We start from the raw sequence: 255,729 nt of genomic DNA on the forward strand, positions 1-255,729 counted from the left end.
TTTATTGATTTTTTAAAATGCTGACAGCCTTGCTTACGTGGGATAAATACCACTTGCTTGTACTACATAAAATTGTTGGATTTTACCTATTATTTAAAAAAAAGAGAGATTTCTAAAGGCAACCCAGAGGAATCCTTAATCCAGTTCTTCATTAGAAGAGATGTGCAATTTGGGACATGCTCAAGCTGACTTACCTCAAACGGTAGAGTTAGAAACATACCAGGGGATTCCAATTCAATCCCATCAAGGTGGCATGTACCAATGCCATCTCACTAGTCCCAGTGATCAATTTCTGTGCACAATTGATCATAATGATAGGACTAAGAACCAAAGGGATCACATAAACAAGAATAGTGTCTGCAAATACTAGCTGATAGAATCAAAAAGGGAGAGAATGATCCAACATGGGAAGTGAGATACACAGCAGACCCATAGAATGGCAGATGTCCTAAACAGCACTCTGGCCTCAGAATCAGCCCTTAAGGCATGCGGATCCAGCTGAAAAGCCCATGAGAGTATTTCAGGCATGGAAAGCCAAGACACTCTGGGGAAAAAAAAAACTAAATGAAAGATCTCTGCGAGTGAGATCCCAGTGGAAAGAATGGGTCATCAAAGAAGGAGGTACCTTTCTCTGAAGGGAGGAGAGAACTTCCACTTTGACCATGGCCTTGTCTAAATATTATCAGAGTCAGTGAACTCAGGGGGCTTCCATAGCCTTGGAAACTCATGACAAGAGCCTAGGGTGATTACTGATGCCATAAACAAGAGTGTCAATTTGTTAAGTCAACAACAGGAGTCACTGTGTACTTACTCCTCATGCAGGATCTTTGTCCTTAGTGGGCTGTACATTGAGATTTAATGCTATAACTAGTACTCAAACAGTATTTTTCACTTTATGTTTCTGTGTGGGAGCAAACTGTTGAAATCTTTACTTAATGATGCTAAACTGATCTTCTGTATATAAAGAGAATCGAAAATGAATCTTGATGTGAATGGAAGGGGAAAGGGAGTGGGAAAGGGGAGGGTTGCGGGTGGGAGGGACGTTATGGGGGGCAAGCCATTGTAATCCATAAGCTGTACTTTGGAAATTTATATTCATTAAATAAAAGTTTAAAAAAAAAAAAAAAAAAAAAAAAGAATGTGATGATGATATTGTGGTTGTTTTTTTAAAAAGTATGGGATCTAGAATGGACATTTTGCAGTGAATTAGGTTGCTGCTTGAGATGCTTGCGTCCCGTATTAGAGTACTGGGTTCGAGTCTCACCTCTGCCCCAGATTCTGGTTTCTCACTAAGGCACATCCTGAGAGGCAGCAAATGATGTCTTAAGTGCTTGGGTCCCTGCCTCCCATGAGGGAAACCTCGATGGAGTTCCTGGCTCAGCCCTGGTTATTGCAGGCATTTGGGAGTGAACCTGCAAGTGAAAGATCTTTCTTTCTTTTTCTCTTGCTTGCTCGCTCGCTCTGCTTTTCAAATTAAATAATAAATAATTTTGTAAAAATTTTTTAAAAGTTTAAAATGTGTCCTTGTCTTTTAGGGATTCAAACAAAAATACTTAGAGATTAAATCATATAGTATATGTATGTGTTCCAATCAGAGTGGGGGTAGAAGAAGGTAGGATGTGTAATGCTTAGGTTAACCATTGGTAGATGTATAAATTGGCATACATCATAAAATCTGTTTTTGTGCATTTTCAAAAACGTCCATAATAAATTTTTTTAATAAGGAAGAAATGACAAAGAAGGCCGAATCTCCAAGGGAACCCTGCTGAGGTACACGCGGCTTCCCCCTGAGTGCCTGGTGCACCAGGCCCCATGTTGGGCTTTAAAGCTACAGCCACAGAAGGACCGTGCCTTTTCAGAAATCAGAAGCCAGGGGAGATTGTACAAATAAGTAAGGATAGTTGAAGACTGCAAGTGCTAATAAGGATTGTACAAGAGCAGGAGGACAGATTGTTCTGTGCACCAGTGAAATGTGTCTGGGCCAAGTCTGCAAGGACATGCTGAAGCCGAAGTCTGTTACAGATGGGAGGAGAGTTCTGTAGACCTGAACTTGATTCTGGAACAGGATGTAACATCACCTGCTTTCACATCAGTGCTTCTCACCTCGGATCCTCTTCCAGCCCAAATTGTATTCCATTCTCAATGTCAACAGACTCTGCCGTCACCTCCACCAAGCCACCAACACAAGGCGAATGATGTTTACTAAGGACGCTCAGTCCTTGTAGTAGAATCGTCTGAGCTCATGGTCTCTCATCACCAACCACCACCCCCATGCTCTTGAACCTCTCAGCTCTGCCTCCATTATTTGGGTATTGAGTCAGAGGAAAACTGTTCAATGAACCTTTTAGAAGGAAGAGAACTTGGTTATATGTCTTAGAGGGGGAAAAATAATGCAGGACCTAATTGCATTGGATGAGAGCAGTGATTCATTTTACCTTGGAAAAAAAAATGGAAACTCACATGAGAATAAGTTGTATTACGCACACACTCACACTATGCACCAGGGTATGTATAAAACGGTGCTATGGCTACCGCCCAGTCAGTTGTAATAACAGAAAGGGTGCCACACAGTTAGCAGTATTAAGGTCATAAATTACTTTTCATTGAGAGTGGTTTCTCTACAAAGCAAGGCGCGCTGTGATTAATGTCACACTAGGGAGGCAGGACCGAGGTGAGTCAGGGAAAGGAGGGGCGGCAGCCAATGGCCCAGGGACAATGACAGCAACCTCTGCAGCAGCTCCCCCGGGAGCCAGGATGCTCAGCCATCAGGACTGGTGGACAACACCCGCCTCACTAATTTTTTTGTTTGTTTGTTTCAAAAAAACCCACACACCTAACACTTGAGAAAAGCGTCAACCTCGGTCTTGGATATTGTTGTTGACATGCATTATTTATCAGGCCTGCGCCCCATTACTGCTACCTAGAGAACCAATAGATGAAAGCATCAAGACCTGCAGAAGTAGCAGTGACTGCTGCCAGATAAATCTTCCACCAGGACTCACCAGGACGCCCGGCCACCAGAGCTGAGCACGGATCCCAGCCTTGCCATTTGGCATCACTGCCCCTGCCTGGGCGAGAGGAAGAAGTCCCTGGCCTTGACAGACTGATGGAGCCTCCCTCACAATACAATTTGCGCCCTTCAGTCTCATTTCAATCCTCATCTCTAGGGTCTTTCATTCTGATAGCAGAAACCATGAAAGAAGGAGGTTTTTGTCTTGGAAGTCAGCTTATGCTTACTTTTAGAATCCAGTGGCTCCAAAAGCCGGGAGAGAATGATGTGTAGGGACGCAAAGCTTGGCCAGTGGGCTTGAGCACACTACACAACCAACCAGCCGGGCCAGGAAGCAGAGAACGGAGGCCCCCCCCCCCCCCCAGCACGAGCGAGAGAAGGCCAACCCTTCTCACCTGGGTCAGCCTTGACCTTTATTTCCCAGGTGTTGCTCATTGATCACCTCCACATGGTGTAACAGCCTGGCCTTCTACTTAGGAAAGACCATTCTTGGGGAAACGGCCTAATAATGATACTACCTTTTCTTTCGATAACCAGGAAAAACAACTCATTCTGAGCAAGTCATAACTGGTGAGACTAAAAAATGTTTTTCCCACATCATTCAACAAATGCCTGTAGAGCTTCTGGTGAGCGCCGCCCGCAGGCACCAGGGACCCACTCATGTCTCAGATGTTTGCCCCGCACCTGCCCCTTGTCAGCTCGCAGGCTGGGTGCTGGGCAAGACAGTCCCGTCCCCCACAGAGCCCGCAGCCTCGGCCATAACTCAGGGTGCTAGAGAGGTAGGATGTGCAAGTACGGAGACGAAGAGGGATTGCTCAGGAGAATTGGCTCATGTCACTGGGGCAGCTCAGAAGTCCTATGACAGGTCGTCTGCAGGCTGGAGCCCCTGGGATGTCAGCAGTGTGGCTCGGTCCAAGTCGCAGGCCTCAGACCCACAAAGCTCAGGGCGCAGCTCTCAGATCAAGGCCGAAAGCCCGAGTGCCAGCAAGGAGGACATGGGTGTAAATCCTGGAGCCCAAAGACCAGCAACTGATGTCCAGGGTGGCCAGGGACCACATCCCGGTTCACCCTCCCTAGTCAGTGACTCCGGCCTGCCGAGGGTGCCGCCCACATGGAGCCAGCCCTTCCCACCCACAGGCTGAGCTCATCTGGGAACTCGAAGGCACTTTCAATTAGGTTTCTAGATATTCCTGAATCTAGGTGAGACCCTCAAATTAGGCCTCGCACCTGGTAAGCAAGGCAGTCATGAAACAATCCTACAACTATGTAACTCGTGGACGTTGTAGGAGATGGACAGGTGCTGTCCGTGAATGCGGGGAGTCTGGTCTGAGCACTGGACGAGTGCTTCCCTGAGGAAGTGACGTTTAAGGTGAGGGTAGGAAGGTAACTGGGAATTAGTGAGGAAGAAGGGTGCAGTGTGGGCGAGGAGGGAGCTGAGGGCACTCCCCAAAAGCTTCCAATAGAGCTGGGAGTCAGAAGTGGGAATGAATATTTTCTTTTTTTTTCTTTTTTTTTTACAGGCAGAGTGGACAGGGAGAGAGAGAAAGACAGAGAGAAAGGTCTTCCTTTGCCGTTGGTTCACCCTCCAATGGCCGCCGCAGCCGGCGCGCCGCTGTCAGCGCACTTGCGCTGATCTGAAGGCAGGAGCCAGGTGTTCTCCTGGTCTCCCATGGGGTGCAGGGCCCAAGGACTTGGGCCATCCTCCACTGCACTCCCTGGCCACAGCAGGGAGCTGGCCTGGAAGAGGGGCAACTGGTACAGAATCCGGCGCCCCAACCGGGACTAGAACCCGGTGTGCCGGCGCTACAAGGCTGAGGATTAGCCTATTGAGCCGCGGCACCGGCCTGGAATGAATACTTTTCCAAAAAATTTATTTGGGGCCGGCACTGTGGCATAGTGAGTAAACCACCACCTGCAGTACCAGCATCTGATATGGGCACTGGTTCGAGTCCCAGCTGCTCCACTTCCAATTCAGCTCTCTGCTATGACCTGGGAAAGCAGTAGAAGATGGCCCAAGTCCTTGCGCCCCTGCACCCATGTGGGAGACCTGGAAGTAACTCCTGGCTCCTGGCTTCAGATCAGCGCAGCTCCGGCTATTGCGGCCAATTGGAGAGTGAACCAGTGGATGGACGATCTCTCTCTCTCTTTCTCTGCCTCTCCTCTTTTTGTGTAACTCTGTCTTTCAAATAAATGAATAAATCTTTAAAAAATTTATTTGAGAGGTAGAATTACAGATAGAAACCCACGTAGCATGTAGGTACAGTGTGCTGTGGGACTTGGGGAGGGTTCCAGCAGGTTGCGTCCTCCTGAGCTTGACCTTGAACCCCTAGCTCCAGAGTTAGGGAGAACAAAAATGAGCAAGGCAATGCCAGGAACCAGAGCAGGGGAGAGAATTCCTCTTCTTAGTCTGTCTGCTGAAGGGCTGTGGATGCTCACGAAACTGAAAATAATATGATCATCTTTGATATTATTTCCTCTCTTGGATGAGGACTTTGGTTTTTAATCTCTTCTTTTGAAAGATGAAAATGAGGACTTGGCCAAGAAGCAACATATTTTAGCTCTTAGACATATTTCAGATTTTAGAACTGAAAATTCTTCTCTAGCTCAAGTGCAGCAAAATATGTCCTGGTGAATGTTATGAAAAGAGCAGAAGAGTTTCGCGAAGTGATGCAATGTGTGGCTGAACATAGGCCAAGTGTGTGCCTTGGTTCTCTGAACCTTTCCTGCGTTCGTTCATCAAGCCTTTGGCTGAGCAGCCACTACACGCATGGCACACAGCCGCAAGCGAGGCAGACAAGGTCCTTGTCCTCAGAGACCTTGCTTTCTAGAAGGAGATATGGATAATAAACAGTTACGATTTTAGTTATAAGTGCCATAGGAAAACAAAGTGGATTCAGATAGTAGAGAAAGATAGGCTGAGAACATTCTAAGATCTGCTAGTGGGGAGAGTGGTTGTTTAAGCCTGGTTGTTAAGATGCATCCCACATCAGGTGCCCGGATTTGATACTGGGCTCAAGCTCCTGTCTCCAACATCTTACACATGCACATTCTGGAAGGCAGCGGTGATGATCTAAGTAATTGGGTTCTTGCACCCACATGGGGGTCCTAGATGGAATTAGTGGCTCCCAGCTTTGGCCTGGCCCAATCCGGGCTGTTGCAGCCATGTGGGGAGTGAACCAATGGATGAGAGTACTCTCTCTCTCTCTCTCTCTCTCTCTCTCTCACTGTATCTCTTTTGCTGCCTATCAAATGAACAATAATAAATCAACAAAGTAGTGAAGAGACACTCCCTTCAAGGCCAGCTTCGTGTGGCCCTGGGCTTGCACTTCAGTGCTCTGCAGACATCTTCTTAACACTGAGTTTGGGGCCGGTGCTGTGGCGGAGTGGGTAAAGCCACTGCCTGCAGTGCCGGCATCCCATATGGGCAGTCGTTCGAATCCTGTCTGCTCCACTTCCAATCCAGCTCCCTGATGTGGCCTGAGAAAGCAGTAAAAGACGGCCCAGCACCCACGTGGGAGACCCAGAAGAAGCCCCTGGCTCTTGGCTTCGGATCAGCCCAATTCCAGCCGTTGCGACCATTTAGGGAGTGAACCAGGGCATGGAAGACCTCTCTTTCTCTACCTCTGCCTCTCTGTAATTTTGACTTTCAAATAAATAAATCTTGAAAGCATTGAGTTTGTGATTTGTAAAGGAAGTCGATGGGACCACAGAACACCTGTCGGGGCTTGGAGGCTCAGCTTACCCTGGGGGCGGGGTCTGGGCTTGGGCACAGGGAGATTCAGGGTGGGGTGCACACACCCTGCAGGTGTGGGGGGGCATCTCTGAGGGTCTGCACTTAGCCCATGAGTCCCTGTGCCCAAGGGAGCCTGACATTAAATGGCAAATGAAACACGTCAGGACACACAGACCACGACAGATGGGAAAGGAAAAGCTCTTGTGCCTGCGTCTTGAACCCAGGAACCTGACCTGCACTTGCACCGTCTGGGGAGGGGACGCTGAGCAGAGACCTGAGTGGAAGGACGATGTGGGTGCTGGCACAGCCAGCACGGGGACACGTAGCACTGAGGCCCTGAGGCTGCTGCCGCTTGGCGGGTGGTGGGAACAGCAGGAGGGCTGTCGCTGCGTGGGAGGGGGCCAGGAGAGTGGCCAGGGGCCAGAGCAGGCAGGGCTTTCCAGGTCACGACAGGGAGGCTCCATCCAGCCTACAGGGAGGCTGTGTGACGGTTTCAGGCAGGAAAATTATACTGTCTCATTTCTATGTTTAAAGGTGATCTTTTTGAGATAGTGAGGCTTATTTTTAGTTGTTGGATGCATTAACTCAATCATATTTCATCTGTTGTCAAGGGGTTGGGCGTGAAGGCCAGGATGGGCATGGATGCTGGTGCCAAGAGCAGGTAATAGGCAGGAGGGGGCGAGCCTGGACAGCCTGGTGAACCCTACCCTCGAGACCCGTGGGGAAGTCGCGGGAGTGGAAGCAGGAAGGAGCTGGAGCCTCGGCCTTCGATTTCCTCTGTAAAGCGAGAAGTCAGGTCATGGGCTAAGAACGAGGGGAGGAGAGAAGGTTTGGGACATCCTTTGCGAGGGAGGGGAGAGAGAGCATGCCTGGGACAGGGACAGAGAAGGAGGCTGGCCGCAGGGCTGACCGGGCTGGTGGGAGACTGCTCTACCGTCTCAAAGTAGCCTCCTCAGGAAGTGGCAGGTCCTGTTCTTGACCATTTCCTGAAGGTTCTGCCACTCTGGACCCCATTCCTCTTTCTGCTGTCCCTAAAAGGGCACAGGTCTTCAATTTTAAACCATGGAGTCCTGGGAGGCAGCTGTTTCATCCATAGCCTATCTTTTCTTCTCCTATATATCTTTTATTTATAATTTTTATTAACTTGTTTGAGAAACAGAGAGAGAGAGAGAGAGAGATTCCATCTGCTGGTTTATTCCCCCAAATGCCTGCAAAAGCCAGGGTTGGGCTGCCCCAAAGCTAGGAGCTGGTACTCAATCCATGTCTCCCACATAGGAGACAAGGACCCAATTGCTTGAACCATCATTGCTGCCTCTCAGGGTGTGCATTAGCAGGAAGCTGGAGTCAGGAGCTGGAACCAGGCACCAAACCCAGGTGCTGATGTGGGGTGTGGGTATCTTCAGCACTGGGCTAAATGCCCCACCCCCGTATATTTTTAAATGAGTGGCACTTTCTTCATCTGCTCATCCATATTTCCACCCATTATCTCTGCAATCACTTGCCATATGCTTTCAGTTCCAGTATGGATTGAAATTTCCTGTAAAGGTCACCCATGACTTCTGTCCTATCCTATAGTCTTATCACCTCTCTCTCTCCTGTGTGTATGTGTGTATGTGTGCTTGTGTGCATGGCATGTATGTGTGCTTATCCTTAATACTTGCCATAATGGGCCAGCGCCACGGCTCACTAGGCTAATCCTCCACCTGCGGCGCTGGCACCTGGGTTCTAGTCCTGGTTGGGGCACCGGATTCTGTCCTGGTTGCTCCTCTTCCAGTCCAGCTCTCTGCTGTGGCCAGGAAGTGCAGTGGAGGGTGGCCCAAGTGCTTGGGCCCTGCACCCACATGGGAAACCAGGAGGAAACACCTGGCTCCTGGCTTTGGATCAGCGTGGTGAACTGGCCGTAGTGGCCAATTGGGGGTGAACCAATGGAAAAAGGAAGACCTTTCTCTCTCTCTCTCTCTCTCTCACTAATTCTGCCTGTCCAAAAAAAAAAAAAAAAAAAAAATACTTGCCATAATGTCACCTCTGCTTTGAGACTTGTTCTGAATCTGCTGGACACGGAGCTCCCTGGTTCATTTCCTCACTGATCACCACACTCTGTAGACAGCTCCTTTCCTCTTCCTGCACCATGGCTGCAGACTGAAACTTAGCCCCTGCTCCTCACTTGGCCCAGTCTTCAGGAGCTTGTCTACTTTTCTTGCCATCAACTATTCCCAAATTAATATGCTCTCCCAGCTTAACAATCAGCTCTCAGCTTACGATTCCCAAGTCAGATTTTTAGCCCAAACTTCTCTCCCCAGATTCTGTATCCTACTTCCAAACTCAAAGCATGCCCAAAAACAAGCTTGATATTTTTCCTGCAAAAATCCTTTCTTAGGGGCTGCACAGGCATTTGGCAGTGGTTAAGATGCCACTGGGGATACCCATATCCTACATTGGAGTGCTTGGGTTAGAGCCCAGCTCTTCCCAATCCCAACTTCCTGCTAATGCATATCCTGAAAGGCAAGAGATGATGACTCAAGTGCTTGGGTCCCTGCCACCCACATGGGAGACCAAGAATGGATTCCCAGCTCCTAGCTTCAGCCTGGCACAGCCCCAGCTACTGTGGGCACCTAGGGAGTAAACCAAAGGATGGAAGATATCCCTCTCTGTCTCTCTCTCTCTCTCCCTTTCAAGAAAAATCCCCTCTCAGTTCCAGTTATGCCAGCGTAGCCATTCTTGAGTCTATCCTACGCCCAGCTGTGTGGAGCTGAGCTTGGCCATGCTCCGCTCTCATCCTCTGTGCGTGTTTCCCCAGTGTTTGTCCTCCAAGCACATCTCAGATGGAGTCCTTCATTCCCACTGATTCTCCACCCAAGATACAGACCTTGAAGTGACCTTGGACGTCTAGCCTCACTTCCTCCTGTGACTGGAGTTCTCTCTCTAACAGCCTTGGCCAGAACGATTCACTCACTCATTCATCTGACAAGCAATGACCAGGAACCTACACTGTACAGTGCTGGACAAAGACAGCAAAGCCCTAGCTTGCGGTAAGTGCATATTCTATTCAGACAGACAGCAATACGCAGGTGACTGACTGAAATCATTTCAGGTAGTGCTAGCTGGTAGGCACAACACTTGGTAATGAGGTGAAAAGTGATAGTGGAGGGGGAAGGGTGGACTTCTTCATTGAATCGGGTGGTCAGAGCGGTCCTTTCTAGGAGAGTGACATCTCAGCTCAGGCCCGAGTGAATAGCAGACAATCATTACGAGCTCCAGGGCAACCCAGGCAGGAGGCATCTGGTGTGAAGGCCCTTGTGTGACGTGAACCTGACTCTGGGAAATCAAAGTAGGTGAATATGGCTTGAGTGGGGTGAACTAAGAGAGCTGTGACCACTGAGTTCAAAGAGGCAGCAGTGGCCAGGACACTTGAGGCTTCTCAGGCCAGGCTGGAGGGTTGGAGCTTTATTCCAATGTCAAGGAGAAGCCATAAGAGGGTTCTAAGCAGGGCAGTGATGAGATGTGATTTGAGTTTGTGTAAGATCACTCTAGCTACTTCACACTTGGAGGATGGATTGTGCAGCTCCCAATAAGACACACCAGTAAGGAGTCTAGATGAGAGACGATGGTGGCCTGCACTGGGTAAGGGCCTTATGGATGGAGACAAGTGGACAAATGTATTAAAAAACCATTTAGGAAGTAGAAATGATAGGATTTGTTGATGGATTGGATATGGAGATAAAGGGAAAGAAAAAAATAAAAGAAAGGAATAAAAGAAAGAATTAAGAATGACTCACAGTTTTTAGCTCAAGCAATGGGCAAATGATAGTGATGTCATTTCCTGTGGTGGGAAGTCTAGGGCAGGATGGGTTGGTGAGTAGAGAGGACCAGATCTACTCTTGCACACTCCTAGTGATGGGCCTCTCACTACAAGAACAGGCTGAAATGCCACTGATTCTACAAAAAGGCTGGTATTGAGTCCAAATCTGTGTCCCTGCACTATCAACTCATCCCAGTTCTTCCCTTGCAACAAGATGAATTGTCTTCTCTTTCTTTGTTGACATGACAGTATTTTTTACTTATCTATGTTGCGGAGAACTATAAGCCCTCTTAAGTTTTTTCTGAGTAAAAGATCCTGAAGTTACTCAGGTTTTTTTTTTTTTTTTTTTCCTTATTTCTAGACCATGGAAGATTCAAACTGATCAGACAAACAGCTCGATCTATCTTCCTAATCCACTGGTCATTAATCACTGAAGAGGAGACAGTGTGCTATGAGCTAGGAAAATAGATGCAGTACGGTACTAAAATTGGACTCTTCTATCTCAGTTTGGCTAAGACAACAGGTGCTACCTCTTTAAAACACTACCATGTCAAAATTTCAAAGTCAACGACCAAAGAGATCCTTAAACTTCCGAGGAGCCCCTGCTTCTATAACGTGACGGAGTTGGGAATGGAGATGGAGGACAATGTGTGATGTGGCCGTGGCTGCCAGTCCTCCCAGTGGTCAGGAGAGGGGGCGCAGGGCTCCTTTGGGGAGCTGGATGCATGGCACCAGCAGTTCGGGGGCATCATATACTGCCTGGAGGATTTAAAGGCAAGGACAGGCTGGTCAGGTGTTTGTTGTTCAGAGGCTGTGATTGGAACCCGGAGAGGGAGGGTGACTTGCAAGTCCACACCCTCACCAGCTAAGCACCCTACTTCCTCTCTCTCTCTCTCTATTTACTCTTGCTCTCTGCCTGCTTTCAGCGTATCTAAAACCCAAGTTCAGATTCCTCCTCCTCTGTGAAGGCTCTTCTAATTCCTTCATGGTCATCTGTCTTCTCTGAACTCCCAAAACATTGGATCCATGTCAAGGACTTCAAAACTTGGACTTGTGCTGCCTGGTTCTCTCTGGTTATTTTGGGCACATCACTTGGATGAACCTCTATTTCAAGGATAGTGGCCTGTGTTCCATGCCCTTCTTGTGTTCAAGGGCAGTGGTTCTCAAACTTTAGTGCAGACAGTTCACAAAATAAGAACTGTAAGTGAGGTTTGAATGTATGAAAAGATGCCGGACCTCATTAAAATGAGAGACATGCGATGTCTCACTGAGTTACCATCTATCCCCTGTCAGACAGCAAAAACCCACAAGTGTGATACTACATGCATTTTTTTAACCCAGTCATCTCACTTTTGAGAATCTATCTTGAAGATACGCTGGCAAAAATCCAAAATGCTGTATGTTCGAATCTATTCTCTGCAGTATTATTTGTAAAAGCAAAAGATTGGGGAAAAAATCCCATGTCAATCAATAGAGGCCCAGTTAGATGATTACGGTACTTCCATAGGAAAGAATCCTGGGCAGCAATGAGGAAGGATCCCTACAAACTATTCTGGATCATCTCCAAGATCTATTATTAAGTGAGCAAAGTGCAGAAAAATACGCATGGTATGCTGCCACTTATGCAGGAAAGGAGGGAATGTGACTATATATTTGCTTATATTTTCAAAGGGAAACATTGGAAGAACAACCCGAAAATGAACAAAAACTGTTATTTCCGATGGAAGAAATCAACAGGAAGGAAACTGGGATGAGGATCTAGATCTCCCTGGATGTCGTGGTTCTGACTTTGGAACCAAGTGTTTTACATAATGCAAAAGCAAAATTAAGCCAGAAGAAAACTTAAACACAAACAGGAACAGCTACATGTGCATAATGGAATTGAACAAGTAAGTCAATGGATGGGAGCCAGGTTTCGCACTGTTGGAGTGGAAGGTTACAGAGAAGCATGGGGAGGAGGCCAGAAGGATTCTTGCCGTAACAGGCTGGAGTTAGACATCCTAATAGGAGCTCATGTGTAGGGTAACACAGATGCGGACAGTAAAGCATAGATCCCTGTACTGACACAGGTCAGCGTCACATGTCTATTTCCTTGGCTATCCACTGAGAAGGCCAAAGAGGAATGACACCCCAACAGCAACACAGACACATCCCTTGCACCCAGATCCTGGTTTCTAACACCATTTCCCCAACAACAGGCACCAGGACTCCTTGCAGAAATGACTGGCTCTAGGCCTGGGGCAAGAAACATACAAGATAATCTTGAAGCATCTCTTAGTTCCAGTAAGTAAGGAAGTGCTCAAAAAAAAAGGGGGAGGGGCTATGTCAGGAGTGGAAAGGTTGATTTAAAAACTTCAAAACAACCGAAGAGCTCTCAGCAGCCAAACATGCAAACATGGCCCAATGCGAGCAACAGAATAAGTAACATAGGACTGGATTCCAACCCAAAGTATCCACTCATATTTAGGGGTCCGTGTTCACACACACACACACACACACACACACAAATATCTAATAAGTAAACAGGAAGAGACAAGTCTCCACGTAGAAGAATTTCAAACAATTTATGTAGCTGTCCATCCTCAAGGGTTAAGATAAAGCATAGCTCTTCATTCCCTACGTGTAGGCTTCCCATTGTGACTTCCTTCCAAAAAGTACACCACGGGGAGGGGAAAAAATAACCCTGCACTGGAGAAATCTGCAAAAACAAACCAACCAAGCCGCCGCCGTCTCTGCCAGGTGATGAAGGCTTGCTCAGCGGCAGCGAGGCAGACGGTGGGATGAGCTCTGGTGAGGGGGTAAGGGCAATGGCACTTTGCTTCCACGGCCTTCCTTCCCCAAAACAGGCGATTCCAGTCACGACATGAAAAAAATCTGAAGGAAAGGCCAGCTGAAGGACATTCCACAAAACACCCGACGCGCGGCCCCCTCAGAACCGCCAGAGTCATCGTAAACAAGGGGCGTCTGCGGCCCTGTCACAGCACACACGGACGTGATGTGCGCGTGCGCGGTGCTGCCCTCAGCCGGATCCTGGAACAGGCAAAGAGCATTGGATGAAAACCAAAGAAAGCTGAGTGGAGTGCGGACTTCAGTCATGTATCACTCTTGGTTCATTAACTGTGACCACAGCACTGCCGCGATGTGAGATGTTAATAACAGGGTAAGCTGACTGAAGGAGATATGGATGTTCTTTGTGCTAGTGTTCTGATTTTTCTGTATTAGACTGTTATAAAATAGAATGTTGATTTAAAAATCCAAAACAAAACAAAAATCTGCAACAAGCCTAGTTGTATACTGAATTGATTCTATAAATGAAAACAATTATTTTAAGAAACTTTTTAAAATATTGATTTATTTTCTTCTACTTGAAAGGCAGAGAGAGAGAAGAGAGAGAATCTTTCATCTGTTGGTTTACTCCCCAAATGTCCATCTGAAGCCAGGAGCCTGGAACTCTTTCCAGATCCCCCAGTTGGGTGGCTGGGGCCCAAGCACTTAAGCCATCATTGGTTGTCTCCCAGGACATATTAGAAATAAGCTGGATCAGAAGCAGAGTAGCTGGGACTCAAACCAGCACTCTAGTATGGGATGCAGGATACAAAGCAGAGGCTTAACTGACAGCATCACAACACTTGCCCCTTATGTGACTTTAAAACACAGTTGCCTGGGGCTGGCACTGTGGTGTATCATTTAAAGCCACTGCCTGCACTGCCAGCATTCCATATGGGCACCGGTTCGAGAGTTGGCTGCTCCACTTCTGATCCAACTCTTTGCTATGGCCTGGGAAAGCAGTGGCAAATGACCCAAGACAAGTCCTTGGATCCCTGCACCTGCATGGGAGACCTAGAAGAAGCTCCTGGCTCCTGGCTTCTGGCTTCTGGCTTTGGGTTGGTATAGCTCCAGCTGTTGCCCCCAGCTGGAGAGTGAACCAGTGGATGGAAGACCTCTCTCTCTCTCTCTCTCTCTCTGCCTCTCCTTCTCTCTCTGTGTAACCCTGACTTTCAAATAAATATTAAAAAATAAAATAAAAATAAAAAATAAAACACAGTATCCTGAGGACAATTTCTTTCTATTTATTTGCTTATTTATTTATTTGAGAGGGCCAAATATTTATTTGAGAGGGCCACAGAGAGGAAAGAGAGAGAGACCGACAGACAGAGATAGACAGAGAAAGACAGAGATATCTTCCATCTGTGTTTTCACTCCTCAAATGGCTGCAACAGCCCTGGCTGGGCCAAAGTCAAAGCCAAGAGCCAGGAACTCCATCTGGGACTCCCACATGAGTGATATGGAAAGTTACTGATGCTAGAGGTCAAGTCACAAGAAACCACAGGGAATAAAATGACTTACCTTGGTTAAGACCCTGCTGGTATGATACTGCTTGGGACACCCACAACCCATATCAGAGTGCTTGGGTTCAAGCCTCAGATCAGCATCCAATTCCAGCTTCCTGCTAATGTGCACCTGGGGAAGCAGCAGTAATAACTCAAGTACTTGGGTCCCTGCCACCCACATCAGAGATCCAGATTGAGTTCCTGGTTTCCAGCTGTAACCTGGCCCAGCCCCAGCTGTTGCAGGAATTTGGGGAGTCAACCAGCAGATGGAACATCTCCCTCAGTTTGTCTCTCTGCATCTCTAAAATAAAATGGCATTGTGACACAGTGGGTTGAGCTGCCTCTTGCAATGCCCGCATCCCATATCATAGTGCCTGGGATCAGGTCACGTCTCCATTTCTGATCCAGCTTCCTGCTAAGGCAAACCTCGAGAGGCAGCAGATATTCAAGTACCCGGGTTCCTACCGTCCACGTGGGAGACCCAGATGGAGTTCTTTGTGCCTGACTTGGGGCCGTCGCAGCCCCAGTTGTTGTGGGCATTTGTGGACTGAACCAAGATTTCTCTCTCTCTCTCTCTCTCTCTCTCTCTCTCTCTCTGTCACTATGGTTTTCAAATAAATAACTCTTAAAAACATGAGTACCAACTGCAATAAATAAAATATATATGTAAAAATATATGCAATTCTATGTATGCATAACATTCTTAACCTACAAGAAAGAAAACTTAATTGTTCACTTTTGGGGAATAATAAGGAAGTGGTCATTCTGATAAATATAAAAATAATAAATAAATAAAAGGAAAGAATAAGATTTCTATCTTGTATTTCCTGTACAGACTGTTTCTTGGTAACCAAAGAGTTATGAAGGAAATGTCTTCCTTACAGAAGATTCACAACTAATAAACACAGGACAAGAAACTGAACTAGAAAATCACTATGAAATAGTACAACCAGGCAATGATCAAATTGTCTGCTAAAACCATTAAATACAATGTTGATGGAAAACTATAATGGTTGGATCAGGCAGTAACACTTGAACCCATTGACCAATTTTAACTAAAAGTGGAACAGCTGGACATAATGCTCTTCCACCTGTGGAAAATTCTTGCCAAAAAATATTGAATCTAATCAAGCTTCTAACCATCAGCATCCAGCAAATGAGAGAACTGGGGGAGCAAACAGCACTGCCAGGACAATCAAGTCCAGCAAGTGGGGAACCTCACAGGAGGAATGTAAATAAATGGAACTGAAATACGACAGGGGGCCCATTATAAATTAAAAGCTGTGCCAACCAAGCACAATGTGTAGCTCTCTTTAGATCTTGATTTGAACAGACCAAATGCAAAAAGACATTTCTGAGACTATTTTGCAAAACTGAACTTGGATTGGGAATTTGATAACAGCATTGTGGTCATGTTAAAAGAATAAAAAGCTTTTACCTGCTAGGAAATCACACCAAACAACTGATGGCTGGATGGGTAAAATAGCTGGGATTCACTTAAAAACTGTTCAGTCCGACCCCTTCCAGAAAAGTAGCATGACTGAGTAGAACATTGAGCTTTATTGAAGCTGAATGATGGGGGCTTGACATCCAGCATCAGATTCTTTCTACTGTGTAACATGTTCATGACAAATGTTTTATTATAATTTTTAAAAATGTTTTACTGTTTAAAACTTGCTGTAAGTTTTGGGGCGCCCAGGAGATTCTGATTCTGGATGAGGGGTGTTTTTGCTTAAGCAGTCCAGGTGATGCTGACCTAGCTGGTTCAAGGTCAGATGAGAGACTTGGCTCTGGTTGAGCACCAATGGAGGTAGGAAGCCAGCCCGTAACAGGTGTTTCTTCACTGAAGATGATGATCATATTTTGATCAGAAATTGAAGGTGGAAAATTCTATCCATATGGAAGAAATATGGGAAAGAACAAACATGACAGAAACAAAGAGCTACGTCATAGGCCTGATGACGTGCCCAAGGCCTAGGGTTGCCTGTTGTCATCATTCGGTCAAAGCCATTTCATAACAGGGTGTTCTGCATTCTCCAGGCTCATTAACTAAAAGATCAATTGGATTCTCAGAGCCTTGCAAACCGAGTGCCAGTTCTGGAATCCTCTCTCCTCCAGGGGCCTGGGTGTGTGTACAGTTCCTTCTGCCTGGCCAAGTGCAGGAGCCAACACTCTCCGCCTCTCTTCTACCCAGATGCCAGAAAAGTGTGTTTTCTGAGTCTGGTGACCCTTCATCCTCTCCATTTGCTTCTGTGCATATTTTAGCTCAGTTGCCAGCAGTGAAGAAGAAGAAGAGCAGCAGAACCTGCGCCTGTGTACAGCAGTCCCCCAGGTCTCTGAGAAAGCAGATCTGTTTAGGTAGAGCAGGAGCTGGAATCCTCCCGAGGTATCTGAGCTACTGAGCTTAATTGGGCTACAGCTGCTTTTCTGCCTCCTGCACTCGTTCCTGGTTCAGCTCGCAGACAACAGGGATTTACCAGTTAATTGGCTGTTTCTGTGATTGTCATTCACTTAAGCACTTGTGCCTATTCTTTGTTACTACAAAACGCTTCTCTTCAAATCATTTGATTTTGTCTGCATCCTAAAGGCAAATATAGGACACTGAAAATCTTTAGGATTTGTGGAAGGGAGGCAAGCGCTGGTGGGGGCGCGGTGTGTGTTGTGGGCTTTGGGATGCTGCTGTGAACGGAGTGGACAGAGAGGGCCTGGGACTGCGTCCTGGGTTATATATTATATAAAGGTGCTGGGCCAGTTTCAAGTGTCAGAACTGGTCAGACAGGTTGAGGGAGTTTCATTCCTCACTCAGTGGAACAGAGGGAACTTTCAACTTCATCAGGTAAGCGGTTTACTTGGAATTGTGGAGAAAAGTTAGCCAGCTGGGACTTAGTTTCCTGGTCCTATCGTCTTTCCAGCGAGGCGCGAGGCTGCCAAAACAGATGCAAGGCAGCAGAATTAAGCAAGAGGATCCCTGGGCCAACCGGGTCTCGGTTCAACTCCAGGCTTCAGCCACCAATGGCTTTTTGACTCGGCTGTCTTCTGACATAAAAAGTAATGCAGAACCATTGCCAAAATCAATACATCGCGTTTGTTTGTGCGTCTGCCTGCCTGCCGCAGTTTGCTTCACAAGTGTTGGGTTTTGGTGGTCATGTCTGCTTGTATTGCTGAAGGTGTCAAAGGGCTGCCCACTTTCCTGCCAGGCGGTCCCGCAGCCTCCCACCCTTATCAGCTCAGTGGAAAGTTCCACGGTAGTTCTGAGGCTGTGCTCTTCAGAGTGCTCTGTAATTTTTTGCAATGGGAGTTTTGCCACTCAGAAATTCTATTTGGTCCTAGGAAATGAAATGATTCTTCTGGCTCCCACAGCCTCTCCATGTCTGCAAGGTAATTCTCTGCTTTCCAAATGAATACACCAGTCCAGGAGCTAAGAGGAAATCTGTTCCAGGCCCTCTTCACCCAAGAAGGAAAGAATGCTTCACGTTATAAACCGAAAAGGAAGTGTAGGTAGTTGAATTTCTTCACTTTTTTCAATTTATTTGAGAGGGAGAGAGGGAGGGAGAGAGAGACAGATAAGGATCCCATCTGCTGATTCACTTCCCGAATGCCTATAAATTCCAGGGCTGGGCTGGGCTTGGCCAAAGCTAGGAGCTGGAAATCCACATCTCTCAACTGGGAGGCAGGAACCCAACTATCTGAGCTACCACAGATACTTCCCAGGGTCTGCGTTAGCAGGAAACTGGAGTCAGGGGCCAGAGCCGGGAAGCAAGTATCCTAATTTCAAGACTCTTAACCACTAGGCTCAATGTCTGCCCCTAAGGTTGGAATCTCAACAAGAGCCTCTGTTGGCTCAGGAATTCATGCCAGTGATAGGTGAGGTCAAATGGATTAGCTAAGAATGTCATAAATACAAAGGCTCTTTATAAAGTACATGGGAAATGAAATCAAAAGGTATTTATTTTGGGGCCAAAAAATTTGAAAACCCATGCATAGTTTTCTTATAATGCACATTTTCCATGAACTTTTTGAAGATTCCATATATGCATGAATTTCAATTTTTTTGCACCAAAGTAAACTTATCTTTTAACTACATTTTCCATGAACTTTTGGAAGTATCCTTGTATGTCCTATGTGTCTTGTAGCTCAGTTGCCTTTTGCCCTCTACCACCCAGAATGGGAAAAATAGAGGTTAAAAATCCCAATGCACAGGCAGCCCACTAGACCAGTCAGATCTCTGTCTCTGGGGGAGGGTTTTGTTTGCTTTGACCTTCTGGCCTTCTGTCTGGTCAAGAATCCACACTCTAGTGCAAAGACCAGGGAAGGGAATAAAATAACTTTTCAAATCCTGCCTTTGCCATTAAAGAGTTAGTGGGCCTGTCAAATCATGGGTGACTCTATTCCTTTCTTTTAGGGTGGATGGATGGATTTATTTATTTATTTGAAAGGCAGAGTGACAGAGAGAGGAAGAGACAAAGAGATCTTCCATCTGCTTGTTCATACCCCAGATGGCCTCAACAGTCAGTAACTCCATCCAGATCTCCCACATGGGTGGCAGGGGCCCAAGTATTTGGACCATCTTCTGCTGCCTTCCCAGGCTCATTAGCAGCAAACTGGATTGGAAGTGGAGCAGCCTGGATTTGAAGCAGCACTCCCATATGGGGTGCCAACATTGCAAGTGGCAGCTTCAGCCATGGCACCACAGCACCAGTCCTGGGTTGCTCTTTTCGAAGATGATTTGGGCTCTAAAAGTCTATGATTCTCTTTCTACCGGTCTGGAAACAAAGGGCATCCCAGGGCCAGCTGTTCTTCCATAGCACTGGGCTCTTGTCTAAAGCTACCCGCCATGTAAAAAGATCTGTCTAATCGGGTCAGGGTGCTGCTGAGTCCAGATTCCCTTACCAGGCTTCAGTAAACAAGGAGGGTTGGTTTACAAAGGAAAACTACCAGCTCTGGGTTGTGTCTGCTGCTTATGGGCCTTCCAACTAGTTTCAAATGAGTAGTGGAATTGTTCTTAATTAATATTTAAATCCTTTAGTCATGCTAGTTTCCAATTCCTCTGATTCTCAGTTAATTGGAAATACACCCTTCTCCAGAATACCTTAAACTAAGAAATGGATTCTCTTTCTTTGCCCCACTGGTGGAAATGTCAATACCTACAAAGCTAAGGAGACAATATTACCCAAAATGTGCATTTTTGTCTGGCTTGGACTTTAAATAGATATTCTTGTAGCTGCTTAAATACATAGAGAGAAACCTTAACTCATGAACTAAGGCACAATTAGTCGGGCATAAAGGAACTCTAAAGGGATGCTAATTGCTTTTTAAAAGATAAATAGAATTGGACCAGAAAAGCAGAAAATTACCTTTGTTGAACATCATCTTGGTTGTTTAAGAAAGGGAGAGCTTGTTGAAATTGCGACAACTCAATGGGCACGGCTGAGAGGAGGCCCTTACGACTTTCTCTACCAACCTGCAGGCTTGGCTGCCACCCAGGGAGCCCAGGGCCGCGTTCCCCGCCCCTGGAAAGCTGCAGCACACCTTAAACCCGTGCCAGCAATTGTTCCGAGCCTCACAGGCAGGACTCCCGGTGGCGGTGGCGCTCAGGAACGTTATCTGGGAGGGTGCGGCCCGAAACTGTCTAAGTGAAGGTAATTGAAATTCGGTTTAATTTTCTCAGTGGACCTGCAGGGCAGGGGTGAGGCGGCGCTTCCCTCTGTGAACTCCACAGCCCTGTAGGGTGCGTTCCACCGCGTGAGTTCACTGTGTGTGGAAACTGCTGTATTTATAGCTCCGTGAGTCAGGCTGAGGAGATAGCAAAAGCAAACGAAATGTGGTGTGTCACCGCTACAAAGGCGCGGGGAACCTGGGACCAGAGGCAAATCCAGACATACTCTTTCAAGAAGAGGGCATTTAGGAAAAAAAAAAATCATTCTTCCTACCCCCAGAAAACTGCACAGAGAGCTGAGGACGTTGTTGGCGCATTCGGGACCATGTACAAGTGGCTCTTGGGTTGGTCTTGCGTGAGTGAGCACACAAAATAACCAGAATTGGAAAATTATTTGATTTTTTTTTACAGGTAGAGTTATAGACAGAGAAAAAGGTCTTCCCTCCATTGGTTCACTCCCCAGATGGCTGCCACAGCCAGCACTGCGCTGATCTGACTGGACAAGGAGCAACCAGGACTAGAACCCAGTACCCATATGGGATGCTGGCACCACAGGCGTAGGATTAGCCAAGTGAGCCATGGCACCAGTCCCCAGAATTGGAAATTTTTAAAGGTCCATTGGCGCTGGTGCCGTGGCTCACTAAGCTAATCATCTGCCTGTGGCGCCGGCACCCCAGGTTCTAGTCCCATTTGGGGCACCGGATTCTGTCCCGGTTGCTCCTCTTCCAGGCCAGCTCTCTGCTGTGGCCTGGGAGGGCAGTGGAGGACAGCCCAGGTCCTTGGGCCCTGCACCCGCATGGAGACCAGGAGGAAGCACCTGGCTCCTGGCTTCAGATTGGCGCAGCGCACTGTCCACAACACACTGGCCAGAGCGGCCACTTGAGAGGTGAACCAATGGAAAAAGGAAGACCTTTCTCTCTGTCTCTCTCTCTCTTTGTCTAATTCTACCTGTCAAAAAAAAAAAAAAAAAAGTCCATTGGCACCCACTGGGCACTGCCTCTCCCCCCTCCTCTCAAGGGCACCTGTGCCTTCGGTCATTCCTGCCGTCACCATTCTCCCCTGCGTGGCCTTCTTCTCAGTCTTCTTCGCTGACCCTTTGCTCACTGATCCGTGCTGGAGCTCTGAGCTTGGCCCTGGGCCCTATTGTCTCCCCTATCTGACTGTCCCCTTTAGCGACCATATCCAAAGCTGTGGCTTTAAACACCACCCCTACACTGACAACAGCCCCGACCTGTGTCATTAACCCACACGCGCCCTGGAGCTGCTCCTCAAATTCAGTCTTTCCACTTGGCTCTCTGACCGACGTATGAATCCTAACACAGCTGAAACAGACGCTCCATTCCCGCCCTCCCCGGCCTGATCCTGCCTGTGCTCTCCAAGGAAGGTGGGACCCCCTCGTTTCTAGCACTGAAAACTTAGTAGTGACCCTCAGTTCTTCCTCTTCTCTCTAGCCCAGCGCTGGGGAATGTCTGGCCCGTGGGCCGTGTAAGGCCCACAAAATCATTTGGTTTGGCCCTGCTGAGGCAAACGCAGGCAGGACTCAAAATTCAATAAATCTACAGCAGGCTAATTTTTAAGTTGATCATTTTGTATGGCCTGCAAATGATGTTAAAAATATCCAAAAGGCCCTTGAGAAAAAAGGTTCCCTGTACCATCAGTGAGTTCTGATGGTTTTATCTCTATATGTCTCCTTAATCCTCCCGCTCATCTCCATTTTCACTCTCCCATCAGTCATCCTTAAACCGTCATAGCCCCCTGGCTAATCTAATCTCCCTTCCTGCACCCTTGCTCCCCCATGCATTCTCCACACAGCAGCCAGTGTGAACTTTTAGAATGAAAATCAGATCATGTTAATCACCTAGTTAAAACCCTGCAATGTGATCCCAGGAAGGCAAGGATATCTGGTTCTGTAAAACACCATATTAACAGATTAAAGGAGAAAAATTGCATGAGTCTCTCAGTTGATGCAGAGAAAGCATTCAATAAAATTCAAAAAACTTTCTGTGATAAAAATGGGAAATGGAAGAGAACTTCCTTACCCTAACAAAATCCATTAGAGAGAGAGAAAGAGAGAAAGAGAGCAAGAGAGAGAGAAGGAAAAGAGATAGATCAGGAGGCCGGCGCAGCGGCTCAATAGGCTAATCCTCTGCCTTGAGGCGCCGCAACACCCCGGGTTCTAGTCCCAGTCGGGGCGCCGGATTCTGTCCCCGTCACTCCTCTTCCAGTCCAGCTCTCTGCTGTGGCCCGAGAGTGCAGTGGAGGGTGGCCCAAGTGCTTGGGCCCTGCACCCCATGGGAGACCAGGAGAAGCACCTGGCTCCTGCCTTCAGATCAGCGCGGTGCGCCCACTGCAGCGCGCTAGCAGTGGCGGCCATTAGAGGGTAAACCAATGGCAAAAAGGAAGACCTTTCTCCCTGTCTCTCTCTCTCACTGTCCACTCTGCCTGTCAAAAAAAAAAAAAAAAAAAAAGAGAGAGAGACAGATCAGGGAAACTGAGGCAGTGAAGTTCTGGAATACAATGTTAGGTTGAGTGGTGAGGGTAGGCTAAACCAAGAGGGAAGAATAAGACATAAGAGAATTGGAAGGGAAGAAGTTGGAGGTAGGGAGTAAGTCAACAAAGGCGACACAGATAGCTTTAATTTTATCAGTAAAGTTTGTCTCCTATGATTTATGGCTCACTGCAATATTATCTGTAGCTTTTGGTTTGCGTAAAATATTTTACCATAAGTGTTTTTTTTTTAATTGTGCATTAGAACGGTTGATGGCTGGATTCCAGCTGGGTACAGTGTGCAAGGGCTGAGCTAAGACAGTTGAGTGAGGTTGGAGAGGGTGTGTCGATACAGCCGTGCAGAATGTCAGGACTGACTGCGTGCAGGAGGTGAGACTGGGAAGGCATTTAGCATGGCTTGTTGGCCACTACCCAGGAACTGGAGAAGGGTGGTGCATGACTGAGCCGCAGAGGGGTAGACCTGGGGGAGTCAGGGTGGGAAGGTACCTTGGGCTCAGTTTTGGACAAATCATGTATTTGAGATACAGGCTGGTAAATAGCCAAAGGTGGGAGGGGGGATGGAAGAGCGAGTCACATCTACAGCTCAGTAATGCCCAGCCTCAGTTCCGAAAGGATGCCCCTCCTAGCTGGTCATCAGGGCAGGGCCCAGGATCAGGTGGAGTCCTGTTCCAGGCAGTGTCTTCATGCCTGCATCTGGCCTGCACCTCTGACTTCACAACCAGGACCTGGGAGGCCCCCAGCCCGGGTTGATTGCACAAACGTTGAGGAATTGCTGGAGCAGGGAAGGACCTTGCAGATCAGCTGGGTAGAAGCACTTCTCTTCCTTTTTACAAACTTGTAAATGTAACGTTGATTTAGATTTCCAGAGACATGCAGAAATAGCACAGTCAGCCTCCGTGGGGTCTGCAGTCACAGAACCCAACCAATCTCGGGTTTAAAATACTGGGGAAAACATTTGCATCTGTCCTGGACATTTGCAGACTTTTTTGCTCGTCAGTATCGTAACAACTATGTCCATGGCATTTTCATTGTATTAGGTATTATGACTCACCTGGAGATAATGTAAAGCATATGGGAAGATGTTTGTAGGTTGTACGCACGTTCTATACAAGGAATTTGAGCATCCTTGGACATTCGGGGCGAGGAGGGTGGTCCGGGAGCAGGTCCCCTCTGAATATCAGGCCAGTCCCCATGTCCCCCACACCCAGCCTCTCTCTTACTGCCCTCTTACTTGATTCTGTTTGTCACATTTGATGAGCCAGTGTTGACACATCATTATGAATTCAGGCCCATACATCTCCTCGTTGTGTCCCTTTTGACCCCTCCAGACTGTGACGATCTTCAGACTTGGCTTGCTTTGGATGGCCTTGGCGGGTTCGGAGGAGAGCTGGTCAGGGGTTTTGCAGAAGCCTTCTGGCTGGGATTTGACTGATGTCTACACCTTCCTCCTTTTAAAGTGACAGAGCAAACAGCAGGGGGACGGGCTGAGGTGCTGCACGGAGAGCCTTGAGGCATCTCTGCAGCCCTGGACAGTGCTCTGGTGCAGCGCTACCACAATGCCCCATTCACAGCCCAGGGAGCTGCTCTCCCAGCCTCCACTCCCTTTCCTGGGCGAGATCTTCTCCCTTCCCCACCGGCAGCAGTGGCTAGCAGCTCCTTCCCATGTGAATTTCCTGTCCCAAAGGGATCGCCATCATAGGAGGATCTCTCCTATTGTTCTGATCTCCATCTGCCTGCATGCCCCGCCCCACTGCACAGATGCTTTGAGCTCCTCAAGGCCATGGGAGTTTATTTATGTGGAGGTCCTTTAGCCAGATAGGTCAGCAGGTCAAGGACAGCTCTGGGAAATCAGTCAGAAAAATATGCAAAGTCTTGTTTCACCACTTTCAGGCTCTCTGAAAATGAAATGTGGGCTGCAGTGGGGAATCCTGGAGACAGGGTGACAGGTAGAACACCCGTCCTACATGAAATCAGAGGCGCCAGGTCTCCCCAGTGCCTTTAGCCACAGTGTGTAAATTCCTGAAGCCCCAGGCTCTGGTGGCCAGCAGACTGAAGCCAATCCTGGCTTGGTCTCTTGCTTACAGAGCCGTGGGCGGGTCCTCTGTGGCTCCCTTTGGCACTCTGTGAAAGGGGGATGGCATTGAACTTAAAGGTTGTGGTGGAGACCGAGTGGGAGAAAGGCCAGCACAGGCAGTTCTGGTCCAGTCCAGTGACCATTGGTACGGTTGCAGTTGTTACTATTCTCAGCGTCAGTGGCTGACAGCCTGGCTGCCTGTTCTCTCCCCGCCTTCCCGGTCCCCGGCCGACTGTGGGCTGAAGGAGACCCACCTTACCCCTTTGTAGGACCCATACTGGCTGAGGCAAAGATCAAGGGGAAATTTCCAAGTCAGGTGTGGCCCAGGAAGCAGCTCAACCCTCAAAGCCACCTTTCGAGGGGTCCCTTCTGGCTTCAATGCTGTTAGGGAAGGCTCTCTGATAAGCTGTGTTTTCAAACTGCAGGTTGCAGCCCATTAGCGGATATGGAAACCAATTTCGTGTTCTGTGACCAGCTTGCAAAGAAGGAAAGAAGTAGACTGGACTAGAATAGAAAATGTCTTCTCTATTCATTCAGGGCCTGTGTAATATTGTTTCGGGAAATTTGTTTTGCACACGCACACACGCGTATGTGTGTTGGATCGTGCTAGAAAATGCTTCTATGGTTAGCAATCCAAAAAGTGTGTGGGAGAGTGGGGTGTGGGGAGAGCTTCTGTGAAGGGGGGGCTGTGGGGAGCAGGGCTATGAGGTCAAAGTGCTGGAAGCTTCCTCACTGCAACACAAGCCCCACTTTCTCCTCAGGTTATCAAAGTATGCTTCCCAGGCTCTTTTTAGGAGTTAGTGGCTCAATAAACAAATACCAGCCCCTGAATCAATAAAGGCACATGTGCTTGTGGTCAGAACAGGGAGGGAGCAGGTGCAGGGAGGGAGGCTGGCAGGAGCCCGAGCTGAGTCCTGGATGAGTTTTTGAGGTGCTGGCTGACGTTGAGTGGCAAGGAAAGAGGGAAGAGATGAAAAGGTATGTGACATTCAGACTCAGAGAAGGCCCTGGGGGTCGAAAAAGCGGGAAGCAGCAGCCTTGACAAGACCAAGACAATTGCTGCAAGAGGCTGCCCCCGGGCGGAGAAAGGGGCCAGGTGACCCAGCCCCGCCTATCCTCCAAGAGCTTCTTCTGGCCCAGGTGTAGTGGGTCTCCTGAACCTGGCTCCCAAGGCCAAGGCCACCCTCTGCCCGGCCCTCTATGCTTCTCCAGCCTCATCAGCCCCTCCTGGGGGACTCCGGGTCGACACGCTCAGTGACTTGCAGTTCCCGGCCTGCCAGGCTGCCATCATTCTGGCCGCAGACACGAAGACATGTCTCTCCTTGAGAGCTCATCAGGTCTCATCCTGGCAGTCACTTGCACCTCCAAATGCCAGAGTCGCTGGCTGGCTGGGATCCCCCCCTCCCCCGTGTTGGAGGCACTTCTGCGAGTACCTGCCAGCTGCCCCTCCAAAACTGAGCTCCCCAGGCAGGGCCTGGGTCCGCTTATGGCTGCCGGAGTACCCTCCACCCCTCCCAACACCACTCTGTGACACAGCCTAGGTACCCGGTTTATTTTGCATTGTATGGATGGGTAGAAGAGGGTGCATCTTTGAGTCAAATCTGGCTGGCTGTTAGGAGTTTCCAGGCATCTGAGCCCTGAGGGGGTTAGGGGACAGCAGGATTTGCAAGCTGAGGGACAACTCTGAGCAGGAAGGGCCTGCAGACAGAACCCAGTGCTGCCCAGAGTGGCAACAGGTGGGTGGGGCTGCACCAGTGCCACAGAACAGGCTGTGACTGATCCCTCAACCTTTATTACCCTGGGTGTGCGTGGGCTGTGGGAGCCCAGCTCCTGTCCCCAGGGCACCTTAAAGGAACTTCAGGATCTGCAACTCCAAGTTCAAAGGTGGGAAAGCACACGCTGTTTTGGGGCGTGGGAAAGAGAGCAGAGTGACGGGGCAGAGCGAATGGAGAGGGGGTGCGGGGCAGGTGGGGTAACATGAGACCCCGGAGGGGAAGTCTGCAAACACTACCTCCTACAGTTGTGGCACGGTCCAGAGCGTTTTCCTAGGAAGAAGTCCACAGCTTTCATCAGATTCTTAGGAATGTTGTGGCCACAAACAGGAAGCAGACGCTGCGGCAGGCCCAGAAGCGCTGCTCTGGCAGTGTGTATGTGACAGCATGGCGTTTCGCTCGTTTGCTTGGTGGAAAAACATGTTCCATGGCAAGATAGTGTGTAAATATTTGTGATCTGACATTTGGTTGTCTGATAAGATTGTCTGCCTTTCTGAGTACCAGTCAGAAATGTTTATTTTCTAATAGAGGTGGCCCCCAGCCTCATGCATTTGCCTGTTGTGTTCATAGGGAAATAATTGTCCAGTCGGAGGGGTTCAGCTGTCTTGGTGCATGCTTGCCCCACAGCTGCCTCTCACTCCGCCTGGGGCCCTCATCCATAGATCCTGCTCCTCGTCTCATTCCGGGTTAGTCCTGTGCTGAGTCATTTATTTATTCATTCAACAATTTTTTTTTTTTTTTTTGAGTCCTGACTATGTTCTAAGCATTGTGTTGTGGTGGGGGTGTTAAGCCTGCCCCTTGACCTCAAGTAAAGCATAGTGCAGTGAGGGCGGCGCATGGGAATTGGGCAATCCCAGCACAGGGAACAAGCATGGGGCGGGGACCTGGGGGGGCCTGGGGCACCTGAGACAGCACTTAGGGCAGCTCGGCTGGAGGGAGGGGCCGCCCAGTCTTATGTCTGTGCTAAATGCCTCCCAGCCCCACCCAGTTTGTCTTTCCTTAATTACGCTCTGAGCAAGGGATCAGGAGGGCGTTCTGTCCGCAAACTGACTTTGACCTCAGTCCACCTGGTGGAGTGAGGCCCACCCACAATAGGGCGGGCAAACTGCTGCGATCAAAGTTGACTGACTTAAATCAGAATCCCACCCAAAATGCACTTTCACAGAAAGTTCTGGAATACTATTTAGCCAATTATCTGGGTGCCAAAGCCAGCTGACACAAGCTGTCACAAGCTTCTGCTCTGCTTCCCTAACTCCCCCTTCTTAATACAGGTGCAAGAGCCAGGAGGTGAGAGCAATGTGCAGTCCAGAACCAGGAAGTGTGGACTTTCCACCCCGCATTAGCCCTTCCCTAGGGCTGGTAACCTACCTAATTTCTTCCCACTGGCTTCTTGCCATGAGTTGTACATGGATTTAATAAACCATGTTATGGAAGCATGTTAATTTTGTCCATGAGTCTTTCTGTCTGGTAGCTCACCTGGTCGTGTACTTGGAGAGGACCATGGCATAAGTTCATTTCCCACACAACAGTGGCCAAAGACCTGACGTCAGCTCTGCCGTGGCTTTTCTGCATCTGAGGCATTTAGGGGTGGGGGCAAAGAGGATCCAAGCCCTCTCCCTGCTCCATCACGGGGTCCACGGGTTTCCATCTTCTAGCTAAAGCAGCTTTCCATAAATTATGAAGGGAGCTCGAAGAGGGTGTGGAAGATGGAATGAAAAGATGAGTTTATTGTCGTGCAAAATGTTTTTGAAATCCATGCAGTTTTCCCATAGTTTTCATTTTTTTTCTTTTTCTTCTTTTTAAAAGATTTATCTATTTACTTGAGAGACACAGTTACAGACAGAGAGGGGGAGAGAGAGAAAGGTCTTCCATCTGCTAGTTCACTCCACTAACAGCTCCAATGGTCAGAGTTGAGCTGATACAAAGCCAGGAGCCAGGAGCTTCTTCCAGGTCTCCCACTAGGGTGCAGGGGTCCAAACACTTGGGCCATCTTCCTCTGCTTTCCCAGGTATATTAGCAGGGAGCTGTATTGGACTTGCACCAGTGCCCATATGGGATGCTGGCGCTGCAGGCAGATGCTTAACCTACTACACCACAGTTCCGACCCCATAGTTTTCATTTTCCTTACTTTTCAAAGATCCCTTGGTACACATGGATTTCAACATTTTTTTGCACTAAAATAAACTTCTTTTAATTCCATTTTCCACAAACTTTTTGAAGTACCCTGATATTTGTGTTTTAGAGACTGAGGACAGGGAGAAACTGTGGAATTACCTTCTGTTTAGTGGTAGTTGGCTGTCAGGGAGGACAGAGAAAATCAGAACATGGAAGCAGAAGTCCCCATGTCTATCTCCCTCTCACTTCCTCCCTCTGGAGCCACAATCTCAGCCATCAGGGAGGTTACATCCAGGCTGGGATGGGAGTCTTTGTTCTCCCCATATATGCAGGCTGTGTACAGGAAGGCAGGTGGCACAGATTGGGAGCCAATCTCCTGCACAGCAGAAACCAGGGTGGATATTTATTCTAGCAGTTAAGATGCCCACATCCCATATCGGACTGCCTGGGTTCAAGACCTGGCTCTACCTCTGATCCAGCTTCCTGCTAATGGGTACCCTAGGAGGCAGCAGGGGATGGCTCAAGTAGTTGCATTTTGGCCAGCGCCGCAGCTCACTTGGCTAATCCTCCACCTGCGGCGCCAGCACCCTGGGTTCTAGTCCCGGTTGGGGCGCCGGATTCTGTCCCAGTTGCTCCTCTTCCAGTCCAGCTTTCTGCTGTGGCCCGGGAAGGCAGTGGAGGATGGCCCAAGTGCTTGGGCCCTGCACCTGCATGGGAGACCAAGAGGAAGCACCTGCCTCCTGGCTTTGAATTGGTGCAGCACACCGGCCGTAGTGGCCATTTGGGGGTTAAACCAACGAAAAGGAAGACCTTTCTCTCTGTCTCTCTCTCTCACTGTCTAACTCTGCCTGTAAAAAAAAAAAAAAAAAAAAGTAGTTGCAGTTCTGCCACCCACAGGGGAGACCTGAATTGTGTTCCCAGCTCCCAGCCTTAATCTGGCTCAGTTCCAGCTGTTGCAGGCATTTGGGGGAGTAAACCAGCAAATGAAAGGTAGCTCGCTCTCTCTCTCTCCAAATAAATAAATATAAATAATTAAATAATTTTAAAAATAAAACATTTTCTTGAACACCCCAGCACCTCCATCTTGCCTGGCACATCATAGGTGCTCAGGGAAAGTCGGCTGCGTTGAGGAGCAGCAGAAAGAACCTGCTGATGGGTGTGCAATGAGAGGAGACTCACTTCTGCCCCCACAGGTTGGAAATCTGAATGCAACTTTCCCTAAAAGCATTGTTATACACGGTATCACTGGTCTTTGGTGCTGCAGCACTGCACGAGAGGAGTGAAATTGGCTTTGTCAACTGATCTGGGGCACAGGTAGCATATTTAACATTATTTTTCTATGGGAAATGCATTGCTAATTTCAAATAATCTACTTTCAGAATCCACTTATCCATCGAGAGCTGCCTGTGTGTGCCACCCCCATTGCCACCCAATCCCTAGACTCTAACAAGTCTGTACCCTGGTGAGGAGGCGAGAAAGGGTTCAGCTCTTTCCGCCCAGCCCACGTGCACACTGACTCTGCACCCCATGCTGCGCCTTGCAGCGTAGATGCCGTAACACTCCAAGGCAGAAATTGTTCCTTGTTTCCACACCTTCTCCTCAATGTACACTCTCAGCCCCCGGAAAATGGTGAATGCAAAAAATAGAATGCTCAACACAGCAATTCTTAGGTGAGACTCACTTTCCACACATGCCTCCTCTCTGGAAGGTGGCAGGGGAGGGCTGTGCAGGGTGGCTGATGGGGAAGAGTGAGTACAGTTGTGCTCACAGCAGTGCCCCTCCCCCAGCACACCCACTTGTTCTCAAGTAGGTGGAGCCAGGACATTAACATCGCTTCTCCCCTTTCACTGAAATTGTTCTGCCTGGCTTCAGCCCCTAGTCTTAAGGGTACAGCAGGGGTTTCTGCCCTTTAGAATGAATGCTGTTAACAGAGAAAAAAACACAATTGACTAGAGACCGAGCAGAACTGCTGAGGTTCCTACAGCATCTGGCTACCCTTTGAGATGAGCCTGGGAATGGAATCCTGCAGTATATTATTTGTAGTCGCATACATTAGAGTTAGATGAGCAGCTCTCAGCTGGGGACCAGTTTGCTCCCCAGGGGATGCTTGGAAATATTTGGAGATGTTTTTGATATTTATGACTTTGGGGAGAGGTAGAATTCAGAGGTGCTGACAAACGTCGGATCATGCATAGAGCAGCCCCCCATGATGGAGTCTAGTTACCCTAAGTTAGATGAGTCCATCTTCTCTCTGGTCTGCCTCCATTACAATAGTATCTAGGGAAAAAACATCCCCAAACCACTAACAAACCTCCTATTTGTGAAGATTAACAAACATATAAAGGCAAGTGACTTTCTTCTGAATTTTATTTCCTTATCACTGATTTTCATGATTTCATGACTTAAGAATGTTTAGCTTTTCCTAGTTTGATCTCCCAGTTAACCATTTTTCACCAGTAAGTCAAGTTTTTCTTTCTTTGCATAAGTAACTATTAAGGGGGCAGAAGAAATGACAGTGTATTGAGAAGCTGTGGCTGGCTCACTCACCAGCCAGCCACGGAAGATGGTATTTCCTGACAATGACTGCAGCCCTCTCTCCCACCCCTTCAACACGTGGGGCCTCTCCTCCCTCCAGTTGAATCCAGGAACTTCTAAGACCATGACATGAGTTACCCTGGGGCAGCATCAGAGAAGGACCATGGCTTGCCCCCCATTCCCATTGAACCGAGGCCCACTGCTGGGAGAAAGTGCGGCAAGCCACAAGGTAAGTGTTCTGGGGAGCCCAGGTCTCAGCATTCATCACCAAGTGCAGATCTGTACATGGTTTCTGCCCTTAGCCATTGAGTCACTCACCATCTTTGAGTCTTTCCAGCTAAGGCCTCAGTCTTGGTGGAGCAGAGACAAGCTGTCTATTTTCTACATTTGTGTTCCTTCCAAATTCCAGATCCACAAAATCTTTAAGTATAAGGAAATCATTGTTTTAAGGCACAGTGTTGTGGAGCAATTGCCATGTAAAAGATACACATGGAATAGTAATTCTCTCTCAAATACATTTAAATTTCTCCTGCAACAAAACTTCCAAATCACCCTACATCAGGAAAGCCGCATGGTCAAAGCCACAAATTCCAAATTTTCCAAGGTCAGAGAGCTTACACCAAGATGGTAACTAAGTGGCAGACTAACATCAGCCTCCTCCTCTATCCCTAAGGCAGGTAGCACTAATGAGTCACACAAGTCTTTCTTGATGGACAGGAGCCAGTCTTAGAATGCCTCTCAACAAGGCTCTCCAGCAGACCACTTCATGGGGCTGGCACACACGCACACACTTGGAAGCCTCTTTGCCATCCCCAGTGTTTTTTGTAAGAATGCAGGCCGATTTCCACAGGCTTATCTCCAGACAGAAGGATTTAGCTATTGTGTAATCAGGTGCACACAAAGGATGTATGGCTTTGCAGCACCTGTGTGCAAAAATTCTGCGGTATTAGTTTAGTCGAGGAAAACAGTGGGCATCCTTTTATCATGATTTTTGAGAAGTTGGCCATCAAACAACAATGTAGTCTGTTGATGCCAAGAGCTACTTTTATTAAAAACAAATAAACCCAAATCCCTGGTACATCAGAAAAATGTTTAACCCCTTTACACAAGTGGAAGAATCTCTAAAAGCAGAGAAAAGATTACTAGGATGAGATAGCCCCCTGTGTCTAGTCAGTGATGGAAGGTCGTCCACCTCGTGGCGTAATTCAGAAGTGGAATCTTTGATTGGAGTCTGATGAGGTGAGCGGGTGGAGAAGGAGGTCACTGGTCCACGTGTTATTTTGATGTTTGCTCAGTGCACATTATTGTAGCAGGTCTGGGAAAGAGCACGGAGTGAATCTGCCCTCTCTTTTTTAATTTTCTGTTTGTGAAGTTGATGTCTTCACCCTGCATCTGACAGCTAAAGCTCTCTCTCCCTCTCTCTCATCTATCAGAGATGCTGGGAAGCATGAAGTTGTTTATTTTTAAAAGAAATGTAATAACGGGTATTTGAAGAAAATGACCGAGGTGACTGAATTCCCGGGCAGGCAGGCAGGCCACATGACGGAGGACTTTTTAACTCCAGATTTCAAGGATTCTGCAGACATCACAGTCACCTTATTCTTTCATGGTGGCTTTTTGAAGTCGGAATCGAGAAGAGGGGAGGAGCAGAGAGAGAGAGAGAGAGAGAGAAATCACAGTGGCTGAAATTCTTTAATTGTCATTCCAAGAACATTTTTTTAGACCATAATTTAATCAAGGCAATAACTCTGGGAGTGGTTTAGAGATAACTAGAAATTGTCCTCTGCAACTCTCTGCCTGCTTTCCTGTCTCCTTCTCACTTTCAAACCCTCTGTCTGCCCTCCGTCTACCCCTTTATGCAAACCAACCACCGGCCCACCACTGGACCCACCAACCCCGGGTCTTCATGTTCAGACCCTGGAGCTGTCCTTTTCCTCCCCAGCCCCTTTTAGCGCCTCTCATTCTCTGTCTCACCCTTCTGGAAAAACTCTGCAGGGGTCCTTGGGAAAGTTTGTGGCAAGGGGTGGGCCCAGGACACAGGGGTCACTTTGCTGGTTGCCCTGCCCATGTGCCCTACTGAGTGCCTGTGTTCAAAGCCTGGTCTCACTTGTCATTCCAGCTTCCCGCAATGCACAGCCTGGGAGGCAACCGGTGAGGGCTCAGGTAGTTGGGTCCCTGACACCGACATGGGAGATCCGGTTGAGTTCCCAGATTCTGGCTTCAGCCTGGCCCAGCCCCGGCCATTGTGGGCATTTAGGAAATAAACTAGAAGGTGGAGCTCTCTTTTTATCTGTTTCTCTCTCTCTCTTTCTCTATTACTCTCTCTTCCTCAAAAAAATGTTAATGGAAAAAATGGAATTAAAAAATAAGTTCATTTTCATGCAAAAGAATCTTCAAATTAATGTATAATTTTTTCATATTATACATTTCCATGAACTTTTTGAAGATCCTCATATGTGACTCCTTGGTTAATCTGATAAGTTGATTCACGCTGAACTGTTCTTGTGGTCTTTCCTTATGAAGTACTACTGTCCCACAGGAGAAAAAAAAACATTGAGAACTATATAAATTACTAAAAGCAAAGAGATTTTAAAAAATTTATATAGAAAATTACATAAAAATTAACAATTCCTGGGCTAGTGCTGTGGCATAGCAGGTAAAGTTGTCATCTACAGTGCTGGCATCCATATGGGCACTGGTTCAAGTCTCGGCTGTTCCACTTCCAATCCAGTTCCCTGCTAAAGCGGCGGAAGATGACCCAAGTCCTTGGGCCCCTGCACCCACACGGGAGATCCGTAAGAAGCTCCCGGTTCCTGGCTTTGGATGGCTGTTGGGGGAGTGAACCAGCAGAAGGAAGCTCTCTCTCTCTCTCTCTCTCTCTCTCTCTGTAACTCTGTCTTTCAAATAAATAAACCCTGGATGTGAGGGCGATCTGGCTGCGACCTCTGTCACCCCATTGATGGCCAGGGTTGATTCGCTGATCTGGCTGGCTGGGCGGGTGTCCCCTTCCTCCCTCACCTCTGCATGTGCTCCATGTGCGTCCCTCCTAGAGCTGCGTGCTTGCCTGAAGAGGACAACCTTCCCCGCTAGAGGAGGACCGGTCTTCGGTCAAGGGTATAGGAACAGCTGCGCTCCCATGCTAGAACCTCCAAACATGCTCTCAACTAAGTAAACCTTTTTTTTTTTAAATTAACAATTCCAAATAAGGTAAAACACTTCAGAAGACGGTAAATTCTCACAAGTCAGTGAGCTACATATTGTTGTGCCCATTTTCCTGATGTGGAAACAAAGGCTTAGACATACATGTCAAGGGATTTCTCAAGGTCTCAAGATTCAAATCCTTATCATTGACTACAAAGTACATGCTCTTTCTTTTCTCCTTTTTAAAGCTTTATTTATTTGAAAGGCAGAGTTACAGAGAGAGAGAGATATCTTTTATTCACTGTTCACTCCCCAGATGGCTGCAATGGCCAGGGCTGGGCCAGGCTAAAACCAAGCAGCTTGGAACTCCATCTGGGTCTCCCACTGAGTGGCAGGGGCCCAAGAACATGGGCCATTCTGCTGTTTTCCCAGGTACACTAGCAGGGAACTAGATTGCAAGTGGAGCACCTGGGACTTGAACTGGTGCACATATGGGATGCTGGCATCGTTGGCAGCAGCTTAACCCACTGAGCCACAACGCCATCCCCAAAGCACATGTTCTTAACTGCCAAGCCTCTCTGCCTCCTGTTAGATTTCTGGGCTTTGAGAGCTGTGCTGGGATAATCCTCCCTGGGCAGCTTGAAAGAGCAAAGGCATTTTCCCACCTTGGTTCCTGATAGCCCGCATTAGAAACAGAACCTGTGTTTATGCCTATGCCTCTTCTGCAACACTTAGCAAGTGACTTGCTTTGGAAAATTGAGGATGTGCTCATTGAAAAACCAATTTTTAAATGTGCATGAAAGTTTTTCTTAAGTGTATTATGTAATTTCTTTGCTTCTTAAGCTAGATATCCTAAACATAATTTAGCCTTTAGCCTTTCCTTATATACTCAAGGTTTGCCAATGTGAACATTAGCTACAGTTAACGAGCCTGTAAGACAGCCAAGCCCTCGAGGGCTGTTGAAGCACATAGGGCTGTTTTTAACCTACATTTTAAGTGGTCCCAGACTGCTGTGCTATTTAAGCTCTTGTGTCTGCTTTTCATAGATTTTCTGCCATGCTGTCAGCCGCTTGGTCACTGACTCTCGGTGCTGCTGGTACCCACCAGTGTTAATCCTCTGCCCTCTTGGTTCTGCTCCTTAGCCTGGTGGTAGATGGGAAACCCAGGTACTTAGGCATATTTTGCATGAACAAAAATGAAATACTCAGGGAGTGGCTTAGATTTCATGTCAGAAGGGAGCATGGATTAAAGCAAGTGGAATTTATAACATCTACTTTAACTTTCTGGTTGTCTGCATCAGTAGTTGATGAGATTGTCAGTTGATCAAGGTACCAGCAATATCCCTCAGTCCCTGCCTTCCCACAACCCCTTTTCAGGGAAGCTGTCCACTCAGCATGGCCCCTGCTTCTTAGGTGGCAATGTTTTGCTTTACTTAACCATGATCCCCCGACACCAGCACAATACCTATGATTGGAGGAGTGGAGCACCTGACCCAAGAACACCCAGACCACAGACTGGCCAATGACCATGACACAGATAGAAGCCACACTTAGGCAACCCTAACTATGCAGAATTTGAGTTGGGAGGTAAGGCAAGCTAGCTGGCAATGGATTTGAAATAGAATGTTCCCATGTGGAGTTGTGTCCCAGGAGCACACAGGTGTCATGGGCCACCTGAGGACATGAAGCAGTGGCCTCTCTGCAAAGGCCAGCTGGAGGAAGGAGAAGAAAGACAGAGATGTTCCACAGGCAGAGACAGACAGAGACTGAGGGAGAATGGTGAGATTTTTGTCCCTGGGTATCCTTACTCCAAGCACTGCTTTTTTTCTAGAGATAACCTGAGTGAGTCCCCATGTCTTCCATGCAAAAGATGCCAGCTTTTAAAAAATGAATTTCTTGAGAGCTGAGTTGTTAGCATGACTTGCTATATTTTCTAGACCCCGTGCAAGCAAAAAAAAAAAAAAAAACCCACAATTTATACGAGAGATATAGCAGAATCTGAAATAGAACCAGCCAGAATTAACACAAGTGGATACAAAGAAAAAGACAGTAGCTAATAGTTATGTGAAAACAGGACCAGCATCCTATTATAGCTTGAACAATCAGCCCATCAAAATAGAAACAAAGATTAAGAATCTACACAATCAAAATGTAAAACAATCAGGGAAAAAAAAAAAAACAAACCTTGAGTCTTTTGAAGCTGCTTCTTTAATTAAGCAGTTACAATCTGCATACAACACCTGCTACCTGTGTGTGTGTGTTGGGGGCATCTTACTGGGGAGGGGGAGGGTGTGGCCATTCCCATGTGGCCCTGCAGCAGGCTGTGTGAAGAGGCAGAGCCAGGCAGGTGCTCCCATGGGAGCCCCACTGGGAGGAAAGCAGACGAAAGGCAGACGGTTACAGAAATGAGCCAAACAAGAGGTCCAGGCCCTTTCCTCCCCGCTTCTTGGTGCCTCTGGAGAAAGTGGCTCAGCTGATGCCTTGTTTCCTGCAGCAAGGTGGGTGAGGCCCAGTCAATGCTGTTCCTAGCCCAGTGGGAAGTTGAGCTGAGGTCAGGAATGAGTGGACACACGGATTCCCTAAGCACCGCAGTTTACACAAAGCCTCTGGCCTCCAGTGATTTCTCAGCAACTGTCGCAGCCTCAAGATGGACCTTTGGCACAGCAGTGAAGACCCCATCGGAGACACCTGCATCCCATAGTGGAGTGCCTGGGTTCAAGTGCTGCCTCTGCTTCTGCTTCCAGCTTCCTGCTAATGTACAAGCAGGGATGCTACAGGGGGTGGCTACCTGGGTCACTGCCACCCAGTGGGAGACCTGGATTGGGTTCTTGGATCCCAGCTTCAGCCTGGCTTAGCTCTGGCTGTTGCAGGCATTTGGAAAGTTAACCTATGGAGGGGCGATCTATCTTTGTCTCTCTCTCTCTCTCTGTCTTTCAAATACATAAATAAAATTAAAAAAAAAAAAAAAAAAAAAAAAGCTGGGGAGAAGCAAACAGGGCTTCCAGCCGCGCTCAAGGGTGTATTGCTGGAGCAGAGCAGAGAGACAGAGGCCAGACAGGAAGGAAGCCAGGGTTACCACTGGCAGCAAAGAAAACGGATCAGATCAAAAGGGCCGGGCAAGATGACAAACAGAAATGAGTGGCAGGTCTGACGGCCGGAGGAGCTGAGGATCACTCACGAGGGCCCGCTCTCCGGGGCAGGGTTGTTCAGGGCAGCGCCCAGGGAACAAAAGCCGGGCTGGGAGGCTGCATCCTGCTTCCCCTAGAGCAGCCGGGCCCGGCCCTGCTGAAAACCAGGAACTTCCGGGCACCTGTCTTCTCCCTGCTTAGGTGGTGCAGGGGGAGAGAGAGATGGAAGGGGAAGGAGGAAGAGAAGTGGGGGAGATGGGTCATTTAAGGGGGTGCAACTAGAGTTGACAAGATGGGGCCCGAGCAGCTAATCTCCATCCCAGAACACGTCCTTCTGTATGACAACAACACAGTCACCACCAAAACCAAGAGAATAATTGCGGTTATCCTCACGCAGCACGAGGGATTCAGATCACAATTAATGTCAAGGGTAACCCGTGGTCTAGATTCTGGGAATCAAGTCTGCATGGCTCAGGGTATTGCTAATCCCCCTCCCCCTGGGTCAGCAGATCTTGCAAAACCGAAAGCTGGCCCAGCATAAACTGGAGAGGCAGGGGCTCTGAGAGGTCGCTTGTGGGAGGCCTGCCAGCTGCACTAGGGATGAAGGCGAGGCTGCAGGGCCAGTGGCCCCGACGCTGCCCTGATGGCCAGGAACACAGCCAGAAGGGAGAGGGGGCGGGGCTGCGGCTGTGTGAGTCCTTGCCCAGAGATGCAAGCATCGTCCTCAGTGTGCAGGAGCCCCCAGACCACACCCTTCTCCTTGAAGCAGTGCTTTCCCTGGATCCCAGGAGACCACCCTCGCCCTGCGCTTTCTCCTCTTCCGCCTTCTTTCACGGCTGCTCTGTCTTGCAGTGATTTTACCTTCAGAGTTCTGTTAAGGAAATGTTCAGGAAGTAATCAGTACAAGGAAGCCCCATGCGGCCATCGTCACATCGTCACGCTGCAGCAAAGCTCATCCTGTGGCCTGTCACCCTTAACCCTGAACACCCCCCCACACACACACTTTCCTGCCCTCTCCAGGGTATTTTGAATTAAACCCCAGTCATCCTATCCACTGTAAGCATTTCAATCTGCATCTCCAATGATTCTTTTTTATTTATTTATTTTTAAAGATTTACTTGTTTATTTGAAAGAGCTACGAGTGGCAGGAGAGAAAGAGAGAGAGAGGGAGAAAGAGAGAGAGAGAAATCTTCCATCCCCTGGTTCACTCCCCAAGTAGCTACAATGGCTGGGGCTGGTGCAGGCTGAAGCCAGGAGCCAGGAACTCCATCTGAGTCTCCCACATGGGCGGCAGGGGCCAAGCACTTGGGCCATCTTCCACTGCCTTCCCAGGCACATTAGCAGGGAGCTGGATTGGAAGTGGAGCAGTCAGGACTCAAACTGGTGCTCCGATATGGGATGCTACCTTAACCTGCTGTGCCACCATGCCAGCTCCTCCAAGGATCGTTTTTTAAAGGCATAACTTCAGTTCCATCACCCACACTCCCTCTAAAACCAACAATAACTCATTGATAGCATCAACTACCTAGTCAGTGTACATGTTTACCCCATTGTCCAATAAACAGTCTGTTTAAAAATGATTTATTTGTTTGAATACGGATATAAATGAAGTTCATGCATTGCTTTTCCTCAACAGATCTCCTAAGTGTCTTTTAACTTATAGATTTCCCTTCTACATCTTTTTTTTCCTTCTTGCAATTTTTTTTTTTTTTTTTTTTGGACAGGCAGAGTGGACAGTGAGAGAGACAGAGAGAAAGGTCTTCCTTTTTGCCGTTGGTTCACCATCCAATGGGAGCCAGGTGCTTCTCCTGGTCTCCCATGGGGTGCAGGGCCCAAGCACTTGGGCCATCCTCCACTACACTCCCGGGCCACAGCAGAGAGCTGGCCTGGAAGAGAGGCAACCAGGACAGAATCTGGCGCCCCAACCGGGACTAGAACCTGGTGTGCCGGCGCCGCTAGGCGGAGGATTAGCCTGTTGAGCCGAGGCGCCGGCCCTCTTCTTGCGATTTTTCTGATAAAGAAATTAGATGGTTTATCTCATGGGATTTTTCACAGTATAAATATTTTTATTTTATCTGTGGTTTCTTTAGCATGTTATCTGTCCCTTATATTTTCTGTTCACCGGTGATTATATGTAGAGGTTTGCTTAGGTTTGGGTTCTCTACTTTTTGCCAACTCTTCATAGGCTGCATCAGAAGCAGCTAATGTTAAGGCTGAGCCTTGCATATTAGCAACCATTGATCAGTGCCCAATGATGAATGTCACTCGTTCAGCAGGGAGTCGCTACCGCACCTCTTCCTCAGTGGCGTTCCTCAGCGACGTGGTGGCTCTGAGTATGGCTCACATGGGGAGTCAGCCTGCCTGGTTCACCCCAGCACGGCTGGCAGCTGTGCACTGGGAGCAATGCCGCTGCTCTCCCCAGACGCCCGTGGGCATGGCGGGAACAATCGTGATCCCTCACGTAGAAGTGTGGGAGAGGGTCAAGGAAAGGCTGCACGGAGCGTTCCCGACATGCCAGCATGTCACGCGTGGGAACCGCCAGCCTCGTGGTTGTCGTCAGAGCACGGGTTTTGTAACAAGAACCCAGGGAATGCCCCACAAGGACGCTGAGCAGAGTCTGGCTTTTTAAGCACCCGTTCTTATCCCTGCCAGAAGAGCCAACCCCCCGCATGGCGCTTGCGTCTGGTGCCACTGAGGGGCAGAGGCGTCAGCGCTGGGGGTCGACCACGGGTGCGTGCCAGGGTCATCTGTGGCCAGGGCAGTCCTGCATCTCCCAGGAAAGAACTCCAGGGAGCAGAAAGGGGGGACGGTGCCCTTCGAGGGGTGTCTCCTAGTCCAAGAGGCCTTTCTCGGGAACTCCAATGGGGAAAATATTTACTCTGTGTCTGGTTTTGGTTAATACAAACCGACCGTCTGAACAGTTGGTTGCGCACTTACAACGATAAGAATTTTATGACACTTCGTAAAAACCACTCAGGCATGTTTAGGGCCTAAAGGCATTCATCTCACAATTGGCTCGGGGTCTGATTTCTGTATTTCTGTGCATATTAAATCTTTATATTGTCACTTACATCCTCTTAATGGTCTCCACTTTGCAGACCATCCTGGAGTTTTTAGTGGAAGTTATAAAACTAAGAAACCATTTGTGAGTCAATCTCACTTTGTTATAAAAGCAAATCTTACTGCAGTGGCTTTCCCTCCAGAAGTTGGGTGGCCTGGCTGTCAGAGGCTGGGCACCCCCAGCCCTGAAGGAGAGGAGGGGCGCAGAAGCCAGGGCAGCCGGAGGGGGACCCCATTCATAGCCCGTACATGCTCGTGTCTAGAGCTTGCACTGGCGTCAGAATAAACCCATCAACTGCTTAAGGCTGCAAAAGCTACTTAGCCTCTGGGAGCATCAGTTTCCCAGTCTGTTAAATGGGATGATGCAAGTCATTGTTTGAAGAACTGCATGCAGTCTTTTAGGAACTCAGCCATTGTTGGCTATTATCACTATGGCACTTATCCCCAGACTCTGGTCCTTGCTGGCTGAATGTTACATCAAATCTTGGTCAAAGCAACTTCTACTTGGAGTGGTACTCAGCAACACAAGGAACACACCTTTGGTTTTTTTTTTATATATATAATTTTTTTTAATTTATAAAAGGGAGGAACACACCTTTGATACAAGCAACAGCTAGATGGATCTCGAGCACCCAAGTTGAAAAGTCAGCCTCAGGGGCCAGCGTTGTGGCCTAGCGGGTAAAGCCACTGCCTGCAGCACCAGCATCCCATATGGGCACCGGTGTGAGACCCGGCTGCTCCTCTTCCGATCCAGCTCTCTGCTGTGGCCTGGGAAAGCAGTAGAAGATGGCCCAAGTGCTTGGGCCCCTGCACCTGCGTGGGATACCCGGAAGCTCCTGGCTCCTGGCTTCAGATCGGCACGTATCCAGCTGTTGCAGCCATTTGGGGAGTGAACCAGCGAATGGAAAACCTCTCTCTCTGTCTCTGCCTCTGTCTGTAGCTCTGCCCCTCAAGCAAATAAATAAAATCTTTAAAAAAAAATAAGTCAATCTCAAAGTGCCATATCATTTATGGATCCATTTATGTAACACTTTTTTCTGTAAAGACTTATTTATTTATTTGAAAAATCTACAGAGAGACAGAGATTCAGAGAGAGAGAGAGGTCTTCCATCTGCTGGTTCACTTCCCAAATGGCCACAACTGCCAGAGCTGAGCCAGGCCAAAGCCAGGAGCCAGGAGCTTCATCTGGGACTCCCATATGGGTGCAAGGACCCAAGCACTTGGCCGTTCTCTGCTGCTTTCCCAGGTGCATCAGCAGGGAGCTGAATTGGAAGTGGAGCAGCAGGGACTGGAACTGGTGCTCATATAGGATGCCAGCACTGCAGGCAGCAGCTTTACCCTCTATACCACAACACCAGCCCCACATGTAACATTCTTGAAATGACGAAATTATAGAGATGGAGGACAGATTAGTGGTTACCAGGGTAACGTTGGGGCTGGCAGGAGGAAAGTGCACCTCAGGGACCTGGGTGTGGGCAGAAGCAATTCTGTCTCTTGAATGTGGCAGTGGCAGTGATCATGTGACCATGTGTGGCATGGGATGCAGGGGAGAACTATGATACTGTATCACAGGTGTATAAAATACAGGCACGGGGGAGGGTATAGGAGACCCCCTGTCCTCTCCTTGTAGCTTCCTGTGAATCTCTAATTATTGCAAAGTAAACAGTAAAATATATTTCTCTTGTATTTATACACTAAAGCCAAAAGCCAGTACGTAGCTAAGTTACATAGTGCACTATGCCTACATGTCCTAGCTTGTGGGACATTCTACCCCTAGATTTAAGAATTGCCTCATATTTTATTTGCTTTGTTGCTATTTCCATGATACCGATTCTTTCCTAATAATGTCGGAACTGCAAAATCATCCTCATTGAGGCTGAATGCACTGAGAAATCTATTGGTCCCATTTTTAATTAGTGGCATCCCTCCTGGAGCTCCACCCTCCAATCCCTGCTGGATTTGCTGGGCTCTGAGCTGATTCTGTGTCCTTATGCATCAGAAAGCAGCTGACAATCTATACATCTATACAACCTATACAATCTTACATTGTGGTTTTAAAAAACATGTTTATTTTATTTGTGAGAGAGAGAGAGGGAGAGAGGGAGGGAGGTAGAGGGAGAGAGAGGGAGGGAGGGAGGGAGAGGGAGAGAGAGGGGGAGAGAGAGAGACTGAGACACCCATCTGCTGGTTCATTTGGCAAATACCCACAACAGCTGGAGAAGGCTGGGGCCTGAGCCAGGAGCTGGGAACCCAATCCAGGTCTCCCATGTGAGTGACAGGGACCCAGCTATTTGAACCATCACTGTTGCCTCCCAGAGTCTGCATTAACAAAAAGCTGGAATCAGGATCGAAAGCCGAGTATCCAACCCACATAGTGCAAAATGTGCAAAATACCTCCTTAAATTGTTTTTGTTTTGAGGTGGGGGTGGGGAGGTCCTGTGATTTCAGTATATGTCACTTTCCCTTGTGATTACCTGGATTTTCCAGTTCTGGGACAGTCACTGTCATTACTGCATCATGCCATCACTGCATCCCTCTCCCAACTCCCTTAGGTATCTTTAGCCCCTTTCTCTCCCATCTCCACTCAGCCCCTGGTCCCAGTTCCTGGGGGTTTTCCTGCCACCACTGAGCCTACAGCTGGATGGGAGGGCGGGGAAGGCGGCTGCAGAGTGTTGGCCATCCCAGACGGCTGAACCCAGACTGCAGCGTTTGAAGGACAAGCAGCCCCAGCTCCGTGCTTGCCCTAACCTCCATCTGATTCTTTCACACTTTATTAGACCAAAGGGTCTCTTTATCTCCTTCCCAGACGTGGATTATTGTCCAAAAAGCGGGCTCTCCTGAATACCAGAAAAAGCAAAGGAGAGGCAATGCCACTGAACTTGGGTAAAATGGAGCAAAGAAGTGGGTGAGTGTGGAGGGGAGCAGGCATGTGGAATTGCAGAAGGGGGAAGTCGGCTGCACACCCCCCCCCCCGCCCCAAGATAAAGCCTGACCGCGCTTGCCCCCACCCCCACCTCACCCCGTGTGGCCCAGGGGATGCGGGAAAGGGCACAGCTCCACCTGCAGGATGCACGCGCCCTCTTGGCGGGCTCTTGTCGGATGTGTGGGATCTCTCGGAAGCAGGTGTGTGTGCAACCAATCCTACAGAGAAGAGCTTTCAATCCAGCACATCGGGTGGAAATAATCCTTGTCACCTTGGAAATGCCGAGATAAACCTTGCCAAGCCATAGAGCAGTCTCAGTGATTTTCAGTTGCAGATTTGCTGGGAAATTTGCCACCTCCTGGTAAAACAAAAAACATGTTTAACGCCCTCCCCCCCGCCCCCCAGTATCCCAGCTGGATTTGTTTGACGTTCAAGAGCAAAGCCATTAACGATATCTCAGGCAGATCTCTCCTTCTTTATGTTCTGTAATCTTTCAAGGTCCTTGAGTATATTAAACACTTCTCAGGGACATTATAAGAAAAAACGATCTTCTAAAGTACTGCTCACCATATAACAGGATTCCCCACCCCCCTTTCCATCCTGTAGTTCCTCTTAACAAAATGTCATTGATTTAAGTGCAGGAGTCCCTGGGAATCCCTTGGCAAATGAAAGTGTTCTGAATTTGCTAATTTGATTCAGGAAATAGCCCGGGTAACCTACGCAGAAAACATATCAAAGCTTCACTTACTATGTAAGGGGTGCATGAAAGACCTTGGAAATTCTTAATTTCATCAAGATCATTCACCTTGGCAAGACACCCTGGCACAGAGAGGCAGCAGTGACAGATGCGAGCAATCTGCGTATCTGCATGAAGACAAGCAGAGCGGGGCTGCTCCGGTGGAGGCAGAGCAGGGGCCGGGCCATCCCCCCCGCAACCCCCCACCCCCCGCCCCGCATCTAATGATCAGAAGCAGAGACAGCAAGTATTCTCCACAAATTGGGAGCTTTGTGAGAAGTCTCTGTGTCAGGGCCTCTCCCTCTTTTTGCATTTAGCCACTTGTGTCCACAAATTATTAGCGGGAAAGATTGTTCTGCTGAAACACTCAGCATTTTTATTAAAAATCCCCGGAAGTCGGAGCCTAATGAGCAAGCGCATGAATCACAGGGAAGAGACTAGCTATTCATTATTTCCTTAATTGTGTTTTTGTGCCAACAGTTGTTTCTTTAATGACGGAACAATGTTGCTAAATGAAGAGACCTTAGGCCTCCGCATGTTAGCCAACATCTTTAGAGATAACCCAGAATCCATTTCCTCTCTCCCTTCCCTCCTCTGCCTTCTCTCCCACCCCGCTCAGGAGCCTCTCCCACTCTCCAGGGAAGTGGTCACCTCTGCTCGTCTTTCTTCCCTGCCTCCTCCCTCCCTCCTTCCTTTCCTTCATCCTTTCTTTATTTTAGTTTTATATTTTTATTTTTTTATTTGAAAGGCAAAGAAACAGAGACAGAGATCTTCCATCTATTGGTTCTTTCTTCAAATGCCTGCAACAGATGGGGCTTGGGCCAGGTTGAAGCCAGGGGCCCAGAACTCCACCCAAGTTTCCCACATGGGTGGCAGGGGGCCCAGCTACCTGAGCTGTCACCTGCTGGATCAGACGTGGAGTAACTGGGACTCTAACCAGGCACACTGATATGAGGATGCAGGTATCTCAAGCAACATTTCACCACTGTGCCAAACACCTGTCCGTTCTTTCTTTATTTTCTGTATTTATTTGACAGGCAGAGAGAGGGAGAGACAGAGAAAGACAGAGAGAGAGAGAGATTTCCCACCTGCTGGTTCATTCTACAAATGCCCACAACAGCCATGGCTGCGCCCAATTGAAGCCAGGACCTAGGAACTCAGTCTGGGTCCCCTACGTGGAAGTCAAGGACCCAAGTACTTGAGCCATCATCTGCGGCTTCCCAGGGTGTGCACTGGTGGGAAACTGAAGTCAGGAGCCAGAATTGGGACTTAAAACAGGTAACTGACGTGGGATGTGGCATCTTGACTGCGGGGCTAGCTGCCCACACCTGCCCTTCTTTCTGAGTTCTAACAAAACGGTGATCTCTTGCAGCTCGTGCCACTTATTTTTCTTTCTGACTTGCTTTCATTTCACTTTTTAAGACTCTCTTTGCTGTGCGTGTAGACTCAGCAGCTCCAGGTGGAAGTTATCTCTGCGGAGGTAGGAATGGCAAGAGCTGACTTACCTTCCCTCTCTTCAGCAATCTTAGAATTTTGCTTTACTGTAAGCACACATTACTTATAAAACTTTCAAGTATTTTTCCCAATTAGAAGCCATGTGTGTTTATTGTACATAATTTGTGAAATGAAGGAAAAACTCCAAAGGCAACTCCCGCCCTCTGCTGTGCCCAGGAGAGCTCCTTTATAGAATGGCTACACTCAGCGCCTCCAGACTGGGGCGCTCCAGCGCTGGGGTGGGGGGACAAGGAGGTGTGTGGGGGAGATGAAGGGAGCCTTCGCGGTGCCTCTCGCAGTCTCTGAAGCAATCCAGTTTCTCAGCCCCAGCAGGCCCACCTCCATCCTCCTGAATTTTCTGGCCTTCTGAGCAAATTGGCTTGCTCCCCACCCACACACCTCACCACCACCCTCTGCCCTGGGCGCCTGGCTCTCATCTTTTTTGGTGTGTTGAGTCATTCATGCGCTCTTGTTTGCTTTCAAGCTTCTAGAATTTTGTTGACAAATCCAAGGTGCCATTGTCTCCTCTCCTGTTCTTTAAGCCTTGTGAGTGTTCGCCTTTTTGATCCTGTTAATAGCATTGTGTAGGGTTTTCCAAGCAGGAAGAGGGACATTCTCCTATTTGCATTCAGCTTGCCATCTTTACCTGCTACGCCACAGCACCAGCCCCTAGCTTGCCATCTTTAATCAGGAGTGTCCGTATGCTGTTGGAAATATTTTACAAAGCTTTAATGATTGTATAACATCATTTGCATATAGATGAGCCATGATTTATTTAACCTTACCTAATAGGTATATTTTTGCCTATATTATTTATTTCCTTATGCTCACATACTAAATACAGACTCATTAGTCCTAAGAATCTGAGTGATCTAAAGGCACTTTGCAGGTGCTTGGACCACGGAAAGATTATCCACCTCATCTGCCAGAGAGGGTTATGGGAGTGTACCTGCCGCTCCCCCATGAGCCTGCCCTCACCCTGATGCTCTGCTTTGTCCAAGATGGTCTTGGTCCCCGGTTCGGTTTGATTTGACTTCTCTGTGAATGCTTTCCCTCCACTCAGATCTGGACGTGTGAGGACAGCGCCTGGCTCAGAGCTCCCCTGGCTGGGCTCAGAATGTCCTCCAGGAGCCCCAGGGCAGGCCCCTTGCCAATCACGTCATGCACTTTGCCTTTAGCCTGCATTTCCATTCCAGCTCTTCCCTGTTGGCGCCTTCACCAGGGTGCGGGTCCTTTGTTTTTCAGCCCGTTACCTCTGCAGCTTACGCTATGATATTTTCTCTGTTTACCTACTTGTTGGCGGAATGAAGATTTGTGCTTTGATCTTATTAGTCTGACTCTCAGAATCTCTTGGGCAACTACATGACTAAAGCTGCCTGTGATTTTGTGGGTCTCCTCTTGATAAAAAGAACTTGACGAGCTCAGAAATGAGACAAGGGCTGTGTAATTTTTTGCAAGGGAAAATGTTCTTGTTTTTCAAGCTACTGAATCGGTCACTGTCTAAATTGGTTGGCAGCAGTGCATTTTGGGGATGGGCGAAAAAGTCCTTGAGCAGTGCACAGTTTGGCTCACCCTCTCCTAATTCCAGACAGCATGAAGAAGAATCCCCGAGAACATTCTAGAATACTCCCAAGCCCTGATCTAAATAAGTGCCTGGGAGCCTTCCATGGAGACACGGGCTCTTGACTCCTAATTCTACTTATTCTTCCAGGGAAGAAAGCACCACAGTACTGCCCCCCCCCCCAATGCCTGAAGTTACAAGCCAGAGCACTAAGTGGAGGCTTAAGGATAAGATGGTAAAAATAACCAAAGGACAGGATGGGACTCCTGGAAATTCGCTCTCTGCCTTTGTCTGGCTGCATGTCCATGTGAGCGGCCAGCCCGTTCCTTCTCTCCCTGAGCCTGTTTTGGGTATGCGCCCACCTGCCCATTTCTACCGTGCCCTGCAGGTCTCTCTCCTCTCCCCTCTCACTAGCTGCCCCATCCTCCCTCTGATCCAGGGTCCTTCTGCCTTTTACATTCAGCTCTGTATGTTGAACAGGTTTGCATTCCCGAGTTCTGTGCATCTGGTAGATACCTGCTCTCAGTCGTAAAGGGAGATGACTGACGCCCTTCTATGTGTCTTTGCCTTGAAACTATCAATGGCTTTTGAGTTGTTTGTCTCCTGGCTGGGTTTGTGTCCCCTCTGTGGGTCAGAGTCAGCTGGAAGCCAAGTTCTTTGACACAACTCAGCACTCCTTGGCCATGTTTCTGAAATGCTCTGGGGGTGGGTGTTTAGCAGAGTGGTTAAGATGCTGTTGGGGGGGGGGGTGCGCTGTGCAACAGCGGTTTAATGCCCTGGCCTGAAGCACCGGCATCCCATATGGGCGCCAGTTTGAGACCTGGCTGCTCCACTTCCGATTCAGCTCTCTGCTATGGCCTGGGAAAGCAGTTGGAGGGTGACCCAAGTCCTTGGGCCCCTGCACCTGCATGGAAGACCCGGAAGAAGCTCCTGGCTCCTGGCTTCAGATCGGCACAGCTCCAGCCGTTGCGGCCAATTGGGGAGTAAACTGTTGGATGGAAGACCTCTCTCTCTCTCTCTCTCTCTCTCTCCCTCTCCTCTCTGTGTGTAAATCTGACTTTCAAATAAATAAATAAATCTTTAAAAAGATGCTGTTGGGGATATTAGGGTGCCTGAGTCCAAGTCCTCGCTCTGCTCCTGACCCTGTCAGTGCAGATGACGGCCCAATTAGTTGGGTCCTTGCCACCTGCTTAGGAGACCCAGATTGGGTTCCTGGCTCCTGGCTTTGTCCTGGCTCATTACAGGTGTTTGGGGAGCGAGCCAGCAGATGGAAGATCTCTCTTTCTCTTTCTCTGCACTCTAAGTAGATAAAATAAGTGAATTAAAATAAAAATGCTGAGCAGTTTTCGTATATCCTTCCTCTTCGTCATTTAAAGAGTTTTGCTTTTTTTTTTTTTTCTTGGACAGGCAGAGTGGACAGTGAGAGAGAGAGACAGAGAGAAAGGTCTCCCTTTACTGTTGGTTCACCCTCCAATGGCCGCTGCGGCCGGCGCACCACACTGATCCGAAGCCAGGAGCCAGGTGCCTCTCCTGGTCTCCCATGGGGTGCAGGGCCCAAGCACTTGGGCCATCCTCCACTGCACTCCTGGGCCATAGCAGAGAGCTGGCCTGGAAGAGGGGCAACCGGGACAGAATCCAGCGCCCTGACCGGGACTAGAACTCCGTGTGCCGGCGCCACAGGTGGAGGATTAGCCTATTGAGCCGCTGGGCCAGCCAGGAGTTTTGTTATTAACATAAAAATAAGGTATGTTTCAAACATAGGTAATTAAAATAACATCTAACATTTATTGAGTGCCAGGGACTCGCAGTCATCACCTCCTTGGGCTTTCCTCAGCTGTCACCTTCTGGGGGGCGGGGCTTGCTCCCCAGCCGCCCTTGCTAAAAGCTCAGCCTCCTTGATCTGTCCCATCTCTTCTGCTCCTCTGTGTTCGTCCACGTCTACATACCACATTTTTCATTAGACAGGTTTTTTTTTTTTTTAATTACTCTCTGTCTAGAACATATACTCCCTGTGGCCACAGATTTGTGTGTGTGTATGGTCATTTCTGTATCCCTGACACACAGTGGACCCTCAATAATTGTTAAATGAGTGCAGTCATTTAACCTTCATCTCAGCTCTATACCATATATTCTGCTACCATCCCCATTTTAAAGATGAGAAGACTAAGGCACAGAACAGCTGGGTAACTTGCTAAGGTTACATAGCTTCTAAGTGGAAGAGCTGGTACTTCAGTATTCTGGTTCTATAGCTTTGCTTTTAACAACAATGCCCACACACCCACTACCTGCATTTACTTTTTAAAGAAAACAAAATAAAAATTTAAGGGAAAAAAGTGTTTTTTGAACTTGGAACCATTGAAGCCCACTCCCCACCGCCTTTCCCCATTCTGATCCCTTTCAGCTTTCCTCTAAGCAGCTGTGTCCCCACTGCCCCACCCCCACCCCTGGGGTTCTTCCCGAGGCTTCAGAGCCACAGGTGGGAACAGTTCTGCAGGTGGAGAGGGGTCCACAGCTCCCCTAATGAATCGTCTAGTCTGGGAGCATTGGCTGCTTCTGTTCCTTTCACGTCCCTGTTTCTTTTTTTTTTTTTTTTTTTCCTTTTCTACTAACAGACACTCATTTTTCTTGCTGAAAATAGAAAACCTTATCAGATTGGAATAACAGTCCTTCTTGCTGTAGTTTTTTCCCCCAAAGACTGGATGAATTTGGGCTTCGTCAGAATGCCATCTGCCGTGTACGCACGGCCCTGTTCCGAGCCAGAAAAAGAACGTGAAGGAGGGGGCCGGCCCTGGCTTACTCATCCTACGGCAAAGCGCCCGCACAATCGCGGGCGGCGGGCGGCGGGCGCTGACCCAGCACGGGGCTGTGGGTTCTGCCCTGTGCACGGTGACCTTGCAAACTTGGCTGCCAATACAGCCTCGACTCCAGGGGTGGGTGCTGGGTGCAGTGCTTAAGACGCTGATCGGGATGCCAGCAACCTCAGAGCCAATGGGTTCGAGTCTGGGTCTGCTCTCCATTCCAGCAAATGTGTGTCCTGGGAGACAGCAGGTGATGACGCAAAAACCCGGGTCCCTGCCACCTACATGGGAGACCCAGGATTGTGTTCTTGGCTCCTGGCTTTCATCTGCCCCAGCCCAGGGTGTTATTGTTACAGGCATTTGGGGGAGTGAACCAGCAGATGAATGATCTCTCGCTCTCTCGCTCTCTTGTTCTCTTTTCTCCATGCCTTTCAAACAATAATTTTAATTTAGAATTAAAGAAACTGTAATTCCAAGCAGGGAAGAAGGGAAAGGGAAAGAGGCCGTGGGATCTGGACTCTGGTTTGGGGTGTGCGATTCGTTTGCTCGGTGACACTGCTCTACTGCTGGTGTGTGGCTCCTTGCTATCCTTGCGTGTCAGAACACCCCCAGGCTTGGTTCAGGGGCTATATGGGAACTGGTCCTCAGAGGTCACTACCTTTAGTTCAGGGGCTACCCCTGCTGCCCAAGGAATGCTCAGGTCTGGGCTGTGGTCCGGCAGATCTTAAACTGAGGGCTGCCTCTTGTGATTTCGTCTGACCTTCCTCAAGTCACCGCAGCCAAAAACACAGCCCAGCGTGAACGCACAGGCCCTGGAGCGAGGCCTTTCATCTTCATAAGACTCTGTAAAGGCTTTTGGAAACCAATTTAATGTTCATGTCTTTAAAAAAAAATAAGTACAAGAGGTGCAGGAAGGGTCTTCAAAAAGTTGGTGGGAAATGTGTATATCAGGAAAACCGTGAATTTCAAAAATGCTTGTGCATCAAAATAAACATTTTGTAAATATATTTGTGCAAAAACTTTTTGAAGTCCCCTTATGTAGTCTAGTTGCAAAATACTGAAATAATAAATAAATGCATATTTCAGAAAGTTAAAGCCCTTTGTCATTCTAGCTCAGTTGGTTTGTTGTATTTTATGGAATTTTCATTCTTTGGATTGATATGAACCTGTACACTTTTTAAATACACATATTTTTAAAGACTTTTTTTATTTGAAAGACAGAATGACAGAGAGAGAGAGAGAGAGAGAGATCTTCCAGCTACTGGTTCACTCCCGAAATGGCTGCAATGGTCAGGGCTGGGCCAGGTCAAAGCCAGGAGCCTGGGGCTCCATCTGGGTCTCCCACATGGGTGGCAGCTTTCCCAGGTGCATTAGCAGGAAGCTGGATTGGAAGTGGAACAGCAGGACTCAAACCCGTGCTCCCATATGGGGTGCTGGCATTGCAAGCAGCAGCTTAACCCACTGTGCTACAGCACTGGCCCCTAAACTCTCAATGATTGCCGGGCGTCACGACCCCATCCCCAGCCAGAGGCCTAGCTCGTACCCAGATTGCCGGCACTGGGCCTCTCCTTTCCGCAAGGTGGGGGGTGCCATGTTCAGTTTTGAGAAGCCAGTGTGTTAGAGAGGAGAGAGGAAAGCTTACCATTCATTATCTCAAGAGGGTCAGCGTTCGGGACGCACTCGGGAGCTTGCTTCCTGAGGGAATCGTTCAAATGTGGAGCTGTTCGGTCGGGCCGGCTGTGCTAGCCCACCTGTGGGCCTCTTTTATTTGGCCCTCTCCCCAGCCCAGGCTCAGGGCTGCACACAATTAGCCTGCAGGGGCCCTGGCAGGTGCCGGTCTCGGCGGTATCAGCTGGAGGTGAGGCCCTGGGTGCGGGCCCAGCCAGTTGTGTGCAGAATGACCTCTGGGTCAGCGTGAGAGGCTGGGTGAGCAGTCATGGACTTGCCCTCGGCCTGAGTGACTCTGGGCCTCTGGGCAGAGGGCTGATCTCCGAAGCACTCTCTTCTGTGGAATCATCTTTTTTAGTTATTTACTTCTCACTCTCATGTGGACCTGACTCCCTCACTTTCAGAGGGGATGGTTCTCTTAGGGGAGGGATCGCACCAATGGTCAACGTTACAGTTCCACTTGAAGCACACGTGCCTTCTTCCTTCTGGGCCGAGTTTGCCTCAAGCCAGTTTCAGGTCTACTTGTGATCCAGAAGAGCAGAGGCAGTCCCGTGGCTTTAATCATAGAACAAATCCCTTCTCCTTTTCTGCTCGCTTTCTTCTTTAAAGAAAAAAGTTTATTGATTGCTTTTTTAAAAAAGATTGTTTTATTTATTTACAAGGCACAGAGAGAGGTGGGGAGAGGGAGACAGGAGACAGACAACAGACATAGAAAGCTCCCATCTGCTCGTTCACTCTCCTGAAGCCTGGGCCAGGCTGAGGCCAGGAGCAAGGAACTCCCACGTGCATGTCAGGGACCCAGGCACTTGAGCCATCATCTGCTGCCGTCCAGGGTGTGCATTCGCAGGAAGCTGGAATTGGCTGTGGAGCCAGGAATTGAACCCAGGCATCCAGTATGGGGCACGGGCAACCCCACTGACATCTTAACACTACCCTAAGCACCCCTCCCTCTGTTCCTCTTCCTATCCCTCCTTCTCTCTTCTTTCTCTTCCTCCCTCACTCTATACAACATTTGATTTTTGAATTTTAATTTTTAATACTTTATTTATTTTCATTTTACTTGAAAGGCAGAGATGGAGACTGAGACAGATCTTCCATCTGCCTGTTCACTCCCCAAATGCCTGCAACAGCCAAGGCTTGGCCAGGCTCAATCCAGGTCTCCCATGTGTGCAGCGAGACCCGAGTACTTGAGCTGTCACCTGCTGCTTCGCAGAGTGCCCATTAGAAGAAAGCTGGATTCGGATGCAGAGCTGAGACTCAAACCCAGGTACTCTCACATGGAATACAGCGACACAGAGTCTTAGCCACTGCAGCAAACATCTGTCCCAGCTGTTGACTTTTAAATATTATTTTACAAAGTGCTTTGTTCAGAAAAGATATAATTCTATTTTCCCCAAAATTAGTATGCAAAATTGACTTACTAAATATTAAAATGTCTTTAAAAGTTCCAATCACTAAAGCTGTGATGGACAGATCATGGAAAAAATGATCAAACTTCTAGACACTGGGGCGGGCATTGTGATGTAAAAGTTTAAGCTTCCACCTGCAGTGCAGGCATCCCGCATGGGCACCAGTTTGAGTCCTGGCTGTTCCAATTCTGATCCAGTTCCCTGTTAAATGCACCTGAGAAGGCAATGGAGGATGGCCCAAGTGCTTGGGCCCCTGAACCCACATAGGTGACCCGGAAGAAGCTCTTGGTTTCAGCCTAGCCCAGCCCCAGCAGTTGCAGCCATTTCAGGAGTGAACTGGAGATCTCTCTCCCTCTCCTCTCTCTCCATATCTATGCCTCTCAAATAAATAAATAAATATTTAAAAAAAGAAAAAAACTTTATATATAATTCCCAGTATATATGGGAATTAAGTACATTATAAAAGTATCATTTCAAGTCAATAGAGAAGAGATGGATTATTCAAGAAACAGTGGTGAAAAACACTGGTTAGCCATTTGGGAAAAGTATACCTGATTCAAACTTAATTTTTATATAAAAATAAAATCCAGAAATGTCATCAAAATTTCATATAAGAACTGAATCATAAAAGTAGAAAAAATAGGTGGACTTTTTAATAATTTAGGCATGGAGAGATATTTATGATGTTCAAAATTCAGAAAGCGTCGGTAGATTTTGCTACACCAAAATCTGATCTTGGGGTAGGTATTTGGTGCAGTGGGTGACACTAGCCAGGATATCCATGGTTCTTACTGGAGTCCTGCCTTTGAGTCCTGGCTCCACTCCTGATCCCAGCTTCCTGCTAATGTACACCCTGGGAGGCAGCAGATGATGGTTCAAGTTTTGGGTCCCTGCTACCCACACAAGAGACCTAGATTGAGTTCCAGGTTCCTGACTTGGGCCTGGCAATGCAGGTATCCCACATCACAGCACCAGTTTGAGTCCAGGCTGCTCCACTTCTGATCCAGCTCTCTGCTGTGGCCTGGAAAAGCAGTGGAAGATGGCCCAATAGCCTAGTGAGCCACGGCGCCTGTCTCTCTCTCTCTCTCTCTCTCTCTCTCTCTCTCTCTCTCCCCATTGTCTCTATTACTGTATTTCAAATAAATAAATAAATCTTTAAAAAAAAAAGAAATAGCTGGGAAAAATCATAGGATAAAAATATTTCAATATAGAATCTGGCATTTGTTCTTCCAAAACTTGATTTGAATCCAAATCTTTGGCTTAAAATTTGTCTTTTTTGGTAAGGATAAGAGCCCATTTAACAAAACCCTTTAACCCTTCAAATAGTTATTTTCAGTGTCAGTGTCTTTTTTTCTTAACACAAGGTTTCTCTCTCTCTCACTATCTCTTCTTTTTTCCTGACAACTACGTTGTACCATTAAATAAAATGCACGATTTAAATTTCAATTTTACTGAAGCTGCAGGTGGAATTAGAGGGATCATCCAGGTGAGTGATTTCAGTGAATGTCACTTCACACAAATTTACATAAAGCTTCAGAAAATCCACACAGCCACTGAAAATTCTTCTAAAGGAGAAGGGAGAAAAATGGGCATTTATTTGACGCCTATGGTGGAGTCAGCACTACCCTGGCCACCTTATAGGTGAGAACAGACTCAGTGGTTAAATGATCCTCTGGATGCCTCCCCACGCCCACCCTGGATCAGGTGCCCGGGCATGGCCTCGCTCCCACACCCAGTCTTCCATAAATCTGGCTGCTGTTACTCTTGCTGGCTAGTTTTGTGGTTTTTTTTTTTTTTTAATTATTTATCTATTTCAGAGGCAGAGACACAGAGAGAACTCCCATCCACTGATTTACTCCCCAGATGCCCACGGTGGCCAGGACTAGGCTGGGATGAAGTCAGAGGTGGGAAACAGCCAATCACTTAAACCATCACTGCTGCCTCCCAAGGTCTGCATTAGCAGGAAGCTGGAGTCAGGAGCCAGAGCCAGGACTTGAACCCAGGCACTTGAACATGGGATGCAGGCATTTTAACTGATGTCTTAACCAGTAGGTTACACGCCCACCCCTCTTCTGCTCATCTGATCTCAATCCTGAAACCTTGTCTCAGAGGCCTGCATAGTAGCAAACCTCAATCACCCTTCGCCGCTGACTAGGCTATTGTGTCTGACCCAAACTGGGAGGCTGGGCTCCTGCCTCTGGGGCATATTTTCCATAGCCAGTTCCAGGAACCCTGGCAGGCTCATCTGGTACCGGGCCTGTGATCATTCTGGGCTCACCTAGATTCCACGATGGCCCCAATTTTGACCTAAACCTAATCTGGGGATGAAGCTGGGTCTCCCCTTGGGACCTAAACTAACACAGAGCTGGCACACTCAGGTCATCAATGTCAAGTTATGGTTTTCCTGTGGACATCTGATGGGGACCACCAAGGGGAAAGTAGCCGACTGCCCCACCATGGAGCAAGGAAGAGTATGTCTGGAACATATCCATGAGCCCTTAGGGCATCTCTGAGCATTAATTTTTTCTTGCTGACAATTGTGCCAGAAACTTGTTCCATCAGAGTAACGGAGTGGCTGGCAGGTGAAGTGGCCTCATCCAGGAGCACCAGCTGCCACAGGTGGGCTCCTTTCTGCAGCCTGAACTCCCCCCACGCTGTCCTCTTGACACGCAATGGAGCTGCTGCAAGCACCCCTTTTCCAGGCTCTTTCCTGCTGCCCTCAGCCCACTCACTTCGCTGCTGCTAAGGGCCTCCATCAATGCCAAGGGCTCCCTTCCCAGTGCCAGGGGCCTGTCTGAGAGGACAGGCAAGCCGCTGCAAGCCAGCAGGGACCCAGCTACAAGTGCATACTGCTTGCCACCAAGCCCTGCCCTTCCTTGCTTCTTCTGTTCCCTGGCACACCTACACACTCTGTCACCAGGCGTTTACTCCTGCTGTACCCTGCGCCTGGAATGCCTGACCCCCAGCTCTGCCTGGGAGTCATCAGCAATGTCATAGAGTTTCCAGACCCCCGGCCACCACCACTAGGATCTGCTCTACGCCATATGAGCAGGAACACATCCCTGAGTGTGTGAGACCTCACACGGCTGGATGGAACTGGCTTCCTCTGTCACCTTATTTTGTTTCTCGTGTGTGGAAACCTTCTGTTCAGTGGCCCATACTTCCCTGACTTCCACTGGCACCAAAAAATTAACCCTTTCATCTAGGGGCTGGCACAATGGTGCAGGGGGTTAAGCTACCACCTGTGACACCAGCACCCCGTATGAGTACTGGTTCTAGTCCCAGTTGCTCCATTTTTGACCCAGATCCCTACTAATGCACCTGAGAAAGCAGTGGGGAAAGTACCTGGGCTCCTACCACCCATGTGAGAGACTGGGATGGAGCTCCTGGCTCGGGCTTTGGACCAGCTGAGCACCATCCATTGTGGCCACTGGGGAGTGAATCAGCAGAGGGACGATACCTCTCTCTCTCTGGCTCCCCCCCTCTCTCTGTCACTCTATCTTTCAAATAAAAATCCCAAGAAGGAAAAGAAAGAAGAGGAAAACAAAAGAAAAAGAACCTCCCATCTGGCCATGCTTCATGACTCAAGAGGGTGGGGACCATGCTGTAGTGGTCTTGGGGCGCCCCCTCCCCACCACGGCCTTGTCCAGCTGAGTTTGTTGAGTTGAACCGGGCCACACTGGGTGACAGACCTCACAGCCCAGGCGGCAGCGAGTCCTGCAGCAGCGTGTGCGGTCCAGGAGGCAGCGTGTCCAGGGTCACTCTAATTTTACATGTGCTGCTCTGCTGCTCAGGCCCGCACTGGCCTGGGGCTCCCGTGCTGCTGACCCAGCTGTGACCACAGCAGGCGGGGATCCAGCCATGAGCACGTCCGTGGCGTCTCAAGGTCACACGCCAGGCTCCATCTTGGGGTTCAGGATCTCAAGGACTAAATACATTTCAACAGAGTTTCCTTTTGGCTAATTTGTCTTCTTTAGTGTCCTAGGAGGAAAATCAGGCTCATTGTTCTGCTTTTAATATAATAAAATTCAATCTGGGGAAGCGGAAGGAAGCTGGCGGCGCCTGCTCAGCTCTGCAAGCCCGCTTTTCTCGAAGGCTGATTGATGGTTACACATGAGTATACAAAAGTGACAGCACTTTCATGTCCCCAGAAATTCCTCACGATGCATTGTACTCCTCCTTGAGGGCTTTCAGCAGTGGATGGTTTGCAGCCATGGATGTTCGAAGAAAACCTCAAGGATTTGACCATGAAATGCAAGAAGTCAGAGAGCCGGGAGTGGGTGGGTGGGGGGGGGACAGCTGACTTGAGCACCTAGAGCCTTCCAGATGCTGCATCAGGCATATTATGAAGGTTTTCTCATTTGTTCTTCTTCTTTTTTTAATATTTATTTATTTGAAAGGCAGAGTTTCAGAGAGAGACAGACAGACAGAGACAGAGAGAGAGAGGGAGAGAGAGGTCTTCCATCCACTGGTTCACTCCCCAGATGGCTGCAATAGCCGGAGCTGCAGGTCAGGGAATGTGAGGGACGAGCGAGGACGACCTTGAAGTGCATTTGGCGGGGCAGTCGCCAACAGAGGAAAGGCAGCACGTGGGCGGGGATCCGGCCTTGCTTTGGTGGCCGCTGGAGCGGTCTTCCCAGAGGCCTTGCCCTGTTTCCTCGTGGCTCCCTCTGGGCTTGCGTGAAGCCATTGCTTCTCCTGTCTCTGAGCCTTGTGTCCCTGCAGCGCTGCCCCAGCATATGTGGCTCCGATGTGTGCAAACAGTGCAGGGTCAGGGGTGTCTGCAGTGCTGGTGTAGGCCGGCGACTCAGCCTCAGGAGGCCCAGCCGAGTCTCGCTGGGGCCTTCAAGGTGAGACAGAGGCCAACACTCTGTCCCTGCCTTCAAGGACCTTAGTCTGATGGGGGCAAGTGATGTCTTAACAATGGTTTTGGTGTCTGCAAGTCGGTGCTGCCATAACAAAACCCATCAGTGTGGACATGGCTATGGAACTGGGCCTGTTGGGTGGTGCATGGATGGATAGAAGGAAGGACAGGTGGATGGGTGAATGGGTGGAGGGGTGAGTGGATGGATTAATGGATTGGTGGATGGATGGACAGAAGGAAAGATGGATGGGTGGATGGATGGATAGATGGATGGATGAATGGGTGGGTGGGTGGATGGGAGGAAGGAAGGATAGATGGATGAAAATAGTTAATAAGGAACATGGTCCATTCTGGGAACTGAAATTATTTTATAATCAATAGAGCAGAGGGCCCATTTGAGGGGCATGGCAGGAACTTTCTTCTGTTGCGTGCTTTGTTCCTGAAGCTCTGACTTCTCTCCGACATCGCCATGACTGGCAGGACACACAGCCCAGGAAACTGGAATGCACGGCCCTCTGGAAGCAGGATGTGTTCGTTCCCATCTTTCTCAAAAATACCTTTCTCCTCCTCCCTCTCTCTCTCTATACCCCCTACTGCACTCCCGTGGCCTCCAAACCTGTGGTTCCAGACCCTGCCTGGGCTTCAGCTCCATCTGTGGCAGAATTAACTGGTCCCACAAAGGCGGGGCTCGAAGACCACCGCCGGGGAGCTGCCAGGCTTTCGTCTTGTTTCCAGGGTGCGCGGGCTGAGCACTACAGGTGAGCAGTTCGGGTAGTGCAGGAGATCACAGGTCTCATGGGGAAAGAGAGGAGGGCCGAGGTGGCAGGCGGGAGTGAAGGAGTATGTGGATTTCTGCTGTCTGATAGGCAATGTCATTATTAATCCCACCTCCCCATGAGAACTTTGGCGTATTACCTATTACCGGCCCATCCATCTCTAATATCTATGCTATTGATACTATCTTGATTAGTATTATTAGTAATATAATATGTCTATCTGCAATAATAAATATTGACTGGGCACATGCCATGTGACAGGTGCAGTTCATGAACGCTCTGCTCTGTGTTGGGGTGTGGAGGGCACAGGATGCAGTAAGTACTAAGTGCAGCATCAGCGCGAAGTGGAGCAATGCGCCAGGGCTCCCGTGGGGGAACCTCCTCATCTGGCTGCACGCGCATTCCAGCTACCTTCACTGAGCACCTCACATGGGCTAAGCGCTCTTGTGGAATCTGGGGATGCAGAGCTGGACAGAGTGAGCAGGAAGCCCTGTCCTCCAGGCCCGCCTTCTGGCAACGTGTCTCATCACTCGTGTCCAGTGCTGAATTCCTATCTCCCCTCCGCCACACCCGCTTCTTTTGTAATCTTCAGCTCAGTCTGCGGCACCTGCGTTCCGTGTCGTGGCAGAGAGCCCTCTTCTCCCCACGCAGTAACGCGGGGCCATCCTCACTTCTCCCCGCTATTAGCTCCTGAGCCCTCCCGCACACAGCCGGGACCCCGTCTACCCCAGCGCGACAAGTGGTAGCCGGTGCTTCCATGTTGTCTTCTCATCGCCCTGCCATGTGTCTGGCATTCAGAAGCAGCTCGATATATGTGTTCTGAATGGAGGACGGAGCGAACTGTCATGGAGTGAACATAGGTAAAGCTGATCTCCCAGATCTCGGACATACACCATTATTATCCTCTACTCCCGCCCCTCCCTCCCTTCCTCCTGCCTGCCATTCCCAAGGCCTCGGCTCTAGGAGTTCCTGACAGTTTCTGCCATCTATTCTGCTGCCCTGCCAGCATCAGGTCACATCACTGTCCCTGCTCCGAAATCCTCACATCCATGGCTGGGCTGGATTCATGGGCTCTGGCGGTTGGGTCTGGCATTTTCCGGGGCCTGCTCAGCAGGCCATGTGGCCTACCGCCTACTGCGCCTGCCCAGGGACACTTCTTTTTCCAGTTTGCATCAAGTCGTGTGCGGGCCAGGATAAGAATTAAAAGTGGGGTGGAGGGCCTGTGCTGTGGTATAGTGAGTTAAGCCACTGCCTGCAATGCTGGCATCCCATGCAGGCACCTGTTTGAGTCCTGGTTGCTCCATTTTCAATCCAGCTCCCTACTTCCCAGCTCCCTGGGAAGGCAGCAGAGGATGGCCTAACTGCTTGGTCCTCTGCACCCGTGTGGGAGACCTGGCTGGAGTTCTGGGCTCTCCGATGTGGCCTGGCCCAACCTTGGCTATGGTGGCCTTCTGGGGAGTGAATCAGCAGGTGGAAGATCTCTCTCTGTGTCTCCCCTCTCTGTTACTCTGCCTTTCAAATAAATAAAATGGATCTTGATGAGAGCCATCAGCACTAATTCACCAGAAGGAATTTCCACTGGCCAGTGATGCTAGCGGGGCTCGGTCCTGCCCTGCAGCTCACCTCCCCCAGGAAAGCCTGGACCCCAGTGCTCCCTAGATATTCCCCTTGGCACATTTCTGCTTCCGTCTCTGACATGGAGTCTGCAATGCTACAAGACTCTCAAAGTTGAAAAATCAAGATCGTTGACAGTTCCTAACCCCTCCTGGGCCCGGCATCTGCTTGCTGGCTTCCCTATACTCAGCAAAACAATTAAACCAGGCTTTGGCTTCAGATCTCAGTGTCTGCACTGCAACGCTTGTCTACCCCACCACTGACATTTTACTGACATGTCGATGACTCAGAGCCATTCCAGAATTTAACTCACCCGTGGGACTGGGGAAGGATTGGAACCTCTGCTTACTGTCCGCAGGGGCTCGGGCTGTGTTTTATGGATGTCTTTGCTTTGGGTAGTATAGCTAATGCCTGGGGGGAAAAAAAAGAATAAAACGATAGTTTTACCCCAGGCCCCCATCTTGTAAGACCCATGGGGACCAAGTTACATAAACCAATGGAGTCAACAAAATCATTAGATTAGCACAGCGGCTGTTAAAGAAGGTGATGCATCCCTTCCCTGCCACCACACTGGGGTGTGTCTGCCCTGGGAGGTGAGCTGCCTCCCTCTGGACAGCTGGGATTTCAGGAGGCTCTCACACCGGCCCCCTTCCTGGAGCCCCAATCAGGGTCTCTGTTTCCTAACTTCCAGGGGTCTGAAGCCACGCAGCAGCTCCCTGCCAGCCCTCAAAAGCCCAGAGCCACGCCTGGCTTCATGCGAGCCTTGTAATTTCTTCAGTTATTCCCTCAACATCTCTGAACTTGTTCACTTATAGACAGAAATAATATTCTCCACCCCATAAAACTCGCCCGAACTTTGGCAGATGGAACGTGTGTCAAGCACTTACAGTCTCTGGCACATGAACAGACCCTTAGCAAGCGGTAAGTGTTGCTAACTCTTAGGGAAAACCGAAGGGCAGAGCGCAGGCATCCTCATCCAGGTCCTGTCCTTGGTAGCCGGACTCCCAGGAGCCGCAGCACAAAGTGAAGAGTCTCGCTACACGACACGCGCGGCACTGGGGTTGCAGCCTGTGTGCTGAGCACCTGCACTGAAGACTACTTTGTATTCGCATCACTGTGGGGCCAGAGGCTGAACACAGCCTGGAGAAAGGTTCCCAGCTCTTGACCTGGATAAGCAGGTGCATGGTACATCTTCATCAATTATAAAAGGCATTTTATACAGATAGGGCAGAAGACACAGAGTCATTTTTTTTTATCTGCTCCCAAGATAGGACAGGAAGCAACCTTTAAGAAAATGCTATTTGACAGTAGCACAAACAAAAATATTAAGGAAAGGATACTGGTTGGGCTCCTGTCCAAATCCTCCTGCTGCCTCACGTGGCAGGGGGAGAAGCCCAACCTGCGGGGCCGACACACAGAGGAGAAACAAGACAAGTGCCCGGTGTGCAGAAGGAAGCAGAGGATACCGCGGATCAAATGTTCAGAGGTGACTCTGTTATTACCTTGGAGAGGGAGTGAGAAAGGCATCATTAAGACCTTGGCATGGGGACAGGCTCTCGTTTTGCAAGTCCGAACAAAAGCGGAGGGTAGAGGAGAAGCCATGTCCCTCAGTGGGCCTTGAGCCAGGGGAACCACATGGAATGGCTTTACCAAAGGAAAGTGGGGTTTTATTTCCAGAAAATACTTCTAGTCACTGGGAGAGCTCCATTGTGGAAGGCGGCACACTGACACAAACTAGATCGAGATTACAGAAAGTGGATCAACCTGTTGGCCTTAAGCCGGAATCTGAGTTTCCAAGAAAAACAATGAGCCCTCCCCCCACTCCCACCACGCACTGGGAACCCAGGGTGACTGCGTGATTGAGACAACAGGTGTCTGTGCCACTTGAGGACAGCCTGCAGGTAAGCTGGGCCCGTCTCTTCCTTATTGCTGGAAAGAGCCCAGATAACATCACAGCCCAGACAGCCTCGCTTCCTTCAGCTGAGCTGCTCCGAGCCGCACCAGGGAAGCTGTGGGTTCCTTCCGGCGCCCAGGCACCCAGGAGGCCGTGATCAGTGCTCGGCAGAGCTGGAGTGCACAATTGGGAGGCAAAGTGTCTTGGCTTCCCTATCAGTTTATCCTTATCTGTTAAGAGCTGCTTGAAGGACCCGGATGGCTGTTCCTGAAGACACTCACACACTTCAACCAAGACAAATGCCCACCAGCCGCCGCTGCCGCTCCCTGAGTTAGCAGCTGCTGAGAGCTGACACTTGTCTCCTCCATAGAAAGCAGAGCACACCCCAGGGGGAGGCAGCCCGCGGATCTGCTGAACGAGGCCGGAGGCAGCGCGACCCCACAGTGCTGGCGGGGAGCTCTCCCGCCTGTGTCCCCGTGCAGACCTGGAAGCAGCAAGGGCGTTTCCCACGGTGTTCACACGCCCATCTCGGGCCTCTCTGGCCAAGTCCCGGATGATATTTATACTGTAGTGTCTTCTGTTGAGTTGTGTCCCCCGCAGATTCGCGTGTTGAAGTCCCGCACCCTGCTCCTGCAGAATGTGACGGACCATATGTGGAGACAGGGTCTCGAAGACAGGCAACAAAGTTAAGTGAGGTCAGCAGAGTGGGCCCAAGTCCAGCACACTAATTAGTGTCCCCTAAAGATGGACATGGACGCAGACACAGGGGCCAGCGTTGTAGCACAGCAGGTTAAGCCGTGGCTTGTGCTGCCGGCAGCCACACGGGAATGCTTTTGGGGTCCTGGCTAGCCTCCTTTCCATCCTGCTCCCTGCTAATGTACCAAGGAGGCAGTGGAAGATGGACACAGTGCTGGACCCACCGCCACTCACGTGGGAGACCAGAATACAATTCCAAGCTCCTGGCTTCAGCCTGCCCCAGCCCTGGCCATGGCAGCCCTTTGGGGTGTGAAACAATAGATGGAGGACCGCTCTCCCTCCCTCTCTTCCTCTCTCTTCCTTTCTCTCTCTCTCTCTGCCATTCAAATAAATTAATCAGTCTTTTTTTTTTTTTTTTTTTTGAAGATGCAGACATGGAGGAGAAACCGTGTGAAGACTGAGGCAGGGTGGACTCAGAAGCCGCCAGCCCCACTGACACCTTAGTCCCAGACTTCCGGCTTCTGGAGTTGTGAGAAAATGAACTCCCGCTGTTCTAGTCGGCCCATCTGGGGACTTTGGTGATGATGGCCCAGCAGACAAATACAGGTGCTTGACAGATCACAGAGCTTTCTCTCATGCTCTCACATAAACAGTGTCCACAACAATCCAGTAGCAGGTGGTCCCTGTTTTACCGATAAGAAAACGGAGACGAAGAAGCTCTGTAGCCTAAAGTCATGCTGCTCCCGAGGGGCAGAGCCTTGGCTTGAACCATACTTCCCAATCCTACCTCCCACCTTCTTTCCCACGGACCCTCATTCCTATTTGCAAACTGCCCAGCACCATTGTTTTCATGTCTGGCTGTCCATCAGCCATTTATCTTCCTTCCTTCCTTCCTTCCTTCCTTCCTTCCTTCTCTCTCTCTCTTTCTCTCTTTCCTTTTTAAAGATCTATTTATTTACTTGAGAGGCAGAGTTATAGACAGAAGGAGAGACAGAAAGAGAGGTCCTCTATCTGCTGGTTCACTCCCCCAAATAACTGCAACAGCCAGAGATGGGCCGATCTGAAGCCAGGAGCCAGGAGCTTCTTCCAGGTCTCCCACACGGGTGCAGGGGCCCAAGTGCTCGGGCCATCTTCTAGGGCTTTCCCAGGTGCATCAGAAGAGAGCTGGATTGGAAGTGGAGTAACCAGGATTCAAACCAGTGCCCATATGGGATGCCGGCATTGCAGGCCAGGGCTTTAACCCACTATGCCACAGTGCTGGCCCCTATATTTTATTTTTTTAAATGTATTTGAAAGGCAGAGCAACAAAGAGAGAAAGATAGAGAGTGAGAGCTCTTTGATCTGCTGGTTCACTCCCCAGATGCCCACATCAGTTGGGGCTCTCCCAGGCTGAAGCCAGGAGCCAGGAACTCCTTGCCCATCACCCACATGGGTGGCAGGGACCCAAGTACTTGAGCTATCACCTGCCACCTCCCTGAGTGCACATTGGCAGGAAGCTGGATAGAAGTGGAGGTGAGGCCGGCGCCGCGGCTCACTAGGCTAATCCTCCGCCTAGCGGCGCCGGCACACCGGGTTCTAGTCCCAGTTGGGGCGCCGGATTCTGTCCCGGTTGCCCCTCTTCCAGGCCAGCCCTCTGCTGTGGCCAGGGAGTGCAGTGGAGGATGGCCCAGGTGCTTGGGCCCTGCACCCCATGGGAGACCAGGAAAAGCACCTGGCTCCTGGCTCCTGCCATCAGATCAGCGCGGTGCGCCAGCCGCAGCGCGCCGGCCGCGGCAGCCATTGGAGGGTGAACCAACGGCAAAGGAAGACCTTTCTCTCTGTCTCTCTCTCTCACTGTCCACTCTGCCTGTCAAAAAAAAAAAAAAAAAAAGTGGAGGTGAGACTTGATCCCAGGGACTCCAACGTGGGGTGCTGGGTCCCAGGTGGCTGTTTAACCCACTGTGCTGCCACGCCCACCTACCATCAGCCATTTAGAGGTAGATTACGATGGGGGTCCCCTAATCTGATACATCCAGGCTTACACAGTGGGGGAGGGATGATATTGAAATGGCTCCTGAAATTCCAGGTAGTTGTTAACTGATGATTTCGTACACCCAGAGTTAAGGCCTTCCTGGCGGCTTCCTTCCTGGTACAGAATAGGAAGTGGCCCCACCTCTAAAGCCCACTCCATTGAGCCTGCACTCCTGAAGAATTCTAAGTTGTTTCCAGGCCTCTCCGCAGGGGGAGGGAGTGAGTCCATCCCTCAGCGGCCACTTTCATCTGTCTCTGCCTGCTGGGAGGAGAACTGACCAAGGAACAGGGTTCCTCCCAGGCTTGCTTTTCAATTTAAAATTGTCCTGTCTTTTCCTGAGAATTTTGATGGAAAAGTTGATATCAACATAAGAAAGCAGACTAGCAAATTCCAGGGATTCTTTTTTTCCCCCTTTTGTGGTGTTCCTTTCCGTCCTTGTCCACATGCACATATAACTCTTGCAGTTATGGCAAAGATGAGATTTTATGTTTTCATTTAGCACCAGGATATAAGCATTTTTCCAAGTCACCACCTAATCTTCCTGATGATATTTTTTAATGGCAGCATAATATCACTTGGGGCAATGAAACCATCATTTGCACATCCATTCTCCTTTCCTTAGTCATTTAGGTTGCTTCCAATTTCTCGCTTCAAGTGAGCCATCCTCTTGCAAACTGCAGAAGTGCAGCAGATTCTTGATTTAGCTGGAGGTTTTCTGGTATCATACAGGGGTTCCATTTACGGGTGGGTTGCCCAAGACAGCCCACGGCAGGCGACGGTCAACAGGGTAGAAAGCCTAGGCGGGAAGGGCACCCTGGGGGCCACCATTGTCCCACCCTGGCTTTCCCCTCTCTCAAGGACCCCTGGCAGTGGCTCAGCTGGTGCCGAAGTGGGAGTAGCCTGGGAACACCAAGGGTAAATGGCAGAGGGTTCACGTTTGGCTCCTGTAAGAAACAGAACCAACAATGTGCTACCTGGGGAGGTTCGGCGCCTCCAACCCGCTCTCCTCCTAGAAGCCTGGGTCTTCGGAAAGAAACCAGGATCCACTGGAGCCCTAAGCACCAATCCCAGGAGAAAGTATGTGTCGTGCTTGTTTCTTCAAGCTGCAGTCTGGCAGACCGGACCCTGGCTTATCTTCTGCTTCTCTGCACCTTTGCCTGAGGAGACAGGCAGGGCACAGCCTGGGCAGAGCCCCCAGCCCAGCTCCTGCTGGGGGCCAAGTGGGAGCCCTCACCCTGGAGCTTCTTGCCCCATCCCCTCAGGAAGAGCACCCTGGAGATGAGAATTGCTAACAGCTTTGAGAAGCAAACACAAGCAGGAAGGCAGAGGATGTTCCCGTTGCTTTTAAGGTCAGTTCTATTTGGAGAGAATTCAAAATGCAAGCATACTAATGCAGTCACTGTAGGCCAAGTTCATTTATTGCCTCCTGGTTACAGCCTCAGTCCCGCCCCCTGGAACGGGTTGAATTTTGAAGTCTGGTTGCTGAGCAGGATCTTACGGAAACTTCTCTGTCATCCTCTTTATGGTTCATCTCAAGGTTGCTCAGGACTTATCCTCACTGGTAACAAAAGAAGCCCATACTGATCAAATATGTATTGTTAGGTCCTAAGCTAAGTTTTTCTTTTTTAAAAAATAGATTTATTTGTTTATTATTTGAGAGGCAGAGAGAGGGGGTGGGGGAGAGAGAGAGAGAGAGAGAGGTCTTCGATCCACTGGTCCACTCCCCAATTGGCCACAGCGGCCAGAGCTGCGCCAATCCAAAGCCAGGAGTCAGGAGCTTCTTCCGGGTCTCCCATGTAGGTGTAGGGGCCCAAGGACATGGCCATCTTCTGCTTTCCCAGGCCACAGCAAAGAGCTGGATCAGAAGTGGAGCAGCTGGGACTGGAACTGGTGCCAATATGGGATGCTGGCACTGCAGGCAGCGGCTTTACCTGCTACACAACAACACAGGTCCCCTAAGCTAAGCTCTTTAAACAATGTCTCAACAGTCCTCCAAACAGCCCTAGGAAGAAGGGGTTCTTGTTATCCCCATTCTGCAGAAAAGAAAACTGAGGCACAGAAAGGTCAAGTAACTAATCGAGGCCAGCGGCGGCTCACTTGGCTAATCCTCCGCCTGCGGCGCCAGCACCCGGGGTTCTGGTCCTGGTCGGGGCACTGGATTCTGTCCCAGTTGCTCCTCTTCCAGTCCAGCTCTCTGCTGTGGCCCGGAAAGGCAGTGGAGGATGGCCCAAGTGCTTGGGCCCTGCACCCGCACCTGGCTCCTGGCTTCGGATCGGCGCAGCGCACCGGCTGTGGTGGACATTTCGGGGGTGAACCAACAGAAAAGGAAGACCTTTCTCTCTGTCTCTTTCTCTCACTGTCTAACTCTGCCTGTCAAAAATAAATAAATAAATAAATGTAACTAATCGAGTCACAGGGCTAGTAAGTGGTAATCTTTTTTTTTTTTTAATTTATTTGACAGGTAGAGTTATAGACAGTGAGAGAGAGAGACAGAGAGAAAGGTCTTCCCTCCGATGATTCTTCCCTCCATTTGGTTCATTCCCCAAATGGCCGTCACGGTTGGCACTGTACCTCCTCCTGGTCTCCCATGTCGGTGCAGAGGCCCAACCACCTGGGCCATGCTCCACTGCCCTTCTGGGCCATAGCAGAGAGCTGGACTGGAAGAGGAGCATCTGGGACTCAAACCAGCGCCCACATAGGATGCCGGCGCCGCAGGCGGAGGATTAACCAAGTGAGCTATGGCGCCAGCCCCAGTAAGTGGTACTCTTAAGCACTATAGCCTAGTGGGTAAAGCTGCCGCCTGTGGTACCAGTATCCCATAAGGGCACCAGTTGGAGTCCCGGCTGCTCTACTTCAAATCCAGCTCTCTGATATGGCCTAGGAAAGCAGTAGAAGATGGCCCCCAAGTCCTTGGGCCCCTGTACCCACGTGGGAGACCCGGAAGAGGCTCCCAGCTCTTGGCTTCAGATCAGCTCAGCTCCGGCCAATTGGGGAGTGAACCAGTGGATGGAAGACCCCTCTCTCTCTCTTTTTTAAAGATTTATTTTATTTGACAGGCAGAGTTATAGAGAGAGGTAGAGACACAGAGAGAGGTCTTCCATCCGTTGGTTCACTCCCCAGATGGCCACAACGGCCAGAGCTGCGCCGATCCGAAACCAGGAATCAGGAGCTTCCTCCAGGTCTCCCATGCGGGTGCAGGCGCCCAAGGACTTGGGTCATCCTCCACTGTTTTCCCAGGCCACAGTAGAGAGCTGGATCAGAAGAGGAGCAGCTGGGACCAGAACCGGCGCCCATATGGGATGCCGGCACTTCAGGCCAGGGCATTAACCCACTGAGCCACAGTGCCGGCCTCTCCCTTGCCCTCACCCTCGCCCTCTGCCTCTCTGTAACTCTGCCCTTCAAACAAATAAAATAAATCATTTTTTAGAAAAGGAAATTTAATTTAAAAAAATTTTAAAAGATGCAGATGCTCCCAGGCTGCACGGAGTCCACAGGCTCCTCTCAGGAGACCGCCCCCTGCCAGCCTTGCCACAAACCGAGGAAAACAGTAAGGGAGCCCTTAGTGGACGCAGGCCCTTGGCTGAGGTGTTTCCTTGAATTCCTCTATCTTGGATGAGGAAACTGGGCATCAAGGAGACAAACTCACCTCCCCAACGTCACACAGCTCTAGCGAGGATAGCGGAGACTCTCCCCTGCAACCGGATCTCCTGTAGAGTAACAGACCCCACCGTTAGCTGAGTCTGTGACCTTCTAGTGTTAAGACCCTGTTGAAGCTGGGTGTGCACAGCTGGGGGTAACTGGAGGGGAGCAAACGTGGTACCGGCGACTTCCTGGAATTGTCAGCCTTCTCGCCTTTCCTCCCTGCTGGTGGAATGAGGGCATGACAGCAGGAGCCAGACAGGCCAGAGCCAGGACATGACCAAGGCCATGAATGGCAGGGTCACAGGTAGCAGAAGCCTGGGTCCCAGACGACACCACAGAGCTCAATCGACTTGCAGTCCTGAGACCTTATCCTTCGACTTGGACATGAAAGAGAAACAGAGGGTTCACTTGTCTAAGCCGCTGTTGGGGGGGGGGGGGGGCATCTCTGGCATTTGCAGCCAAACCTAACCCCCACCAACAACAGAGTAGAGCTGGAATTTGAACTGGTCTGACTCCAGAGGCCCAACTTAAAAGCACTTTGCTATTTTCTAAAAAAGTTTGAGAGGCAAAGAGAGAGAGAGAGACTAGACAGAGAGAGACTGAGCTCTCATTCACTGGTTCAATTCCCAAATACTGAAAATGGCCAGAGACGGGACAAGGCCAAAGCTGGGAGCCAGTTCTCCCAGGTGGGTGCAGGGCCCCCATTACTTGATTTATCGCCCTGTGTCCTGAAGCTGGAATGGGGAGGAGGTTTAGCGATCAAACCCAGCAACATCGGTGTGGGATGCAGCACCCGCACTGCTGGCCCAACACTTGCCCCTGCTGTCCTGCTTCTGCTGTAAAACGCTGCGCCCGCATTGGTTCATCTCTTCATGACCAATGTCTTCCTCTCCTCTCCTCCGGAGAGTTGGTCAGGAAATACAGCTCCCGCACCGGACTCCGTGCTGGGGAACAAATCAAGACTGTGAACCCCAGGAAGACTTGGTCAGCGCCACGGAGAGGCGGGCAGACATCTGGGGAGACAGATGGCGGAGCAAATACAGGCAGTACCCTGAGTCCTGGGATGGAGGAGTCACGAGCCCGGTGCCGGGCAGTGCGGGCAGGGCAGGGACTCGCTGTGTGCGGGAGATCAGCGCTGGATTCACAGAGTGGGCGGCCGAGAGAGAAAGCCCCAGGGTGCTTGGTTCTCATCCCCCAGCACCTACAGCGGCGCCTCCCAGGCCTCCCTCTCATCTGGAATTGCAGCCTGCTCTGAGACACTGTTCCTCAGCGTTGCAGACCCCCAGAGTCAGCCCTGGGGGCTCCCAGACTTTTTATGCTTGCTACACCCAAGGCCGCAGAGAAAACTGGGGGTTGGGGCCTGCAGTCGACCCTCTCACAGCAAAGAGAGAAAGATAGGAATGGGCCCCCGGGGCCGGGCTGCATCAAGCAAGATCCTGCGCAGAGCTGGGGGAGTCTGGAGCCCCGTGTGCGACTGCTCTGCGCTGGAAATGGCCTTTTCCATGCGACCTTTCCACCTGCTCTTCCCATGAGCAGCCGGCGGAGCTGCTGTCACCTCTAATAAAACCAGACCCGGCTTGCCCTGATTGGGGCCAATTAGAATCACCCTGAGTGGGTTGCCAGGACAGTCACGCTGCTAATGAAGGCAGCCGCGGTGCCCGCTTGGGCTTATTTGCCTGGTGATAAGGGAATGGGACAGCTCATCCCCCCCAGGGGTCCCCTTCTCCCCCACCCGGATCGCCCCCAGGAACTCCACTCCACTCTTCCATGATTGCCAGCTTTCAAACACACGAGGAGGTCGACCGGAGGAGGAGATGGTCCCTGGGTGAGGAGCCCGGCCAGCACTTTCCCTTACTCCACGTGTGTTTGCAAAGCAACTACTGTGTGCCAGGCGCGGCGCCAAGGGCAGCTCAGGACAGAGGGGAGATCAGGTGCAAGTTTACCGGGAAGTTAAAGAGGCTTTGTCATTAGGGAACGAGTTCTGGAAGAAGCCCTGGCCATGCATCCATGCGGTCACGAGTTTTTGTAAAATTTACAGAGATCAGCTCTTGGACGGCGCTCTCCTTGAAGTCAGCCTTTTCCTGGGTCACGCTTGTCCTCCCGCTGGCTGGCGCTGAAGTGGCTGAGGGCATTTTTGCCATGTGGGCAAAGGGAAGTTCAACTGGGGATACAACTGGGTCTGGGCTCTCGTGGATGATATTTAGGTGGCTTGCAGTCACTTCGTGCACAGGTAGTTTTTCTTAGCCACATCAGAGCAGACATGGCTTCCGGGAACACTTCTTGTCCCTGGTGCCAGCGTCTGTCACACCGTGGCACTAAGGTGCTAGGTCAAAGAGCATGTCAGATTTGAGAGGCAGAGGAGGAGAAATAAGATTTGAGTTGTGTAGCACCCAGAGTTACTCCACGGTGAATTCTCCCGCTTAGTCACCAGATAGCTAAGTGTTCAGTTCTCCCTGATACTGGTTGAGCAACCCTAATTCAAAACTCCCAAAAAATCCAAAATGCTTCCAAATCTGAAACTCGTTGAGTGCTGGCAGGATACCACAAGTCTGATGGTTCAATGTACCTGAACTTCATTTCATGCACAAAAGTATTTTATTTGGGGGTTGGCGCTGTGGCATAGCTAGTAAAGCCACCACCTGCAGTGCCGGCATCCCATATGGGCACCGGTTCAAGTTCCACTTCTGACCCAGCTCTCTGCTATGGCCTGTGAAAGCAGTAGAAGATGGCCCAAGTCCTTGGGCCCCTGCACCCATGTGGGAGACCCAGAAGAAGCTCCTGGCTCCTGGCTTTGGATCGGCCCAGCTTTGGCTGTTATGGCCATTTGGGGAGTGAACCAGTGGATGGAAAACCCCTGTCTCTCTCTGCCTCTCTTTCTCTCTCTGTGTAACTCTGACTTTCAAATAAATAAATAAACCTTTAAAAAAAGTATTTTATTTTAAAAATGGTTTAAAACTACCTCTGGGCTATATGTAGAAGGTGTCTATGAAAAATAAATAAATTTCATGTTTGGACTTGGGTCCCATCCATCGCCAAGATATCTCATTAGGTAGATGCAACTATTTCAAATTCTAAAAATATTCAAAGTCCAAAACGCTTCCAGTTCCAGGCACTCTGGGTAAGGACATTCAACCCGCACTAGCAATGCAGCAATGCAATTGCATGCTATGTTTGTTTACTTTGGATGAGGATTATGTCAAACAGGATTCGTTAGAATCCCTGTGTTTGTAGGGGACAAAGTGTAGCAGTCCTACAAACAGCAAGCACATCTGGTTGTGAAGTCACGTGTTTTATGCGTCCCAAGCATCAATAATACATATAATTATTCATGATGCTGGACGATGGACTTAATTCTCTTTCCTTTCTCTATCAAGAAAATATTATCAAATTGCTGCCTATGAAGAGGTGTGTAACAGTACTCAGCCAAAAAAATAGAAAGGAAGAAAGAATTATAGCAACGAGCAAGGCAGTTAATGAACAAAAACGCATATTGTTTTTCTATACTTTGTGACATTTGTGGTAGTTCTGCACTTTGAACGTGTTACAATTTGTTGTCATTTTATTCCCCAACCTAAGGCTCACTCTCATTTTACTTTTGTGTTCCTGGTAGTGTGGCTTTCTGAACAAGAACTCTCCAAATTGTTGGAGTTTCAGGCCCTACAGAAGCTGAGTTCACTCCTGGAACATAGAGCCCTCCTCCCTCTGTCGTGAGCGAGCCCTATGCCTCCACACACACACACACACACACACCTGTGACCAGGGCCCACCACATGCCAGGCTCTGAACTAGGGCTAGGCACACAGCGACAGATGGAACAGAACCAGCCCCTCCCTTGTGGAGAGGGGGAGAAGTCAGCAAGTCAGCGGAATCACAAGAACACTGGGAGAGACTAAGAACCTCTTGCAGGAGGAATACTTAAGCTGAGACTCAAATGAGAAGTAAGAATGAGCCAGACGGAGAGTGAAGGGAAGAACAGGCTAAGCAGAGACAGCGTGAGTTGGGAAGGGCTTGGTGCAGTACAAGTACTCAGTAAAATATCTATTGAATTGCTTTAAAAATAAATATTATTGGGGCAGGGCCAGGGTGCTTTGGGAGAATATAGGAGGCACTGAAGCACCTAGCAACAAAGGAATGAGAAATGAGAAACAGATTAGCATTGACTTCCCTACTTTCAAGAGGAGAAACAGCCCGGGCAAAGGCCCTGGGGTCAGGGAGAGCGCGAGCAGTTCTGTGTGGCTGGACCAAGCTGAGCCAGCTCGAGGGAGGAGGTAACAGAAAGGGATGTGCATTGGGACAGAAGTAGCCAGGATAAGGGTGGAAATGTAAACCAGGGCCAGGCCAGGCCAGGGCTCAGCAGCCAGGGTAAGACATCCGAGCTTCATGTTAGGTGCTGCGGGAGGGAGTGTGGGGGCATTGGCAAGATCTGGTTGCACAGTCAAGAGAGGACTAGGTGAGAGGCAAGGCCAGAGACCTCTAGGGAGCTGTTGGAGAAACGCAGCAAGAGAGGGTGGTGGCCTGGAAGCAGCAGACAGGTCCAGGGAGGATCACCACGCCCGCGATGCAAGTGGAAAGCATCACGCCGGGGAGGCGCCAGGCTCCGAGGGGGAGCTTGTCCTTCCCGAAGCCCGCCAACTTCATGGGGGCCGGGGTCCTGGTTCACAGCACAGGGCAGCCCTGCCCGCGTCCTGGGAGGCCTTTAGCTTCTCTTCCCTCTTCCCACCTGGCTCTCTGGCCCCGGACTTCTCTGGTTTGGCCAACGGGGAACAGAGCAGGGAGTGTAGGGGCCGAGGTGCTCCCCCCGGGTTGGCCGTGCCCCCTGTCTGTCTGAAGACAACCGGCTCACCCTGCCCCTTTCTCCTCGCTGGGTTCACCACCCCCTTCCTTTCCCTTCCCTTCTCTTAGGATCTGGGCCCCTTTCTTGTTCCCCCTCACCTCCTTACACCTTCGTCAGTTCACCCTCCTTGAACTAGTCTAATGACTGCGACACCTGCTTGCCGCCAGGACCCTGACTGAGCTACACATCCGCTTCAGACCCCAAGCTGAATTGCTCCCGAAATAACACCATGTTCCTTTAAATCAGACCACGCCCCCGCAAGGCCCAACAGCCAATAAGACAAAGACCATGCCCCCAGCCCTTTGCTTGATGACCAATCAGGAACTTCCTGCACCCGTCAACCCTGGTCAGCGCCTCCCTCTGGCCAGAGAGGCTGTAATTTGGCTCAGAGTCCCTGGCTCTGACCCTAGGGTTTTTCCTGGCATTCAGCCCTGGCTCCTTCTCCAGCCGGGATGTCGCTAACTGCTTCAGCCCCTCAGGCCAAGACTGGGTCTGCAGAGACAGGGCCCTGGTGCAGGCAGTGGGTAGCATCAAGATTGCAGAGACCTGAGGAGCCAGTCATCAGGGACAAGTGACCAGAGTCCCCGCCTCCCCTGACAGGGCTCCGTACACCTGCCGGGCTAATATTGTCACTCATTTTTCTGTAGGCTTTTGGCAACTTGTGATCACCCACCGGTCAGTCTGGTGTGTGTGTGTGTGTGTGTGTGTGTGTGTGGTGGTGGTGGTGGTGCTAGGTCTCTGTTGGTGGTGTTTTTTCTGTCCCCCTTCTCCGCCCCGAGGAGGTAAACACCTCGAGGGCAGGGACTTGCCCTGTTGGCTGGGACCCTGGTGTTCACCGGGTGGGCAGGTGTTTGTTGGTGACTGGCGCGCACCATCTGCTTGCAGGGGTTGCTCAGCAACACCCAAACCATTGGAGGTGTTGTAGAGAGCCCCCAAACTGGGTCTGCTCGCCAGACACGCAGAAAGCCGATCACTAAAACTGGGGTAGCGGAAGAAAACAAGTGTTTATTGCCTGTACAGTGCATAGCAAGGAGCCGGGCAGCCGTTGCTTGATTCCCGGGCTCCCCTGAGGAGTTAGGGGTGGAGGTTCTTACAGATCGACACTGGGGCCGAGAGGTGCGTGATCAGCGCGTGTCCAGGCTCCTGGTTGGGCAGTGGTGTTCGTGACTTGACTTTGATTTGGTCAGCCTTGCCCTGCTCAGTGGGGAAGGCTCATGATGGCCAGGTGGGCTTCAGGTGGAGTGGGGGTTACCTGTGAGTGGTAGTTACCCTCCGCCTTGTACTTGGAATGCCCCTGCCTGGACCTGGAATCCCCTGAACAAACCCCTGCAGACAGCACTGGCCATGGAGGCTCCTATCTATCGGAGGAGCAAAGGACTCCTTGAGTCCGGTGACTAGAACCTGTCAGGCCAGCTGCGTCCCTGCTCAGTTCAGTGAAGTGCTTCTGCTGAGCCACAGGCAAGGACGCCTTGGCCTGGGGAGCTGGGGAGTCAGGGAGTCGGGAAGACAGAGGCGAGGCCGGGTCCTGCCTTTGCATTGAGGGGTTTGGCCTCACCGTCTCGCCGCAGACAAGATCAAACACCGCTTTGAGGCCTGGGATTCCCTGATGACGCCCTCTCCCAGCCCTGCCTCCTGTCACTGGGCCGCTTCTGCGTCCCGAGCGCAGCCAGGAGTTTGCTCTGCCCACGGCGCACAGTGAGTGCTGTTCACTCTGGATTTGACCAGGGTTTTACAAACCAAGGTAGGGCTTTTTGGAGGCATGGAAATGGCATGGGACAGTCAATTCCCCCCCACCCCTGCATATGGTGCTTCTCAGCCTAGGAACCACTACAGGACATGGGACCAACCTTCTCAGTGTGACTTGGCCGTTTCTCCTTCCCAGGCATTGAAAGCTACTAGCACCGCCTGGTCATTGTGAGCATTGGGGGAAAAACAAGGGCGGGCTCCAGGAGCCCCCCAGGAAGCAGCACTACTCAGGGCAGGAAGCACCCTGAGGGCAGGTGTTGTGGCCCCGTGGCTGCGTCCCGTATTGGAGTACCTGCTTCCGGTCCTGGCTATTCTGCATCTGGTCCAGCCCCCTGCTGATGCGCACCCTGGGAGGCAGCAGGTGGTGGCTCAAGTGCTTGGGTCCCTGTCACCCCCATGGGAGACCCAGATTGAGTTCCAGGTTCCTGGCTTCAGCTTGGCCCAGCCCTGGCTGTTGCAGGCATTTGGGGAGTGAGACAGCAGATGGAAGATCTCTCTATCTCTGCCTTTGAAATAAAATGAAAATGAAAACAAAAAGGGAGCCAGCATTGTGGCATAGTGGGTTAAGCCGCCACCTGTAATGCCAGCATCCCACATGAGTGCCAGTCCAAGACCTAGCTGCTCTACTTCTGATCCAGCTCCCTGCTAATATGCCTGGGAAAGCAATGGAACATGGCCTACGTGCTTGGGACCCTGCACCCACAGGGGAGACCTGGATGAAGCTCTGGGCTCCTGGCTTCAGCCTGGCACAGCCCTGTCGTTGTGGCCATTTGGGGAGTGACCCAGTGGATGGAAGATCTTGATCTCAATTTCTCTTTCTCTCCCCCCCACCCCAATCTGTAACTCCACCTTTCAAATAAATTAAAAAAAAAAAAAAAGACAGGACAAACATTATGACCTGAGCGGCTGGATGATGGTAGAAAGAACGCTCCTTGAAAAGTCCTTCCTGCCCCAGTTCCGAGGCCTGGAACAGACACCTCTTTCTGTCCATCCCTACTGAATTCCCCCCCCCCACACACACACACCCTGTACAGGCCCTGCCCTGGGTGACAGAGCCCACAGCTCCTCTGCATTCTGAGTTAGCACCTGTGTTATTAATCCCGCTCATCTCTTGTGCCACCAGAGGGCATGAGTCTCATGGCCTACCCCAGGGTGTGCTGCAGTGCACTGCAAAATCTGCATGTGTGTCTCTGCCTCCATGATAAGCTCCCAGTGAGCACAGGCTCTGGCTCCCACCCCTAGGCTTGGGGGGAAGGCTGGCGGTAGGTATAGGGTGACTCAGGTACATGGCACCTTGGAACAAGGGCCTGTGCGTCACAGGTGGGTGGGGGAGATGCTGCCTGAAGGGAGAGCTGACTGTGGTGGGGGATGCCAAGGGTCTGAGAACACCATTTTGAGGAGTGGCCATCTTTAGGACACAGGAGGGAACTCAAGCCCAGTCCAGGGCTGGGCAGAACGAGAGGTGTGGGGAGGGACAGGGCGTTGCTGAGTCTCAGAAGCAGATGGGGAGGGCACTGGCCGAGGGCACCGGCCATTGGGAGCAGAAGGCAGGACTGCTCTGGCCTCCGCCACGGGGAAGTGCACTGGGGCCCTGGGAGCCCTCGCAGGGCAGCACCGAGGCTGGCCGGGACTGCACAGGGATAAGAGGGAGGACGCCAAGGCAGACAGTGCGGATTTCAAGCATCCAGGAGAGGAGGGGCGGGAGAGGGCAGCTGGGCACGTGGGAGGCATTCGTCACACACGTCGGGTGGACACCTGCATCTATTTGGAGAAACAACTTCCAAGTCGATAGGGCCATAAGCAGTGTTTGTGGGCCAAGGGGGGTGCAGAATCTGCAAGGGGAGTGTCTGAAGATGGCAGTGTGCCGGGTCTGGGGGCAGAGGATGGGATCCCAGGTGCAGGCAGGGGCCACGGATGTGGTGAGGAGAAAGGAGGTTCCTGGGAGCCAGGAGTGAGGGTGTGCAGGGAGGGTAAAGGAAAATGGACATTTGAGCTAAAAAGCTGCCTACCCTGGGAATTCCACCAAACTCAGGGACGGGTCTGGTTTTTCTCTCTCTCTTTTTTTTTTTTTTTTTTTTTTGAATGATGTATTTATTTATTTGAAAGTCAGAGTTACACATAGAGAGGAGAGGCAGAGAGAGAGAGAAAGAGAGGTCGTCCATCCAATGGTTCACTCCCCAATTGGCCGGAGCTGCGCCAATCCGAAGCCAGGAGCCAGGAGCTTCTTCCGGGTCTCTCACATGGATGCAGGGGCCCAAGGACTTGGGCCATCTGCTGCTGCTTTCCCAGGCCATAGCAGGGAGCTGGATCAGAAGAGGAGCAGCCAGGATTCGAACTGGCGCCCGTATGGGATGCTGGTGCTTCAGGCCAGGGCATTAACCTGCTGTGCCACAGTGCCGGCTCCAAGTCCCTCCTCTATGCTGCTGCTCCAGCAGTTCTTTTTTGTTTGTTTGTTTGTTTTCCCTAAAGATTTATTTGAAAGAGAGAGATCAGTCTCCCATCCACTTGTTCATTTCCAAATGGCCGCAACAGCCGGGGTAGAGCCAGATTGAAGCCAGGAGATCCAGCTTGGTCTCCTGTGAAAGCAGCAGGGGCCCAAGGACTCGGGCCATCTTCCATTGCTTTCCTAGGTGCGTTAGCAGGGAGCTGCATGCGAAGTGGAGCAGCCAGGACTCAAATCTGTGTTCATATGGGATGCCTGAACTACAGGTTGACCTACTACACCACAACACAAGCAGTTCTCAAGACTCTTATAGAAATAAGAAATTCCTGTCATTGTACTAAAAGTGCTTTTCTGGGGCTGGGCATTTAGCCCAGTGTTTAAGACACTCACGTCACACATCAGAGTCAGTTCAATACCCGAGTCCAGCTCCTGACTCCAGCTTCCTGCTAATGTGGTTTCTGGGAAGCAGGGGTGATAGCTCAAGTGACTGGGTTCCTGTCACCCCTCTTGAGAGCTGTGGATTGAGTTCTGGCCATTGTGGGCACCGGGGGAGTGAAACAGTGGATGGATAGAAGCTCGCCCACTCTCTCCACGCCCCTCCTCCCTCTACCCCTCAGATAAATTTTTAACAAGTTTTTTTTAATATCTTCTCATATTATTTTATAGCTCTAGCTGGACAGGGCATTGGAGGTGACACTAGCAAATTGTCCAGAAAGCCAAAATGCCTCCTTCATTCCAAGCACGGAGGCCAGTAATAAAAAAGGGGTGGGGAGGCATACCACCGATTAATTCGCAGCCTGAATGCAAAGATTAGATGGGGGTGCAGGGAGGAGTTCCATTCTTCCTTTTTACAACCCTGGCAAAAAATAAGCAGGAGACAAATCTCATTTACACGCACAGCGAAAGCTCTGTCTCTTGCCTGACCCAAGCCCTCGCCATGCACCATAAATATTTCCATAGTCATAAATATCACTGATGAGGAAGCAGAAGGCTCCTAATTGGCTCCAAGTCATTTCATGGTGGAGGAAGCTGGAAGAAATGTACGGAATGAGAATAAGACAGGGTGAGGGATCTCCCTGGAGGAAATTCAATCTCATCTTCTGTCCACGATGCTGCTGTGTCCACGCACTGATGTAAGACCAGGAAGAACTCACTTGTGAGAAGCAGCCCCTTCTCCCTCGGGCTCGGGACTTCTTCTGTCTCAGAGATGCAATTCCCTTCCGGCTGATGTTGGCCGTGGTTGATGTGGTTGGTGATCATCTACCGTAAGGAAAGAAGAGAGGTAATCAGCATTTATTAAAAATTGGTAGCGAGGCCGGCACCGCGGCTCAATAGGCTAATCCTCTGCCTTGCGGCGCCGGCACACTGGGTTCTAGTCCCGGTTGGGGCGCCGGATTTTGTCCCGGTTGCCCCTCTTCCAGGCCAGCCCTCTGCTGTGGCCAGGGAGTGCAGTGGAGGATGGCCCAAGTGCTTGGGCCCGGCACCCCATGGGAGACCAGGAGAAGCACCTGGCTCCTGCCATCGGATCAGCGCGGTGTGCTGGCCGCAGCACGCCGGCCGCGGTGGCCATTGGAGGGTGAACCAACAGCAAAAGGAAGACCTTTCTCTCTGTCTCTCTCTCTCACTGTCCACTCTGCCTGTCAAAAATAAAAAAATAAAAAAAATTTTTTAAAATGGGTAGCGAGATGGCCAGGGAGTGCAGTGGAGGATGGCCCAGGTGCTTGGGCCCTGCACCCCATGGGAGACCAGGAAAAAGCACCTGGATCCTGGCTCCTGCCATCGGATCAGCGCGGTGTGCCGGCTGCAGCGGCGGCCATTGGAGGGTGAACCAACGGCAAAGGAAGACCTTTCTCTCTCTGTCTCTCTCTCTCACTGTCCACTCTGCCTGTCAAAAAAAAAAAAAAAATGGGTAGCGAGATAACAGGTTAGAAATGGTGGTGTACTCATGTAATGGAAAACTATCAAGCAGTAAAAAAGATGGAGCACTGGTCACACAACACCATCGATGACCTTCACGATGCGGTGCCCAGCGGACGCAGCCTTACAGAACAGGTGTGCACTGTGTGTTGTCACACAGGCTGCACTGCTTGCCAACTTATCCAAGTCCAGCAAGATAGGCCATCCGCATACTCACGTTACACGAAGCAGGTTTACTACCGATAGGCAGCAAAGGACCAGAAAGGCTAGGATTCGTGGCGTGCCAGTCCCACAGCTCAGGAGTGGACGGGGTCTCCACAGTGCATGCGCTACTTGCAGCTGAAGAACCCCTGGAAGAAGCCTTCCAGGGTTGTATGACCTGCTGGGCCAAAGTGTGGAGGGCCCTCCCGTGTCCAGCCGGCTCCTTCTTATCTCAAGAAGTTGCATTCATTCCCAGCACAGTCTGGTTATTTTTGAGAACTACAAATGGGAAAGAGGGGAGAATTGTGGGGGCCCAAGGCCACCTATCAAACTATGCTACATATGATTCCACTTATATTGTGTTCTAGAATAGGTAACCGATGGGGAAAAAAACCCTCATATGGTGCTTGGGGACAACTCTAGGGGTGGGGCAGGGACAGACAAGGAAGAAGAATGAGGTGATGGGAAAGTTCTACACATCTTGATGGAGGATTAGATGACACGGTTAGGGACCAGCATTGTGTGCAGTGGGGTATACCACCACCTGCACTGCCTTCAGCCCATATTGGACAGAGCACCAGTTCAAGTCTCGTCTGCTCCGCTCCCAATCCAGCTCCTTGCTAATGCACCTGGGAGAGCACTGGATGATGATCTAAGTGCCAGCACTCCTGCCACCCATGTAGGAGACCTGGTTGGAGTTCCTGGCTCTGGCTTCAGCCTGACCCAGTCCCAGCCATTGTAACCATTTATGGAGTGAACCAGTGAATGGAAGATCCCTCTCTATCTCTCTCTCTCTCTCTGTGTGTATGTGTGTCTCCCTCTCTCTCTGTCATCCTGCCTTTCAAATAAATAAAGACATCTTAAAAAAAAAAAAAGATTACATGGGTGAATTTGCCTAAGCCCAGCAAATATACACTTAATATTTGTACATTTCATTGTATCTAGATTCCATATGCAATGAAATATCTAAATAAATCGTGAACTTGGAGCTGACACTGTGACATAGCAGGTAAAGCTGCCGCCTGCAATGCTGGCATCCTATATAGGTGCTGGTTCTAGTCCTGGCTGCTCTGTTTCCAATCCAGCTCTCTGCTGTGGCCTGGGAAAGCAGTAGAAGATGGCCCAAGTCCTCGGGCCCCTGAACCCACATGGGAGACCCGGAAGACTCTCCTGGCTCCTGGCTTCGAATTGGTGAGGCTTCAGCAATTGTGGCCAATTGAGGAGTGAACCAGTGGATGGAAGACCTCTCCCCCCCACCCTGCCTCTCCTTCTCTATGTAACTCTGACTTTCAAATAAATAAATAAATCTTTAAAAATAAAAATAAATAAATCGTGAACTCTAGTTAATAATACATGTACTGAAGTATTTAGAGGAACGCATCATGTAGATTGCTGTGTCTGTAATTTACAGGACACTTTGAAATGCATCACTACATATCGATTCTGAAAGGATGGGGGGTGGAGAGATGGAGAGGAAAGTAAAAACAAATTTTAATAAAATATTAATGGTAGAACCTGGGTAGTTAGTGTACAGCTAGCCCCCATAAATTTTTCTCTTCTACCTTGTGTTTGAAAATTTTTACAATAAAACAGAAAAAAATAGAGTGCTGATTTAAAAAAAAAATAGCATTTGTTGGGTGTCAAGATGTACCTAGCTCTGCCTGCATTTTCCCAATCCTCCTGTTACGCTGGTTTTACAGCTCAGAAGGTTACAGAAGTCTGACTCTGGCTCCTGATTCCAGCTTCCTCATCCATGCACACGCTGGGAGGCAGCCCTAATTCCTGCCACCCACATGGGAGACCCAGTTTGAGTTCCCAACTCAGGGCTTCAGTCCCAGCCAGGAACCATCATGAGCATTTGTGCCTCTCAAATAAATAATTATTCTTTTTATATGAGAGGGAGTGTTTTGCTGCAGTCAATCACCAACTCCACAAATACTAAATGAACACCTACTATGCACAGGGAGCTCAAAGAAAGTCCAAACACAGTCTATCTTCTAGAAGCTCCTAGAATAGTTAACTCAGCTGAAAGAACTGAACTTGGCTTGACTTCAGCACTAATGGACTGTGTGACCTTGAGTGAGTTATTGTGTGACCTTGAGCGAGTTACTGTGTGACCTTGGGCAAGTTACTGTGTGATCTTGGGCGAGTTACAAGGACTCCTGAGCTTCAGTTTCCTCATCCCCTAAGAAGAGCGTGGTCTGGACCAGACCTTAGGCCCCCTCCAGCCTCAGGAGTCTGTGACTTTTGACCCACGGTCATTTTCAAGGTCAACACCTGGTGCACATGCTGTCTGCTAATGGATGCTGATGACGAGAAGTCCCTGAGGCTAGGGAGGGAGCGCCACAAGGACAGAGTCCTCCAGGCAGGGCCTTAACGAGTGTGTCTGTGGAGGGGAGGGGGACCCGTGGGGGCTGACGGGAGAGGGGTTGACTGTCTGGAGAGCAGACTCTCAGCTCAAGGCTGAGAGACAAGCATGAAATCCAACTTCTATTATTTTTTTGACAGGCAGAGAAACAGAGAGGAAGATCGCCATCCACTGGTTCACCCTCCGCATGCTGCCTTCATCCCGGGGCCGGGTCAGACTGAAGCTGGGGGCTGGGAACTCCATCTGGGTTTCCCCCAGGGGTGGTGGCAGGGATCCAAGTACTCAAGCCGTCATCTGCTGCCTTCCCAGGTGCAATAGCCAGGAGCTGGGTCCAGCACTCCAACATGGCTTACGGTGTAACCATGCCACACACCTGTCCCCTTCCATGGTTTCTGCTGGGTAGGAGTTTGGGAAGGTCTCATCAGGCAGCTGTGGCTCAGGGCCTCTCATGTGGCTGCAATGTGTCAGCTCGGACTCCAAGAGTCTGAAGGAGGAAAGCAGATGCACTTCCAAGGTGACCGGTTCACACGACAAGGTTGGTTGCTGGTTCTTGTCCAGGGTCTCGGTTCCTCTCCACATGGGCCTTTGCACATGGCTGCTTGCATACCCTCGTGACACGGCAGCCAGCCTCCTCCAGAGCAAGAAGTCCCAGAGGACAGGATGCATGCTGAAAGGACTCTTAGGGCCTGGGCGCGAATGCCACGCACAATCACTCCTGCCTGAGTTCACTGGTTGCAAAAGGCCAGCCCCGGGGCCAACCTACAGAAGAACGGGCCAGTGGCGGTCAGCTTGAAGGCCGGCCCACCACACTACAAAGAGTCAGAAGATGGAACTCAAAGACAAAGAAACAGCATTCAGTACCTGCCCGGGAATGCAAGCTGGGTACGGAGTGAGCATGATCACTGTAGTCTCTGCCCTTTGGAGGCTTGTAACCCAGGGGAAATGCTGGGTTTCACACGAAGTCACAAATAGCTGCACCTGGAATAAAATTCGGTCTCCCTAACCTTGCCCCTGCCTGGCCGTTTTTTCCATGGCTCATCTCCTTTTCTTGCTGCTTTTCTCCATTCCTGCAGTACACCCAGCTCCCGCCTGCCAGGGCCTTAGCACCTGCTGAACCCTGCAGCGCCCTCCGCAGACCTCGATGTGGCCGGCTCTTTCTCGCCAGTCAGGTTTCCATCCTCATGGCTACCTGATGCTCTCCTGGGTATTTGTTGTCTGTCTCCCCCTGCAGCTAGAATGTGAGCTGAATGAGGACGAGGTTTTGTCAAATCTCCTTCTCTGCTGTATGCCCAGACCTGGAGTCAAACGTCTTACATCGGAAGCAATGAACACGCAGGCTAACGGCTGAACGAAGTGGCTATTTGCTGACCAAATTGCATAAAACCTTCCTTCTGGAACAGCGTCAACTCAAGCTGCAGCCCTGCTGCTCGGCCGTCTTACAACCCAGAGGTTGCCGAATTGGACACCTCTTCCAAGATCCAGCCCTGCTGACTCTGACTGTGAGGCCACACCTGCTTTCCCAGCCCCTTCTGGATTCGGTCAGCCCCAGGCCGGCTGTGTTCTGTGTATTCCTCCTGCGGGAGGGGTCCTTGGTGTCTCATCGCTTTTGCTTGGCTTCCCTTCCAGCTCCCCTCCCTCTCCCAAGGGAAGGACAAATCCAGCCTTGTTTTTGCTGCACTTGTGTTTTCAGCCTTCCCAAGCTGAAATATTGCAAACAGTTGCTCATTAACATCCCAGCTCGCCTGCTTTTCAGGAGGAGCAACATGACGAACAGGGACCCCACGCGTATTTGTTTTGAAAATATGCTTTCTAATTTGCAAGCACGTGGACACCGCCAGCCTGTGGGTCACTCCGCCTGCTGCGGGGCGTGATTAGTGAGGCCTTCTCTCTGGGTGGTGGGGCCGGCTAATGGACTCAGCCTCCCTCTGGATGTTTATCTTCAGTTAATTAACATTTCACCAAGTCTTCCTCACGGCCTTTGCGCACAGCAAGGCTGAGCCTTGGCTTGTGGCACGGATCTGGGCTGGCAGGCTGGATGGAGGCGGCCATCCTTTTAAATATTAATCTAAAAAGGCAATCAGGCCTGTGGGCTTCCACCCCTGAGCTTCTCCCGCTGGGAAGTCAGGAATCGATGCCAGAACTCAGAGCCTGTGGCGACTTCTCCCCGCCAGGCCTGAGTCAGCATCAGACGCAATGTTTCCAAACTACTATTGGGTAACAAACCCGAGCAGATTTCCAGGGGGTTGCTCTTAAACACTGGGATGAATTATACACGTACCTACCTTGGAAGGGATGTTAACCTCCATGTAAAACCGTACGAAGGGACTTGAAAAGTTTATGGAAAAAGTATTGGGTTGGCAGTGTGGCATAGCGGGTTAAGCCTCCGCCTGCAGCGCCAGCATCCTACATGGGTGCAGGTTCAAGTCCCAGCTGCTCCACTTCCTATCTAGCTTCCTGCTAAAGTGCCTGAAAAAGCAGCAGAGAGAAGCTCCTGGCTCCTGGCTTCAGCCTGGCCCCACCCTGGTCATTGTGGCCATCTGGGTAGTGAACCAGTGGTTGGCAGACCTCTCCTTCTCTCTGTAACTCTGTCTTTCAAATAAATAAATATTTTAAAAAAAAACTCAATTTTTTGTTTTACATTTATTTTTTATGATTGCATTATCTTTTTGCTCCATTTTTCCATGTACTTTTTGAATCTCCCTTATAAAAGATCACAGGGCCGACTTGCAGCATTTATTTTGAAGTGATGGGTTACATGAAGACTAGAGAGGTACCCTGCCCTTCAGGGGCTGGCTTGGAAAGTGGCCTCTGCCAGGGATGGGGGGAGGGAGACGAGTTGAGTTGGTCCCCAAAGCTCCCACTGCCCCTTTCCCAGAGGTGTGGAAGTTGCTGACCTGACAAGTTCACCTCCCGGCCTGCAGTCACTGCCAATTCTGTCCCCGCTGTCACAGCATTCCAGCAGGCACCTTCTGCTAACGAGCTCTGGAGACAGGAAGAGTATGCTGCACTGGGCTCGTCTGCGTCTCCCAGAAAGACGCCTTGAAGTCCTAACCCCCAGTACCCAAGAATGTGAGTTTACTGGGAAATAGGATCTTTGCAGATGTAAGTAGCTAAGGTGGGTGGGGCCCTGATCCAATGACTGGTCTTTACAAGGAGTCGACAGGGGACCAGTGTTGTGACACAGTGGTTAAGCTGCCTCCTGCGATGCCAGCACCCATGTGAGCACTGGTTAGAGTCCCAGCTTTCTGTTTCTAATCCAGCTTCCTGCTAACGCACCTGGGAAATCAGGGGAAGACAGCCTAAGTGCTTGGCCTCTGCCCCCAGATGGAGCTCTGGGCTCCTGGCTTCAACTAGCCCTGTTGTTGCAGCCCTCTGGGGAATGAACCAGCAGATGGAAGATTTCTCTCTCTCACTGCATTTCAAATACATAATCTTTATTTATTTATTTATTTATTTATTTATTTATTTATTTATTTTTTGACAGGCAGAGTGGGCAGTGAGAGGGAGAGACAGAGAGAAAGGTCTTCCTTTTGCCGTTGGTTCACCCTCCAATGGACGCCGCGGCCAGCACGCTGCGGCCAGCGCACCGTGCTGATCTGATGGCAGGAGCCAGGTGCTTATCCTGGTCTCCCATGCGGGTGCAGGGCCCAAACACTTGGGCCATCCTCCACTGAACTCCCTGGACATAGCAGAGAGCTGGCCTGGAAGAGGGACAACCAGGACAGAATCCGGCGCCCCGACCGGGACTAGAACCCGGTGTGCCGGCGCCGCAAAGCGGAGCATTAGCTTAGTGAGCCGTGGAGCCAGCCCAAATACATAATCTTTAAAAAACAAAAACAAAAGAAGAGACAGCAGAGACTCACGGGGAGATGACCAGGCGGCAGTGGAGGCCAAGGTTGGTGGAGTGCATGCACAAGCAGGGAATGCCAATGTCAGCAGCCACCGGAAGCTGGGAAGAGACAAGGAAATGGGGGAGGCTCCTGAGAGACTTCAGAAAGAGCGGGAGCCTGCTGACACCTGTCTCAGACTGCCAGCCAAGGTTGTGTCCCTTCACAGCCCCAAATGAACCCTCTACTCCTGGCCGCCCGCCGGCTGCCCCAGCCACCTGCCCCCTCTGCAGACCCTCTTGATACGCTCAGTCACCCTGAGCCCCTGGAAGGTCAAAGACAATGAAATCCCAGCTTAGGCTGAGGAAGTGGAAGACCTCATCACATCTCAAGTCTTGCCAGTGATTTCTGATTCCTTCAATGTGCACCGTTGCCTTCGCAGAGGTCAGTGAACATAATAAGATCTCTCTCAGCTGATGGAGAATGTCACCCTGCTTCAGGGGTCATTGCTCTAAATTCAGTCTTGCAGAGAAACATCACAGATACACCAAGAAGAAGATGTTGGAATGAATTTGAACTGACTCCCAGAACTTCTAGCAATTGGATTTTTATTGTCACATCCCCCACTAATACTTTGTCACCTCTGAAGTTTCATTGTTAGGTGCTGCGGCATAGTAGGCAACTCTCTGTTGTGGCCTGGGAAAGCAGTAGAAGATGGCCCAAGTCCCTGGGCCCCTGCACCTGTGTGGGAGACCCGGAAGATGCTCCTGCCTCCTGGCTTCAGATCGGTCCAGCACCAGCTGTTACCATTTGAGGAGTGAACCAGCAGATGGAAGACCTCTCTCTCTCTCTCCCTCTCTCGCTGCAACTCTACCTCTCAAGTAAATAAGTAAAAAATTAAAAAAAAAAAAAAGAATTCCTCTCTTTTTTAAAAAAATAAAGTTCACCATTAGAGAACATGCAGTCAAGTGGAGGTTTCGAGCTGAGCAGGTTTATGGGAAGCAAGATTCTATGATACTGTATGGTCTTGAGTTAGCCGCGGGAGGAGGCACTAAACGAGGTCAGAAGCCTTGAGCCTAACTTCCAGCTCTGACCACACACATACATCTTTGTGAAATAAGGAGAATGACCCGATTTACCCAAACAAGATGGAGGCTGCCCGTGGCCATGCCGCCGCCGACACAGCCTGTGAGGACGCAGGGAGGGGCCCTCTGCTGGGGCCTGGGAGCTGAGGGCACAGAGGACTGCTCCCGACAACGGAGGGGCTTTAAGAAGAGGCAACCAGGAGGAAAGAAGTGGCTGGCAGGGAAGAGGAGCGTGCGGCAGGAGACGGAGAAGCCTGCGCTGGGGGTTTGGTCTGGCGTCTGCTGTGTGGTGCCGCTCTTCTTCCTGCTTGCTGATTCCCAGCGGGTGGAGCTGGAGCTGGCTGGGAGGTGGGCCTCTGACAGGGAACGGAGGTGGCAGCGGGGGTCCAGCCGTCCTGGGGCTGCGGGCAGGGAAGCTGAATGCCCTCCTCAGGGCTGCTCAGCCTTAGGTCCTGTGGGCAGATCTGCCTGAATCCGCACCCCACCCCCTCATGTGTGGTTTGTTCTCATGGTGGACTCACCATGCTTGCTTCAGGCTGAAAATCAAAACATTATAAAATGATCCATATAGATTTCCTGCAGCACAAACACAGCGGCTGATCCACTGTAGTTCCCATGACTAGAGCTTCTTAGCGTAGCCAATTGGCTGCCATGTACTGAACATTTACAAGCGCCGACACTTGCGTGTGTGTTATATGATCTGATGCCGACGACACTTGCGTGTGTGTCATATGATCTAATGTTCTGAGCAGTCTTGAGAGGCCCATTTTTTATGTTCATTGTCCAAACAAGGAAACATTAAAAAAAAATGACTACTTCCGGACCCTTATGGAAGCAACAGACCCAAGACATGATCCCAAAACATCATTCATTTTACTTTTTGAATAGGCAATACACGCCCATAGTGCAATGTTTAAAAAGGAAGGCCAGGACGGGCATTTGGCCTGATGGCTAGGATGCCTGCATCCCACAGAAGAAGGAGCTGAGTTTGCCGCCCAGCTCCGGCTCCTGAATCCAGCTTCCTCCTAATGCAGACTCTGGGAGGCAGCAGTGAGGGCTCAAGTAGCTGAGCCCCTGCCACCCACAAGGGAGGATTTGGCGCTCAACTCCTGGTGTTGGTCTCTGGGCTGCTGCAGACATTGGGGGAGGGAACCAGTGGATCAGAGGATGGGAGTACTGCCTTCCTCCACCTCTCTCTCTCTCTGCAATAAATAAAATTTAAAAATTAAGACCAAAAACAACAAAAAAAGGAAGGCTGCAGTTTCCAGTGTGGCGGGTAAGGAGCATGGAGTCTCCCTGCATTGCTGCGGTAAGTATGATGCTGAACAAGCCTTCGTGGGTCTGTAAGACGGGCTGAGTCCCTGCCCCAGAGGTGGAGAGACAGGCCGAGGGCAGCTCACCGGGGCAGAGCCGTGAGGGAAACGTCCTGGGACAGGAAAGACTGAGCTGTGCTTGACAAAATGTTAGAGGTCCAGCGCGCATCAGGGGCCCAGGGAGAGGCGGCCCCCAGGGGTCAGAGAGGGCTGGCCTCAGAACCTCTGACGGGTACTCACACACCCCTCGGGATTCTGGCAGGGGCAGGGGAGGTCACCATGTCTGAGGGAGTCAGAGCAGTGCGACCCACTTCTCAAGGCCTGTCTGCAGGAGAAACTAATCTGCCAGAGCCTACCCTGCTGGGATTTTATCAAACCTGACCATGCTGGGGGAAGGGAAATAGCCAACTCCCTATAACTCCAATTACGCACGCGGGAGGAGGCACGCACCCACGTCTAGCACCCCGTAGACCTCGTGTCCCACCTAAGGGGACAGAAAACCCCCAGAACCGCTGATGCAGTTCACAGTCCAGGGGCAGGGTCTCACTGAAAGACAGAGACGCAGCCCTGTGTCGACAGAACACTTCCCCACTCCCTGTGACCACGTTACCAAAGGTCCACTGACCTTGAAACTCCTCTCAACTACTGCCCCACGACCAGCTTTCGGCAGAAAGTGACGAATCCCACTACAAGGTAAAAAATCACAGCTTGGAGAGACAGAGTACACATCAGAACCAGAGTCACATATGGCAGGAATTCTGGTATTACTAGGCCAAGAAATTTTTTTGAACTATGATTAACACGATAAAGACTTTGATGGAAAAAGTAGACAACGTGAAAGAACAGATGGGTTATGTAAACAGAAAGATGAAAATTCTAAGGAAGAATGAAAAACATGCTAGAGATCAAAAACACTGCAACAAAACTGAAATGTCTGGATGGGACGTGGTTGAGAAAAGAATTTCTGAGCTTGAGGATATGATAAAAGAAACATCCTAGCCTGAAAAACAATGGCAAAAAAAAAAAAAAAAAGTGGGGAATAAAAGGCAACAGGACCCCTCGAACAACGATAAAAGGGATAGCATATGTATAATGAGGATACCAGAAGGAAAAGAAAAAGAAAAGGGAACAGAAGCAATATTTGGAGCAATAATAAACAGTATTTCCCAAAATTAATGCCAGACTCCAGATCACATATCTAAGAAGCTAGAGTATGTCAAACCCGATAAATGACAAAAATGTATATACCTAAGAATATCATATTTAAAATTCAAAAAATTGGGGCTGGTGTTGTGGCATGGTGGACTAAGCCTCCACCTGTGGTGCCGGTTCTAGTCCAGCTGCTCCTCTTCTGATCCAGCTTTCTGCTATGACTGAGAAAGTAGTAGAAGATGGCCCAACTCCTTGGGCCCGTGCACCCATGTGAGAGACCAGGAAGAAACTCCTGGCTCCTGGCTTCAGATCAGCACAGCTCTTGCCATTGCTGCCATTTGGGGAGTGAACCAGTGGATGGAACACCTGTCTCTCCCTCTCTTTGTCTATAACTCTACCTCTCAAATAAACATATATATTAAAAAATAAAATTCAAAAAATTATGATAAAGAGAAAATTGAAGAAGCTAGAGGGGAAAAGATATCTTACACACAGAGGAGCAAAGATAAGAATTATATCCAACTTCTCAGAAATCATGCAAGTGTGAAGAAAGGAGAATGAAATATTTATGGCTGAGAGAAAGAAACTCTCCAACCTAGAATTCTGTATTTTGGAAAATTGCTTTTCAGAAGTGAAGGAGAAATAGCTTTTTCAGAGAAACAAAAATTGAGAAAATTTTTGACTGTTGGCCTGCCTTGCAAGAAATATTAAAAGAAGGGGCCGGTGCTGTGGCACAGTAGGTTAATCCTCCGCCTGCGGCACCAGCATCCCAAACGGGTGACAGTTCTAGTCACAGCTGCTCCTCTTCCAGTCCAGCTCTCTGCTGTGGCCTGGGAAGGCAGTGGAGGATGGCCCAAGTGCTTGGGCCCCTGCACCCGCATGGGAGACCAGGAAGAAGTACCTGGCTCCTGGCTTCAGATTGGCACAGCTCTGGCCACTACGGCCATTTGGGGAGTGAACCAACGGAAGGAAGACCTTTCTCTCTGTCTCTCCCTCTCACTGTCTGTAACTCTACTTCTCAAATAAATAAATAAAATCTTTAAAAAAAATAAAATGAGTTGTTCAGAGAGAAAATTACATGAGTGACAAACTGAAATATACATAAAGAGCATCAGAGAACAAGTGAAAAATAAAAACTTGCATTTTTAATATTTTTAGTAGATCTAACAGATTTAAGTTTGTTTGAAACAATAATATATTTGATGACCTATACCTGTATAAAGATTCATATATAGCATGTATAAAGGCATATATACTTGATATATATGCCTGTGAATAAAGGAATTGAATGGTAGCAATGGTATCAAGGACAGGAGGGAGGATTTGTGAACATTTCCTTATTACAAGGTAGTTTCCCTGCCCATGAAGTAGTATAGTGTTATTTAAAAGTGTACTCGAGGGGCTGGTGCTGGCTATGGCTCAGACAGAGTCGACTCAGAACAAGGAAGGCATCAGGCATCAGGAAGGACATTCCATAAAGATAAAGGGGCCAATCCTTAAGGAGACACAATGATCCTTAATGTGTATTTGTCTACAAATGAGGGGTCAAAATATGTGAGGCAAAAATTGACAGGACTGCAAGAAGAAATAGAATTCACCAGTATAGTGGGAGATTTCACTACTCCTCTATCAAGATGGACAGATTCAGCAGGTAGAAAAACCAGTAAGGACACTGTTAACTCAACAGCACTATCAGCCAAATGGATGTAATTGACATCTATAAACTACTTCATCCATCAACAGCAGATTACACATTCTTCTCAAGCTCACAAAGAACATTCAACAAGATTGACCATAAAATACAATTTAACACATTTAAAAGAACATGAATCATATGATTTCTACTCTTGGATCACAATGAAATTAAACTAGAAATCAATTACAGAAACAAAGCTAGAAAATACCAGAATACTGGGAAATTAAACAACACATTTCAAAATAACATATAATCCAGAGAATAAATCTGAAAATAATTTTTTAAAAGAAATTTAAAAAATTTTTCAAACTAAATGAAAACACAACTTATCAAAATTTGTGGAATACAGCAAAAGCACTACTTATGGGAAACTTACAGCATTGAATGCATGTATTAGACAAGAAGTAATATGAAAAATGATGATCTAAATTTCTATCTTAGGAAATTAGAGAAAGAAGAGCAAAATAAGTCCAAAGGAAGTGGAAGGAAAGAAATATTAAAAGTTAGAGCCACTACATACAGAAATCAACAAACAACAGATGCTGGTGAGGATGTGGGGGAAAAGGGACACTAATCCACTGTTGATGGGAATGCAAACCAGTAAAGCCACTATGGAAGACAGTTTGGAGATACCTCAGAAAACTTAATATAGCCCTACCACACTACCCAGTCATCCCACTCCTTGGAATTTACCCAAGGGAAATTAAATTGGCAAATAAAAGAGCTATCTGCACCTCAATGTTTATTGCAGCTCAATTCACAATAGCTAAGACATGGAATCAACACAAATCCCATCAATAGAAGACTGAATAAAGAAATTATGGGATATGTACTCCATGGAATACTACACAGCAGTAAAAAAAAAATGAAATCTGGACATTTGCAACAAGATGGAGGACTCTGGAAAACATCGTGCTGAGTGAAATAAGCCAGTCCCAAAGGGACAAATATGATATGCTCTCTCTGATCTGTGACAACTAACTGAGCACCTAAAAGGAAACTGTAGAAGTGAAACTGACACTGAGAAGCAATGAATTGATCAGCCCTTATCCTGACTGTCGAGAAACAGCTTACTATTTTATTCTTTTTCGTATTTTCTTTTTCTAATTAATACCACTGGTTGAACTCTTTACTTAACACGGAATTATTCTTAGGTGTTTAAATCCAAATGAAAATTGATCCCTGTTAAAATAAAACTGGGAATAAGAGAGGGAGGAGATGTGCAGTATGGCACATGTTCCTTCAGACTTAACCTTAAGGGGAAAGCTAAAAACTTGCCATAGGAGTCCAAATCCCATTAAGTTGGCTGGTACCAATGCTATCTTACTAGTTAAAGTGATCAGTTTAAGTTCATAACTGATCATAAAGATAGGATTAAGTGTCAAAGGGATCACATAAATAAGACAAGTGTCTGCTGATAATAATTGATAGAATTAAAAAGGAGAGAACCACCCAACATGGGAAGCAAGATACACAGCAATGATAAATGTCCTAAACAATACTCTGGCATTGGAATCAGTCCATAAGGCATTCAGATTTGGCTAAAAAGCCATAAGAGTATCTCAGGCATGGAAAGCCGAGACACTGTGGCAAAAAAATGACCTAAATGAAAGATCTCTGTGAGTGAGATCCAGGTGAAAAGAAGGGGTCATCAAAGAAGGTAGTACCTTTCTCTGAAGGGAGGAGAGAACTTCCACTTTGATTATGGCCTTGTCTAAATAAGGTCAGAGGCTGGCGCCGCGGCTCACTAGGCTAATCCTCCGCCTTGTGGCACTGGCACACCGGGTTCTAGTCCTGGTCGGGGCGCCGGATTCTGTCCCGGTTGCCCCTCTTCCAGGCCAGCTCTCTGCTGTGGCCAGGGAGTGCAGTGGAGGATGGCCCAAGTACTTGGGCCCTGCACCCCATGGGAGACCAGGATAAGTACCTGGCTCCTGCCATCAGATCAGCGCGGTCGCTGGCCGCAGCGCGCTGGCCGCGGCGGCCATTGGAGGGTGAACTAATGGCAAAGGAAGACCTTTCTCTCTGTCTCTCTCTCTCACTGTCCACTCTGCCTGTCAAATAAATAAGTAAGGTCAGAGTTTGTGGACTCAAGAGGCTTCCAGGGGCTGGTGCTGTGGCACAGTAGGTTAATGTCCTGGCCTGAAATGCCAGCATCATATATGGGTGCTGGTTCGAGTCCTGGCTGCTCCACTTCCAATCCTGCTCTCTGCTAAGGACTGGGAAAGCAGTAGAAGATGGCCCAAGTCCTTGGACCCCTGCACCTGAGTGGGAGACCAGGAAGAAGCTCCTGGCTTTGGATTGGTGCAGCTCCAGCCATTGCAGCCAACTGGGGAGTGAACCATCAGATGGAAGACCTCTCTCTCTCTCTCTCTCTCTCTCTCTCTCTCTGCACAGTTCTGGAAGCTAGGAATTCCGAAGATAGCAGATGTGGTGCCTGATGAGGGCTCACTTTCTGGTCCTTTTTTTTTTTTTTTTTCTTCAGCCTCACATGGTAGAAGGACAAGAGAGTCTATTGGGTACTTTAATAAAGGTACTAATCTCATTGGTGAGGGATCTGCTCTCATGACCTCATTAGGAAATTAGATTTCAGCATATGAATTCTGGGAGATGTAGACATTCAGTCTACAGCAAAGCTACCCCATGAGTTTATCCCTTATACTCAAAGTTGATTCAATATTCAAAAACAAATTAATGTAAGTCATCAGGTCAATAGGCTAAAGGAGAAAAATCAAATGATCATATCAATAGATGCAGAAAAAAAATTGACAAAACACCCATTCATGATAAAAATTCTGAACAAACTAAGAATAATAGAAGGTAATTTTTCCAGCTTGCTAAACATCTACAAAAATTCTACAGTTAACATCTACTTAATGATAAAAATTCAAAGCTTCCCTGACAAGGCAAGAATGTCCCTCTCACCACTGTTTTCAACACTGTACTGGAAGTTCTTAATAATTCAATAAGGCCAGAAAAAGAAATAAAACTATGCAAATTAGGTATGAATAAAAAACTGTCCATGTTCACAGATGTCATGATTATCTATGCAGAAAATCCGAAAGAATTGACCAAAAAACAGAATAAAACTCTCAAAAACTGCTAAGCTAGGTACCAGAATACAAACGTAAAATATAAAAGTTAATCACTTTCTTATATACCACCAATGAACAAGGAAGGGGAGTTTGAAGTTAAAAACACATTATCACACTCATCAAAAATTAACTACTTAGGCTTCAAAATATTTAGGTGTAAGCTTCATACTTAAGTATAAAAAATGAAATAGGTCTAAATTATATGGAAAATCTACATGAGGAAAACTATAAACCTCTGGATTAAGTAAGTGGAAAGATATTCTATGTTCATGGAAAGAGGAAGACTGAGTGTTGTCAAGATGTCAGTTCTTCCCAAACTGATCTATAGATTCAAAGCAATATCATTCAAAATACCCGCGCACTGTTTTGTGGATATGTACAAACTGGCTCTAAAGTTTATATGGAGAGACAAAAGATCCAGAACAGCCAACTCACTACTGAAGGAAAAGTTGGACAGGCATTACCCATCCTTATGATTACCATAAAGCTACAGTACTCAAGAGAGTGTGGCAATGGTGAAAGAACAGACAAAAAGATCAATGGAACAGATAGGGAGGTCAGAAACAGACTCACACACATACAGCCAACTTATCTTTGACGAAGGAACAAAGTCAATACAATGGAGTAAAGACAGTCTTTTCAACATGTGGTGCTAGAATGATTAGATATTCATGTGCAGAGAGAGAGAGAGAGAAAGAAACACAGACATACACTCTTCACAAAAATTGACTGAAATAGTTCAAAGGCCTAAATGTAAAACAGAAAACTATAAAGCTCTTAGACGATAACATAGGGGAAAGCCTAGATGACCTTGGGTATAGTCACGACTTATTAGACTCAGCATGCTTCATGAAACAATTGATAAGTTGGACATCACTAAAATGAAAAATTTCAATTCTCTGAGATAAGATGTTAAGACAATGAGAAGAGAAGTCAACTTGGGAGAAAATATTTGCAAACAATGCGTTTGGGAGCCAGCGTTGTAGTACAGCAGGTAAAGCTGCCTGCAATGCCAGCATCCCACATGGTGCCCCTTCAAGTCCCAGATGCTCTATTTCCCATCCAGCTCCTTGCTAATGCGCCTGGGAAAGCAGCAGGGCTTGGCCCAACTGTTTGGACCCCTGAACCTCCATGGGAAACCTGGAAGAAGCTCCTGGCTTTGGCCTGGTCCAGTCTTCATCATTGTGGCCATCTGGGGAGTGAATCAGTGGATGGAAGACCTCTCTCTCGCTCGCTCGCTCTTTCTTGTACTCTAATTTTCAAATAAATAAATGAAGCCACATTTGATAAAGGATTATTATCCAAACTGAACAAATAACTATTAAAGGTCAACAATTAAAAGCAACTGAAAGATGACAAAAAAGACCTGAACAGACACCTCACCAAAGAAATACAAATGGCACTGAAGTATATAAAAAGATCTTCAACAATGGCAGAGTTTCACATGCCATTTGGAAATTGCAAGTGAAAAAGACTTATTGGAATGGCCCAAGTCCCACACGCTGACAACACTGTGATGAGGCTGTGGAGACGGCACTGGGAAACTGTGAAGCCAGTGAGCAGCTGCGCATTTCCTTACAAAGATACATATTCTCTTACATCCACGCAAAAACCTGCACGTGGGTGTTTATAGTAGGTTTGCTCACGATCACCAAACTCCGAAGTAACCAAGATGTTCTTCAGCAGGTAATCGGATAAACAGTGGTGCAGCAGACAATGGGACAGTAGTCAGTGCTCAACGGAAGTGAGCTATTAAGCCAAGAAGAAAATCATGGAGGAACCTGAAGTGCCTACGGCTAACTGAAAGAAGCAGGTACCTGACCCTCTGGAAAAGAACACTATGGGACAGTGGTTGCCAGGGCTTGTGGGGAGACGGGTGAGAAAGTGGAACACGGGGAACGCCCAGGGCAGTGAAGCCACTCCGCACACCAGCACAGGGCTGGAGGCTTGCCAGTGTGTATGAGTGAATCCTGACGCCAACGTGGGACTGGGGGTGGTAACTGAGTGTCTCAGGAAGTTCATTGATCACGACCCATCCCCCACTCAGGTGCAGGATGTAGATGGCGACAGAGGTCCAGGTGTGGGCATGGGAGCTCCCTCTCTGTCCCTTCCTGCTCGATTTTGCTGTATCCTCAAACTACTGTCAGACACAGTGTTTTATTACTCGGGGAACATGAGACGGAGGCCAAGGCCAACCCCCAACTGACTCAGTTCCCTCCCCTGCCAGGCTCAGTTACCTGTTCCTTGAGTGTCCTTCAAATCTCTCGTTGGCTCCTACAGACTAGGAGTACCTAGGTACCACTAGGGTCTCGGTACCACAGGCAAAAGGAAGGTTTGAGGTCAAGCTGAGGAACCAGCGTCTTCCCTCAGCCTACTTTCTCTAAGCTTCGTTAAACTTGTGGAGCTCAGACACGAAATGGAATCCATTGTTCTGCTTCCCAGGGAGCCAGTGGGGTGGCCAGAGCCTGCCTGGGCTGCGTGCAGTCCGATGGGGGCCGCGGGGTGGGGGGGGCGTTCTTAGCACACCTGCAGCGGGAAACTGCACTCCCCCAACCACATCTACATCTGAGAAATGGAGGACACCACCCCTACCACCAAGGGCAGCGGGGAGGGGGAAAATACGAGAATGGAGGTGAGACAGCTGGCGCATCTGGCACCCCCCCTCCCCCTCCCACAGCTTCCCCAGCGCTTCCTTAAGAACAGAGAGAAAAAGAAAAGCAAATTCCCCAAACCTACACACTGTTTAATGATCAGCTTTGACCTAATTCTACTTCAAAGCCTCGCCTCCTCCTTCCGGCCTCCTACTGCCTCCCACCCAGCTGCCAAGTCTGGAGAACCACGGGGAAGCTTGGGCCAAATGGGAACCCGGGATGTGGAAGCCTTGGAGAAAACAGCTGTTTGTTTGTTCATTTATTACCATGTTTTTGCTCCCGTCTCATTTGATTACGAGAGCCTGTGGGGAAAATAACACTGCTTTGCACAGGGCTCATGTAGCCTGCATTTCACGGTGCAACAGCTCTGTGAAAAAAAAAAAAAAGGTGGGGGGGAACAGGTTCAGAAACCACGAGCCAGGGCCCTTACACCGTGTGACTGCTTCTTTGCATGTAAATGGATGCTCTTCTTCCAATTAATCCATCCGTGTCAGTTGACTCCAGTGAACCTCCAATTGGTGCAGGGGCGAATTCCCCTTGCGCCCTGCAGATCTGGGGCCACGACTCAGATCAATCAAAACCATTCTGCTCCTCTGGACCCTGCAGTTAAGGGAAGACTGAACCTGACAACCCAGCGCTGGCTAAAATCAACTCTGTGCAAGCCAGTCCAGTGGAAGGTAAAAAAAAAACTCTGCTTCTCTATTTCTGTCCCTGGTTTAGATTAATGGGAAAAAAGCATTGGAGTGGCTTGGATTTGTCCTAAGGATAATGGCTCTGATACATATATGTATATATTTTTAAAGATTCATTTATTTATTTGAAAGGCAGAATTACAGAGAAGCACAGGCAGAGAGAGGGAAAGAGAGAGAGAGAGAGAGGTCTTCCATCTGCTGGTTCACTCCCCAGATGGCCACAAAGCCAGAGCTGTGCCGATCCGAACCCAGGAGCCAGGAGCTTCTTCCAGGTCTCCCAAGCGGGTGCAGGGGCCCAAGGTCTTGGGCCATCTTCTACTGCTTTCCCCAGGCCATAGCAGAGAGCTGGATCGGAAGTGGAGCAGCCAGGACTCGAACTGGTGCATAAATGGGATGCCGGCACTGCAGGTGCCAGCTTTACCCGCTAGCCACAGTATCGGTCCCGGCTCTGCTATATTTTGGTTTGAGTACTCATCGTCTGCTCACTTCCTCCCAGACGTAGGCCGTGTGCCTTTGTCCTTTGCCTTTCCCTGGCAGGTGCCGTGAAGGGGTTCTGTAGCGTACAGCATGGGCCTAAAGCCCCTAGAAGCTCTTTGCTCAAGGCTGCTCCGGTGATGCAGCAGTTTTGTGGTTCTCACCACACCAGCATCTCTTCAGACAAAACTTGGCCATGGGTCTCTCAAACAAAAACCAAGTGAGGTTCCTCCCTCCTCTCCTGTCCTTGAATTCCCTCTTGGTCATCACCAACCAAGAGTGGGAGCCCATCTGAAAGGGCTGGGGGCCAGAGACGTGTGGACCTCCCCACCCGAAGGTGCCAAGCACTCAGGAGAGAGTCTGTGCCATCCTTGAGGGCCCTTTGTCATCTCAATTCCTGTTGCCTGGTGAATGCTGGGAAAATCCAGTCCCAGGAGGGCACGTCTGGTGTCCCAGATGAACAGGTCTGCAACTGGAGACACCCCTCGCTGTCCAACTGTCCACGTGCTCACAGGGCCCTGGGAAGACTGAAGATGGCCCATGCACTAACATGATCCTTAACCGGGGAGGGGGGGGGCAGCAAGGTCTTCACCCTGTGTCTGAGAGTGAGATTTTAGGGAACACGAGGGCGTCCATCCTGCACCCTCTTCACAAGGCCTCTCCTTTCTATCCATGTCATTTCATGATGAGGTCAATGGATGAAGCATGACTCTGGAGTTTGGGGGGGTTCCCATCTGTGACCCTCTCTTCACCCTACAGGCAGCTTCTGATTGCCTGATTCTACCAGTAGAAAAGCTTTTCTCCATAAGCTGTTATTGGGGCGCTCTGGATCTTAAAAGGGGCTACACTGTCTTGCTAAATACACCAGAGTAGACCTTAATTTTTACTGGCTAGACACTGGATCTTTTGAATTAGTAAGACTTCTAATACTTAAAAGAGAAAATGTGGAGAGAGCTCTCTTATCTTAAACAGTTGACTCATCGGTAACTTGAAAAGATACTAAGGAAATAAATGAATAGCTGTAAAAGACTTCTTTGACAAAATTTAAAGGCAGGAATTGTGTTTTGAACAAAGTTAACATCCTTTACATCAGAAGATTTTTTTTTTTTTAGATCTTCCTGGGGCCTTGACTTAAAGCTCCCCTCCTCTGAATCCAATTCCAATTCCTTGAGTGACTCCCTTGGACTCAGGAGAGAAGCGTTGGTAAGAATTACTGTGAATTTTCTGCTTTGACTTTGTATTTGTGTTTCTCTTGACTTAGGAACCCTTCTGTCTCTCATCAACAGCTTGTGTCACCTACTTTCTATCCAGCAGGGGTACATGGCTGTTAGACCTTTGTGTGAACATAGCCAATGAAAGGTTGGGAACCCCAAGAAACATGGCCAAACATCCATGTGGGATTGTACCCCATTTGCACCTAGTCAACATTTTTTCTTTTGACCTATCTTTTGGAGTGATCAGGATATTGTTTTAATAGTTTGAGCTTTGATGTTGAGTAAGGATTAATTTGAATTATATTTGTGCCTTGAGTCTTGTGCCAGGTATACCCACGGCTGAGCATTTTGGCTGATTCTTGTAGCATGATAGGAACTTTGTTATTTGTTTGCTTTACTTTCTCTCCTGAGTCAAATGGAACCACTTACTCAGAAAGGAAGCAATCAGTTTATTAAAGCTTATTAGAGACTGAGAAAGGAATTTAGAACTAGGTAAGATCAAGGACTACTGAAAATCACTAACAAGGGGGGGAGAGGAGCCCATAGGCCCCAAGTCATGTAAGATCCTAAAGTACTGGCTAATCCTTGCCAATCAGCTGATGCCATTCAGTCTGTAAGCAATTCACGCACAGAGCTTGTTCCGTGCCTCTACTCCTTTTCCTGGAATGTACAGAGTGAAGTAAGCAAGAGCCATCAGCAGCTTGTGCTATTCCTGTCAACCAATGCAATTGCAACAAGCAATTTGCGGTCACCCTCTCTGTCCCTCCATTAAAAAAAAATTTGACGATATACTCAAACTGCTCAGATACCATTTTTTAAAAGTGAATTTGTCTTTTAATTCCATGTTTCCAGGAATATCCTCCTGTCCTCCCTGCTGAAAAGCGAAGCAACAGACACACAGACAGAAGAATCTTCCAGGTGCTGGTTCACGCCCCAAATGCCTGCAACAGCTGGTGCTGCATCAGGCCAAAGCCAGGAGCCAGGAACTCAGTCTAGGTCTCCCACATGGGTGGCAGGAACCCAAGCAGTTGGGCCATCACTGCTGCCTCCCAGGGTGCATATCAGCAGGAAGCTGGCATGGAGAGCCGAGTGGGGACTTGAACCCAGGCGCTCCCTCCTGGGACGCAGCCATCCCAAGCCCCAGCATCACACTGTACCGAGCATCTGCCCTGGTGGGCCATTTTGGAGCACCTGACCTGGGCAACTCAAAGATGTGTTTCCAGGCGGTCATCTTCACTTTGGCTCAGGTAAACTTTATTCTCAGATTCAGTGGGCCTCAACTGGCTTCCTGGGTGGCCAATGTGAAAGAGAGAAATCTTCTGCTTTCCATCTTACTGGAAATCTGCTCCCTGATAGAACAGATTACAGACCACACAGCTGAACTGGCTGGCCAGCACCTAGCTATCAGTCAGTTCTTAGGGGATTCAATGCAACTGTCTTTGCCTTGAAAATTGAGTCTTCACAAAAAACAGAAATACATCTCTAAAAAATAGGTTAAAGCCCAGAATGCTTGCAGATAGTGTTTTTAAAAATCAGAAGATTGGGACTGGAGTTGTGGTGCAGTGGGTTAAGCCACCTCTTGGGAGGCCCACATCACACATTGCTCCCTGCTTCTGATCCAGCTTCCTGCTGCTGCACCTGGGAGGCAGCAGAGGATGGTCCAAGTGCCTGGGCCCCTGCACCTGCGTGGGGGACCTGGGTGGAGTTCTTAGCTCCTGGTTTCCGCCTGGCCTAGCCCTAGCTGTTGCAGCCAGCCGGGGAGTGAACCAGCAGGTGGAAGTTTGCTCTCTTGTTTTCTCCCTTTGTCTCTTCCACTCTCTCTGATGCTCAACCTTTCAAAAATAAATAAATAAATCTTTAAAAAAAAAACAAAACTAGAAATGAGACTGCCTGCCTGTAAGTAAAAGCAAGGAAAATCCAAACAGCAACTCCTTAGACCTCAGTAGATGAATATGCCCTCCCCACACTCCAAAAAACTCCTCTCATCTTTTCAGGGAAAACTTACTGGAACCCTCTGTACTTTTTGAGATGTAAATTTCTGTTTAGTCTTTAAGAAACAACTACAGCTCTTGAAAGGCACACCTCAGGGAGAGGATTCTCTCAAAAAATAAAGGAAAAAGGCTTTTGTTTCAGGGACCGGCTGCTGTGGAAACTCCTTTGCCCAACATTTAGTCCACAGACTAAATTTTTTCATTGAAAACTGTCAAATCTACTTCTATGTATTTGTAAGTATGTGCATGATGAAGGTGAGACATTTTTCCTGCCACGGACTTGTAAGGGCTCTATAATCAGAAGTCAGCTTATTCAAGCTGATATTCAGACTGTATCTCTGAAGGTTTTTTTTTCTTCTTTCCTTTCTGAAACCTGATTTTTGGTAAGATTTATTTATTTATTTGGAAGGCAGTTATCGGGAGGGGAGAGGGGAAGACACACAGGAATAGAGAGAGATTCCATCTACTGATTCACTCCCCAAATGGCCACAATGGTTAGGGCAGGGCCAGGCCGAAGCCAGGAGTCTAAGATTCCATCCGGGTCTCCCGTATGGGTGGTAGGGGCCCAAAGTCTGGGGCCATCTTCCACTGCCTTCCCAGGTGCATTAGCAGGGAGCTCAACTGGAAGTGGAGCAGCCAGGACTCGAACTGGCACTCATGGGATGCCAGCTCAAAGCCATTGGCTTAACCCACTGCACTGTACTACAACGCAAGCCTGGGACCTGATTTCTCTATTTGCCTCCTCCTTCCTTCCTTCCTTCCTTCCTTCCTTCCTTCCATGATCATGGGACTCCTGAAATAACACAGGAAAGGCACCCTGACTCCCTTTAAGGGTTCTCTGTCTTCCTCACAGAGCCCAAGAGTCACAGTTGGGATCCGCTCAGGTCTGAAGCTCTGTTCTCTTTGGCATCAAGTTGCTTGTTCCTCAGTCCAGCTAAGAAACAGAAACCAACCTGAAAGTCCACTAGTCTGAATTTTCTCCTCGGCCCATTTGATTATTGTACCTTTCCTAAGCTTAAAATTTTGAAGTGAAAGCTGTAAGATCTTTTTTTTTTTAATCTGTATTTTCAAGTATACATATGCATTGGTACATGGCACACAAGTGACTCAGAGAACACTCAAATTAAATAATAGTAACACAAGGCCATTGTTGCCAAACTGTGGGTTAAGCTACCACCTGCAATGCCAGCATCCCATGAGTGCTGGTTTGAGTCTTGGCTGCTCCACTTTCAATTCAGCTCCCTGCTAATGCACACGAGAAGGCAGTGGGAGACGTCCAGGTACTTGGGCCCCTGCCACCCCATAGAGACCCTGGCTTCCACCTGACCTAGTGCCAGCCGTTGTAGTCATTTAAGGAGTGACGCAGTGGACTTATCTCTCTCTCTCTCTCTGTCTCTCTCTCTCTCTCCCTCTCTCTCTGTAACTCTTTCATATGAACAAATCTTTTTAAAAAATAAATTAAAAAATAAAAATAAAACAAAATCAACTCAAGGACTAAAAAAGAAAGACAAACCAAATGGCTTTGGCTTGGCTAAGAGGCACCTGGCAGAAGTGGAGCTGGGAGCCAGGTCTTTGGATGGCCTTGCCTGTGCAGTCCCCACCGCCTCTATCAGGCTGCGTTCGGCTGCAGACAGCAACAACTCCCAGCCACACAGCTCCACAGAGCTGGAGATCCGGAGACTGGGTGGCTCCAGCATCAACTTCCGGCACTGGCTCTGTTCCCTGCTAGCTCCCCCCTCCTAGTCTGGCCCTGCTGTAGGAGATGTGAGTCCTGTGGTTGGGCGTCCAGCACTGCCCCCAGTTCCAGCCTTGCTGCAGCCATCATTCCCCTTGGGGAAGCTTCCCATTGCAGGACGTCTTCTTTGTGCCACGGGGCTAAAGTGGCCAGAATGTCCCCCTCATTGCGAGAGCTAGTGGAAGCAGGCAGGGGGAGATGCGTACCCAAGACTTGGCCAGTTGGAGATCTTCTCCTGGACTTTGTTTTTTGTTTTGTTTTGTTTTGTTTTTTTAAGATTTTATTTATCTATTTGAGAGGCAGTTACAGACAGTGAGAGAGACAGACAGAGAGGTCTCCCATCCGCTGGTTCACTCCCCAGATGGCTGCAACGGCCGGAGCTGCGCCGATCCGAAGCCAAGAGCCAGGAGCCAGGAGCTTCTTCTGAGTCCCCCATGTGAGTGCAGGGGCCCAAGGATGTGGGTCATCTTCTACTGCTTTCCCAGGCCATAGCAGAGAGCTGGATTGGAAGAGGAGCAGCCGGGACTAGAACCAGCACCCATATGGGATGCCTGTGCCACAGCGCCAGCGCCCCTCCCCTAGACTTTGAATCTTGGGTGAGAGCCGGAAGGGCAAGCTGCAACAGAAAACAGCCCCGGGCATTTCTAGGGGGTGCTAGGTTGGGGCTCAGAAAATGATACGCCCAAAGTGAAGGCCTCAGAAGCAAAGTTTCTCCCCACCCTTCTCCTGCCCTCTTGCATCTCACCCCTCCTCCTCCAAGGCAAGCCACAGAAAGTAGAACTCGCCTTCCCCAGGGTGGATCCCAGAACAAGGCTTCTCCCCCAGAGCCAGCCATACAGCCTAACCCTGGCCCTCACAACCTTCCCCCATGCTTCTGTGTAAGAGTTGGCCACGAGACATGCTCCGGCCTACGCTGTTTGATTTCGGGTCGTAAGACCCCCGTTCCAGGAGGTGTCCTGCCCCGAGCCAGGCCTCAGTTTCAGACTACCTCAGTGAGGTACTGAGGCACCAGCAACTGGGGAGGGGCCAGGGACCCCTCCCCAAGCCTCCCACTTCGCAGTTGTTTTCCTGGTTCAAGTGTTCTGACAAAGCGGGAACTCAGTCACACCAGCAGAGTCTAGTTTATGGCACATGCGCAGTGAGAACCAGTCGGACATCAGCGCGACCCTGATAATTAGCATTGCGGTTTTGCCCTCCACCGCCACCACCCACCGCCCGCCCCAAGTGGGCATTCCCAATGAATGCTGGGACGCCACCCGCACCGAGAGCTCAAGGTATGCAACTCCCAGATGTCAAACGGAAATGTCCATCCTGAGCATCCCGGCCACATCGCCAGTCACGGCCAGTCACGTGTTAGGGATAAAGCCCCACGCCAGGGAAGAAGAGGGCCACCCGCCCTCTCCACTGGCCCGTTCCGCCCTTGGAATGTACTTCAGAAAACTTGTGTCCCTCCTTTCATCTCTAACTGTAATTCATTACTCCATCAGCAAAAGCGAACAGAGGCAAGCTGGCGCCGCTGGAGACAAGCCTGTTAGATCAGATCAGAGTCTGTTGGTCCTATCATGTTTCCCCACAGCTGCCCACCCTTTATGCAGCCTAAGCCTAACAATGGACGTCCATCTGGCATCTTGGGTCTCCAGTCTGAAAATTCCGTGTCATGGGAATAAGACGATGATTATTAACCTTTGATATAGGGGTGTCAGCTGGGACACTTTAGGGAGGGATCACCCTCCCCCACCCCTGCAGCTCCATTGCCTCCCACTTATCTGCTCGCCCCTCTGGCCCCATTTTCCAGGTCCAGCCCCTTAGCATCTCTCTTACAGATGCTGAAAAGCTACTATCTTGCCAACAAATTTCCTTGTTGTAAGAGAGCCAGAGACATTTTGGCCATTTGTAATCAAGAACTCCAATGATCCCACACAGCCTGGCAATTCCACTCCTAGGTATGTTCCCAACGGAAACTATGACATATATTCATACGAAAACCTCTATGGCAATGCTCATAGCAACATTACTCTCAACAGCCAGAAAGTGTGGTGCAGAAGGTTAAGCCATTGCCTGAGAGGCCCATATTCCATATTGAAGTGCTGGTTCAAGTCTGAGCCACTCCACTTCTGATCCAGTTTCCTACTGATGCATCCTGGGAGGCAGCAGATAATGGCTCAAGTGCCAGGACCCCTGCCATACATGTGGGAGACCCAGATGGGGTTGTGAGTTCCTGAATTTAGCCTGGCTCAGCCCTGGCTGTTATAGGCATTTGGGGAGTAAAACAGTGGATAGACGATCTCCCTCTCTTTGCCTTTCAAATTGGTGAAAATAAATCTTTTAAAAAATGTTCTTCCTGGGGCCAGCACTGTGGCATAGTGGGTAAAACAGCCACTTGCAGTGCCGGCATCCCATATGGGTGCCAGTTCAAGCTCCAGCTTCTCCACTTCTGATCCAGCTCTCTGCTAATGTACTTGGGAAAGGAGTAGAAGATGGCCCAAGTCCTTGGGCCCCTGCATCCGCAAGGGAGACCCAGAAGAAGCTCCTGGCTTTAGATTGGCGCAGCTCCAACGGTTGTGGCCATCTGGAGAGTGAACCAGTGGATGGAAGACCTCTCTCCCTCTCTCTGCCTCTGCCTCTCTGTAACTCTGCCTTTCAAATAAAGTAAAAAAAAATCTTTTAAAAAATGGGTTATTTTAAAAAATGTTCTTCCTGTCACCAGTGTTCTAGTCCTGGTGCCTGGGTATGCTGGGCTAGGGGTTCTCCAAAGCTCACAGCTTCTTTACGGGGCAGGGGACACGGTCCTCCCCTTATACTCCCTCAGCTGTTGCAGGCATTGTCATCAGCAGCCATGTCAGGGGGCCTGACACCTGCTCCAGCTGCGGCAATTTCTGGTCTGGGATTGGCTGCTGTTCTTATTTTCCTGAGCATGAGACCCGCTAACACCAACAACCGAAGCAGGAAAGACAAAATAGATCTTTGGACAATTGCAAGGCTCTTCTGCTTACCCATGCATTGTAACAGGTCACTACGTAGGACACTGGCCCGGGTGCCTGCATTCTTCATCAGATCAGCCCTTGGCCAGAGCTGCCACCTGGCCTCTGGGTAGGATCAGCCTCAAGGAATAGGACACATTTGGAAATTAGATCCATGGAATTCCTAGCGTTCCTGCAGTCCTTAGTAAATAGTAACAACTCATTGCAGACTTCCACTCATAGTTGCTCGCTCAGAATCCCGGCTCCCTGTTAAGTCTCTCACATTAGCTGTGGTGTCTGCAATGCTTGGCCAGTATGCACATGGTGGGCCCATAATCAATCTACTTAACTGACCAACAGCCCTTCCTCGAGGGCCACAGAGCCTAGAGTGTGCATGCTTGGGAGAGGGTGAGACAAGCCTACGGCTAGGGCAAGGGTGACCACTGTGTCCAGGCACCCGCATGGTGCGCCCTGCTGCGTGTGTCCCGCCTCTGCCTGGAGCAGGCTGCAGCCGCCCCCTCGGCCCACTGAGAGAAGTGGTTTCTGTCTGCCCAGATGGACAGCAGGGCAGAGCAGTGATGCATTTAGAGCAAATCACGGCCGCCAGCCAGCCCCGTGCCCAGCTCCGCACCAGGCACCACCAAGGAGACAAATGTGATGCCAGCCTGCGCTGGGCTCCATGCTTGACTCCCAAGTACCCACATCCACCAGCCCAGCCCTGCCAGTTCCCTTGCAGGGTTTTTTCCATAGCACAGCCTTCTGAAAGGGGGTGGCCAGGCTGCCAGCTTCAGGAGGAGCTTTGTAGCAGCACACAAAGGCTGCACTCAGAGCGTTCGGCTGCCACTTACTCACATGGCACCAGCAGTGTGCCAGGTGCTGGAGGGCGACAGGGGCAAGGCTCATCATCACCCCAGGAGTGGGGGGGTTCTAGGTGTGGTGGAGGGGTGTGGAGGAAGGAACCCACAGACAAAGACCAGATAGGGCAGAGTTAGTGTCTGGGAAGCTGGGAGCAGAGGTGCCATGGGCACAGAGTGGGAGCAGCCAGTGCATGGGGGCACATGAAGCACCTGGGGTCTGAGGCTTCAATGACCCAGGGCTTTCTGGATGGTTCTACTCATGGGATGGCGCACTCACCCTGACGTAAGCCTGCAAGCTCCTTCTGCAGTCCTTGCCTTTCCTCCACCCGGCAGTGACAATGGCCCTGAAGGCTTCTGCATCTTGCTTCCTGCTCACAGCCATCTTTTCCCACAAGGCGTCCTCCTGCCAGGCTCCGGGAGCAACAGGGCGCGTGCTTCCTTAGGCAGGAGGCACTGCTATGGACATAACTGCCCAGCCCACTCTGAGCTGTGCCCAGTCATCCAAACAGATAAGGGACAGGAAACCAGGCTAAAGCAAGCCTAAAGAGATTCCATTCTTTTATTTGAAAGGCACAGTAGCAGAGAGAGAGGAAGACAGAGCGATCTTCCATCCACTGGTTCACTCCCCAAATGGCCCCAATAATCAGGGCTGGACCATGCCAAAGCCAGGAGCCAAGAACCCCATCTGGGTCTCCCACATGAGTGGCAGGGGCCCAGGCACTGGGGCCATCCTCCATTGCCTTGCCAGGTGCATTAGCAGGGAGCTGAATTGGAAGTAGAAGTGCTGGGACTCAAACTGGTGGTCATACGGGATGCCATTGTCACAGGTGGTGGCTTAACCCGCTGGGCCACAACACCAGTCCCTAAAGCAATGAGTGATAAGTGGCTGGCATGTTGTAGGGTTCCTGTGGCCCTGTTGACATGCAGGGTCAGAGAATTCTTTGTTTTGGGGGCTGATTTGGGCATTGAAGGGTGTTTAGCAATGCCTCAGTGAGCAGTTCTCCACCGTGACAACCAAAAATGTCCCCTGATAAAAACTGTTCCAGGGGCCGACACCGTGGAACAGGTTAATTCTCCAGCTTCCCATATGGTCACCGGTTCTAGTCCCGCCTGCTCCTCTTCCGATCCAGCTCTCTGCTATGGCCTGGGATAGCAGTAGAAGATGTCCCAAGTGCTTGGGCCCCTGCACCTGCATGGGAGACCAGGAAGAAGTACCTGGCTCCTGGGTCCTGGCTTCAGATTGGTGCAGCTCCAGCCATTGCAGCCAATTGGGGAGTGAACCAACAGAAGGAAGACCTTTCTTTCTGTCTCTCCCTCTCACTGTCTAACTCTATCTCTCAAATAAATAAATAAAATCTTTAAAAAAAAAAAACTGTTCCAGAGGCTAGCACTTTGGCACAGTGGGTTAAACCACTGCCTATAATGCCAGCATCCTATATGGTGCTGGTTCAAGCCCCGGCTGCTCCACTTTTGATCCAGTGCATTGTACAGAATCAAAGAAATTTAAGTCTTTTATTTTTTGCTTGTTTGAGGGGACTGAAAAATAAAAGTACACATTGTATTGGGTTAAAATTGGGTTGGAGGCTAATAGCCATTAAAGCCAGAGAGAAAACTAAAGAGAGGGAAACTTGTTCTATCAAGAGAACTCAACATCAAATGAAGCGGTCACTTTAGCAACGGAGAATCCTGAGCTTCCTAGCAGCCACTGCAAAGTAGAAACACAGCCCAGAGAACTCACTGCCGGGACCTCGAGGAGAGAAAAACTTTTCTACCAAACTCAAGGGGGGCTTTTTGTCAAGTGAGTGCTAACCAATCAGGTTCTTGAGTAACAGATTGAGTAAGGCTTCGCCTGTGTTACTGTGCCTCACCTATATCCACCATCACCAAAAGCTTCCTTAAAATCCCACAACTCTGAGCTGGCATTGTGGCACAGCTAGTTAGGCTGCTAGCCATGACACTGGTATCCCATATGAGTGCTAGTTTGAGTCCCAGCTGCTCCACTTCCAATCCAGCTCCCTGCTAATGTTCCTGGGAAAGCAGCAGAAGATGGGCCAAGTGCTTGGACCCCTGCACCCACGTGGGAGACCTGGATGGAGCTCCAGGCTCCTCAGCCTTGGCCATTGAAGTCATCTGGGGAGTGAACCAGCAGATGAAAGCACTCTCTCTCTCTTTCTCTAATTTTGCCTTTCAAATAAATAAATCTTTAAAAACACACACACACAACCCTGCAGTGCTGCCCTTGCCCAACACCAAAGAACACATGTGTGAAAATGCCCCGCTCTCTAGTAGCAAGGTGGGGCTGGCAAGGACAGCAGCGTCCCTCCCTGGCCTGCCCAGCTGTCCCACAGGCCCCACTCTCAGCCTGCTGGCACAGCAGGGCCCTGGCACACACTGCCAGCTGCCCACCAGCCCTGCCGGCTCAGCTCAGGGAAGACCTGGAGCCAAACTCCCACACCACTCAGCAGTGATGGCTCCCAGAGAGGAGGGAGAGCAAGAGGCCAGCTCTGAGGCCTGGAGTGAGCGAAGTGGCAGCTCAGCGGGCCCCTGGGACCAGAGGAATGGTTCCCTCTGTGTCTCCCTGCACCTGGATTTCCTCCCTTTGTACAACAGGGGCCATACTGATGTCAGGTGCACATTGTGAGGCTTAAGTGTTTCACAGGTGCAGCCTTGCGCCCTGGCTGGGCTGCACTACACGTGCGCTCTTAGAACCACTGTTGATTTACCCTGGCTCTCTCTTGTGGGCATCCTACACTCAACACAGCACATCTCCTGACCGGGCTCACAGGGTGGGCACAGGAGAAGGTTTCTGAACTGCTTAGTCAGTGTATAACTCTCAGCCTGGAGCTGAATCATGGGAACAACCATTAGCTCCCAGCACACCGGAGGGGCCCCAGGCACAGGCTCCTGGTCCCAGCACCATCGCCGACTGGTGCCCTTGTCACCGTGACCCTGGGCAAGTCCTTGCTCCCCTCAGGCCCTCGGTTTGCTCACCAGTAAAAGGCAGTCATGGGTCTAAATAGTGCTTCCATTTGAGCCTACACAAGACATCACAAAATGCGGATTCCCAGGCTCTGCTATGAAATCCAGTCTCCGGAAATGGAGACCAAGAGTCTGCATTTTGTTGAGCTCCTCGGAGGGTTTTGGTGTTCAGAGTGAGTGGAAAGCCACCAACCAGGCAAGGTCTCAGCTGCCCCCTAGCCTTAGAGCGAGGAGCTGGGCGGCCCTGACAGACGTTGGCCGCTTGTCTGCCAAGGAGCCACACTGGCGCTTGGGAGCTGTCCAGAGTTTCATCCGGATAACCAAAGTCCCTATCTCAGCCATCTGCCCCCAGCCCTGCTGGCGTCGGTCTCAGGGCCGTGGCGAAGGCCTGGATGGCATAGCCTTTCATGGCTGTGTGTGCTGCCAGCTGCCAGGCTGGCCCTGGCATCCTGCTGGTGAAACGTCTCCTGGCTTTGGACCGGAACCCTCTGCATCCCCACCACAGCTGCCCTAGGTGGGCTGTTCACAAGTCTTGTGTGCACCCCACAGAATGGCTTCCTGGGTAGCCTTTGGAGCCCCAGCCCCTGCTTCCTTCAGTCTTTGATCCATGGCGTCAACAGGTACTTTCCAAACACCAGCGCTGAGTGGTCATTTCTCCCACCCACAGCTCCTCCGGGCTTCCGGGTCAGAACCAATTCCCCAGCCTTTCCAAATATGAGCTGACCGACTTCTCTTGCTGTCATAGGTTCTTGCCTTTCTCTTCCATAACTCCCTCAGCCAACAGCTACAGTTAATTCTATTGAATTTCTTTGAGAGGTTTCCCAACTTGAATAACCGAACTCCCTTATTACCCACCATTGCCTCTATCACCTCCTGGACACTAAGTGACTTAAGGAACTCAGTTTGGGAAACACTCTATGCCCTTCCATCTGGCTGCCAATGGCTTGAATCTATTGTAGGATCTGCCCAAGTCTTGAACTCCTACTTGGAACCACATGGAAAGTTTTCTTGCCTCCGTCTCTCTACCTGACTCTTAGAATTCTGACAAGGCGCTACAGAGACACAGAACCAGCACACTCCTCCGTCCCCACCCTAATTCCTTCTTTGCCTTCCTCCCTGGGCTAGCACCAGGTGTTTCCCAAGAGCTGAATCGCTCGAAGTCTACTGTGACTGAACTGAATCAGCAGAGTAGACCACTCAACCATCGTTACTTTTCCAACTTACAAATAAGTAGCCTCCTGTTCTCGGTAGCAGCTCCAGCAGGTACATGCCTCCCTGTCCTCGGGCTACCTGGGACGGACATGGCTGGCTGATCACAGCACCTGCCCTCAGCCCTAGATGTGAGGATATACGCTACTCAGAATCCTTCTCAACACAATTCCCCAGGCAGGCTTTATCCAGCAATCGAGTTGGCAGGCAACTGAGACAGTCCTATTTACCACCAACAACCTGGTTGATTAAATGGCTAGAGTGTTTACTAGAAAAGCTCTGTGAGTTTCAGTTTCAATCCCCTGAAGGAACCTTCACCAGAGTCATCTCTGGTTACCGTTTGTCTCCTCCAAGGCTTTCAGGCTGGAGGAGCTGGGCTGTGAGTGAGGACCTATTGGAAGTGTAATTTGGCAGAAGAATTGGAATAAGATCGCCAAGGTCAGAAAAGCTTGACTAGGAACCGGCCGGCAGCAGTGCACCTGCCATCTCTGTCCTGCGGAAACCCCCAGCGGTGTCTGGTGAGCTGACAGGTCTGTAGCCACAAAGCAGGGCACCTAAGAGGCCAGAGAACAAACAACAAGCGTCCCCTCAAGGGTGACTCTCCAGGCCAGCAGCAACCGGAGATGCCTGGAGTGTCTTGGGGCAGCTGCAAGGTTTCCAACTTGGCCTGAGCCAGTGGAACCAAGTGCGATGGAAAGCCCGATGTGTCTGGTAGATTACAGGCTGCTCCAGTTTCCCCTCTCCTCCTCCACCCGCCCTCCTGCTCTGAGCTGATCACATTTCCTTGGTGATTTTCATGCCCAGTCAGAGGATCTAAGGGGACAAGGACGTATTCCATAGGGACCTCACCCATAGACACCACTTTGTACTAATGAATATTGTCCTCCTTGAGACTGTATCTCCTTCCTCCCTTCCGGCCATAAGCATTTATTAGGCACCTGCTATGTGCTATGTGGTAAGCACTGTTGCAGAGAAGGAAGCCCTTGAACACTTCTCAGAGCCACCAGGGAAGACTGTATATGAAATAAAAGATGCCACTGCTCCCATCAGCAGAAAAATATTTCAAATCACTTTCTGTTTTCTTTAGACCTCAAGAAAGTTATATATAATCTAGGGGCCAAAACCACTGTCTGTGTCACCAGCATCCCATATGGTCACTGGTTCGAGTCCCGGCTGCTCCACTTCACATTCAGCTCCCTGCTATGGCCTGGGAAAGCAGTAGAAGATGGCCCAAGTCCTTGGACCCCTGCATCCACATAGGAGACCTAGAAGAAGCTCCTGGCTCCTGGCTTCAGCCTGACCTAGCCCAGGCCATTGGTCTGGGGAGTGAACCAGCAGATGAAAGATCTCTGTCTTTCCTTCTAACTCTACTTTTCAAATAAATAAATAAATAAATCTTTTTTGAAAAAATAAAGGAAGCTCTAACCAGTGGGTGAAAGTTGACAGCCTGGCAGCTACAATAAGGGAATTCTACAAAACCGCGAGAGCCCCCACAGGGCAAACACAGACCAGTTCTCAAGCCCCGGGTGCCACAAAGCCACCTGCTGGACACACCCTTACCTCCACCTTCTGACCAGGCACAGTCCCAGCTGTATGAAGTGACCCTCTAAGTCCCTCCAATAATGCCATGAGTTAAACACGCCTGTTCTTGTCCCTTACAAGGTGAGAGACAGAGGCACACTGAGGTTAAATGACTGACCCACATCACACAGCTAGGGAGCAGGAGAGCTGGGGCTGGAGCCAGTTATAGTCTCATTGTAGGATCCTAAATTGCCAGAGATATGTACATTAAACCAGGCACACAAAGCGAGGCTCATGGATTGGAATAGGATAGGATGGGTAAAAACGAAACTGTGTCTCAGAGTTTTTAATCCAAGACATACTAATGTCAGATAAAGACAGAAGGGTTTTGATGGTCAGTGTGCTGACCTGTCCCATGCTTTAAATATATATATATATATACATATATATTTATTTGAAAGTCAGAGTTACAGGCAGAAAGGAAGATGGGCGAGAAGGAATCGTCTATCTGCTGGTTCACTCCCCAAATAGCCACATGGCTAGGTTCCCCCGTGTGGGTGGCAGGGACCCAGGCACTTGGGCCATCCTCTAGTCCCTTCCCAGGCACGATAGCAGGGAGGTGGATCCGAAGCCGAGCAGCCGGGACTCGAACTTGTACTTATATGGAATACTGGCATAGTGGGAGGTGGCGTAACCACTGTGCCACAATGCAGGTCCCTGTCCGTCCTTTTAGGAAGGCCTCAGAGAAGCCTCCCCCAGGTCCACCCACACCCTCTAGTATCCACCTGACAGGCAGCCAGGGCCCCAGTGCCTGACCCCGGGGTATCTTCCAGGATCTGCAGCGCCCGCCCCTTCAGGTTCCTGCACACTGTGCCTTCTACTGGAACCCCGTGTGAGGGCATCCGCAGCTAGTGCAGCCATGCTCACGTCCTACAGAGTGGACCCCACCACTTACCGTCCCCTTAAATGTACTCAGTATCCCCTTAAATGTAATTTTTAGCACTCCAGGGTGCCAAGCCCCGAAACCACTATAGAAATCAACAACTTCCCCGGGGGAAGTCGCTATCTGCTGGTACTGACAGGCACTGCAGTCCTGGAAGACCCGCGCAAGGTGGGAACAGGGTGTGGGGGCAGGGAGGAGCCGGGAGCAGCGGAGAAGTTCCACCTCGGCGCGTGGGCGGCCAGCCAGGTGCAGCCAAGGGCGGCGCTCAGTCGCTCCGTCAGGGGCTGCAGGCCTGGGCGCGGCCTCCCGAACACCGGGGAGCCTGCAGCTCCGGTCTCGCTCTCCCAACCCCTGGCAGGACCCTGCGCCGCCCCTGACCTCGCCGGAGTCCCGGGCTGGGCAGGGACAAAGGGCAGGCCTTCCTAGTGTCGTGCAGCGGAGAGGCCCGATTTCCCATGAATCCCCTTATCTGATGGCATCCGCTAGGAACCGCAGCAGAGGGGACGCCCGCTGCCGCCCGCCGCCATTCTCGGTGCCGAAGCGCCACCTAGAGGCCAGTCTGGCTCAAACCACCGTGGAGGATCAATTCTAAATGTCTCAATAAAACCCGAAAGACAAAAAGGTGAGAAAATGGCACGACCCTTAGGATACCGTCAGTTCCTTTTCCAGCCCCGTGTAGTCTGCTGATGAGATGCCCAGGGGCCGAATGTCTCAGTTTCTCAATGGCATGGGTCATCTGTAGCTTGGGACCAGTGTCCTCTCATATTCTAAAATCTAGATTTGGGGCTGGCAACGTAGTGCAGCAGGGTGAGCCGCTGCGGGGGACACCGGGGGACACCGGCATTCCATACCCGAGCGCTGGTTCTGGGGCCAAGGCTGCTCCACTTCTGATCCAGCTCCCTGCTAATGCACCTTGGAAAGCTGCAGAAGATGGCCCAAGTCCTTGGGCCCCTGCCACCCACCCGGGAGACCTGGATGGAGTTCCAGGTTCCTGGCCTCGGCCTGGTCCAGCCCCAGCTGTTGTAGCCGTTTAGGAAGTGAACCAGCAGGTGGAAGATCAATCTCTGCCTGTCACCCTGCCTTTCCAATAAAATAAACCTTTAAAATAAATTAAAATCTAGATTCGAAGAGCAAATGTGCCAAGGAAGCACCCTAGTTTGCCCTGCTTTCCAGAACCAACCCATCCATTGCTCTCCCACCTGGAAGCTGAGGCTCTCTGCCTAGCCCTGCCGGCCGGTGTAGCCGTGGAGGGGGCAGGGTGGAGGTGGGGGCGGAGCTCCTTCTTAGGAGTTTGCAGATTCTGCTTGGCTGGACTCGGTTGCCCTACTCTGAGGACGAGTGCACATGTATCCTGGGCCATTTATTGGGAAGTGGCTGATGAACATACAAGGCATCAAAGAGAAACTGATAGTTCAGAGGAGGCTATAATTATCTTAGCCCGAAGACAATGCAAGCTGGATGGTGCCAGCAGCCCCAGCTGAACAGTGAGGAAGAACAGCCGAGCACCAACAACAGGAAGGTAGGCTCCTACACTGAGTGAGACTTTGCTTTGACCACGCCCTCGGCCCTTGGATTTGGTGTTTCTGTTCATGCCTTTGTTAGGCTGCAGTGTAGCCTCCTACTACTCAGCTCACTGCAAAGTCCTTCTGAGAAGCCAGCCAGCCTGCTGCGGGAAGTCTCACACAGTCCTTGGGGATCTGCGGAGCTTGGGGTCAAGGAGGAGTCTCACCCAGGATGTATTCCGGGAGGCTCAGCACTTCCCACACAAAACGATTTCTCCAGGCTTTGTTTCCCACTTCTTTTAAGCCTAGCAGGCGCTCTGCCCTACACACTCCCATGCAAGCCTCTATAATTATTGTTCTCTGGATAAAATGGTTGTGTGCTGGGAAAAACCACTGGAAAACAGCTAGAAGAAACAAAGACGCATGGCAAGCAGTGGCGAGGATGGCTTTGCTGTGCCTGGAAGAAATACACTGTTTCAGAGCTTCTGGGAGCACCTGTCGACAGTTTAAAGACAAAACTGGACCTGGTAGTCAGGTGCCAGCACTGTGACATAATGGGTTAAGCCGCCACCTGTGATGCCAGCATCCCATGAGTACAGGTTCAAGTCCTGGCTGCTCTACTGCCAATCCAGTTCCTTGTTAATGCACCCGGGAAAGCAGCATTAAGATGGTCCATGTGCTTGGGTCCCTGTCACCCGCATGGGAGAGCTGGATGGAGTTCTTGGCTCCTGGCTTTGGCCTGGCCCAGTCCCAGCTGTTGCAGCCATTTGGAGAATGAATCAGCAGATGGACGATCTCTCTCTCTAATTCTGCCTTTCAAATAAATAAAATTAAATTAAAAAAAAAAAAAAGACCCAGCAGTCAAAGGTCTTCCCAAGATCACGCAGTCCATGAGCGACAGAGCTGGTCACTCCCAGTCCAACAGACTCCTAGCTGAATACATTTTTTCCCTTTTTTTAAAGATTTATTTGAAAGGCAGAGATACAGAGAGGCAGAGGGAGGGAGGTGTCTTCCATCCGCTGGCCCACTCCCCAGTTGACCGCAACGGCCAGAGCTGCACTGACCCAAAGCCAGAGCCAGGAGCCAGGAGCTTTCTCCAGGTCTCCCACGCGGGTGCAGGGGCCCAAATACTTGGGCCATCCTCTACTGCTTTTCCAGGCCATAGCAGAGAGCTGGATTGGAAGTGGAGCAGCTGAGACTCAAACTGGCGCTCCTATTGGATGCCGGCACTGCAGGCGGCGGCTTTACCCACTCCGCCACAGCACTGGCTCCTGAACATACTTTCATTTCATCACAGTTTCAGGAGATTCTAGCTTGTTTCTAAGCAAAATCCAGCTCAGAACCCAGATATCTGGAACTCTCACTGAAATGCCTCACTGGGAAAACTGCCACCAGCTGGGGACGGGGGAGGGAGTGCTGCACTCGAATGACAACAGTTAACAGTGGCTCCAACTCACCGTGCTACTTTCTGTGCATTAGCTCAGCGAGTCCTCCCAGCAAACGTGGAAGGTGGGCGTGGTCATCTCCATCTCACAGATAAGGAGAATGAGGCCCAAGGCACCTAAGGAGCTAAGCCCACTGCTGACTTTTGTAACCCATGCACTCAGTGCAGGGCCCAGGGAACCTTCAGCCTGGGCTGGTGAGGAGTCCTCACGTGCCCAAACCGGCTGGCCCTACCTGGCCATGGGACTCCCGCCACCGACGGCAAACTGGCGGGAGTTTGGTTCCTTGCTTCTTGTACTCACACGCTTTTCTTGGGGGTTGGGAAAAGGGCAGGAAGAGCAACGATGGAGGAAACATTTGGGTTTAACAGGGAGAGAGGGAAAACAGAACAGAAGCACACTTTTCTTAAGCAAAGGTCCTCTTAAGGCTGCACCCGGCTGTGAGAGCCACAGAGGCAGCTGTATGCTGCTCCTAATCCCCACCACCTTCCGGAACCATCGTAGACGGAACTTTAGACACCTAAAGGATGTCTAAGCCGCCCATCTCTGTAAGTGGGAGTTCCCTTTACAAACTCACTGTCCCCCGGGGTGGACGTTGTGGCACAGCCGGCTAACCTGTACCTGGGACACCTGCTGTCCTATCAGAGTGCCTGGGATCGAGTCCCACCTCCACTTCCAACCCAGCTTCCTGCTAATGTGCCCCCTGGGATGCGACAAGTACTTGAGTCTCTGCTACCCACGTGGGAGACCCAGATGGGAGTTCCTGGCTGCAGCCTCAGCCTGCCTAGGCCTGGCTGTTTAGGGACTGTGGAGTGAACCACCAGCAGAAGGAAGACCTCTCTCTCCCTCGGTCACCCTGCCTTTCCAGGATGGACCAAGTAAGGTGCACAGCCAGCTCCTAGGGCCTCAGGACTGCCCACGGGCAGCAGCACCGCAGTGTCCACACAGGCTGAGGCTGTGCTCAGCCTTCTCCTTGCCTCCCTGCCTGGCGGGTTCGTTTTCTGTGTTCAGGGGACTTCTGGAAATGGCGCAGGAACCACAGATGACTCAGGACTGGAAGGGGTGCCAGAGGACACGGGCCCCCATGCCAGGGCAGAGCCGTGAGGCAGACCCCTGCCAACAGGTGCACTGCTTTCCCCCGACCCCACTTCTCCAGAAGTCCAAAACTCTCAGCATCACACACTTGAATCCTACCCTTATGGTCCTTTTTATGGAGAGTTATCTGTGCAGTCCCCGAGCCACAGGTCACCTGTGTGTGGAACAAGGCCACGGACAATGGACTCTCTTCTCTGCACTAAGCCACTTCTGCCATGCAACTCACCCCTGTACTTGTCGCTGGAGCTGCCCCAGCGAATAAATTATTCAAGCTAGCCTCCATCCCTGCCAACCTTACCCACATCCCTGTTGTCTGCAAGACAAAGGAATTCACAGGGGCTTTGATGAAGCATTTGGAAAAGAGACAGCGCCTGTCATTCTACATTCCAATTCAAAAACAGCATTTCTCTTAGAAGGGAAGAGTACACAGGGGGTTCCAAAGTACTTACTCTTGAATGCTCCAAATAACTTTTCTTTGTTCCCAGATGTGCTCATTCATGCCATAAAGGCGGTGCCTTGCTTTCCAGCGAGCACCATGCGGTGCACATGCCTTTTGTCTGAATTTCTGTGAGGCTGGGCATGTGCAGAGGGTCAGCACTGCACAGCTGCTAGCACTGCTCACTGGCTTCATTTCCAGTTTCCCCTCAGGGTGTCTGAGAGTGTCGAGCGCCTACAGTGTACGAAGGACCAGCTGGGGTGAGGCCAGTGCAGCTCAGTTGGAGCGGGTATAGCACATGACCTCAGGCACATCACATAACCCCAGTCAACTTCCTTATTTGCAGAATCCAGAGGAAATGCTCCCAAGCTGGCTGGGGTGTTGGGAGTCTGTGTTAGTTTGCCAAGGTTACCATCACAACATTCCAGGCTGGTGGCTTCCCAGTTTTCTCACAGTTCCAGAAGCTAGTAGTCCAAGGTCACTGTGTCAGCAGGTCTGCTTTCTTCTGAGGGCCGTCTGGCTCATAGGAGGTTACCTTGTCCAGGAGCCCACACCCCTTGGGCTTCTCCTCTGGGCCTCCCACGATGGATCTCCTGTCATCAGTCAGATCCCATCAGGGTCCACTCTAAGGACCTCATTTGAACTGCATTACCTCTTTAAAGATCCTATCTCCAGGGGCCGGTGCTGTGGCGCAGCAGGTTAAAGCCCCAGCCTGCAGTGCTGGCATCCCATATGTACGCCAGTTTGAGTCCTGGCTGCTCCTGTTCCGATCCAGCTCTCTGCTATGGCCTGGGAAAGCAGCAGACGATAGCCCAAGTCCTTGGGCCCCTGCACCCGCGTGGGAAATCCGGAAGAAGCTCCTGGCTCCCGATCAGCTCAGCTCTGGCCTTGCGGTCATTTGGGGAGTAAACCAGTGGATGGAAGACCTCTCTTTCTCTCTGGCTCTACCTCTCTCTGTAACTCTTTCAAATAAATAAATCTTAAAAAAAAAAAAAAAATCCTATCTCCAAAGAAAATCAGTGTGACGTTCTAGGGTTCAATACGTGAATTTTAGGGAGGTGGGGGAGGCACAATTCAGCCAAAACAGTGAACAATTCAAAGGAGAGGGAGAGGGAGAGGGAGAGGAAGACCCCCTACAATAAATAGGGGCTTGGTCAAAGCTCACTTTGTTCCTTTCTGGGCATAGGGGAATGTTGTGCTTTGAGATCAAAAAGACCTAATTTCAACTCCTACTTCTGTTGCCTGCTAAAAATGTGAATGAAGACAGGTTTCTTAACCCGTTTCAAAGTCAGGACTACTCGCATCTCCCTCAGAGGGGCCACTGTGACAATGAAGTGCTAAGCAGCTCAAGTACTTAACCATCTGTGAGGGGAAGGCAGGATGTGTTTGCTAGGAACGGCATTGCTTCCTCCCCAGAGTAACCGTGACTAATGCCTCCCTCTTTTTGTCAAAGTACTTTGACAGCTAGCTCTGGTGATGGTCTGGGAACTAAAGAATAGTGGCAAATCTCTATCTTAGAGATGCAAAAATGTTTCTTGATTGGCTGAACCAGGCAGCAGGGTAGCAGAAGAAAACAGGGTCAGTGCGTCACCTCCTGATAGGATCTCCCTCCTAAGTCAGAGGCCAGAGACACAGCAGGACTGGCAGTAGGAGTTGTGAAGGGCCTGCAAGCAGCAGCCCGGTCCTGTCAACCATTCTTTACCAGCAAGATTAAAAGGAAACCCCGGGAACAGGCATTCAGCCTAGTGGTAAGGTGCTCGGGCTCCATACTGGCATTTGGGTTCTATTCCCGGCACTGGCTCTGTCTCCTGATTCCAGCTTTTGGCCAGTGCAGACCCTGGGAAGCAGCAGTGATGGATGCAGTAACTGGGTTCCTGCCACCCTGGATTGTGTTCCTGGCTCCTGCCTTGGCCCAGCCCTGGCGTTGAGGGTATTCAGGGAGTGAACCAGTGGATAGGAACTCTCTTTCCAATAAATAATAGAAAAGGAGTTTTTAAAGGAACCCCCAGAAATGAGAAAAACCAAACTCTATCATGACACATGACTGCATCGTTGCATAGTGAGAGAAGTCCTCCCAAAGTGGCTGGCAGACAGACCTGGGCCAAGCCATTTTAAATACCACTGGCTATTTAAAATGTGTAGGTATTTACACATTTTAAAAGCAGTTTGACAGAGTAACTTTGTGTCTATTGAATCTATAAAACCTTTATGCTTGTATTTTATCTTCGATTTCCTCTTCTAGAAAGTCATCATTGTATTTTTACAAAGCTGCTGACCTGTAGCCACTGGCCTGCAGCACCGAGAGCTAAGCACGGGGTCAAAGCTTCTCTAACACCTGCATGTGAACAGGGACCTCCGTAACTGTGCACATGGCACGCCCCAATCCCAAAATGAAAACACAGTAAAACTCTAACACTTTTGCATTTCACCTTCCAAGAGAATAGCAGTCTTATTTCTCCATCAGAAATTTAGTAAGGATCAGCTGCCAGGGAACATTCTTGTCCAAACTTGCACACTGGAAGCGATTCACGCCCGAGGTTCTGCTCGTGTTTATACAGGCGTCTCTGCTCAGAACTGCAGAACCGCAGTGCGGAAAACCCTGCATCCCAGTTGGAAAATCTGGATTCAAATCCTGGCTTGACTATTTGAAGGCTTTCTGACACTGGGTACGTGATGATCTCACCAATCCTGTTTCTTTAACTACTAAATGTGAGATTAAAACTGTCCACCCAATCTACAGGCTAAAAGTGTTGGGAGACTCAAATGGAGAAGGCCCAGGGGAAGCGCCTCGTGAAGCCCAAGGTGCGGTGGAAATCCACCATGGAGTCAGTCCCGGCACTTGAACTTCAGAGGTGCCAGTCACAAAGGTGGTGGCCCCAACAAGACGGCGCAGTGACAAGGCTGATGTTAACACGCACGTCCGTCAAATCATGCCAGTGAAAGCTTTAGCAAACTGAAGTGCTGCCTTCCAACACTTCTCTGAACTAGTTTCTCACCAACCAGTGAGTGTATGGTTCCACACCTGCCAGGCAGCTGGCACTGTGTGGGCATGCGGGGCCTGCCCTCTGGAAGCTCACGGCTGCAGGGTGTGGCCCGTGGCAGACGCCAGGCAGAGCAATGTGGCAAGAACTAGAGAAGGGCACCTCTATCCCGTTTTACCTGGCTCGGCTATTGGAAGCCCCCCCAAAAGGGCACAAACTCCGAAACGCACCCCTGCACCCCTGTACTTCAAGAAGAGAAGACCAGGAAATCCTAACGGATTTTAGCTTTATTGAAGACATATCACAGTGGACAAACAAGTAGACAAACGCATGCTCTGTAAAATATACATTCTTACGTGTGAGGAACGTAACTAGAGACCAGGGGAGGGTCACAATGAACAGCTTGGCCTGTGCTTCTGTCTGTCTGATAGCAGAGCTGCTCTGCTGCTGACAGAGGGGAAGCCGGGGCTGGGCAGGCGAAGGGGAATCCACCTTTGCACAGTGCAGGTCAGGAGCACTTGACCCCCCAGTCAGTTTCTCCTGGAGGACAGCAACAGCTGGGAAGAGAGCACTTGGCTCTGCTCAGCTGAAAACAGCTTCAGGTAAGCTGCTTCGCCCTGGCCCCGCCCAGCCCTGCCCCGCCCCGCCCCGCCCCGCCCCTTGAAGATTACCAGCCCTGCTCAGAAACACTCAACACACAACCTTGAGGGAAGGTCACATCTTAACTCCTGACAGACACACAGACACACAAACACACACACACACACAATCTTAACTCCTGAAACACATACACACACCCACACACATCTTAACTCCTGAAACACACACACACACACACACACCTGTACCTTATAATCCACAAAACCTCCAGATGGTTCTTGGATTTTCAGGTGTTGTTTGGTTTAAAGCAGCTTGTAATATCTCTCTTAATTGTGAAATTTAACTTTTGTCAACGAAGCAGGAAGATGTCCAAATAGAAAGAAAATCAAGGCTAACTGATCCTAGATTGTCCTCCAAACAAAAAAAAAAAGTTTAGGGTAGAGGAAGTAGGGGGGAAAATCTGCCTCACTGATCTGGGAAACAGATCATGGAACAGAAAAATGGAAGTCACTTGCAGGCTGGAGAAAAAAACAAACAAAACACTTCACCTTCTAAAGTCCAACTGTTTCCACAATTACCTCCATAATGTGCATTCCTTAACAAGTGAGAAATGGAGGGCGGCACATAGAACACCAGCATTTCTGTGGCTAATGACACTATTAGAAAAGGCTGTTAACACACTTGGGTAAAATACTGGATATAAGCTGATCACAAATCCCAAGCCCATTTCAACTGTGGCCCCACAGGTAAGAAACAAAGTCAACCAAAGAGTAAGAGGAGAGTAGTGACAAGCTACAGGTTTTAATTATTTTATTACAGTAATGCCAATTGTGTTACTATATATAGACTTCCTCAGAAGAATATGTTCTGGAGGCCAGCATAGTGGCACAGTGGGTTAAGCCACTGCCTGTGATGCCGGCATCTCATATGGACACCAGTTCAAGTCCCAGCTGCTCCACTTCCACTCTAGCTCCCTGCTAATGTACCTGAGAAAACAGCAAAAGATGGCCCAAATGCCTGGACCGCTGTCACTCAGTGGGAGACCCAGATGGAGTTCCAAGCTGCTGGTTCCAGGCTGGCCCAGCCCCAGCCATTGCAGCCATTCGGGGTGTGAACCAGCGGACAGAAGCTCTCTCTCCTTTTCTCTCTCTCTGTAACTCTGCCTTTCAAATAAATAAAGCTTTAAAAAGGAGAGAGAAAAAAAAAGAGCATGTACTTTGTAGTCAATGATAAGGATTTGAATCTTGAAACCTTGAGAAATCCCTTGACATGTATGTCTAAGCCTCCATTTTCACATCAGGAAAATGGGTACAATATGTAGAATTTATCGTAGGAGACCAGGTTGGAGTTCTGGCTGGTTTCAGCCTGGCCCAGCCTTGGCCATCTGGGGAGTGAATGAGTGGATAGAAGACGTCTGTCTCTGTCTCTTTCTCCCTGTCACTCTGCCTTTTAAATAAATAAATAAATCTTTTAAAAAAATAAGTTCTGAATTTCATGATTTCAGGCATGAATCAGGTTAATCAAAGCCCCAATATTCAGTTTTTAAAAATTTCTGAAGTGTTCTAAACCCAGCACAGAGGATTTTGCAAGACAAAGTTCTTAAGACTATCGGGTTGCTTCTGGGGTTTCCTTAACAGTCCCCTTGCCCGTATTCCATTTCAGTGCAAGGATTTCTTCAACACTACTCACAGATGATTACCTATCTTTCCTGAAAGGCTGATTATTCCAACTGTTCCATAAATGTGTTAGCTGATAGAGGGTTACCAGCGAGAACACTACAGCCCCTGCATGTCATGTGACTCCTGTCCTCTGGAATAAACTCCTCGTTCCACATGAACCCTTTAAGTCCTTCTGCAACGGAAAATGAAAAACGGGGCCTAAACAACTTGCAGCTGAGTGCTCCTTTTACAGCCCTGCAGTGGGCAATGTGAAGGCAGCTGTTTTAAACATGCCCACTTTCTGACAGAAGCACCCACACTTAGGGCAGTCTGAGGCGGTGCTGTAGGGGCACTTGTACATTAGGCTAGGTTTCTGACAATCTGTATTCTGGAAAGCAAAAAGTACTTGAGAAGCCACCAGGACAGAAAATCAATGGCAGAGGGTTAGATCCTATGCTGGCAACAACCTTGGAGTTGAAGCAAAATACTGCTGCTTCTTCCAGGTAAACTGGGAGGACCAGCCTAAGAGGGGCACAAAGATAACACTGGGGGCCAGCGCTATGGTGTAGCAGGTAAAGCTGCTGCCTGCAGTGCCGGCATCCCATGTGGGCACTGGTTCAAAGACCAGTGGTTCCACTTCTGATCCAGCTCCCTGTTAATGTGCCTGGGAAAGCAACAGAAGATGGGCCAAGTCCCCTGCACCCTTGTGGGAGATCTGGAGGAAGCTCCTGGCTCCTGGCTTCAGATTGGCCCAGCTCTGGCTGTTGTTGTGGCCATTTGGGGAGTGAACCAGCAGATAGAAGACCTCTCTGCTTCTGCCTCTCAAACAAATAAATAAATCTTAAAAAAAAAAAAAAAAAAAAAAGCCACTGGACTACAAACTGGGTGGGGTGGGGGTGGGTCCTCTCTGCATTTCAGCCTTGCTTTGCCACAGCCCACGGAGTTAGCACTAGGAGACATGCACCGTCAGGAAGAAACACGGATGAGTCACTAATCCTGTTGATCTTCAGGGTAAAGCACTGTTTGGTTAAAACACGGGCTGTCATGAAAAACTGCAGGAATTCCTTTTCCTAGGATTAGAATTTCTTAATTTTTAAAAAAGACCACAGCTACTTCACATTTAACCAGATCCCAGACTAGTTATTCAGGCAAAGTAGGCATATCTGGGGGGACATCTCAACTACTTGAGTTGGCGTAACAGTCAGGGGGAGGGGCTAATGCCCAGAGCACAGGCTCACGGCCCCTCTTCTGCCCTCTCGCCTGCGACAGCTCACGCTCCTGGCTCTCCCTGGCAGCCGAGCCTCAGATCCACCGTTTTACTCAAGAAAGCCTGTCAGAACTTGACTGCACGTGCAACCTTACAGGGACAGCTTGAATACAACAGAAAGGTACAAACGGGCACCGCCGCAGCGGATCCTGATGCCCGGGGCACCACAGCACAGGCTGCAGGCCTGATCAGGGGTTCAGCTTTACTGGTACTGTTAAGAAGGTTTTTTTTCTCCTCATGGATATTTCTTAGACCATTACTCCTGCTACAAAGGAGATAAATCTGGCTCAAGTCAGAGTAAGCAGCATCACTCTTGTTCTACTCTAACGAACATTTCATGAGAGCAGCTTTTTATTAACGTCACATAATCCTCTTTGGTTCCGGGAGGGAATTAGGTTCACAGAATGTGACAGCTGGAGAGGGCTTCAGAGCGTCTAGTAAATGCCCTCATTTCACAAATGAGAAGACAGAGCCTAGCAAAGCAAACGGACTCGACCTCCGATTACACTGCTGGTAAGGAGCAGTCTCTTAGCTCCGAGTGAGCCCAGGACAAACTACACTATAATCCTACAAGAGGAGGGAGTGCGTATGGAAGGGATGGGAAAATTGTGATATTTACGTGGTTCCAAGTGAAAATAAACAGAGGCTGACAGCATACAGAGGAAAAGGCAAGGCACTGCAGTACTTTCCAAAGTGCTGCTGCCATGTTAGACACACTTAGGGGAAAAACAAGGAGGAAATTCAGCTGCACTTTGACAAAAAGCTGAGCAGTTCTATGAGTTCAGAACACAATGACTTACATACATTTTTAAGTGATTAGAGCCATCTAGTAAGTTAACTAAGATTAGATTTAGAGGAAAGAATTGGACAGCCTGTATAAGCACAAAGAAAGAAGAATTTCATTACATTCCATGAGAGTGTTCTTTGTTTATATAAAGCTCTTTGATATCAGAAATCCAAGAAAACTTTTTGGCTTATTACACTTACAGAAGGAGGACCACACCACTGTTTGACAGCATAGGAATTTCTGCCTGTTCTCCCAAGAGCATGCTTCCCTTCTGAAAGTATACCGTGCGCAACGGCACAGAGATTAAACAGCACAGAAAAGCAGCAGTCTTCGGTTTCCCCGTCAAGGAAGCAGCCTGCCGGCAGACGACACTCCCACAACAAGCACCCCTCTCCGCACACAGCTGTGACGCACTGCCACCTCGAAGGGCGAGCCTTTCATGCCAGAAGGGGAGCAACACCTGGCACTCACAAACAGATGGCAAACGATCACACACTGCATCTCTAGGCAGGAAGAACGCGGTTAATTACAGCAAGACTGTGTTTGTGTGCACACAGCCACTAGGTATCCTGCCTCTAAACACGCTTCTAAACAATTATGTCCTGAGATCTTCACACACAGTTTTTAGATCTCATTAAGCCAAGTTATAAAAAATCTGACCATGATCTGACAAGCTACTGTCAATATTATAACTGGATATTATATATAATTTTGGCATATAAAAATATTTACACTGCAACCAACACATATGATCAATGAATAAAAAATTATTTATCAATACACATATATTTACAATGAAATCCCTGGGCAATAGGGACAAAAATAAATTCACAATACAAAACCTTTGACCTGGTACCAGCTGGTCAAGCGCCCAAATTCTATCCAAGACTTTGAATATCAAAGCCCTAATCTCCACAGGCTGCTGCAAATCCCCAAAGACTCCCAGGCACACTTCTGGGAGGCCCCCAATTACTTCCGGAAGGCAAAGCAGAACATCAAAGTAGTGTCGCTTTCTCAGGATCATTCTGAAGATGGGAAGGATCTGGAACATGAAGCAGCAATGAGACCTCCTGATGGGCAACACACACCCGGGCACGTGCCCGTGCAGCCAGCAGGAAGCACACTCGCCCTTATCCTGCTCTGCCGGTGCTGCGTGTCTCTGACTGTTCGCTCCCATTTCTGTCAGCTGTTACCCTTTCTTCAGCAGGCATAAGCCCAAACAAATGCCTGGCCCACCCTGGTGCGGTCAGGTGTAATCATAAACCAAGAGTAGAACAAATGCTGACTTTGGGGTTTCTTCTGAACGCTGAGGTAGTAAATACAAAATGAACCACTCTCAGTCTCGGCCCACACTTCGCCTTGGAGTGAGTTTCATGTGCCTTCAGTACAGTTTTGAATGTCCCGAGTCCTCCTGGAACTGACAGCGTGGTCGTGTAACCTGTGGCAGGACACGGGGGAGGAAGAGCAGTCCGGCTCGCTCTCAGCCAGGCCTTCCTTTTGATGGAGCTGTGGAGAGTCAAAGCCTGGTTGCTGGGAGAAGGGAGGGTGAGGCAGGCCCAGGTCTCTGTTCACGTTCCACAGAGGATGCTGCAGGGCTTCTGAGAACAAACCACAGCAATTATCAATTCAACGGTGCCTGAGGCTCCAAAGTCACTTCCTAAAACTTACTGTCCTTTTAGCCAAATCCTCAACACACATGCCTAGCCTTTCTGAGGAAGGACACTGAGCCCAAATGTATACTTGCCAATTCTTAGGCACAACTGAAAAAATAAAACAAACCAAAGCCTACCAAACCCTTTACTCAATGAAACCAACTAATCTCTGAGAGCATGCGTAACGTGTTAGGGCTCTTCAGAAAGTCATGGAAAATGTGTACTAGGAAGATGCAATGCACGGGTTCCCAAACTTTGCAGCAAGATAAACTGTTAATTCCATTTTCCACAAACTTTTTCAAGTTATCCTCCTCTATCAGGTTTTCATTCTATCTATCTGCTACTCTGGTGGTTCTGTTGCTATAAAAATTTTAAAATAAAACATCAGATATAGGGAAAAAGGTTAGAAGAGGCTTCCTGGTATCCATATTGTAATGAGAGCTTCATGACACACATAATAACCGTCAATTCATTGCAGTCATTACATCTTTAAACATGCTTTAAAATTGTTTTAAAACAACCATCCCCTCCCAACTTCTAGCATATAATAGTTAAATAATAACCCAAAGTAGCTAAGTTTAATCAACTATCTGCATTTTGGTTGCCAAAATGTGCACTTCCCAGCATACAGTGAGCTCTTTCCCAACGACTCTTCACTGAGAGTTACACTAACTTCACAGGGTGCGTTTTGAAAAAAGTCAGCCAAATGTTCTGGAGACACATTCAGCACTAAAAAAGAAACCCATGTGGAATGCAGGGCTTCTCCAGCTTTCACACGCCACTGTAGAACCTGGCGATCTTGTCACACATACACGCTGACTCACGAGGTGTGGGGTGGGACCATGACTGTGCCTTTCTAGCAAGCTCCTGGGCAACTGATGCCGATGGTCTGCAGACCACCCCTGGAGGACAAGTTAAAGCTCCCTCAATAAAAACTTGGCAATGCCCCAAAGCACTCACAGACCAGATTAAAGATGAAGACATTCCCAAGATTAGAAAAAAGGTACACTGCGTTTTGGTTCTTCTGAAACCCTTTTTTTGGAGACTCTACTAGGACATGGAAAAATGGATTTTGTGTTGGTACATTTTTTTCATGGACACTGGCTGTAAAGCTAAGAGACAACCTTCAGTAAGTCCTTTTCTCTGACCTGTATGTACCCTCTTGAGAGACCTTCAGAGTCGGTGTCTCCAGGACCACAGGGCACATCTTAGGTCTCAGGTGTATCATTCATTCCTGCCAGACCTGTCCCCAGAAGCTCCACTGTACACTTGGCCTTTCTCTGTAACCCTGTAGTTCTTACCCCAGCCCACTTCCAGGGCTCTTCATTTCATGCTAACAGGAAGGGGCAGCTGTACAGCCTGGACTGACAGGCAGACATGCTGACCTGCCTTCCAGGGTGCAGAAAGAGGTCTGTTTTACTAACCAAGTTGTTACTAAAAACTAATCTACACGATATATCATGCATTTCTTTTCCTGGGCCACATAGGACAAAGGACATTACTTCACAACTGCTTCCTACTTAAGACCCTGATCAGACCTTAAAGGAGAAAGAAAACAGTTACTAAGAGTTAACATTTACCCGAGAGAACAGCAACCAAATATTTCAAAATCTTTTCAGTAAAAACCTTCACCAAATCATGCCTAAATTATACTCCTAGCATTTTAAATCTCCATCATTTAAAGATGGAAGAAAAAATTAATACCCGTTATGAAACTGTTCTTAAGGCTTTTTCTGGTGGCCTCTGAGTTTTCAGTAGTGCCATCTTGTTACCCCCACAGAAGTCTTCATCCTGTAGATGGAGACTTCTTTGTAACACTACTAGGTAGCATTCTCTGACCGTAGTTTATACCAGGTAACAGTGGCCAATTACTTAAGTATACCAATTTGTTTGCTTCCCTGTCAAATGACAGTGCTGCCTATGTGACAGAAGGAAAAAGCAATTAGGTAAAAATGAAAACAAAACTTTAAAAATGCACCCCTTACCACTGTTCATCTGTGAGGAGGGCAGTCTCTTCTCGTTCATCCTCTCATGATTGGTGGGAAAGGCAGACAGCTCTCTGTCTACCGATGCTATCAGGCTCTCCAGGACTGCGGCATCTTGGGGAGGATGTGTCAAATATGCCTCTTTGGGTACCTGGCCCACAAGGCTGGACAGTGTCTGATCTAGAACATCCTCCTCAGCAACGTAGGTGTATGGACAGTACTCTCGGGTCCTGGAGTAGACGTTGGCACTCTCACAACAATCTGAGCACATCACTCGGGGACCAGTGCCACCTACTGACGACATGGAAACTTTGGTCAATCATCCCTTTTCTTTAACAGTTATCATTTGCTAGCACTTACTTTACAAACCAGGTGAAGTTTCAAGCCTTTCTATGAATTAACCCGTTTATTCCTCAACATCTCCACGGAAGACAGAGTCACTACAGCTCAAAGAAATTAAGTAACCTGACCAAGGTACTATTGCCAGAGTAAGAAACTGAAATTTGAAGCCAGGCACTCCAGCTCCAGAGCCTATGGCCTTGAAATACTTACATTAAACCATCTCTGTCCATCCTGGACAGGTCAAGCTCCAGTCAAGGGAGCCAAGACAGGGCTAGCACTGTGCTGTAAGACACATACTTGGTTTAAGCAAACTAATGCTAAGAACTGATACTTATGAAGAAGTCACTTCATGGAAACCCATGTTACTTTCATGAGCCAAGAGGTCAGACAATGCCAACTGCTAAAAGCAATCCTAATGAAAGTGTCTCACAGACGAGTCCTGCCTGGCGAGACGGTGACTGACAGAAGAAAAGGTTTACAAAGAGCTCCCTGGACTATGTGTTTTGAAAACGGAATGATAAAGGAAAGGCAATATTGTGAGACATAAAGTGACTTACTGGGGCTGGCGCTGTGGTGTGGCAGGTAAAGCAGCCACTTACAGTGCCGGCATCCTATATGTCCTGGCTGCTCTACTTCTGATCCAGCTCCCTGCTAACGTGCCTGGGAAAGCAGCAGATGATGGCCCAAGTGCTTGGGCCCCTGTACCCAGGTGGGAGACCCAGAATAAGCTCCAGGCTCCTGGCTTCGGGTTGGCTCAGCCCTGACTGTTGCAGCCATTTGAGGAGTGAATCAACGGATGGAAGACCCTTCTCTCTCTCTGCCTCTCTGTAACTCTGTCTTTCAAGTAAATAAATAAATAAAATCTTTAGAGAAAAAAAAAAGAAGAGTGACTTGCTTACTCATGATCAAGCAGCAGAATATTAGAACTGGAAGAGAACTAGAAGTAATTCAGTCTAATCCAGAAGGCAGTGTTATTTACCGCAAATTTCAGAGTAGAGACCTTTTAAAAAAAATCAGAAATTTTCATTCTATTTTGTATGGGCTGAATGTTTACATTGGGCATCTGACTTCAAATCCTGCTTCAGACTAATGAGGAAACTACACACTACTAACTCCACAGGATAGGATGAAACTGTAACCACCACCAACAGAGTGTCATTACCATCAGAGCCTTTGTGGATATATCCATTGGCGGGAGGCATAAGTTGCTGATGACTGCCTGCCTCCGAGTTGCTGTAGCCTTCCTGTGGCTCAGACAGGGTTCCTTGGGAAGACAAGTAGCTGGGAATGTCTGCGGGCAAATTGAGCTCCTCTGTAAAAGAGATATCTGTAACTCAGAGAGCCAGGCGGCTGATGCCAACACTCACTACTTTGGGAATATGTTCCACTTTAATACTATTGGCTAGGAAAACGGTAGGGACCTGGAATCCCAACAACTCTTAGTACTTTCCAAAACCATCTGTTACAATAATTCTTCCCAGGGGCCGGCACCATGGCTCACTTGGTTAATCCTCCGCCTGCGGCGCCGGCATCCCATATGGGCGCCAGTTCTAGTCCTGGTTGCTCCTCTTCAGTCCAGCTGTCTGCTGTGGCCTGGGAGGGCAGTGGAGGATGGCCCAAGTGCTTGGGCCCTGCACCCGCATGGGACCAGGAAGAAGCACCTGGCTCCTGGCTTCGGATTGGCGCAGCGCTGGCCATAGTGGCCATTTGGGGAGTGAATCAATGGAAGGAAGACCTTTCTCTGTGTCTCTCTCTCACTGTCTACAACTCTGTCAAATAAATAAATAAATAAAAACAATAATTCTTCCCATAGCTTCATTTAAAAGTATTATCAAAAGAGGGGCCAGCACTATGGCACCGCCTGCATTGCCTGCATCCCATATGGCTGCTTCACTTCCAATCCAACTCCCTGCTAATGTGCCTGGGAAAGCAGCAAGGGACGGTCCAGGTGCTTGGGCCCTTACACCCATGTGTGATACCCAGATGAAGCTCTTTGCTTCGGCCAGGTCCAGCCCTGACCACTGCAGCCATCTGGAGAGTGAACCAGTGGACAGAAACTGACTTTTTCTCTCTGTCCCTTTTTCTCCCTGTAACTCTGCCTTTTAAATAAATAAATCTTTAAAAAAAAAAAAAAAGTATTACCAAAAGAACCACACCTGAAGGTAAAACCCTTATGTATAAACACACTTTTACAACTATTTGGTTGGATCTCCTCTCTTGTAGATTTCAGGGTGAGGGCGGTTAAAGATGGACCACAGACATGAGAACTCCACTCTCTGCCTTAGGCATCAAAGAAACGTGTTTGTAACAGCAAAGTTCTGGAGGACTGTTCACAAATTCTTAAAATATTCCTCAGAGGCTCTATTATATCAAGGAAGTTGGAAACTTCAATGCAACCACTTCCTTCTACTCCATATGGAGTAGTGTACCACAGCTCCTCACTCTGCTATACTGCATATATGCTACATCCTAGACTACATTCTTAAGTACAAGCTTAGATGCCATCTGGCTATCATTTACCTGTGTTGGTGATACTATAGTCTTCACTCTTCCTTCTCATGTGGTAAATAACAATGACCCAGATCAAAGAAGTACCCACAACACAGCAGACCACAACAATGATGACAATGCCAACCGTGGTCCAGCCATCATCTTCATGCCCAACGCTACCCTGAGAAGAGTCACAATTGGGGGATGAAATGACATTCAGGTAAATGTGGCCGCGTTCTGTTCCAAGGGTGTTAGACATAATGCAGGTGTATTTTCCAGCATCTTCTAGCCCAGCATCTACTATGATGAGGAGCTGGTTGGCTGCAGCGAAGAAGTGTCGTTCTGTCACCAGCAGTGGTCCATCATCTTTGGTCCAATTAAGACGAGGGGCAGGACTGCCTCCAGCTATGCACTGTAATACAGCTGTTTCACCTCGGGTTATTGTCTTGTCCTCCAGGGGTCTAATAAAGGAGGGTGTCTCTACCAAGAATGTTTAAAAAAATCAAGTTAGGCAATTTTATTACCCAAATCCCACAAAATTACACAAGTGTGGGTATTATGTAAATGGTACTTTCATATACTCAAGGGGGATTGGAAGTTAATGTTTCAGTAATGGGCAAGTTATCCTAAGTAAGGAATTCAAAGATTAATACACAAAGATGTTTATTACAAAATTACTTGTAATTTTTAATAATTAAAGAAAACATTCAAAAAACTAGCAGGGAAATGATTATAGTAAAATCACATGATTTTTTTTTCTTTAAAAAAAGATTTATTTTATTTACTTGAAGGGCAGAGTTACACAGTGAGGGGGAGAGACAGAGAGAAACCTGTCCATTGGTCCATTACCCAAATGGCTGCAACAGCCAGGGCCAGGCCAGGCCGAAGCCAGGAGCCCAGAGCTTCTTCCAGGCCTCCCACGTGGGTGGCAAGGGCTCAAGCACCTGGGCCATCTTCTGATGCTTTCCCAAGTGCCTTAGCAGGGAACTGGATAGCAAGTGGAGCAGCTGGGACTTGAGCCAGTGCCCAGATGGGATTCTGGCATCACAGGCAGCAGCTTCACCTGCTGCACTACAATGCTGTCCCCTGCCCCACCACATGACATTTTAAGAAGACACTTTGTAAGGACAAAGCAACCCTTGTAGTACATTATTACAGAAAAAAGTAGGTGTATTTAACTACATAAAAACTTACTTTAAGCAAAGTCTAGGGGTGGCATTTCGCATGGTGATTAGGATGCCTACGTCCTACATCAGAGTGCCTGGGTTAGACACCTAGTTCTGGCTTTGACTCCAGCTTCCTGCTATGCAGATCATGCACAGAAGGTGCTGGCTCATGGGGGGTGGGGGGGTGGGGGGATCTGCACTGAGTTCCCAGCTCCAGGTTTTGATTCCCAGCCCAAGGCCACTGCAGACATTTGGGGGGTTAATTAGCAGACAGGAGCTCTTTAACCTTCTGACTCTGTCTCTCAAGTAAATAAATAAATAATAAAAAATACACAAATGGGTGGGTGTTTGGCACAATAGTAAAGATGTCTCTAGGGACAGCCACATCCCCTAACACAGCATCTAGATTCTAGTCCTGGATCTGCTTCTGATTCTGGCTTCCTGCTAATGTGTAACCTGGAACGCAGCAGCACCCTGCCACCATGTGGGAAATCCACTGTTGGACTCCTCACTTTGGCCTGGCTCAACCACAATTGTTGTAGACATTAGGGTAATCAGTCAGCGAATGGACAAGTTCTGCCTGTGGTATTAACGGATAAGGCCACCACCTGCAACACTGGCATCCCATGTGGGCACCGGTTCAGGTCCTGGCTGCTCTCCTTGTTATCCATTTCCCTGCTAATGTGCCTGAGAAGGCAGCAGAGAATGGCCCAAGTGCTTGTGCCCCTGAATCCAAGTGGAAGACCTGGAAGAAGCTCTGGACTCTTGGCTTCAGACTAGCCCAGCCCCAGAGCTGTGGCCATTTGGGGAGTGAACCAGCAAATGAAGATCTCTCTTTCTCTGTCTCTCCCTCTCTGTGTGACTCTGCATTTTAAATAAATAAATAAATCTTTAAAAAAAGAGGACAAGCTAGCTGATAAAGGGATTTTATTTCATGTGATAAACATCCCTAATGTTATGCTCATTTACCTAGATTTCAGTTATCTGACCCACTAATTACTCCTAAGCTGACATAACCCTTTCATAAAGCAACCAAATATGATAACAAAGATGTAAGAATCACAACTGAAATCTCAAAGTTATTTTTCTTGCCCATTAAAAACAAGAATAGCTCCAGAAAGTCTCTAAGAAAAGCAGAGACTCATGGAGCAGCAGACATACCTAAAACTGTTAGGGAAGCATTTGCTGAGAGGCCTCCTGCTATATTTTGGGCCATGCAGCTATAGACCCCCATATCTTCTATTTTCACATTGGCAATGAAGAAGACATCGTCTTCAGGCATGACATGCATACGTCTTTCTCGAGCTGCAGGAAAGTCAGTACCACCATCCTTCTGCCAGGAGATCTGAGGTGCAGGGTGTCCCTCTGCAGCACACTCCAACCTGGCCATGGCACCAGTGCGAATGGTTAGATCCATTGGAGTTTTCAGAAAAGATGGCATCTCTGTTCCAACAAAGAACATCAAGATAAAGTGGCTGGGAGGAAAACAGGCACATACATATCCATGCACACACCCCAGTATACACGAGAGACTCTGGTAGGCAAATTACCAACTGTGGTTGGGCTCCATTGCTTTATGAAGATGACACACTCTCTGGATTGACAGTGAACATAGTGTTAGATCAGAGGCCACCTCTTCTCCCAGAAGCTCATAACTGGAGCACAATGATGATGAACTTTTCTAGGATGCACAACACACTTACCTGATCATCCTGATGGGAAAAGGAAAAGCAAAAGGCCACAAACCTTTCTGAATTCTGTATTTTAGATCCTGATACTTACTAGGACTCTTTCACTTCAAAGATAAACAGTGCTTTGCAAGCTAACATCTACAAAGCTGTCAAGGGAACTGCATGTTAAAAAAAAAAAGTATGCCTTCAAAAATCTCAAAAAAAGCACATAATATTAAGACACAAGTATATCTTGTGGTTGCACAAAGCCTAAAGTGTCATGGTTATTCAACCTGATAGACAGTGGATAAAACCAGCTATCCTTGAGAAGTTTTCTAAAGCCATAGGAAAGAAGACAGTACTTTTAAAATGTGTGACAACATTTAGATGACAATAACGATCAATGGACCCAGAGGTGTTCCAAATATTCCCAATTATTAGAAGGCCCTGTGAACAGCATGGGAATACATTTCATAGTTTTCAGAAGAGAATTAAGGTTCTAGGAAGCAAATTGAGGATTTTAAAAGAATGTTTTCAAAAGCATTAACAGCAGTGAAAATAATTTATGTCCTAAGACCATGAAATTAACACTCAAAACCAAAGCCCAATTATGGACCATAGGTGAGCAGACAGGCTAACTCAAAAAACCCACCCATGCCCTCTGAGATCCCCCTATGAAATGTCAGGTTTAGTCTAATTTTCTTGGTCGAGTGGTTCAAGAAGTGAACATGAAAAATCCTTCTGAACAGCAACAGCAAAAATAAAAATCAGCCAGCGCTGCAGCTCACTTGGCTAATCCTCTGCCTGCGGCGCCGGCACCCCAGATTCTGGTCCCAGTTGGAGCACCAGTTCTATCCCGGTTGCTCCTCTTCCAATCCAGCTCTTTGCTGTGGCCCGGGAAGGCAGTGGAGGATGGCCCAAGTGCTTAGGCCCTGCAACCGCATAGGAGACCAGGAGGAAGCAACTGGCTCCTGGCTTCGGATCAGCGCAGTGTGCCGGCTGCAGCGTGCCGGCCGTAGCGGCCATCTGGGGGGTGAACCAACAGAAGGAAGACCTTTCTCTCTCTCTCTCACTCTCTAACTCTGCCTGTCAAAAAATCAATCAATCAATCAATCAATCAAAATCAAGGAGCAAAATTCCTTACCATTCACAGTCAGTTTGGCTTTCTGAGAGTAATTGGAACCAAAATGATTAGTGACAATACACTGATATTTTCCTTCATCTGTGAAATTCACATTGATGAGATGTAAGATGCTAGTGTATTCCAGAGCTGCCCCAGCTTGCTGCCAATAGCGAACAAAATTTTCAATATCCACGTCGTACAGGATTTCACTGTCTTTGCGCCACACGGTAGACATGGGTGAGTCACTGCTACTCATGGCAGTGCATGTCAGAGTCACGTTCATTCCTCTCAGAGCAACTGTGGTTTCAGGGTGTGTCTTTATCTGTGGTTTCAGAAAATCATCTGAAGGAAAAAATGTAGCAGTAACCAAGTCAGTTCTTAATGTCTACATCTTTGGATTCAATTTTAAAACAAACACTGTAAAACTCTGTGTCTTGTCTACAAGGTAGCGTATGAGTCTGAAAGAGACTGTAGAGCTAGAATCTACACTTCCCTGCTCAAAGGTGGAAAAATGAAGCCCAGACAAGTCAATGACTTGCTTAAAAACAAACTGGAACTCAAATTTCCTGACTGAAGGAATCAGTACTCTTTTCCCTATTCCCTTGCTGTCATTTGTGTGTCCCTTGATAGTGTCTTAAACACTATCAGTTACTGAGGAGAAAGAAAAAATGTGTTAGATTTTCAAAATAGGTTTTAATCTATACCCCTCGTATATATGTATATGATGTATGCGTGGAAAGTAGAATTAAAAGATAAGTTTATCTGGGTACAAAATGAAGTAAAAATCCATGTGTATGAGGAGCCTGAAAAAAGTTCATGGAAAATGGAGCCACTGTTACAGCACAGCAGGTTAAACTACTTCCTGTAATTACGGCATCCCATATGGGAGTGTTGGTTTGAGTTCCAACTGCTCCACTTCTAATCCAGCTTCCTGCTAAAGTGCCAGGAAGAGCAGCAGCAGATGGTCTAAGTGCTTGGGCCCCTGCCACCCATGTGGGAGACCAGGATGAAGTTCCTGTTCCTGGCTTCAGCCTGGCCCAGCTGCAGCTGTTGCAGTCATTTGGGGAGTGAACCAGTGGATTGAAGATATCTCTCTCTCTCTCTCTCTTTCTCTCTCTCTCTTGGTCATTCTGCCTTTCAAATAAATAAATCTTTTTTAAAAAAAATCCATGAAAAATGCATACTATGGGAAAAGCTATGAATCTAAAAAATTTTTAAAACTATGAATTTAAAATAAATATTTTTAAATTCTTTTTCCAAGAAACTTTTTGAAGTACCCTCTTTTGTAAAGAGGAGTATAACAGTCATTATCTTTTCTGTGCTAATATATAAAATGTGGACATGAACTTATAATTCACAATAAATTCCCACTAATAAAATACACTATTTGAAAGTACTTCTATGTACATGGTTTTCAATGAAAACAGCAAAAAATTCCAAACACGTCAAATGTACATCTGAAGATTAGCTTAGGGCTGGCTAATAAACTACAAATTCAGAAAGAAAAATGCTAGTGGAATGATTCAGAGAAGCATGTATATGCTTCTTCACTAATACTGTCACTGAATAACATCTCACTGGGCTATAAAAGTGACAAGTGGTAGGGCAGTATTGCAGCACCAAGGGTTAAGCTGTTGCTTCAGCTGCCTACATCCCATTACCGAATGCCAGTTAGAGTACTGACTGCTCCACTTCTGATCCAGCTTCCTGGTAATGATCCCGTAAAGCAACAGATGATGGCTCATTTACTTGAGTTCCTGCCACCGACATGCAGACCCTGATAAGAGTTCTTGCCTCCTAGCTTCAGTCTGGTCTAGCCCTCCATTTGGGGAATGAACCAGCAGATTAAAGTATCTCTCTCCCTGTGTCATCTGCCTTTCAAATAAATAAATAAACCTTTAAAAACAAAAATGCACAAAATGGGCACACTATTATCTATGTACAGCAATGCTGATGACAATATAAACTAAAGCTATCTTTTCGGAAAATACCTCGTAGCACTTTTCAAGATCTACTAAAAATGTTCATGCAAAAAAATAAATAAATAAAAATTTTGATAAAGAAACTCTCCTAAAAGGAAAAGGCCTACATTCATAAAAGTGCTATTATACTACCAGTAAAAACTGATCAGTGGGGCAGGCCTTTGCTGCAGTAATTGAGATGGCCTGCATCCCAAATCAGAGAGTCTGGGCTCAAGTCCCAGCTCTGCTCCCGCTTCCAGCTTTCTGCTAATGTGTGCCCTGGAAGGCAGCAGGGAATGGTTCAAGTAGCTAGGTTCCTGACACCTACATGAGAGACCTGGATGGCATGCCAGGTTCCTGGCTTCAGCCTGGCCCCGCCCTATCCATTGTGGGCATTTGGGGGGTGAATCAATGAATGACAGTGCGCTTTCTCTCTCTGCCTTTTAAATAAATAAAAATTAAAAGACAGCAACAGACGATGGCACAAGTAATTGCATTCCTGTCACTCATGGAGGAGACCTGGACTGAAATCCTGGCTCCCAGTGCTGACCTGGCTCAGCCCTAGCTGTTGTGGGTATTTCAAGAGTGAACCAAAAGATAGCAGATCTGTTTCTGGCCACTTGAATTAAAAAAAAAATGTAATACAAAATTTAATCTATGATATCAAAAATATAAAAACATTAACCATGTTTCATAAAAACTGAAACATGGCTGGAGAAGAACACATAGATATAGAAATACTACATGCTAGTGAGAAAGCACTGTGGTTTTATTATTTAATTTTTTTTTTTTTTATTTGAAAGAGAGTTAGCGAGACAGCAAGATAGAGAGAGAGAGAAAGAGAGAGGGAGGGAGAAGACAGGCATGGGGATCATCCACCTGTTGGTTCACGCCCTAAATGCCTGCAACAGCCAGCAAAGCTAGGCAGGAGCCAGGAAATCAATCTGACCCAGCCACTTGGGCCATCAGCTTCTGCTTCCCAGGACCTGCATTAGCAGAAGTTGGAACTAGGAACTGGGCTTGAACCCCAGTACTCATATGTGGGATGCAATTTTCCCAAGCAGCATCTTAACCACTACACCAAAAACTTGCAACTAATTTCTATTTTTGATCCTGTTATTGAGATAGTTAAGTGTGTAATATATAAAATTTTAAAACAAAAATACAAACCACAGACAAAATCTTTCATGTCCACATTCAGGATGCTTTGCCCGGCCAGCCACTCAGGGTGCGCACAGCTTACATTCACAGAATGATGGAAGTTGTTATCAACCAGCCATTTAAGGAACCACTTCAAATGGCAATCACAGAGCAAACTGCTTGTGTTCAGAATCCTGCAGAGAAGAAAAGAGGAAAAGAGACCTTTGTTTCATTCTACATTTCTTTAGTGCTAAAACCTTGGTACACACCTATTCATTTTTCTTGCCAAAATGTTCACCTGGAATTTTATGAGAAAACAAATTCAAACTGTCAGCCTCAATTCTCCAAACATGTCACTGTCATGAAAGAGACACGATGAGCACAAGAGGAAAGGCGACTGAAGAGTCATTAAACAAATGCAGTGTGAGACTTCTGACTGGAAAAACAGGAATCTGCAAAGGTCTTCAACACTGGGGAATCTGAGTGCGACCTGCACGGCCCTGGCCTACACTCCTGAGAAACAGTGGCTTTCCTACTTACTACTTACTGAATTCTTTACTTGCTGGAGGGTTAAGCCTGTGATTATAAAACACACTGAAAGCATGTCATTATAAAAATTAAAATAAAAAGAAAGGAAGGAAGGAGGGTGGGAGTAAGGTTAGGAGGGGAAGTATCATTATGCTCTTAAATCTGTATATACGAAATATATAAAATTGTGTTCACCCTATACAAATATATTTTTATTTATTTTTATTTTTTTATTTTTTGACAGGCAGAGTGGACAGTGAGAGAGAGAGAGACAGAGAGAAAGGTCTTCCTTTTGCCGTTGGTTCACCCTCCAATGGCCGCCGCGGCCAATGCGCTGCAGCTGGCGCACCGCGCTGATCCGATGGCAGGAGCCAGGTGCTTTTCCTGGTCTCCCATGCGGGTGCAGGGCCCAAGCACTTGGGCCATCCTCCACTGCACTCCTGGGCCATAGCAGAGAGCTGGCCTGGAAGAGGGGCAACCGTGAAAGAATCCGGCACCCCGGCCGGGACTAGAACCCAGTGTGCTGGCGCCGCAAGGCGGAGGATTAGCTATTGAGCCACAGTGCCGGCCATATATTTTTAAATATATCATTATTTATCATATTAACTTCCCAGTGTGTAATAATGATATTATGGTAATGAAGGAAAACATCCTTATTCTTAAGAAATACCTGCTGAGATATTTAGTGAAGTGTCATGATGCCTACAACTTTTAAACAGTCAGTAAAAACAACAGTGCTCATTTACACATATGTTTGTGTGTGAAGAAAGCAAGGGTTAAAGGAAATAAATAAGAAAATTAGCAAGACAGTTAGCAATTGGTAAATGTAGTTAAAGGTAAATGGGTATTCACTGGGTCTTCTTTATAGTTTTGAGGTATAAAATTTGGAAAAGTCTAAAGAAAAGCATAGATATTTGTATTAGACCACTGAACAATCTTTGCTGTGGAGAATATATAATTACTTTCTTTCTTTTTTTTTTTTAGAAAGATGATGTCTTTCTTTTTTTTTTAAAGATTTATTTATTCATTTGAAAGACAGAGTTACAGGGGCGCAGAGGCAGATGGGGAGAGACAGAGATCTTTCACTCTCTGGTTCACTCCCCAGATGGCTGCAATGGACAGAGCTGGACTGATCTGAAGCCAGGAGCCAGGAACTTCTTCTGAATCTCCCATGCGGGTGCAAGGGCCCACGGACTTGGGACCATCTTCTACTAATTTCCCAGACCATAGCAGAGAGTTGGATTGGTAGTGGAGGAGCCGGGACTGGAACTGGCACCCATATGGGATGCCGGCTCTGCAGGTGGAAACTTCCCACTGCCACAGCACCGGCCCCTAATTATTTTCAAATATTTCATCAAGACTAAAAAGACTTCAGCCCTGTGGCAGTGTGTACTGCAACTTAAACCAAGAATCACTAAAAACTGTTTGTAGTCACTCATAGGTCCATAAAACCTATCTGAAAAAATCTGTGTTTTCTCTCAGTAGCCCCTTATATGTTCTGTCCACTTAACACAAGGAAAGCAATTCTGAGAATACTGTAATTTCTTGCTCTATGCACACAATCAAAATCCTAAGATTATCTCAAAAGTTACATTTTATCAAGAGGAGTCCCTTTCCAGGATTTTATTTATTTGAAAAGCATAATAACAAAGAGAGAGAGAGAGGAAAGATCTTCCATCTGCTGGTTTACTCCCCAGTCACGATGGCTGGGGCTAGGCCAGGCTGAAGCCAGAAGCCTGTAACTCCATCCTACTCTCCTGAGTGGCAGAGACCCAAGTCCTTGGGCCCCCTTCCACTGCGTTCCCAGGTGTATCAGCAGGGAGCAGATGAGAAGCAGAGCAGTTAGGACTGGACCCAGTGCTCCAATAGGGGATGGCAGCATTGCAAGCAGCAGCTTCACCTACTGGACCACAACTCTGGCCTCTCAAGGGTAATTTTAATTAAATATGTCAAAAGTTAGCTTTCTCATTTAAGAATTATCAGTTTTTCATTCATTCATAGAGAAATATGAAATTTGGACTCATACTCTAACTTCTTATCAAGACAAGATACTAACTATCTCCAAATTCAGATTTTTATTTTCTGGAAAACAGGATGCAGAATGCCTACCTCAAAAAAATGTTTAATTAAAACATTTAGCACAGTGCCTGGCCACAGATAGCACTGAATTTGTGGTAGTTCCTGTCTCTTCTTTCACTTTTGCTTCTTTCCATCACTCACACACAAACTCACTCAGTCCACAAGGGCCAGAGTACCCTGGTACTCTCTCAACAAATGTTGGACTGGAGCCAGCACTGTGGCACAGAGGGTAAAGCTGCTGCCTGCAGTGCCAGCATCCCATATGGGTGCCAGTTTGAGTCTCAGCTGCTCCATTTCCAATCCAGCTCCCTGCTATGGCCTGGGAAAGTAGCAGAAAATGATCCAAGTCCTTGGGCCCTTGTGGGAGACCCAGAAGAAGCTCCTGGCTCCTGGCTTCGGATCAGTGCAGCTCTGGCTATTGCAGACATCTGGGGAGTGAACGAGTCGATGGAAGACCTCTCTCTATCTCTGCCTCTCTGTAACTCTGCCTTTCAAATAAATAAATAAATAAATAAATCTTTTTAAAAATACTATTTAAAAAAAAAAAAACAAAAATAAACGTTGGATTTACTCCAAAATATCATGATTGTCTTTCAAGGATCTTTCTCTCTCCTTCTTGGTTTAACTATATTTTTTAATTTTTTATTATGATTACATAGTTTTAACAGAAAAATATTTATGTATTTACAAATATTAATTTGCTTATTTGAAAAGTAGAGAGAGTTAAAGAGATCATTCATTCCTCAAATGACCACAAGAGCGAGATCTGGGTCAAGCCAATGGAGCCATGAATGCCATCTGAATTTCCCATATGGGTGATGGGCACCCAATTACTTGGGCCATCATCTGCTAAGCATTCCCAGTGGAAGAGCCAGAAATCAAACTGGTCCTTTGATATGGGATGCTGGCATTGCAAGTGCTGGCTTAACCTGCTGTGTTACAACACTGGCCAATGGAAAAAATTTTTAAAGTTGTATTTAAAGACTATTTATTTGAAAGGCACAGTGACAGAGAGACAGACAGAAACAAAGAGGTCTTTCTTCTGATGGTTCATTCTTCAAATACTGCAAAAGCTGGGGCTGGGCCAGGACAAAGCCAGGAGCCAGGAACTCTATCCTGGTCTCCCAGGACCAGGCAGGAAGGACTTGAACCAATTCTAATATGGAATGCCAGTGTCACAAGCAATAGCTTAACCCACTGTGCACCACAACATCAGCCCCTGAATCTACATTTTAAACTCTTTTACCTACCTCCAAATGTTTATGCGAAGCACTGTAGAGAAATATCAAAAAATACGTTGATCCAAAAATGTATTCTACATATGACTTAGGTTTTAAGTAACTAAAAGCAATCAAAACTTCTCAGAACATTGCATGAGAATTCCTGTAGTTTGTTCAAGCCAACTGTTAAAAGCAAAACCACTCTGTGATATTTGTTACAGGGCTGGAAGTACAGGAGTCATTGTCATGCCATCTCGTTCAAGGAAAGCTGAGCCACGTCTCTTCTTTCCTTTGAACAACCTAGGTCCACTGTCTCATTCTGCCACTCCTGTTCACTAAGCACCAGATAAATGAGTCCAGAAGGCAGTTCTAGATTTCTAGATGCTGGGCTTGAAGCATCTTCAGGTGGAGTGAGGACAAACCTGTTTCCTGGCTTGCAGTGTGAATATCTCTGCAATGTCATCAAGGTGTCATCAGGCGTGAAGACTGTCCACGCATGACTGATGGTGGTGATTGCTCTGCAGTTTATATCAAGTCATCCAGCTTCAGCTTACAGGGCAGCAGAAGGGAGTAATTTTAGTTATGCCAAGCCAGGAGGGAAAATGGGAAACATTCAATGTGGCCAGATAGTGGAGGAAAATAGAAGAACAGGGAATTTTCTAAGGACTGGCAAAATGTGCACAGCAGAATCTATAAGGGTGCACCATAGTTTTCCAACAAAACAGAAAAAAATTTCTCACTACAGTCACCCCTCATTCATTCTTGTTTATGAAGTAATCTGGGCCCACTAGATTTGGTCTTACTATTTACATTTAAGTGCAGGAAAACAATAACCACAGAGGCCCTCCTGAATTTGCTTTACCGGAATTAAAAAAAAAAAAAAATCCTTTTTTTTGAGAGGCAGAGAGAGAAAGAGAGGGCAATCCCATCTGTTGGTCACCCCTCATACACCCTCAACTGCCTGGTCTGAATCAGGCCAAAGCCAGAAGTTGGGAACTCAATTCAGGTCTCTCTTGCTCACTGGGTGACAAGAATCCAATTATCTGAGTGATCAACACTGCCTCCCAGGGTCTACATTAGCAGCAAGCTAGATTCAAGGGCCAGAGCCAGGTAGTGAATATGGGACTCAAATACTGGATGTGAGCATTCCAAGCTATGTAAAACACTTGTCCCAAAAAGGAACTGCGATCACCTTTGAGGTGCCAACGCTTACAAAGGCCCTTTGGAGAAACTGACCTGAGACCTTGCTTACAGGGTTCCCAGCTCCCAACCTTACAGGTAAGGAAGGTCACTTCCTGGCAGTCCTAGAAACTTTAGAATTTCTAAATTCTGGAGGGAACAGGGATAGGAGAACGTAATTCCTTCATTTTTGATCACAAACATATTAAAGAAGAAAAGAACTCACTCAGATTATGGGTACTAAAGCTGAAGTCTGGGGTGAGTTCCTGGCTTGGCTTACCGCCTTGCGAGTCTACTCTGAGGAGGTGGGTATTTAGCCTAGGAATTGGGTATTTGGTTAGCAGTTCAGCACCCTGGCCACTGCAGGCATATGGGGACTCAATCAGCACATGAGAGCTATCTATCTGCCTTTCAAATAAATATAACTAATCATTTTTAAAAACTGGGCAATTATTTTATGAATCATTTTCAAATATGACATTCCAGTCAAAGTCCTGGTAATATAGCCAAGGTTCTTCATTATGTCTTGTTACTTGGAAAACATTTTTTTCACCAACATATACAGAATCACTGTAACTTTTAGCTAGCTTAAGGGAAAACAGAAGTAGTTCCTAAAAATCTGGAAATAAAACATTAAAAACCTAGCAATGCTCTAGAAAAAATAAACAGTAATCATCCTTTGTCAGTTTATTCCTTCCTGTCCCAAGAAATTAACTAATGCTCTAACTCATCCTGGCTAAAGTTTCATGGACCCATCAATTTCTTTATTAGAGTTCTGGAAATTCTTTCTTGGTCCTACATATGATCTTAAAGTTATGAGAAATCTACATTTGTCAGGGGTCTTCCCCATGAACCTCTTTAATATAAAGCACTTTTGGGTAACTGCTTACAAAAGCGTTCAGGAAAGCAGAGTCAAACAGTAACTGCCTGTGAATGACAAACAACTTAAAATGGCCCAGTTTAAAGGTCTGATGAGAGTTCATTTGGTAAGTAAATTTAGTCACTTCAATTGCACACATTTTAACATAATGATAACATAGCATATACTAACAACTGAAAACACTATGTCAGATATGTCACCATGGGTACGGGCAAATTTCTATGAACTTCATACAACTTCTCACATACTTATATTCACACAAAAACAACCCACAGAAGGTTCAGGATCATTTCTTATTTGAGAGTGTTTCCCATGTAACTTAAAATGCCACATAGCCTAATCAGTTTAACATCTCTCTTTTTATGAAGTGAGAAACAAATCCTTTAAGATCTTCCAGGAGCACTTTGGGAATCTCAAAGTTAATTAAAGTTCAAAATAATTTTATTTAGAAACTGATTTGGGGAAATTGCCAAAAGTGTCAAAAGGTTTAAACACTTAATTATAGGATCATAGATAATTATGAAACAATAGTTATTTATCCAAGGGGGCAATAAAATATTTTAAAGGAAATCACAGATTACAAAGTTAGGAACAAAACTTAGCTCTTATAATATTAGTATTGGAAAGACTTAGTTTTCTAAAATAATCTAGATCTGATAAAGACAAGAAGGGGTCCAGCACTGAGGTGCAGCAGGTCAAGCTGTGGCCTGTGATGCCAGCATCCCATATGGGCACTGGTTCAATTCCTGGCTACTCTGCTTCCCATCCAGCTCCCTGCTAATGCACCTCAGAAGGCAAATGGTTGGGCCTGTTACACCCACATTGCAGACTGAGATAGAATTCCAGGCTCCTGGCTTTGGCCTAGCACAGCCTTGGCCATTGCAGCCATTTGGGGAGTGAACCAGTGAGAAAAGTGTAAAGTTCTCTCTGTAACTCTTTCAAGTAAATAAAATAAATCTTAAAAAAAAAAGTATGAAAAACAGGAAATTAATTTGATAAAACAGAGAATCTTTGTTTTCTAGGCATATTATTTAAAAGGTAAAGAAAACCCTTGGGGCTGGCGCTGTGACACAGCGGGTTAGCGCCCTGGCCTGAAATGCTGGCATCCCATATGGGCACCAGTTCGAGACTCGGCTGCTCCACTTCCGATCCAGCTCTCTGCTACGGCCTGAGAGAGCAGTACAAGATGGCCCAAGACTTTGGGTTCCTGCACCCGCGTGGGAGACCTGGAAGAAGCTCCTGGCTCCTGGCTTCGGATCGGCACAGCTCCAGCCATTGCAGCCAATTGGGGAGTGAACCATCGGATGAAAGACCTTTCTCTCTGCCTCTATCTCTCTCTGTGTAACTCTTTCAAGTAAATAAATAAATCTTTAAAAAAAAAAAAAAAAGAAGAAGAAAACCCTTTCAAGAGGCCAGTATCAAGGCCAGTGCTGTGGCATAGCGGGTAGAACTGCTGCCTGCAGTGCTGGCATTCCATATGGGCACTGGTTCGAGTCTCAGCTACTCTGTTTCCGATTCAGCTCTCTGCTATGGCCTGGGAAAGCAGTGGGAGATGGACCAAGTCCTTGGGTCACTACATGGGAGACCCAGAAAAAGCTCCTGGCTCCTGGCTTTGGATTGGAGCAGCTCTGGCCATTGCAGCCATCTGGGGAGTCAACCAGTCAACCAGATGAAAGGCCTCTCTCTCTCTCTCCCTCTTTCTCTGCCTCTCTGTAACTCTGCCTTTCAAATAAATAAATAAATCTTTAAAAAAAAAAAAAAAAAAAGAGGCCAGTATCATGGCACAGCAGGTTAGGCCACTGCTTATAAAGCTGGCATTCCATACTGGATTGTTTTTTGGAGTCCTGGCTGTTCCACTTCCTACTAATTCACCTTGGAAAGCAACAAAAGACAGCCCAAGTACTTGGGCCCCTGCCATCAATGTAACAGACCAGGATGGAGTTCCTGGCCCAGACCTGCTACTGTGGCCATTTGGGGAGTGAATCAGCAGATGGAAGATATCTCTGTGTCTGTCTGTATCTGTTGCTCTGCCTTTCAAATAAATAAATATTATCTTTAAAACAAAACAAAACTTTGACCTTTTAACAGCTGAAAGACATTAAATTTTAATTTTGTTTGGTATACTATTGATACTGAAATTTGCTTTAAAAACTTACTCTATAACCACCAGATGCTTTTATTAAAAAAATTTTTATAATTTATTTATTCAAGAGGCAGGAAAACAAACAGAGAGCACACCCATCTGCTAGTTTACTCTAACCCAGATGCCTTTGGCAGCCATGACTGGATGAGTTCAAGGTAGGCAGAAACCCAGGTATCCTACATGGGTGGCAGGGAACCAATTACTTGAGCCATCACCTACTGCCTCCCAGGGCACTCATTAGCAAGAAGCCGGAATTGGGAGTGGGTCCAGGACTCAAATCAGGTACTCTGATACAGGATCCTGGTATCCCAACAAGCACCTTAACAATCAGGCCCAATCTTACCCCACATTTTATCCTGTTATCCTTCATTCCCCCCCCAACCCCATTTTTTTGTTTTTTTTTGTTTTTTTTTTTTTGGACAGGCGGAGTTAGAACGGTCTTCCTTTTTCCATTGGTTCACCCTCCAAATGGCTGCCACGGCTGGTGTGCTGCGGCCAGTGCACAACGCCAATCTGAAGCCAGGAGCCAGGTGCTTCCTCCTGGTCTCCCATGTGGGTGCAGGGCCCAAGCACTTGGGCTATTCTCCACTGCCTTCCCGGGCCACAGCAGAGAGCTGGACTGGAAGAGGAGCAACTGGGACACAATCCAGCGCCCCAAATGGGACTAGAACCTGGGGTGCCAGCGCCACAGGTGAAGGATTAGACAAGTGAGCCGCGGCGCCAGCCCTCCCCTTTCATTCTTCTTTCTCAATCTAACACTTTAATTGATCTCCAAGTAGGACAAAACTACTTTTCTTTCTACTCAAGAAAAACACATCTTCATTTCTCATATCCTTTTCTACCAAAAACATATCACACTTTCCTTGCATACAGATTTGCTGTATTTTCACCATTATTCATGATGTAAGTAGGTTAGACTTGTTAACACACACACACACACACACACACACACACAGATGCAAACATGGATCTTACAGCTTTCCCTCTAGAACTTCAGCCATGAGTCAGTAAAACAAGTAATACAAACTTACTAGTTCATATAAAATAGTTAGCTCTCCTATTTCCTCCACTTTGTATATTTTTATCCACATTGTGTCTGTTTACCAGTATTTTTGGAGAAGACTTTCAAGATTTTCTTTTGTCCTGATACGTCATCTCAGAGAGACACAAAAGACATCTGCAGGCTGCCTGTGTATCTCCAAAGCCCACCTGTATGTAGATAAGGTATGTTGTCTACCTTCAATTACCCCTTTTCCTTTTTAGTCTCAGGTAGTTGCTTTAGCATGTCCCTGAGTCCCCTGAGACTCCCAGAGGAGGTAGGGGGCTGACATTCAGGCAACCGAGTGGCTGCAGTGGACAACGGGCTGAAGCAGGTGGAGATCTGCAGGGGGACTTATCAAAGGATTCATGGAAATTGGAGGGAACATTCAAGGGAATTGGATGGAAGATTAAAGTTAGTAAGAGGAAGGAGAAGGAGTAGCAGCAATGGGAAGGAAGAGATCTTGGGTGCAGCCAGTTTGGGGATATCTTAAGTTTCCCAAAGAGGCTAATGAAGTCCTAACAAGGAGGTGGACAGAGTTGGTAGAGTACATAGTCTGCAGGTATTTGAGAAGAGGAGGTTTTTGTGACAGAAAAATCCCCATGGGAGAAGCAGGATCCAAAAGAGAAGAGAGGCCTCATAGAATACCAGAAGAGCCCAGGGAGTCAGGGAATAACCCCTACAAAGCAAAAAGTCAAGAGAAAGACCTTCTATCTCAGGAGGTATCTTTCAAAGAAGCCTGAGACTCTAACCCAGCTTTATAGAGTACACTTAGAATCCTAAGAATAAAAATCTTTCCTTACCAGCTTCAACGGACACCCATCCGGAGCAATGGTTCATCAGTCTGACTCACCATTGGATCCCCGATCAATCAGTCAGGAGTGAAGACAAAGGCTTCAAAGGTGCACACTTGGGGTCCTGGGTGAGAGGTCCGGGGGTCCAATGATGAATCTGATCCTATCCAAGTCACAGCACCACAACTGTTAAAGAAAAAATTACTCAATGATACTTGTTAAAGCATGGTAAGGTAGAGTTTATTCAGGACCACCACAATAAGCACAGGGACCATGGCAATGGAATTTTGAAAGGGGGAGAGACTGGGCTCAACTCCCAATACAGCCTTGGCAAGGAGGAATTTATAGCCAAGGAGTTGGGTGGGGATTGCTGTATGGAAAATTACTAAGAGGTAACATCAGGAGTAAAGAGTCTAGTTAAATCCACCTAACATGACTCCTGCTTACACAGCCAGGGCGATCAGACGTCACTGAGGAATGCTGCAGGATGAGGAATCTGATCAGATGAAGGATGACTAGATATTCAGGAGGGTGGCTTCTTGCTAAAACTGAATTTTACAATGGAGCACTCAGATGGAATGGAGAGGTTCAAGAGCCTGACTACAGGGTGGTCAAGCAAAGAATTTTGGCTACAACTCTCAAATTACTAAAGGACTCTCTGAAGACTCAAACTATATTTGTTTTCACTTACTAAATTACGTTATACTGGGTTCTTACAATGAATTAATGCTTACTTGGGGCAAGTGCTGTGGTGCAGTGAGTTAAGCCATGGTTTTTCAGGACACACAGGCATCCCACAGTGGAGTGCCTGGCTCAAGTGGCATCTACTCTGCTTCAGGTCCAGCTTCCTGCTAATGTGTCCTGAGACGCAGCAAATGATGACTCAAGTATTTGGGTCCCTGCCACTCACATGGAACATACAGCTGGAGTTGTGGGCTCCTGGCTTTGGCCTGGCCCAGAGCTAGATGTTGTGGGCGTTTGAGTGAATCAGGGGACAGAAGATTTTTCCTTTCCTCTCTCATTCCCACCCTTCCTTCCTCTCTTTCTTTCTCTCTCTCTCCCCCTGCCTCTCAAATAAATGAAAATAAATTAATAATTGTAAAAAGAATCCTTTCTTGCTGATATTATCATTGGCAAAAAAAAAAGTAGTACCAAATTGCAGTAAAGTGTACCCTTATAAATTAAATTAAGCCTAGGAGAAATAATTAAAAATATCAACATATCTCTCCCCTACCAAAAAATAAAAAATGCCACTTTAAAAATTTGGCAGAAAACAACAAATGATGGTTTTCATAGCACTGTAATTTTTGTTTTTAATGGAAACTATTCAACTTGGGGCTGGCACTGTGGCACAGCACGTTAACACCCTGGCCTGAAGCGCCTGCATCCCACGTGGGCGCCGGTTCGAGACCCAGCTGCTCCACTTCCGATCCAGCTCTCTGCCGTGGCCTGGGAAAGCAGTGGAGGATGGCCCAACTCCTTGGGCCCCCGCACCCACATGGGAGACTTGGAGGAAGCTCCTGGCTCCTGGCTTTGGATCGGCTCAGCTTCGGCCACTGTTATCAATTGGGGAGTGAACCATCGGATGGAAGATCTCTCTCTCTCTCTCTCTGCCTCTCCTCTCTCAGTGTAATTCTTTCAAATCAATAGATAAATCTTTAAAAAAAAAAAAAAACTATTCAACTTTTACTATATGCCAGACTCTGGACTAAGGATTTTCCCAAAATTGTCCAAAATTCCTTGAAGCATTTAGGAAAAAAATTTTAATTCCTTATGACCTATTAGGTCCCACATGACCTGGCTCCTGCTTTACTCTCTGATCTCATTTCACTTCCCGTGACTGGAAAGCCCTTCACCCAGTATTCACGTGGTTTGTCACTTCATTTCATTAAGGTCCTGGTTCAAATGCTGTGAATTCAGAAGCCTCCCCTCACTACTTTATCTGAAACAGCAACCTTGAGGGTTTTGGCGGTTAAGACACCTCTTGGAATGCTTGCATACCAAATCACAGTGCTTGCATTCAAGTCTCAGATCCGCTTTCGATTCCAGCCCCTGATAAAGCACACCTCTGGAGGAAGCAGGTGCTGCACTAAGTACTGTGGTCCCTGCCACCACGCTGGAGACCTGGATTGAATTCCAAGCTCCTGGCTCCAGCCTGGCCTAGCTCTGGCTATTGCAGGAATTTGCAAAGTGAGCCAGCAAACAGAAGATTTTCATGCATCTCTCTCTGCCTTTCAAATAAATGAAAATAAACATAATATTTTTTTAAAGAAAACAGCAATTCTAGGGTGGGCACTTAGACAATGATCTCATCGATTATTTAAAAAAAATTTTTAAAGGCTTAAGTTACTTACAGTTCTTTCAAGTGAGTCTGAGAAAAAGCATTTTCTTGAATAGACATTACAGCATTGTTGTTCAAATCCCTAAAGAGAAATGAAACATTACCAGTCACCATTTCTACAATTAAGTTACATAAACACTCTAAAAATGGTGAAGAAAAACCTCTGCTAGTAACAAAGATTACTTATTTAGTGAGCTAAATGTATTTCAAAAATACTTACAGATGCTCAAGAGATTCAAGACCAATGAATGCTTTCTTTGTAATTGATTTAATCTGGTTTCCTTGTAAGATTCTGAAAAGAAATTGAATTCATTAAACATGTCTCTGTACAAAGTGAAAATCAGTATAAGAATTATTTTTGCTGTTTTTTTTAACAGGTTCATTGAGGTATAGTCGATGTACGTGCAAGGAAATAAACACATTTTATGTAAATAATTTGATGATAACATGCATCTTTTTAGAAAGCTATGAACTTGTACTGTTAACCAGTACAAAGCACAGCATGAATCCTTCTATTAAGATGCTGGAGCTCAATGAGGTACCTCCGGACAACCATCCTGACCACTGGCTAACTAGTAGTTATCATAAACTAAAACGGATTATATTCCCCATTTCTCTCTTCTTGCCAAAAGATCAGATCAAAGACAAAAGTGTGGGGGCCAGTGCTGTGGCATAGCAGGTTAAGCCTCCGCCTGCAGTGTCAGCATCCCATATGGGCACCAGTTCAAATCCCAGCTGCTCCACTTCTGATCCAGCTCTCTGCCATGGCCTGGGAAAGCAAGAGAACATGGGCCAAGTTCTTGGGCCCCTGCATCCACATGGGAGATCCAGAAGATGCTACTGGCTCTTGGCTCCGGATCAGCCCAGCTGCAGCCGTTGTGGCCATTTGGGGAGTGAAGCAGCAGATGGAAGACTCTCTCTCTCTCTCTGTGTCTCTCTATAACTCTGCCTTTTAAATAAATAAATAAATTTTTTTAATAAAATAGTGTGAATGCTGGAAGAAACTTTTCTCATGGAAGAGCTAAAATCTTCATGTTAGAAAACCCTCCCCTTCAGATGAATCACTCACTAATCTCACACAATTAAACAGATGATCAGTCCAACTATGGTGTTTCAGTGCATTTCTTCTACTTGAATAGAAATTCCAGTTCCATGAGTAACTTTCCTCTAAGTGCCCACAGCAACACTTTGTCAATAAAAAGTGCCCCAACATCACCAACACAAACTTTGTCACACGACAAAGCCCCCTCCATCAGCAGAGTGATCAGAAGGCTCCGCACTATCAAACTAACTCATCACATTTACAATTGGGTCCCAAAAACACACTTTGTAGACACAAACAGAAATACATACAATTTAGTGAGACTTGTGAGTCCAGCAAAGGCTTCACTAGCATCTTCTATGGCCCATGAAATCTCATTGTTTCTTAAGTCTCTACAAAAATGTCAGAGAAAAATAGGTTATGAAAGCACAACCATCACACCACTGGTCAGCATCTGGACATGGCAGTGTCAATGGATTTATACTAATTTTCAATCTTATTTTAGCAGTTATTTATGATGAAGACTTAATCCTGGCTTTTTTTTTTTTTTTCTTTTTTAAGTTCAAACTGACTCTCACAGGCTAAGAATTCAGCTGGCCTTGATAAATAAATCAAGACACCTGCCAGGAGTACTATCTTCCTAGCTAACAGTCTAAAGGATTCATATGAAGAGAAAGATCTTCCATGTTCCTTGTTTGCCCTATAAATTCCACAGCCCAGAGCTGCAGGTGCTGTTTTTTTCTGTAGGTTTGACTCACCTGCACAGAAAAACAAGCTGTTTTCACTTGAGATATGAACTAAGGGAGGTGGGGTGGTAGTGGTGGTCCCCCCTGGTCCCTAGCCAGTTCCTAGGAGATTAAACACCCCAGTCACACAAGCACCCTTGGGTAAAAGCCACCTTTGTTCACAATGATATTTAAGAGGCTTTGGGAGGGAAAAACTTCAAAATCTCACCCATGGAGAAGACACTGCCCAGGACCTCCCATCCAGACCCTGAAGACACACTATTTCGGGATTCTCCAGCCACAACACTTCAGGTGTTGGCATCTCTCCTCCAATACGGTGATTTCTCCTCTTAACTATTTCTTTCTCTTTAGTTATAAATAAATTTCTGATTATTCTATCTCTGTGTTGAGAGTGCTTTGCCACCCACAGATTCAGCCCTGTAGCCACAACTTAAAGTAGCTTTTTTGAGTTTTACAGAGTCCTGAATTGTGTCAGTATATTAAACATGATAGACAGGGTCCTGCAAAAAGGAGAACTGGGGCCAGCATTGTGGTACAGTGGGTTAAGCCAATGCCTGCAACACTGGCATCCACATGGATGCCAGTTCAAGTCTCAGTTATTCCACTTCTGACCCAGCTCTCTGCTAATGTGTCTGGGAAAGCAACAGAAGACTGCTGAACTGCTTGGCTCCCTGTCTCCCATGTGGGAGACCTGGAAGAAGCTCCTGGCTCCTGGCTTCGGCCTGGCCCAGCCCTGGCGATTTTGGTCTTTTGAGGAGTGAATCAGTGGATGCAAATGACTTTCTCTATATTATCCTCTTGCTCTGTAACTCTTTCAAATAAATAAATATTTTTAAAAAGTTTTTTTAAAGTAGGAGGATCACAAGATACAGAGGATATGGCTTACAAATCTGATTTAAGACAACTGAGATTTTTGGGAGACCCAAGCTTTCCCCCAGGGTCTTTAAACTTAAAACAGTTGACAAAGAATAGTACCAAATACAGAGCTTCACAGCTTCAAAGCAATTAATATACCCCCTGGGAAGCAAGAATGATATTCCCATGTATTACATGTATTACATGTAATACAGTGGTCAGTGTATTTTCTTAAAAAAAGGAAATTTATTCTTTCAGGAGCAGCGCCGTGGTGCAGCTGGTTAAAAGCCCTGGCCTGTGGCACCGGCATCTCCTACAGGTGCTGGTTCAAGTCCTGGCTGCTCCACTTCCAATCCAGCTCCCTGCTGATGTGCCTGGGAAAGCTGTAGAAGATGGCCCAAGTCCTTGGGCCCCTCCAATCATGTGGGAAACCTGGAAGAAGCTCCTGGCTCCTGGCTTCAGATTGGCTCAGCTCAGCTCCGGCCATGGTGGCCATTTGAGGGATGAACCAGCTGATGGAAGACCTCTCTCTCTCTCTGTCTCTACCTCTCTTTGTAACTCTGCCTTTCAAATAAATAAAAATCAAAATCTTTAAAAATAAATCTATTCTTTCATTCTCAGAGGATATGTAATTATATTACATCACATGCTGACAGAATACCAGTCAAAAATACTTAATTACCTTTGCTTCCTTAAGTTGTCTCACAGGAAAATAAAGCTCAAAGCTTTTTGCTTTATAGGACAAATATAAATATGTGTGATTAACAGAAAGGAGCTAGGAGATCTCTCTTCTCACGTGGCTATCTTTATTTTATCTTACTGAGGAATAAACAATGAAATAACAAGTGCCCCAACTCTTCAGGACTTTCCCCCTTCTCTACAGCAAACATGGTTAGACATTCTTCCCCAAACTAACAAAATGTCATCCACTCTGGTAAGAGCACTGAGCTAGGGCTGGCGCTGTGGTGTAGCAGGTAAAGCCGCTGGTTGCAGTGCCGGCATACCATATGGGCACTGGTTTGAGTCCCGGCTGCTTCCCTTCCAATCTGGCTCTCTGCTATGGCCTGGGAAAGTAGTAGAAGATGGCCCAAGTGCTTGGGCCCCTGCACCTGCGTGGGAGACCTGGAAGAAGCTCCTGGCTCCTGGCTTCAGATCAGTGCAGCTCTGGTTGTTGCAGCCATCTGGGGAGTGAACCAGCAGATGGAAGACTTCTCTCTGCCTCTGCCTCTCTGTAACTCTGCCTTTCAAATAAATAAATCTTTAAAAAAAAAAAAAAAAAAAAAAAAAAAAGAGCACTGAGCTAAGCAGTTTCTAAGATTCAATCCTAGTTCTACCTTAACTGTTTCTGAGCCACTAGGAAATCATTTACTTCTGCAACTATATCCATAAATTTTAATTATACAAGCAGTAACCAGTGAAAAATTGTCACTCCCTGAACTGCCAAAAAGCTGCAGGTGCATCTGATGCCCAATTTCCACTCCTCTAGTTTTACTGCTGATAATGCAGCAAAGTGAAAAAAAGAAAACCATTTTGAATTTTATAAGGCCAAATCAGAAAGAACTTATAAAAAAAACCATACCTCTGTGCATGTGCACACATACACCTTCACAAAATTATCATGCTGTCCTTCTCACTGATGGCTAGATCCCAAAATTGGGAGCCTCTTTTCTGAAATCATTTATCAATTCTAAACTTGATGACCAGAAAGTTCACTAGAGAGGAAACTTAAGAAGTTACAAATTCTACTAATTACTGTTTTTTCTGATTCTGCTCTATTTGAGATTACCGTATTTCATTCAAATACTGCTTCATTCAATAAATTCTATTCCTTGATCAGGATAAAACATTTAACTTACAGAGCCACAGGGTTTTAGAGTTTAAGTTGTCTTTAACAACTATCTAGTCCTAGATCCTTCCCCAACTGGAGGAAGAGACCCAAAAAATGGTGCCCAGGAAAAGCTAAGGGATTTTGCTACCTGGTGGGATGACAAAGCACACATGACCTTTCATATCAGGGAGACCTGGGTTCCATTTCTGGCCCACACGTTTACAAAGTATGTGATTCTGAGCAAGTTATTTTGATGTCTCTGAACCTCAACCCCCAAAAGAAAACAGCAGCAAAATTTCTGGCATCTGAAAGTACCTGGCACATATCAGATAGTAAGTGTTAATTTCTTCTGTCCTGCAGCAAACCGCAACAGTGAACAGAGCTGCTCCTCCCACTCATCCTGCATCCTCTTAAACAGCAGTGTGGTACATCACCAAGGTTAAAGGAACAAGAAAATGACTGACTGCATTCTTGACGCTAGCAACTGTGTTTTATTCACAGCAACTGGCACAGTGAGAGAGGCTTTGTTGTTCAGGTCATTAACTCAGAATTAAAGTACAAAAAAAAGTGCCTATCACAGTATTGAAATAAATCTTATTTATGGGGATAGAGACAAGTAAGATTGTCTTGCCTCAAGGCATAGTACGAAAGAACCACAAAATATTAGCACACATAAATCTATAGACTGATTAGTCGTTTTAATTTTCTGTATCATGTTAAAAAAATTTAGCATGGAGGGAAGGGAGAGGGAGGGAAATGGATACTTACAGTGTCTGAAGATTGGAAAGAAACCTAAATACACCATCAGCAATATGAGTGACTCTGTTGTCCCCTAAATTCAATCTCTCCAGTAAACTCAGACCCACAAAGGCAGACTCATCCAGGCGGGTCAGCTGGTTATAAGACAAATCACTAAAAACAGGAAACATGGAAGGAAAGCAGCTCATTATATTTTGGTTCAACATACAAATTCTTGCACACTCTAAGAAAGAAAGGTGTCAGATACCATTACTGATCATGGGAATGCTTTATTCCAACCCCTTCTAGGCCCGCAGCCTCGCCAGAAACGCCACCCAACACTTACAGTTCGGAGAGTCTTTGGCAGAACTCCCATGCATCAGGGCTGATTCTTTCAATGGCATTCTGGCTCACATAGAGTTGCTGTAGCATTCGCAAGCCATACAACCACCCCTTATGCACCCAAGTAAGGTTATTGTGTTCCAGTTCTCTGCAGAATTCGAGAGGAGAAAGCACATTTCAAAACGAGGCATTTCAATGACAAGTAGTTTTAAATCTCATTTCTCAGAAAAGCATATACCTCTCTTCAATCCAAATGAGCCAACAAATTCTATTCAATAAATACTTGTATCTTACTTAAAAATTAGTGCTAGAGGACAGTAAGACTATCTAAAATGGCAGATCTCCAAAATCAACATGCCAAGTGGTATAGGATTCCTGTTCTGAATAAATTTTCGGAATTTCCATCAGTCAGAACATTAAGGGAATGTAAACATTTTTAGATGAGAAATTTGTAAGAACAATTAATCAAAATACCACCTGGTTAACCAAACTTAAAAAGCTTTGTGTGTACTTATTTCACATCAGAGGACAGAGAAAGAATGAATGTACCCTCGTATAACCAAGCCAACAATCCCAGCCGCTTGGCACTGAAAAGTCCCAGGCTCCTTTCTAGTACTTACAGTTCTTCCATGTTATTCAGGCCGAAAAATGCTCCATCCTTAAGTTTACTAATTCCATTCCGCTGCATTTTCAAAGATCTTAAGGAGTCAAGCCCTTGGAATGTAAGACCTTCCACAATTTTAATCCTGTTCCTTTTAAGTTCCCTTTAACAAAAATAGTTTTACGGTCAGAAAATTTTTTTGTTAAACTGCTCCAACAAAATTATAAAGAAAAAGACTAGGAAAAACTCTACTTCTTCATCTAGTTACTCACAAGAATTGGAGGTGGGGCAGCTTGAAGATCTTAGGTGGAATCATGCTAATCCGGTTCCGGTTTAACTTTACCACTAATAAAGAACTTGATAAATTATCAAAGCAACCAGCTTCCAGGGTGCTTATCCTGTTATTACTCAAATTTCTAAAATGAAAAAGACAACAGATAAAAAAAATATAGTAAAATAAAAAAATCCGACCAGTGGAAAGCAGCCCTATGACTAGGCTCCAGCTCTATCACTTAACAACTTTACAAAACAGTTAACTGCTTGCTTTGTTCATCTACAAAATTAGGATGAGACCTATTTCATGTAGGTTGTTATGAAACAGTATGTGTGAATATGCTTTATAAACTAGAAAACACTAGCATACATGTTTAATTATCATCATCATTATATAACAACCACTTCTATTTTGCTTTTAACAAAGCTATTGGTTTAAAAAAATCAGATTTAAACCTCAAAAATTACCCTAGGTACTCGCTAGTATTTTCTGAGAATAATACCCTCTTTCTTTTGGGGGAAACAAGAAAAAATAATCCAAAAACTTGACTTTACTTTTTTTTTACACTTGTGTAACAAAATCACAATAACTAACAGATATTTGGGATACCAACAATAAGTATGCACTTTAAAGTAAATCTAACGTAAATTCTTTTTACTTACAGGTATTTAAGTTGCATTCGAGGAAATGAGGATGTCTTGATTTCTGATATTACATTTGAGCTGAGGTCCAAACTTTCAAGAGCAGGGTAAAACTGGAATGCCTCTGCATTTATTTCTGGAATTAGATTATGGACTCTACAAAATAAACATTATATTGAAGCTATTGCTAGTGATCCACCCCAGGACAAAAGAAAGTTAAATTAGGATCAATAATATGAGTACTTAAACAAGAAAACAAACTGTACATTGTCCATAATTTATGTAAAAGATCTGAAATCTTAATCACTTACAATGAAAGCAGAGTAATATTAGATGATGGCTCTCCAAAATATGGTATTTCTGTTAATTCATTGTAATTCATTTTCCTAGGCAAGGGGAAAGCAGATACAAAGCTTTATAAGAAAAACATTACCTCTAGAATTCTAGTTTTCAGCTTAAGATTTTTTTTTAAACTTTTATTTAATGAATATAAATTTCCAAAGTATAGCTTATGGATTACAATGGCTTCCCCCCCTCACAACTTCCCTCCCACCCGCAGCCCTCCCCTTTCCTGCTCCCTCTCCCCTTCCATTCATATCAAGATTCATTTTCAATTCTCTTTATATACATAAGATCAGTTTAGTATATATTAAGTAAAGATTTCAACAGTTTGTACCCACATAGCAACACAAAGTGAAAAATACTGTTCGAGTACTAGTTATAGCATTAAATCACAATGTACAGCACATTAAGGACAGAGATCCTACATGAGGAGTAAGTGCACAGTGACTCCTGTTGTTGACTTAACAAATTGACACTCTTGTTTATGGCATCAGTAATCACTCTAGGCTCTTGTCATAAGTTGCCATAGCTATGGAAGCCTTTTGAGTTCACCGACTCTTTTTTCTTTTTCTTTTTTTTTTTTTTTTTAACAGGCAATGTGGACATTGAGAGAGAAAGAGACAGAGAGAAAGGTAGACAGAGAGAAAGGTATTCCTCCAATGGCCACCGCGGACGGCGTGCTGCGGCTGGCGCACCGCGCTGATCCAATGGCAGGAGCCAGGTACTTCTCCTGGTCTCCCATGGGGTGCAGGGCCCAAGCACTTGGGCCATCCTCCACTGCACTCCCGGGCCACAGCAGAGAGCTGGCCTGGAAGAGGGGCAACCGGGAAAGAATCCGGCGCCCTGACCGGGACTAGAACCCAGTGTGCCGGCGCCGCAAGGTGGAGGATTAGCCTAGTGAGCCGCGGCGCCAGCCCAAGTTCACTGACTCTTATATTTAGACAAGGTCGTAGTCAAAGTGGAAGTTCTCTCCTCCTTTCAGAGAAAGGTACCTCCTTCTTTGATGACCTGTTCTTTCCACTGGAATCTCACTCGCATAGATAGCTTAAGATATTTTTTAAGATATATTTATTCACTTGAAAGGCAGAGTTAGAGAAAGAGAGGGAGGGAGAGGGGGAGAGGGAGAGAGAGAGAAGGAGAAGCAGAAAGAGAGATACCTTCCATCCACTAGTTCACTCGCCAAATGGCCACAACGACTGGGACTGGGCAGATCAAAGCCAGGAGCTGGAGATTTCTCCGGGTCTCCCATGTATGTGCAGGGGCCCAAGGATTTGGGCCATCCTCCATTGCTTTCTCAGACACAAAAGCTGGATAGGAAGTGGAGCAGCAGGGATTCAAACTGGCGACTCTATGGAATATTGGCGCTGCTGACCATGGCTTAACCCACTATGCCACAGCATTGGCCACAACAGATATTCTTTATTATAAATACCAAATTTGAAAAGACCTATATGACACAAAATGAATTAGACTAGCATAAAAATGTTCTTATTGAGAATTTACAAGATTTTAATAAGAACTGCTTTTACTTAGTGTTGTTTTATTGTTGATATCAATATTAGAAAAGCTAGGAAATTATAAATACTTTTAGTCTCAGCAAGTCTTTGAATACCTTCATTTATGATAGGTAATAAGTACCCTCCCTTTTCCTTCTCTAAACATACATACATACATACATACACACACACACACACACACACACACACACACACATTGTTGGGTTGTTTTTAAAGATTTATGTATGTATTTGAAATTTACAAAGAGAGATTGTCTGGTTCACTCCCAAATGCAATCGTTGGATCTGGGCCAAACAGAAGCCAGGAACCAGGAGCTTCTTTCAGGTCTCCCAGGTGGCGCAGGGGCCCAAACACTTGGGCCATTATCTGCTGCTTTCCCAGGCCAATAGCAGGAAGCGAAATTGGAAGTGGAACAGCCAGGACTTGACCTGGCATTCATATGGGATGCCGGTGCCATAGGTGGTGGCTTAACCTGCTATACCACAACGCCAGTCCCACACAATTTGTTTCTAGAGCTATCAAAGTTTGGGGTGGCTACCTGGCACAGTGGTTAAGAAAACACTTGGGGGACCGGCTTGCAACACTAGCATCCCATATAGGCACCAGTTCAAGTCCTGGCTGCTCCACTTCCAACCCAGTTCCCTGCTGATGACTTGGGAAAAGCAACTGAAGGTGATGAAAATGTTTGGGACCCTGCCACCCACATGGGAGAACCTAAAGAAGCTCCTAGCTCTTGCCAAGTCACTGAGGCCATCTAGGGAGTGAACCAGTGGATGGAAGCTCGCTCTCTCTCTCTGTCTCTCCTCTCTGTAACTGACTTCCAAATAAATAAATAAATCTTTGAAGAAGAAGCAGAAGCCACAGCCACCACCACTGGGATGCCCACATCCATACTGGTAAACCTGGGTCTGAATCCTCACTCTGCTTCTGATCCAGCGTCTTGCTAATGCACACACTAGTAGGTAGTAGGTAATGGTTCAAGCACTTGGTCCCTGCCACCCCCTTGGGAGTCCCAGATGGAGTTTCAGGTTTCAGCCTGGTTTCGGCCTGGCTAAGCTCTGGCTTTCAAGGCAGTCAGGGAGAAAACCAAAAGATGGAAGATCTCTCTGTGTCTCACTATTGTTCTTTCAAATTAAAATAAATGGAACTTTAAAAAAAAATAGCTATTCAAAGTTAGAAAGTGATGCCTGAGACAAAAAATGAGATTTGACCACTCAGAGTTGGAATCTATGGCTTAATTTTACAGATAGCATGTCACATCTATTCCAGAAATCCTTTTAACAGGTTGTCTCACATTTTTTATCAAATTTATTACAATCATGTTTTATTAACCTGGTTTCCAATCATCAAACAACATCAACAATCTAGAACACACAGAAGAAACCAGAAGTAAAAGGCTGCCAAGAAATCAATCAAAGTAATGAATCTCATGGAGGGGCTGGTGAGCCGCCTGCTATGCTGACATCCCCATCAGAGTGCTGGCTCAAGTGTCCATATGGGATGCCAGCATTGCAAGCAGCAGCTTAACCTGCTATGTCACAATGCCAGCCCTAAGAAGCAATAAATTGGAGCCAGGGAAAAGAGAATATAGAGACAACAGTATGAAGAAGTTATTACCCTGTCAGTAAAGAATTTAAAAAAAATAAATCTGACAGTTCTCAAGGTATTCAGTATAAAGGCAAAATGGTGTATAACAGGGCATCAGGTTGACATGACAACAGCATTTTAAATGCAACTACCACTGCTCTCTATGTGACCCTGAAGGTTATCCCAAGTCATATACGGCAGACAAAGTAAGTAAGATAACCTGCCACTCTTATCTGATGCCTGGAATGTCTCTTATGAATGTTAATATTTCTTCAAAAAGTCCAAGTGAATTACAACTAACCTTGAGCCACCTGTCTCTATAAATCTTTTCCTCCTGGCTTGTGAAGATTCATATGTCTTTTAGGCACCTGAGATCATATTTGAGTCTATTAAGTTCCCATCCCATCTCCAATAAAGTTCATATGGAATTTGTCCTCTTTCTTTGGTTCCACAGTACTTTGTACCTTGGTAGCCAGTTCTGTTACTCTGGATTTTCCCAAAACAACTGGCGAGCCAGAGAGGGGACTGAGGAAATGGGTAAGGGAAAGGCAGCACTGGCAGATGAGCCATCTGCCTCTGTGAGTAGTAGTGGCATGGCTTGCAGCCCACTGTGTGTTTCTGTTATTTGTTGAATATTTAAGTCACTGTGGTAAGGAAGGGCAATGTGCTGCCACCACAGCGGGCTGGCCATTACCATGGGCTTTTCAGCTACCTTCCAAGGCACAACTGGCTACACAGCAAAGGCAAACATTTGGAGTAAAAATTACAATTACAAAAGGATATGCATCCTTCTGCCTCCCTTCAGGCTTCTAATTTGTCAGGAAAAAAAAATGGAAGAGCAGTTCTAAATTAGAGACCTTAGCTTGCCATTTTGTCTGAATAGGAGGGAAGAAATGAAGAAGGCAACAAGTCAGGGATATTGTCTCATGACCTGAGCGGGAAGAACTAGAATCCTTTGGAAGGAGGAGGGTGAGGACGTGAATGATGCTGAGGTGACAGAAAAGGAAGATCCTTCAGTGTCTGAGTCCCCATTCTTTTCCAAAGCCCAACTCGTGTGGCAGCCAGCTTAAGAGGAGGCACCCTCTGTAGAGGAACCCTTAATGATCTAAGAACATACCTTCACAGAACTGCTAGCCACTGCAAAAACTTTGGGGGAAAAAAAAAAACTGCTCCCATGAGAATCTGACCACCTGGATGATGAGACTCTGGGATATGAAGGAGATATTTCTTAGGCAGGAAATGAAGCTGAAAAAGAGATCACAACCCAACACTTACGCAGAATCTGCAAAATGCCTATCAAGTGCAAGGAAATCATTCCTTTATGAACTGGATCAAAATGGGAATGAGGTATGCTTGGCTGAATGAAGACTTACCAGGCAGACATTTCCCTGGAATAACGGGAGAAGCTCAGGGCATCCTAACGGAATTGGAGATGAGGCAGGGTACCCAGTGCTCAGGCTTTTCACAGGCCCAATGAGGCGGTTAACACCAGTGTGAAAAATAAGCTGTCAAAAAGCAGCCCCAGAGGAAGAGTAAGCTCTGTTTCTCTCTCCTTAGTCTGTTTGTAGGAAAAGATTGTGTATGATGCTGGGGAAGCTATAGCCAATGTGGAAGAGACTGAACCCAACTGTGAAAAATGTATCTTGTCACTCAACAGGGTAAGAGAGAACAAACTAAGCTTGGGAAAAAGAAAAATAAAGACCAGGCTGGGCAACCAGAAAACAAATAGGGCACAACCTTCTTGGTCCTGATGTTTCCCATGAAAAGACAGATAAATGACCAGAAGTGCTATCAGTTGTTCTATGGAGAGGCCTAAAGCCAAACCAGCAGTTCCAAACCCTCCTTTCTACTTCCACAGACAAAACAGTGCACAGTGCTTTTAACAGCCCTGTCTAGCCATAAAAAAAAGCCTCATGGAACTTGGAGAATGACTGCACATTACTGGGAAATTAATAAGGCAGCGTCTACCCACATGCTGCCGTTCCCAATATTACCCAAGTAATAGAAAAATTAACATCCCATCTTGGTTCTGTTCCTGCTGTTTTAGATTTTGCTAAAACTTTTTTCATCACTCCTTTACAAGCAGATTTCCGAGGTCACTGGGCCCTCATGTGGGAGGGCAGACAGTGAACTTTCCAGAAACTGCCCCAAGGATATCTACATATTCCCACTATCTGTCATGGTGTGGTGGCATGGAACCTCATCCTGTTCTCCTGTCCTGTCAGCACTGCATGGTTCCCTTATGCTGATCTTGTGTTAACTGCTGAACACCATGCACTCTTACAGGTTACAGTGGATCACCTCTGCACCCACCTCCAATTTAGAGGAGGAGCTATCAAACTCAACAAACTTCAAGGCCCTGAATTCAAGATCTGTGAAATTTCTTAGGGTACTCTGGTCAGATGAAACCTGTTTAGTATCTGGAATCATACGTGATAAAAAATGCAAACATTCTCTGTACGCTTTATGGTAAAAGACATACATGCTTTTTTCAGGCTTTTGGTTTACTGTTGGGCTTTCTCCCCTCATTCAGCACAATGCCTACACTCATTAGACTGGCTAATTAAAAAGGGGAACACATGGGACTGAAAAGTCCTCCAAAAAGAAGAATTCAAAAGTCAAATTTTGATAGCACATCCCTTGGGCACCCCTCTACCAGGAGCGCCAATCCAATTAGATGTTGCCAGTACAACTGATGGGAAATGCCGGGCCCTTTGGCAAGAGCAATAAGGACAAAAAATACCTCTATGTTTCTGGTCCAGGCAAGATACATGCCTACAGAGCAACAGTTCCTAGTGATATACAATGCCAAGCACTGGAGCCACTGACCAGGGCTTTACCAGTCACAATGTACAGTGGTCTACCTATAAAGGGGGGAGGAAAACGGCCTGTTTTACCAGCCTCAGTCCACTGTAGCACAAACCTCTACCTTTCAGTAAGGGTCTTACACATTTACAACAGGGAAGTGTCCTATCCAACAGCTGACTGACTCTTGATCTATGGACAGTTGTTGGGCCTGGTGACTTACAAAACTATCTCATCATCAAAGGTGACTACCACAGTGCCTATGCTTTCACAAGCACCAGAGGCGACTCTCAAACCTAAATATGCTCGGAATACACGTGTTGAACAAGGGGAACACAAGAGTCCAGTCTGCTGCTGCAGTATAACTCAATGGTACGATCTGGTTTGAGAAGGGGGAAAATCTGAGCAGCCAATGGGCAGAACTATGGGTAGTAGGGCTAACAGTAATTCATGAACCATGGCCACTGGTTGTTTATGCTGACAACTGGGCAGTGTACCGTGACTCTACACTGTGGATGGCACCTTGGAAAAAACAATGATGTACTACAGGAAATCCTCTCTGGGGAGCTGTGATGCGGCAACAAATATGAGAAGAACTCTGTGAACCTGGTGCACAATTAACTATCATGTATTGAAAGGCTCACTTCAGATGCCTTGACTAAAGTACGGGTCCTAGTCTGTTCCAGGTAGCTGGGGTACATTACCAAGAGAGGATGGGGCCGGCACTGTGGCGCAGCGGGTTAAATCCCTGGCCTGAAGCGCTGGCATCCCATACTGGCACAGGTTCGAGACCCAGCTGTTCCACTTCCGATCCAGCTCTCTGCTATGGCCTGGGAAAGCAGGAGAAGATGGCCCAGGTCCTTGGGCCCCTGAACCTGTGTGGCAGACCTGGAAGAAGCTCCTGGCTCCTGGCTTCGGATCAGCACAGCTCCAGCTGTTGCAGCCAATTCGGAGTGAACCATCGGATGGAAGACCTCTCTCTCTCTGCCTCTCCTCTCTGTGTAACTCTTTCAAATACATAAATAAATCTTAAAAAAAAAAAAAAAAAAAAAAAAAAAAAAAAAGAGGACAGAAGAGTTAAAGCAGGACTATCTCTATAGTATAGTAAGTTGGTGGTAGCCACAACCCAAGGTCAGGTACACTGGTGCTCCAGGCCCTGCAGCTTGACATATACAGATATATTGAGTCCTCCAACCTGTTTAAGACTGGCAAGTTGATTACACTGGCCCTTTGCCAAACAGTAAGGGACACAAATATGCCTTAACCTATATATAGATTCAGCTGCTGGCCTTTTGCAAGCCTTTCTTAGCAAGAAAGCTAACCAAACTAACACTATCAAAGGTCTTGAGAAGTGTGGAAGCAGGTATTTAGCCTGGTGATTAAGACAGCCATGTCCCTCACTGAAGTGCCTGAGTCTAATTCAAGGCTCCTGACTCAGAGTCAGCATTGTGATACAGCAGTTTTAGCTGCCACCTACCATGCCATCATCTCATAAAAGCACTGTTGGAGTCCTGGCTGCTCCACTTTTGAACCAGCTCTCTGCTAATGTGCCTGGGAAAGCAAAGGAAAGATGGCCTGAGTGCTTGGGCCCCACCACCCATGTGGGAGACCTAGATGGAGTTCCAGGTTCCGAGCTTTGGCTTGACCCAGCTCTGGCCATTGCAGCCATTTGGGAAGTAAACCAGCAGATGCAAGCTCTCTCTTTCTCTCCTCCCTCTCTCTCTGCCTCTCCCCTTCCATGACTCTGCCTTTCAAATAATAAATAAATATTTTTCAAAAGGCTCTTGACTCCAGCTTCCCACCAAAGTATACTCTGGAAGGCAGCAGTGATAGATAAGCAAGTAATTGTGTTCCAGGGCCAGAGTTGCAGTGCAGCAAGTTAAACTGTTGTCGGCAACACTAGCATCCCATATGGGAGCCAGTTAGCACTCTGGCTACTTCACTTCTGACCCAGCTTCATGCTAATGAGCCTGGGAAAGCAGCAGAAGATAGCCCAAGTACTTGGGAGTCTGCACCCATACGGAATACCTGGATGAAGCTCCTGGCTCCAGGCTTCAGCCTGGCCCAGCCCTTCCCATTGTGGCCATCTATGGAGTAAACCAGCAGATGGAAGACCTCTCTCTCAACTTCTCTCTAACTCTTTCAAATAAATAAATGAATCTTTAAAAAAAAAAAATAAGCAATTGGGTTCCCATTTACCCACATGAGACCTGGTTTCCTGACTCTAGTCTCAGCCCTGGCCCAGCTATTGCAGGCATTTGGGCAGTGAAGTAGTGGATGGGAGCTCTAACTGTGGCCTATGGGTTCCCTTTCTGCACTGACAGTGACCAAGGGATCCATTTTACAACATATGCTGTTTGAGACTGGGCTCAAACACATGATATGTCATGGCACATTCATCTGCCACATGCCCCTGGCAACAGAGTTGCTGGAGAGAAAAAAAACAGTCTGTTAAAGCAAAAAGATAAGAAGCCTATTAGGGGCAGGGGCACAGTGGCGTAGCAGGTAAGGCAGTGCCTGCAGTGCCAGCATCCCATAAGGGTGCCGGTTCAAGCCCTGGCTGCTCCACTTCCGATCTAGCTCTCGGCTATGGCCTGGGAAAGCAGAAGAAGATGACCCAAGTCCTTGGGCCCCTGCACCTGCTTGGGAGACCTGGAAGAAGCTCCTGGCTCCTGGCTTCGGATCAGCGCAGCTCCAGCTGTTGCAGCTATCTTGGGAGTGAACCAGCGGATGGAAGACCTCTCTGCCTCTCCCCCTCTGGAACTCTGACTTTCAAATAAATAAATAAATCTTAAAAAAAAAAAAAAGAAAAGAAAAAAGAACAAGACCACCCATGTCCAAGCTGTACACCTAACTGCCATGCTGTCCAAGTATCCAAGTTATCAGTACACAGAATATAGTTGTTTTGAACTCCACAAATGCTAAGCCCAGGAAAAGAGACACTACAGTAGACTGAATATTCTTGCCACAGTTTGAAGCAACTCAAGCCCACATAAACTGATCTCCATTGATCCTACTAGATGCTGCACCCGTTATCATGGCTTATGTCCTGAACAGGCAAAAGGAAATACCTCAGGGCACTAAGGCTGGCCTCTTGCTCTAGCACATCTTCCACCAGATTTAGGAATTACTGATGGACCTCATGCTGCTGGCCAACAAGTCTGGACTGCCCTACCATACAAGGTAGCTGCTGCCCTGCTGTTTAACAGGGATGATGCTACTAGTATTATCTTGCTAAATGTGCAGATTTGCTATTACAAGTCACCACTAAACATTTATATTTTTGCCTATAGCTGTGGCCTGATGATGTTTTTGTTGCTCTTTCTGCTGAGGTCTGCTTTTGAAGCTAGTATTTTCCTGCAGTGGAGGTTCCTGGTAAAAAATGTTGATTGTGGGCCGGCGCCGTGGCTCAATAGGCTAATCCTCCACCTTGCGGCGCCGGCACACCGGGTTCTAGTCCCGGTCGGGGCGCCGGATTCTGTCCCGGTTGCCCCTCTTCCAGGCCAGCTCTCTGCTATGGCCAGGGAGTGCAGTGGAGGATGGCCCAGGTGCTTGGGCCCTGCACCCCATGGGAGACCAGGAAAAGCACCTGGATCCTGGCTCCTGCCATCGGATCAGCGCGGTGCGCCGGCTGCAGCGGCGGCCATTGGAGGGTGAACCAACGGCAAAGGAAGACCTTTCTCTCTCTGTCTCTCTCTCACTGTCCACTCTGCCTGTCCAAAAAAAAAAAAAAAATGTTGATTGTTACTGGGGCTGGCGCTGTGGCACAGGAGGTTAACGCCCTGGCCTGAAGCGCCGGTATCCCATATGGGCACCAGTTCTAGTCCCAGCTGCTCCACTTCTGATCCAGCTCTCTGATATGGCCTGGGAAAGCAGTAGAAGTTGGCCCAAGTCTTTGGGCCCCTGCACCCATGGGAGACCCGGAAGAAGCTCCTGGCTCCTGGCTTTGGATCGGTGCAGCTCCAGCCGTTGTGGCCAATTGGGGAGTGAACCATTGGATGGAAGACCTCTCTCTATCTCTCCTCTTTCTCTAACTCTGACTTGCAAATAAATAAATAAACCTTTTTAAAAAAATGTTGATTGCTACTGTCATTTATAAAATCCTCTTTGTCTCATTTTGTGCATCTGCCTCTCTGGTTGGATGTGAACTCTGCTTACAGCCAGACAAACCCCTCACAGGCTCAGGGCACAGTGAGGAAGTGCGTGTATGTGTGTTGGGGGAGAGGGGGTGGAGAGGAATGTGAAATTGTACAACCCAGTTATGAGGGGTAGAATCATAGGACTGGGGCCATTTTGGTCCTAATCGCCACCATGCTCTTTAGGTGACCCTGGAGGTCATCCCAAGCCCAACAGGGTAAAAAACAAACAAAAATTCATTAAGATAAGCAGTCACTCTTATCTGATCCTCTGAATGTCTCTTATAAATGTTAAAATGTCTTGAAAAAATACAGGTGCATTCCATTTAGCCACAAGCCACCTATTTCTATAAATTCCTTTTGCTCCTGCCTCATGTCATGGAGATCCTTATGTCTTATGGCTATCTGAGGCCATGTGTCAGCCCAAAAGTCCCTCCAATAAATTTTATTTAATCCTGGATCTGTTTGCTTCTTGTTCTGCTCCTTCTATACCTTCCATCTTCAGCAACCATTTCTCATACACCATGTTTTTCTGAAGCACCTATATACACCATTAATTATGGCCCTGGGAACATGGCAATTGCAATAACTGATAGTAAAATACTATAGAAAATTCACCCCAAAATTTTATAATAATTTCAGTAATAAAGGAAAAACGTGGGGTCGGTTTTGTGGCACAGTGGGTTAAACCACTGTGATGCTAGCATCCTTCACAATGCTAGTATTCCATCCCAGAGTGTCAGTTTGAGTCCTGGGTATCTCACTTCTGATCCAGCTTCCTGCTAATGCATGCAGGAAGGCCACGGATAACTGCCCAAGTGCCTGGACCCTGTCACATGTGTGAGAAACCTGGATGGAGTTCCTGGGATCTGATTGGCCCGGCCCAGCCCAGTTCTGGCTGTTATGGCCACTTCGGGAGCGAACCAGCTCTCTGTCATTCTGCCTGTCAAAAAAATAACTAAATAAAACATTTTTTTTTTTTTGTAGTAGGTAAAGCCACCGCCTGCAGTGCCGTCATTCCATGTGGGTGCCAGTTCGAGTCCTGGCTGCTCCACTTCTGATCCAGCTCTCTACTATGGCCTGGAAAAGCAGCTGAAGATGGCCCAAGTCTTTGGGCCCCTGCACCCATGTGGGAGATTCAGAAGGAGCTCCTGGCTCCTGGCTTCAGACTGGTGCAGCTCTAGCCATTATGGTCATCTGGAGAGTGAACCAGTGGATAGAAGACCTCTCTTAGCCGGCGCCGTGGCTCAATAGGCTAATCCTCCACCTTGCGGCGCCGGCACACCGGGTTCTAGTCCCGGTTGGGGCGCCGGATTCTGTCCCGGTTGCCCCTCTTCCAGGCCAGCTCTCTGCTATGGCCAGGGAGTGCAGTGGAGGATGGCCCAGGTGCTTGGGCCCTGCACCCCATGGGAGACCAGGAAAAGCACCTGGCTCCTGGCTCCTGCCAGGATCAGCGCGGTGCGCCGGCTGCAGCGGCGGCCATTGGAGGGTGAACCAACGGCAAAGGAAGACCTTTCTTTCTCTGTCTCTCTCTCTCACTGTCCACTCTGCCTGTCAAAAAAAAAAAAAAAAAAACCTCTCTTTCTCTTTCTCTGCCTCTACCTCTCTGTAATTCTGCCTTTCAAATAAATAAATAAATCTTTTAAAAAGGAGAAACTTCAGAGGCATTTGGCCTCGTGGTTAAGATGCCAGTTAAGACACCTGAACTCAATATCAGTCCTGGGTTCAATATCCAGCTCTGGCTCTTGACTTCCATTTCCTACTAACATAATGGGAGGCAGTGGTGATAGCTCAAAAGACTGAGTTCTTGCCATGCATACGGGAAACCCAGACTGAGTTCCCAGCTCTGGGCTTCACCTAAGGCCACTGCGGACATTTGAGGGGTAAATCAGCATAAGGCAGTTTTTTCTGTGTGTCTCCCTGGCTCTCAATTAAATAAATAACCAAAAGAAAAACTTCAGTTAAGAGGAAAACTGAATTAAATATCATATTCTCAAATGATATAAAATACTATTTCATAGAAATCTACTTCAGTCATTATGCGTCCATCTTAGACATGTCTTGACATTAAAAGAATTTACACAATAGAGTTTCACTGGCTGAAAACTTGGAGGAAAAAAAATAACCTGTATTTACTCCCAACAGGGGAGAATCTTACTTTTGGTCCAGGGAAGTAGTAGGGTATTTTTACATAGTTTACAACTTGAAATCATTAACCCAATGCCCACAGAATATGTGATAATAAAGCAAGGACAATGATTCAGATTTTTAAACCTCTATTTTTTCCATTTTTTTGATGGCAGCTATCAACAAGACAATTTATTAAATAACCTCAAGGAATTTAACATAACTTTAAATAAATAAAAATAACTTACACTTCCTGTAATGTTTGTGATTCCAAGCTGATGTTCCAGTTAGACAATCGATTATGACTCAAATCCCTAAAAGAGGATATAATAACATTGTTAGTGTTGGGAAGTAAAAATGAAACCAATATAGAAACATTAAACCCTGGCCAGTGGCCGTGGCTCACTAAGCTAATCCTCCACCTGTGGCGCCGGCACACCGGGTTCTAGTCCTGGTTGGGGCACCGGATTCTGTCCCAGTTGCTCCCCTTCCAGGCCAGCTCTCTGTTGTGGCCCAGGAGTGCAGTGGAGGATGGCCCAGGTCCTTGGGCCCTGCACCCGCATGGGAGACCAGGAGAAAGCACCTGGCTCCTGGCTTCAGATAGGCGCAGCGTGCCGGCCATAGCGGCCATTTTGGAGGTGAACCAATGGAAGGAAGACCTTTCTCTGTCTCTCTCTCTCACTGTCTAACTCTGCCTGTTAAAAAAAAAAAATTAAATCCTATTCGATGTGAATTTAAATAGTGCAAACAGAAATATTTGTGAATAAAAATTTATTCACCTTTCAAAAACAGGGTTTTTTTTTATTGATTAGGGAGTATATTCATCTGGTTCAATAACCAAAAAGCATAAAAGGCTATATAGCAATAGATTTCCCATCATTCTCTCCAGCCATCCAACCCCCTTCCCAAAAGCAAGAAATGAAAATGTACCATTTCTTGTGTAGCCTTCCAGATATATTTTACACACATGTACCACCAAACTTTTACAAAAATGACAGAATAATTCACATATTATTTTGCCCCTTGTTTCTTTCACTTAACAATACATCTTTGATCATTCCATAATAGCCATTTAAAAAGTATATCATCCCTTGTAATGATTAAATAATGTTATTTTAGCTCTAATAAAATTTGAAGACATTTTATAAGTCACCATGTTGAGTTTCTATATCAAAATTGGAGTTGACCACATCCTTGATTCCTAAAAAAACAAATAAAAAAATCATCTAGCTAATCCAGTTTCAGGGAGAGGATGATGATGCTAATGATGATGATGGTGGCAGCTACCATTATGTGCCAGGAACTCTCCTACACACTGTACACATACTGACTAAATCTACCCAATAACCTTAGAAGGCAAATAGTTTTACAATCCTCACTTTCCTAATACAGAAAGAGGTACAGAGATTATTAACTCGTCAATCCAAGATCACAACCAATAAATAGAGAAATCATCAATTTGAAATTCCATTGTGCTTCTAATAAGTAGTTTATTAGATATAGTAAGAGATTTCACTGAAATTAGTCATGTATCTAAATATCTAAACAGGCTTTAAAAAAATTCACCTTGATGCTTCCTGGCATCTTTACAAGGCTAGGGTAGAATCCAGCCAACACAAGCTGTCTGCCCAAGAGATGTACTACATGTTACAATACGGTCAGCAATAGGGAAACATTAAGGAGCAATTTATCTCACTGTGCCCCCACAGGCAGCTGACAGATACATGCAGGTTTCAATGATGTCTTTACTACAGCAGAACAGTTTGTTCTCAGCTAGATTCATGCCTGCCCATCTGTAAATCCAAACTATTTCACTTAAGAGCTCAATTTACACCATGCCATGACTTTTCTAAATTCTAAAGCCTTTATTCCAAGATGCCTGGTATGATATCAGCTCAATGACACTCATGAATGGAGGGGTGTTAGGAATATAAGATAAAAACATGAATTCACTCCACATAAAAATCTAATATTCAGGAGCAAGTATGTGGCTAGGCATTTAACTTGCTGCCAAAGATGTTTGCATCCCACAGCAGAGAGCCTGGTTTGAGGCCGCTACTCTGCTTCTGATCCAGCTTCCTGATAATGTGCATCCTGGGAGGCAGCAGGTGATGGCTCAAGGTCTTACTGGATTCCTGACACCCACATGGGAGACCTGGATTGAATTCTGGGTTACTGGCTTGAGCCTGGTCCAGCCCTAGCTGTTGCAGGCATTTAGGGAATGAAATAGCCAATGGAAGACTTCTCCCTATGTTTATTTTTAAAATGAAATGAAAATAAATTCTGTGGGGTGCAGGATGTGACACAGTGAGCTAGGTAGGCCACTGCTTAGGATGTCCACATCCCATATGAAAGAGTCAGTTTTATCAGAGTGCCAGTTTGAGTCCTAGCTACTCTGCTTCTAACCCAGCTTCCTGACAATGCATCTTGGGCCAGTGGATGACTGCTCAAAGGCAGAACCAATGGAGTTCCTGGTTCCTGGTTTTGGCCTGGCCCAGCCCTGGCTGTTGCAGGCATTTGAGGAGTGAACAAGCAAACCAAAGATTGCCCTCTTTATCTGTCACTTGGCCTTTCAAGTAGATGAATATAAACAAACATAATTTTTAAATGACAAATATTTTTTAAAATCTAACATTAATATAGTTTCATTCAACTCACACCTGCTACTGAACAACACAAAAAGACTGTCATACAAATGAAGAGATTTTTGTTCTTTTGTGGCATTTCAACTCACACAGAAATTCAATTGTTCTAATTCAAATTAGATATTCCATTTTCTGCCCCAAACTGGCTGGTCTGGTAAACTAAGAGCTATATCATCTTTGTAGCAGGTTAGCAAAGTATGATCTACTTCTACATCTCATGACTATAAAAATTTAGCAACTATTCCCCTTACAGATTAAAGGCTTTCATTCAAATTTCTAAAAATATTTATTTACTTGAAAGGCAGCAATAGAGAGAGAAGGAGAGCGAGAGATCTTCCATCCACTGGTTCACTCTCCAAATGGCCCAATGGCTGTGGGGCTGAGACAGAATGAAGCTAAGAGCTTCTTCCAGGTCTCCCATGGGGCGGAGCGGGGGGGGGGGGGGGCGGGGGGGAGGTTTCCAGGGGCCCAAGGACATAGGCCATCTTCCACTGCCTTCCCAGGCACATTAGCAAAGAACTGGATTCGAAATGGAGCAGTCAGGACTTGAACAGGCACCCATATGGGATGCTGGTACTGTAGATGGAGGCTTAACTTTTCTATGCCACAGCAAGGGCCCCTCATTTAAATTAATAGTGCTCATAATACCTTCCCAAACCCTAAGTCTCCAGAGCAGTGTAACTCTTAACTGTACTCGTGCCCTACAGTTCTCCTATAGATGTCAATCAACATGGACATAAATAACCATTGGCCAGGTTTCTTGACCAGGTAATCATTTTTAAATTAAAGAAATCTAAAGCAATAAAATTAAACCAATGTATATATGCATGAGTCAGTATTAGAGAAAATGTCCATGTCTCTCTTTGGAGAAAGAGTATTTTTCTCTGTACCTTCGAACAACATATAGACTTTTTGATGGAATCCAACAGATATCTGAAATGCTTTGAAGCCTCTCTATAGGATAATGTTTTAAGGATGTATGCTTTGAAATAGCTTCATACATCAGAATCCTATCTAATAAAGCTCTCTACAACATTCTCAAATAATCCACATTGAATGAGACTTAAAAAAATTTAAAGGTAAAATGAAACACATTCCTAGTAGTACTATGATAGAAAACAACTAATATAGATCAGTCAAGTGTTTAAGTTATCAACATAGCAGGTATCCAGTTGGAAATATACGGATCAATCTGATATTTGGATAGTCATGCAAAAAACATTTACTGGTCCATGTATCAGCACTGCACTAAGTGCAGAAACATTATCAACTTCAGTAACCTTTTATTTTCCAAAAAGCAACATTTACAGTTCTCACGTGGAGTCATTCCAAAACCGTAAACAAATTCAGTATCAACTCAGCTACTCCTCTTCACCAGAACTGAATAAATTAATATACATACAAGAGTGCATAGATGTATTATTGTTCCTCATAAAAATACTTTTTTTAAACTTATATATTTGAAAGGCAGAGTTGCCTGGGGGTTGGGGGTTGGAGGAACAGACAGAGAAGTTTTCCATCTGCTTGTTCACTCCCAAGTGGCCACAATGTCGAGGGCTACCCCAGGCCAAAGCCAAGAGCCTAAAATGCCAACTGAATCTCTCAAGTGGGTGGGAGGGGCCCAATTACTTGGGTCATCTTCTGCTGCTTTCCCAGGCACGTGAGCAGAGAGCTGGATTGGAAGTGAAGCAGCAGGGAATCTAACCAGTGCTCTTATGGGAATGCTGGCAGCTTAACCTGCTGTGCCACAAGGTTGGGCCTCATCCTATTTATTTTTAGTTTTTAAAGTTTTATTTATTTATTTGAGAGGCAGAGGGAGAGGAGGGGGGCTTCCATCCACTAGTTCACTCCCCAAATGGCCAGCAATGGCTGGAAATGGGCCAATCCAAAGCCAGGAGCAAAAGCTTCCTCTGGATCTCCCATGCGGGTGCAGGGGCCCAAGGACTTGGGCCATCTTCTACTGCTTTCCCAGGACACAGCCAAGTTGGATCACAAGTAGAGCAGCTGGGACTTGAACCAGCACCCATATGGGATACCGGCACTGCAGGTGACAGCTTTATCTGTTGTGCCACAGCCTGGCCCCCATCCTATTTTTTTTTAAAGATATACTTTTAAAAAAAAAATATTTATTTGAAAGAGTTACACAGAGAGAGGGAGAGAGGGGGAGAGAGAGAGAGAGGGAGGTCTTCCATCCAATGGTTCACTCCCCAATTGGCTGCAACAGCCAGAGCTGTGCTGATCCAAAGCCAGGAGCTCCTTCTAGGTCTCCCATGTGGGTGCAGGGGCCCAAGGACCTGGGCCATCCTCCACTGCCCTCCCAGGCCACAGCAGAGAGCTGGACTGGAAGAGGAGCAACCGGGACAAGAATCCAGCGCCCACATGGGATGCCGGTGCCACAGGTGGAGGACCAACCCAATGCGCCACAGCACCAGCCCCAACAGCCGGGTCTTGAACCAGCGCCCATATGGGTTGCCAGCGCTTCAGGCCAGGGCATTAACCCACTGCGCCACAGTGCCAGCCCCCCATCCTATTTATTTTTAAATGTACTCTAAAAAGACTGAGACTGAAACCTGAATATTTCAAATACCAGATATAATATTCTTTGATTAATAATATGGATAATTTTTTAAATTGTAATTTTTCACTGTCCTTCCCAATGTCTAATCATTACTTCCTTTTATAGTTTAGCTAAGTTAATGATGGTCGGTCTTTTCTTCTTTTTTAAAGCCAGAGCCCTGAAAATGTAGTACTATCTTTCAAAATACTTCCCTTTGAAGTGTCCCTAAAATGTACTTAAGCACTTGAAGTAATCTATGTTTGAGAAACAAAACCTAGCTTTGTAACTGTCATTAATCTTCCTTTATTTTAAGATTTATTTTATTTATTTGAAAGGCAGAGTTACAGAGAGGCAGAGGCACAGAGAGAAACAGAGAGGTATTCCATCTGTTCCTTTCCCAGGGCACAGCAGAGAGCTGGATTGGAAGGGGAGCAGCAGGGACTGGAACCAGCGCCCAAATGGGATGCCGGCACTGCAGGCGGCAGCTTTACCCACTTGGCCACAGTGCTGGCCCCTTTTTTTCTTTTCTAATACACTAATAATCTGAACATCTATGGACATGATGATTGAGAAGTGAAGATTTAAGAGAAAGCCCTGTCTGTCACAATCTCACCTCCCACTCATGGCAATCTATAGCGATGGTGCTGTAATAAATGATAAATTATTAAAGTTCCTGATACCATGTGGAGCCAGAGGTGCCATTACCGTAATCGTCTAGCGCCATCAAGAGTGTAAATTATTTATAGGATGTACAGAGCAATCACAACAGCTCGAGATGAATCCAGTCCTGCAAGCCTACTGCAAAGAAGTCCTGCAGGCACGTACACACAGCTCTGAGTCATCAGCAATCTTTTGTTTTTGCGAATCTGTAGCACTAATTACATAGAATTGTGAACTTCAACAATAATGAAACCTCTGAAAAGGGGGCTCATTGCAAAAATTAAAGGGTAAGAAAATATCCTACCTGTAATTTGGAGTATGAAAACTCTTCACTTATTTATATAGCATAATTTGTCCATTCTTTTGTGAACCAAAATCCCTGTCTTGTTAGAGTATCCCTACATAATTTACTTTTAAAATAGGGTGGGTGGGGCTGGTGTTGGTATGTAGCAGGGTAAGCCATGGCCTGTGACACTGGCATCCCATCTGAGTGCCAGCTGGAGTTCTGGCTATTCAGCTTCAAGGCCAGCAGATGGAAGATCTCTCTCTAACTGCCTTTCAAATAAATATATAAATCTTTTTAAAAAAATTGTTAAAATATAAATAAATAAAATGGGGTGGGTATCCACCGCTTGAGACACCTGCATCCCATCTTGGAGGGCTGGTTTGAGTCCTGGCTGTTCTGCTTTTCATCCAGCTCCCTGCTAATGCACATGGGAAAGCAGCACAAGCTCGCTCAAGTGCTTGAGCTCCTTCCACCCAGTTGGGTGACCAGGATGGAGTTCCAGACTCCAGGCTTCAGCCTCATGCAGCCATGGGTGTGGCAGTTTTGGGAGTGTAAACCAGTGTGTGGAAGATCTCTTTCTCTGTCTCGCCTCCTCTCTCTGTCACTCTGCCTTTCAAATCAATATTTTTAGAAAATTAAATAATACTTAGGAGTAAACATTTGGCACAGCAGCTAAGATGCCACCATTGGAAACCCAGATAAGAGTGCCTGGATTTGAGTCCTGAGGTCCACTCCTGATTTCAGCTTGCTGCTAATGCAAATCTTGGTTGGGTGTGCCACCCACATAGGAGACCCAGACTGAGTTTCTAGCTCCTGGCTTCCCTCTGCCCCAGCTCCAGCATTTGTGGGCACTTGAACCTGCAGATGCAAGTACTGTCTAGTCAATACTAAATAAATATTTTAAAAATTGGTCATTTGTATTTTGACTACAGTTTTTTTTTTTTAAAGATTTATTTACTTGAAAGGCAGAGAGAGAGAGAATCTTCCATCTGCTGGTCTACTACCCAAATGGCCACAATGGCCAGGGCTGGGCCAAGAGCTTCTTCTGTGTCTCCCACGTGGGCACAGGGGCCCAAGCACTTGGACCAGCTCTGCTACTTTTCCCAAGCACTTTAGCGGGAGCTGGATCAGAAGTGGAGCTGCCAGGACTTGAACTGATGCCCATACGGGATGCTGGCCCTCTACTATACATGTTAAACACTACTGCTACTGTGGGTTACTATAATCAAATACCATGATTTAACATGCTGATGACCTTGAATATTGTTGGAGTAAAGAAAAAAAAGAATTTCAAAACAACTCTTAAAATTCTGTCTGCCTTTATAGGTTTGCCTTTCCTTTACCACTAACAGCTTGACACTAAAAGCTTTCGCTTCTTGGACTTGTCAGCCTTCCTGTCTGTAACAGGTTACTTATATTTTTTTTCTAACTTGTTGCTTCTCATCAATCGTCACAGACTAAACCTGGTGCCTGTTAGAACTGCCTGAATTAGGAGTAAATAAGATCTGAGTAAGGATTTCCTCTATGACTCAATGCTTCCTGGAAGCATTTTTGCTCTGAGGTTGCACTAAAGATGGCTGGAAATACCAGGTGGATATCTTCTTTGGATGAGTAAGATTTTTCTATAGCATTCATATGCATTTCTATGGCAATAATACTTCTGAAAAATCTTTATTTTCATCTACTTGAGAGAGAGAGAGAGAGAGAGAGAGAGAGATCTTCTACCTGCTGGTTAACTCCCCAGATACTCGCAACAGCCAGGGCTGGCCCAAGCTGAAGGCAGGTGCCCATTCTCCATCCAGGTCTCCCACATGGTCACAGGAGCCCAAATGCTTGGGCCACCATCTGTTGCCTTTCCAAGCACCTTAACAGGACGCTATAGTGGGAGCAGAGCAACCAAGACTTGGGTGTTTCAATATACAATGTGGGCAAGGCTTAACCTGTTGTGCCACAACACAGGCCCCTCACCTCTATGTTTTAATATCTTTTGTTCTTCATTTAGGAGACTCCACACAAATTAGAGGGACACTGTGGACCTATATGGAGGGTATAGATATGCACAACTCAGGACCCCAGTAGCTCTGAGAGTCAGCACCAGCTTTGGAGTGACATGAAACCAGACTGCAGCAGCCAAAGCCACTGGCAATAAAGTTGTGGGAAGAAGCTGGTAGAAGTCTGGCTTGGAGCCCTGTGGAGGACAGTGCACTTGCCAACACAGAAGGGAAAAAAGGGGGCACATTTCTCTCTCCCTGACCACCCAGCACTGGTGTCCAGTAACTAACCAAGAGAGGACGAGGCACCATTTTAGACATACATAGCAGCTGTGCGTCTAGCAATCAGCCAAGAAGAGATGCCTGATTCTGGCTGGGAGAATTGACAGGGGGCTGGGAGCTCATCACTGTGGGAGCCTTGTGTGCAGGGAAACATGTGTGAAAACACTGTGCCTGGGCCTTTGGACAGTCACTGTGGGTGGCTCCACATGCTTAGGGCTCCCTGATTCCCTGATGAGGGTCACTGCTGCAGGATCCATGTTCACACAGAGGACTGCATGGATCCTTTGTGTGGTTCTTGTGGCAGCAGGGATGAAAACTGTACCCACTGGGGCTAGCACCCAAGCTTTGTTCTCCTTTGGGGAGAGGACGTGAACATGAGACTACGCCAACAGAGCTGAACAAACCTCTCCTCTGATTAAAAAAATAAAATAAAAAAGGAGATTTACCACACCCAACTTGGGTGTCACCTTTTTTTTTTTTTCTTTTTTGACAGGCAGAGTGGACAGTGAGAGAGAGACGGAGAGAAAGGTCTTCCTTTTGCCATTGGTTCACCCTTCAATGGCCGGCGCACCGCGCTGATCCAAAGGCAGGAGCCAGGTGTTTCTCCTGGTCTCCCATGCGGGTTCAGGGCCCAAGCACTTGGGCCATCCTCCACTGCACTCCGTGGCCACAGCAGAGAGCTGGCCTGGAAGAGGGGCAACTGGGACAGAATCCGGCGCCCCAACCGGGACTAGAACCTGGTTTAGCGGCACCGCAAGGCGGAGGATTAGCCTATTGAGCCACGGCACCAGCCGGGTGTCACCTTAAGACACTCCCCTCACCCTGGAGCACTGAACAGAACTCCCTAACTATACCCAGCACTGTGCCTCAGGGTATTCAGTGAAAGAGGAGACACGCCACTAAGCCACAGAGGCATAGGTTAAAGATAAAAGCCATCACAGGAGGAAAAATGTATCACCACAAATGCCTAATAATAAACGCAGCCTTTCAAGAAACAAGAGTAAGAAAAACATGATGTCCCCAAAAGAACACAACACTTCACTACTAGACTGTGAAGATGAAGAGACTGATGAAATGCCAGGAACGAAATTCAAAAAACTGATTGTAGGATTACTTGGAAGTTATCAGAAGCAAATTCATTAACTAAAGAAATATATATATGTGACATGAAAGAAAATTTTTCCCACAAAATTGAGATTTTAAAGATAAATCAAAACAAAATATTAGAAACAGAATCCAATAGAGCAAATTAAAAATGCAGCGGAAAGCCTTAACAGACTTGGTGAGGCAGAAGAAAGAATGTCCAAGTTAGAAGACAAATCTCTGAAAATTTTACAGTCAAACCAAAAAAAAAATAAATAAAAATTAAAAAAATTAAAGAACAATGTTGGCGATTTCCAACATATGGTTCTTAGGAGTTCCTGAAGGCATGTAAAGAGACAATGGATGAGAAGGACGTTTTAGTGAAATAATTACAGAAAACTTCCCTAATATGGAAAGAAAGGAACGTCCAAGCATAGGTCATAGACATGACCAGAAAAGATCATCACGACAAACTGTAGTCAAACTGTCCACAGTTAAACTTAAAGGAAAGATTCTGGGGCCAGCACTGTGGCGCAGTGGGTTAAAGCCCCAGCCTGCAGTGCCAGCATCCCATATGAGTACCAGTTCAAGTCCCAGTGACTCCATTTCTGAACCAGCTCTCTGTTATGGCCTGGGAAAGCAACAGAAAATGACCCAAGTTCTTGGACCTCTGCGCCCATGTGGGAGACCCAGAAGAAGTTCCTGGCTCCTGGCTTCAGATTGGCCCAGCTCCAGCTGTTGCAGCCATTTGGGGAGTGAACCAGTGGATAGAAGACCTCTCTTTCTCTCTTCCTCTACCTCTGCCTCTGCATAACTCTGCCTTTAAAATAAATAAAAATAAGTCTAAAAAAAGGGGAAAAAAAGAAAAGCGCCCAAGATGGGCAAAAACATTTCTTTAATAATAAAAAAAAAGATTCTAAAATATGCATGAGAGAAACTCCAGATTACTTTCAGAAGATCTCCAATTCACTCACAGCTGATTTCTCATCAGAAACCCTACAGGCTAGGAGAGAATGGCGAGATATATTCCAAGTCTTAAGAAAAAAAAAAAAAAAACTGTCAACCCAGAATACTGTACCCTGCAAAGCTCTCATTTATGAATGAAAGTGAAATATAGATCTTCCATAACAAACAGAAATTGAGAGAATTTGTATCTACTAGTACAGCCTTACAAAAAAAGCTTAAGGATGTGCTATACACAGAAACATGGTCATCACTATGAAAAAAAAAGTGAAGGCAGAAAATCCCCCTGTAGTAGAACAAAGGAAATCTGAAGTAGACAATAGGAATATTTATGGAAAAAGGGCAGGGACAAGTCATTATTTATCAATAGTCACCATGAAAGTAAATGGCCTCAATTCTCCAGTTAAAAGATACAGATTTGCTGAATGAATTAAAAAACAAAACCCATCTATTTGCCGTATACAAGAAAAACATCTCACCTACAAAAATACACGCAGACTGAAAGTGAAAGGAAGGAAAAAGATATTCCATGCTAACAAAACCAAAAAAGAACTGATGTAGCCACCCTAATATCAGACAAAATATATTTTAACACAAAAACTGTTAAAAGAGGCAAAGAAGGGCACTAAGTAATAATTAAGAGATCAATTCAACAGGAAGATATCACTATTATAAACGTATATGAACTTAATTACTAGGTACTTGGCTATTTAAAAGAAATATTGGGGATGGCACTGTGGCGCAGTGTGCTAAAGCCCCAGCCTGCCAGTGCCAGCATCCCCTATGGGGGCCGGATCAAGTCCCAGCTGCTCCTCTTCCGATCCAGCTCTCTACTATGGCCTGGGAAAGCAGTAGAAGATGGCCCAACTCCTTGGGCCCCTGCACCCACATGTGAGACCAGGAAAAAAGCTCCTGGCTCCTGGCTTCAGATCAGCTCAGCTCTGGCAGTTGTGGTCATTTGGGGAGTAAACCAGAGGAATGGAAGACCTCTCTCTCTCTCTTTGGCTCTACCCCTCTCTGTAATTCTTTCAAACAAATAAAATAAATCTTTCAAAAGAAAAAAGAAATGTGGATGGGTCTAAAGGGAGACACAGACTCCAATACAATAGTAATGGGGGACTTCAATACTCCATATTCAGCAATGGACAGATCAACCAGACAGAAATTAGCAAAGAAACAACAAAATTAATCAACACCACAGACCAAATGGACCTAATGAATATCTACAGAGCTTTTCATCTTACAGAATACACAATCTTCTCACCAGTGCATGGAACTTTCTCTAGGACAGATCACATGCTGGGCCATGAAGGAAGTCTCAGCAAATTCAAAAAAATCAAAATCATACTGTGCATCTTCTCAGACCACAAGAATCTCTAGAACATATGCAAACACATGGAGAATGAACAACATGCTCCTGAATGAACAGTGGGACATTGAAGAAATCAAAAAATGTATGGAAATGAATGAAAGTGACAACACAACATATCAAAACTTACAGGATACAGCAAAAGCAGTGTTAAAAGGAAAGTTTAGAGGCCGGCGCTGTACCACAGCAGGTCTGCTGCCTACAGTGCCAGCATCCCATATGGGTGCAGTTTGAGTCCTAGCTGTTCCACTTCTGATCCAGCTCTCTGCTATGGTCTGAGAAAGCACTAGAAGATGGCCCAAGTCCTTGGGCCCCTGCACCCACAGTAGACACCCAGCAAAATCTCCTGGGTCCTGGCTTCAGATCGGCACAGCTCCGGCCATTGAGGCCAACTGGGCAGTGAACCAGTGGATGGAAGACCGCTCTCTCTCTCTCCCCTTCCTCAATGTAACTCTGACTTTCAAATAAATAAAATAAATCTTAAAAAAAAAAAAAGTTTATAGCAATTGCTGCCTACATTAAGAAACTAGGAAGGCACCAAATAAATGAACTATCAAAGTATCACAAGGGCCTACGAAAACAACAGCAAACCAAACCCAAAACTAGTAGGAGTGGGGCCAGTGCTGTGACGTAGCAGGTAATGCCGCCGCCTGCAGTGCCAGCATCCCATATGGGCACCAGTTCTAGTTCTGATTGCTCCACTTCCCATCCAGCTTTCTGCTATGGCCTGGGAAAGCAGTAGAAGATGACCCAAGTCCTTGGGCCCCTGCGACCGCATGGGAGACCTGGAAGATGCTCCTGGCTCCTGAGCAGCGCAACTCTGGCCGTTGCAGCCAGTTGGGGAGTGAACCAGCGGATGGAAGACCCCCTCCCCCCTCTGTCTCTCTGACTTTCCTCTGTGTGTGTAACTCTGACTTTCAAATAAATAAATAAATCCTTAAAAAAAAAAAAAACTAGTAGGAGAAAATAATTAAAATTAGAGAACAAAATTGAAACCAAAAAAGCAATAAAAAGATCAGCAAAACGAAAAGCTGGTTTTTTGAAAAACTAAACAAAATTCACACACCATGGATTCAACTAAATAAAAAAAGGAAGAAGACCCAGATCAATAAAATTAGAGATGAAAAAGGAAATGTAACAACAGACACCATAGAAATAAAAAAGAATCATCAGAAACTACTACAAAGAGCTATATGCTAACAAATTGGGAAACCTAGAAGAAATGGATAGATTCCTAGACATATACAGCCTAACTAAACTGAGCCATGAAGACATAGAAAGCCTAGACAGACCAATAACCAACAAGGAAATTGAATTAGTAATAAAGACCCTCCCAACAGAGAAAAGCCCAGGACCAGATGGCTTCACTGCTGATTTCTACCAGATATTTAAAGAAGAATTAACTTCAGTAATTCTCAAGCTATTCGATACAACTGAAAAGGGAGGAATCCTCTCAAACTCCTTCTATGAAGCCATCATCATCTGAATTCCTAAACCTGAAAAAGATACAACAGAGAAAGAGAACTACAGACCAATTTCCCTGATGAACATAGACACAAAAATCCTCAACACAATACTAGCCAATCAAATCCAACAATACATCAGAAAGATCATCCACCTTGATCAAGTGAGATTTATCTCTGGTATGTAGGGATGGTTCAATATTTGCAAACCAATCAACATCACATTAACAAATTGCAGAACAAAAACCGTATGATTATCTCAATAGATGCAGAGAAAGCATCTGATAACATACAACACCCTTTCATGATGAAAACTCTAAGCAAACTGAGTATAGAAGGAACCTTCCACAACACAATTAAAGCAAATTATGACAAACCCATGGCCAGTGTCCCATTAAATGGGGAAACGTTGGAGGCATTCTCATTGAGATCCAGGACCAGAAAAGGATGCCCGCTCTCACCACTGCTATTCAATATTATCTTGGAAATTTCAGCCAGAGCCATTAGGCAAGAAAAAGAAATCAAAGGGATACAAATTGGGAAAGAGGAAGTCAAACTATCCCTATGTGCAGATGACATGAGTCTATATATATAGGGGATCCAAAAGACTCCACCAAGAGACTTAGAACTCATAGAAGAGTTTGGTAAAGTGACAGGATATAAAATCAACACATAAAAATCAAAAGGCTTTGTATACACAGAGAATGCCACAGCTGAGAAAGAACTTCTAAATTCAATCCCATTCATAATACCTCCCCCAAAAATCAAACATCTTGCAATAAATTTAACCAAGGATGTCAATGACCTCTACAATGAGAATTACAAAGCATTAGAGAAATAAACAGAAGATACAAAAAAAAAAAAATGGGAAAAACCTCCATGTTCATGGATTGGAAAAATCAATATAATCAAAATGTCCATAATACCAAAAGTAATTTTACAGTTTCAATGTGATCCCAATCAAAATACCAAGGACATTCTTTTCTGATATAGAAAAAAGGATGCTGAAATTCATATGGAAACACAGGAGACCCCCAAATAGCTAAAGTAATCTTATACAACAAAAACAAAGCCGGAGGCATCACAATACCAAATTTGAAGACATCTACAGGGCAGTTACAATCAAAACAGCCTGGTACTGGCACACAAAAAAGATGGATAGACCAATGGAATGGAACAGAAATGCCAGAAATCAACCCATGCATCTACCTATAACCAATTTACCTTTGACAAGGTGCTAAAATCAATCCATGGAGCAAGGGCAGTCTCTTCAACAAATGGTGCTGGGAAAACTGGATTTCAACATGCAGAAGTATGAAGCAAGACCCTTACCTTACACAGTTCACTAAAATCCACTCAAAATGAACTAAAGACTTAAATCTATGACCCAATACCATCAAATTACTAGAGAACACTGGGGAAACACTGAAAGACATTGGCACAGGCAAAGAGTTCTTGGAAAAGACCTCAGAGGCATAGGCAATCAAAGCCAAAATTGACAAATGGGATTACATCAAATTGTGAAGCTTCTGCACAGCAAAGGAAACACTCAGCAAAGTGAAGAGGCAACAGACAGAATGGGAGAAATTATCCGCAAACTATGAAACTGATAAAGGATTAATAACCAGAATATATAAAGAAATCAAGAAACTCAACAAGACAAACAACCCAGTGAAGAAATGGGCAAAGTAATTAGATATTTTGCTTTTTTAAAAAAGATTTATTTATTTATTTGAAAGTCAGAGTTACACAGGAGAGGCAGAGAGAGAAAGAGGTCTTCCATCCGATGGTTCACTCCCCAGTTGGCCGCAACAGCCAGAACTGCGCAGATCCAAAGCCAGGAGCCAGGCGCTTCCTCCTGGTCTCCAGTGTGGGTGCAGGGACCCAGGGACCTGAGCCATCTTCTACTGCTCTACTAGGCCATAGCAGAGAGCTGGATCGGAAGTGGAGCAACCAGGACTAGAACCGGCGCCCATATGGGATGCCAGCACTGCAGGCAGAGGAGTAACCTACTGCGCCATGGCACCAGCCCCTAGACATTTTTCTAAAGAGGAAATCCAAATGGTTGATTCATGAAAAAAATGCTCAGTATCACCATTAATCAGGGAAACGCAAATCAAAACCACAATGTGGTTTCACCTCACCCTAATTAGAATGGCTTTCATACAGAAGTCAACAAACAAATGCTGGCAAGAATGTGAGGGAAGAAGGAACCCTAATCCACTGTTGGTGGAAATATATACTGGTACTGCCACTAAGGAAGACAGTATGGAGATACCTCAGAAATCTGAACATAGACCTACAATATGAACCAGCCATCCCACTCCTGGGAATTTACTCAAGGGAAATGAAATCAGCATATGAAAGAGTTATCTGCCCCCATGTTTACTGCAATTCAATTCACAATAGTTAAGATACGGAATCAACCCAAAGGCCCATGAACTGAAGAATGGATAAAGAAATTATGTGATACACACACCATGGAATATTGCACAGTAATTAAAAAATGAAATCCTGTCATTTGCAAAAAAATGGATGAAACTGGAAAACATTATACTTAGTGAAATAAGCCAGTTCCAGAAGGACAAATACTATGTGTTCTCCCTGATCTGTGATAACAGAGTACCTCATAGGTAATCTATACAAGTGAAATTAACACATCCAGATGCAACAACTTTGAACAGCTCTTGACTGCTGAAGAACAGATTTTTTCATACAGTTTGTTAGTACAGAGTTAACTGTATGTGTATAAAGTTAGTTGAAAATACATCTTGGTGGGCTGGCGCCGCAGCTCAACAGGCTAATCCTCCGCCTGCGGCACCGGTACACCAGGTTCTAGTCCCGGTCGGGACACCGGATCTGTCCTGGTAGCTCCTCTTCCTGTCCAGCTCTCTGCTCTGGCCCGGGAGTGCAGTGGAGGATGGCCCAAGTGCTTGGGTCCTGCACCCGCATGGGAGACCAGGAGAAACACCTGGCTCCGGGCTTTGGATCAGTGCGATGCGCCGCAGCGCGCCTGCCGCAGTGGCCATTGCGGGGTGAACCAACAGAAAAAGGAAGACCTTCCTCTCTGTCTCTTTCTCACTGTCCACTCTGCCTGTCAAAAAAAAAAAAAAAAAAAAAAAGAAAAGAAAAAAGAAAGAAAGAAAGAAAAGAAAATACATCTTGGTAAAAAATAAGAATGAGAATAGGAGTGGGAGGAGCAAGAGGGGTGTGTGTGTAGGTGGGAGTGTGGGTATGGTAGGAAGAATCACTATATTCCTAAAGTTGTATTTATGGAAAGTATTAAGTTTGTATTCCTTAAACAAAAAGTTTCTGGGAAAAATAAATAAATAAATAAATAAGTTCAGGGACCAACATTGTGGCACAGCAGCTTAATCAACTGCTTAGAAGGTTGGCAGCTCATATGGGTACCAGCTGATTCCCTGTGGCTACACTTGAGATCCAGCTCCCTGCTAATGTGCCTGGGAAAGCAGCAGAGGATGGCTCAATTGCTTGGGCCCCTGCCACCCACGTAGGGAAACCAGATGGAGTTCTGGGCAGCTGGCCCAGCCCTGGCCTTTGCAGCCATTTGGGGAGTGAACCAGAAGAAGGAAGGAAGGAAGGTCTCTCTCTATCTCTCTCTCCTTCTTTCTGCATTTCAAATAAGTCATAAAAAAAATTCAAATTACAGGGCAAGAGTGTCTGCTACCATGATTAAGATGCCGCTTGGAATGTCCACATCCCATATCAGAGTGCCTGGGTTCAAGTTCCACCTCTGTTTCCGATTCAGCTTATTACTAACGTGCACCCTAGGAGGCAGCAAGTGCACATTAGTAATAATGTGCTTAGGCCGGCGCTGCGGCTCACTAGGCTAATCCTCCGCCTTGCAGCACCGGCACACCGGGTTCTAGTCCCAGTCGGGGCGCCGGATTCTGTCCCGGTTGCCCCTCTTCCAGGCCAGCTCTCTGCTGCGGCCAGGGAGTGCAGTGGAGGATGGCCCAGGTGCTTGGGCCCTGCACCCCATGGGAGACCAGGATAAGTACCTGCCTCCTGCCATCAGATCAGCGCGGTACGCCGGCCACAGCGCACCAGCTGCGGCGGCCATTGGAGGGTGAACCAACGGCAAAGGAAGACCTTTCTCTCTGTCTCTCTCTCTCACTGTCCACTCTGCCTGTCCAAATAAATAAATAAATAAATAAAATAAAATAAAAAAATTAATAATGTGCTTGGGTCCCTGTCACCCACAAAGTGACATGATGTCCAGGCTTCTGGCTTAGGTCTGACCCAGCCTCAGCTTTTACAGGTATTTGGGGAAGGGAAATAGTGGATAGAAAATTTCTATGTATTTCTGTCTCTCTGCCTTTCAAGCATATACAAACATTTTTAAATAATTCACAATTATATAAAGAAACCCAAGTGTACTTTGTGGTTTTACAGCTAAGCACAACTGCTGATGAATGTTTCATTTCTTAACTTAAACAGCACAATATCTTTTAATATTCTAAGAGTTGTTCTGCTAATGTAAGACTTCCATACAATTACATTTCTGCAACAGAATTGCTCTCCAAGGCATTTCATTTCAAATGAAAATGTCAATTTCATTATGGGACATTTAAAATTTTTGAATGTCACTTGGCTTTATGCAATCTGTCTTTATTAACCAAAAAAAAAATCAAACCTAGATTTAAAATAAATATATCACACAGCAATACTTCTGATTACTGTTTACCTACCAGTGGAGGAACTTTGAAAAGAGGCCACATTAATTTCTATTACAGTTAAGTGAAACCCTGTTGCTTTTAAACCTGTGCCAGATTTATTGTCTTAATCAGGTAGCTGTTCCAAGAATTTTTTAGGAAAGGGCACTTGCTGCATAAGAAAGATGCTGTACTAGGTTTAAATCAGGCTATGCTGCACATGGATATTAATTAAAAAAAAAAAGATTTATTTATTTATTTGAAAGGCAGAGTTATGGAGAGGCAGAAGCAGATAGAGAGAGGTCTTCCATCCGCTGGTTCACTCCGCAAATGGCTGCAACAGCTGGAGCTGGGCTGATCCAAAGCCAGGAGCTTTTTGGGGGTCTCCCACGCGGGTGCAGGTGCCAAAGGATTTGGGCCATCTTCTGCTTTCCCAGGCCATAGCAGAAAGCTGGATCAGAAGTGGAGCAGCCAGGACTTGAACCAGCACCCATATGAGATGCTGGCACTGCAGACAGCAGCTTTATCCACAGCACTGGCCCCCAGATACAAATTTTTAAATGTAAGTCAACAGAACCAGCATCTGCTGCAGGTGGCACTATCACAAAACACCAGAAACCATCTTATTATATAGTGATTCTATGTCGACTACATTCGTTTACTTACACTAACTTTCTCAATGGATATATGAGGTGGCTTTCTTTCCTATCTCAATACATAACCTATCTGCAAGCACATGAATTTGCAACACAAATTTGTATTTCTATTTGTATACTATTTCCAGTGAAAATCCAACTGGCTCTCATATTTTAACTGCACGTCAAGCTACTCTTTTTTAATGATGACTGATTTTGAGAGGCTGTCAATTCATAAACGTGCTCAGTTAAGCAGCAGAGAAATAACTATGTTAGTGGTTGGGAAGGCCCATAATTGCAGTGTTTAATACCTACTGTTGTTCCCAATGCCACCCGGCTGTCTCTAAGGAGTTCTCCAGGTGCCTCTAATACAAGCCTGTCAAGACGAAAACTCAGCTGTCAAAACTCCAGAAGAATTCGTTCAACACTGTACTTGCTTCTCAGACATAAACAAAAGCGACTCATTTTGGGGTTCTCTGGCACAAGGTAAGGTACTGAAAACAAGCACCGCATCATTGTGTAAAAATCATGAGGACTCCTCCCCTCCTTTACCTAAATCCTGAGTTAAAACAAACACGCTACTTTGTAAAATATTCCAGATTAGCACTAGAGCGCCTGACACATGATGAAGTTTTCAACCCTACTAAGTACCAGAACTACAGATGACAATGAACCAACACTGGCAACTAGACACACAACACAGAGATGCCTGAGGCCCCTTCAAGCTGAAGTTCACACCAAATGATGCAGCCCAGAGTGAGGACCCTCCCGTGCTCGACCCGCCCCTCCACCAACACTGGTGCCTGAGACCCGAAGAGCCCTTCAAATCCAACGTCCCCGCCTCAACCCCTCCCCAGCCCAGAGAAATCACCTGGCCCCGAGAATCTTCACGCTGCTCCTCATACCAGTCTCCGGGAACCCTCGCCCTAGCCTCTTCTGCCTCCCACCACTCAAAATAAAGTTCACAACATCGTAAAGGCACTCGTCTTCACACCTTAGGCCCCGGGCCACGCACTGTGCCCAGGCCCGGGTCCCTCCGGTCCCCGGCGGAGGGGGCTCTCCCCCTCGCTTGGGTCTCTCCGCACGATCGTTCTACTCACAGGCTGGCCGTGTCGGGGGGCAGCGAGCCGGACAGCGCCCTCCAGGCCGGCGCGGGCAGTTTCCTGCGGCTGCAATCCAGCACAGGAATGCGGCAAGAGCAGTGTGCGGGACAGAGGCCAGCGCCAGCGGCGGGCAGAACGGCCTGGACGAGGAATAGGAGCCGCCAGAGTGGTGCGGACCGACACCCCAGGAGCTGCTCCTCCAGGCCGCCGAGGGGCGCCGGCGCCATTTTTCGCCCCCCCCCCCGCCCCCACCCCTCCTGGACCGGGCCGAGCGCAGCCGCCTGCTATAAAGCGCTGCTCGGCAGAGACGTTTGGCGTCTGCGCGACCACCCGCTGCCGCGGCTGTCGCTTGAATCCTCGAAAAGCAGGCGAGTAGCAGAAGCAGCACGACAGCGGGGGCGGCGGCCGGCGGACTTACGACGGAGGCCCTACAGACATCTCCTCGTATGCCCCGCCCCGCGACGCAACGTCCCCACGCACACGACCCAGCCAATCGGTGCCAATGACGAGCTTGCGTCGGGGGTGGGACTCCAGAGGGGGCGAGGCCAGAAGCCGCCGAGCTGTTCCAGCAGCCGGAAGTTAAGGTGCCCCGAAACTTTGGGGTGCCCCTAAGGTGCCTTTCCTCCGCTGGAGGGCGTCGTGGCTCCGTTAAGAGGAAACGTTGGGGCGAGGCGCTGAGTCCAGAGTCCTGACTGCCGGCATACCTGCTGTCGTCACAGGAAAAGATACTTTATCTTCTTTGGGCTCCCCGAAGGGAATGGCAAAGGGCTGCCTCGCAAGCCGCAGACCCGAATGGGGCGCGGAGCTGCCAGACGAGCTTTATTCCAGGTCGGCCTCCAGAGCTCTGCTCTGCCCCCTGCTGCTCGGCTGCAGCGCCTGCTGCCCTGCAAGTGGGCGGTAACTTCCCCTCTCCTAACACGAAGCTCATCGTCCTCTGTGGAAGGCCTGTAGGCACCTGAGACTGTTAATAATCTGTGCACCTCCTCCAGCTTCTCTCCTAGCTTGGAGTTCAGTGCATGTTGGTGGGACCGCACCTGCATATCTCTACGGAAAATGCCTTTCTTTCCTCTGCCTTGGGCGATGCTGTCAGAAAAGCAAGTGGGACAAGAATATGATAAAGAGAAGGTTGAGCAGCCAACGAAGCAAAAGCTGAGTATGAGGAAATTTTTTTTTTATTTATCCTAAAGCAGAGGTTACGGGAAACTTACTGGGAGCAGTGGAGTCTAGTCACATTGCGCTCGTTCAGCCTTGTATTATATCTAAGATCATAAAAAAGATTCTGAGAATAATAGTGGTAGCTCCCTATTACGTAGTGCATTTATACTGGTCATAGAGCATTTGCTGGGGGCGGGGGGCAAGCCTGTGGTGCAGCGGGTTAAGCCACTTGGGATGCCTGCATTCCATATCAGAGTGCTGGTTCCAGTCGTGGGACCTCTTCTTCTGATGCATCCTGGGAAGCAGCCGGTGATGGCTCAAGTGTTTGGGCTCCTGCCAGCCATGTGGAAGACCTGGATGGAGTTCCAGGCTCCTGGCTTCAGCCGTAGCTGTTGCAAGCATTTAAGGAGTGAACCAGCAATTGAAAGATGGATGTCTCTCTCTGCTGCTGCTGCCCTGCCTTTCAAGTGGATGAAAATAAATAAATAAATAAATAACCATGAAAAATAAATAAATAGAGACTGGAGTTGTTGCGTAGTGAGCTAAGTGAGTTAAACTGCCACTGCGATGCCAGCGTCCCATATGGGTGCTGGTTTGTGTTCACTTCCCGTCCAGCTCCCTGCTGATGACCTTGGAAAGCTGGGGGAAACTCCTGGCTCCTGGGTTGGGCCTGGCCCAGTCCTGGATATTGAAGCCATTTGGGGAGTGAACCAGCAGATGGAAGATCTGTCTCTGCCTCTCTCTCTGTAACTCTGCCTTTCAAATAAAAACAAATAAATATTTTAAAAAGTAAATGAAAACAGAGCATTGGTAACTGTTGTCTTATTTGATCCCTCAGTGACTGTGAGAAATCGTTCCTGATGAGGAAATAAGCCCAGAGAACTTAGAACAAATGGCTTGGTGGCAGAGGAAAGGTTGGCTCTGGTATGGATTTTCTGACTTGTAAATTAAAAACCTAAGAAAGTTAAAAAGAATGATAATGCCCAGGTCATAGGGTTATCCCAGAAAGTACTAAAATCAATCTTCCCAGTGGCAGATTTGCACTCATAATTATGCTTTTTAAAAGCCCTTTTCCATTTTAAAATGTTGAAATAGTTTGTGGAATCAAGGCCACAGCCAATGTTCCCATCCAAACCAAACTTTGAAAGCCATGACGGCACAATGAGAATTCCTCTTAGCCTCCTTCCCCTGGCTTTTGGGCAGGCTTGACAACCTCCAGAGAGAAACTGGGCATAGTCAGGAGCCCCACAATTACAGGGGGCAGCTTAGCACCTCCACATTATAGTTTCAGATCTTCCTATGAAATTGCCAAATGAGCCCATCAGATCTTGGTGCTCTCTGACCTGTGGCCTCACCTATAAATGGTGTGGGTCACCCCAGTCTACAGAATTCCTCCAGCTCTTACTTCCTGCTGCCACTCTGATAGCACTTACAGCCACAGATAATTTTTTCATAATATACATTTTCCTTTACTACTTTACACCAAAATGAACTTATCTTTTAATTCCATTTCCACCAATGTTTTGAAGTACCCTTGTATACTTTGTATTCTCCCATATTGACTTGCACAGTACCTGGTACATAATAGACACCTAATAAATGCTTGATGAATGAATAGGTAATAAAATTATTTTAAACCCTACGTGATAAAATTATCTAATTTTTTCAAAATGTTTTTATTATGAGAAATGTCAATATACGTAGCAATAAAGAGAGACAGAATAAGCCTTAGTATTCTTAGACTTTGTTAATATACATTTTTAACAGATCATAGTGGTTAATTTCTCATTAACAATAGAATAAAGTGGTTTTATATTCATTACCCTAGAATTGTCTAATTAAACCTTGGGTGCCAAAGTACCTGGGAAGAATTTTATTTTAAATATATATATATATATTTTTTTAATTTGAAAAGCAGAGTGACAGACTCAAGGGAGAGACAGAGAGATTTTTCCATCTGCTGGTTCATTCCCCAAATGCCCACAACAGCCAAGGCTGGCCCTAGCCAAAGTCAGGAGCCAGAAACTCCATCCAGGTCTCCCACATGTGTGGCAGAAACCCAAGTACTCCAGCCATTATCTGCTACCTCCTACGTGCATTAGCAGGAACCTGGACCACGCAATCCCAGGTACTCCAATATGGGATGCAGGCAAACCAAGCAGTGGCTTAAGCTGCTGTGCCAAACACCTGCTCCTGTTTGTAGTTATTTGAAAGCCAGAGAGAGAGACAGAGAGACCTAGAGCTTCCATCCACTGATTCACTCTTCAAATGCCCACAACCAGGAATTCCTGAAAGCCAGAGCCAGGAACTCAGTATGGGTCTCCCATATGGGTGGCAGGAACTCAAGTAGTTGAGCCATCACCTGCTGCCTCCCAGGATGTGCAGTAGCAGGACGCTGGATTTGGAAGCAGAGGAGCTGGGACTTGAACCAGCACTCTAATAAGGGACGTGGGTATCCCACTGCACCACAATGCCAGAGTGTTTAAGAGTTCAGCAGGATCAGAAGCAGAGAATACCCCAGCTCAAAATTGCTAAAAAACAAAACTACTCCTTTGGATCTTTGGTTCCAGACTTTGAGGTAGACCCTATCCATTTCAAATTTAGCTACCCTTAATCCCATTATCTCAGATCTACACTCTGCAAACTCATAGCTAACTGAATAAATTCCATTCTCTCAAGCTAGAAAACTCGGAATTACCCACACTTTCCCTCTTTGTTTCCTGCCACATCTAATCGGTCACCGGACTCCGTTGATTTCCCCTGTGGAATATCTCGGAGCTTTCCCTGCCTCTTCATGGCCACTTTGTTCAGACCTTCATCTCTCATGGGTACCAGTGCAATAACCTCTGAAGCTGTCTGTTGTCTTCCAGGCTCTTCTTCTCCCAGCCTCTAGAGGTCACTGAAATGATCTTCACAAACCATATTGATTTAAATGTGGTGTTAGCTTCTCCCTGCCTAAAAATAGTTGATATTCCCAACATTTCATTTTTCTCCTAATGTTTGGTGATGAATATGGTTGATTTGGAAAACTGAAAAAAAATTTAATTAATGATTCCCCAATGCCTGTAATAAAAAACTATGTTCTTTGTCCTACAATTTGCATTCTACAATCAGGGCCCAACCCAACTAACATTTCTAATAGCTCATCACCGTTTTGCCCATATCCCAGCCACAGAAAATTATTTGCCTTTCAAACATTGGGCCATGAATGTCAGCTCTATATGCTGTCCCTCTTGCTGGTTACTGTTCTTCAGCTCTGGCTAGGCATCTCCTATTCTTCTGGCTTCTTCCTCTATAAAGATTTTTCTAACTCTTCTAGGCATTTAGTGGCTTCCACTATAAAATCAACAAACTAAAATCAATTTTTCTAATAAATTAGCAATTATGAAATATAAATTGTGTGTAAATGTGTTTCAGAGAGGCAGAGAGAGAGAGAGAGAGAGAGAGAGAGAGAGAGAACACTCCAATCCACTGGTTAACTCCCCAAATGCCCTCAATGGCTGGGAATGGGCCAAGTCACGGCTGGGAGTAAAGAATTCCAGGTTTCCCACATAAGCAGCAGGGTCGCAACTACTTGAGCCATCACCCCTGCCTCCATACCATTATCAGGAAGCTGAGTCATGAGGTAGAGCCAGGTATCCAACTTGGGTATTCTGATATGGGATGTGGGTATCTTAACCTGGTGTATTAACCACTAGGCCACGTGCCATTTAAAGTAGCATATTTGGTAGTAATAAAAAACTAAAAGATACCTAGATAAAATAAAGAAATGAAAGAGAAAAAGTGTATGGAGAACATTATAAAACATTGAATCACTTCTCGGCCTTTTGGCTAACTTCAAATGTAAAACATATTGAAAAGTATAAAAAAATGACCTAAATAGATAGAGAGGTATATCATGTTCTTAGAATGAAAGAACCATTACTAGAAAGATGTCAGTTCTCTCAGGTTAATTTATAGATTTAATACAATTCCAATATAATTCCCAAATACACATGGTATTTTAAGATAAAAAAAAAGCAGACAAGTGTTTACAGTTAAAATGTAGAAGTTATTCTACTAGATATCAAAATATGTTTTAATGCTATCATAATTTAAAAGTCTACTATTGCCACAGGGAAAGTTAAATAGGCTTGTGTATGTATCAGAGAGTTGATCAGATGCTTGATTTATGAACAGGTAGGACTTAAGAGCAGTGGGGACTTCTTAATAAATAGGGTTGAGGGGGCCGGCGCTGTGGCGTAGCAGGTAAAGCCGCAGCCTGCAGTGCTGGCATCCCATATGGACGCCAGTTCAAGTCCCGGCTGCTCCACTTCCAATCCAGCTCTCTGCCATGGCCTGGGAAAGCAGTAGAAGACAGCCCAACTCCTTGGACCCTGTACCCATGTGGGAGACCTGGAAGAAACTCCTGGCTTCAGATCTGCACAGCTCTGGCTGTTGCAGCCATCTGAAGAGTGAACCAGTGGATGGAAGACCTTTCTCTCTCTCTCTCTGCCTCTCCTTCTCTCTCTGTGCAACTCTGACTTTCAAGTAAATAAATAAATCTTTTAAAATAAATAAATTAATAAATAAATAGGGTTGAAATCATTAGATAATCATATGAGAAAAGTAAAAGTGGATCTTTTCTCATACTGTATACAAAAATCAATTTAAGATCTAAAAATGAAAGGTAAAGCCAGGAAGCTTTTAGAAGAAAATATTACGGGCTATTTTTTCACTTTGGAATAGAAATGGATATCTTAAGATAGAAAACAATCATTAATCATGAAAGAAAAGAAATATGAGGAACTGGCTTTGTGGTGTAAGGAGTTAAGCCACCACTTAGGATACCCACATCCCATATCAGAGTTCCTGATTCAATTCCTGACTATTCCACTCCTGGTTCAGCCTCCTACTAATACTCCTGGAAGGCAGCAGATTATGGTCAAGTACTTGAGTCCCTGCCTCCCACGTAGGAGATTTGGACAGCATTCCTGGTTCAGGCTTCTGCCTGGCCTAGCCCACTTGTTGTAGGCATTTGAGGGATTAACCAGCAGCTAGAAGTCCTCCTCTTTCCCTCCCTTTCTCTGTCTCTGTCTCTGTCTCTCTCTTCATTATTCTGCCTCTCAAATAAATAAAACTTTTTTTAAAAAAAGAGATAAACTTGAATACGATAAAATACATTACAGGGGCCAGCATTGTGGCACGGTGAGTTGTGGCTCAATAGGTTAAAGTTGCTGCCTCCAATGCTGGCATCCTATATTGGAGTACTGGTTCAAGTTCTGTCTATTCTGTTTCCAATCCAGCTGGTTTGCTTCCTAAATACGTGCAACAACTATGGGTGGGCAGAGCTGAAACCAGGAGCCAGGAACTCAATCAGGTCTGTTAATTCACCTGGGGAGACAGCAGAAGATGGTCCAGGGCAGGCGTTGTGAAATAACGAGTTAAGCTGCTGCCTGCAGTGCCAGCATCCCATATGGACACCGGTTCTTGTCCTGGCTGCTCTGTTCCTGACCCAGCTCCCTGCTAATGGAAAGCAATGGAATATGACCCAAGTGCTTGGGGCCCTGCACCCACATGGGAGAACTGGAAGAAGCTCCTGGCTCCTGGCTTCGGCATGGCCCAGCCATGGCTGTTGGAAACATTTAGGGAACAAACCGGTGGATGGAAGACTTATATCTCTCTGTCTCTCATTCTCTCTGTAACTCTGCCTATCAAAATAAATAAAATAAATATTAAAAAAAAAAAAGATGGCCCAAGTACTTGGGCCCCCGCCACCCACGTGGGAGACCCAGATGGAGTTCTTGTCTCCTGATTTTAGCCTGGCCCATCCCTAATTGTGGCAGGTGTTTAGAAATTAAACCAGTAGATGGAAGATCTTTTCTCTGTGTCATTCTGTCTTTGAAATATATGAAAATAAAAATAAGACATTAAAAAACAAGACTATTAAAAACAAACAGAAATGAAGGCAAAGGATTTACTCTTTCAGAGAATGAGTTACAACAAAGCTTAAATGATGAAGAAAGAAGGCCGGCACCGTGGCTCACTAGGCTAATCCTCCACCTTGCAGCGCCGGCACACCGGGTTCTAGTCCCGGTCGGGGCGCCGGATTCTGTCCCGGTTGCCCCTCTTCCAGGCCAGCTCTCTGCTGTGGCCAGGGAGTGCAGTGGAGGGTAGCCCAAGTACTTGGGCCCTGCACCCCATGGGAGACCAGGATAAGTACCTGCCTCCTGCCATCGGATCAGCGTGGTGCGCCGGCCGCAGCGTGCCAGCCGTGGCGGCCATTGGAGGGTGAACCAACGGCAAAGGAAGACCTTTCTCTCTGTCTCTCTCTCTCTCACTGTCCACTCTGCCTGTAAAAAAAAAAAAAAAAAAAAAAAAAAATTTTAAAAAATGATGAAGAAAGTGAGGAAGAGGTATAGGGATAGACAGTCAAACAGAACAAATAGAATGAAGAGTCCAGAATTAGAGTCCTGTACACAAGGAAAGGTAAAGTAAGACAAAGGTCACACTACAAAGCAATAAGGGATGGATTAATCAACAAGTATGCTAGAACAACTGGTTATTCACAGAGAAGAATAAGACTCCTAACTCACACTCTAATGAAAATAAACCCTAATAAAGAGCTTAATGTGCACAGCAAAAATGTTAAAAGAAAAATACTGAGAATTCTCTTATGCCCTCAGGGTAGAGAAGGTGTAGCAGAGACCACCTGTCCACAAACTCCTCCCTTTTTCTATAGTTAGCATGCTGAGTTGGGCTCACTTTTCAGCTCCCCCAAGAGGGGTATTGTTATGAAATTAAGTTCTCACAATGGGATGTGAGCAGGCATGATATGTGCTACTTGTAGCTCTGAGATTTAAGATACTGGGGCCAGCATTGCGGCATAGCAGGTTAGGTCTCTACCTGAGAGGTCTGCATCCCTTTTGGCTACCAGTTCAAGTCCCAGCTGCTCCACTTCCAATCCAGCTCCCTCATAATGCTCCTGGGAAAGCAGGCCTAACTTCTTGGGCCCCTGCACCCACATGGGAGACGCAGATGAAGCTCCTGGCTCCTGGCTTCAGCCCAGCAACTGGTGGTTACGGCCATCTGGAGAGTAAACCAGTGGATGGAAGATCTCTCTCTGTCTCTGTCTCTGTCTCTGTCTCTCTCTCTCTCTCTCTTTCTCTGTGTGTCTCCTCTGTAACTTTGCCTTTCAAGTAAATAAAAAAAAAAAAACAAATCTTAAAAAAGGCATTACATATTGGAGCTGGCATTGTGGCACAGTGGGTTAAGCTGCCACTTGTGATGCTGGTATCCTACATCAGGGTGCCAGTTTTAGTCCCTGCTGTGCTGCTTCTGATCCAGCTCCCTGCAGGTGCCTGGGAAAGTAGCTAAAGATGACCCATGCAGGAGAACTAGATGGAGTTCTTGGCTCTTGGCTTCTGCCAGGCCTAGCCCTGACCATTGTAGCCTTTCAAAGTATGAGCCAGCAATGGAAGATCTCTGTCTCTGTGTCTCTCTTTCTTCTTCTCTCTTTCTCCCTTTGTCTGTTACTCTGCCTTTCAAATAAATAAATAGATCTTAAAGGAAGAAAAATAAAGATCTTAAAGGCAGACCACAAAGGGACATGAAGGTGGGTCACTGAATGCCAAGGGACAGACAGAAAAGCCACCTCAGACTGTTTTGTGAGAGAACCTAAATGTGTCTGATCTTTAAATGCCGCTGCGTTTTGTGGTCTCCTTGTTATAGCATTTTGGTCTTTTCTAACAAAAATAGTTTTGTAAACATGACTCAAAGAACTCCAGCTCCATGGGAAACTTTTCATAAATCTGACTATATGAAAATGAAATATATCAGTGCAACAAAACACCAGAAATTATATGAAAATATAAGCCATGATCAAAAGAAAACATTTATAATTCATATCCAGGGTCTATCAAACAAACAAGCAAAAGAGTGAGAGCAGCTCCACAAATCAATGGAGAAAAGATATCCTAATAGAAAAATAAGCAAAGGAATAAACATAAAATCACAAAGAAACCTGAATGATCATATAAACACATAAAACATGTTAACCTTCATAGTAATCAGAGAAATGCAAATTAAAACTACAATAAAATATCATTCCCATTCAAAAATTGGCAAAATTAACCAAAACATTCAGGTCTAACAACATCAAATGTTGACCATAAGCAACAGGAACTCTGGTACCCTGTTTTTGTAGCGCTTAAGTCAATAGTTTAGAAATAACTTGGAAAGATCTGATAAAGTCACGGATGCTCGTTACCCATGACCCAGAAACACCATTCGTAGACAAAGGAACTATTTCCAAGAGAAACTATTGTATTTGGGTAAAAAGGGATACACACCTATAGACAGATAGATACATATGTGTATGTCGGTTGTAGCACGTTTATAAAAGCTGAAAATTAGAATTGACCTAAATTTCCACCAACAATAAAATTGGTGGAGAGTGTAATTATTTCTGGTCAAATGTTTTTTTAATGTTTAGAGATGGAAATGCTAACTAACCTGACTTAATCTTCATCTACTGAATGCATGTGTTGAATTATCACACAGTATCCCCTAAATATGTACAGTGAAAATAACCTTTTTAAAAAGTCAATAAATAAAAAGAAAGTAAAAAGGTAGATATAATAGTACCAATGATAAGTCTCAAAACTTAGTGGTAAGTGGAAAAAAGCAAAGGTCTAACAGTTAAGTACAGTGTGTTTAAAATACACCTAGTTCCAAAATGCAAAAAATACTATTAGGAGCTGGCATTGTGGAGCAGAAGGTTAAGTTGTCACTTGTGATGCCAGCATCCTATGTCAGAGCGCCAGTTCAAGTCCCCGCTGCTCTGCTTCCAAACCAGGTTCCTGCTAATGCTCTTGGGAAACAGCAGATGTTGGCCCAAGTACCCGGATCCCTGCCACCCACATGGTAGATCTCGATGGAGTTTGGGCTTCTTGCTTCTGCCTGGGCCACCTCAGCTGTTGCAGTCATTTAGGAAATGAACTAGCAGATAGAGGCTTTTTTTGTGTGTGTATGTGTATGTGTCTCCCTCTTTCTCTGTCACTTTGCTTTTTGAATAAGTAAATAAATATTTATATATACATAAAATGTAAGGGACAGCATTGTGGTGAAGAGGGTTAAGCTGCCACCTGCAAGTGTTGGTTCTAGTCCTGGCTGCTACAATTCTGATCCGTCTCCCTGCTAATGCTCCTGGGAAAACAGCAGAAGATGGCTCAAGTACTTGGGCCCCTGCCACTATGGGGAGACTCAGATGAAGTTCCAGTCTCCTGACTGGCCTGGCCCAGCCCCAGGCATTGAGGTCATTTGAGGAGTGAACCAGCAAATAGAAGATTTATCTCTATATCTCTTTCTCTCCCTGTAACTCTGCCTTTCAAATAAATAATAAAAAATTTAAAAAGACAGCATATAGTAAACATGTGGTACAAATATGCATAAGAATGACAAACACCAAATTCAAGAATGTGCACTTTAAAGAGAGAAAATAGGGAATGGGTTTATGTGTGTTAGCATGTGCATATGTGTATGTGAGCATGTGCATACATGTATGTGAGAACATGGGCATGTGTATGTGTGAGCATGTACACATGGGCACATGCAAGGGTGTGAGCATGCATGTGTGTGTGTGTGTGTGTGTGTGTGAGCACGTGATTTGGGTTGTCTTGGGAGGTAAAGTAATCAGCCTCTGCATGTGAGCTTCCAGTGACGGAAGTAAAATTCCATGAAAATCCCTATTTATTCCTGTAGGCTTGAGAATAGTCCCATATACAAATCAGTTGCGATGACCTTCCCTGCACTGGCATTTTTTTCAAGTTATCCTTAAACATGCAGCAATGAGCTCTTACATTTCATCAAGTATCAGAATCATCTGGAGGGCTTGTTATTATTCAGGGAGTTGGGTGGGCCCACACAGTTTCTCATTCAGTAGGTCTAGCTCCTTTTTTTTTCCTTTAGAGATTTATTTATTTATTTGAAAGTCAGAATTACAGAGATAGAGAAAGAGACAGAAAGAGAGAGGTCTTTCATCTGTGGATTCACTCTACAAATGGCCACAACCACCAAGCCTGGGCCAGGCTGAAGCCGGGAGCCAGAAGCTTCTTCCAGGTCTCCCACGTGGGTGGCAGGGGCCCAAGCACTTGGGTCATCTTCCACTGCTTTCCCAGGCACTTTAGCAGGGAGCTGTCGGAAGTAGAGCAGCTGGGACTTGAACCGGCACCCATGTGGAATGTTGGCATTGCAGGCGGCAGCTTTACCTGCTATGCCACAGCGCTGGCCCCAGGTCTAACTTCTTCACAGGTTGCTAGGTGATGCTCAGGTGACCAGTCCATGGGCACTTTTGAGGTGTCTACAGTAACGTCAATTATACTAACACACGTGTTTTTGTGGTTGAGCAGGGTAGGGGTTGGGGATTAAAAGACAAAGCAGTGAAAGAAAACAGCATCTGGCCCATTCTGTTTGGTCTGAGGCCAGCACAGAAGCTCATAATTCCAGGTGGTGAGCAGGAATGTCGACAGTACAGCAGGTAGGAGCCAGGTGTCAGCAGAATGAGTGTCACATGGACCCCCTTTTTCCCAAATATATGCCTAAGGAGCTAAGTACATGTAATTGGTTGAGAAAATAACTGGGCTGAGTTTTCATCAAACCTCGACCCTGCACCCCCAACCGCACGCCCCACCTTGGCACAAATTCCAGTTTCACTGCCTGAAGGTGTGGAGAGGAGAGAACTGAAAATGCTGACCTCCAGCCGGTACCCAACAAACCAACCTGTCCCTGAGCCACTTAGCTTTTTCACTCACCTGCAGCAGGTCCTATTTTCTTGTTTTTAACCAACTGGCTCACGGCCACTCCCCAGGCTGATCCTTGATCCTGCCAGAGTTGGGAGGGAACCAGCTCTCACTCTGGATGAGGCACGTGTGAGGGTTTAATGCGCTCTTGGGAATCTCAGCATTTGGGTATTCTCAGCAATCAGCAGGGGCAGTCGTGCGTTTCTGGGCCCTCCAGCCTCACCCTGTTTGTCAGCCACCCAGGCCGGGTGACTGCAAGCCCAGGGGCCTTGTGTGCGTGCCTGCATGCTCGCACGTGTGTGTATGCCCGGCGGCGGGGAGTGGGGAGCCGAAGGGCAGTGGGTGGAAGAGGGCCAGAGGCCGCAGGCTGGTCATTATCTCTAGGACAGAATCTTCTCGTCCTTGAATGGGACCATGATGCTCTGCCAAATAGCCAGGCCCTCGCTGTGTCTAATGAAGTTCTCACTGATTATCCTGATGATGTCCCAGGAGATGGGGCCCAGGGAGGCCCATCTGCTGCCAATTCCGGTCCCTCATCCCACTGCCCTGTGGATGTAAGGACGGCCTATGGCTCCCCCACCATGCCCCCACCATAACATCTGTCCCCAAGAGACCCTGTTCCTCAGGCTGAACTGCAATGACAGCCACGGTTTGTTAATTGGACTAATGAGAGGACTGGGCATGGAGAGAGAAAGAAGCTGGAAGAGTGAGACAGAGGGCGATGGAGATGGAAGCAGCCCACAGCACAGGAAAACAGGACAGGATTCTGGATCGGAAGCCATGGCTCACACTCTGGGTATTGAGGGAGACGTTTGAAAGATGGCTTCACAAAACTCACGTTCTGTATAGGAAACCTGCTACGCTTTCGTCAGCGGCAACATTTTAACAGTTCCTTCCACACAGACAGAATCCAGCTCATTGCCTGACCCAGGCAGAAGTGTGGAGTTGCGAACAGTGTGACATTTATCTCAACATTTAAAAAATGTTTTACTTATTTATTTGATTTCTCTGAAAGGCAGCTCCCATGCACTGATTCACTTCTCCAACACCCACAGCAACCCTGGCCAGGCCAAACCAAAGACAGGAACTCAACCCAGGTCTCCCACGTGCATGGTGGGGCACCCAACTACTTAAATCATTTTTGGCTGCCCTCCAGGGTGTGCATTCTCAGGAAGCTGGAGTTGGAAGCAGAGTGGGGACTCGAATCCAGACACTCCTAGGTAGGATGTGTGTGTCCCAAGAAACTTAACCACTGGGCCAATACAATAAGTTGCCTGCCGCTCCTCAGCTCCTCAACAAGATAAGGTTTAAAGTTGGTTCCTGTCAATGAGGCCAGTGGAGTAATCTGCACCAGCAGCTGTGTCCTTCCTGTTTGTCCTCCTGAAGCAGTTCCAGCTGACCAGCCACTGGGAACCTGCTGCTTAAGCAGCTGGGCATGTGGGGCAAAACAGCACAGGGGGCCAGCCGGCAGGGGTCACGCCCTCCCGGGACCGGAGCCGGCCTTGCGGAGAACCCCTCTGGCACCCATCTAGCTTCCTCTGCTCTGGACTTGTTTCATTTTTGCAAAAAAAGTAATAAATGCATGTAAGCTAATTCAAAGGAGAGAGGAAAATACAAAGGAGCAGGTACACCTTGCCCTTCCATACACCCCACACACCCCTACAAGGGTTGCCACTGTTAGCCATTTGTTGTCTTTTGGGGACTTTTTTGCTGTGTAAAACTCTGTCTAAATATGGGCTTGAGTTTTTGTATTTTTGATTATAGCATACAAAATGGCATTGATATATTGATCTCCAATTCAATAACTAGCTCTCCCCAAAAAATTTTTTACCAGTTTTGTATAAAAGTGCTCACTTCCTTCTACCCTAGCCAACAGTGACTTATTTTGTAATTCAAACAAAAAACAACATGCTAGTATGTAAATTGTAAAAAGACCTTTTCTTCTGTCTTTTACCCTGCTTCCTATAAAATTCCCGACCTCTGCCCCAGGCTCCTCACAGAAAAGCCCGGAAGATTGTCAACAGAGGAGAAATGGGAAGGGAGGGAGTTTATGGCTCTATGGAGGGAGCCACAGAGGTGCAACATTACCCAGTACATCATGTATGTTGACTAGAGTTCATGCAGACAGCTGACTAGCTGGCAAAAAAAAAAAAAAAAAAATGTACGAGCAAGCCTTCTGAGTCGGCGTGGGATCTCATTTGATCCTCTGATACTCACACAGCAATGACAAGCAAGGACTGTCTCCCCATTTTACAGTTATTAATAGGTTGGACAAAATGGGTTGGAAGGTCACGGTGCTGCTGCCTCTCCTCTACCACAGCCATAACTTTTATATGTGTGTAAAACATAGGCGTGTGTTTCTAGATATAAACTCTGAGTGCACAATATGTAATTTCTGAACACATATTTAGATCACACCCATTTTATACGTGCAGATATATGCTAAGTGTAACCCAAATATGTGTAATACCATGAATATAAAATGTGGCAGGTGGTAAAGAAGGCACCAAGAGATGGTTTCAAAACAAAACCCCACCTACATGTGACCTGGCAGGCCCTAATACCCAGGTGTGTCAGAGACTAAAGAGGGTGGTGGAATGCTGAGCTATCAGTGAAAGTTCTTAGAGTCACGGTTCTAGAACAAACAATGAGTAACAGGGACTAAGTGCGTGGAGTTAGGGTGCCATGTGGGTTCAAGTCCAGCCTTAACCACATACGAGACACGTGACCTTGGAGAGCTGAGTTAAGTTCTCTGGGCCTCAGATTTTTCATCTGTGAAAAAGAGATAATAGCCGGCGCCGCGGCTCACTAGGCTAATCCTCCGCCTTGCAGCGCCGGCACACCGGGTTCTAGTCCCGGTTGGGGCGCCGGATTCTGTCCTGGTTGCCCCTCTTCCAGGCCAGCTCTCTGCTGTGGCCAGGGAGTGCAGTGGAGGATGGCCCAAGTGCTTGGGCCCTGCACCCCATGGGAGACCAGGATAAGTACCTGGCTCCTGCCATCGGATCAGCGCAGTGCACCGGCCTTGGCGGCCATTGGAGGGTGAACCAACGGCAAAGGAAGACCTTCCTCTCTGTCTCTCTCTCTCTCACTGTCCACTCTGCCTGTCAAAAAAAAAAAAAAAAAAAAAGAGAGAGAGAGAGATAAAAATCTTTTGTTGAGTGGATGGAATTAAACAATACATGTAAAACTTGCAGTGTGCCTGGAATATGTCTTAATAAGTGTGACTATTTTGCCTATTGTCTAAGTCCATGTCCTATCACTAGAACAAAATACCTGAGACCACGTAATCTGTAAGAAAAGGGGTTTAACTGCAGCTGGCGCTGTGGTGCACTGGGTTAAACCACCACCTGCAGTGCCACTCTATCATATGGGTGCCAGTTCGAGTCCTGGCTGCTCTACTTCCGATCCAGCTCCCTGATGATGAGCCTGGGAAAAGCAGCAGAAGATGGCCCAAGTGCTTGGGCCCCTGCCACATGCATGGGAGACCTTTATGGAGTTTCTGGCTCCTGGCTTTAGCCTGGCCCAGCCCTAGCTGTTACAGTCATATGGGGAGTGAACCAGCAGATGGAAGATTTCTCTCTCTCTCTTTCTGTCTCTCTCTCTCTCTCTGTCTTTCAAATACATAAATAAATATTTTTTAAAAAATTTGAAAAGAATTGGGTTTATTCAGCTCACAGTTCTGTAGGCTGGGAAGTCCAAAAGTAGGGCACAGGCATCTGGCAAGGACCTTCTTGCTGTATCTCAACAGGGCAGAGGGCATCGCATAGCAAGACAGCGCAGGGAGCCGGGTACCCACTGCTTAAAAATAGTTATTTATTTATTTACTTACTTACTTTAGATGCAGAGAGATGGTGAGAGAAATGGAGAGAGAAAGAAAGAGAGAGAGAGAGAGAGAGAGAGCCTATCCATGGGTTCACTCCTCAAATGGAGGAAATAACCAGGGCTGAGCCAAGCCAAAGCCAGGAACACGTCCCCCACATATGTGACTGGGATCCCCAAGCACTTGAGCCCTCCCACTGCCTCCTAGAGCCAGCATCAGCAGGAAGCTCAAATCAGGAGCCAGAGCCCAAATGGAACGTAGCTACTCAAGATGTGGTATACAGGCATCTCAATCATTAGGGGAGATTTATTTATGGCCGGCGCCGTGGCTCAATAGGCTAATCCTCTGCCTTGCGGCACCAGCACACCGGGTTCTAGTCCCGGTCGGGGTGCCAGATTCTGTTCCAGTTGCCCCTCTTCCAGGCCAGCTCTCTGCTGTGGCCCGGGAGTGCAGTGGAGGATGGCCCAAGTGTTTGGGCCCTGCACCCCATGGGAGACCAGGAGAAGCACCTGGCTCCTGCCTTCGGATCAGTGTGGTGCGCCGGCCGCAGCGGCCATTGGTGGGTGAACCAACGGCAAAAAGGAAGACCTTTCTCTCTGTCTCTCTCTCTCACTGTCCACTCTGCCTGTCAAAAAGAAAGAAAGAAAGAAAGAAAGAAAGAAAGCAAGCAAGCCAAGAGTCCCCTAACCTATGAATGGATTAACCCATTCATGAAGGCAGAGTCCTGGTGACCCAACTGCCTTCTGATGGTCCCACCTCTCAAATACCATCAGCATAGGACTTTGAGGATTAAGTGTCCAACATGTGAGGTTTGGGAAACACATTCAGACTATAGCAGCTGCATTATTCTGAATTCTTTAGAAGCAACATAGGCGGGCTGAACAGAAAACTAAGCCTACGACTGAAGAAGTAGTAATAATGAAAGATTCAAGCAGTGGTTCTCAGCCCTGGCTACTCCTCAGAATTACCTGGGGAGTTGAAAACAAAACACTGATGTCTAGGCCGATGACATCAGAATCCCCGAAGGTGTTGAGGATCACTGGATTACACAGAGACTGCCATGAGTGTGAAGTTTTCAGGTCTGCTAAGAATCAGGGGATGAAGTTATGTGAAAATCAAAGCTTTACGTTGGCGGGACCTCTGTCTCTGTTACAGGACTGTGCAGGATGATCGTTGATGGATCCTTTTCCACTTTCCCAGCGTCTGCAGTCCTGGGGAAGCCAGCGCTAGGGGCCATGCAGGACACACCTAAAGGCTAAGGTAACTGAAAAGCGAGTATTTTGTAACACATTCTATCCACTGTTGCTAGGATTCGCTGAGAGCGTGCATGTAACCCAAGTTGTTGAGATTGGAGTGATTCTCAAGTCTGTCGTTTGGAATGACGGGACAAGGATGCTGTCTTTCCTGCTCAGCAGGAAACGAGAAGACAGGTGCCCTGGAAGCTGTTTTTAGCCATCTTGGGACAAAGCGGTCAGATTTAGCATGAGGACAGCAGAAAAGAGCGACACTGTTGTATTTCCAGATCTAGCCTTGTTTAGAGCTGGCTGCCTTTGGACTTTGCAGCATCATGGGCTAATAAACTACTGATCCAAGCCTATTTTTGATTAGCTGAAACTGAAAGCCTCACAACAGAGTAATCTTCCGTATGCAGGTAGCAGGAATCGTGGACAGGGCAGCAGGCCTGGTGTTTCTTCTGTTTTACACCAAAATGGCAAGTGTTTTGCTAGCACCTCTTCCTGCCTGTTCTAGAATCAAGGGCCCAAAGCTGACTTCTCTAAACAAAAGCAGATAAATTAGAAACAGGGCAGTCACTTCTCTTCTTTCAAAGTCATGACCAGCTTGAGCTCAGGGTCTTAGGGTCTCCAGGTTAAGCTGCTGAGGAGGAATCACATCAGCTCTGTCATTGCAGCTCTGGCCCTGTCATTCTGCTCCCACACTGCCTGTCACGGCTGCTCTCGGACCGGCTCCAGTCTCATCTCCTACCGCACCACCCTCTGCGCTCCTCGAATGAATTACCTTTTCCATACCTGCCATGCTCTTGTTTCATTCTCCAGTGCCTTTTCTGCATGCAGTCCCCTCTGCCCGCCCTCCCCTCCCCTCCTTTTCTCTGTGGCGCTCTCACGTGCCTTCAGGGTCCAGCTGGAATGCCTCTTTCCCCAGGGAGGGCTGAGGTTCTCTCCTTATCCTTCCATGGGACTTTGTACACACCTGCAGAGCGCCTATCACATGGTGGGGTCCAAGTGTTTCTACACCAATCTCCCCTCCCCCACTCCAGCCATGAGTGCCTCAAGAACAGGGTTGGAGTTGTGGGTAAGCAAACTGGATCTGGAAGAACCCAAGTTAGAACCCCAGCTCTACCATTTATTAGCTCTGTAACATCAGGTTCAATACTTCTCTTTTTTTAACTTGCTTATTTATTTATTTTTATTTTTTATTTGAAAGACACAGAGGGGCCGGCGCCGCGGCTCACTACGCTAATCCTCCGCCTTGCGGCGCTGGCACACCGGGTTCTAGTCCCGGTCAGGGCGCCGGATTCTGTCCCAGCTGCCCCTCTTCCAGGCCAGCTCTCTGCTGTGGCCAGGGAGTGCAGTGGAGGATGACCCAAGTGCTTGGGCCCTGCACCCCATGGGAGACCAGGAGAAGTACCTGGCTCCTGGCTTTGGATCAGCGCGGTGCGCCCGCCGCAGTGCACTGGCCGCGGTGGCCATTGGAGGGTGAACCAACGGCAAAGGAAGACCTTTCTGTCTCTCTCTCTCTCACTGTCCACTCTGCCTGTCAAAAAAAAAAAAAAAAAAGACACAGAGACACAGATACAGAAAGAGATTTTTCCATCTGCTGCTTCACTTCCCAAATGTCTGTGACAGCCAGAGCTGGGCCAGGCAGAAGTCAAGAGCCCAGAACTCAATGAAGATTTCCCACATGGGTGATAGGGACCCATGTACTTGGGCTATCATCTTTTGCTTCCAGGGTGTGCATTAGCAGGAAGCTGGAATCAGAAGTGGAGCCAGGACTTGAACCCAGGCCTTCGGATATGGGACACAGGCGTCCCAAATGCCATCTTAATCCACGTATCAAATGCTCGCCCCCTTGATTTTTCTTTGATTTCATTTCTTCAACAGGACGTTGGGGACTGAAAATCATATCAATGGCAGAGATGACTTTTAGGATTAAATAAAAATACTCCATCTAACGTCTTCTGGCACAGAGCCTTGCACAGGTTGATTATGAAGGTGATGATTACAATGAATGACCACAACTATGATAATCAGTGTCCATCCTGATGTCCAGCCTGTTCTAAGCACTGAGTCCAGGTTGTTGAGGGTGAACAAAGAACAGATTTCTTAACCTCATGACCTCGATTTTAATCTCAGAGAAGCAGAACGTTGTTCTCTGATCAGTGCTGAGTTCCAAAGAATTTGACCCCATACACAGGGTTCGTGCAGCCCTCAGAGAGCTTGCAGCTCAGCCTTCCCTGGTCTCAGTCATCACACCCCCTCTCAGCATTCCCCCTGCAGTCTTGTGCTCCATGCAACCTATGTTGAAATGTTTTTTCAAAATGCATTTTTTTTTTTACTCAAGGCAGCCTGACATTTCTTGCCCACATGAACAGTTTCATTTTTTAAACATTTTGTTTCACTCTGTGGATTTTTTTTCCATAAAAATGTAAACAGTCCCAAAAAGGAAAATTAAGTCTCCTTGCCGCAGTCCTAACATCAGAGATAATTACTGTTGATGGTTTCCCGTATTTCCTTCCACATGCTTTCTTTTTTAAAACTTTAGCATTTTAAAAGTGTAATAGATATACCATAAACCAACTATGCATTAACAGAAATGCTCTAGCTAGCTGCCAGCATGTGGCGCAGTGGGCTAAGCCGCTGCTCCTGGACCTGGCATCCCACATCAGAGTGCCGGGTCAGGTTCTGGTTGCTCCACTTCTGACCCAGCTCCCCGCTAAAGTGGCTGGGAAGGCAGCAGGTAAAGACATAAGTACTTGGGCCCCTGCCATCCATGTAAGAGACCCAGATGGAGTTTCAGTCTCCTGGATTCAGGCCAGCTCAGCTCTGGCTGTTGCAACCATTTAGGGAGTGAACCAGCAGATGGAAGATGTCTTTTGTCTCTCTCTCTCTCTCTCTCTCTCTGTCATTCTGTCTTTCAAATAAATACATACATTTTTTTTAAATGCACTATATATCCATCGTCCTCTAAGAGTTCCTTGTGCTCCTTTGTAATCCATCCTGTGCCCACCAACCGTGTCTGCAAGCAGCCACTGAGCTGCCTTCTGTCTCTATAATTTTCATATACAAGGGGGCCAGTGCTGTGGCACAGCAGGTTAAACTGCTGCCTGTTGTGCCAGCATCCCATATGGATGCCGGTTCGAGTCCCAGCTGCTCCACTTCCAATCCAGCTCCTGGGCCTGGGATAATAATGTGCCTGGGAAAGCAGCAGAGGATGACCCAAGTGCTTGGGCCCCCGCCACCAATGTGGAAGACCCGGATGAAGCTCCTGGCTCCTGGCTTTGGCCTGGCCCAGCCTCCCCCATTGCAGCCACCTGGAGAATGAACCAGCAGATGGAAGATCTCTCTCTCTCTCTCTCTCTCTCTCTTCCCCTTTACCTTTTTTTTTTTTTTTTTTTTTTGACAGGCAGAGTGGACAGTGAGAGAGAGAGACAGAGAGAAAGGTCTTCCTTTTTTGCTGTTGGTTCACCCTCCAATGGCCACCGCGGCCGGCGCGCTGCAGCCAGCGCACCGTGCTGATCCGAAGGCAGGAGCCAGGTGCTTCTCCTGGTCTCCCATGGGGTGCAGGGCCCAAGCACTTGGGCCATCCTCCACTGCACTCCCTGGCCACAGCAGAGAGCTGGCCTGGAAGAGGGGCAACTGGGACAGAATCCGGCGCCCTGACCGGGACTAGAACCCGGTGTGCTGGCACCGCAAGGTGGAGGATTAGCCTATTGAGCCACTGCGCCGGCCCACTTTACCTTTCAAGTAAACAAATAAATCTTTAAAAGCAAATTTCATATTGTAGAATTTTTTTAAATATTGTATTTATTTGAAAGACAGAGTTACAGAGAGATGTAGAGACTGAGAGAGAGAGAGAGGTCTTTCACCCGCTGGTTCACTCCCCCAAATGACCACGATGGCCAGAGCTGAGCTGATCCAAAGCCAGGAGCCAGGAGCCTTTTCCAGGTCTCCCATGCAGGTGCAGGGGCCCAAGGACTTGGCCATCTTCCATTGCTTTTCCAGGCCATAGCAAAGAGCTGGATCGGAAGTGGAGCAGCTGGGACTCGAACCAGCGCCCATATGGGATGCCGGCACTGCTGGCCGGGGCTTTAACCCTCTGCGCCACAGTGCTGGCCCATATAGTAGAATTTTACGTAAATGAAGTGGCACTCCAGGTTCTCTCTTTTTCTGGGTTCTTCCACAGAGTGTAGTTGTTTTTGAGATCTACCCATGTTGCTACATGTATCAGTGGTTGATTATTTTGAACTGTATCTGATGAGTCTACCTCAATTCATCTATCCATTCATTACTTAAGTCATTTCCCATTTTTGTCTATTACCAAAAAAAAAAAAAAAAAAAAAACTGCTGTGGACATTCACTTACAGGTCTTTGTGTAGACATACAAACCAGTCTGATTTTAATGCCTGTTAAAACAGCAGCCAGAGCTGTGACTGAGGAGGGGTGTGAGTGGAAACACTTGAGCTATTTCTTTCTCAGTGTGTGTAGAGCTCACATTGTATAAAATCTTAAGCATCCAATTATCCGAGTGTTTGCAAATAGGAATTGTTGAGTTACTTGCAGACTTAAATTTCACGGGTCCAAGCCCCCACCGAGTAGAGGCCCAAGTGAAAAACCATCACTTGTTGGAGGATTCCGGAGAGGGGCACTGGTCATCTTTTCCTTGAATGCCTTGAAACACTGGCAAGGAATTTCTGGAGGGCAGGCGCTCTGTTACTGCGGCATCCCAGCACCTAGCAACCCGGGCACACATAGACACAAATATTTCTTGCTAAGGCGTTCTTTCCACGTTTGGATAGTTCCAAGTATTATAAGGTCTTTCCTTAAGTGGAGCAGATCATTGATCTGCCTTGCTGCCCTAATTATAATCTCAGGAGCCATATTTTCCACATGAAGCACTGAAAATATTTGAAAACAGGTCTTTTATTTCTCTAAGCTAAACAGGCTCAGGGTCTTTAACCATAGGGGTTAAGACACAATTTCACTTAAGACCTGGTAGACTGGGTTTCTTTCTCCTGGAAGGCAGCGTGCATAGCACCCACACACATAGGCACGAAAGTCAGCCAGATCTGTGTTCAAATCCAAGTTATAACTGTACAATTTAGGGTAAATACCAGTGTATTTCAAAAGTTTTATGGAAAAAATGAAATTAAAAGAATCACACATTTTTCATACTACATCCTGTTAGGCCTTGATTTATGAAAGTGACACTGGCATCTCATAGCAGTGCCGGTTCCAGTCGCAGCTGCTCCACTTCTGATCCACCTCCCTGCTAAGGCACCTGGGAAAGCAGTAGAAGATGGCCCAGGTGTTTGTGCTCCTGTACCTACATGGAAGACCAGGATGAAGTTCCTGGCTCCTGGCTCCTGGCTCCTGGCTTTGGCCTGGCCCGGCCCTGGCTGTTGAAGTCATTTGGGGGAGCGAACCAACAGATCTCTCTCTTTCTCTCTCTGCCTCTCTCTCTCTCTCTCTCTGTAACTCTACCTTTCAAATAAATAAAATAAACATTTACAAAAATAATTACATAAAAATTGTGGGTTACCACCTCATTGAGTAGCCCCTGTTTTTGAAGGACTCTGTTCAAGTGCATCACTCAGCCACACACAGAGCTCCAGAGGTGGCTTGTGGGGGTGAGGGGCTCCGGATTTCCTTAGTTGTTTGCCTATCTCAGCAGTCCCATGAAAAACAATTAAGAACCCCACTCTGGGGGTTCCTTCACAGGCTCCTATTTGCTTAATCAATTTCTAGACTTCATTGCAGAACACAATACTATCCGTATTGGTTTGGGATAATTACTTTAAAATAACAAGAGCTTCTTGAATTTTGACCCTCTTATCCAATTCCTTAAATATATATTCCCAAATTTTTCATCTACAAGTTTCATAAGAATGCCTTCTTAAGTCCTTATGAAAACACAAGCTGAGATATGATGAAGAAGCTTTAAATCAATTCACACACACACAGCCATGAAATATTTAACCCTCACAACCCAAGAAAATTTACTAGAATCCTGTCAGTTTTTTTTAATCATTTCCAAAGTGATATTAAAATAAAAATACAGTATGTGACATTGCACTAATTTAGGTATCTCCCTAGTTTATATATCTGATAATTTTATCAAACATAAACAACATGAAAAATTGATGTGAAATATTCCTGGAAAACTCACACACATTCTAAGTGTCAGCATCTTTCTGAAATGAAGTATCGACAACTATCTAATATACTGTTATAAACTATCTGATATACTATTCTGAGACTTGCCCCACCTAGAGTAAGCATCCCACTTCCTGTTGTGAGGCTCTGGAACCCACCGCCTTCCCCTTTTTCTCTTTTATGAAATTAATGATAATGGTTTCATGTTTTCAACCTTCCGACACCCTTTAATTTTTACCACAATTCCTTGAGAATTTTTTAAAGTTTTTACTTATTTATTTATTTTAAATATTTACTTATTTTATTTGAAAAACAGCTACAGAGAGAGGGAGAGAGAGAGAGATGGAGAGACAGAGAGAGAACTTCCATCCTGGTTCACTCCCCAAATGTCTACAATGGCCGTGGCTGGGCCAGACTGAAGCCAGGAGCTCATTCCTGGTCTCCCACAGGCGTAGCAGGAACACAGAAACTTGGGCCATCTGCTGCTGCTTTCCCAGCCACATTAGCAGGGAGCTGGATCAGAAGCAGAGAAACTGGGACTCAAACCAGCACCCATATGGCATTGCAGGTTGCAGCTTAACCCATAAAAAGTTTTTAAAAATTAAACTAACTGGGACTGGTGCTGTGGTGTAGTAGGTTAAGCCTCCACCTATGGTGCTTGCATCCCATATGGGCACCGGTTCCAGTCCAGGCTGCTCCACTTCAGGTCCAGCTCCCTGCTAATGGCCTGAGAAAGCAGTGGAAGATGGCCCAAGCACTTGGGACCTTGCACCCACGTGGGAGACCCAGAAGAAGCTCCTGGATCTTATGGGCCCAGCACCTGCCATTACAGCCATCTGGAGTGTGAAACAGCAGATGGATGACCTCTCTCTCTCTCTCTCTCTCTCTCTCTGTCTTTCCCTCTCTGTGTCAGTGCATCTGCCTCTCAAATAAATAAATATTTTTTAAAGTTAAAATATCTATAACTTTCCATTCAAGGGGTGATCATTGCTGACCATCCTCCCTGAAACCACTGTACAGTGGACTAGAATCCTCTTTGCCCAGAGTCAGGCGATGTGGTACAGGGAATTTGGTCACCACCACTCCTGCACTTCCAATCCAGCTCCCTGCTAAGGCTCTGGGAAAGACAACAATGATTGCCCAAATGCCCAAATGCTTGGGCCCCTGCCGCCCATGAAGGAGACCAAATGGAGTGCCTGGTTCCTGGCTTCAGTCTAGCCCATCCCTAGTTGCTGCAGGCATTTAGGCAGTAAATCACTGGATGGAAGATTCATTCTCTCTCTCTCTCTCAATATATATATGTATATATATACATATATATATCTGTCACTCTGCCTTTCAAATCAATCATCAATCATAAAAACAAAAACCTCTGGGCTCAGAGATTTCGGAGAGTGTCCACATCCTCACCCCAGGCTCATCCCGGCCTTGTCCCTGGGGGTTTTGCACTGCTGTGCCCTCTACCTGTTGGTCTCTTGTTATTTCACAGTACCAGTGGGTGGAGTTTTACCCTCCAGTGCTCCCTTAGTTTAATGGGAAAAACAGAACACAGATCAACAACAGTCAGTCCAGGTCCACAAATTTCTCTGTATTCCAGGTATAATGCTTTGGACCTAGTGAAAATAAATAATGGCACATTCCTATCCAGTGGAGTTTCTAAATACATCTACCCTGAGCAACCTTAGGCAACTTACTCAGTCTCTCTATGCCTGTTTCTTCAACCACAAAAACAGAATAATAAGAGTCCTGCGAGGATTACATAAATTCTTCTTGGAAGAGTGAATGACACAAGCATCGCACATGTTTTGTTTTCTTAGTTGCCAGCTCAAGGCACTCGTGTGTGTGCAGACATGGGGAGCGGGAGGGGTTGCAGTGTGGAAAGACAAACAGCGCAGAGCTGAGCATGACCATCCTTTCCTTCCCAGAGCCTCCTTGCTCCTCCACTCTTCAGGTGCCTCTGCCCTTGACCTTCCTGGAAGCTTGGTGCCCCACATTGGTAGGCAAAGCAGCCGACTTCTCTACGCACAACTCCAGCCTAAGGCTTCCTTGCCCAGCTAGCCTTGTGACTTGTGTGCTGCTGGCCTGTGAGCATGTCCCCCACATCCAACCCCTTAAAGGCCACTTTGAAATCTCTTCCTTTCCACTTCCCCAACGAGCTTTGGGGTGAGCAAGAACCAAAACAGATCTGTTTCTCCATCAACTTGTATTTTGTCAACTCCCTTAAAAGGAAGCAGCAGCAGGGGCCAGCATTGTGGTGTAATGGATTGAGCTGCCGCCTGTAACATCAGCACCCCATATGGGCACTGGTTCATTTCTGGCTGCTGTGCTCCATTTCCAGTCCAAATTCCTGCTACTGATCTTGGAAAAGCAGCAAAAGATGGCCCAAGTCCTCCAGCCTCTGAACACACATGGGAGACCCAGGAGAAGCTTCTGGCTCCTGGCTTCAGCCTGGCCCAGCCCTGGCCATTGCTGTCATTTGGGGAGTGAACCAGGAGATGGAGGATCTCTCTCTCTGTAACTCTGCTTTTCAAATAAATAAAATACTTTTTTTAAAAAAAGAAGCAGCAACAATAAATTATTGTTGTAAATGGCAATTTTAATTATTGTGACTTATATAAATACATATTTTAATGCATCTTAAATATATATTGTAAACCTATTTAAACATATTTTATCTTCCTTAATGTTTAATTTCATTTTTGTTGCCTAGGTCTTGATATTTTAATGACTTGATAACTATGAAAACTTAAGTTCTTTTTAAAAAAGATTTATGGATTTATTTGAAAGGCAGAGTGGTAAAGAGAAAGGGGAGAGGGAGAGACAGAGACAGAAAGAAGAGACAGAGGCCGGCGCCGCGGCTCACTAGGCTAATCCTCCGCCTAGCGGCGCCTGCACACCGGGTTCTAGTCCCGGTCGGGGCGCCGGATTCTGTCCCGGTTGTCCCTCTTCCAGGCCAGCTCTCTGCTGTGGCCAGGGAATGCAGTGGAGGATGGCCCAGGTGCTTGGGCCCTGCACCCCATGGGAGACCAGGAAAAGCACCTGGCTCCTGGCTCCTGCCATCGGATCAGCGCGGTGCGCCAGCCGCAGCGCGCCAGCCGCGGCGGCCATTGGAGGGTGAACCAACGGCAAAAGGAAGACCTTTCTCTCTGTCTCTCTCTCTCACTGTCCACTCTGCCTGTCAAAAAAAAAAAAAAAAAAAAAGAAAGAAGAGACAGAGATATCTTCCATCTGCTGGCTCACTCCCCAAATGGCTGCAACAGCCAGGTCTGATGCTACGTGGATGGTAGGGACCCAAGCACTTGGACCGTCTTCTGCTGGCTTCCCAGGCCCAGGGAGCTGTGATCAGCAGCGAGCTGGATCAGAAATGGAGCAGCCACTACTTGAATCAGAGCTTCCATATGAGACACTGGTATTGCAAGCAACAGCTTAGCCTGCTGCTCCCCAAATGCAGCTCTGGATGCTAATCAGGGTTTCCTAATTCTGAGAAAGAAGTCAGGAAGGATGTAGTTAGCTCATTCACCCCCAGATACAACACTGATTCTATCTGGGAGGGGAAGGAAAGAAAGCAGAACCGGAGCAGCGCAGTCTGCAGCCTCGGTAAACACCAGAACACGGCCTCCCCCACGCTCTCCCAAGGACCTGGCCAGACAAGCTGGAGCCCCTGAGTTCTCCGACAATTTGGAGAGGGTTAGAGGATCTCCAGGGAGATACTGGACTCCCTGCCCTTACAGGCTTTATGGTCTCAAGCGATTACAAGAAAAATAAAAGACTGCACGTAGACAACAAACTGTGGAACGCATCATCCCACTTACACCTGATTACACAGCCAGGAGTTCCAAGACCTCACCAGCCCGGGGCCGCAGAACCAGGTCATACGCTCCTTAGTATACACATTCCAAGGACTCCGAGTCATTCTCTGCTGAAAATGAGAAGCTGATCCTTACCAGATTTCCCTTTTCCTTCTGGTTTGTTTGTGGCAGGAAGCCTGGATGTTGCTGGCATTTGCAGTTTTCCTAAGAAAGCCTGCCAGGGGCCAGGGCAGGTGGTGGTGGGGACGGGTGGAGGCATGGGAGCCGTTGTGGCTGAGTTAAGTGGCTGCCTATAATGCTGGCATCCCACATGGGCGCCAGTTTGAGTCCTGGTTGTTTTACTTCCAATCCAGGTCACTGCTAATGTGCCTGGGAAAGCAGCAGGTGCTTGGGCCCTGCCACCCGGTGACGTGGGAGACCCAGATGGAGTTCCTGGCTCCTGGCTTCAGCCTGGCTACCTTGCAGGCATTTGGAGAGTGAACAAGATGATGGAAGACTCTCTTTCTCTCTCCCCCCGCCGCCCCCCCTTCCCCCCGCCTCTCTCCACACTTGCTGCAGCTCCATAGCTGAAGGTCACCTGTCACAATCTGCCTGACACTGCTACTGCTCTTCCCTGGGTGAGTCTCCCCAAGCCTGCACCCAAGCTCTGCTTTTACTCTCCAAAGAACACTTAAGACCAACTAGGGGGTGCAGAAGCAAAGCCTGACGGATGCGCTAAGGATCACAGAAAATGACACTAAACTGGACGGGAAGCACCACTGCTCCCCAAGACCGTTTGCCCTCACCCTGCTTTAGAGGACAACCTGCCAGAGCGGGGTTCTTACGTCTGTGACCTGTGCCATCACACTGGACCTCACACTTGAAGGGGACTCTGGGGGCCGGCATTATGGCGTAGCAGGTGAATCTGTCACCTGGGACACCCATATCCCTCATGGGCACTGGTCCCATTCCCGGCTGTTCCACTTCCGATCCAGCTCTCTACTAATGCACCTGGGAAAGCAGCAGAAGATGGCCCAGAAGATGACCCACACGGAAGAGTCGGAAGAAGCTTTGGGCCATCTGGGGAGTAAACTAGTGCATGGAAGATCTCTCTGTCTCTGTGTCTCTCCTTCTCTCTGTATAACTCTGATTTTCAAAATAAATAAATGTTTTTAAATTAAAAAAAAAATTACCCACTATGCCACAGTGCCAGCATCCCATATGGCCACCAGTTCAAGTCCCGGCTGCTCCACTTCCGATCCAGCACTCTGCTGTGGCCTGGGAAAGCACTAGAAGATGGCCCAAGTCCTTGGGCCCCTGCACCCGAGTGGGAGACCCAGAAGAAGCTCCTGGATCCTGGCTTTGGATCACCTCAGCTCCAACCGTTGCGGCCATCTGGGGAGTGAACCAGCAGATGGAAGACCTCTCTCTCTCTGCCTCTCCTTCTTTCTCTGTGTAATTCTGACTTTCAAATAAATAAATAAATAAATCTTTTTAAAAATTTTTTAAATTTATTTGAAATCCAGAGGTAGAGAGAGAGAGAGGTATCCTGCATCTGTTGGTTCACTCCCCAAATGACCACAACAGCCGGGGCTGGGCCAGGCCGAAGCCAGGAACCAGGGGATTCTTCTGGGTTTCCCATGTGGGTGCAGGGACCCAAGCACTTGGGCCATCTTTTGCTGCTTTCCCAGATGCATTAGCAGAGAGCTGGATTGGAAGTGGAGCAGTGAGGTCTCAAACCAGTGCCAAAATTGGAGACCGGCGCTGTAGATCACAGCTCAACTTGCTGCACCACAGCACCGTCCCCAATAAATCTTTCAGGAAAACAAACAAACAAACAAACAAAAAAAAAAAAAAACAAAAGAAGAAGAAGGGGCTTCAGGCTTAATTGAATATTCCACTATTACCATCTTGAGATTCTTAATTTTAGAATGAGGGGCACTGCATGTATTTGTGTTTTGTACTGGGCCCTGCGAATTATGTAGCTGTTCGTGCCTTCTCATAACCATTCTTTTTCACTTGATCTCTGCCTGTCTGTGTGCGCAGAGACCAGATCACCTCTCTGCCAGCCAAAGTGCCCGCAATCCTGCCCCTTCTTGGACCTCTGGTCCAATTCCAGGCATAAAATTGCTCACAGGGAATTACTTATGGGAGTTGAAATTGCCCTTCAAGGATCATGACCTCAAGGCAGTGTAGCAGATGCTCTGATTTTAATACATGTAGATAACCAGCATATATTTTGGGTCACACAGATAAATGTATCCAAATACAGTGGTCCAGAGAGCCAGATATTTGGTCCCAGACAGACTGAAAACCAAGCAATCAGGTTTCCATCCAGAAGTGTTTGTCTTGGGTGAAGGGCCTGGTGTAGGTGGACTCACCCCGTGTCGGGCATGGTTCGGGGGGATGTCAGGGTGCGGCCAGAAAATTCTCAAGGACCTGGCTCTTCACCCTCTCTGCCTGCACTCTCACCCCCACCCTCCCCTCCCCCCACCCAGCTCTTAGAGGGCAGTTTAAGTAATTTTCCAGACCTGGCCATGAGGGTATCTCCCCAGCGGGAGCCCCTCGCTCTACAGAAGTCCCAAGAGAGGGGGCGGGGTTGTGGGACCAGCCCCAGGCCAGCTGCAGGCCGAGCTGGCTGGGAAGGAGCAGGGGAAGGAGGTAGCAGGAAATGGGTCACTGCCCATGGCTGGCAGGAGCCACTGCTGCGCCTGAGCTTTTCTTCTGGGAACAAATCTTTGCTCTCTCCACCGGTGACCCACATGAACCAGCCCTCCCCGCTGCCATAAAGTGGGGCAATAAAGTTGGAGAGAAGGGCTGACTCCACAGCTGTGGGGCCAGAGTTCCCTGGCAGAGGAAAGACCCAAAGACAGAGGGCTTTCACCGAGACAAAGGAAACAAAGCGAGCCTGAGACAAGGAGATTAGGAAAGAAAAGGAAAACTCTGGGCTGGACCCTCAATGCCCCTCAATGCCCCACACCAAAGAGTCCTATCGCTTTTGCTCTTGCCTGTGCCTCTCCCTGTTTTAAACACTCTTCCTGCTCAAGGTGACGGTGGCAGGCAGGCTGCGAGAGGGTTGCAGAGCCAGCGCAGGCTCTGAGCCGGGAATCCTGGGAGCCAGGGAGCTCTTGGCAGGACCCCACTGTTTGTCGGATGAGTCCTGGAAACATCCGCAGATTGGCTACGGCCTCTTTTCCTGCAAACAAGATTCTTCGCAGCCTGAAGTGGGGACCTCATGACTTTTTGGCCTTGGTCACGTCCTCTTCCCCACCCGGGCCCCAGAGACTCTTCCTCTTTTCCTTGGCAAGCTGTGGCCCCAGAGCGTTATTTATCCATCGGCAGCAGAGGGCGATCAGGCCCCGGAGAGTGACCGGGGCAGCTCCCGCCGTGTGCTTCGGCTGCTAATGACTTGCAGCTCCATCAACATAAAGCTCAACTTTTCACAAAGGAACATTGTCACGGAGCATTTTCCTTTTGGTTCTTGCAAGCTCTGCTGCCTTAAGTAACCCCGTCCCCCTCCCTCCCGCCTTCATTCCCGCTCTCTTTCCTCTCCTAACCTCTGGGAAGCGGCAGGAAATGAACGAGATCTACGGTGGAGAAAAACAAAGCCCAGGGCCTTGCCAAGGGAAACCCCAGGAAAATGAGCAAGCGCCATTAGCAGCTGTGGGAGATGCAGGCAGCTCTGTGTGTGTGTGTGTGAGTGTGTGTGTGTGTGTGTGTGTGTGTGTAGTGAGGGAGGCAATGGGTGTGTATTCCATTTATCAGTACTTTTCAAACTTTTGTATACTTACAGATCACCTGGCAGGCTTCTTAAAAAAACAGCTTCCTGGGTGCCACCCAGAAATTCTGATTTACTGGGTCTGGGGTGGGACCCAAGAATTTGCATTCCTAACACTTCCCTAGTATTCTGATGATGCCAGTGAGAACTACATTTTGAGTAGCACAGCCCTATACTGAGCTGGGGGGGGGGGGGTTGCGTGGGTAGAATCCTGATAAGATGACTCCCCCAGAACAGTACGTCCAGATGCTCTCCACACCAGGCCAGAAGACCTCATAGATGGCCAACTGCTGGCCCCTCCCCTTGCAGAAGGAGCAGAGAATGCATGAAGCAGAGCATTGTTTGCAGAGGGATGAGTTCAGATAACAGGCGCCCTCCCCTGGAGTGTTCTTTTTATCCAGGGATCAGGAGAATCCCAGCACCCCACTCCACCCCTTACCCCCCACCCACCCCCACCCCGCCATGGACACTCTACTGCATACAGACGAAGACCTTGCTGCCTGTCCTCCTCTTCCCTGGCACTCCACGTCCAGAGCACCTGCCAGACCCCAGAACCCCAGAGTCACAGAGGCTGGTGGCATGAGCCGGCAAGGTAGACATTAGCCTCTGTGTGTGAGAGAGACTGATCCAAAATGGGAATTTCTGTGCAATTGAATGAAGAAAGAAAGGCACAAGCAAGCCTTGAAAGTGGACCAGTGTTTGCATGTCAGAAGTCTTGGAACCTTGTTAGGTGGGTCCCAGGGGCAGCTTAGAGGAATCTTCCCTGCCCTGCACCAAGGGGCAACTACCAGGTCCAGGAACACCATGCTGATAAGTCCCGGGAGGAATTTCACAAATTCCATGCTCTTGAAAGCCCTCTGTCCACCAGTATCCCAGAAAGGGGAGTGGGAAACACTGGGCCACGGCCACACCCATATCTGTAAAAACTCCAGTCTGAATGCAGGCTGGGCCCTCAGTTCTTTCCCGAGATGCCTGCCTGGTCCGTCAGGTGCATTCTGTTCATTAATCTTGGCTACCATGCTTACCACTACCTTCTGCCTCACATCTGGAATTCTTTTCTTGCGTAAACGTGGAAACCTCCAAGCAGCCTTCTCTTGTAACACCTCCCCCTTGCTGGGACGGACACTACTACATGCAAATGGAGTCACCTTCTTTTTTTTTTTTTTTTTTTTTTTTAAGATTTCGTTTCTTATTTGAAAGGCAGAGTTACAGAGAGGCAGAGGCAGAGAGAGAGAAGTCTTTCATCTGCTGGTTCACTCCCCAAATCACTGCAACAGCTGGAGCTAGGCTGATCCGAAGCCAGGAGCCAGGCGTTTCCTCCAGGTCTCCCATGTGGGTGCAGGGGCCCAAGCACGGGCCATCTTCTGCTTTCCCAGGCCACAGCAAAGAGCTGGATCAGAAATGGAGCATCCAGAACTCAAACCAGTGCCCATATGGGATGCTGGCACTGCAGGCAGCAGTTACCCACTACGGGACAGCACCAGCCCCAACTGTTTTTTACTCTAAGTTTCTACAAAGGGCATGACATCAAAGTCAGCACCAACATTCAAATACCTGCTCTGTCCAGGTGCTGCATTAGACACTGGGATTATTAAATAAAAATTACAGGAGGCCCTTGTTTTGGACCAAGCTCCTGCTCTAGGTCCAAACAGGCCAGGCTAAAAAATCAAAATGGAATCACTCACGCTAAAGTTCCATCAACAGAAACAGACTCCGTGAAAAGGTTATTATAAGGCTTATTCAGGGCAGAATGAGAGTGCTCTCAGCTCAGGAGACACCAGAACCATGACTTTTAAAAATATTTATTTATTTTCATCTACTTGAAGGCAGAGTGATAGACAGGGAAAGACAGATCTACCACCAGCTAGTTCATTCTCCAAATACCCACAACAGCCAGGGTTGGACCTGGCTGTAGTCAAAAGCCCAGAATTCCATTCACATCTCCACCATGCATGGCAGGTTCCAGAATAGCCAGGACTCAGCCCGGCACCCCAACATGGGATGGAGGTGTCCAGGCCAAGGCTTAACCTGCTGAGCCACAACGCATGTCTGCCCAACAGCTTTCAGAGTCTTGGGAAGCGTTCCCAAGTGGCCAGATTGTAAACAGAATTTATGTATTCCATGATGGCAAATTTCCATTTATCATTACACAGGGATCATCCATCAGCTGGGTCTGAAAGGGTAGGTTTTAAATGAAAGCACATTTCTCACAGGCTAGAAATTACTTGTTTTGAACATGATTAGTTAAAAACACTGGCCCTGAAAAGAAGGCTGATGATTAATTGTTCTGGGAAGAGGTAAGGAACATAGAGATTAAAACAAAGGATTGGCCGGCACCGTGGCTCAATAGGCTAATCCTCCGCCTTGCAGCGCCGGCACACCGGGTTCTAGTCCCAGTCAGGGCGCCGGATTCTGTCCCGGTTGCTCCTCTTCCAGGCCAGCTCTCTGCTGTGGCCAGGGAGTGCAGTGGAGGATGGCCCAAGTGCTTGGGCCCTGCACCCCATGGGAGACCAGGAGAAGCACCTGGTTCCTGCCATCGGATCAGCACGGTGCACCAGCCGTTGGAGGTGAACCAACGGCAAAAAGGAAGACCTTTCTCTCTGTCTCTCTCTCTCACTGTCCACTCTGTATATAAAAAAAGGAGGATTACACAAGGTGGCTCCAGGTAGATGAGATGAAACAGACCCAATGGCCACATCACCCTCGTCACAGGGACCTGGTGGCCAGATTCAGAGCTCTGTCCCAACACTGCTCAGACAGGTCTCACTGGGTGTTTCTCCTGCAGACTTTGCAGGTTTTTAAGAGCAGTTTGTTCCTAGTTCCATGTTACCAAGCTATTTATCTGACTCTTCCAAGAATTCAGAATTAGATAGATAACAACTAAATACCCTCAACAGGCCAGTATCAATCGATGTGATAAACAATTCCTAGGCAACTGAAATAACCTACTGTTAGCCAATCAGTTATTTTTCTATTGTTCTGTCCTCACCTTACAACAAAAGTAAGTTTGGAAAGACCAATCTGCTTTTTGTTCCTTGTTTCTGCTTTCTCCAGCCTTTCTCTTTCTCTAAATGCAAGCTTTTCTGCTCAGCCCTCAGAACACATGCCATGAATATGTATGGAATGAAGCATTACCCAATCAAAAACAGGGGCAGGGGGCAAGCATTTGAGCCATCACCCACCGCCTCCCAGGATGGGCATTAGCAGCAAGCTGGATCAGAGGCAGAGGCAGGACTCCATTCCAGGTACTCAGATGTGGGATGTGGGCATGCCAAGTGGTGGTGTAATTGCACCCCACTCCCCTCCCCGGGGTGTCATTGTCCAAGCTCCAACATCTCTCCCTGTTGAAATCATCAAAGTGGGGCTGCTGAGGTTGATCTTCTGGTGATCACAGGAGTGACTGCAATGCTGTGTCCCATCCAAGGATTGCATTCCGCAATATTGCCCTTTAACTGTCTGTAGAAGCTGAAACACAGTTGAGCAAATTTCTGTGATGTCCACTTTGCTGCTTCTGCTTCAGTCTCTTCTTCACCTTCCACTTATTCCATAGGTGACTCAACCTGTTCTTCCAATGCCTCCTTTTTAACTCTTCTCAATGACCTTCACTGTGTTCTACTTCTTTATCATACATGTTGGTAAATCCTTCTCCACCAAGTTGTCTTGCTGAGTGAATGCTTTTCCTGACTTCTCCATTGATTTCCAGGAAGCCTTTTAAAATCATTCATGAGGAACCAGTGCTGTGACATAGCAGGTTAAGCCGATGCCTGAGACATAGGCATCCCATATGGGAGCAAGTTCAAGTCCCAGCTGCTTTATTTCTGATCCAGCTCCTTGCTTGTCTGGGAAAGCAGCAGAGGATGGACAAGTGCTTGGGCCCTTGCACCCACATGGTGGACTTGGAAGTTTCTGGTTTTAATTCATCCATGGTAGCTTTGATGTACATTATTGCATAACCAATAATGAATGATATCCAGTGCTGCATTATGTCCATATTAGGGTATGTGGGAGGTAGGCAGTTTGATCTAGCAGTTAAGACACTGTTTGTGGTGCCTATATCCCATATTGGGGTGCCTGGGTTCATGTCCTGGCTCTGGCTTCTGATTCCAGCTTCCCACTAGAGTGCACAATAGAAGGCAGCAGGTGACGGCCCCAGTGTTGGGTCCCTGCCATGCATGCTGAAGATTTGGATTGGATTCTTGACTCCTGGCCTTGGCCTCGTTTGGTCCCAGCTGTTGCAGGTATTTGGGGAGTGAACCAGGAGTTTGGAGCTCCCTGTCTCTCTCTCTCTCTCTTAAATAAATAAAGTTAAGGGGCCAGCATTGTGGCACAGTGGGTGAAGCCACCACACGTGACTTGAGCATCCTGTGTGGATGCTAGCTCAAGTCCTGTCTGCTATACTTCTGATCCAGCTCCCTGCTAATGTGCATGGGGAAGTAGCAGAGGATGGCCCACGTGCTTGGGAGACCTGGAAGAAGCTCCAGGCTCCTGACTTCGGCCTGGCCCAGCTCCAACCTTTGCGGCCATTTGGGGAATGAACCAGCAGATGGAAGATCTCTCTTTCTCTCTCTGTCTCTCTGTAATTCAGCCTTTCAAATAAATAAATCTTAAAAATAAATAAATAAAAATAAAAGTTAAACAGACAAACAACAGGTGCATGTATGTGGGCTTAACAAACCAAAGGCTGTCCTGACCAAGAGCTAAAATAATGAAGTTGCATTTAGAATTAAGAATTTAGCCCTGGGGCCGGCACTGTGGCATAGGAAGTAAAGCCACCACCTGCAATGTTGGCGTCCCATATGGGCATCAGTTCACGTCCCAGCTGTTCCAGTTCCAATCCAGTTCCCTGCTAATACACCTGAGAAAGGCAGTGGAAGGTGGCCCAAGGGTCTTGGCCATTGTCATCCATGTTGGAGACCTGAAAGAAGCTCCTGGCTTTGGCTTAACCCAACCCTGACCATTGAGGCCATCTGGGAAGTAAACCAGCAGAAAGAAGATCTCTCTATGTCTCTCCTTCCTCTCTGACCTCTTTCAAAAAATATATATATATAACAAAGAAATATATATATATATATAAAACAAAAGAATACAGCCTGCAGAGCACGCAGTACCCAGTGGTTAAGATGCCCTGTTGGGGTGGGCATTGTAGCACAACAGATCAAGCCACAGCTTGGGATGCCTGCAGGACCAAATCCTGGCTTCTCTGCTTCCAATTCAGCTCCCTGCTAAGGCATCCTGGGAGAGAGGCAGCAGATGATGGCCCCAGTACTTGGATCCCTACCACCATGGGAGAGAATAGGATGGAACTCCTGGCTTCTGGCTTCAGCCTGGCCCAGCCTAATGGCTGCAGGCATTTGGGGATTAAATCAGTGAATGGAAGATCTGTGTGTGTGTGTGTGTGTGCGCGTGCACACACAGGCCTTTTAAATAAATAAATCTGTTTAAAAAAAAGATTCCCTTCTCCCACATGGGAGTACCTGGGTTTGGGTTTGACTCCCAGTTCCAGCCCCTGACTCTTGGGTTCCTGCCACCGAAATGGGAGTCCTGGATTGTGTTTCCAGGTCCTGGCTTCAGCCTTAGTCCATCCCCAGCCATTGTAGGTGCTTGGAAAATAACCCAGTGGATGGGCGCTCCATCTGACTGTCACTTTCTCGCTCTACCTCTCAAATATGTAAATAAGAACTTACGAATTTTTTGTTTCTGGAAATTTTCATTTAATATTTTCAGACTGCCATTACGGGGTAACTAAACACCTCATAAAGCAACACCACAGATAAGGGCCACTACTGGGTTTGTTCCAGCAGATAAGGGGCTGCCTCTCTTGCTGCACCAAGCTACAAAAGATAAGCCACAAAGGGCCAAGGGGATCAGCTTGTGAACCTGAGAAAGCCACCCGCAGAGACTCCAGAATGACTCAGAAGGTCCTTGAAGGGGTGACTGGTTGTGTAAATCTGGTGGGTAAGCAACAAAGGGCAGTGTCTGGTGATTGTTACCCTGCCCCAGCCCCTCCTCCCAGGCAGGTGTGGCAGGCGTGGCTGGTGGCGGTGTGAAGCACAATTCCCATGGAGACTGGTAGAGCTGCTTGTGGTTAGGGTACCTGGACACTTTCCAGGGGGTTGGGGCTGTCAGCAGTTTCAAAAGAATCAGTTTCCAGGTCTTCCATCTCCCCGAAACCAATGTGCCAATGTGCCTTAACAGCGTTTGCAGCCCCAAATTTCTTTTCTCATCTCATTTTCTCAAATACTGTCTTCCCACTCTACCAAAAAAAAAAAAAAAAAAAAAAAAAAAAAGGAAGCGGGGGAGCGGGGGACAGTCATTCAGTGCAATGGTTAAGAGGTTAAGATGCCTGCATCCTATATTGGAGTGACTGCGTTCAAGTCCCAGTTCTGACAATGTGCAGCCTGGGAAGCGGCAGGTGACAGCTTGTTGCAGGCATCTGGGAAATGAACCAGTGAATGGGAGCTCCCTCCCAGTCTGTCTATGTCTCTCACTTTTTCTCTCTCATCTTTGCCTTTTGAAGAAATTAAATGAATAAAAAAATTTTTTTAAAGATTTATTTTATTTATTTGACAGGTAGAGTTGCAGAGAGGTAGAGACAGAGAGAGAGGTCTTCAATCCGTTGGTTCACTCCCCAGATGGCTGCAACGGCCAGAGCTGCACCGATCCAAAGCCCGGAGCCAGGAGCTTTTTTCAGGTCTCCCATGCAGGTGCAGGGGCCCAAAGACTTGGGCCATCTTCTACTGCTATCCCAGGCCATAGCAGAGAGCTGGATCGGAAGAGGAGCAGCCAGGACTCAAACCAGTGCCCATACGGGATGCCGGCACTTCAGGCCAAGGTGTTAACCCGCTGAGCTACAGCGCCAGCCCCTGAATAAAAATTTTTTTGAAAAGAAAAAAAAGTTTACCTCTTACCCTTCCCTAATCCTGCTAAATGTGAGTGCTGGGGCCCAAGGATTTAGGCCATCTTCTACTGCTTTCCCAGGCCGTAACAGAGAGCTGGATCAGAAGAGGAGCAGCTGTCCGGCGCTGCAGCTCAATAGGCTAATCCTTCACCTGCGGCTCCGGCACACCGGGTTCTAGTCCCGGTCGGGGCGCCAGATTCTGTCCCGGTTGCTCCTCTTCCAGGCCAGCTCTCTGCTGTGGCCAGGGAGTGCAGCGGAGGATGGCCCAAGTGCTTGGGCCCTGCACCCCATGGGAGACCAGGAGAAGCACCTGGCTCCTGCCTTCGGATCAGTGCAATGTGCCTGCCGCAGCGGCCATTGGAGGGTGAACCAACAGTAAAGGAAGACCTTTCTCTCTCTCTCTCTCTCTCTCTCATTGTCCACTCTGCCTGTCCAAAAAAAAAAAAAAAAAAAAAAAAATTAAAAAAAAAAAGGAGGAGCAGCTGGGACTCAAAGAGGCTTAACTTACTGCACCACAGTGTCAGCCCCCCAGCTCTTTAAACTTCAATGAAAATTGTTAGTTGCGAATTTCTTTTCTTCCCTTTTTTATTTACTTTTTTTTTGTTAAAGAGAACAGATTTAATATAGTCCCTAGATACAATTCTAATTATAATCATACTTCCTCTTTATTTTTAAAATTTTTAAATTAATTTTATTTTGTATCTTCATAACTATTTGTGTGTGAGAGTAGGGGGGTCAAGGCTAGTTGTTATTTTTTTTTTAAGATTTATTTGTTTATTTGAAAGACAGAGTTACAGAGAGGCAGAGGCAGAGAGTGAGAGAGAGAGAGAGAGAGAGAGGTCTTCCATCCACTGGTTCACTCCCCAAATGGCCACAACTGCCAGAGCTGGGACAGGAGCTTCTTCCGGGTCTCCTACATGAATGCAGGGGCCCAAGGACAAGGTCCATCTTCTACTGCTTTCCCAGGCCATAGCAGAGAACTGGATCAGAAATGGAGCAGCCAGGACCCAAACCAGTGTCCATATGGGATGCTGGCGCTACAGGTGGCAGCTTTACCCACTACGCCACAGCACCAGCCCCTACAGTGAATCTTTTATATTCTCTCTCTATATATTAACTACCACAGATCTGAGAAAACGTGATATTTGTCTTTTTGATTCTGGTTTATTTCATTAAGCATAATGGCCTCCAGTTACAAGTTTAAAATGTATCAGGGAATTCATGGTTTTTCAAAAAACACAAGAGCAAAAATGTGTGAAGACTGACGCTGCAGGCCACGGCATCTCCAGAGGAGGGCCAGAGTGACCACACTGCACTTGCCTTCCGCCCGGCAGGGCTCCGGGCAGTGTCTCCACGCTTCCTCTGTAAAGATTTATTTATGTATTTATTTGAAAAGCAGAGCTACAGTGAAAGAAGGAGAGACAGATAGAGAGGGATCTTCCATCCACAGGTTCACTCCCCAAATGGCTGCAATGACCCAGGCTGGGCCAGGCGAAAGCCAGGAGCCAGGAGCTTCCACACACTTGGGCCGTCTTCTGATGCTTTTCCCAGGCCATAAGCAGGGAGCTGGATCAGAAGCCGAGCAGCTGGGACTCAAACCTGCACCCATATGGGATGCCGGCGCTGCAGGCTGTAGCTTGACCTGCTACACCACAGCACGCTCCCCCTCCACGCTTCCTCTTTAAACGATTCCTCCCCTTGCTCAGGAATGAGAGCAGGTGACTCCCATTGGCATCACACACCCTCAAGCCAGGATGCTGAGCCTGACTCAATCCCTGACACCTCTCTCTACCTGAGCAGCCTTGGGCCAAGTACTTAACCTCTGTGTGCTTCAGCTCCCTAACTTCTAAAAATGGGAACAATAGATGCCCACAGTGCAGTTGAATGTATGTAAATTGCCTTTAAAAGTCCCTGGCAATGGAAGCCATCATTGCATGCTTGATTATGCATGTAACTACAAGGTACGAATGAGAGCCAGGGCAGTCAGGCCAGACGGCAGAGGGCAGCTGATCCACTTGACTGGCCAGTGGCACAGGAGAGCCCTGGAATGCTGGCAGTTAGCCGCTCACCTTTGCCTTTCCAGGCAGGGACTCAGCTTGTCTGGGCTGTGACATCTCCTCCGCAGGCCTTGCGAACGTCCCTGCCTTCCGGGTTCGGTTCAGCACTGTCCTGTAACTGTCCACCAAGGTCTCTCCTTTCCTCGGGCCTGGGCTTCCCCTGGCAGAGAAGAAGAGAGCGGTACTCTTTGTTGTTGTTCCTTAAATGCTAAAAAAAAACACCTCGGTTTCTAAGAATCTCACAAACCCTTCCATCAGTCATTCTGCAGCAGGATGTCAAAGACCCGTTTCTCTGTCCCTGTGTTTGGGTCTCCCAGGCTGGCCTCGTCCCGCTGCAACAAAGACCTGAGGTTAGGCTGCGGGGAGGGCGGCGGGCGCTGAGAGGATCTCCCTGTGGTTCAAAAACAAGCACGTTTACACGTTTCTGCCTGTGGCCTGAAGCGTTGGTTGGGAATTGGAATATATGTTTTCAGTTTACACCGATCTGCTCCCTGGGGAGACCCGGCTCCCACGGAGAATCCGTGCTACCCACTGCATGGACCTTCGCCTGCCGCTTTACACGCACGCGCTTCCCTGCGCGCACAGACCGCTCACTCCCAGCGCCGCGCCGCGGGGTCTGCTTGCTTATGTGGGTGCCCGAGAAGCAGGTGGGGGTGGTGGTGGTGAGGGGAATGGGGAAATGGGAGTGGTGCTGGGGGAGGAAACAGTGCCAGGACGCACGTAGTTTCCAAGTCAGCAGAAGAAAGGCAGTGGACGGGTCAGAGGCTGAAGGCCGGGAGGGTGGGACAGGGCCCGCTGGACGGCCGTCTCCAGGGGGCTTCTGTGGTCACTTCTGCGGCGTTCTCCTCCTGGCTCTGCGTTCTTCCGCTTGCTCCCGTTCTGAGCTCTCCTGATGTCTCTCTTCCATGCTTGCCCGCCTTGCTGCCCTCCGTCTTTTAGGTGGTTCACACGGATTGCGAGGAGAGAGGCCTTATTTATCATCTAACTCACTGTCGTTCAAGTTTCCCAGCCCGACACACTGTAGGAAGTACGTTCACCCATGACCCAGTACCTGCACGTATGAAGTTGTGAAGCAAAACTGACCGGAAGCCATTGCTTTGTGCTCAGCTCTTGCACCAGGCCCCAACAGGCAGTGCTAAAAACCAAAATGGAGTCACTCAGGCTACAAGTTACCAAACTGTTTATCTGACTTTCAGAGAAATCAGAGTAAGAGAGATAACCTCCACGTACTGCAAACAGGCCTGTTCCAGTGGGCCTGATAATGGAGTTAATCTTACACAAAAGTAACCTGAAATAACTTGATGGCAGCTAAGCAGTGATTTGCCTGTTGTTCTGTCTGTCTGTCCCCACCTTACAAGGCAAGCCGCTGAAATAACCAATCTTCCTTGTCTTCTATCTCTGTTTCTTCGCTGTCTGTGAAGCCCACCTCTTCTGCTCAGATTGGGACCCTTACTCTGTTTTATGTGATGGAGTGTTGCTGGATTCTGGAATCACAAGAAAAGCCAATTAAGACTTTAAAACTAATTGTAATTTTGTCTTTTAACAAGCAAAACCTAAACCAAGTTTCATGAAACAATCCTGACCACAATCTATGTACTCTGAATTTAATTTTTTAAAAATATTTATTTATTTGAAAGACAGAGTTACAGAGAGAGGGAGGAGACAGAAAGAGATCTTCCAGCCACTGGTTCACTCCCCAAATGGCTTTAATGGCCAGGACTGGGCCAGGCTGAAGCCAGGAGCCAGGAGCTTCTTCCTGGTCTCCTACATGGGTGCAGGGGCCCAAACACTTGGACCATCTTCTGCTGCTTTCCCAGGTGCATTATCAGGGAGCTGGATCGGAAGTGGAGCAACTGGGACTAGAAACAGTGCCCATGTGGGATGCAGGTGTTGCAGGTAGCTGCTTAGCCCACTGTGCCACAACACCGGCCCCTAAATACTTATTATAAGGCAAATCTTGGGCTGTTTTCTACAGATGAGGGGCGAAAAACATCTCTTGAGAAACGTATGCTCTGGAATGCACCCCTTGCAAGACTCATCAAAGGTTAGAGCCCTGTGAGGAGTTTCAGGCCTACAGGCAAGCAGAGGGGAGAGACGTGGAGAGATCCTTGGGAGGGGGTGCCTGAGCTGTGACCCCAAAAGGAGGCAGGGAGGTGCCAGAACGGCCAAGGCCCTGCCCGTGGATGGTCTGCTGCCTCACTGGCTTAGTGCAGAGAGCTCCTGACCAATTTTAGGGAAATCTGCCAAATATTCATTGGTGTTCAACTGCTGTCTCTGAACTATGCTTGAATTAGAGAAAGGTATCTGTCCACCCCAAGCTGACCAAACCAGTTTCCCAAGTGTCCCTCCATGTGCGGCAGAGAGGCAACCCAGATCTACCTTGTTCATTCTTCGAATTTTGAAATGTACCGTAAGGGAAGTGGGTTGTTTGATTTTACTTTACTTTCTTTGAAATTGACAGACTTGGAAACCCAGCAAGCAGATCTGCTGAATGTGCAAATGTCCCAGTGAGAGGAAACGGAAAACAAACACCAACAGGTCCCAGCAGTGCCGGCCAGCTCCCCCTCCTCCCTCCACCCGCCCGCCCCCACCCCCTGGGGACGGTAGCGAGCTGGGCCTTTGTTTAGATAGGACCCTGGTGCTGAGGCTCAGCTTCTGGCCCCTGGCAAACAAAGCAAAAACAAAACCAGAAAGTCGGGCAGGGCCGGAGCTTGGAAGCTAAAACCAGACCCCTGGAATATCAGATCTCCAACCCAGAAGATCTTAGAATGGGGATGCTAAACAGAAATAAGCCAAAATTTTGTCTTAAGGTCCAATTTGAAGTAAAGCCACTGGGGCATTCTTGGTGATCTTTTGGTTGAAAGCAATCACTTCCTAGACTATGTTAGAAAAATGGAATTAGAAATTGTGACACAATGTGGTAGCTTCATCAACACCCCAGCTTCCCTAAGGACCAGCCAGTTCATTAAGGTAACACTCCATTGTTTGGCTCCCATTTGATCTCAACTAAAAAAATCTGAGGTCTTTCCAGTTGATTTCAACCAGAATCAAATATCATAAGAAAATGCAAATTATGCAGTTGTGTAATTCCAAAGCCTCAAATCAATACAAAGTTGTAGCTCTTAAGACAATAAATGACCCCTATGCAACACCAGGCATGTTACAATCTATCTCACATGTTACAATCCTAGATTTGGTAGTTACCCAGGTATTGAGAAGAAGCAGGAATTGAAACCCGAATGTGTCTCTCTCGATCTGGGATCTTTCCCTTCCACCACAATGCTCTCATGCAGTTACTTGGTTGAAAGCTACAAGATCGTGCTCCAGGCCAGAGAATACCCACAGCATCTCCCTCTCCCTCTCCTCTTTTCTCTCCCTCATCATCCCTTCTTCCTTCTCTGGATGCTCAGTACCCTGCTGCTCTCTCTCCCCTTTCTCAACTCCCTTCCCATCAAATGGCGCTTTCAAAAAGGCACACACTCAGCATTCTAACAGGAAGGATCAGAGCAGGGCTCTCCAGCATGAGTCCCAAGACTTCACTACCCCTCAGGGCCCCTACGCTGGAAGCTCAGAGAGGTATGAATGAAGGCGAGGTATGAATGAAGGCGTGAGACCCACGGCCACCAAATCTCTTTGCTTTTGTCTGGAGTGTGGCAGGGTTGGGTTGCCTTAAGGGAAGAAGAGTCAACTAATTAATAAATGATATTTATCTGGCAGGCTAAAGTCTTGAGAAGCATTAAAGTTCATCTCTGAAAGCTACTTAGTAGTGAAAAGGTTTGGAATTTGCCTTTTAATCTCTGGGAACAAAATCTAAAACCACAGGGATAAACCCTTTAAATAAACATCCAGTACCACTGTGTTTCAGAAAAGGTTATAGATGGAAGGATTGAAGATATGTTGGCTTGATATCTAGATCTGTAACAAGCAACCAATAGTCTATAGTGCTTAAAGAATACTGGTAATGTAGTTTTAATTATTTTTTTTTTGAAAAGCAGACAGAAGGGAGAGTGACAGAGGGACAGAAAGAGCTCTCCCATCCACTGGTTCACTCCCCAAATGCCCACAACAGCTGGGGCTGGGGCTGGGCCAGGCCCACATCAGGAGCCACAAACTTAATCTGTGTCTTCCACATGGGTGGCAGAGACCCAAGTACTTGAGTCATCAGCTGCTGCCTTGCAGGGTGCATTACAGGAAGCTGAACTCCATGAAGCATCTGGGACTTGAACCAGGCTCTGACAGGGGCTGCAAGTGTGCCAAGCGGTGTCGTAGCTGCTGCATCAAATGGCTGCCCCCAATTAATGGATTTTAACAGCAGAGAATCTTGTCACTTGTATTTATTGACCAAATCACTGATCTCTCTGTATAATAGTGATTACCTCAGAGGATGGCCAAGTATGTGGAATGAGAAAATGCATTTAAAGGCTTATACTTCACCTATAATAGCTACTTGCCAAGTGTCATAAAGTTTTTTTAAGGGATGTCTTTCACAGGAACTCATGTCCTCATCCCCCACCTGCCTGCCAATTAATCCCCTTTTATTCACCCTCAGTGAATTGGCTATTTCAGGTGCTGTTGCGAATGCTGAGAAAAAAGAGGAGGGGTAAGTGTTGACTGGGCCCACAGGTTGTGTGTCGGTGCATGCACCCTGAGTGAGGCCCACTGTGAGGCTGGCCACAGCGTGGAAGCCATCTGGGCCTCTGCCACCGAAGGGAGGAAGAGGAAAAGCACAAACAAAGGCCCCGTTCTCCAGAAGCTCACCCTCTGAAGGGGAGCCAGGGGAATGTCCTCTGGTCCCTTTCCATCTGACATGCCACTGTCCCTTGAATGCCTGGAGAAGAAAGAAGACCCACATAAAGCACACTTGCTTCAGCAGCAATCCTGAGTCTCAGTGCTGGGAGGGGAGCGCCCTTTGCGCAGATTCTTTGTGAGTGACTGACAGGTCAAGGAAGACTTTAGGGTGCTCTGCTGTCACCCTCCTGCAAGCATAATCTTTGTCCCTCTAGCCTGTCGCCACCACCACAGAGCTGCCGCATCAGTTGCCCTAAAGACCACAGGGCCACTCCATTATCTAGAGAATGAGCACTTCTTAGCCTCTCCTGGTGAACCTAGCTTATCACCCATTGTTTCCCAACAGGTGCCAGATTGCTGTCCCCTGAACACATCCTGAACTCTTACTGTTTACACCTTGCTTTATTCTCTGCTTCTCCCATGTCCTATTGTCCCCTCCCCATCAGATGCCACTCCTCCCTTTGAAGCCTCCTTGGGTAATCTCCTCCTCATTCCCTCTGCATTCCCTCATCTGAAATTTAGGAATCTTATCATTTTGCTGCCTGAGGTTATGGATCTTTGTAAATTTGTCTTTTCCCAGTTATCAGATTGTAAACTCCTCTGGGGCAAAGGCTTTTATTCCGGCTCTTTCCCTCTCCCAGAGTTTGTTGCTTGGAGTCAGGGCTGGGTTACCACCCACTGTTCTCTCATTTCCCACATTTATTCTCTCAGCAGCACCCTACAGGTAGAATAGAGTTGATCCTTCCTATTCCACTCAGGAGCAGGAAACTGAGGCCTGGAGAATAAAAACAATTAAGCAAGAGGGGGATGGGGCTTGCACTGAGGCTAGGCCTCCCGCCTGCAGTACCAGCATCCCATACGGGCACCAGTCCTATCTGCTCCTCTTTTGATCCAGCCCTCTGCTATGGCCTGACCCAAGTGCTTGAGCCCCTGCAACCCAAGAAAGAGACCTGAAGAAGCTTCTGGCTCCTGGCTTCAGATTGGCCCAGCTCCGGTCATTGTGGCCATTTGGGGAGTGAACAAGTGGATGGAAGACCTTGTCTCTGTCTCTCCCTCTCTCCAACTCTGCCTCAAAAATATAAATAAAATTGTAAAAAAAAAAAAAAAAAAAAAAAGGAGGGTTGAGAGGGGTGCCCCAGAGGCCTACATGGAAACTTCTAGACCAAAGCAAATCTGATGTTGACTCTGCTGCTCACTCTCCTGTGTATTCCCTGCCGTCTGGAAGGCTGTGATGACAGCCCAGAAGGAATCGAACCCTGAATAGCAACTGCAGGTCTCAGGCTGGGCTGAAGCAATACATGACTGTAACTGTCCTGAGAATATGTCAAAGTGTATAGGAAAAGGAGATGCAGCCCCCAGAGAAGTGGACTACAATGTAAAATCATACACAGCTTCAAAATGCAGTGCTTGTCCTCTGAGGATGCCCAGGACAGTTGGCCTCTGCTATTTCCCCTCGTATAAACTGCTTTCCTTGCAAGGCAAGAGCTGGTAAATATAGCAGCTGCATGTCTGATGTAACAGTCTGACCTGACCTCGCAGGGACCTGTCCTTGGCATTGTCCTGTAGAAAGGATGGAGAAAGGAAGAAAAGAGAGAAAGTACATCCCCTGCTACATGTTTAAGAGAAACTCCTTCCCAGCCCCGGTGAGGGCCGGGGATCACTCATGAGTACAAAGAACACAGATACACACAGGAAGAATGCTAGCGACCTGTCAGCTCCCTGGCATTTGGCTGTCTCTAGCAGGCTGGCCCGAGCCAGGGCCAGTCAACACCATTCACAGAAGCCAAGGTGGCCATATGCCTTGTGCTGGAAACCACGAGCAGCTCAATTTCCTGTCCTGCCTGCCTCAGTATGCAGCGGGCCTGCCGAAAATCATTTGTAGGTTACTGAATCCTAATTTCTCTGCCTTCTCTCCAGAGGCGCTTTTCTCTTAAAGGAACAGCTTCAGGATAGCCATGATGAAGCTTCAGGTCAGAAATGCCCTGGAATATACATTAGAATGATGCTTGTGGCTATCTTGGGGCGGGTGGGGGGTCCTGGAGTGAGATGGAGAAGGAGGTGAGGGGCTGGAGGGAGGTGGGGGGAGGCAGGCCAGATGCTGGCCCCCAGGTTTTTGTGTTATTGATTCTTTTACAGGGAGAGTGATCTAGTGAGTTGCACATACAATCTTTCCACATTGGGAAGGACAAATGAGTGGAAAAGCCACTCATTTGTGATTTACACATAAAACGATTTAGACACACTGTGTACTCTATCATTGTCAGGTAGGTTATTGCGATTATGTCATTCCCAGTATCTAGCATGTCTCAATGCATTGTTTTATAATTTTGTGCTCCTATTGTAATTTTTAAAAAAAAATTGTTATTTTATTATAGGAGGGTACTCAAAAATGCCTGGAAAATGGAATTAAAAGGTGAGGTTATTTTGTTGCAAAAACATTTGAGCGATGGGCATTGTGGCACAGTGGGGTAACATGCTGCGTGAGATGCCGGCATTCTGTATTGGAGTACAGGCTTGAGTTCTGGCTAACCCACTTCCAATCCAGCTTCCTGATAATGCACACCTTGGGAGGTAGGGACTGATGGCTCAAGGACTTGGGCCCCTGCTACCCACATGGGATACTCAGATGGAGTTCCCAACTCCTGGCTTCAGTCTGCTGTAGCCCTAGCTATTACAGGCATTTGGGGAGTAAGGCAGAGGATGGAAAATTCTCCCTCTCTCTCTCTCTTTCTCTCTCTCTCTCTGTCACTCTGCCTTTTAAGTAGACAAAATTAAATTAAACATTTAGAAACAATCTAGCAATCCATGCATAGCTTTTTTTATAATACAGATTTTCCATGAACATTTTGAAGACTGTGTGTGTGTGTGTGTGTGTGTGTGTGTGTGTAAAATACACTTCAGTCTATCTCCTCTTTCAATTACTTTCTTGTTTGTTTATTTATTTATTTATTTTGACAGGCAGAGTTAGACAGTGAGAGAGAGAGAGAGAGACAGAGAGAAAGGTCTTCCTCTCATTGGTTCACCCCCCAAATGGCCGCTTCGGCCGGCGCTGTGCCAATCCGAAGCCAGGAGCCAGGTGTTTCTTCCTGGCTTCCCATGAGGGTGCAGGGCCCAAGCACTTGTGCCATCCTCCACTGCCTTCCCCGGGCCACAGCAGAGAGCTGGACTGGAAGAGGAGCAACCAGGACTAGAACCTGGCACCCATATGGGATGCTGGCACCACAGGTGGAGAATTAACCAAATGAGCCACAGCGCTGGCCCCTCTTTATTTTTCTTACTATAAACTCATTGTCTTTTTAAAAATGTTGATTTGTTTGAAAGGCAGAGGACACAGAGAGAGAACAAGAGAGATTTTGCATCTGCTGGTTCACTCCCCAAATTCATGCAACAGCTGGGGCTGGACCAGGACAAAGCCAGGAGCCAGAAACTCCATCTGGGTCTCCCACCTGGATGGCAGGAATCCAAGTACTTGGCTTCCCAGAGTATGCATTAGCAGGAAGCTGGATTGGAAATGGAGGTAGGACAGGAACCCAGGGACTCCAATATGGGATGCCTAACCTGCTGGCACCACAATACACACCCTTCTTGTTCTCTTGTTTCTCTCTTTCTTTCTTTTTTTAAAGAACCCTCTGTTTTTTTTTAAGGTTTATTTATTTATTTATTTATTTGAAAGGCAGAATTACACACAGAGAGACAGAGAGACAGACAGACACAGAGAGAGAGGTCTTCCGTGGGCTAGTTCACTCCCCAAATGGCTGCAACAGCAAGGGCTTGGCCAGGCCAAAGCCAAGAGCCTGGAGTTTCTTCCAGGTCTCCCACATGGGTACAGCGGCCCAATCACATGGGCCATCTTCCTCTGCTTTCCCAGGTGCATTAGCAGGGCCAGCACTTGAACTGGTCCCCACATGGGATGCCGGCACCAAAGGCGGCAGCTACACCACAGCGCTGGCCCTCCTCTTGTTTCTTCAATGAGGTAAAGCCAGAGAGAGTTGTGATGCCCCTGGCATGCATGCCTAGCCCCCCTTTGCAGACTACTTAGTCACATGAGCAGAGCAGTGCTGTGCTGGGAGTTCACATACACGAAGTCCCTCACACAATGACCAAGGGAGGGGACAGGATCGACATTGGACAACTGCAATTTATAAGCATCTGGCCCAGGAAAGTTCGTGGAGTAGTTTGTTACTGTGAAGAAATGGCTGGGGCCAAGTAACTGGATCAGAAAAGAGCCTTGCTTATTTTAGCCCCCAGCTCTGCACGTCCAAGGCCAAGGGCCCCGGCTGCTAACAGATGCCCTTCTTGCTGGCAGAGCCCCAGAATGGTGCCGGCTGCCTCCCGGCCCCTCTCTTCTAACAAAGCCACCAGAAGCCACTCATAGGGCTCCCCCCGTGACCTCATCTACTCCTAATCACCTCCCCCAAGGCCCCGCCTTTTTAACACTCCCACTGGATTCAGTTTCCATCCTCTCAGAACCACACAATGGGGATTACATGGCTACACGTGTACTCTGGGTTGGGGGGCGGGGGTGGGCACAGAAACCGCAGCCCTCACCAGCTCCCCCCTGGACGAAGACACTGAGACCCAGGGAGACGTCATTTACTAATGGGCTACAAGGGCCACGAGTGGGAGCACGCAGTGTTCAGGGCATGCTTCCAATCTTCCACATATACCTCTGGCTCATTTTCAAGCTAATTAAAAGACTATATAGGCCGGCGCCGCGGCTCACTAGGCTAATCCTCCGCCTTGCAGCGCCGGCACACCGGGTTCTAGTCCCGGTCGGGGCACTGGATTCTGTCCCAGTTGCCCCTCTTCCAGGCCAGCTCTCTGCTGTGGCCAGGGAAGTGCAGTGGAGGATGGCCCAAGTGCTTGGGCCCTGCACCCCATGGGAGACCAGGAGAAGCACCTGGCTCCTGCCATCGGATCAGCGCGATGCGCCAGCTGCAGCGTGCCAGCCTTGGCGGCCATTGGAGGGTGAACCAACGGCAAAGGAAGACCTTTCTCTCTGTCTCTCTCTCTCTCACTGTCCACTCTGCCTGTCAAAAAAAAAAAAAAAAAAAAAAGACTATATAATCACTAGTTGGTAGGTTAACTCTCTTCTCTTTTCCCCTCAGCCTGTTACAAATTTTTATTTCACATCTAGATGTAAAACTAGGAGTAAAACTTTAGAGGAGATAGAAAATGCACTAAGATCTTTACAAGTCAAAGTACTGGGTGGGAGCCAGCATTGTGGTGTGCGGGTTAAGCTGCAGCCTTGCTGCAATGCCAGCATCCCAGTCCTGGCTGCTCCACTTCTGATCCAGCTCCCTGCTAATGTGCATGAGAAAAGCAGCTGAAAATGGCCCAAGTACTTGGCCCCTGCACTCACATGGGAGATCTGGATGAAGCTCCTGGCTCCTGGCTTCAGCCTGGCCCCAGCCCTGTGTGTTGCAGCCATCTGAGGAGTGACATAGCAGGTGAAAGCTCTCTCTCTCTAACCACGGCACCAGCATCCCATAAGGGCGCCGGTTTGAGTCCTGGCTGCTCCACTTCCTATGCAGCTCCCTGCCAATGCGCTTGGGAAGGCAGCAGAAGATGGCACAACTGCTTGGGCCCCTGAGACTTTCTGGCTTTTGGTTTCAGCCTGGCCCAGCTGGCTGTTGTGGCCATTTGGGGAGTGAACCAGCAGGTAGAAGGTCTCTCTCTCTCTCTCTCTCTCCCTCAAAGCCAGAACAGCTTCTAGCACCTGAAGGAATGAGCCAGCTTGCAGGTATTTCTGGAGAAGTCCCTGGCTCCCAGGCGCCCCGAGCCGGGAGGTCTCCCAGAGGGGCAGCCCTTAGCCCTCTGCCTGTGCCTCGGGTGAATTCCAGGAAGAGCTGGCCTAATTCCCACGGAGAAATACAGAGCGCTCTTCTTGAACTCCGGCGCAATTTAGATAGAGGTCAGAGAAACTCACAGCCCGGTGCCACTGTGCTTCCTGCTTTAAAGTCTGTCAGTCACTACGAGAGGCTGGGGATCTGGTGAAGTTCACATTCCCACTGCCCAACGTGAAACCGACAGGCGAACCGGAACTGTCCCGGGGAAGAAGACCAAGCAGAGCGACAGGCGCTGAGGTGGTTGGAGAACACGTGCTGCAGCCTCCATGCACGGAAATGCGACCCCACTTCACAGAGGCTGGAGGTCTAAGGTGACACAGCAACCAAGGGGCACAGCCGGAGGCTGAAGGAGGCGCATCCCCTGACCCCCCAAGAGGAAAGCAAATCCTGGAGCCTTTACCGCCCTGCGGAAGGTCACGTCGCTGGTCCACCGCAGGGCTGGCTTGCGATGGTAATCCCGATCGCAAGCTTGAAGTGGGTCCTGTCTGTGTTCATAGGACGTATGGTTTGCGGGTGGGAAACAGTGGGTGGAAGAGCACGGGACCGTCTACTACATCAGGTGACTCGGGTTGTGGTGCGCTGTGCGAGGCAGAGCCCTAAATGAAAAGTTCACGGTACAGAATCACAAGTCAAGGGAACGAGTGTGCAAAGAGGTAGAATCCAGGGGTCCCAGGCAGAGCTTAAACTCCTCTTCTTGGCCTTACGCAAGTCTTCAGGAACATATTTTTGTGAGTAACCATTACATGTTCCAAAGAGAAAATCCAAAAGGTAAAACTTGAAAAGTCACTCGCCCTCCCTCCCCGACACCGCGCCAGCCAGAGCACTGCAGGCTAGCCAGGGACCCTGACTCAGCCTAAACGAGGAGGGGTCTTTGTGTTCTGTGATCTGAGAAGCCTGCAGACGTTTAATGCCTGGTCCAAAACACGTCTCCACCAGCTTGGTGCCACCTCCCCCTTCTTCCCAGCAGGAAATCCCCCTGTAACCCTGTCACTCACAGAAGATGGAATCTTCCTTCTAGAACTACACAGGAAAAACTTAACTGTTAAACTCAGTGATTTTTTATTTTTTAACTATGTATGTATTTGAAAGGCTGAGAGAGAAAGAAAGAGATCTTCCATCTGCTGATTTACTTCCCAAATGGTCACAACAGCCAGGTCCCGACTAGGCCGAAGCCAGGAGCCAGAAACTTCTGGGTCTCCCATGCAGGTGCAGGGGCCCAAGAACTTGGGCCATCTTCTACTGCTTTCCCAGACCATAGCAGAGAGCTGGATTGGAAGAGGAGCAGCCGGGACATGAACCAGCGCCCGTATAGGATGCTGGCGCTTCAGGCCAGAGCTTTAACCTGCTGCACCACAGCGCTGGCCCCTTCAGTTTGTTAATGTGATGTATCACACTGATTGATTTGCAAATGTTGAATTATCCTTGCATACTAGGGATAAATCCCACTTGGTCCAGGTGAATGATCTGTGCTGTGCCACAGCACCGGCCCCTCACCTGAATTTTTCAAAAAGATTTGTTTTTATTTGTTTGAAAGACAGAGCTATACAGAGAGGTAGAAACAGAGAGAAAAAGAGGTCTTCCATCTGTTAGTTCACTCCCCAAATGGCTGCAATGCCCAGAGCTGAGCTGACTCAAAGCCAGGAGCCAAGAGCTTCTTCCGGGTCTCCCATGTGGATGCAGGGGCCCAGGTACCTGCGCTATCTTCCGCTGCTTTCCCAGGTGCATTAGCAGGGCGTTGGATTGGAAGCAGAACATCTGGAACTTGAAATGGCATTCTGATTCCGGATGCTGGTGTTGCAAGCAGTGATTTAACCTGCCATGCCACAACACTGGCTCCCCCAAAGGTATTTTTGTTCATCCACTTAGTTATTATTGTTCATCATCACTTTTATTCTCTCTAGTCTCTTTCTCAAAACATATGCCCATCTGAGGAGGCCCTCAGGAACCCCCACTAAGGCTAGTCTGATTTCAGGATTTCATCTTACTTCCATTTTGAGCCTTGTGTGACACACCCAGTGAGTCATCCTCAGTGTGCAACAAGCAGTTAGAAATGCGACCCTTGGAGACACTAGACAGCAGCTTGGTGAGCTTATCTGGCAATGCTCTGTGCACACTGTCACATAGGAACAGGGTCTGCCTGGGTTTCACCTTCTGGGCTTCCTCCCTTGGCTGACTTTAATCTGTATGCTTGCCCTGTAATAAACTATAGCCATAGGGAGTGGGGGGTGGGAAGAAATGAATGTTAGATATATAAATGCAAAGTATAACATGAGAAAAATTTAGAGGGGAAAAAATTCCAATTTTAAACTGAGACTAGGAGTATTTGATTTCAGGAGTTTAACTGTGATCAATCTTCCCATAAACTCCCTGTTTGCTAGAAGAGGCAGCTTGACACAAAGGAGATTTTGCTTACAAATGCAATGTGAAGAATTTGCAGCTGGGTTAAGCATTTGGCCAAGCAGTAAAGACACTGGTTAGGACACCCATATCCCATATTGGAGCACTTGGGTATAGTCCCTGGCTGCAGCCCCCACTAACTGTAGATCTTAGGAAGGCAGCGGTGATGGCTCAAATAGTTGGGAGTGAGCCAGCAGATAGGAGGTCTCTCTTCCTCTCTCTTTCTCAAATAAATCACTTTTTTAAAACTTGAAAAAATTTACAGTCAAGTGTCTTCCTTTCCCTCCCAGTGTCATGTCACTGACCCCTCAAGAGTATAATGCAGGGGCTGCCATTATGGTGTAACCAGTTAAGCTGCTGCCTGTAGTGCCGACATCCCATGTGGACACTGGTTCAAGTCCTGGCTGCTCCACTTCCAATCCAGCTCTCTGCTATGGCCTGGAAAGCAGAAGATGACCCAAGTCCTTGGGCCCCTCTACACACGTGGAAGACCCAGAAGAAGCTCCTGGCTCCTGGCTTTGGCCTGGCCTAGTCCTGGCCATTGAGGCCATTTGGCGAGTGAATCAGCGGATGGAAGATTCCCACCCCCCATCCTCTTTAACTCTGCATTTCAAATAAATAGGATAAATCTTTTTTAAAAAATAACAATAAAAAGAGTAAAATCCATGGGACTCTTTCCCTTTAATCCTTTACAAAGTAAAATAACAGAGAAAGGGTGAAGATGTTTGTTTAGGATGTTACCAGCTCTCCACAGTCAGGTTTACAAACAGAAGCTGCCCAGGTGGCCGGTGCTGTGGCTAGTAGGCTAAGCCTCTGCCCACAGTGCTGGCATCCTATGTGGGCGCTGGTTCAAGTCCTGGCTCCTCCACTTCCAATCCAGTTAATGGCCTGGGAAAGCAGTTGAAGATGGTCCAAGTCCTTGGGCCCCTATATCCACATGGGAGACCCGGAAGCAGCTCCTGGCTCCTGGCTTCAGCCTGGCCAAGCTCCAGCCGTTGCAACCATTTGGGGAGTGAACCAATGGGTGGGAGATTCTCTCTCTCTCTCTCTCTCTATCTCTATCTCTATCTCTATCTCTATCTCTATCTCTGCCTTTCAAATAAATAAATCTTTAAAAAACAAAAGCCACTTTTGCCCAACTCTGCCACGCTCTAAGGATTCTGTCTTGTTTCTAGCCTTCTTTGGCAAACTCCCAACACAAATCATCTATGCCTTGATGGCCACCTCTTGGCAAACTGATGTGGGGCTCTGGTAGAAGTGCTACCAAGGACCATGACCTTGTCCTGAGTGGCCAGCTTCCACTGCCCTTTCAGGGACTCTGCCGACTCTCTACAGGGTAAGCTTGTTACTGAACCCACTCCCTTAGAGGATGGTTCTTCTATCACTATTGTTCTTTTAAGAGTGACATGTTTAGCATCACAACATTAATACAACTCTACATGAAGAACAAGAACAGTCCTGGCAAAGAGAAACATAGAGTACTGGCTCATCTGCTCACTCTAAGGTAGCTATGTATCTGGAGAATTATACGTCACAGGTTTTGTTTTGTTTTTAAGATTTATTTGACAGACAGGAAGAATTACAGAGAGAGAAGATACAGAAAGACAGAGATCTTCCCTCAGCTGGCTCATGCCCCGAATGGCCACAACGGCCGAGGCTGGGCCAGGCTGAAGCCAGGAACCTGGAACTCCATCTGGATCTCCCACAGAGGTGGCAGGGACCCAGGTACGTGGACCACGATCTCTGATAATTAACAGAGCACCTATAAGGAAACCTGTAGAAGTGAAATTGACACTTTCAGAAGCAGTGATTTGAACAGCCCTTGTCTTGACTGTTGAGGAACAGTTTTGTTTATTTGTTTTCCTTCATAGTACCATTGGTTGAACTCTTTAACTAACAGAATTAATCATATGTGTATAAAGTCAATTGAAAATAGGTCTCAGTAAAAAAATAAGAGTGGGAATAAGAGAGGGAAGAGGAAGTTTGTTACTGTAAAGCTGTATAGTTCTGTATACATTCTTATCATCTTACTTCTAAGGGTACAGCTAAAAACTTGCCATGAGACTCCAAATCCCATTAAACTGGGTGGTAATAATGCCATCTTAAGTGTTAAAATGATCATATTAAGTGTTAAATTGATCATATAGATAGGATTAATTGTTAAAGGGATCATATAAATAGGATCAAGTGTTTGGTAATAACAATAAATAGAACTAAAAAGAAAAGAATGTTCCAACATGGGAAGCAGTTCACACAGCAGACAGCAGACTCATAGAATGACAATCGCTCTAAATAGCACACTAAAGTACACTAACCTCAGAATCAACCCTTAAGGCATTCTGGTATGGCTGAAAAGCCCATGAGAGCATTAGAGCATTTCAGACATGGAAACCCAAGACGCTGTGGAAAAAAAAATCCTACATGAAGGATCTCTGTGAGTGAGACCCCAGTGGAAAGAAGGGGCCATCAAAGGATGTACTTTTATCTGAAGGAAGGAGAGAACTTTCACTTTGCTTATAGCCTTGTCTAAATACTGACAGAGACTGCAGACTCAAAAGGCATCCATAGCCTTGGCAGCTCATGACAAGAGCCTTGGGTGATTACTGATATCATAAATAAGAGTGTCAATTGTTAAATTAACAACAGGAGTTACTGTGCACTAATTCCCCATGCAGTACAATGAGTTGTACTATGAGAATTAACTGTAAAACTTGTTCTCAGTTTTTTATATATTGTGTGTGTGTATGTGCAAATTGTTGAAATCTTGACTTAGTATAGAGTTGGTCTTCTGTGTATAAAGTTAATTGAAAAGGAATCTTAATGGCGAATGGGACTGGCAATGGGAGAGGGATGAGGAAGTAGGGAGAGAGAGGGTGGGAGGGCAGTTATGGTGGGAAGAATCACTATATTCCTAAAGTTGTACTTATGAAATTTGTACTCATTAAAGGGTTTCTTAAGGTAGGGGGTAGATTGGGGTGGATCAGTTATCTGCTCTACAATCCTAAAAAAAACCTGCTCTCTTCTCCCTATCTCTGCCATGGGTCAAGCCACCACCCTCTCTCCCCAGGCCATTGGTACTGTCTCTCCTTACTTTCACTTTTACCTCCCCCCAGGAGTCATTCCCTACAGCTAGAGTGACCTAAAACCTAAATCAGACCATTTACATTCTCTGCTTAAAATCCCTCCATGGCTTCCCGTTTGTCACAGATTGGAGTTGCCACAGAAGCAAAGACTGACTTTGGTCTTCACGATGCTGACTAGGGTTTAACATGTGTGGTAAGAAGGAGGAGGGAGCAGGACAGAGCAGAGGAAGACATCAGAGAAGTGGGCTCAACAGAGCCTCTCTGCTAACCCATCAGGGAGCTCCGACATGAGCGTAGTCCGGCAGAATGATCTGATGGGACCAGCTGAGTCTCAAGTGTGATGTGACCCAAGTCGCGTATGTTCCTGAGCACTGCTCACTACCGTGGGGCAGACCCTGTAAGAGCTGTTAAGTCGGCACTGTTCACTGACCTGTCTTCATGTCTGGGCACTAAGTCTTTCCTTAAAGCCAGATCTGGGTGGTGCTTCTGCTTGTCCAGCTCACCGTTGCGCTTAGAAGGACTTCAAAGCCAACGATAGAGCTCCTACCCTGCCTTTCCTCCACATATCTCCACTCTCATTTTGCTCTAGGGGTGCCAGCCTTCCCATTTCTGTAAGCCCGCCCCTCGTCAGGGCCACTGGGCCTGCTGTTCCATTTTCCTGGAATGTTAGACTCCGGGCTCCTTTTAAAGTTGTCTGCCGCCTTCCTCATGGCTCCCTATAGTGTTGCTCAGCTTGCTTGCCTCATGCACTTAAAATGGTCTAAATGATCTAATTTCTGTTTACATCTAGCTCAACAACCAGAACGTAAGTCCATGCATGTGAATCCGGTCTCTTCTGTCCACTGTTCTTACCCTCGAATGTGGTAGATCTCCAACAGGTATTTGTTAAAATGAATTGCATGAGTTATAGAAATACTGGATGACAGTGCTGATAGCTACTGTTTTAGCCAGCTGAATGACTTTTCCCAAATAATATGTATTAGTGTATTAAGGCTAACCTGAAGAAATATCTCTGGTTGGCACATACAAGTCTGGTTCTGTTAAACAGTTAAAAGTCAATGAAATGTTTTAATCATCCAAATTGCTAAAGACACAAGCCTGGGAGTACTGGTGGCTAATATACTGGGTCACAGGTTTCAGATTCAGAAGAATCTAAATGCAGAATAACAACAGAATGGATGACGAATGGTAGTGCGGTATTCCTACAAAGAGCTGTATCACACAGCAATGGCAATGAGTGCTAGTGTAGTAAGCCCAAAGAAACTTCACGACGATAATGTTGAGAGAAATGAGCCAGACACACACCACAGCAGACGGCATGATTCTATTTATGTATATTTCAAAACCAAGTGCAGTTATTCTGTGTGATTAGAGCTCACGACTTCAGGCAGGGGAAAGTGGCAGTGACCGGGAGGGGGCAGGAGGGAAGGCTGTGGGGGTGCCTGTGGTATCTCCATCTTGACCTTGGTGGTGTTTACATGGATGTGTTTATTTTGCAACAATGCTTTGAACTGTGTGCTTCTGATTAGTGCATACTTTCTATGTGTATTATGTACCCATTTTAAAGTTAAGAGTAAAGATTATGAATTTATTTAATTAAAAGCTTGTGTGTCATTCCTGATTTCAAGTAAAAGAATAATTAGGATTATAGTTGTTGTATTATAGTCGTTGATTTGGAATAAATAATCTTAACTATATTGAAGTAATTTCCCTTGATCTCTTGTTTCATAGATTTTATTGTTGTTGTTTATAAGAAGGGCTGTTAAAAAGGCAGTGTAATCTATTGCTGCAAGGATGTGTGGTAAAGGGGATTTCATGTGCTGCTTGAAACACAGTGTTACAGCCTTTTTGGAAAGCAATCTGGCAATGGCTATTATTTTAAAAATACATATACCCCTTGACCCAGCAGTCTCAGTGCTGGGAATCTATCTTATTGAAATAAAACCAGAAAATCTACTGGAATGCAAACACCATAGACCATGTGTGCAGGGGTATATTGCAGCGATGTTTGAGAAGCAACACACACTCCCCGGCAGAAATACACAGTGTAAATACCACGTGTGTCCATCAGTAGAAGAAGGCTTGCAAAAGTTAGAGTACATCCAATTTTGGGAATATCCATGAAAAGGAAGGGACTTTTTTACATAAGAAAGTGTTTTGAGTAAAAGCAAGAGGCACAATAGTCACTTTTAAAATGGCAACAAAATCTATATTGAGTGTGTGTGCAGTCCTATTTGCCTATATGTGGTTACAGGAACATGGAGAAAAATATTAGCAACTAGGTTGATAAATTGGTTATGGGGGTTGGGTTTAAGGTTAAAGGTGACGGGGTTGGGGCCGGCACTGTGGTGTGGCAGGTAAAAGTGATGGGGTGGCAGAAAAGAAAGAAGGAAGGTAGAATTGAAAGAAAAGAAAGAAAAATAAAATAAGAACCGGAGGTTTGTTTTTTTTTTTTTTTTTTTTTTTTTTAGAGAAAGGTCTTCCTTCCATTGGTTTACCCCCCCTAAATGGCCACTACGGCTGGAACTGCGCTGATTGGAAGCCAGGAGCCAGGTGCTTATCCTGGTCTCCCATGCGGGTGCAGGGCCCAAGCACTTGGGCCATCCTCCACTGCCTTCCTGGGCCACAGCAGAGAGCTGGACTGGAAGAGGAGCAACTGGGACTAGAACCTGGCACCGCAGGTGGAGGATTAACTAATTGAGCCATGGCACTGGCCCCAGAGGATTTTTTGATAAGCTCTATATGAGCCAATAATCTCGTATCACAGGTAAAAATCAAATGCAGTCTCAGGGGCATTGTTGAAATGTACTGTGTCCAAATCAAAGAATATAATAATTCCAGTGTCTTTTATGCTGCTCAGATCAAATCTGGCATATTAGTTTCTAGATACCCTATGAGAAAATAAAACAAAAAATAAATGAAATAAAACAAATACCCTCTTAATTTACCACCAAAAGAAAGAGATTATCTTATTTTAAGAGAAATGGTTAAGAATTAGGTAAACCTGGGTTCCAATTTCTTTTCTGTCACTGGGTGAGCTTGACCCTAGTTTCCACATCTTGCAATAGGGATAACTGCAGTTCTTATCTCTTAGGGTTATTGTAGGATAATTAAATATACACGCTAGGAACCGGCATCTACAAGAAGCTAAACATTAATGTAATTATTATTAAAGTAAACAATTCACTGTGAAGATCATAATTTTCCTATAAGCCAGAGAATAAAAAAACAGGACCATAATCCTGTCTTCCAGAGCAAGATCCTGTTAACTTTTGATTGTTTGTGAATTTACTCACTGTGATGTGACAAGTCATTGTGAAACCTGGTGATAGCGTAGGCATGAATTAGCAGCTACCACTGTGGGAAGGCTTATCATGTGGAAGAGAAATAGACACATTCTGTGAGGCTCGGAAGAGCTACTACAGCAAGAAGCAAGAGCTGTGATGAGAGCTGTCCAGCAACAGAATGGGCTGCCGAGTCCCACAAGGAGCTCCTTGTTACAACAGATGACCATGGTTTGGCTGCTAACCATTTCTCAGAAAAGTTATGGAAGAAATGGCTGTGTGCAAGAGACAGCAAGTTGAACAGCCGCTGGAACTGTTCCTAACTCTAACATTTGATCGTTGAGAAATACTTGCTGGATGTATACAGAGACAGAGCCACGTCCCAGCCACTAAGACAAGCTGCATGGTTCTCACTGGAGTGCGTGCGACATGGTGAGGACAGTTCCAAATTTATCCCATGAACGTTAGTAGGAAATTCCTAGCATAAGTCAGGTCAAGGATCTCACCCTCTTGCAAAGCTGAGGACGTGCGAGTCCACCAATGAAGCCCACTCAGTACAGAGAGAGAAATCAAAGCGAGGGGTGGGCCTGGGGAGAGCTTGCATCTGATCTTCAGGTACTGTTTGTCTGCTTCTTTATTACTCGGGGTTTCTTCCTGAGGAAAATTCCTGACCTGGCAAAAATTCATAGTAATCACTCAGGAGAAAGGAAAAAGAAGAGAGAAACAAACAAAAAATACATTAATGTGCTCAGGGGTAAAACAATCTAGGAACCTGGTGTTGGTTGGAGAGAAGACTAAAGGTCTGTGCAAGGCCCACCCAAGCGCTTTTGATGTTTGATCAGTTATTATCTTATTATTCTTCCTGCTATAGATGCAGCTGCGATTTAGGTAACAGGATGTTTAAAAAGATTAAAGAGAAGCTGTAGTGGGGTTCTGAGGTGATAAGAGTCCCTAGAATATGTATTTATGGACGTTTAGAATATAAGTTCCTGTACATTCTTAGAATAAACCATCTATTTATTTTTCTTCTTTTTAAAGAAACAAGTAAAATTTGTGTTTCAATATGGCTGCTTCCTGCCAGCAAGTGATATAGGAATAATAGAGCAAAGAGAGCAAACAAACAGTGCAGCAAAGACACGGTGGTGGGGGCTCCATCGCTGGCCCATGCTGGTTCTTAATTAGCTTTGAGCTCTGAGTCCAAAACACCTTATCTCCATATTCCACCAGTGTTTGGGATTTATTTGACTTCAACGTGTTCATCAGAAAATGGACTCTCCCACTGTTCACGTCTGAGAGTTGTGTGACAGTCATGAGTGCAACCACCCAATGTGAAGAGGAAAGTTACACGTAATGATAATAATGTGCTAGGGGAGTTGTGGACTTGACGCTGAAATGCGTTCAATTGACATTGGGTCAGAAGAGTGTTCTGTGGGTGTCTCAGGCGCAAACCCATGAGTGACTAATGGGTATTCAAGACTTCCTGCCATGTGTGCCGCTATCTTAGCTGACATCATAAACTGGCAATGGGTACCCAAATAGAAAGGCTTTGGGGCCATATGCTCAGAACTTTTGCTGTTAGTCATAAATTAATTCCTTGCTAATTTCAATTCTCTTAGAAATCTAGGTTAATACTTTGTAAAGACTTGCTGTTTCTCGTGTTCTCTCTCTTCTGCTTTCTTTCTCTTGGCTTAAATTCTCCAAAGGCCCATCATGTTTGTTATTCTCTTTAGCTTATATGAGTGAATAGTTTAATTTGGAAACCCTCTTGAAGACAGAAAATGATATCACAGCAGAAGCACAAAAAGCTTGCAGTCCCACCCCAGTGATCTGATCCAAGAGAAAGAATTCCTTCATGATCCTAAGGTGGGACCCAAGGAAAAGAACTCCTTTACAATCCTTCTGAGCAGCAAAGGGAGACAAGAGCCTGCAGCACTTCCAGTCTGAAGCTGCCCTGAGCCACATGTGCTCACAGTGGCACTCTGATCCAGGATGCCCATTTAAACACCATGGGCAGGACGTAGATGTTAGGTTCTTCTTCAGTGGTGCTAATCTACACCTCATACATCATGCCACATTCCTCTCACTTCCACTGCATGCTTCTGAAGAACCAGCCAAGGTGAGCAAAGTAATCTCTGGGGATGAGACTGGAGGGCATTATTTGTACGTAGAGTAAGTCCAAGAGTTAATTACCATGTTGCCTTAATACTCTCCCCTAACTACTGAGCTATTACCTAGTCATAGACTAGTTGTGTTTGAACATTTTATTACTAAGTGGGTAGTTGATAATACCCAATTACTTTATTTGAGTTGAGATAAAAATCTCCTGTTCACATGAAAGATGTACATGCACGATTACATGCAAGACAGATAATTCTGAATTAAAGCCAGTGTATATTAAATCGTAAACATCACAGGCATTAATGGGCTGTCTACTGTGGTTTCTGAAATTGTTTCCTTTACTAGAATGTAATGAAGCTTCATGAGGGAGAGTGCTCTGCTTTTTCATTGTTGTATTCTCACGCATGGGAGATACTCAGTAAATATTTGCTGAACTAGGGCCAGTGTTGTGGGTTAAGCCTCCACTTGCAACACCAGTAGCCCATATTGGAGTGGTGGCTCAAGTCCCAGAGGCTCCGCTTCCAATCCAACTTCCTGTTAATGCACCCAGGAGGTTAGCAGAAGACGACGCAAGTCCTTGGCGCCTGCCACCCATGTTGGAGACCAGGATGAAGTTCTTGGCTTTTGTGTTTGGCCTGGGTTTATCGTGGCCATTTGGAGAATGAGCCAGTAGATGGAAGTCTCTCTTTCTCTCTGCCTTCCAAATAAATAAATAAATATCTTAAAAATATCTTTTCAAAAATCTATTGAACAAACTAAGATGTTTGGTGGTATAATAGGAAATTAAAAATAAGTCAACTAGGGGTGGGTGTTGCGGTCCAACAGGTTAAGGTACCACTTGGGACACCCATATCTCATACTAGAATGACTAATTCAAGTCCTGGCTATTTTGTTTCCCATCTAGCTTCACACTAATGCACATCTTGGGAAGCAGCAGACGATAAGTCAAGTGTTTGAATCCTAACTGGATGGAATTCCTGGCTTCTGGCTTCAGCCTAGCCCATACCTGGCTGTTGTAGGCATTTGGGAAGTGAACCAGCAGATGGAAGATGTTCATCTTCTTCCTTATGGGGCGTAGGGTTAGGAATTTCAAACTTGAATGCTTTCAGAAGGCAGGCCAATAATATAGATGGTGAAGCAGGTGCATGTAATACAACAGGGAAGCCTAGTGGTGGGCGTTTGGCACAGGGGTTAAGACGCTGCTTGGAAAGTCCACAGCCCACATCAGAGTACCTGAGTTTGAGTCCCAGCTCTGTTTCTGACCCAGCTTCCTGCTACTGCACACCCTGGAGGCATCAGATGTTGGCTTAAGTTCTTGACTCCCTGCCACCCACGTGGGAGAATCAGATAGAGTCCCAGGCTCCTGGCTTTGTCTTGGTTCAGCCCTGGCTGTTGCAGGCATTTGGAAGTATTAACTAGTGGATGGAAGGTCTGTCTGTCTCTTTCTGCTTTTCAAATGAATGAATGAATGAATGAAAAAAAGTTTTAAATGGGGAGATATAGACTTAGGGAAAATGATAATTATATGGCTCTTCCAAAGACATTAAAAACCATTTAAAGGGGCCAGTGTTGTGGCATAACAGGTTAAGTCACTGCCGGTGTCACAGGCATCCCTTTTGGGCACCAGTTAAAGTCTCATCTGCACCACTTGCAATCCAGCTCCCTGCTAATGTGCCTGGGAAAGCAGCAGCAGATAGCCCAAGTATTTGGTCTCCTGCCACCCACATGGGAGACCTGGATAGAGTTTCTGGCCCCTGGCTTCAGTCTGGTGCAGCTCCAGCTGTTGCACTATTTGGAGTGTGAAATAGCAGACAGAGGATCCCCCCCCGCCCCGCTGTGTGTGTGTGTGTGTGTGTGTGTGTGTGTGTGTATTTCTCTCTGTAACTCTGTCCTCTGTCTTTCAAATAAATAAATAAATTTTTTTTAAAACTTTTCTGGTCGTGATAACCTCCCCACGTGAACATGCAGCTCACAAAGGATCTCCTCCATCCCTCACCAAAAGAGAGGAGGAAACATAAGAAGAAGTGCCTGCTGCAGAGCCTCAATTTCTACTTCGTGGGTGTGAAGTGCCCAGGATGCTATAAAATCACCACAGATTCTAGCCACGCACAAACAGTAGTTCTGCATGTTGGCTGCTCTGCTGTCCTCTGCCAGCCTACAGGAGGAAAAGCAAGGCTTCCAGAAGGATGTTCCTTCAGAAGGAAGCAGCACTAGAAGCATCCTGAATCCAGAAGAGTGGGAAACCTTCCCAATAAGCACATTTAAACACATTTTGGATTAAAAAAAATCATTTAAAGGGGCTGGCATTGTAGCACAGCTGGTTAAGCCACATTCTTTGATGCCAGTATCCACATCAGAGCACTGGTTCAAGTCCTACTGCTCCACTTTTGATTCAACTCCCTGCTAATATGCCTGGGAAAGCAGTGGAAGATGGCCCAAGTGTTTGGGCTCCTGCACCCACCCACGTGGGACACCTGGATGGAGTTCCAGTGTTCAGGCTTCAGCCAGGCCCAGCCCTGGCCGTTGAGCAGCCAAGAGCCAGGAACTCAGTTTCAGTGTCCTATATAGGTGGCAGAGGCCTGGGCACTTGAGCCGTTATTTGTTGTCTCCCAGGGCATGAATTAGTAAAAAGCTAGATTGAAAGCAAAGGAGCCTGGACTCAAACCTGGCACTCCAGAATGGGATGCAGATATCTCAAAAAGCAACTCAACTGCTGCACCAAATGCCTGGCCCTGGTTGAACAATTGTGAGAATAAAGAAGCAACTCTGCCTCTCACAGTGGTGAGATTCAACAAAGCATCACACTTGGAGGGCCCATGTTCTGTGAGGCTGCAGCACCAAAGGCCATGACTGGTCTGTGGGAGCTGTTTGAGGCATTTGGTGGTGTTTTTTTTTTTTTTAAGACTTATTCATTTATTTGAAAGGCAGAGTTACAGAGAGGCAGAGAGAGAGAGAGAGAGAGAGAGAAAGAGGTCTTCCATCCACTAGTTCACTCCCCAAATGGCTGGAGCTGGGCCAGGAGCCAGGAGCCTCCTCAGGTCTCCCACACAGGTGCAGGGGCCCAAGGACGTAGGCCATCTTCTACTGCTTTCCCAGGCCATAGCAGAGAGCTAGATTGAAAGTGGAGCAGCTGGGACTCGAACCAGTGCCCATAAGGGATGCTGGCACTGCAGGAGGCAGCTTTACCTGCTGTGCCACAGCACCGGCCCCTTTGGTGCTTTTTGACCGAGTAACTCAGACTTGGAGAATGAACCGCTGAGAGGGGAAGAGAGAGTTCCTAAGACAAGACAAACCTGGAGCTTTGCAAAGGCAGGTGGGTCATGACAAAGCAAAGTCAGGATTACCAGACCTGAGGGTAAAGCAGAAAGATTCTAAATGGAGTTATCTACAGGGCAGCCTCCTGGGAAGGGTGTGATGGCTTCCCTGGAATGATCAGAAGGGTCATTTAGCAGCACGACCAGTGACCCACTAAGACCTGAATGGACAGAAGAATGTGACTTGATCATCAGTGTCATTAACCTCCTTCTGTCCTCCAATCCCTGACTTTTTAGGATAGCTTGGGGGCAGGGGGTGGGGTGTCAAAGGACTCAATTTGCTGGCTTCCCATGGAGTCTCCTGTGGGTAAAAGTTCACAAGGTGAAAAGCACAGTGACATCAGAAATTGAAGAGTGGAATATGGACTTCACTCTTTTTTTAAAACTTTTATTTAATGAATATAGATTTCCAAAGTACATCTTATGGACTACATTGGCTCCCCGCCCCCCCCCCCCCCCCGCGCCGCGCCCAGACTTCACTGTTGAAGCAGTCAGTCTATGAGTCTATGTGGCCATAAGTCTAAGTTTCTAGCTAATGACAGCAAGTGGAAGTCTTTTTTTTTTTTTTAAGGATTTTGTTTATTTATTTG

General features: G+C 47.3%; 2 protein-coding genes and 4 long non-coding RNA genes across 12 annotated transcripts; 4 read left to right on the plus strand and 2 right to left on the minus strand.

Moving 5' to 3' along the window:
- Positions 1–17,533: 17,533 nt before the first annotated feature.
- On the plus strand, positions 17,534–63,959 carry LOC127493406 (uncharacterized). Its single transcript, XR_007923504.2, has 4 exons — positions 17,534–17,709; positions 18,204–18,251; positions 31,634–31,762; positions 63,721–63,959. It is a non-coding gene; the product is annotated as an uncharacterized lncRNA (long non-coding RNA).
- LOC103350093 (uncharacterized) lies at positions 26,868–28,325 on the plus strand. Its single transcript, XR_518147.4, has 3 exons — positions 26,868–26,995; positions 27,454–27,569; positions 28,155–28,325. It is a non-coding gene; the product is annotated as an uncharacterized lncRNA (long non-coding RNA).
- A 2,769-nt stretch (positions 63,960–66,728) lies between the features above and the next one.
- Positions 66,729–118,425, minus strand: LOC127493688 (uncharacterized). Its single transcript, XR_011390519.1, has 5 exons — positions 118,336–118,425; positions 86,320–86,405; positions 79,125–79,230; positions 68,952–69,012; positions 66,729–66,863 (listed from the first exon to the last, which is right to left on the minus strand). It is a non-coding gene; the product is annotated as an uncharacterized lncRNA (long non-coding RNA).
- A 3,147-nt stretch (positions 118,426–121,572) lies between these two features.
- LRIG2 (leucine rich repeats and immunoglobulin like domains 2) lies at positions 121,573–191,486 on the minus strand. Of its 5 annotated transcripts, none has more exons than XM_051856150.2 (18): positions 191,346–191,486; positions 171,177–171,242; positions 158,726–158,800; positions 158,436–158,570; positions 157,772–157,915; positions 157,519–157,662; positions 156,903–157,046; positions 156,587–156,730; positions 152,701–152,781; positions 151,568–151,639; positions 151,361–151,429; positions 139,175–139,338; positions 136,065–136,385; positions 134,412–134,693; positions 132,115–132,564; positions 130,757–130,906; positions 129,253–129,546; positions 121,573–127,213 (listed from the first exon to the last, which is right to left on the minus strand). In XM_051856150.2, the coding sequence occupies exons 3-18, from the start codon at positions 158,794–158,796 to the stop codon at positions 126,987–126,989; spliced, it is 2,892 nt and encodes a 963-aa protein (XP_051712110.1). In that variant the 5' UTR covers positions 158,797–158,800; positions 171,177–171,242; positions 191,346–191,486; the 3' UTR covers positions 121,573–126,986. The 5 variants fall into 5 exon arrangements, with proteins under 5 accessions (XP_051712110.1, XP_008262869.1, XP_008262871.1 ...); XM_008264647.4 differs by lacking the exon at positions 191,346–191,486 and adding an exon at positions 190,639–191,099; XM_008264649.4 differs by lacking the exon at positions 191,346–191,486 and adding an exon at positions 190,410–190,614.
- On the plus strand, positions 191,149–236,209 carry LOC108177686 (uncharacterized). 3 transcript variants are annotated; one of them, XR_011390518.1, is made up of 4 exons: positions 191,149–191,469; positions 191,631–191,794; positions 207,550–207,654; positions 217,948–218,762. It is a non-coding gene; the product is annotated as an uncharacterized lncRNA (long non-coding RNA). The 3 variants fall into 3 exon arrangements; XR_011390517.1 differs by lacking the exons at positions 191,149–191,469; positions 217,948–218,762 and adding an exon at positions 234,873–236,209 and having other exon boundaries at positions 191,525–191,794; XR_001794458.3 differs by lacking the exon at positions 191,149–191,469 and having other exon boundaries at positions 191,564–191,794.
- A 12,675-nt stretch (positions 236,210–248,884) lies between these two features.
- LOC108177607 (small ribosomal subunit protein eS27-like) lies at positions 248,885–255,468 on the plus strand. Its single transcript, XM_051856151.2, has one exon. It carries the CDS (start codon positions 253,788–253,790, stop codon positions 254,037–254,039), a length of 252 nt encoding a protein of 83 aa, XP_051712111.1. The 5' UTR covers positions 248,885–253,787; the 3' UTR covers positions 254,040–255,468.
- Positions 255,469–255,729: the final 261 nt, after the last annotated feature.

The sequence above is a fragment of the Oryctolagus cuniculus genome, chromosome 7 (assembly GCF_964237555.1).
Source record: "Oryctolagus cuniculus chromosome 7, mOryCun1.1, whole genome shotgun sequence".
Taxonomy (NCBI): domain Eukaryota; kingdom Metazoa; phylum Chordata; class Mammalia; order Lagomorpha; family Leporidae; genus Oryctolagus; species Oryctolagus cuniculus.

Bases quoted from the DNA above. Each gene is read 5' to 3' on its own strand.
- LRIG2 (XM_008264647.4), bottom strand. From the start codon at position 190,868: ATGGCGCCGGCGCCCCTCGGCGGCCTGGAGGAGCAGCTCCTGGGGTGT. The intron at 171,243-190,638 runs GTGAGTAGAACG...ATCCTCTTTTAG, and splicing joins CCCCCCGACACGGCCAGCCT to GGATTTGAGTCATAATCGAT. The intron at 152,782-156,586 runs GTAAGTATCCAT...ACATTTTTGTAG, and splicing joins CTTTCCAATCTTCAGACACT to AGACTTAAGAAACAATGAGA.
- LOC108177607 (XM_051856151.2), top strand. From the start codon at position 253,788: ATGCAGCTCACAAAGGATCTCCTCCATCCCTCACCAAAAGAGAGGAGG.